Genomic DNA, 288,358 nt, shown 5'->3' with positions numbered 1-288,358 from the left:
TTAAAGACTACAAGGGAGTTTGCTATTTTAATATAGATTTTGAACACTGTTGCTTAACTTTTCTTTCCCAATCACTTGTCTAATAGTTTTAGTATCAGATAAAGTAATTAAAAAATCCAAAAGTGTATTGGAAAAATGTTACAAGCAAATCATTGGTTTGCAAACGTCTGAGAATGAGAACAAGTGCTGCTGTCAGGTGAGCACTAGTTCAGATGAACGTGCACCATAGTAAGGTTTTCTGATTTACTGCCTGGGCAAAATACTAAATTATTTGCAGGAACATGAAAGCAGCCACAACAAGCTGCAGTATTATTTCAGGCTCAGATTTAGCAAGTGTAAGTCTGCAGAAGTCCCCAGTTTTCCAAGCTAGGGGTAAGGCAGCAGTTATTTAGGCAAAGCAGATGTTTTGCCAAGTGAACTGTGAAGGAGCTTGCTAGTGCAGTGGGAAGGAGAAGTTGTGAAGATTCCCCAGCTCGCTTGACCACCTTTTATTTTTCCTCTGAGAAAAATGTTTGCACATCACCAACAGAAAGAAATTAAACATTAAAAGGAAGATGAAGTAGCAGCAGCCAGCCAGCAGAACTGACTTCGTGCCCCACAGCTGCCTCCTACCCAGGTGGACAAGACCAGACACCAAACAGGGCTGTGCCAAAAAGTGGTCTCCACTTCATGCAGCCACTGAGGTTAGCTGTCCCTGCCTGGACCACGCTGTGTCGGGGTCCTGTGTTAGTCCCTCTTACGCTCCAGAATAGCTCTTGGTGAAGCAGTGAGGTTGGGCTCTCGTGGCCTGTGCTCCCTTTCCCTGGCTGGCAGCCGCACTCATTGCCAGCACTCCATGGACTATTTTCACAATTTTTCCTTTACTAAGGTTGGGAGAAAACCAAGTCTGCCTTTTTTCTAAGTGCCGGTGTGACAGCATTGCGGAGGGAACGCTCGCTATCCGCTCAGTGTGCGCCCGTTCCTGCCCACCCCTGCTATGGACTAATGCCAGTTCTTTTCCCAAATACTGTCAAGTGAGCTCTGACCTCCTATATATCATCACTTGTGGTTTCTCAACCTTTTCCCCTTAGATGGACTCAATCTCTGATTAAGTCCGTGGAAGCACATGGGAAGTACAGATACGAAGACCACGATTACAGCATACTTACATGTAAGCGTCCTACTGTATGCAAGATCCTCCGTCACCACAACTGCACTGCTCCTAGCTCTGGGCTTTTAATGCTGACTGGTAGCAGCTGCAGCTTTGCTGGGGCTTTGCTAAGCTTGGGCTTAGCCCAAGCACCTTTTATTCCCTCCAACTCTGATGTGTCCAGGGCCTTTTCTGCTGTGTGGACTCTTTGTGCTCTTCCATTTCCTCTGCAGCCAGAATGCCGTCGGTGCTACCTTGTCCGCTCCGTTCAACCTTGTTCGCTCGCCCTTGCAGCCACAAAGGAGGATGCGGGCTCAGCTCTGGGAACAGTCCTGCCCCTAACAGGTAGGAGGGAGGTGTCTCTGGTGGTTATCAAGGACCTTTGACTTGTCACAGGTTCCCTGCTCAGTCCTTCTCTCCTTTAGCCTTTTGGAGACCTCATCCATGTGGATTTGGGGGGCTTTTCTGTGCTGAATTCACGGAGCATAGCCACCTCAGCAGCTCAGCGTGCTCTTAAGTGTGCCACACAGGATGGACATTGATGCCATCCAAAAGTGTTGGGGGAAAAAGGCCAAACCTCAGGCCTTGAGACTGGGGGATGGTATTGCTGGAGTGCCTCAATACGCATCGCACGACCCAGCCTTATTGCGAGGTGTGCAGATCAAAATCTGCTGAGGGAAGGCTCTCCAAGTTATGAAAGGTGAAGGGCTCAAACCAGATGAGCGAGGACGAGCCTCAGCTAGTGGAAAAACCTTACACCTGTATTACTAAACCCCCAAGCCCTCCTCTTCTCAGTCCTCTGCTGTCCCTCGGGCAGCAGCCGAGGCGGGCAGGGGCAGGCTCTGCAGCCCAGAGGGACCCCTCTCCTGCGCCGCTGCAGCCTGTTTGCTTTGACCCACTGGGACAAATCCTGGGTCCATGTAGGTCTCCATTTGCCTGCGCTGTGACCTCTGACTCTTTATAAAATGTGTAAGTACGCTACTAAAATACAAGTAGCTTCAGCAGTTCCCTTTTCAACAAACCTCTGTGATATTTGACACTCCTAATGACAGACCTAGGGCTGCAGTTTGGGACTGTAAAGCCACATTTGAACTGCCTTTTATTTTAAAAACCTCTTTCATAGAAGAAAAGACAGCAGAGGTTTCCTGGATCTAATTTAAATCCTAGATTAGACATTTCTTTACTGTTTATGGTAGCGAAAGACCGTGTGGTTACTGGATTCATGGGAACAAGAGAAAAATCGTCGTATTCTTAGCAGTCACTGAAAATAGAAAATGAGCCATTGTGATTCACCCTGGAAAACACCAGCCATTTCCACTGCCGAGCTCAGCAGCCCGGAAAGGACGAGCCCCCGGTAGAGCCTGGCGTGCCGGCGGCGGGCGGGCACCCGGGGTGCCCGTGGCCACGCTGCCGGCGAGGGCCGGAGGTGCGTGGGGCACAACCCTTGGCAGAGCTGTCTGTGCCGCTCTGCCCGGCACACACCTGAGCCGCAGGGCCCAGGCGCTCCTGGCGAGGAGTGGATATGTAAAGTAAACGTACCTGGATGTTTGCAGAAGAGCGTGACCCCTAAATAACGCACGTGGGACTTAGTATTGCGCTGAAAAGTACGTGGAGTCACCACCCCAAGCTCCTGGTTCATCCTTGGGGCACGGCAACCTGAGGGGCTCCTCGGGATCCCCCTGAGAGCCAGCCCGGCGTGCAAGTGGTTTCTGGTGATCTGTCCCCTTGTCCCTGGAGGGTTACGTGCTGTGGTGAGGCAGTATGGAGTTACCAGCAGGACTGATTTCTCCAGTTACCCAACTTGCCTGGATCACTGGAGTCCCAGAGTGAGTCAACAAGATAAGAAATCTGCTTAGGAAATATTCTGGATGAAAGCCCAATGGAAAAATGTAGCTGAAAATGTTCCTTTACAGAAGAAGGAACAGCCATCATCTTTCCTTTTTGTGCAGACCTTGCCCCTGTGCTCCGCAAAGGCGTGGGGAGACTTTGCGTATTTATTTTGAACAGGAAGAGCAGGCGAGGAGGTGCAGGCGACGATGGAGGTAGGAGCAGCAAGGGCGGCGGGGGCAGCACGAACACCCAGAGCACCAAGGAGAAGCGGGACGCTTCGGGGCCTGGTTTGTGTGGGAGTTAGGCAGAGCGGCTGCAGAAGGAGCCTGGGTCTCCGCTCCCAAGGAGCGGCTCCCACTGCTTGGCTGGGCTGTGGATCAGGCCCTTGGCACACGGGAAGGGACACGCAAGTGCCGGGCTCCTGCCAGCCCCTTGCAGCCAGGCTGGAGGTGGCTAAGCTTAAAGCCATGTCTCAGTAAGGGAAATAAGCACCCCGGGGGGTGCTGGGAGGGGTGGGAGCCAGGGCCCCTGTTTAGAAGCTGGTTAGGTGGCTGCAAACGGCAGCCTCCGAAGAAGAAAGGCTTCTGTGCTGGGCGATGCAAAGGGCGATGACAGCCCAGCAGCTGCCCCGGAGGCTGAAGCTGGCCCGTCCTGGGAGCGGGTCCGTCTACCAGCCCCGCTTCCCAGTCTGCTGCCAGCTCCTCCCGGGAAGACGACGGGCTGTGTGGAAGAGATGGCTCTGCTGGGCCTGGAGTGTGGCTGGGACAGCGTCTCTCTGAACGGCTCACACAGACGGTGATTCACAAGCGGAAGACACAAGGGATGGGCTGTAACCACAGCCCCAGCTCTGCCAGCAGTCTCGGAAAAGGGGTTGGATGTGGATCAGACACTTTTAGCAGGCTTCTCTTAGTACAGCTGCTATGATCCAAACCCCTCTGGTTCAGATATGGAACCTTTTGCAATGAGTTTACATCCCTAGTGATGAGCATATATTTTATTTATAGGGTTTTTAAGGACTACAAAGTACAAGCCTGGCTGAAGAGCAGCCCTACGAGGTGCTGGGCTGACCCCAGCCCTTGGTCTGTTCCCAGACCTCTCCTGCTCCATGGAAGTCCTTTTTGGATGCTCACAGGAACAGCTTGCCTTCAGATTTATGTGAGTGCCTGTTCCTGGTTTTATGAGAAGTCTCACAAAATCTACCTTTTCCCTAAAGCCTCACTGGCTAGAAGCACACAAGTGAGAACTGTAACTTTCACTTGGGAGGATGCTTTGAGCTGTTGTGTTGTAAAAATCAGAAAAAATGTCATGATGGTAATCCCCAAAAACTTCAGAACCAGAAGGCACATGCCAAATTCTATCAGCTGTAATTCTTTTTCTCTGAAAATCAATGCTGTGAGTTCTGAGGGTTTACTTCATGTTATCAATATTTGGGATTAGTAATAGTTTTCTCCAGCTGGTGGAGTTTTGCATGCACCTCTGGGGGGGAAATTAGTGGCCAGTGCAAGGCTGACTGTGGCCGACCAGGCTTTCACCTAACTTTCGTGGGCTTTGCATCAGCTGGGTGTTGGCGGCCTTTTCAGCTCCACTTGCTTCTAAAGGATGCCTACCTAGAGCAATTAGCTCACGAGAAATGTCATCCACGATTAACGGATTTGATGTTCCTTACCTTTTTAATTAGAGTATACATAATGTTAGTAATGATATATTATATTAATTTAAAAGGATCGTTTCGATGTTAGGCTTGCTTATGTAGGGTCATCAGTATGAAGATATGCATTAAAAGCAAATTTAAAATTGCTGAAGAGTTATACAGCCCTGCTTGTTCAAAGCACTTGACCTTAGAAGTGCTTTAGATTGCTCCTTTCTTATGTTTCACTTTTTTTATGTTGCGCCTCGCTTGGCAAACACGGAATTGCAGGAAGTCATGTGCGGTGAGGGACAAACAAAGTCGCTGTATTTGGCCGCTAGTGCGGCCAGTGGTGTGGTGAGGAAGAGAATGACAGCACCTGCAATGCCGGAGGGGACCTTCGGCTTTCACCTAGGGATGGGCTCCGTCGGCTCAGGAACACGTGTGCCTGTCTCCCGCTGCCGGGACCGCCTGGCGCGGTCACAGAACATGGGAGCTGATTCCCATCTCTGCTAACACACAGCTGTAGACAGCAGCATCTCCACGGGCCCACCAGGCTGCCTGCAAACAGCCATTGGACCCCTTGGGGAAGAGAGAGCAAAGAGCACATCCGTGGTACTTGGGTGTAGGTTTACTGCCAGTTTTGTCAGGATTTCAGCCCAGAAGCGCTGCGTGGTTAGGTTCGGAGCGGGTACATCGCTCCTTGGAGAGCTGCCAGCTGCCACGAGCCCTCCAGCGGAGTACCAGCCCTCACTAAAACCTGGGATCACGTTTGAACCTTCAACAGCCGGGCTGGAGCTGGAAAGGCACGTCTGCGTAACCGGAGGTAAGCCAGGCAGACCTGGGGAAAACAGGATGGAAGAGAGACACCAAAGAGCCGGGCTGAGGCAGGATGGCTGCCGCGGAGCCGCGGTAGGTTAGCGATTAGGGCTGAGCTGCGTTCAGAGCCCGGCTGCACGGGGTTTTAATCTGAATCACCAAACATGCTCGCAGACCAGCAACACCACGCTATGCTGACGCGTTGACGGAATTCGTGCGGATGCGCTTAATCGAGCAGCGCGGCCGGGCACCCCGCACGCCGGGCTGCCCAGCAGTAAGCTGCCTTTCTCCACCGCGGCAGGCCGACGGCAGCGGCCTGGCAGAGGCGGCTGCCCCGCGCAGCCCGGCTGGCCGGGCTTCCTGCTGGGACGTGGCCTCCCGGGTCTCGTCCAGATGCGAGGGACAACGCACCATGCAGGCGAGACTTGAAAGATGCGGCCTTGTTGTTAGGGAAAGCGGTGGGTTTAAAACAAGTTCTTGTTGTTAAAGAACGAATGATGCGGAACCCGTGGTGTTTTCCCAGCTGCAGAATAAATTGGCAGCGTGGCTGTAGCATCTTTCTTAGGCACTATTCCAACAGAACACTTGAGTATGTGCTTAATTAAATCATGTGAGAAGTTTAAAGGGCCTGAAAGCATGCAGCTAAATGCTTTGCTGGGGACTTAATATTAATGCCTCAGTTTCCCTTCTCCAACGTAAAGAAATATTTCCTTCCCATAGAGTGCTGACAAGCTTAATTTAATCTTACTTTTAAAGTGCCTTGTGGGCCTTAGGGAAAAGGTGCTATAAAAATCAGAATATTGTTCTACGCTCCCTGGCAAGACGGCACTTAGCTTTATGTATTATCCTACTGGTGATACATCTCCCTCTGGCTGGCAGCAGGAGCAATTAATGTATATAAACCAAAAGAGGCTGTTTAGAAGGCTTGTGCCCTGTGTAATCTGCAAATGCCTGATGACAAATCCAAATCTGAAAAGATGGAAAAGTCAGTGGTTTTAAGGGGTTTTAGCGCAAAAATGCACACGTACGTGACTTCAGAGCAGCAATGTGAAAAGGGCTGTTTCTCCAGTATGTATTTTTTTTATTCCTCATTCTTTTTTATAGCCTTTGCTATTAATCTTTCAGTTTTTCTGGTCTTTTCTAAGTTAACAAACTGTACTCTAACACTGTTCTTATTTCAAAATTTTCTTGATTGGATTGGAAAGAATCTGGAACCGACCTCAGAGGCAGACGGAGTCAAGTGAAGTCAAGGGAACTGCTGCCAAGCAGAGGCCTGTGAGTGAAGCCAGCATGGGAGAGGTTAGGGTAGGCTTTATTTTTGGAAAATCCAGAATATAATTTAGAACAACCCTCTAATTGTGATTCTGCATTTATACATATTGAAAATACTGTTCAGGACAGATTATCCCAAGCAACACACATTTTCCTTAAGGTTTGCTGACATCAGTACAGCTACTTTGCACATTTTTAACACTCTGCCTTTTCATGCATCAAAATACAACTGTACTGTAATGCCTGCTCCTTTGCCAAAAGTGAGTGAAAGCATTGCTTGAAACTGTCTCCCCAGATTAAAAAAAAAAAAAAAGACTGAAAATATGAAGCTCTTCACTGGTAATTATTGTGAATCCTCATTTCCTGCCTATATATCTGAACACTATATTCTGACTGAACTTAATGTTTCTTCCTATTTTTGTCTTCTTTCAGTGACAAATGATATTTAAACTGCCACATAGTAAACATCAAGAATCACAGCTACTCCTTTGGTATTTTTGATGTTTACTATGCATTTCATTCGCAGTATTATTAGGATGAAAATGAGTTTTAACAAATTTCCTATATAGCTGACTAATAATAACAAGTCATGAACGAGTGATTTTTTTAAAAAAACATTTTTAAATGTATGAACATTGGCAACTCCCTTCTCTGCTTGTGTATGCATTTCTGCCCTGCCTTTCCAGGATACAACCTCTTTATGGAAATACTATTTTCTGTGCCTGCTGCAAGTGGCACACAATGGAGCCTCATTACTCAATAAAGACTCTACGTGCCATGAAAAAGAAATAATTGAACTCGAACTATTTCAGTAGGTAAGTACAGCCTTTCTCACTTGTGTGCACAGAGCAGCCAGTGTTCCACGCTTGGCAGTGATCTCCTCTGGATGTTCAGCCTCCTTGAAGACCTCCGACATGAAACCTTAACAGGCGGAGAGGGCTATTTGTCATCCCTGGGACTGTCCTGGGGCAGAAGGGAAGGGAGCAGTTGGGATATGAGTCCCCACCACCTGTTCTGGCTGCTGGGTCGGAGTCAAGGGTGGAGGAAGTTTAGAACCAAACTATGTGTCTATCATCCTCACGGACACTTCTAGGACTATAGCTTCTCTGTGTGCTAGGCGGGCATTCATTTTCTGCTCCCCCCATGTTTTTTTCCAGTTAAACTAAGCTTGGTTTTATGATAGCTGACATGGTACATGGCCTGGGAGTGTCACACAAATACTCTAGAAGGATGAAATGCTGTTTAGTTTCCATGGAAAGAGAGAAGAAATGCAGACCTGCCTACCCAGGATTCTCCAGCTCCAGTTTTGAGATAAGTGCTGGCAGTGCTGCCCTGGCACTTCCTGGCAACTGTGGGTAAGAACAGAATTTGGGGGGCCAGTGGGGACCACTGTCTGATCAGAGCTGATCAGTCTCGTTCTCCTGTCTAGATTTAGCAGTTTATTTTCACCTATAACTTAGTGCTTTTTTCGCCCTTGTTTTCTTCACCTCTGGTTTGCCCATTTTTCTCCTTGTAAGTATACTACTGAGGATATATTGCCTCACCCCAGAGAAGTGTAAGGGAGTCTCTGGATTTTGTCTTCAACATAAACTGTAGCTTCTCTGCATGCCGTGGCCCTTCAAGTGCTTTATTTTGTAAACAAATTTCAGGTTACTGCTTTGCTAGACAATTTGTACATAGGGAACTGATCAGCACCCATGGTACTTCTAGCATTTGAGTAATGATGTAAAAAAAAAAAAATAATCAACGCTGATTTCGTTGTCATTTCCAAATCACTCCACCTGAAATTCCTGATAAAAGTTGCTTGAGGGGCGCAGGATGTCAGTCGGATCATGTAGCTCTGGCTTGTGTAAGGAGCGCTGGCCTAATCCCGGCGAATGCCGCACAAGCGTTGTGCAGCCGGTGTTACACAGCCGCCCGGAACCGCTGCCAGGGAAAGCTTTTGGGCTCCTGTTGTGCAGCTGGAGGAGACTCTTACGGGCAGGAAAAGTCCCGCAGTGCAAACACAAGCCAGCACCCCCGGTCAGGACCCGAAACCTGTGGAGGGAAACGGAAACAGGGGCAGCCGGTGGGTGCGTGGCATGACGCGGGCGGTGGTGGTGGGGCTCGCAGCAGCCTCCGCGCCTGAGCTGCCTCCGTGCCTGCGTGAGCCCGGCTCGCCTCTGCTCCACGCGACCCCACGGGCGCTGCCTGCAGGCAGCTGTTGCTGGGGCAAGTTTCCATTGCAATGAGGACCTGGCTTTCACGGTTTTTAAACGTGAGGGAGGTGAGTCTGGAAGGCTGATAACAAAGCAGCAATGAAGGCTCAGTGCTGCAGTGACCAGAGCTGTGGAGGAAGTGGGAGAAAAGCAACTTCACACAGTTTGTGTCTCTACAGGTTGATGCTGTGCTGGGGTGTCTGGAAGGCGCCTGCTGTTAGTTAAAGCAACCCTAAAGGTGTTGCAGTCTACGGTGGCTTCCTAAGACAGTCTGGAGCCCAGGAGCCCTGTGCATGTATCCTCTTCCCAGGTCCCCCACTCAGTCCCTTTCACAAGCGATAAATTTATTTAAAGAAGCAGGAGGGGAAAGATTGGAAGTCTTGGTATGATGCTTCCTTCATTTGCCAAGCAAAAATCCAAAAGTATTAAACATGCAGTACAACTGACTTGGTGAAGCAAAACTGAGGAATGGCTTTAAATGGGCCACGTATTTGTTGCTGGAGCTTTATTGCTGATAGTTGATGACAGTTTGCTAGTGGGTATGGACAGTGGAAAAAGTTGTCTCAATGACAGCAAATAAACAGGGACAAAACCCTCCCCTTCTTTAAAATCAGAGCAAGCAAATGGACTTCTAGCATGCTGGGTTGTGACTAGGGCCCCGCTTTTGAAACGTGATCCATGTGTGCAAATCCCACACAGATCAGATGCCAAAACTGCAGCACTTCTTTGACATTTCAGTTGAGAAGGAGAACAAATGTGTTCTGTACTCATCTTTTTCTTCTTTTAAGCAAAAACCATTGACTTTGAAACAGGGGCTTGATTGCTATCTGTCTGATGTCAGCTTTACATTGATGTAATTCTATAGACTGGTGGGATCATTGCTGATTTGTACTGGTGTAAGCAGGAGAACAATCAGGCTCTGTGTTTTCCAGGCAGTGAAGCTGCTTATGTTTTGTGCAAAGGAAGAAACTTAGTTAAACAACTTAAAGGGAAAATAAATTAACCAAGAAATTCAGAAGGAGCCAAAAGCAATATAAGCACAGATACGGCTACAATGGTCTAACTGTATCACTAGTTTTAAAAAAAAAACTAGCTTAATTAAGTAAAGATTGGCTTTGCTACAAATATGTACAGAAATCTTTTTCAAGTTTTAACTGACATCCAAGGGTGAGCAATTTAATAACTTATTGCAATTTTGTTTATTTTTTAGTATACATACTGTACTTTATTGCTTTTGAGATCCTCAACAAATGTCAACTTCCCTTCCCCTGCAAATAACATTATATAACATGAGGAAAAAATCAACAGTAAAGATTAAAATTATAATTTATCTAGAATGAAAGTAGTGGAGAAAGCACTACCCAATATAGCCTGAGTTGGAATCCCAACTCCCGCTGTATGAAGGGGAGTTGACCCTCATATATGCGCCAAGGATTTTGCCATTGATGACATTTGCCAGGCATGGGGTTTTTTGTTTGTTTGTTGTTTTTACACAGTGAAGTACAATCAGGCCTTTCACTGTTTAGCTTTTAATGCTTATTTTTTGCTATAGTTGCTGTTATGCTCTCACTTTCAGAGGATACCAGACTCCTGAGAAGAGAAATTTTTTTTGTTTGGGTACAGTAAAGCTTACAAACACTATGCTTGGGGTGAGAGTTGTAGGCTTGGTCTTTATAAACAACATTTCGGCATGTGAAGAGGGTGGAGCTGGACCCGAGACTGATAGAACCAACCCTGCCAACGAGCAAGGTGAGCTGTAGCATTCTTCACTATGGACTATACAATTACAGGACGGCAGCTAATAAGTGGAATTTTAGTAATACCTTTTTATCTAAAAAAGAAAAAGACAAAAATTGGGAACCAGTGAAACCTGAATTTGGATAATTTTCACACTTCTCTATTGAAAAATCAGTCCTGATGACTATGCGCAACCCTTTCTGCTCAGTGCTGTTTTAGAAGGGCTCTGGCTAATAACTATAAAACTAAAATTTTTAGAACGAGGCCACGGCAGTTTTGCAATAGCTCTGGCATTTACCTAATAAGCCCCAACTCACTGACTACTTTAGTAAATAATACTTTTCTTGTAAACCATGCATGTGGTTACATTAAATATAGCCCTGTATTTAACAATGTGCTACTTTCCTGCCCTACTCTCTTCTAAGTCTAGTAGGAGTTGTGGTATTAATTTAGCCTGGGTGGAACTATAGGCTGGGCTTGTTGTTCCAGCAAGGTAATTGCTTCCCTACATAAACAAGCTATGCTTTTCATTTATGGTGCCTGTGGAAAGCTGTCTGTCACTTCAATACACTCAGCAGTGTAGCTGTAGCAGTTCTTTAATGTGTCGTGAACGTGCTCACTGTGTCAGTTCTCTCCTAGGTGCGACAGCTTGCAGGGTGAGACGTACAACAAGATGGCCCTTTGGAGGGATGCTGGCTCTGCTTCGCCTGTGGTCGCCGGGCCTGTTCTATGGCATGGGTACGAATGTGATGGAGGAAGAGCACTGCCTGAAACTGGCAAGCCCAAAGGCCTGCCTGACACAGGCTGAATGGGATGGCGAGTCTGCAGACAGCCGTGTAGAAAAACTTGGCAAAAGGTGGTTGTGGTACAAGCTCTGGCTGAGGAGCCAGTAGCATTGGAGGCACATGAGGGCGAAGACTGAACATGAGTGCCGCTGTAAATAAGAGCGCTGCCCGAGCCCGGAGAAGCTGGCTGGGATGTGCCGTCGACTCGTTGGTACAGTGCTAAACTATGACCCAGCTGCTGCTGTAGAAGAGGGAAAGTAAACAAGGCTGGCGGAGGCATCAGAAGATGAACTTCATGAACTCTTACGAGGTGGAGTTACACCACCAATTAATTTGATGTAATTACTTCTGCAGAACTGCACTGGAAATTATTACGCGCTAGATCAAGCTGTTAGCGATTGGAAAACAGCATTGCAAAACTCCAAACACCTCCTTCCAAGTGTTATACTCACTTTTCACTGAAATTAATAGAAATAATATAAATGAGGTGCTTGGATTCCTGACAGATCACTGCAATGAGTAACTAGGATATAGCTTCTAGATGTACCTGCTCAAAAGTTAACTTAGTGCACTGAGTGGTGAGAGAGAACCTAGACTGGAAACAGTTCTTGTGCTTCTATTTTCCCAAAATCTTCTCCTGTTGGTGACATCTTGCTGTTTCTCTTGGCAAACATATCTCTAGCTTCTGTTCAGGGAATGTCAGGGCTTACTGTTGCTACAAAAACTTCAATTTTAATACGGAAGCCTATATGTTTTCTGATTAGTGTTTCCATTAAGCTTAGTCCTGGGTAAACATTGTGTAATGTTAGCATTCGTCAGTGAACTTTCACAATCCCTTTGAAAAAACATTAGAGGGAAAAGAAAAAGAAACTGTTTTCAGTCTAGAATGAACATTACATAGAAGATCTTTTCTGTGGCTGCAAAAGAGAATAATTTCTCTCTCTTTCAGAAATTAATGATCTGTTCACAAGTAGATAATTTACTTTTCAGTGCATTACTGCCTCATTAGTCAAGTGCTGATGCAATGAAACTTAACTGTTGTGATCTCACAGAGTAGGTATCTGCTTAGATTGACATTTATACAGATGGGTGGTTAGTCTTTGTAAAGCAGAACCTTTACACATCTTTATCTTCATACTTTATATTGCTATTACCACCAGTCACCACTTCAGATGAGACAGCACTGTTCTCTTTTGGAGCTGGTATCTAATTAGGCATCACAGATCAGTTACTGAAGAAGCACACAGCATTTATGAAAAATCATTTCAGGAGCTGGTCCAAACAGAGAAGAGATTATACAAGGTGCTATTTCCAAAGTGAATTATGGAACCGCAGGAAGGGCTTAACTTGTGTTGGCAAGAAGGCCTGACTGCTAGACCTCAATCTCTGGAAGAGTGGCAGAAGAAGAGATTCCATCCTGAGAGGTACTAAGCTCCTGTTGCTGCTGCCAGAAGAGCGAAGGTGGCACAGAGCATCCCATGTGATCGGGGGAGCTTGAGGAGCAGCACAGGACAGGGACTGGGATGCTTTCAACTACAGGAATCTCCTGTATGTAAACAAGGTTTAGTAGCAAAGTATTGAGTCCAGGAAGTTATTTCTGGTGAGGAGGATAAACTTTCCTTTTGAGAGGAGTGCAATTATGATCTGTTGTTATCATAGTTCCCTCTCAACTTAGTCTTGGCTGTGTCTCCAGTGGGAAAGTACTACTTGGAAAATAAAGGAATTGCAGAACACACGGCAGGGGGGGGGAACCAACCAGATATCATCTTACTAATTTCAAAAAGTTAATTTAGGACGTAAGAGCATGATAATAGCTATGTATTTTTATTCTGAAAGGCCCAATTAGTAGCAAAACTAATTGGAGGTTTTTGGTAGGAACTGTATGAAAAGATAAACACCAGGGTCTAACAGTAGGACACCTGTTGATTTACACTTGTTATGTTTACTCTCTTCAAAATATTTAGCACCAGGACCATGAATTGTATATTTCTAAGAAATAAAATAAAAATATTGTCCAACATTAGCCCACAAAAATATTTTGGCATTTAAATAAACCACCCTGACTTTCCAGTTGTGGGACAGCTTTCCTGTAGAAGTAACTCCATTGGCTTGTTATAAATACATCAGGAAGAGCTGGTGTAACGAGATGAGAATTAAGTTCATAGGCCAAAATTTTCGAAAGTATCTAAAATTAGGTGCCTAATTCCATAATTAGGAACCTGAGTAGAGGTGGGCTGGTTTTTAATAATGTTGCAGCCTGATAAATTCTGCTGAAGTCAATGAGAGTTGGAGATGATTTTTTCTTTGAGAATCAGGCTGGTTTATTTAAATGCCAAAATATTGTTATGGGCTAATGTTGGACATCCTGGGTTGACAGTTTTCCATTTCCTATCCTTATGTATAACTGTCTCAGCATGTACTCAGTACACAGAGTTCTCATTATGTAGTACCCTGGAGAACATGAGTACAGCCGATCTTGCCAGACTTTCTGATATGACAGTCTGTGCTTGGGGACTCAAAACAAAAAGATTAGATGAATTTCCTTTCTTCTATCCTGAGGCAAGTCCCAAACATAACTGAGAGAGGCCTAAGGGCTGTTCAGAATTATGCTGGTAAGAAGCTTTGTGGAGGAGCTTCTGCATGGGCTGGAGATAAATAGAGAACAAAACCTCTGTGGCTCCCACTATCAAAGTCTTCCTGATGCTCAGATGAGCATGAAATGAAGCAAGCTGGAGGAACTCTGGAAACACTGCCTTAATGCCACTCAGATAGCTCTACATGACATGATGAGCCACATTACCTGGAAATCATAAGGATGGGAAATGCAGTTTGGGCATTTTTAATGTATTTTTTTAATCTCGTCAGGTTAATGCTACTAAAATACTTAAATCTACCTGTTAAATAAAGATGGATGGGGCTAATCTATATTCAGAAGTATTGGAGGCTGAAGCCAATGGTGGTAACACAAAGGTAGACATGCATACAGAAGCCAATTTTCTCAAGCTGTCCTTGCTATTGTGGTTATAGGTATCTTGACAAAGTATTATGATGAATTCTCTTCCGTTCAACTAGACCAACTTATCTGTATATATTGATCCATTAAAACCCAAACCCAAAATGGTTATAATCCCTAAAACTGAACTTTTAGAACATATTGGCATTTTAATGATATTGGTTTATAATTCTCTCAGTTTCAGCAACAGCTGCCTCTTCTGTTCTTGCAGACTAATATATTTCTACAAGCACATCACTTGCTTCTATTTTAATATTCTTTCCAAAGTGGTTACTACTGGTGCCAATTAAATTATGGTTGATTCTTCATAGGATTTCTAGCACATTTCAAATTTGTTTCATTGCATACTGTATCTTCTAGTCTATTCTGATTGTCTTCATCCTGTGGCTATAATACTTTCCCAAGTGTGGTGACTTTATATCACAGAGGTGGCAGTTGTGCCACATTATTTAAGAGGCAGTAATTGTCTCCAGGAATCACAGGAATTTTGATCTGCTGCATCAGACATTGCTGCTTTGACGGACAAAGCTGAAAAGATGCTTGGGGAAATAACCGAAAATACACTCCAGGTTGCAGAGACCATGCCAAAAAAGTGAAGTGTTGAAGTTCTGAAAGAAAACACAGCCATGCATTTATTTTTATAAAAAAAAAACCCAACAAAACAACAATCCACCGCTTCATTCCTATATAAATAAGGTTTATGTGACAGCACTGTGTCATACTGCCCCAAGTAGTGATTTTTTTTTGAAATCCAATGGCCAGTTTCAGCCAAGCTTCACACGGGGCTAGTGTTCGGAAGGGAAGAAGGGTCTGATGCATTTCAGGAAACGGAGGCAGAGCAGCCGTCTTAAGGTTTCCACCGAGAAAGAGGCTGCCACTGAAACTCACGCTTTTCAGCGCTGTATGCGCGAGAGCCACAGTGACTGCATGGATGCTGCAGCCTAAGCTCTCACCTGTCTAGACACCAAAGTTAATCAACCATGAGACACAAACTGATAAGAAACCTGGTTTTGTCCCTGCTTGTGCTCCCAGAAGTACGTGTTGGTCTAGACTTGGCATTGGGAGGACAGTTAAAGTTCTATTAGTGTTTCTAAGCTAATCCTGCTTTTGTGTGTTGCGTAATGCAGCCATATGCTTTTCGGATATTTTAACTTGATGTTCAGCTTCTGAGGTCAGAAATGCATTTCAGCACTGTCATTGTTCTCCAAAAATTTCCAACTATGTGTAAGTTAATTCCCATGGTTGAAGCCCCTTATGTCATATTTTCTCTGTGTATTCATGCAGCACATATTGTTTGGTTGGTTATTGGGAGAAAAGTTGTAAGTTCAAGGCCATTTTAACCAAACTAAGTCCACAAATTTGTTTGGGATGTTTAATCTTATTTTGCTTTTAATATTGTATGTGAAATATTGTATAATTAGATCTCTGATCATCCTCAGTTTTCTGTTCTGCTTTTTTCAGATCTGTTATATGTTTATGGGGTCAAAAGGGAAACTGTCCTTCTTTGTCTGGAGTGAAGCAGGACCTGAAGCATTTGTCTCAGGCATACCTGTTGCTCTCTGGGTCCAGAAATGGCCTGACTCAAGGGGGGTAGCTGACACTGAAATCTGACCACAGTCACATAGAATAGGACTCTGCACACCAGACTTGGCTTACTTTTGTCATATCCCTTAGAAATGTCTTTTTTTTTTTTTTTTATGGTAAGTGGTTTTCAGGCTGGCACCTACATTTCCCATTGGCTTGAAATCCTAAGAAGAACCATGAATTAATGGAAAACCATGTGCTTACTATTTGGCTTGTTAATTAAGAAAACACTATGGAAAAAGTGCTTTGAGAGAGCATTTTCTTAGAAGTTGGGCCTATTTGTATCTGGTGAGCTGTTTAAAAAAAAGTGCTGAAGTGAGATTGACTTTAAAAACTATTAAAAAATACTGTGTGAAGCGTAACAGTTAAATAGCTACAGTTGTAGTTAAACAGTAGAAAGGCAAATTTGATTTTGACTGTAAAACCAATATTAGAACAAGCTACAAATTAATTTGCAACGTCTTACAGCAACAATTAGTGGCCTAAAGGATGTGACTTTTCATTAGGATGACTATCACCGGTAGGAGGATCTGACAAGTGGTTGAATCACTCCCAGTGTAGTCATGCTGAACTTCACATATACATACATCTACAGTATTTATTGCTCAGTCAAATTACTCCTTTTATAATTCTGTATTGCCACATTTGCAATTATATTGCATCCGGCAGAGAGCTCTGAGATCTGTAATTACCAAACACATCTACAGCAGTCACACCAGCCACAGAAGTGACATTCATGTACTTATGAGTGTAATATTAAAGCACCGCATGTGATACCCTCCTACTTGCCTATGTATTTCGGGGTACGACTGAAATGAGAGTTGTTTACTGGACAGTTTATTCTGTGAGGCACCCTCCCAGTGTAATGATGTACAACTGATAAATGAGAGAGGGAAATAGATGCAGTTCATATGAGCCAAACAGCCTAGAATTCATTTGTTCTGGAATTTTACGTTCTTTGCAGTATCTTCAGCGGCTGCTTGGCTGGCTGTGAGCAGATCCTAGGTGTTTGTGCACCCGCAGCGATGCTGGCACAGCAGAAAGGGTGGGGAGCTGACTGACCCATGTGCATTGTTTCTCTATAGAAAGGGCAGAAGGTGTGCTTATTTATAAATCACCTTCTTGTAGGGAGTGAGTGCACCTCATAGGGCTCAGTCTATTAAGATGGAAGTGTTCGTAAACAATAATCACAGTGGCAGGGAATTGCCAGTGTAATGACAGTGTGGCGGTGTCTGTGTATATCCCAACTATAGGACCACAAGAAAGGAAGGGAGGCCTGTATCATCCCATCTGTCTTTTCTGACCGAGTCCAGCTCAGAGTAATGGCTGACTGTGGGGCTTTCCCTGGCCCTGGTACCGTCTCCAGGTGAGCTGGAGTGTTCCCCTGGAAGGGGAAAGACTCATTCCCTCTACTGTCACAAGGCCATGATACCACAGCCACTTTAGCCTGCATACATCTGGGCCCCTGGTGAAAGTGGAAGCCCTGTCACCACAGCAGCTCGTGCCCCCATTTTCTGTGGCGGCATTAGCAGTGGGCCTGCACCCCGATGGAGCGGGCTCAGGTCACAGAAAGGGCCGCAGCCGCGGGGGGATGCGCATTCCGCAGCCGTGGTTCCTGACGCGCTTCACCAGGCAGCCACGCAGGCCTTGGGACGAGGGATGGCACAGGCCCGTCCTTTTCGGGGAAACTTGTATTTCTGCTGGATTAAGGCGCTTGTGTAACCACAGCCCAGCTGACTCCATTGTTTCTCTGCACTAAATAGTTATCGGTGTAAAGCGAGCGTCAAGCACAGCGCTGCCAGGCAGGCCAGGCGATGGGCGTGTGAAGGGAAAGCATCAGGGCAGCGGCCTCCCCCGGGGCCAGGGACACAGGCAAGGCGTCCTCCCTTCCTTCGCAGCTCCTCTGGCCGGGCGGCGGAAGCGGGCGGGGGCTACAACCTCCCGCCGATCGGGCCGTTCACACGGTGAATCACCGCTCAGCGGGCGCCTATATATATATATATGTACACGAGCCCTGCAGCGATGGGCACGCGCTCGTGGGGAAGTGCGGGGGGGCAGCGTAAGAGCACCGGTGTAGCTGTACAGGGCGCGGACGGAGAGCCGGCAAGCGCCTGACGGCAGTGCGGGAAAGGCCCTTCGCGGGAGCGGACTGAGGGGCCGCGCCAGCCTCTGCCGGAGCCGGGTGAGTGAGGGGCCGCTCTCCTCCACGGGGCGGGAACCTGCCTGCCAGGCGGGGGGAAGGTAGGGCGGAAGGATGCCATTTGGGTAAACGGATAATCCGCAGCGGCCCCGTTGTAGTGCAGTGGGGGCGGCGTGCCGCCAGGGCAGCGGCGACCGCGCTCCCCGCCGCCGTGCCGGGCCGCGGCGGCAGGCCCTCGCCGTGCCTGCGCTCTGTTGCCATGACAACCGAGCGGCTCGGCGGGCGGGCAGCCAGGCAGGAAGTGTGCGCAGGGGATTGGCCGCCGCGGGCACGTGAGGCGGGAGAGGGGCGGGGAGGTTGGGCCCGGCCCGGGGGCGGGATGATTGCGGCGCAGGGCGGGCGCGGCGCAGGGCAGGGCCTCGCGGTCCCCCCCGTCGGCGGTCGGCGAGGCGGCCGAGGGTGGCGGGTCGCCTGCGGCCGAGCTGTCCTGCCCGCCGCCGCCGGGCTGTGATGTGTGTGCCCCGCTCGGCGGGAGGCGGGGAGTACCCGACGGAGAGGAGGGGAGTTAGTCAGCGGCGAGGAGAAGGAGAAGGAGGAGGAGGAAGGGCAGGAGGCAGAGCCATGGAGAGCAGCGCTGCGCGGCGGCGGGAGGCGCGGACTGTCTGACCGGGGCGAAGCGCGGGGGGCACGGCCCGGCAGCCCGGGCGGCAGCGGCGGGGCCGGGGATGAAGATGCCGGGCAGCCCCCCGCCGCCAGCCGCCGGCCGGTGACAGGGCGGGGGCCGCGGGCTGGGGGGGGGCGCTCGCTGCCCTCCTCGGGGCAGGCGGGAGGGAGGGGACTCCGGCCGGGGCTGCCATCGCCCGGGGCCGCGGTGACTCAGAGCCGGCGCGGCCGGGGGTGAGCCGAGGTCTGTTGTGGGATTTTTTCCCCGGCAGGTTATAAATAGCCCCGCTCGGCGCCGTGTCACGGAAGGACACCCTGGCCGGGCGCGGGCAGCGGCCGCCGGCCCTCCGCTTCCCCCGGCCGCCGCCAGCCTGCCTGCCGGCGGGCCCAGCTGCGAGCGGCGCGGCCGGGTGAGCCCCCGGCGGCGCGGCCGGCTTCGGCTTGGTGTTTTTACACACGAAAAATAATTAATATCGCTAGCTGGAGACAGCGACAGCCAGTCTTCGCGGGGAGAGCGGCAGAGCACTTCGGCTCCTTTCAGGCCTCTCTGAGGAGAAGCGAGAAAATGAAGCCGGAACGAGGTAAACGCGTTATTGAGATACTCCTTTTGTTTTGTTTCTAGCATTAGAAGTCTCCTGGTATTTTGTTTCAGTGTTATCGCTCGCTTTTCCGTATCCCCTCTCCTGGCATTCTGGGGGATGGGAGAGGATCCGGGTTCAACTCGGGAAACGCCGCTGGTGCCGCGGAGGCACCGGCGGAGGCGGCGGCCGGCCGGCGCCCTGCCCGCCCTTCGCCCTCCCTGTCCCGGCCGGCGGCGGGGGGGAAGCGCCCTGGCAAGCGGCGGCTGCTCTTGGGGCGCAGCGGTTTCCGAGCCAAATGCGGTCGGCTCCTTAGGCACGGAGCCGCAGCGCCGAGGCGAGAGCCGGCCAAAGGCAAATCGGGCATCGACAGACAATGCCGGCACATGTACAAAAATGTCAGAACGTAGCTGAAGGGCACCCTGAAAATAACCGTAACTCCCACCTGTGTCGTTTTATAATCTGACAGTGTTTTTTTGTTCCACTTTTAAAGGAGATGTATCATAACAAGCATGCTGAAATATTATTTTTTCACCATCATTTGGTTACATCTTATCTGGATTACTGACATCTGGTTTTAGAGAAAAACAAAGTAGACTGTCTACGTATATGTTTATAACACTTCAGCTCTTTTGCAGTATAGCAACAGCTGCTGATGCCCCTAGAGTTGAGAATATGTCATGACTTCTATTTTCATCCACATGAGCAGTGATTATCGATTCCTGTTAGTTAAAGCAAGATTATTTTAAAAACGAATCTTACAAGTGCTCATCGTAGAATTCTGAGTGTTAATTAAAAAAAAAACAACCCAACTTGCTTAGATATTTGGGTTTCTTAAAGTTTTGATGATTCTGTTGTTTACCTGGTAGCTTTCAGTTTTTAAAACGCATTATTTTTGTGTTACAATCACTTTGGTGTTTTGAGAAACACTTCAATATAGCTTAGATACCCGTGTATTAAATCCTAACACGTACATGACATACACATCCTAATTAGTTTTGTTAATGACATGTTTGCTAATAGCGACACCACATAAATGACCACTCTCAGGTGGATTTCTTGTATGTGTATGCTGTAAGGCTTATGTGGTGTGACGATAGCACAGAAATTAACGTAAGCATATGCATAAATTAATGATATTTAAATACTAGGTATTTGAAATGGACTTTTCTCTTTGCTTTCCTCCTTTTCTTAATTGCTTAAACCTTCACCTGATCGATTGCAGTAAGGGAGGTTGTTTTTAGAATCTCTCTTAGATTTTAATACTGGACCCTGAAGTTTGAAAACTATTTGCTGTCAAGGTGAAATAAAACTTCAAAATAGCCAGTTAAAACCCAAGTCAATATTTGCAGCTTTAAAACGCTCTGCTGTAGCAGTTCAAAACCTCTGTATGACCTTTGTCTATTCTTTAGGCAGAAAATGTTGGAAACATTTTTAGTTGCTGTACGGTAAGTGATCAGATGCCTTTTTTAACCAACCTGGTGTAGAGGGAACCAAATTTATAAAGCAAGCAAGTTATTTGGTTGTTGAGTAGTTGTGGTGTTTTGTTCTTTTTCCCTAAGCTGACAGTTAATAAATTGACATTCCTATCAGCTGTAAAACGTGTATCACAAACTGGGTGAAACTTTTCAGAAGTCATGTCTTGAAATTCTTTTAAGATAATTAACAAAAATCTTGAAATAAATCATGGGTCTTGCCAAACGTTGGAGAGTATCTCCAGCCATTTTAGTAAATACCTCTAGCTTAACTGTGTGCTAATGTAATAGAGCAATGCCCATGCACAAAGGGGTGTGTGTGAAAGTGCTGCCTAAATGCCACATGCGGCCCACAGAGACTCTTAGGAGGCACGAATCATGCAAATGTTTACATGTGCTGCTTTCTGCATAGCAGCTGCACCACAGGATCCAAGCAGCCAAGTGTGCAGTCACCTGCTTCCAATCGTTGCAAATCAATAGCAAAGGACAGGGGAGAAGCAGACCACTCAGCTTGCCACAGTCTTCACTTTTCTACGGACCCTCAAAATCCTTAAAGAAACAGACTTAAAAAGACTTGAAATGTTTGGGGTGTTTTTTCATTCTCACAGCTAATTATATCGGAATCCATTTGGAGGAGAGAGAGGTGCAGTTCTTATTAAGTATAGTTCTAAGCTTAGTTCTAACTATAAGTTTGCAATGCTCAGGTGTGTTGGGAGGAGGTATAGTTTAGCTTTTGTCATACTACCAATAAGATTCTTGTTACCACCAGCAAAAATGGATGGTGCAGGAGAAGAAAGGGGAGATCTAAATGTGCAACCACTTTTTTTAAACAGTGGTAAATACTATAGAATATTTTAACCTAAGGAGGTGAGAGGGATGAGCAGAAATGAGGAGAAAAGGGAAATTTGGCCCTAAGGTACTTACTTTCCTTTATAATAAGGAAAGTTTGAAAATTACAGATATAGACATGCATTATATGAGAGCAGTATGGAGGAGATGGAATGTGGAGTGTTGCATAGCAAACCCGTGGAGCAGTTTTGCAAGCGAGGAAGAGAGGTTTGAAAGTGCAGGTAAAAATGTGGACTAACTCCTTTGCCATGCAAAGGCACAGGGCATTCACAGGACATGTCTCATGAGCGTCACTCAGGGCTTAGCCATCAGATGGGGTGTCAGTGTGGAAGGGCAGTGGTTGCTCTAAGCACATTTACATAACTACATCTATACCAAGTCTAGAGACTGCAGTAACTAAAATACTGATGGCTGCTGCTTGGCTTCACCTTTCCTACACTGCCATTCTTAAAGCGAAGTGTTAAAGCATCTTAAAATACAATGGTCATGTTACTTCAGCTGGGGCTTCACCAGTGCTGGTGAGAAGAATGATTTATCTCCTTTTCTTACACACAATGTTTTTGGAGTGATGTTTGATTTGTTGTTGTTGTCTTTCTGCAGTAACAACATATCATCTTACCTAGCTTTGATCCATGGTATCATCACGATTTAGTTTCTGCAGTACAGCTGCCTAGTCAGCTGCTTAGTGGTGTGTGTTTGGACCGCCATTTCCTTTCTCAAGTGCAGAGCTTTGCTCTTGCTTCTATTGAACTTCGTTCTAATGACTTCTGATCGCTTCACCAGTTTATTGAGTTTGGAAGACAGAATGAGACTTCGTAGGAGAGTGCTTGCAAACTCTTCCAGTTCAGCTTTGTTCATAAACTGTATAAACACACGGTTTCACCATCGGAGTTAATGAAAACATTGCATAATGTCAGGGTGATAGCTTACTGCCAAACTGGGAAGGCTTGTTGTTATGTACTGTTAGAGTACACTTGGTGCACAACTGGAAAAAATCTTGTGGTTTAGATGAATCTACAGTATAGTCATATTTTACTGTGGGAATGTTACAAGACATCAAAAGTCTTACTATAGTCTAAACAGCTCAGAGTTACTGCTCCTTCCTCCTCCCTCCCCCTCACTGCATGAATGATCAGTTAAAGGAGGAAGACAGACTTGTTTGTCTCTAAATGCATGCTGGCTGTTTTTTATCACCTTATTCTAGTATTTTCTTTTTTATTACCTTGCTTTGTTTATTCCTCTGCTGTATATTCTCTGTGTGAGAGACTATTCTGTTTTCACTTACAAATGCAGCAAAACGCAGTTTTCTTGTACTATTAATTCCCTCTTTGAGATTATCCTAATTTAAAGAAATGGCTTTCTGTCTACAAGAGAGGAACAATCAGTCTGAAGATTGACTTTTTTTTTTTTCTCTTTCCTTCTTTGCAAGTCAAACTCGAATATGTGCCTCTGGGTTTGTTTGTAGTAGCTGGGTTAAGGGACTTTCTTCCACCTTTTTTGATGGTTTGGTATGGAAAGAGCTAACTCTTCGGGTTCAACAAAGTCTGTTCCTCCTGTTGGAAACATAGCTGAAGGATTTCTTGATGTATCTGTGAGGAAAGCTGGAGAAGAGATTAATGAAGACAAACAGTTGATTGAATGCTTTTCTTCAAATTCTTAAGAGGAAGGGTGAGGAGGCATGGGATTGGGGGGAAGTGGGCTGAACCAGTGTGTTTTGGAGCTGTGGAGTTAGTTATTAAGTTAGGAGATGTGGGTAAGGTCCTTGTTTTTAAAAACAAGACTTAGTTTTATGCTCTATATTAGCTTTGTGAAAGATTTTGTGGGAAACTTTACTAAAGACAATGTGCTAGAGTATGCAGATTAGGAAGTGAAAATATCCTGTGAAAAAGGATGAGTGGTATTTTAGTGTCCTATATTGCACTGTGATACAGACACTTTTATAATATCTTCAGTGAAATGTCACGAAGCATTTAAACTTTTCCGTGGTGGAACGATGTAGCCAGTAAACAAAGTAATAAACTGGAAATGAGGTGCTTCCTGCTTAGTGGAGCTGTCACTCCAGAAGCGTTTGGGCAATGCTTCGGGCTTGGTTGCCACAGGTAAGTGCAGGTTGGGTGACAATGAGCTGGAGGTGACGCTGCTCCCTGGCCCGGGAGGAAGCCGTGCTGGCGAACACGCTCTGCCACGCAGGGGCACGTGTGAGAAGGTGCGTGTGGCCAGGGCAGCTAGCTCTGATGGGCAGGAAAGGGGTGTGTGTGCCTGCTTTTCCTATGTGAGTGACTCTCAAACAAACCCAGCTTATTCTTTAAAAGAAAGAAAAACTAAAACTGTTCAGGATTAAACCCCAACCAACCCAACCAAACTGACAGGTGGTCAGGATATTACGCTCAGATTCCATTTATAAGGCATGAAGCCATCTAGCCGTAATCTTTGGGGAGAGCAGATTTGTCCTGATAACACATAATATATAGATGCAGTGGACGAGGATGAGTGAACAGGAATATAAGTGAATATAAGCCTTTTTTTTTTAAGTGAGGGTAGAGCCTAGATTCTTTCAATATAACTCCCACGAAATGGGAATATATGCTCCTTTATTAAATTTCTGTAGCAGAAATTTAACTTAGAAGAATTCTTAGCTTTTAGGTGCTTAACTCCCCCCCAATAAATCTAAGGATATTCATTTGTAGAATTGGAAAATCTTGAGTTTTGGGTTGAAATACCTGCTTATGTTCAACTTTTCGTACCTGTTCTGCAACTCGTACTTGGTGTTGACAGCGAGGCAAGTCCTCCCGTTGTAGAAGTAGCTCTTGGATTGGAAGAGTGCTTTTATCTATGTTCAACAGTGAGAGTTTGTCACTGTGCCTGTTCCTCAGAGAGATCAAACCATACTAGTAACAACTTTTCCATTTTCTTGTTTGGTTGGAGTTGTGCATGCTAGCTGCCTTCAGAAGGGCTCTTGTTGCTAAAATGGATGCTGCTGGAGTGGCATTCAGGTGGATATTTTGGGGCTTGTGGATATGCCAAGTCCATAGGCTTCGGCTATATAACTGACCCTTCTGACTGTATTCTTTACTTGCTGAAGTGAGAAACTTTGGCATGCCAGATTAGATCCCTGGGCTGCAGCATATTAGATTGGACTCTAGTTGTTAAGGGCAGTGTTGAAACTATTATTGGATCTGAGGTCTGCCAGCTTCTAAATGTTTTTAAAAATAAGCTAACGTTTATAAATACAGATTCTCATGAGATGTGAGTCTGTTGCCAAATGAAATTCTGATTATTAAAATTAGAAGTCTTCTGTGAAAACAGAGTAACTGATGGGAACAAACCAGCTATATGAGATTTTGAAAAGAACTTGCTCTGTCTGCTTTGCTGTTTACAAAATGTTTCTTCGTTATTTTGACAAACATCTACTAATAGCAGCTGTTAAATGGTGGTGAAATAGCCATGGCCTTTTATCCTATCAGCAACAAGTTTAGGACAACAGCCCGGCAGTTACTAGCTGTCCTTTTAGTCAATAAGGTCTTGCAGTTTAACTGTAGTTATAGCTATAATAACTACTTTCTCCATTCTTGGTAAACTATATTTTTTTAGATTTTCAAAGGTGTCTCATATCATTGTCTTTCAAGGTGGTAGTAAACTGTTCAGTCTTTGCAGATCATTTGTATTTATCATTCAGACAGAAGCCAGTTTTTAAAGTTTAAATTGTTTTAGAAGTGCATGTACAATTGCGTGGTTACCTTTGTACTACCGAGTACAAAAACTTCATGTATAAGCAGGCAATTAAGGATGTCTGTAAACCTGGTGAATGCAAATACAGAGTGCCTCTTGGACTTGGGTAGGTAGTTGGACTTTGGAAGACTTGACATTCATTACATATTCCTTTTTCTGCTTGTCTGGCGCAGGGTGGGTTGAATACAGCTATAAGCACACGGCCGAAGCCATATGCAGTTATTCTTGATCTGCATGTATAACAGTACCAAGATTAGAAGAGAGATTTTTATAAAGGCTACTCATAAACAGTATAATTGAGTTGTAAGAGTAATGAAAATTCTCCATCTGTTCTTAACAATTGGAGTTATTCTGACCAAATAAAATGTTCGTACTTAACTTGCTTTTATTATTATGTTTTCTTCCTTGTTAAATGGGCCTGACTAGTTCTTTTTGCTAGTGATTGTTGCATTACCTTTTAATCTTAGCTTTGGGACCAAAACTATTTAAAGCTGCTCTCTGGGATGGTATTACTACATTATGTTGACTCAAAATGCAAAAATGTAATGGGGTGGTGTGAGGATGTTCTCAGGGATAATTTGGAGAAGAGCTGTGTATGAATCAGTGGAGGCAGATGAACACATGGGGAAGGAAGCACTCCGCATATGTGAAATACTAATGACACTTCCATGGGTGTTCTGAATGGAAGAACCCTTATTAAGAATAAAGGCGGACAAAATAGTCTTACTGAGAAGTCTTCTGGATGACTTGGTTTCTTTAAGAGCAGTAAGAGGAGTTCTTCAGCTCCCTCCATACATATTTATTTTAATTTGACCATCTTTCATTTTGTGGGAAGACACCGATCTCTCTCTGTCTGGGTATTTAGTACCCAGTAAGCATGGGGCACTTACACTTTACTCTTAGCAGTGATCAGCGCGTTTCCCAAATCTATTGCTAAGTATGACTTTTTTGTTCCTGAGGAAAAAACAAGTTGGATTTTCTTATGAGGTATAATAAAAAAAGAGAATGTATCTAAAATAAGGAATCTCGGTGCACATGCACCAAGTCATCTGTTTACATTGTATATCCTGTGAAGTTAGTGATTTTTTTTTTTCCTATGAAGATCCCTGGGAACCAGGTTGGTAAGTCAGTCCATTTTAGACTGTGAACTTCCTTCATGAGACTACAAGCAGGTGACTGCTTATGCTAGTTTAACCTCTTAATGGTGCTGTGCATGCAGGGATTCATTCCACTGATGAGCATTCAGGGTTTCTAGGACATGTTTCACACTTCTGTGCCACAATAAATTGAGCTGCTTTCTCAGGGTGCTGTGCAAGTATCATCTTGTCATTGGGTATAAAGGGGGAGGGAAGGCCAGAGAGGGAACGTCAGGGAAGAGTTGAGGATGGCAAGTATTAGCGTGTATCCTCGGTACAGCCAGTGCCACGGTGGGAGGTCATGGGGTGGTGGTTTCTTCTGAGGGTCAGGGGAAGGAGAGGTATGGGAAGAGCTGCTGTGGTCAGCACACACTTTTTTCAGAGTGGTGGGATGCCCTTCTCCAGATATTGTTCTCCTTGGTTCCCTGCCAGGGCACTAGCCCAACAACGTAAGTGAAACAAAACAATGGCTTGCTCGGGCTTTCAGGCAGGTCAGCAGCTCTGGTAGAAAGCTTTGTCTGCAGACTTGGGGGGGCAGAGAGAGTGGAGAAATGTCTGTGATGACTGGTTGCTGAAGGCATAACTTCTGTGTTAGCAGAGTGAATTTTTGATGTGTTGATGGTTTGTGCAGTTTTCTGCAAAGGCACAAGGACCAGTGCATTTTCTTTGCATGTTAGCTCTGAATATTTACCACACAGCCCCAGTAAGACATCCTCTTTACTTGCTCTTTTTTGTTACAGCTTTTTTTAGTCAGGCTTTTAATTCTGATAAAGCAGTTGGACTTGGGGGTAGGGGGAAAGAGAACGGATGCATTGAGAAGAGCTTTAGTAAATATTCCAGTGCTGTGGAGTAAAGGAGGAACTGAACAGGGACAAAATTGTCAAGATCAGTATGGACTGGGAGTGCACGGTTAGGGGAAAGGGGTTAATATCAAAACTCATGCTGCTCAAAGGTAAATCCTTTTTTCTCTGCTGTATAATTCTTTAAACTTGACTCTTCAAGCATAATTCCTATGCAAGGTTTCCCACTTCAGATGCCTTTTAATGAGAAGTATGGCTTTGTTTTGCTTTATTTTGAAGGGGAAACATTTTCTTCCTTTTGAAGCACATGCTATTCAAATGGCCAGAGAAATTGTGTTTACTGTGGAGAAGCAATGAGAAACAAGATATCTGGAGGACTAGAATTGGAGGAGAGGGCTGGGTATTACTGCTACCATAACTGAGGTAGTGGCAGTACTTCCTGTGTAGGATGTTCAGGCAGTGTAACTGCTTACACCATGTTAGCTTGAGGAAGGTGTGTAAGACTCCTTTTAGAAGTGTGCATGCTGTTAGAAAGTGCATGAGAACCAACTAGCCAGCTTATGGAGCTGAAACAGGAGGAATAGTTGATAATACTAGAAACATTCGAAGGCAAAGATCAGGAGATAAGTGTAAAACTGCCTCATCTTACATTGAGTGATTAAGTTCACTAAAATTGACGTAACTGGCTATGATTGTACAGCCTTTGGATGTTTCCTACTGATAGTCTCACTGATTTAATGAGTTTCTGTGAGAAAGTATTTTGGATCTGTTAGAGAAAAGGTTAAGTGCTGCTTTATATGCATTGTATGCTTTTTCATCCCATCTTCATTTTGAGAATATATAATGGCCTTCAGTTTCATAAATGTTTTAGGACACTTTTTGTAAGCTGGTTGTATTCATTATCGGTTAAGCCTCTAGTATGAAATGTTAAGCAGCTTTATGATCTGCACTGATTTTGTTTTAAAATCATAGTGGAACTGTTAGCATCTGATGCTTTCAACTTTTCTAGGTGTGCTATAGACTATATGTGGTCTTTCTCACTCAGGAAATTTGACTTTAAACATCAGAAAAAGGAAATATATACATAAATTAGGACTGTGGATGGTGTATCTTATCAGCTGTTTAAGATGCATTGCAAGCATCAAGAGCTGACCTCAGCTTTTTGAGAAATTGAGCATCTGAGGGGGAAGAAGGGCAATAAGGTTGTCTACATGAGTGCTTTGTTTTTTTATATTCTGCAAATTAATAACTCAATCCAAAATGATTGTTTCAAGCAAGGAATACACTGATAGAAATGTGCATATGTTTTTAGCTCCTCTCTACAACTAGGCTGTGTAAACATAAGGTGCCATGAAGTCACTTCTGCTTCTGATAGAAATGTGCATATGTTTTTAGCTCCTCTCTACAACTAGGCTGTGTAAACATAAGGTGCCATGAAGTCACTTCTGCTTCGCTCCTTAGGGGTCACGTGCATGCCTTGCTTTTCCTGCTCAGGGCAGGGCTGGAATCTGAACTAGAGTGCTTTTCTGAACTAGCTCGTTACTAGACGTCCTGTGCTTTGGCGTGGCCCTCCAAAGGCTGCAGTTGGGTGTTTTTTGTAATGTAGGGATGATGCTGGTTATGTCTACTGGCAAGTGCTGCTGAATTGATGCGTTGTTGGCTTGATACTGAGATGAACCATACTTGGCTGGGGTTTCCTGCTTTGTGAAATGTGTAGGACTGCTTACTCCTAAAGTTTATGTTGGATAAAATCCATTCTTAACTCATTTTTTTATTTTGGTGTTAACCAGTTTGTGGCAGAAGATGGGTTAAAATACAATCCGTTTGTCTTGCTTATTATTGGTCATTTTGCACAGTATTAAAAGTGCAAGCATGTTAGTATTTTAAATGCAGCTACTTTAGGATGGTAGAATATGCAGCTTAGGATAAAGTCCTACGTATATATCTCTGTGCTACTGTGTTCTCTTATGTTCACTCACACTAGCAATGTTCTGTTACCATATGTATCTTATGCCGCTACTGGAATTTGTGAAAGAATATGAGATCAAGCCAATAAATGAGTAGCATGCTTCAAGGTGGGTTTTGTTTGGAATTTCTAATATTGTAATTTCTAAATGTAGTGTTTTATTAGGCCAGATGCATCCATTTCTAGGGTGTTCTTCCACAAATATGCACAGAGCTCAGCTGTGTATATTTATGGCTGGCTGAGGACAGTGAGCTTAAAAGCTGGAGTGTCAACATGCTGTCCTACTTTTACTGTGTTTGAAGAATATCAGGTGTGAAAAGTATCTTTGTGGTTGCACTCCAGTAGCTCATGTGGGGAGACTGTTCAGGAGCATTAGGGTGGGTAGGTATGCCTGTCATCTAGAGGCAGCTGCTGCTTGCTGAAACGTTGTTTATTGGTCTGTAAAAACAACTGGTGGCTCCCAAATACTCTCTCTGCCAGCCCCCATGGGAATTAACTTGGGGTTGTTGCTTCTGCCGCTTTTTAATAAAACTTTTAAACATGCTGTGTTTACCAGTATGATAAAAATTCCTTTTATCCCTCTCATAGATATTGAATAACTGTTTCATAGAAAATCATCTGAGTACTCTTTTCAAAGGCTAGGTGGTTGCTCGATTAAGAAAACTTAAAACTGCTTTTTCAGACAACTATGTATACTATGGTGTTTTTGTAGAAGTTAATGTTCCATGAAAGAAAAATACTTGGAAAACAAACTGAGATAAAATATACAGGAAGCTTGAATGTCAGTGACTAATGAAATGGGAATATGTTTTGCGTATAACTTTCTGTAAGGCACTATTTGTATCTACCATCTCTAGATGTGCCAGCTAGTGAAAGGTGTAAGACCTTCCCCAGATAAAATGACTTAAGTCTGCTATAGGCTGTGTTTTCTCACAGCCACGGCTAAATGATACTGCTATATAAAATGTGCCTGGGGAAAAGTCATTGTTCTGTGAAGCAGGTAGCATGTTTTCCATGATCTTGAATGCCTTAGTGAGCGCTACTGGATTTTGAATGTGGTTGTGAAGTCTAGTTTGACCCGGACTTCTCACAGTTTCATGGCATCAAATTGCAGAACAAGAGTTTCAGTCTTGTTTTGTGATGTTGTTAGGCTGAGAGAAAGTTTTCTTTTTGGGGCGGGGAGGGGGGGGAGGTCCTGGTTATGTTAATATGGTGGATGTCATCTGACTTGTCAATAGGTGAGAACTGGATGAAATTGTTTAATGCGGACGTGTTGCTTAGACTGCGCCTGGTACGTGCAGTTTTGAGATTACTCCTTTGAAACATAAATTAGCCCCCAAAAGTGCCCACTAAAGAATTGAGGAGGGGGTCAGCAAAACTACTGAAGCTCATCAGGTAGGTTTAAGAGCTACAGTGATGCGAGGGGACTAGTAACGGGATTTTCCTCCCCGCTGTGGTGCGGCACGGGTCAGAGGGACGAGGCAGCCGAGGCGGGCAGGGGAGCGTGCTGCGGAGAGGCGGCTGGCGCCGGCGGGGCGGACGGGCTGTCCCTTCTTCCGCGCCAGCTGTCAATAGTCTCGCCTCGCGTGCGCTGCGGCTCGGGGCCGGTTCTTCACACCTGCCGCGCGCGAGCACGGAGCGCGTTCTGTGGAAGCGGTGCCAGGCGCGGGCAGCCACCAGCCGCCGTGCCCCCGCGGAGGCGGCCGGGGCGCAGTCGGGTCTTTCGGCGGCTGAAACCCGGCTCCCGGCGGGAACCGGGACCGAGTGTCACGTGTGGGTGTCCGCGGCTCAGCCTGTGCCCCCGCCGGCGCTGCGAAGGGGCAGGGCGGCGGGGGCCCCGGCCCGGCGGGAGGCCGCGCTCCCAGGCCCGGCACGCCCCGCCCTCCCACGCGTGTCGGCAGTTCCGCGGCAGCCTAGTCCCCGGGCCGAGGCACGCGGGGCAGTAACGCCGCTCTTTGTTAGAGGTAGCGCTTCAGCACCAACCTCGGCGGTTCCTGCTGCGGCGGGATCCCCCCCGCTCACCTGCCCCGGCAGGGCGGTGGAGCCGGCCGGGGGCGGGGGCGGCCGGGCCGGGCTGCGCGGCCGAGGAGGCCGGCGCTCGCCCGGCGGGGCCAATCGGCGCCCGGCCCTGTTGCTATGCGCGCCCCTACTCTGCCTCCTTTGTGGAAGATGCCGTGGGCACCCACCCGCGCCGGCGCGGCGGCGGCGGGGCTCGCTGCGGGAGCACAGGGCCGCGCAGAGAAGGTGTGTACCGGCGGGGAACCGGGACCCCCGGCCGCTCCCGCTCCCCCGGGCTTGGCTGGCAGCGCGGGCGGCCTGGTGCGGGACCCGGCCGCAGCGCCCGCTGTCCTCAGCTGAGGCTGCCCCTGGGTCGGGGGGCCGAGGCTGTGACTGAAGCAGGGCTGCGGCAGCGGGGCGCGGGGAGGTCGGCGGTGGGGAGGCTTGGAGGCCGGTAGCGCCGGGTCGGACGCTCCTCCCGGGCTTGAAACACGTTCAAGCTGTGTAGCTGTGAGAGTAATCTGCGATTTTTGTTGGTGTTTTTCTAGGAAAGATGATTTAAAATCTGTCTGTACTAAAGTTTGCCTCTCCGGCTGAGCTGAAGAAGTGTGCTGTACTTAGTCTGTAAATAGTTCCTTTAAAAAAACGAACAGTTTCACCATATGTTCTTCCTTTCGTTCTGTATACCGAGCCTATGGAAGGTTGGATTTTTGTGAGGTCTTTTAGTTTTTTTTTTTTTTTGAGCCTCCCTTTAAAAGAAAATAATGGACAGCCTAAAAATTAACTCTGTTAATTCATAGCATTGTTAGGGCAAGAGTATTAAATGGCCTGGAACAGGAGGGGGATACTTTTAAGCCTTAAAAGTGAGACATTTAGTTAAATGACAAATCTGCTAACAGTTGTAGTTAATGTAGCCATATGTAACTGCTTGACTCTTCATTGTTATGGAGAAAAAAACCTCTCCTCCCTCCCAAAAACACCCTGAAGCTTAACTGAGTTTCTTCTGTGCCTTGTTATGTAGGCCAAGTTTCTCTCTCCTTTTTTTTTCTCCAGCAGGAGGAAACTATTACAGTATTTTGATTTCTGCTAGAAACAATGCATGAAAGCATTATCAGCGCTTTGCCACTACTTGTTTGTCTTAGGGCAAATGAAGCTGATGCAAATATGTCAGCTTTGGGGGCAACTAAAAATATGTGTTTTTAATTAGCAGCTTACTGGTTGCTCGACTATATGCTGTGTTTAAAGCTAATTAAGTAGCATAGTGAACTCTATGCTGAATTGAGGATCATCCATTCCTTTTTATGCAAACCTGTTCTCTAAAAATGCTTATGTTGTTCTGACCAAGTGCTTGCATATATTTTCACCCTGGGTCTAGAGCTTGTTGATATTCCTCTGAAAGGTACCAGAGCTCTAGCTTAAGTGAGCCTGCTGAGAGTAGATGTTCACCTCCTGACACAGAAGGAGGAAGAATTCCACTAGTGTACTCTTGTGGTTTGTGTGGGAATACTGGTTTTGAATCACTGAAGCATTGCTTTATAAAGTAGTAAGGAATTTTTGAGAGGACAAAGTGAAGTTTCATAATTGCATGTATTAAATTTCAAATGTGTTAATTTAATGTCTGCCATTTTGCTATGCAGAAGGTTACCATATATTAAGAAAGAGGGAGGCAAACTAGATTCTTGGCTGAAATTCTGTTAAGCCTTTAAATTTTGACCCTATGTAACATTTTATTCTTTTGAGTACCAGAAGACTATTAAAGCTAAATAACATGACTTACAATGTGGAAACTTGTAAATAGCTGAATTGTGCTGTGTGACACAGTTCAATTCTAAAACTATAAAAATGTTCTTTTGTTTTATGCATTCAAAATTCTGCAGTAGGCTCTGGTGTCCATTTTAAAATGAGCAGTCTTTTACACAGCTTGGGAGTTGTAATGTCCTCATTCATCCTCCCAAATAAAGTTTAAAAACAATTTTATGGGCCTGGCCATTCTCCCAGAATTTTTTTTAAATGAGAAGCATATATTGTCTCTTCTGTAACTTTTTTACTTTTGCAGGTTACTGTTTAACCGCTTAAGGGCAGGCCTTGTAGGTGAAGGTTATATAGCATTGGCAAGATGACCGAGGAGCTTCATGCCGCTCCACCGTCATCAATTGCCTCTCAGTTCTTTCAGAGCTCCTTGCATTTCTGATGAAGTACAGTAACTGCCTTTGGTCTGCTAACTGTATTCCTTTCCCTCCACGCCACCCTCTAAATAATCTGGACTACAAATACTGAAACAAACCTACTGGCTGGAGGTAGCCTCGCTAGCTAGGAGGAGGATTTTGGGTGGTCAGACATGTTCTGACAAAGTTCCACAAGATAATTGCCCACTTCAGATGACAATGAACAGGTTGTAACATCGAAGTTTTGAGAGATGAAGTAGGAAGGCACAAAGAGAAGATGAATAAAGAAAGAAACTGCAATAGAAGAGGTCAGATGTAATGAAAATAGTTTGTGTGGGCTTTTTGTTTTGTCTTTTTCTTTATTTCAGATAAAATAATGGGATTCTTAATCTACATTCCTCACCTGAGGATACTTACTAACAAGTCCTATGCTTTTTTCCTGTATGCTTTTTTAAGTACCCTTGTTCTGTTCTAGCAGCAGTGCTGCAGAAGTTTCCAGCTTGTAGGTGTGATTTCTGACATGATGTTGTAATAAAGTTATAAGAGTATCAGCTCTGACTTAACCTGCATACTATATATCCAATGTTTAATGTGTTGTTCATTAAAATAAAGTTCTTGAATTCTTGACTGTTTCTATCTCTTCTCCTTGTGAATATTCTTAAACTTACCAAACTTGTTATTCTTTAAAAACAAACCAAACAGTGCCAATGCACTGTTAATATTATTGTTTCTCATTTTGTTGTTTTTCAGTTATTCTGGGGAAATAAAAAAGAAAGGCAGCTCAGCAGCATTAGTAGATGCCTCACATGTAGGTAGAAAATGTGCTTAACAGTTCTTCCCCAGTGTGACTGTATCTTGGGCTTGGGTCTGCCATCAGTGTTCGCATAGCTTCTTGCAGTTGAACCAAGTCTCTAGAGTCAACGTGGTGTGATAGAAAGCTGCCCTGGATGTAGCTCACCAAGCCCTTCCCATGTGAAGTTGAGCGTCTGTAATGGAGACTTTTCCTGAACATGCTGAAAGAAAAACCTTTTCAGACACTTCTAGGCTGTTTAGTTGCATCATTCTCATTGGAACCAGAAGTAATGAAACTGTCTGGGCTCTTGTTTTGATACAGTATCACGTGGGTCTAAACCATTGCATTATATCAAATCTATCCTATGCATGTGTGGTTGTAATCTACCAAATCTCTCATCTTTGTAGACTCTGAGGAGGCATCTTAGCCAGTGCTGTCTCTGCATTAGGTCTTGCCACACTGAGGTTGCTAGTGCATATAACAGGCTGCTGGTCTGCTTGTCATCTGAATGAAAGACTAGCCTGGAAAATACTGTCTTGTTGTTTGGAAGTGTGAATTAGTCTTCTGATGCTCTGCAACTCTCTTTCCATATTCCCACATAAATACTTTTCAAATGTTTCTTCCACTTTATAAGTTTGGGGGATATGAACTTTACTGGTTATGCCTGTGAACACAGTGCTCTTAGGATATGTGATGCAGTGTTTTCTTGTTAAATGACTGAAACAAGGACTTCCTGCTGAAGGCGTCTTACTTGCTCCTTATGGTACTAATTTTTTTTGTGTGTGAAGTAGTTTTAGGAACAGTAAAAGAAACAGTCACGTTGTTCCCTTTTTGTCATTGTAGAGCCTCACACTTTCTTCTGAGAGCACGATGAGTGAGGAGCAACAAGACTGGCCTGCTCTCCTAGGACTAGATTCAGAAAGAATTGGTATTTGGCTTTAGGTCATAGAAATTTGAACTAAGATAGTGAAGTCAAGATAAGGTAAAAGATTTTTTTAACTCCAAAATTTGAAGCTTAGAAATGTGAGAACTATATTTTAGTTTTCTTTCTTAATCACAGAATCACTAGGTTGGAAAGGACCTTCAAGATCATCAAGTCCAACCATTAATCCAGTGCCACCATGTCCCCTAAACCATGTCCTGAAGCGCCACATCCACACGTTTTTTGAACACTTCCAGGGATGGCGACTCCATCACCTCCCTGGGCAGCCTGTTCCAATGCCTGACCGCTCTCTCAGTGAAGAAATTTTTCCTAATATCCAATCTAAACCTCCCCTGGCGCAACTTGAGGCCATTTCGTCTTGTCCTATCACTAGTTACTTGGGAGAAGAGACCAACACCCTCGTTGCCACAACCCCCTTTCAGGTAGTTGTAGAGAGCGATAAGGTCTCCTCTCAGCCTCCTCTTCTTCAGACTAAACAACCCCAGTTCCCTCAGCTGCTCCTCATAAGACTTGTGCTCCAGTATGTATACAGGTAGTAGATGAATATATTTCAGATTCTCTTAGAGGAGAAGAGGCACTATTTTCTTGCTAGTATCACATAGTTGAGTCTATGCTGTTCATACTCTGACATAAAATTACAAAACTGTTTTCTTCTGCAAGGTGGGATATAGAAGATTGAGGGATGCTGTGGAACTTGGCAATATAACATATAGTGGAGTATGCTTAAATGGGGGGGGATATAGCCTGTCTTGCAGTTCAGCCACATCATCTTCTGTCTGATGAAATGTGTGATGAAATTATTTTCAAATTGACGTCTCTAACAATAAAGTTGCTGTTTCCAGGTGATGGTGTCTGCATAAGTGTATGCCTTTACCTTGGTGAGAAAGGAGAATATTGACCAAGCTTGGGTGATGGTGGTCATCCTACCTGAAAGATAACTGAGCCTTCAGATGAATCTCCACATTAATTAGGGGCTTTACAAAAGGGGTGAAGGTGGGGAGTTAGATTCTGCAAACTTAAATGGCAAGCACCAGCACTAACAAGCAAGACTGTTAAATAGTTAATAACACATGGCTGAACTTCTGATGCAAATGATCAGACAGAACAAGAGAAGTTCTCTGCATCCTGACCCAGAGCCTCCTCACTGCTGCCATGGCAACTAACACTTCTCCTGTTTTAGCAAAGTTTGTGGAGCTGAAGATGACTTGTTGGTTTTATGACTTTAAAATAAATTTTAAAAGGCAAAGCAGACCAGCTGGAGGAGGAGAAAATGTAAACTAAGAGAATGTGGATATTCCTAGAGGCCTTGAGTATTTTAGTTCCTATAAGATCTTTCTAAAAGATGTCTGAAGGACTGTATACTTTAAAATGCCTGGCAGTTAAAGCATTAGTTTAAATATGAAACTTTGTAATCTGAGCAGATGTATCTGAATCCTTTTCGTTTAACTTAACATGAAAATTACCTACTGTAACTAGAATAGCATCGCAAGGGGGAAAGGGAGAAGGAGGTAGGAAGCTCTATGTATTTGGCCTGGACATGGCACAGAGGAGCAAGGAAGGCCCTATAGCTCGTGGGGCGGATGTAGCCTTTCATCTGACTCGCACTTTCGTCCTCAATGGGCGTAGAGGGATGTTGCTGTAGGACAGTGGAGGTCTTAGCAGGGGCCATGGAGGGGTTGAAGCTGTTTGTCACTGGACAGGGTAGGATCTTCTTTGTCACTCTGGTTAAATTGAAATAAAGACTGGAAGAGTATTCTGGAGAAGTATCTCTGCAGCCCTACTTTGTCCGTGCTCTTTTTGCTAAGGTGCTTGCCTTTGGCTGCTGTGAGCAGGATGCTAGAAAGACCCTGAATGCTATCTTTCTTATCTGCTACAGCAAAGTTACTCTACAGTTCCTGTACCTGCTATAATTAAATTCAAAATAGAAGGTTCAGTATCTCTTTTTAGGGTAGGACACCTGAAGGAGTGTTGGTATAGACTAAAGTTCATGGTATTGAAGCTCCTGGAGAGAAGTGCTTCTGAGGCAGGCTTTGATCTGGTCCCCTGGGAAAGCTGTGAATGAGACCTGTGTATATTACTGAATGCAGGTCACTTCTCATAAAGCATAAACAACCAGTTGTAAGTCTGTTTTATCGATGCTGTTAGTTTCTTCAGCTCTTGCTGGTTTTGTGAGGTACATCTATGCCTGTGGGTCTTACACTGTGACAGGGTCTTCTTTATTTACAGAATGAAGTCAGTCCTTCGTGTAGACGTGTACCAAGCCACTATATTCTGAAACTGTATTTCCAGCATGTATCATGTTGCTGTATTTGATTGTCTAGATGGATCAAGGAATTCTTCAGAGTCCAGGTGTATAACTCAGTCATAATATTACTTTTAAAGAGAAGGGAAGCAAATTCCTGGAGTTCTTACCTGAAGATTATTATTTGTTATCTGTGATACAAATTAAGAGGCACATTCAGGTATCACGTTTTGCTGGGTATTACACAAGCATGGAACAAAAGACCATCCTCACCTCAGACCTTGTGCAAGTATCAAACACAAAATCGATGACTTCCGAGAGAGGGTTGTAAGGAAATGAAGGGATAATACTGATGAGAAGATAAACTTGTGCTCCCTGCTAACTGGCTAACAAGCCTTAACAGAGAAGCTGGAAAGCAGAGTAATTGTGCATCAGGTGTGTTCTTCCTGACTATAGGACAACATGGGGTGGGGGGGAAGTACAAGTGATTATAATAATCAGAGGCTAATTGGAAGTTTACTGCAATAGTGAGTGGGAGACAACAGGAATGGTGGTAAGCCATGGAAGATCTTGAAATTAAAAAAAAAAAAAAAAAGTCATTTGCTTGTTATGAAAGATGTCTTTTTTGCCTCTCAAAACATCAACAGGAAAATATGATTTCCTGTTAGACACCAAGCAGATGTACCGTCCTCATAAGACTGGATGGAGGTGAGGCATAATCTTTTCTATGTCTTTCACACTAATTTTCAGTGATGAATTCCCTGAGAAATCCTGCGGGTACCGCTGGCACTTCCCCGAGCAGGCAGATAAGGCACTGCCACCTGCTAGCTGAAGCCCAGGTGGTGTTCACGTGGGCCATGCCCAACCCAGCGGTCCCCACGGGCAGGGCACGTTTCCAACTTCATCACTGCTTGGACTGTGAAGAATTTATCTCTGAGGAAAATCTCAGTATTTCAGACTGTGGTTTTCTGTAGTCAAGAGTAAAACCAACTCGTGCCCAAAGAAATTCTCTAAATGCTATTTCCTAGGGATCCAACCCAGCAATAAGGGTGTAGTGAGCCCAGTTTGCATGTTTTTCTGGGGATAAAGAGGGCAGGTTGCTTGTTGTCTGGATTCCCATGCCAGATTCTGGTCCTTTCAAGATCAGCCACTAATTCGGATGGTAAGAATAAAATGTTCTGTGCTAAAAATTTCTCAGATTTGTTTATTAGTTCTTGAAGATAAGTGATTGCAAAAACCAGCTGTTTACAGTAATACCCAGTGTAGTCATATGTAAACTTAAAATCTTTTTGACTATACTGTTTTACACTTACTTTTTTGTTATCTCTTAAAAAAAATCCTCTTCTTCCAACAAAATTATGCATTTTTGTCACTTGATAGTAATGAAATTTGTTTTCTTTATTGATTTCTAAGAGAAAATTTCTGTATAATCTTTTTGGTAACTGAAAATGTTGACAAAATAAGTGTGTCGGTTGGGCACTTGACAAGTGGGTGAATCCGTAATGTTGCCTGAACTATGCTAATAGCTGATGTGTGGCAGATAGTGATTTTTTGGCATTTCTGAGCTGAAGGCATCTTGGAGCAATTTTCACTGAAAGAAAGTAATTCTGACATCTCCTGATGTAAGTTGCATTGAGTATTTACTTTGGATGTTAATACCTTTTCTGCTGGTCCCAAATTCAACATATTTTTTTCCCTGCTCTGTACTTTTGATTAAATATATATTTGCAAGCTATCAAGGAGGAACTAAAGTTGAGTTTTACTTGTTTATCTGTCTTTGCTTATGTCAGTTGTTTTTGCACAGAATGCAAAAGAGGCTCTGGAGGGCCTTGAGCTTTGACTGGATAAAAACTATTGCTCTTCATACGCTGCTCATGTACACTATTTTTAGTGTAGTGTTTTGTTTTTCCTAATAATTTATTGCTCTGTCTCTTGACTCACAGGTCACCTGATTGTAGAGCATGCAAATGTAGAGGTTGGCTCCTTTTACTCTTCTATAAACTGCTAGTTTATCTTGAGGAGAAGGATGCTGCTGTTGCTGGTGAGATTGGGTTGGAAGTGGTTGTGGAGGGGTGAGCCCTGTCCCTTCGGTTCTCTGGAAAGTATGTTCTAAGAATACACAGTACAGGGTGTTACAAAACACACGTGCAACCAATAAACTTGGAGCGGAGGCCAGGGATGATGGGTGACTTGAGGTCAGCGCTGCACAGGGAGACTTTTGCCTGCTGGCCCTCACCGTGCCTGTCTTCACTCTGTGCCAGCAACGGCGCAGTCATCCATGAACTCACTTTTTCCCTTGAGAAGGGAGAATTGTTTTGAACAGATACATTATGAACACACCACTATTATTCTTGCTCTAGTAGTGTTAATTGTGGCACTTCAGACAAGTGTCTTGCATCTAGGATTGTCATAAACTTGTTTTGTTCCACGAGGTGCCTGGTGGTTGGATGTTTCTGGTAGCTTTCAAAGCTGCAATACAAGCCTGGCAGGATGATTGAACGAAGAGGAGAGGGAAAGCAGATGCTTAAATTTTGTAAGCAAGCAAGCATGTTATTTGAAATTTAAGTGTTCAAGTGGGCCTGTTTTTTAAAAGGGTACTTTCTAAGACGTATGTATGTGTGGAGGGAAAACCTAACAAGGTCTGAATGCTGTAGAGTTTCATTAGTCTGATTGTTTTTTGTTTTTGGGGTTTTTTTTTAAATCTTAAAGTAAATCTGAACTGTAACAAGATAAATGTCACTCAGCTAGATCCTGGCAATTCTTCAAATAGCATGAAAACAAAGAGGAACAAACCCTGCATCCATAAAGCTATTCACTACTTGCACAGATTAAATAGACACGTAATATGACTATTCATATTGGATGGTTTGGATCGAACTAAAAGTTTATCACTGCTCAGGCAGTTGCAGATTTTTAAATCCTGTCCCATGAAGTCTTCAGCCTCATGGAAAACTGCAGAGTGTCATCTTCTCTAGAATTTAAAAATAAAGCAAATTACCTTTCACCTTTCTGGATCTCGGGTGAATTGAAATGGGGATATCAGCTGACCTGGGTCACAGTGCTGGCATTCTCAGGGCTTTCCTTTCATTCATAACATTACAGTTTCTATAGGTTTCTCTAAGACAACAGAATGTTTGAAATTGAGTGTTGTGCACCCTTGAGGGAGAAGGTTTGCTTCTTGGGTGGGTGCAGGGCTTCTTGCTGTGCTGGTGAGTTGCTGATAGCACCTCTTGCACTCTGACCAAATTTGTAATGATAGTAACCAAAACTTTTTGAAAACGTGACACATCTAGATGATTAGAATTCTTGCCCCTGAAGAAATTACATATTAATCATGCATGTGGGAGGCCTGAGTTGTTTTTAATAGTCTTTTAATAGAGTAGACTACTTTCACCAAAAAGTGGACTAGGTCATAGATTTTTTTTTTTTAATCCCCCCTCGCCCCCCCCGCAAACCAACTAGACTTCTGCCCACCCCCATCCCGTAACTTTCTCTGCCTTGCTGTTGTTTTGCTTTTTTTTTTTTACCACAATAAAATGGAGAAATTGTAATATGTGTTAAGAATAGATACTGATAGGTAGCTTTGAGGAGATTTTCAACATACAAGAGGTTCCTCAGTAGCCGTTATGAACAGGAATTTGATATCTTTCTGTACATTGAAAAAAGGTACTTTTCACGAGATTAAAAGCAGGGAGAAATTACCATGGAGGTGTGATTTGTGCAAGTTTAAATGAGCTTATTAAAGTCAGTTGTTCCTGACTTCAGAGTTTGAAGATCACGGCTATCAAAAACCGTCAGTTGGGCTTGTTAGCACCTGACCTTAATGTGAAGATGAGAGTGTTTGGGTACTGGTGGTTGAAGGTTTTCAGACTGTGTGAAAGGCTGAGTGCTCTAGTACTTAGAAAACATCACTTGCTTTGACAGCAATATCATGTTGAAGGCTGAGCGCTTAGTGAAGAGTTTCTGTAATGTGTGATCCCGTAAGTCAACACGGTACTTTTTTTTCAGGGGGTTTCCCTGACTCCAGTGGCTGTGGCATCCCTGCTGATTCCACCCAAAAATGAGTCAGTGCTTTCACATTGCACTTTCAAAGTCATTCTGGTTTATTTTGAAGAAGTCTGGTCTGAAGCAAGTGGCACGTGATGTAACGGTTCTTTTTCTTGCAGTGATCTTAGGGAAGAAGAACACTGATTTGTGCCTGGTGATTATAAACCGAAGTGGAACCTGTCCTCACATAGACCATAGCTGGCCTTCCTCAGCAGTTTTGTGTGCTCCCATGACAGCTTTGTTCAGGCCCATAATGACTCTTCCAAATCATTCACTCAAAATCTTTTTGAGTGCTGAAGGCTACTTTACATTCCTCCTCAGAAAAGAAGTGTTATTTTATCAGTATTCACAGGAAAATAAGCACAAGAACACTTGAAAGCATATTGTCAAAGTTTCTAAGCACAATAAATATTTAAGGTGATGAGATAAAGCATGAAATATCTCAAAGAGATTCATTTTTGTTGTTAGTGGGGAAATTTTAAAAACCAGCATTTTTTGACAACACTACATCACTATGAATGCTGTTCCCAAAGATACTTGTGTATATTGTGAGGGTGGTAAGCTACTGAGGAATAAACTGAGTAACACTTTAGCAAAAATCCAGTCAGCACGAGATGCAAACGTTGTTTTAAGTACAGGGCTGCTCTCTCTGGCAGCTCTCATAAACATTGAATTGCCTGCTGTAGGATTTTTCAGCAGTCCTGTGTTGCTTTCCAGTAATATCTGAGGGGGATTTGTTATCACAAACTACTGCTTTCCATCTTCAAACCAATGTCTGTATAAAATATTGCATAAGTCTGTAAATAGTGGAATCTTTGTCAAGCTGGATTATTAAATTAAAGAGGAAGCTTATGTCTGTCCACCTGAATTGTATGGTGTTTAAGGCCTCAAATAAAATTTCTGGCATGCATTTTTATTTATGTATTATGAAAAAGCTATCACAGCTGGAATTTAATGCAGAGCTGCCGTCAACCTGTTTAATGGGAGGGTTATCTTGGCTTCCGAATGCAACTGTCATATGGATGATATGCCTTCAGGAAGAGGTGAGGCGTAGCCAAATATATGTCCTTTTTCATGGCTAATTCATGTTGGTCTTCCTTTGAAAAGAAAGTAACAGCTATGGAGCCACTGCAGTATGATATTTAGAGCTAACGTAAAGTTGAGTAAGTTGATGAAATCCTTCAGTCTGTATGTCTTCAGCCATGTAGTTGCTGCTAATCTGGTTCTTGAATTAGTGAGCAACAATAGTGAAGATGGTCATCAGCCCATCGTCTTTATCTCTAAGCAAAGTTCCCTTGGCTGGGGAAGCCTTGATGAAAGATGAAACAGTCATCACAGTCAGCGAAGGAAGTGTAGGGGGAAAAAAAAATTGAATATATGTCTAGAAATATCATGTTGGAAAAATCTCTATTTTAATATAAAAGTGCTTAATTGATTTTGCCAAAAACACCTTAGGAAGAATTTTTCACATTCTGTAAGCTTAAGTGTGCTCTGTTTTCTGTTCTAGGGTGACACACGGCTCCTTCAGCTTCCCAAACCAAGCATGTTGGATGCGGTTTCACATTATGGTGGCAGTGACTGTGAAGCTAGCCTAGGTCTGGTCTCCACATTGCCCTTGCTTCCTCCTGTGAACTAGGGTGGGATTTAAAACAAGAGCATTCCAGTAATTTGTTTTCAATATAATTCTGCAAAATTTGAATCGGCATATTTATGAGGGTGGTAAATCACTGTATTGATGGTGAGAGCAAGGGCTAGATATAAACCCTTCATTCCCTTCCAATTACAGCTGAGTGTCTATTCTACACTCAGTGCCATATACTTATTCTAAGAGATATTCTCTCCTAATTGTTTTCCTTTATGAACTAACAGAAACACCTGAAAAAGTTTTGAGTTGCAGAATTAGAAATCCTATTGCTTTGTCAGTTTTTTTAAAGTTTTTTTTTGTTCATAGGTTTATATGAGTCATGCAGTTTGTTCTAACAATCTAATTTAGGCAGAGCATCAGCTAATCAAGGGAAATATGTAAAAAGCTAGAGAAGAATGAGTGGAAAACTCTGAAATTGCTTTGCCTGCTCCTGATAGGCACGTTTGTTTCATTATAATATAACTTCAGAGTTTTTTGTGTAGTCACATTTAACAAAATCGCAATGTAGGAAACCGTAATATAAAGGAAAACACAAATTGATGTGAGCTTAAGGGCGTTAGCTGAGACAAGTCCTCTTTGCTTTCAGTACTCGTCCAGTTATAGCATGTTGGTACAAGTAGCATCTTTTGTAACCTGTTCTGTAGACTAGTAAGTTTAGAGATCAGCAAAAAGCATATGTTCTCAGCTGGCTTGTATTTAAAGTGCTAAACTTTGTAGTGCTGAAAATCTTACAGCTTTACACTGACATCTCAGCACTTATCCATGTCAGGGTACAGTGGAACAACTGTATTTTAGAATATGTGAGTTCTCTTGCAACTTTTGTTGAACTGAGGTTTGAAACGAGCCTCAAACTTCACATTTTCAGGTATTGCTGTCCTACTAAATACAGACGATGAAATCATAATGATTGACCTACTTCACTTGTGATTTCCTTGTGGAGCAAGAAATAATTCAGCTTGCATAATTTGTTCTTAAGTATTCCTTTTCTTTGTCCAGTTAAGAGAAAATAAAACCAGTCTCCCCGATCAAAGTGCACATATTGGATCTAGAATTTCGTTTAAAGAAAGAAGCAGGTTAAACTGTTGTTGCTTAGGTAAAAATAGAAAGCTACAGTTGGAATCAGAGGAATGACTCAGTAAGCAGTATGGTGATGGCAAAATAGGATGTCAGCCAAAACGCAGGAAGCAAGATGGGAACACCCAGATCAGTTTAACAGTCTCAAAGAGCAGTACACGTTTTACACTCTCAAAGAGCAGTAGTTTCTGAGATTACTGCAGGAGATTTAAGCTTTAATTTAACACTATTTCTGTACTTACTAAGCTGTTTGAACCTAGATAAGTTATAGTAAAATGTGAATTCTAAGTGTTCTGTTTTTTTCCAGCCAGATTTTAAGACGAGTCTCCTTTTGGGAACTTTATTTGTGGCAAAGCTACTTTGAGATTAGCTCTGGATGCTGCGAGAGGCATTCAGCAGAAGCGTGCAGTAGATGGGCAGTGATACATGTACCAGGGGAGTTACTGCAGTGCTGCAGTCTGGAGTGGAGCTGATGGTGCTGATTGGTACTGATTGATTTTTATTGCTCTGGAGCTCTGGAGAAACTTCATCAGCTGCCATGTAGCTGTGTCTTGATTTTTAAAAATCCCCTTTTACTTATAAGATAGTGTGCTTTGTTTTGTTTTTCTAACTATAAACTGGCACAACAATACAAAAGCAGGTGAATTTCTTCCTATTCTCCTACACAAAACTAAGTAGATCCAGCAATTTTTTACACCTTATACTCTATTTTCTTTGAATAGCAGGTATGCATCAATCCTAATGTAAAGCTCCTGTGCTGCCATTTCCTGCCTAAAGCTGAACTACTTTGATAGTCAGGTAGTGGTTCAGTTTGATACTCAGGGGAAAAAAGGAGACAGCAACAGTAAGATGAGGTACTGCGCTGCTCTCCTCATATTTTCATAATGGCTGTTCCCGAGCTCAAAGATCTTGAGCCCTAAGAATCTAAGTCAGGAATCAATGTGGGGGGGAAAAAAAAAATCTGTACAGGCGTATTCCTAAGATAGGTGAGTAACCAGTTCATTGCATTTTACCTGAATTTAGGTAAACTTAACTAATAGCTTATTTCTGGAAGCAAGTAGACCATGTCATGATTTTAACTCTTGATAGCTTAAATTATACTTAAACTCTTAATATTGCATGGCTTTTGAAGCATGTGACTTCAGATATAATTACAGGTTTGTAAAATGCAGACACAACGTGACTGCTTATTCAGAGAACCACGAATTTTGGGGGTTCAAGGGCAACTTTCTTTTGAAGTGAAGCACAATGTGGAATTAGTTAACCGAAGCATCCGTAGGTGTTTTTAATTCCAGAAGAAAAGCTGTTAGTCAAATGTTTACATTGTGTTTCATTTCCTTTACAGTAGTTTCTTGAATCCCTGCCTTACTCTTAAAATATGGAGCTACCTTTAACCTACTTCTTGGAATAGCGAGATAATAAAACTTATTCAGAGTTGACTGTTTTGGGAGAAGGGCCAGAGAGCTCTTGCTGTAATTTTTTAAATGCAGAGCGATGCCTTTCCTAGGAGGTGATGGGCTGTGAACACTGACAGTGCAGCCGCTTATTCTCCAGCGTACCTGACCCTCCTGCAGAGGGACTCAGACTGAAGCGTCTCCTCGCGGACTGCCTGTACTAAAAGTGCAAGAAATAAGTTCCAAGTACTTAAGCAATATTTTTAGTCTTTCAAAAAAAAATTGTAAGGAAGCATGAAGGAAGCAGAGAGCACAGGTGGGCAGCCATGCCACCATGCCATGATGCCTGCTGGGCAGCTGGGGTAGGGCAGGAGCAGAGCTTGCATCAACTGGGAATCAGAACAGCCTACACCATGTGCTCCGTATTTTGTTTAGTGTTTTGCTTACTGGGTTTCAACTTTCTAAGAAGTGAAATAGAAATCTGATTACTTTAAATTGGTGGCCTTCAAAATCCATTATGGAAGCCTAAAGATTTTCCAGGGAAGGTCTGGGCTGTTATAGGGCATATTTAAAGGCAATTATTAGTTGTTTCATGGACTCTTAAGAAAGTAGCTCTCCAAATCAATGGAGGTGAGGACTAATGGATACTTCAAGTTAAACTAATTTGACTTTCTTTGAAGAAAGGCACTCCTGAGAAGAGGAGGATGAGCTTGGTAGATATTTGTGGTGTCCAGTGCAGTATGAAATGTGCTAGGACAATAAAATAAGCATGGACTAAGAGAAATTACAATTGTACCACTGTCTGGTCACGATAGAAGGAGGGCACAGGGCAGGAGGAGCTCTGCTGGGGCCATTCACTACCTTGCTGTCCCTGGGCAGGCAGGACAGGGGCTTGCAGGTGTAGCTTCTGGTGGCCCCTGGAGCACAATGGGTTACATGATACCAGATGTCTTTGTTTCCTGTCCAAGCCTAGAAAATAGATTAAATGCTTTTCTAATGCACATATTTCAGGAACACGTTTTCTGTAATTACACAGAAAACGCTGCAATAGGAAAGGGAAGGGAGTTGGTCCGCACAAGTGTGACCTAGTTGAGAAGGGAGTCAACTTGGCACAACTGGATTAAATGAATTTTTGGGAGAGTCCTTGGGTTACAGTTAAGTGGATTTGTGACTCACTACTACCACATACCTAAGCTCCATAGATGTTTTAGTATGTGAGCCAGTTTTTTTGCCTTTTTTTTTTTTTTTGGCCTGTATCAGGAATAGTGTGGCCAGCAGGAGTAGGGCAGTGATTGTGCCCCTGTACTCGGCACTGGTGAGGCCGCAGCTTGAATCCTGTGTTCAGTTTTGGGCCCCTCACTACAAGAAGGATGCTGAGGTGCTGGAGCGTGTCCAGAGAAGGGCAACGAAGATGGTGAGGGGTCTGGAGCACAAGTCTTATGAGGAGCGGCTGAGGGAACCGGGGTTGTTTAGTCTGAAGAAGAGGAGGCTGAGAGGAGACCTTATCGCTCTCTACAACTACCTGAAAGGGGGTTGTGGCGACGAGGGTGTTGGTCTCTTCTCCCAAGTAACTAGTGATAGGACAAGAGGAAACGGCCTCAAGTTGCGCCAGGGGAGGTTTAGATTGGATATTAGGAAAAATTTCTTCACTGAGAGAGTGGTCAGGCATTGGAACAGGCTGCCCAGGGAGGTGGAGTCGCCATCTCTGGAAGCGTTCAAAAAACATGTGGATGTGGCGCTTCAGGACATGGTTTAGGGGACACGGTGGCACTGGATTAATGGTTGGACTTGATGATCTTGAAGGTCCTTTCCAACCTAGTGATTCTGTGATTCTGTATATTTTGGTTTATGTGTAGTAGCTTCAGTCTAAATTTGTATTTTTCTCTTTTTTCTTCCTAGAGTAGTCTGACATGTACTGCTTTCTCTTGTGACCACCTGGTCAATAAACTTTAGTTTCAGTGTATTGATTAAAGGGCTGTAGTGCTTTGCTGCTTTAATTCCTATGTATTTGTGTCAACTAACTGGATTTTTTTGCTATTTTTAGGGGAATAAAACCCAGATGCTGCTTGTATATGTATTTTATGCTATATACTTGTATGTTCCATTGCTAGAGATGGAGCAGTATAATAATCATATTTGTATAGTCAGGTTATAGGATTGAGGTTATTCTATGCACAATATAGAATCTGTGTCTCAGGGCTGATTCATATACAAAAGCAAACAGTTACAGCACACACAGAGTAAGACTTTTTTTGACTAAACACTGAGTTTGCTGTTTCTATAAATGTCTTTCCACCCTTGTCCCCAATTACATCAACTTGTATCATCTGTGTCTGTTGTAGTGGAACAATTACAAGGCTTCTCAATATTTATAGAGGTTTTTTCCTTTATGAAAACGCTTAGAAATTGCAAAATGATATAGAGATCTGGTGGAGCTAGAAAAAGTCAATATGCCATCTGAACTTTGTAGGAACACGTATCTCTCTATCCATTGCTATTTGTCCTTTCCTTTTTTTTTTTAAGTCCAGACCAAATACTTGGTTTGTTACACTGCTGACATAAAGTGTTGTCCCCGTCTTTATAATACTGTTATGAAAACGGTAGCATTTCCTAGTTCAATACTTGCTGTTTATCATCTTTTAATGAGATACAGTTTTTATTTCAAACATTGTGTTTTGTAACTGCAGCCAATACAAATATGTTTCTCTAGTTGGGTCTCCTCTTCCATCCTTAAGGCAAGAATCTGGTTGTTTCTGAAATAATAGATCTGATACAGGAACAGAGGTAGTGTTTGCAAATTGAACTTAAAAGTAAGTTTTATCTGTTCAGATAAAGTAATATCATGTGTGTTTTCTGAATCTTGAGTAATTATTACTTCAGATTTATTTACCTTGCTTTATTCGCTAGGTCTTGCATTTGGACATGCTTAAACTCTCTATGGCTTATGTCAATTTGTGATACATATCTGTGAAGGCACTGAGCATTTTAAGTATACAGTATAAGCTTTGGTATCAAGATTTTTTTTTTAATGCAAAAAGGGGGTGGGCTTTTTACCCGAACCTAACCAGTTTGGCAGAAGCACTCAGGCCTTAGGATTTATCTATTAATTTGTGTCAAATCCAGAAACTTTTGATCAAATATGGATTCTTTCTAAAAAAGAGAGCTAAAGGTCTACTGCTTCACATGGTACGGTGCTAGTGTTAATTAAAGGGCATGTCTATTTTACTGTTACTTGCCACTTAAAATTCTCTAGTGTAAATTTTCAGGTATCACAACTTACTGTGCACGTTTCTGTTACAGGAAGAAAGTATTTGAGATAGGATCTGTCTGCATAAGCATGTGCAGATCTTGAACAAGCTCTTTAATTTTTCTTTTAAACTGTAAATGTTTTTACATATTTTAACTAAGCAGAATTCCTCTTACACATTTACTTAGGGATGAATTCCCCTTCCATGTAGTCTCCTAAGCATGAGGTAATTTTTGTTTAAATTATTATCAGTCCTGCTGAACACTTTCTAGTTTTTTTGAACTTCTGTGTCAGAGTAGGAAAAATACTCCAGTAGTGACCCTTTCTGCTGTGGCTTTCTTAACATTACCATGGCCTTCGGACATACAAAGATGAGCATGATGCTTGTGTTAGCAGCAGGATAATGCTGCAATATATATTTTTTTTTTGTCAGCCCTAATACCCAAATCCTCTTCAGAGTCTTTCCAAATCCCATTTCTGTATCCTTCAGTATGACTTGCCTGTTGTTCACCAGATTTTCAGCTGGAAAAAAAACCAAAAAAATTGTAGGTGCCTAATTTTGTAGGTGACTCATATCACTACCTAAGTGTCTTGTCCTCTCTGTTATTTACCATTCCTTTAATCTTTCACGCACCCTTTATTAGTCATTTTCTGCCATCCATTAGATGAATGACCATTTTAACTCATGCCAGATGATTTAATGTATCATTCACATGCCATCTGGGGTCTTCCAGGGTAATTCATCTATCCTTTGGCTTTTCTTCTGCTTGAGGGCAGGTGGTGGCCAGATGAATTGTCCTGGCAGCACCCCGTTCTTCAGGGCCCCGGTCCCTTCCTGGTCAGGGGTGCGGGCAGCTGGCACAGGTGGCTGCTTTGGAAGAGCCCCTTCCCTGCTCCCCTGCAGAGGATGGAGCCACAGGACTTGTGCTGGTTGTGGCATGTACGGCCCGGGTCGGGAGTGCCGTACCACTGGTCATGTGTGCCATGGACACATGTGGCTGCACGTTGGGAAGAGGATCCCAGTTATAGCCCGCCCCTGCCATCCAAAGCAGCTGTATAAATGCATCCCTTTAAAAAGGGGGAAAAAAGTCAGTAAAGATGATGACTGCTGTGCAATGAGCTAAGTTCCCTGGCAGTGGGCTGACATCTCTTATTTACCTTACGTAGCTCCTTCAAAATAGGCTGTAAGCCCTGGGGTCCGTGGAGTACAAGCCCGGGCTAAGCAAATATGTTCATGCAAAAGCTAGTTTTACACACTTTACAATTTGCATATGCAGGTAATAGCACATTTAATTTGAGCTGTTGTTTCATGCATCCCTTGTTGTATGGATCTCTTGAGTCTGTCTTGCCATGTTTGCCAAATGCTCTGCTATTAGGGAATGAAGGCAAAAAAGACTACTGAATTTTTTTTTTTCCAAGTGGAAAGGTATTTTATGCATGATAAACAAAACATGACCTATGGCAGTTCTGTTTTGGTGGTTGACATAGGACATTTAAGCTAAAATTGTGAAGACGTTGTGTGCTTTTGTTCCCCATAAGCATAAAAGTAAAGGTAAAGAAGGTGCTGGCAGCCTTGCCTCCACCTTGTTTTCTTTGCTCTTAAAATAGACTTTGAAGTGAATGTATTTTAGCTTTCTTGGAAGAGAGATTTTTCTGTAACCTCTTCAGTAACTAAATAATTTTGAAACGTAAGCATTTCCAAGCAGAGAGGGGAATGACACGATCTGGTAGTACTTGAATCTGTTTGAATGATGTGTGACATCCTCGTGGTGAGGGAGGAGGAGGAGAAGGGTGCGCTACAAAACACCGTAAAATCAGGGGGCTGGTGCATCCTCGTATCTGGGGGAATCAAGTGTGCCAGGGTAATTTGTTAAGAGCAATGCCAGCTGCTGCTTTGTTTACAGAGACTAGTTGAGTTTTAATTCTTTGCACAAGTTTAAACTGACCATGGTACAAAACAATGAATACTCTGTATGTTCTTTGGGAACCTTTCCTATGTGTTAATGGTAACAAAAAATGGACCTCTCAAGCCTTGCTCTCAGCAGGAGGGACTCATAATAAAAATCTTGTGATTTTTATTCACAAGAACATTGTGTCCCACTTTTTCTAATAGAAGTTAATCTTTCTATTTTTTTTCTTATTCAATCTTTAATGTATTTTATGATGTATTGTGGCTTCTCTTTCTATCTCTCACATGACATTAATGATGCCAAGTCATATTGCCATCAGACTTCTCCCACTAGAGCCCAGGAAAGTCCCATTTTTTTTTCTTCTAGAGAAGCCATGATCCAGCTGTGGTTCACAACACAAACAGTTGTTTCTCAGCACCGCTGAAATCTGATGCATTGGCCAGTTACTCCTTGAAGCTTTCTTTTAGAGTATTTCTAATTTTGTGTGTTTGTAGTGAGAGCGTTATGAAATGAGGAAAGTTGTTTTGTAGTGGTACAGTAACTTGGACCTTATGGGGAGTGGAGCCAGTCTGATATATAGATCCATTTCCCATAGCTCTAGTGTAAATTGAAACAAACTATGGGGTCAGTGAACAGTTGAAAGCTTTTTTTATACAGCAGATGTCATTATTTTTTGTCTTTCTGAAATGACAGATACTTTGGATGAATACTTCGAGTATGAAGCTGAAGAGTTCCTGGTCTCCTTGGCCTTGTTGATTACTGAAGGTCGAACGCCCGAGTATTCGATCAAGGGCAGAACAGAGGGCTTTCATTGCCCACCGGCACAATCAAGTCAGCCAACAACAACTAAGCATGAATGCAGTGACAAACTGGCTCAGGTGTGATGGTACCCATTTAATTTTAAGTGCCATGGCATGCATCCTTGCTACCATGATTAAAGTCAGCTGAGAACCCCACGGTAGATTCACAGTTAAGCATGAATAACAATTGCTTTCTGTCAGTCCCATGTTTAAATGAGTATGTAATTCAGTATCATACTAATAATAGATCTGTCCTTCAAATGAGAGATCATTAAGCCTTTTATCCTTGAACATTAAATTCTGCATGACTACCTGAATGCAGAACCTATTTGAGTCTTTATTATGCAAATGGAGAGTGCTATACTTAGCATTCTTGGTCTGTTTTTTTTTTTTTTTTTGAGAAAATATAGGCTGACTTGCCTAACTTTTTGCTTTTCAAGGTATTCTTGAAAAGTTAGTGATCCAAAAGACATGGGCATGTCAAATCTAGCTAGTCTATTTGGGAGTAAGATTGGAGCATCCCATCTTTCGAGTAAAAGTTCCCAAGTACTGTGTGAATTTAAGTTGTTATTCGTGCAGAAGTTAGCCCACTCCAAGACACTGCTTGAGTGTGTCTAAGAGGATGACTTGTGGAGAGAGAAGTACAAGGTAGTATAGTGGTTGCGGAAATGTATTTTTATGAGCTCTTCTAATTTTCTACAGAAGTTGCTCAAACAGCAGCCATAAAGGATTTTTTAATTATTACTCATTTAATAGCTCTGGAATCTTGTCTCCTATTTGGTAAAACCTAGTTTACAGAATTTGACCCTTATCCCTTTATGGTACTTTGGAACATGTTTTCAAAGTAGATTTAAATCTGGCTAGCATTTTTATGGCTCGCATATCTTGACGTGTTTTTCTTTCCCTAGTGTCGTCAAGCCAGGCGAACCAGATCTGAGGTTATGCTACTGTGGAAGAACAATATTCCAATCATGGTAGAAGTGATGCTACTTCCAGACTGTTGCTATAGTGATGAAGGGCCCACCACCGAGGGGAATGACTTAAATGATCCTGCAATCAAACAAGATGCATTGCTGTTAGAAAGGTGGATTTTGGAGCCAGTTCCTCGACAGTAAGTTGAATATTAGGATTAGCTGATAGTTACAAGAATCTTGTCATATTGAAGTCCTTAGAGTAATCAGTTAGTGGTTTTGAACTGGCCCTTTGCCATGAGCACTGATCTAAGAAAACCACTATCGACCAGTGAAATCTAAGCATCTTTTAATCTTAGTCTTCCTGTACTCCTACTTTCTGCAGTTGAAATGCAGTTCTACATTGTGCAATGCAGAGTATGAAATGCTCCTAGCTGAAAATGGTCATTTTTATACATTATTTTTTATATTGAATTGTATAAATTATTGTGGATAAAAACACATCAGGCTCTGTAATCTTGAAAATGTTTGAGGAATGCCATCATTTTGCTTGACTCAGTTGTGTTTTATTTTCAGAATGAAGATCTGAAAATGCTCTAGTTCTAATAGTTCTCTGTATATATTCTTACCAATATCCATGTGTTTCTCAATACATTTTAGGAGTGGAGATCGATTTATTGAAGAGAAGACCCTTTTATTGGCTGTTCGCTCTTTTGTTTTCTTCTCTCAGCTAAGCGCGTGGCTGAGTGTTTCACATGGTGCTGTTCCCCGAAACATTCTGTACAGGTACGTCTGTGATGGAAAAAAACTTGTTTGCTGTTTCCAAGTTGTTGCAGCCTGTCTTAAAACCATTCTTCCCTCCTGTTTTCCTGTTTATTTCAGAAGGTGCTACGTTGTTGGCCCAGTACTTTGGCGGTTGTATGGGATTCTTATTCTTTGCAAAGTACAGCAGTTTCTGGTGTCTCTAGTGCTTTTTCTTAGACAATTGTGTTATGACGTAGATAATTAAAGACTCTCTGTTTAGATACTTCTGTAAATGCCATTCTGTATTGTTTCAGGGTGAGCGCTGCAGATGTGGACTTGCAATGGACATTCTCCCAGAAACCAACTGAACATGTCTTTCCTGTTCCTAATGTTTCTCACAATGTGGCCTTGAGAGTCAGTGTCCAGTCCTTGCCCAGACAATCGAACTACCCAGTTTTGACCTGTAGTATTCACACCAACCTTAGCTTTTATGAAAAGCGAATGCAAGAGCGTAAGTTACATCAGCATAGTGATTCCAGTGTGGCACAGCAATGCAGTACCTCAAGTTCGCAGCGCTTCTGTGGGAAACAGACGTGGACAATGGCGCCTGAAGGCCTACTTAATGGAAAAAAGATGCCTGAATTTACTACATCAATCAGAAATTTAAAACTTTATCCATCTACCGGACTTGGATCTGACTTTGGGCCATCGCAGTCTAAAGTTCAGTGCTATAATGCTATAGCAGACAACAAGACACAATCTCGTGAAACACCTGTCAGAACTTTTAAGTCCTTTTCTCTAGTTGATTCCCGTGTTTCAAATAGTCGTAACTCTCATCAGCCCACAGGAGAAACCAATCCTTTGATAGGCTCTTTACTTCAAGAGCGACAAGAAGTCATCGCAAGGATTGCTCAGCACTTGATTCACTGTGATCCGGCTACTTCACCAGTTGTTGCTGGACGTCCATTCAACATACATGAAAACAGCTCGACTACGCCGAAGGCTTTTCGGAGTACTTATGAAGACGAAAACTTGCCAAGGAAAGGCAAGGAAACCTCTCCTGTTTCTGTTGCCAATTTAGACAATGCAATACAAGAAGATGGTGGTGAAGGCAAAACTGGAGCAATACCAGAGATCACACTGCTTGATGCCCATGTTCCAGTGAACCACTGTGGTCGTCAGTCGGCAGGAGAGAGTAATCCCCTGATTGATTCTCTGCTTCAGGAGCGGCAGGAGGTGATAGCAAGGATTGCCCAACACTTGATTCATTGTGATCCAGCTACTTCTCATGTTACTGGACGTCCATTCAAAGTGCATGATACTAGCCCAGTTGCTTCAAAAATTTTCCGAAGTACATATGAAGATGAAAATTTGCTGAAGAAGGGCAAGGAACCGTCTTCTGTTTCTTTTGCTAAATCCAGTTTTTCTTTGTTAGAAGACAGCAGTAAACCAAGGATGAAGACACCTGATACTCCTGTCAGTCCTTCTAGGTTTGATGGAGAATTGAAGGCTTCTCTGAAACTCCAAGCAAGAAGAAAATTGTTTTTAGGAAAACCCAGTGAAGCTGTCCAAAATGCATTTCATCAGACTTCAAATAAAACTTCTAATGCATTTACTAACATTCACTCATCATCGTCATCACGTATTAAAGAAAATAAATCTGAATTGCCAGATAAATCTGAAACGATACATTCTGGTTATGCACAGAAAGACCAGATAACTAACAGAATTAAACAGTATTCAAATTTCAGCAGCATTGATGAACAGATTTGCACAAATAAACTTAAAGAAAGAATAGTTGTTGGTGAGAACAACAGCATGGACAGTTTTAATAATTTACAGATAGATAAATGCAGAATACTTGAAGGTACAAAAAGAGCAACTGTGATGCAGGTGTCTGACTCTTTGCACAGAAATGAGCTCAAGTGTTTAGATAAAGACTCAAAAAAACCAAATATTTATGAGCAAAGTACTCAGCTTATTAGTATTGAAAACTATTTAAATAAAGACCATGACAGTTTCAAAAACAAAAACAAACAAGATAAAACAAAAACTGCACATGATGAGAATGAAGACCCAATAGGCCTTGATTTCCAAAGCACTTCTCAGAAGAAACCCACAGAAGATGGCATAGCTAAGTGTGACCGGCTGAAGAACACGGATGTACAGGTAAATATGTAGAGGAAAAGACCAGTTCCTATAGCTGCTCTTAGTCAGACAGCGTGTACTCTATATCTGCTAAGCACCAATATCAAGAGGGATTTAAGTCTGACTTCACAGGAAGTAGTATGTTACGATTGTCTTGTTGGTATGAAGTAACAGTTGGCTGGTAGCACCCCCTCCATACCTTCTTAATTAAAAGTTTAACATTGAGAAGAACATTGTCTTATTCTGCTCACGGTGACAGCATTGTGATTGGCAGTTTCCATAGGCAGTTAGGCATCCTCTCTTTTTATAAATATACCAGTGTCTGAATACAATATGTGATCTCTAGTGAGCAGCCTGTGGGATTGTAGATTGAGTCAAGGGGAATTTATACTGAATATGTCATAATATGCTAGTGTGATGCAGATGCACCTGGTTTGGAAGTCTTCTGCATTGCAGCAAGCGAAGTGTTACCATGATAGGCCATTGAAATATCCCATTAACATCTTGGGTAAATTTGTTTTGCTGACAGAAAGCACCATCTCTAAAACACACAAATACATGGCGGAAACATAATTTTCGATCCTTGGATGGAACTTCAACCAAGGCTTTTCATCCCAGAACTGGATTGCCCCTGCTTTCAAGTCCCGTAAGTTATCGTTGAAATTACAACTTATCTTTTAAATGAGAAAGGAAGTATTTTGTTCTTTTAATATCTGTGCGTGGTAGAAAATTTCACAAATTACCTAGGTGAAGTGTGTGTCTTTACTTTCAGTGTCAGAGTGAATACCCTTGCAAATGGAAATTTGAGAGTTAACACTCAAATGAAGTTGAACAATTATTCTGGGAAAGAAAATATTAAAGAAGTAGTTGTTGAGGTCCTATCAGGATTAACAAAAAGTGACATGAGAAAATTCTATGGCAAAAAAATGCTTTGGTGCTATTTTAGAGCACAAAAGAAAGCATTCTGAAGATTAGTGTTTTAAGTGTAAGCTAACATATTTTGTCATTTAAGAGTTTTTGTGTGAGTTGTTAATACCTGATTGCCTATTATTCCAAAGCTTTTGTTGCTGTGAAGAGTTTGTACTGTATATTCTTCAGCAATCAGCGATTTCATTAAATAAGTGAAACAAAGCTGCTGTGGTAAGACAGAAAGACGTGGGGGAAGTGTTACAGTTCTTGGTAGGTTGTTGGGAGTTCTAAAGAAAAAGGCAGTCCCAATTAAAACTACTGAAGTAGTGATGTTCTGTAATCAACACATGATATGTGTTATTCTTCAGTGCTTGTAAAAGCTGTCATACTTTCAGGGAACAGCCTGTTTATTAGTAAAGTTCTGTAGTGTTCCAAAGAGATGTCAGCCTCTTGAATGAGTCTTTATTTAAGTGCGTCCTGTTAATCAGAATTTACAGTCTTGTCATTAATAGTTTTAGAATTTTTTTCACTAAGTTTAGAATGTATAGGAATCACTCTCTTCTGCTCTGTTTTTCTAATTTGGTAATGTCATGAAAATTCTTGGCAAACTTGTGGTTACTTGGCAAAATTGTCCTTACTAGAGGTACAGTTTTCAAATTAGCATCATCTTTCCCTCTTGAGGTTCCTCAAAGAAAAACACAGTCTGGGTGCTTTGATCTGGATTCATCGCTGCTGCAGTTGAAATGTCTGTCTGCAAGAAGGTATGTTTTATTTACCAGAAATGTTAAGAATTTTGGGGGAGATGTATATACATACCTGTATGCAACAACAAAGCATGTGAGCAAAGACAAAAAATGGTGCTTTTCAAAAGAATCCCTATTTTGAAATAAGGCTCAGCAGCCAAGTTGCCCCAGGGGTCTCCAGTTAGCACGGCTCTGGGACATAACCATGGTATGAGAGCTGCTGACAGGATGAACTCTGTCCTGTGCAGGGGTAGGCATGCTGCAAGATAACACCTGAATTTTCAAATGGAAAAGATAGTAATTGTTGATTCTTCTTCAAATCAGTGTTATTTTTGTGTTATGTTTTGTTCTTAGTGTTGAATGGGTTAAACATTTTGCTGTAACTTGTTCAGAGAACTTAACTTTTAAAAGGGACTGACCATGACCTTTCATACATTAATGAACATAACATAAACAGCTTTTAGTATGGTAGTTTGATATCTCAGGATATGAGACAAAAATATCTGCATACGAGAGAAAATAATCTGATACTTTGGTTCCTGCTAATGGAGTTAATGAACAACCTAAATTTTTATTGTCTTTATCCCTTGTAATATAAGACTTGTGAAACTATTTTTTTCAACGAACTAGAAAATGTTTTGCTAAAGTATTAACAGGCAATGTTCAACTGTTACTACTTTAGGACAACATTTTGTAATACAGTAAGTAAATGATTCCTTCTAGAGCTGCTTATACCCAGAAGACAAAAGCAAATGTGTCTATCCTTTATATTTATTTTGTCTTTTTTTTTTGTAATAGCCCACAACAATGTATAAACAGAGACAGTGATCCAGAGGGACATGGGAAACCATTTCTAAGTTCTAGTGCTCCACCAGTAACAAGTCTTAGCCTTCTGGGAAACTTTGAGGTATTGCATATTCTCTAGAATTCTTGTGGTATTTTTAGTATTCTTCTGTACTGCTTTTAAAAGTGTGTTACTGTGAATAATTCCAGCCTGATTACAATGTAAAAGTTCATAATTAAATTGAATAAAATTTGTTTTAATTTCTGGCTGTTAAGGCATGTATTTCATGCCACAGACGTCTTCTGTCTCAAAGATTCAGATACAATGAGTTGCTTATAACTTTTATTTCCCACTATGGTCAAGTTAGAGGTGTTCTCTTGACTTAAATGAGTTTTAATGACCTGTAATTGTTCATGTTTATAATGTATATACCTGGAAAAAAAGGATTTACATTTTCACCCTTAAAGTCTACTTAATGTGTCACAAAAGCTGTGTTAAATCAGTGTAGTAAACAGAACTTACTTGAAGTGTATCTTCCAGCTTTTCACTTAATGTAGCATCGCAAATATTAACAACTAATAGCTAGTGTGTTAATGGGTTGTATCATACTCCATATTTGTGAAACATGGAATGAATATGTTGAGGAAATCTACAGATTCTAGATTATTATTTTTTTCAGATGGCATATGTCAAGGAAAATAATGCATAGATCCTGCTGCAATAAAATTCTCTGTGGGCTTTTGCACCAATTTCAGTAGGATGAAGGCTGGATTTGGATGGTGCTTTCTATTAAGCCACTGTCATCTTGCTGAATGTTCTGCTGTTCGTCATAATTTTTGCCCAAGTGTTGATTTTTGGCAGGTCACCTTACAAAAGACCGAAGTTCTTATATGAACTTGTTTCCTTGTTTGCTGCTTAGTTCTGCTATATTTTGAGGCGTTCCCAACCTAAGCTGTATGTGTTTTGTTTTTCAGGAATCTGTCCTCAATTTTCGCTTAGACCCGCTCGGCATCGTGGAGGGTTTCACAGCAGAAGTGGGAGCAAGTGGAGTCTTTTGTCCCACGCACATGACTCTGCCAGTTGAAGTATCATTCTACAGCGTTTCAGATGATAATGCACCCTCTCCTTACATGGTAAGTGTGTGGTTGGATTTATTTTGAATAAATTCTGATAGGTGGAGGGGAAGAACAAGAACCCAGTGAGTAGAGGGTTCGGGAGGTGGGGATTTGGAGGGACCTGGGTTACTTTCAGCTTATTATGATGGAGTTCTCCTGTCCCTTCTTCCTTTCCCTAACTAGTACATTTCCTGCCGTTGCCCTGCCCCACCATCCAGCTGCTCTAATCTTGAGATATTGAACGTATTTGTCTCCCTCCACGCTGGAGCGATCAACCCCCACCATCTCTTTTTATCTCTCTAACTTAAAATAGGCAGTGAGGCAATGGGATACATTCTGTTGTCCCAGCAAGCAGCTGCTCTGGGCAACTAACCATTCTGCCAGAAAGTGGCTTAGGTGCAGGCCGAGGTATAATTGCTGGCGGAGACGTTAGACTCAGAAGTTATTCAGCCCTTTCTTCTAAAGCAAATACCGTCTGAGCTAGTGTGAGACGCGGCACTCACAAGCAGCATGGTTTGCTCATGTTTGCACCGACATGGTATTTGTGTTCTAATTCTCTTCCACATCTCTACAGTGACAGCAGTTTGTGGATGTCTAAAAGTGCTTGTTTGTAAAAAGCAAAAGATGTCTTGTATGCTAGAATTGAATCAGATGGCTAGATTTGTTCTGAACGCCTGCTAAGGAACCTCAATGTTACCTGGTGACAGATGTAATTTTTAGAGGCTTTCATATACGTACATCTGTCTAAAATATGATAAATAGTCTGTTTAAACATGTAAGTAAAGGATTGAACATCTGATTATCCCAATATTTAGATTTTAAATTCATAGCACTTACCATATTTCTGACCTTCTTGTTTTTAAAGGTATTTAGAAAATTAAATGGTTTTGCAAATTGTTTAATAGAGTTTTAACTTGTATCTGTTTTCTCTTAACCAGTGCAAAGAAGTATCTATTATTTTGCTTTCATCTTTCTAGATTATGTCCTGTGATTTTCCAGGAGGTGAAGGGATTCTGATGTTCCTCCAATGGTTACAGTAGCATTGCTTATTTTCCTAGCTGGGTTTCATTGTTTCAGGGTTTTCCACATGCTCTAAACATGCTATTATGGCTGAGTCTCCCAGGATTAATACAACATTTGTATAGTGCCTCCATCATCAGAAACCTTGTTTCTGCTTGTATAGCTAGTTTCTCTGCTCCGGGGTCTTTTTTTTGTTGTTGTTTTGGGATTATTTTTTTTTTTTTTAAGTCCAGTGCAGTGGGTTTATAACAGTTGTGCACTGCCGGTTATCAAACGTGTGCTGTAGGGCAGTACCCGAAGGGCAGCCTCCATAGCATTACGCTGCTGTGTGGGACACTCGGATGCTCTGTAGATCACAGATGGTACAAAAGCAGATGTCATCGTCACTAAAGTTTGGATTACAACGGAAGATTAAGTGCATCTGCTGCCTTTGAAAAGCAGAAATTAGTTCTGTGAGATTTGAAGTATTATTGGTGCGATTGTAGGTGATACAAAAATGGAAAGGAGGAGCCAAATCTTCCATTTTAACTTACAAGCCATTTTGAAAAGAAAGCTCTATTTCAATTTCGCCCTGCCTCCCTGACTGCTAGTTTGAAAATGTGGGAACTTGAATCTTCTTTCAAGAGGAGAACATACCCCTTATTGCATAGCTTTTAATGATCTGCCAAAGTATCTGTAAGGCCCCTACTAGTGATTTTTAACTGCATCTTAAATACATTGCCTTCTCTATTTTTTATTTTTATACATTACTGATTGTTTTTTGAGTAAGTACAATTACGTGAATAGAACATTTTGATTTGTTTATATCTCTCCCTGTGAACTAAATGTGTGTCTTTTTTTTTCTAGGGTGTAATTACTTTAGAGTCCCTTGGTAAAAGGGGTTATCGGGTACCGCCTTCAGGAACAATACAAGTGGTACGTACCCAGCGGATAAGGGTGCCTTGAAACCACTAATATCGAGAAAGTCATGCAGAGGAGATGAGGTTATTGGAGATAAGCATGAAGCTAGGAGTGGGAATATGCATCTCTAGATACTGTAGTTATTAAAAGTAGAAATCTGTGTGTAATTTGTGGGACGAAAAAGACTCCTTACCTTTGAACCCGTCTTGTGCTGTGAAGAGACTTAAAATCAGTTACTGAAGATTCAGAATAGTTGGGGACACTGTGGCTTTGAAGAAGTAATGGACAACTAATTAGGCCATAGTCCAAATTCTGAAATCCTTCTGAAGGGATTAAGATTAAATACTCAGTTGTATCTAAATTTTGTAACATTTTAACACCACCTGGCTTTTGTAATAAAATCAGAAAGCAAATCACAGTCATTGCTTAGAATGAACCAGCTGTCTCTTTCTTTCTCGTAAGAACCCGAACCAGGGTAATTTCATGTTTAAAAGCAGAGCCCACCACTGTGTTTCCTGTGAGTGTATTGTGTCTAGAAAACAGTGTAGACAAAAAGCTGACCGGAAAAATAAACAAAAATGGGGATGCAGATTAGCAAAGTAATAGTAGTCATATGCTAGTGTTTCATTCAGATTTGTGTTTAGTATTATATTTAAAAACGGGAAATTGCTAGTAGCTGAAGTGTTGAAAAGCAGAAAAACTGCACAATGTTTTTACATAAAAGTTTCTGTATGGCACTGGAACAAAGTGCATAGAGGACAGTGACTATTTGGGCAGTTGGAGTTTGTTTGGTGCTTGTTCCCCCCCCGCCCAATCTGTCATCTCTAAAGAGTATTGTATTGCACTGTTTCTTTTCAGACCTTATTTAACCCTAACAAAACTGTGGTGAAGATGTTTGTGGTGATCTATGACTTGAGAGAAATGCCAGCTAATCATCAAACATTCCTACGGCAAAGAACTTTTTCTGTTCCTGTGAGACGAGAAATTAAGAGAACTGTCAATAAAGAAAATAGTCAACAGACTGAAGAAAGGCTACTACGCTACCTCATACATCTGAGGTAAGCTTCTTGGAGTTAAAAAAAAAACCAAACCAAAACAATCAAAAAACCCAACCCAAACCCAAACAAAACCACAAAAAACAAGTACCTGCAAAATTTTATCTCATTATTTCTTTCCCAGCCAGCCTTTCTGTATACAGACTTATTTTAAAAAAAACAATGCTTTTAACTTGGTCTTTAAGCTAGGCAGTAGAGGAAGAAGAGCTAATAAATAATTTGGATCCTGCTTAGGAGAAACAAAATTAAAATATAAAGCTCTCCTTTGGCATTGAAGTATTTTGTATAGCCTTGTAAAGCTTAATTCTTTTCTTAGCAAGAGAGATTTAGTTCTGGCTGGATCAAGTACTTTTTCTGAGGTTACAGGAAGTAGTGGGGTGGATGTTACATGGGCAAAAGCCAAAACTAAGGATCAATGTAGGAAAGGTGCCCAGTGTACTACACAGATGCCTTTTCACCAGAATAGCTTGTAATGTGAAAAGCAGTCCGAGTTACTCCTAAAAATACAGTATTTAGCGGTAAAAATGTAAATACCTGTTTCATCATGCCATACTGCTGATAATGCCTTGCACTTTATAAAATATTCACACAATCTTCCTTAAATGATTTACAAAGCACTGCCTGAAACCAGATACTGTGCTGCTGCTTTTGGGATGTTCTGGAGACTGCGGTTCGAAACAAAGGAGGAATGATGGATATACTCTGTCCTTCGGCCGTTTGCAAACTTTGCCTGCGTTATTGTAGTAAAGGAACCAAATATGTGCAGACTCAGTGCTTTCATTGCAGTACTTGGAAACCCAACAGCAGCTGATGTTCTGAAGTGAGCAAGCAGAACAAAATCAAATCTCTTACACTTTTCTCTTTAACTTGTTTTACAATTACTTCTGGTACATATTATTTTCCCTATTTAGTGGCATTGATTTCTACCCAGCAGAATTTTGAAACACAACTTTGTCTAGGGCAGTGATTCCAGGCCAAGCTTTCATCCATTAGATGAAAGTTGACAGTCATAAAAAATGTGTGTTGGTTTACTGGAGTGTGAAAATAGCATCACGATGAGGCTGTTGAACTGTGTTCTCATTCTGATTTTTAGCCTGGATTGAAATTCATCCTTTCAGACCACACTAACTTGCCATGTCTAGCTTAACCACCTTCTGAAAATTTTCTTCTGGGATAAATTCTGAAAAAGTGTGTAGCCCAAATTAAAGGCTCTGTTAACTTATAATGTTGATCTAACTGATGCAGAGGAACTGAGGACGGGCATCAGCTGCAGAGGTGGGCAAAAATCTGTGGCCAACTGGGTCTGGCATACAGGCGTGAGGAGTAGTAGACCTGTGTCTCCTTTCAGTTTCTGCTTTAATGTAGTTTGTAAATTTGTTGTAGACAGATCCAATAAGTATTTCTATTTGAAGGTGAACCTGCTTTCTTCTCTGTCATATTTTATAGCTAGAAGTCTGCTTTCATTAGCTTCCTATTTCTAATACCTGCTGAGAGACAGAAATGTACCAGAGAACTGCTTCTCATTTTGAAATACCTGTACAATTTAGCTCAGCTTTCAGACCTCTGGTAGGGATCAACTCATGGATTTATAATGTGTAATTGGAAATGCATCCATTTCTGGCTGGAAAAACAAACTGTCTGATAATTATGATGCTTAGCTGCTTACTTTGGAAAGTTAATACCTGGAGAGTATGCCAGAAGTTTTTTGCTTCAGAGATGAACCCGAACAGTGGATCCTTTCTCATAATGGAAGAACTGCAAAACTTCTTGAAATATTATGGTAGTTTATGTTGTATAATAAGCCACAAGACAGTTCAAACTACTTCAGATTTTACAGAAGACTCAATTGTCAATTCTTTACTAAAGATGGTTTTTATTTAAGGAGAGCTGAAAAAGCCTTAGTCGTATTTTAATTCATATGTAAGTTGGTTTTAAAACTTCATTTTTAAAAACAGCAATGTTTCCTCAGACCCATTTTATGGAAAATGTACATGCAATCCTAAAAAATTTAAACTATTAAGGTTGGGTTTTTTTGTTATTCAAGTTGTCTTAGAACACTCGGTTTTAATAGCAGTAGTTGAAAACAAGCATCTTTAAGCTTACATGTTGAAATTTTGCTCAAAAAAACAAATGAAGTCACCACCAGTAAGCTGCATTGTGGTTGCATCTGCTTGCAGGGCCTTAATCGCAGTTGTCAGCACTCACATTATGAAAGCTTCTTTTCAAGTGGTAGTTCAGCAAAAATGCTTGCATGGGTCTGGAACTTAACATTGACGGACAAATTTTCTGCAACACTCTTTAAAGTGTCAGATTTATGGTGTAGGCAGCTTCTGCATGCAGTTTTGTATGTTTGAGATACTGTTCAATGTGCCATTAGGACTGTATTTGTACCCACAGCTACAGTATTGAGATATAAAATGTAGCTTGCCCAGACAGTAGAGCTTTATTCACTATAAGAAAACCAAGAATTGTACCTGCAGTTTAAGTAATTTCTTGAAGATGCTTTGGGGATAAATCTTTTTTTGTCACATGTGAAGCAATGATTTTTGCATTGTAATTACATCTACATGAGCATAAGAGCTGTGAGTCCAGCTCTGCTCATGCCTTGTTTCTGCCCAATGTTGTGTGGGTGATGACCATCTGTTGGTTTCTAGGTCACATTCTGGCACCCCTATAAAAGGCAATTAAACAGTTAACCTGCCCACAGCTCAGCATTTTTCAAGTTTTTAAAGCTTGGTCAACAGCTTTAGTTACTGACATACTGCCTCTTTTAACTGCATGGAGCATAATTGTTGTTGCTTAACAGCTAAACAGGGGTTGTTACTGAAGGCTAGGTGGAGGGTAAGCTTGAAACTGATTGTTAGATTTAGTGATTCCTCAAGTTGTTGAGAAACTTTTTTAAAAGAATATTTTCCTAATGTGGCATGTGATACATTTGTTGGTGGAAGCTGAAGATACCTACTATTACTGATTTACTAGTTGCTTTTTGATCTTTCTGATCTCTCAGCATTTTTCCTGATCTAGAAATTTGTGTCCTTGTCCTAATGATTTTACTTACGGATTTTATAGATTGTGTTGTATAGTCTTTTCCACTTGCAAAACATGTCTTGCTACATATGTTTTTGTGATCATGCTGCTATATCCTGTTTCTGTGGCTTACTCCATTCTTTGTGAATTTTGATGGCCTGTAAAAAAAAAATATATATGGGGGTTTTGTGCTTGTATTTGTCATTTCTTCAGTAATGTTTATCACTTTCCTCTTTTCTAGCTTGTCTGATATTTGTGTGTTTAAGCCTTCCTGTATTTGTCTATTGTTACCATTCCTAGGACACTGTCTGTCTGAGACCTCTGTTGTGTTTTTCTTGATTCCTTTGCACAAAACTACTGGAGCCACCACAGCTCTGGAGCCAGTCCTGTACTGGCCACTCCATCACCACCCCGCAAGGGTGTATGTAATGGTTGTCTCTTGATTATTCCGATGTATTTGCGTGTATGAAAAGCAACATTTCTAAATCCCCATTACTATGATAATGTGGTGGATTGACCCTGGCTGGATGCCCAGTGCCCACCAAAGCTGCTCTATCACTCCCCTCCTCAGCTGGACAGAGGAGAGACAGTGTAATGAGAAGCTTGTGGGCCGAGATAAGGACAGGGAGAGATCATTCAGTAATTACCATCACAGGCAAAGCAGACCTGACTTGGGGAAATTAGTTTAATTTATTACTGATCAAATCAGAGTAGGGTAATGAAAAATAAAACCAAATCTTAAAAACACCTTCCCCGCACCCCTTCTTCCTGGGTTCGACTTCGCTCCTGATTTTCTCTCCCTCCTCCCCCTGAGCAGCGCAGGGGGATGGGGAATGGCGGCTGTGGTCAGTTCATCACTCATTGTCCTTGCTGCTCCTTCCTCCTCAGGGTAAGGACTCTTCACACTGCCCTGCTCCAGTGTGGAGTCCCTCCCATGGGAGACATTCCTCCATGGACTTCTCCAATGTGAGTCCTTCCCACGGGCTGCAGTTCTTCACAAACTGCTCCAGCCCGGGTCCCTCCACGGGGTGCCATCCTTCAGGAACAGACTGCTCCAGGCTGGGTCCCCCACAGGGTCACAAGTCCTGCCAGCAAACCTTCTCCAGCCTGGGCTCCTCTCTTCACGGGGCCACAGGTCCTGCCAAGAGCCTGCTCCAGCATGGGCTTCCCACAGGGTCACAGCCTCCTTCAGGCAGCCACCTGCTCCTGTGTGGGGTCCTCCCCGGGCTGCAGGTGGAGGTCTGCTCCAGCGTGGACCTCCATGGGCTGCAGGGGCACAGCTGGCTTCACCATGATCTTCACCAGGGGCTGCAGGGGAATCTCTGTTCTGGCACCTGGAGCACCTCCTACCTCCTTCTGCTCTGACCTGGATGTCTGTTTCTCTCACATATTCCCACTCCTCCAGCTACAATTTGTTGTTTTTCTTCCCCTGCTTCTTAAGTATGTTACCCCAGAGGCTCTACCACTGTCGCTGATGGGCTTGGCCTTGGCCAGCGGCAGGTAAATCTATGAGCCAGCTGGCATTGGCCCTGTTGGACACAGGGGAAGCTTCTAGTAGCTTCTTGCAGAAGCCACCCCTGCAGACCTCACTGCTACTGAAACCTTGTCACGCAAACCGAATACAGATAAACATTTAAGAAATTAAATTATTAAGAAAAATTAATCTTAATTAAATCTTAATTTAATAAATCTTAATCAAATCTTTAATTTAATCTTAATCAAAAGATTAAGAAAAAAATTAGGTGATGGAAACAAAGATGAGAAGAATCCCTGAACTCTGTTCCTGTCTCCCACTCATCCTCCTTCAATCTTTGTGAAATGTCATGCTCCGAGAAGCCAGGTTACAGGGAAGCATTATTTACTGGGCAAAGGGAGTCTTGCAGGATTCTCACTAACAGAAAATAGTAGGCTTGAGAAGCTTAAGAATAAACTTTGCTAAATATTTTCTGATACAACTATGTGTAAAATGGGAATTGAGCTTTACTTTAACTAGATCTAGCTATTCTATATGAATTAATTTCAATCATACTGCTGCAAAAGATCTTTCAATAAGATTCTTCATTCTAAAATGTCTTCTGAACTCCATGCTGAATTAACTGTTCGTGGTGTTTGGTTTGCCCCTTGCCTCTTTCACTCTTCTTTCTTGTGCTCTCCTTCAGAGTCTTCTCTTAAAATAGAATCTTCTCCCCTTTGCCTATCAGGTAAAGAGCTTTCACACTGACAGCACCCAGCAAATAAATAGTGATGGATGGGAGCTCTGTGGCAGCCAGTAGGAGCATTCTGCTGGACCCCACCATGTTTAGTGCCCTTGACAGCTGTATATAGGAGAGGAGAATTCTCCTTTGTCTGGCTGTGGGAATTACTACAGGTTATTCTGCATCACTTATCTGAAGAAAACGGCGGCACAGAATCCATTTCTACAACCTGCCTGCCCCAGATGATGAAACCTTGATGGATCTTCTGTAGTTGTCTGTCTTTCTCCTACCTCTCAGAATTTCAGTCTGATTATGGCTAGGTTTATTCTAGAGATACTACTTTTGCTTCAATAGGGTCAATAAGTAAACGCTTATTAAAAATCTGTGCAAATCATAATATATCTGATAATATGGTATGCACTGCGCCCTCAGCATTTGTAACAGTATTATTTTGTCATTACAATAGCAATAGCTTTTCTCCCTTACCATGGCATAGTGATAGTGACGTTAAGTTCAGTTGCCGTAAGAAATGTTCCTTAGGCTCTCCTGCCTTTCCTGGTCAAGGGAAGGAAATTAAGGAGTTCTGGCAGATGAAGACTATAGAATACAGTTCTCTGAAATGCAGATCTCGTCTCTCTATAGTTGTTAAATCTCAGGGAAAGTGGAAGTGGCACATTCCTGGCAGGTTTGGAGGACCTGAAGTAGGCTGTTTAGCTGCAGCACGAAAGATAAATGGGCCCAGGAATTGGCTGCTGTTTACTTTGGTGACTGGGCCAGTGAAGAATAGTCTCTTCGAAATAGCTCTGTATTCTGTATGAAAAACTTTTTTCTGTCTGCCTGCAGAGATCCCTGTACCTACTGCTGCTCAAGTTGGACTTTTGGCATGTGATACAAAGCAGTAGTAAACTTCTTGCTGGTACATTCATAAAGAGGGCAATGAAATCTGTATGATAGCTAGCACTATATATGTATGTGATATGTATACATGCCTTTGATATTTGAACCTTCCCTTTTGTGTGTCCTTAGGCTACCCTTTTGGCATTTTCAGGAGTGCTCAGTGAAGAGCACTTTTTGCCTTTCTAGACTGCTGAGAACTTTAATCTCTGACGTACGTAATTGCAGTGTGAATTTCAAATATTCCATGCTGCTTTCAAAGCTGTGTGCTACATTGGTGATTAGGAACAGGAATGCTGAAGGAAACAAAGCAGTTTGAAAATATTAGGTTATTCTTTCTTCTTTCCTAATTTTAACTGACTAACTTTGTATGTTCAAATGTTCTTAATTTTTTAAAGGAATGCATTTAATTCAATAATACGTAAAGATGAATCTTTTGCTTTAGATAATACAGATATTTGTATTTTTTCAGGTTCCAGAGTTCTAAATCTGGAAAGATCTACCTCCACAGAGATGTAAGGCTCCTATTCTCTCGGAAATCCATGGAAGTCGATAGCGGCGCTGCATATGAACTCAAATCTTACACTGAATCTCCAACAAATCCTCAGTTTTCACCAAGATGCTAGCAAACAATGGCAAACTAAAGTATTCATTTTACTGTTGATTACTCCTTACAAGCGAAGATCGGTAGAGATGACAGTATAAAGTTAAGTCTGTAAAGGAATGAAAATAGCGCTCAAGAGAGAGAAGGTTCTTATGTGATCCTGGACCAGTTTTTAAAAGGTTTCTGGAATGAGCTTTGTGTATTCCAAGTAGACTGGAAACATACTTAAATCTAATCTTTTTGTACTGTTTAAAACCACTTCATTGGATGTGTTGCAATAGCAAATTCCCAAGTTAGTTTAGTGTTTACACTTTTTATTTTATTTTTCAGTTATTTAATATTTAATGTTTCATTTAATACTCAAGTGATGTTTGTCTTTAGTGTTCTAATGTAGCATAAATCCTATGTAAAATCATACTATGTATTTTTGGCATTAATATTGAAATCTGAAATATATACAGATGTCTTTAATCTGTGTGATGTTTTAAGTGATATTCATTTAAGTTATTGAAAATGGGGACAACAGGTGAATTTCCATAACATTTCATACTATGCAAGCATTTGTCGTCTTTTTGTCTTTAATGGTACTCTTTTCAGTTTTTTTCTCACATACAGGTTTAATAACACTTGACCATAGTGCAGATTGTTTATTTACTTACTCATGCATTCAGATCATTGCTTAGATTCATATTTTGCTCCCTCAATTTCTTTATTTCCGTAAAGGCCACTTTAATTTTGCTTTCAGTTATTAGTTTTTCTCACATAAAATTCCCAGCCTCCCCCATTTGATTTCTCAGATTGTGTTAAAGGATGTACTGTGCAAACAAATTAGTATTTATATCTTAAATATATGCAAAAGCTATGAAACTTGTACTTTCTGTTTTATTTTTAGTAAGGAGGATCTTCATGTAATCCTAAATATTTTTAATAGGTCAATTCCATTTAGGCCACTAGGTGGCCATAGGAAGTTTTACTAGAAATGCTACATTGGGCATATAAATATTTTCCAATACATATGTGTATTCCTAAAACAAAACACAGTCAGATAAACAGTTTATGGTAAATGTTAAACTGTGTAACTGAGAAATAAAGTTAGAAACATTTGATTATATTTGAGGTATATATTTAATAATGAAAATGAAGCTTTACAATGTTTGACGAAGATCTGAGTTTCTCAACTGTCTTACTTGGTTTATATATTTTTTTTTACATCGCTGTAGGTTTTCAGAGTGTCAGTAATATGAAAGTTGACCTTCATATTTGGGAGTATAACAACTTTTATGTGATGAAGACTCTGGAGAAAGAATGAACACGCATCTTGTATATTCAGCACTGCCCTTAGATGAGAGGAGAAGTCGGTGTATCATGAAATCTCCACAAGTCTGCCAGGGAAAGTAAGGGAGACCAGGCTTTCCAGATGATACTTATCAACTATCTTGTATATTCAAATGATGACTGTTGGTACGGAGGGGCAAAGCTCAGATACTACTCAGTCCATTCCTCACGTCATCAGTGTTTTCTCCTCTGTTACACTAGGTTTTCAAAGGTTAGCTAGCATTTATTTTATAAATGGGAAAAACTTGGGAAAAACTGTACAGGAAGAGATTGTTTGCAGTTTCTAGTCATTTGTGTGCTCTGTAAAACTGAGAAAAGGTTTCTTTTGGTAGCAGAAGAGTCAAATATGACTGCAGTTGTACTGTGTACAGAACTAGGATCTAGACTAGTATAATGAGAATGTGTCCTAGTTTCTTCATAGCTACTATTGAGTTATAAGCAAACTGCATGTATCCTCAGAATACTTATTTGTGTCATGGTGCACATCTGCTTGCATACTTGATGAAAAAAAGGATGAGAGAAGGACATGCTTTTAATGAAAAGTCACAATTCACCCGTACGAGATTAACCTTTTATTTTGCACTGACAATATGCAATGCTTGTATGTCTATATCTTAATAACTTTAAATGACTTCTTCAAGCCATCCTTTTCTCCCTTGAGAGTAATATATTCATTTGTTTTGAACAGCAAAGAAGTGTGGATTTTGAATATGTGGTCACTACAAGTAATGCCTAGGAAAAAAATGTGTATTGACTTAAATAGTCAAACTACACTTAGTCCCTTTATGGATTCAGAATGGAAGTGACCTTAGATTATCCGTGAACAACTTTAAGTCATTCTCCATTTACAGCTTCATCTGAGCTAACGCCTTCCATTAGGGACAAACACCTGGAGAAATGCTGAATGTTCATAAAATATGAACTGAATTCCACATAGCCTTCTATGCATAGGTTAAGAAATGAGACTAGACTAATTTTGGAGAGGTTGTTTGCTTCCTCTCTTTACTGCTCAATAGGCTCAACCATATGGAATTATTTTTGACAAATGTTTCTGAGTGGTTTATGAGGGCCTCCAGAGATGGACGCTCCAAGTAATCTCTTCCAGCGTTAAACTATACTTCTCATGAGAAAGCTATTTATAATGTCTAATTGAATCTTGCTGCAGTTGAAGTCAAATACTATAAGCAAAGAAAACAATTTAGTTCTTGTATCTCCCTTCTCAGTCCTGTTTTCTATATCTAAAAAAACTCCGGACTGTTCAGTCAGCCTTGCCTTGTAGATTTTTGTCTTCTGCACCTCTCATCATTCTGGCTTATTGCTTGCTTCTTTTGGTCTGAATCTGTCTTGAAGTGCCTCAAGCTGAACACAGCATCCCAAGCAGGGCTGCTCTGTGGCAATTAGACTGGACGGATTGGTTGATAAGTCTTATGGATACGTCCCATTATAATACTTGATTTTTCAGTATCAGATGTTAACTTACATTCATCTTGTTATCTACTTTAACAGAGGTGTCCTACCTGCTTGTTCCTAATATGGTAGCTTTCCTGCATGTGTCATTATTGAACCTCATTCTCCTACTGCCCAGGATCTTCTATCTGATCTTCTGTTTGAATCTGAATTGCAGTTATTTTCTAGTGTTCTTGTAGCTTCTCTTACTCAATGTAATCTTCTAATATTAATAAAGTTTATAGTACATTATCTGGGTCACCAATGAAACTGATGAGCAGTGTTGGCCTTGGGAAGCCCTTTGTTGAAACCCTACTAAACACAGCATTACTGTTTGAACACTTGATATAGCCATTTCCAACAAAACTTGCATCCACCACATTAAAGTTTCATCTAGTTGAGTTTCCCTGATTTGCATGGGGAAGCATCAGAAGCCTTATTAATGCCAGAAGACATCTGGAACTTTAGCCACCTTCACCCACTTCTCCACGCAATCTGTTTCCCTTTTGTTAAAGGAAATAACGACTGCGTGAAACCCTTGTTCTTAGTTGTGAATTCATGTCTAGCTACTAAGTTTCTTTTGAGTGCTTATTTTAGATGATTTATCAGGTAATTATTGATTAAACAGCTTAATTACATAGCTTGTATTCTGTCTTCCCCTTACTCCTATGTAAATTCAGAAAAAAGGCCATGCTGTTAGTTTCCTGGAAGCTCCCTCATTTTCTGCAGGTTCCTATATAGGTGACCACTAATTAATTGGAGAGTGCTTCAGTCAGTTGTCTAAACTCTTAAAGATAATTTTTCATCCAAGTTGAAAATATTTACCAGATAAGGAAAAAAACAACGGATTCAAGTATCCTATAAACTGAGCTTTCCGTATTCCAGCTTGAGGTTATACTCTGTTTGTTACACTAGCTATCTTGATTGTGCCAGATTGAACAAAAGAAACGTTAAATCCTTTGGTCTTTACAAGGTTTGTTCAGTAACTTTCAGTAATGATTCTGTGTCCCTTTGTCTTCATGATCTGCGTCAGACGCACATCCCTAAAAAAGTGACCTAGTTCGCTATATGCTGCTTGCTTGTATTTGAGGCCATTGAAGAACAACTGCTTTTCCCGAGGTTCTTAATTTATTTCCCATCCTTCCTCTGCATTGTATAGTTTACACTTGTTCCCCTAAAGAAATAACTTCATTAAGGAACTGCTGAATCCTCAAAACTGTTTTCCCTCACATTAATTTCCTAAGAGATTTGAAAGAAATTCCTGAAGTTTGCATTCTTGTCTGCTGTCGCTGCTTTGTGGTTCTATTTCCTTTCAAAATGGATGAACATAATCTTTTTTTATGATCATTCTTTTGCTTTTTACGCCTTCAGACCATTTCTCCCTGGTTTTGATAGAAGCAAATGTGGCACACCCACCATTATCACTGCTTTTTCTATCATTAGGAAAAATAATGCTCGCTAGCGCCTTCTGTGATTTTCGTGTGCAATCTGCCCTGCTGTACCTCTCTCTGAAGGAGGGATGTGCACATGCCTTGAGTTCTTTACAACTACACAATCCTGGTCTCTGGATGAATCTCTCAGTTGCTAAAAAAAATCTTCCACCTACTGGTTTGGGGGTCTTTTAGTAAAAAATTGGTGACTTTACAGCGTCTGTTTTCATTAAGAGACTTTTCTGACCTGTCTTAGTCTGTTTTGTGGACCTTAAATGCACAAAGCCTGTCCTTGCCCATCCTTCCAGGACTGTGCTCAAGCTGGTTTACCACATGCACGTGCAGGGTCTGCAGGGTGGAGAGCATGTGCTGGTTCTCAGCCAGAGGGCATGCCAAATAGAGACGATACACCATGGCAGGAGGGCTGGAGGTCAAAATCATGGGAAGGCAGTGTAAGGTGATATGAAAAGATGTTTTGTATTGGGAAAGTGGGAGTGTGCATTCATTTAACTAAGTATGAAGTAAAACCTATAATTTATTGTTCACATAATCCTCATATTTAGGGATCACTAAAGGTTTATTAATGGTGAGCTATTTGAACTCCTCCTTTATGTTCTTAAAGTCTAAGAGAGTCCACGGCAGGTTATTGTTCTGCCAAGAACCAGGCAGTGAAAAGTAGAGGGGGAGGGAAGAAAATACTTTATATAACTTGATACCATGCTGTTAAGTTTCAGTGGACTATCCTCAGATAGTCTGTCTCAGGTCTGTCTGTCTGCTGGTGTCTGGGATTCAAAAAAAGATCCTCAAGTAAAGCTGCTGAGGACTCGGCTCCTACTCTGATCTGTAGAAGTAGCCAAAAGCACTAATTTTAGCCAAGCAGCCAACAGTCTTTTTTCCCCTTTTACTCTGATGTCGGGCCGGGGGGGCCGCATGGGCCATCCTACAGGAGCAGGGCACGGCAGGGCCCGAGCTGGGTCCCAGTCCCGGGCTGCTGCGGAGGTCCCAGCGAGGCGCCGGGGCTGTGGGGGGGCCGAGACGCAGTCTCTGAAAGCCGCGCCCAAGCTGCCCGCCAGAACTCAGCTATCCCCTGCTGCTGCGAGCAGGTCTCTATGGCTGTGGCTCTGTGCTTCGACGAAGGCCTTGTGCGCTTCAGAGGGCCTGTGTCGCCGGGAGAGCCCCGGGCATCTCCCCTGTGTCGCTCGGGACAGGGTCGGACGCGGCAGGGCGGGAGAACCACCGCCCTCCGGACTACAGCTCCCAGCGTGCTCGGCAGAGGACGTGACGTTGAGGGGCGGAGACGGAAGCGGCTCCTTCAGCGGCGCTAGGAGCGTGGCCAGGCAGCCCGGGGAGACTGAGCGCGGAGGAAGTCTGGTCCTTCCGGCGCACCGTCGTGCTAGCGGCCGCCATCTTGTGCGGGAGGTAGCAGCATTGCGCTGCGCGGAGGAGCGGCGGTCGCGTCTTCCTTGCCTGCCCTCTCGCCGCCGTCCTGCTTCCGCGGCGCCATGTCTGCCGAGAGTCCCGAGCCCGCCTCGGCCGAGGAGCAGAAGGTGGGTGGCCGGCAGCCCCGCCGAGGAGCAGAAGGAGGCCCTTGGGGCTTCTCCCGCCTCCATCCGCGCCCTGAGGCGGAGCGGGGGCGCCCCGGCCGGGCCTTTTTCTCCCTCAGCCGGGGGAGCCTCGCGGGCCACTACGGCCCTTACGGCAGCATCTCCCCGTCCTGGCTGCCCTGCTCGCCGCGCCCGGAGCTCCCGTCAGAGGAGCGTCCCTGGCCGGGGAAGAGGTTCGGCCCTTCCGCCGCCGCGCAGGAGAGCAGGAGGAGCCGGGCGCCCTCCGCAGCCGGCTCGGGCGGGACGGGGCCGGGGCCTGCGGCGGCAGCGGCGCCGTACTGCAGGCCGGAGCGGCTGGAAAGGCGCGGGCCCTGTCGCCCGCGGCTGGCGGAGGCTGGAGGCGGAGGAGCGGCACCACCATGTTGGCTTCTGCGCTGGGGAGTTTTTGTTCTCTGTTAAATCATTGGCGTGCTCTGGCCTGGACGGACTAATGGCGCTTCCTCGCTCCCTAGACCGGCCTTGACTCTTCTCTCCTCCGGGTGTTTTGCCTGCCAGGGCGTCATGGGTTAAAGAATTTCATCTCACAGTCGCAGGGGCTGGAGACCAGCGATAATCCGGTGGCCAGACGTTTGTTTCACTTTTAGAAAATGTTCAGTTTTTACCGTAAGCTATTTAGAAGGAGAAATAGCCAAAACACAATGGCTGTGACCTCTTCTAGTTAAGACTTTTAGGAAGAGTAACTGTCTGGGTTGTCTTGTGATGGCACTATTATGTCACCTCTGTAATTAATAATTTTATAGTTTCTTAAGTGGGATTTGGCTTCACAGATAACAGTATGCTGTTAGCAGCTTACCTCTGTCGGCTGTGACTTTAAGAAGCCGTTTGTTTTTCAGCCTTATCATTGCTCTGCGTACTCAGTTGCAATCTCCAGAGCGATTTCTGATAGGGAGAAGTTATGAAACACAAGTACTGCTTTGAAGGAGGCTAAAAGAAAAAGCTTAATCTACCCCACCTGTCAAATTTTTGTTTAATAATTTACACTTTGTAATATGAGATAGTCATACAAGTAGAGCTTTGGGGGTTAATATGGAATTATACCTTCCTAATAAGTGCAGTAATCAGAACTAGTTTCTATGGCAGGTCTGTAATCTATTATTAAATGCGTGTGTTCTGCAGCTCGACTTAACATTCGTGTTGGGTAGACTACTGAAGGGATACCGTTCCTGTTGAAAGCCTGTAAAAATAAATCCCTGGTCTATGCAACACTCCTAGAATAGCTCTGTAATAAGAGCATAGTAAAACATTTGGTAGCAAGCTTATTGTGATACCTTCTAGTGTGTTCTGATGAAGTCAGCTGACTGGGGCTGGTTTAGCTAACTAAGTTTCAGACTGAAGTCTTGAAATTCAGGGCTTACACACTGTTTTGGAAAATTACCCTTTCTTTGAGAGGCAGGAGTCCTTTACTGATTTGCTAATTTAGTTTTAATCTGATGAGGTGTTCAAGACAAATTAATAATGTCAATAAAATAAAACTTTGTGAGTTTATGTCCTGTTAGGATACTGTGGTATCAGTGGTTTTATGGCATTGCAATACTAACCTTCACCAAAACTGTCTGGGTAGGCAAAATTGAACATTGACTCAGTTAATGCTTAGCTTTGAAATACTTATATAAACAGCCCAATTTTGCAGTACTTATTCATACGTATGCTTAAAAAAGATGAAACACCTAAACGAACTTAGCGTTTTCATGATCAGACCTCTTTTCTAAACTTTTCTAGCATGCTGTAAGAAGCTTGTGCATGTGTTAGGTGAGAAAGGTATTAAACAAGAGATTGATATAAATTGAAAACTTGCCAAGACCAGTGTTTCCTGTTCTCGGTGTGAAAACTTGGGATAGTGGCAGGGGGAAGTTCAGCAACAAAGAAACTTTAGACATTGGAGAACATATGCTTGGTTGACCGACTCTCTTTTTACCTCAAAAGCCTGTATTTTTCAGGAAGCTTAGGGGTGGTGCGTTTTGTTTCTGGACTGGCTTTTGCTATGTCAGTTTGCTGTAGAATTGTGCTGTTACCATGTTTTTCCCATTTTCTGATTTACATTTTGTCTAATATATTTAGCTAAAGAGGATGAGCTCTTCATACCAGAGTTTTAAAAGGCTGATGGCTCTTTTTTTAGCCATGCAGTTCAGTTGTACAACATATACGGAACTTTATGTTGCTAGTACATCTGTAAAGATTAAAAGCAAAAGCTATCTTTAAATGAGCTAGGTAACTACTGCCTTCCTAGTAGATCCTTTTAATGAAGTAAGCAGACTTCATTAGCTGTGTCAAATTCCTGTAGAGAACTAAAATTGTAACTTTTGTGTGGCTGTCACTAGGAAGAAGAGTGTGTTATATCTTGATTTCCGCCCCCCCAATCATTTGTTAGTCACATGGTTGTTGCTTCTGTAACTCAAGGGAGACTGTTATAAATGTATAAATGTCCTTGCCTTTGGCAAGGAGTTCTACAGCTTAACTATATTTTATATGAAGAACTGTTGTGTTAAGTATTTTTTTTTGAACCTGCCATCAGATGGTTTGTTTGACATCCCACATCTTTGTATTGAAATTCTTTAATTGGTCTTACGTAGTTTTTTAAGCCTTAGTTGTTCTTCCTCATCCAGAGTAAGAGACCATAGTCTGTATCTTTTTCATCTGCATTGATGCATAAAACTGTATTTTGTGTTTTGGTTGCCTGCTGTGTGATGATTTGTCACCCCTGTGAGTTCACATAAATGTCTCCTTTGATGCACTGTGAATACATATTTACGTAAGCTACATATTGTTTGCTTTCTGCTCTTAAAAATTATTTCCTTTTGGTTAGTATTGGCAAAACATGCCCCCTCAGATGCTTTTTCTGTTGGCTCAACAGTGAGTACCCAGTGATTCAGCATTAGATGTTGAACACATTTAGCCGAAAGGATTGATCTGAGAAAATCCAGTCAGTGTTGGCATGATAATAAAGCATAATAGGAAGAACAGCAGCTGAAAAATTATCTTTTGTAACACATGAAAACTGTGGTCTTGGCTAGTATGATATTATATAGTGAGAAATAGTGTAGTTCTATGTTCAGTAGTGTCAGGGAAACTTTCCCCTTTATATATATTTGTTTTTTGCACTGTATTGCCTAGCTATGTTTTCATCTAATAAAAAGCATTGGTTCCTGTCTTCATAGAAGTTTCTCTTAAACTCTTATAAGAATTCCTCTTTCCTTGGTAGAACTGTTAATTCAGATTCCCACTGTATTGTGCAAAGCTGTCTTTGAGATGTCTTGGCCTAATGGAACAATTAGACAATGTTACACTCTAAATCTGTTGTTACAACCTTTGCTTCTGAGGTTTCTTCCCAGAAAGATGTTGACTCTTCTAGAAATTCTAGAACTTGGAGGTTTTATAAAAGATACAGGAAGGCACTGGGGTAGGCTATTATGGTGGCTCTAGTTCTCTGGCAGTTTTGGCTTAAGTAGCTCCCAGCTGCTTGTGTTCCTCTGTCCTCCCTGCTGCTGTGCTAACATACCTGTTTGTGCAGCTGCTTGGTGATCCCGACTGTGGAAATGGATCCAAAGGAAACACAGCCCAACCAGGAAAGAAAAAAAGAAAGAAGGTTATTTTTCTGTTGAATTGATTTCTGTAACCCATTCATGTGGAGTACATGCAGTCATGCTGACTGATGCAATGCAAAGGATGATGACATGGATGGAAAGAGTATGAAGGGGCTGCCTAAGCAGCTCTAAGTGGATATGAAACCTTAGTCCCAGATTAATGTGAGGCTCTCCTGATTTCAATGGCAGTTCTTATTTCCTGCCTAAAAGTCTTTCTGTGACTTCAGATGATAACAATTCAACACTACAGCAGTCAGTGCGAATCAATATATACTAGCAATGGTTTGCATGCAAAAAAAAAAAAAGCCTTGGCCAAATACTGAAAAGTAGCAAAACAAGAATTTTGAATGGAAGATATTTTAGAAATGATCTAATAGAAGAAATTGTACTTCATACATCAAATTGCTACGTCGACTGGAACAAATGAGTGTAAAGTAGAGGTCAGTGTTGAAAGACTGGATGTACAAACTGCAGTTTTTGCCAAGTGAGTGTCTTCAAATGATTACTTTGGCCATCCATATTTTACAGTGTACTCATAAAATAGGCATTTTATTATACACAAATGCACTATCCAACTGTCTTCATCCTTATAATTTTAGGGTAATTATAGACACATACAGAGAAATACAGCATTGTTGCTATTAATATGATAGCAGGAATGTTTTTGAGACTGAGCTACTTTAAACACTGTTTCACAGTGAATATCAACACATTACAGTTAGAGCAATTATACAAACTAGATTGTTGCAATGTAAGTGCTAGTCAGTCTGTGCAACTTCATGATCAAACAGGGGTAGTTGGAAAAAAAAAAAGTCCTGTGGCTCTTGCTCATCTTTCAACATTTGTTTGTTCTTAGTGGAATACTTGTGTTGACTAAAAAATGTTTTTTGTTTGGGGGTTTTTATTTTTCAAAATGGAATAATTTAATTTTAGTATAGACTAGTTTTATGTGAAAGAGAAATGCATTGATTAGATTCAAACACGTCTCCAGGAAAGGTACCTAAGATGGGAGTCTGAACTCTGCAGTTGCTGTCAGTATTTGAGAGAGAATATATGAAAATGTCTAATGAAATAATTGATATGTTCACTTGGTGGCAGCAGTTGGCATGTTGGTGAATTACCTGTGAAGGTATTCAGCATAACTAGTTCATTATTGTATATTTCATTTACAGTATTGCTAATTGTCTTTCAGGAAATGGAGGATAAGGTGATCAGCCCAGAAAAAGTTGAAGAAGCAAAATTGAAAGCAAGATACCCTCATCTGGGCCAGAAGCCAGGAGGCTCAGACTTCTTGAGGAAGAGGCTTCAAAAAGGAGTGAGTTCTTTATTGTCCACAGGGTATGGACAAGAAATTCGAAAATTCCTGTATCTGTGATTTTTTTTTTTTTCTATTCCATGGGCCTTTTTGTGAGTAAAAGAGTGCTAAGAAGTTTAAACTTTGTTTGTGAAAGCACAAGGAAGAGCAGTTTCCACAAAACAAATGCCAAATTGGCAGGACAGCTGTTTTACAGCATTGATGGCTCAACTGCACTTTTCAGAAAAAATTCAAGTTAGAAGCTGGCTAAATGCTGCTGTGATAGACTTCATAAAAAAAAAAAAAAAATCACAGTAAACACTAAGGGTTAGAACTTCATCCCTGTTTCGTACTGATCTAATCTTGCCCATTCTTATGTCCCCAAAACATTATCTCCAACTCTTACTATCCATGTGTTTAGCACGTGAAAGCTTAGTGTCTGCTCTGTTACAGCAGGCACCATCTGACATCGGTGGCTTGAGAATGGCAGTGTAATTCTGAATATACACCCTAACCAAAAACTAATGCTAGAAGAATGAAGAGTTAGTAGTTCAATATTATTCCACATTTAACCAGTGACTCTTATTTTCTTAGTTACTCAGCTGTTTTTTTAGTTTAGTTATTCATAAAGTGATTATATAATGCCTTTCAGGCATGCTAGAACTCTGTTCTTTGAGTAATCCTAATATATATCACTACTTCTGATGGTGCTTTCATTGCTGTCACACTAGTTTTTGTTGTTTGTTTTTTTTTTTACTATCATCTAGGCCTTTTGAGTGCACGCAATGATTCCAAGTATAAATCCACCGCAAACCAGCTGCTGGAGTTCAGTGCTGATCTAATTCTGTGCTATCTGGTAACATCTCCTGCAAATTGTTACTGTTGGCAGGTTTTTTGGATAAGCTTTCTCTCATAAGTTGGAGCGTATGCAGCATAGTTAATGGCTGCTGGGCATGGGCAGGCGGTAGATTAGGGGACTCCTTTTGTGAGTTACACTCTGTTGTCAGCGGCAGCCTAAATGAGACTTCAGTGGGTTCAGTGCGTGTAGACACAAAAGGGAGAAGGTAAGTACGTACTGTGATGATAGTTCAGGAAAACAGACCAGCATCTGCTCCCTAAGGATTGATGGCCATAAAGGAATTATGACTGTTTGCACTCAATGCAAATGTGAGGAAAACACACCACCAACGATAACAATCTGTACAATATCTTCATCTTGATTATAGTACTATTTAATGCAAAGGTCGTTGCAGCCTATATTTTCAAATTTGAGCAGAGGTGGACCAGTGGGCATCTTAATTGACTAAGTATTTGGGATTTTGATAGTTTGATGAAAGAAGGCATGAAGTTGTGGATGCCAGTTAGTAATCTGCCTTCTTCAGTTCTCCACTCCTGATGTGGTGGTAATAACTTTCTTCTGTTTTATTTTTTTATTAATTTTTGTTTAGTGTGCTCTGTGTCTTAAATGAGGAAGCATCTTTACTTGATGTAGATGCCTGGTGTACCTCGGGCTGCCTGGATTGCTGAAATTGAAAATAGAATGGGGATAATTAGTATGCTTTCAGATAGTGCTTCTGACATGAAGACACCTGGACAGACATAGTCAGTTTGAAAGGGATGATCAAATACAGGCCATCTATGAGAAGCTAGAGTAAATCAGAGGAAAATACAGGAATAAGTTAAAGGAAGAAATGGGCTGATATTCTAATGCATGAAGGATAGTAGGTTTTCCCAGATATTCTTCTAAATGTATTTAGTCAACTGTAGCAGAGATTTTGTTTGATTTGGCAATTAGGACACACTCTGCCCATTAATGTATGCTGTCCAGAAATGTTCTGCATTGGGTGCACACACCATTATTAGGACACTTTCTCCAGAATAATAGTAGATGAGGACCATGCTACACCATGCTCCTATAGAGGGATTATATTTGGAGCTCTTACATGGACAGAAATAGGTATCTGTTAACAGCAGCAATGCATCTAAAAATTGATCAGTTCTGTTACTACCTAGTTGCTGTTTAAAAATTACTTTTGGTTGCTTCAGCCTTAAGGGGCAAAATATGAAAGCCTTTCTCCAAATCGCATTATGTTATAACTTGAGGTCTAGTCTGCAGATGCAGTGCTAGAACATTGAGGTATAAATAGGGATTTCACTGTCCAAAGGATTGAATTGGGTAAGTTTATGGATAAAAGTGTGTGGTTCAGATGTAGTACTGTCTGCATGGGAGAAACAGATTTGGTAGCTTTAAGGCTCTGTCAGGGAACATCTAAAGCCTTCTTCAGGAGGCCTTGCATAAAGAACCTTCCCCTTTGCCCCCTGAGGTAAAGGCATGTTAGGTGTTGAAATTACTTCTCTCTAATAACTGCTGCTACCGCACGTTTTGCAGCTGGTTAGTACTAATGCAAAATAAATTGTGGTAGTAGTAATGCTGCCTGGAAGCACGTAAACATAGAAGGTAGTGATGGCTGTTGCTCAACAGCTGACAAGCTGTTGAAAATCATGGGTTGCAAGTACCTTAATGGTAGACCTCATAGTAAGATGTAAACAAAATACAACTTTTCCTGCAAAATGTGGCAATGAGCAGTTGAAGACTTGTTGCAGACCTAGGGTGAAATTCCATGCCTCATCTTACCATGATGCAGACAACAGTTTTTTGGTTTTACATCCATAGATAAGTTAATGTTTTGAGAAATCTGACAACAAAAAAGACTGTTAAAGGTAATGCTGATAAATTTGCTGAAATATTTAGGAACACTGTTTTAGAAATTCAAACTTTTTGTACTTGTTTTTGTATTGAGAAGAAACCTGGAGTGTGGGATAAGAATTTCCTTCACACAGTGCTTTTCAGAAGGACTGCACAGTAGGTTTGACTTTGCTAAATAATTGGTTTGGGAAATTTAGGGATTATGGTTTCACTGTTTCAATGTATGCAGATAAGAGGTTTTCTTGTTAACATGCAGTTTCATGCTACTTTGATCTTCTGGTATGATAGTGAGCTGTTCTCTGGCTCTAGTTCATGCATTGTTTGATTATTCTGTGTAGAAGAACTTGTTCACCGCAACAAAATTTACAAACCCCAGGGTTTCACCTGTGGGAGATTAGAGCTCTTGGGAAAACCAGGGCAAAAATGATGTTCACGTATGGTCTGAGTTTAATGGTATGTGTAGAACCTTAACTGTATGCTTGCCTAACGTTACGAGTTTAGCTGTTGTCATGGTTTTAACCCCATCTGGCAATTAAGCCCCACAGCTGCTCGCTCATTCGCCCTGCAGTGGGATGGGGGAGAGAATCAGAAGTGTAAAAGGGAAAAAACTCTTGGGTTTAATAGGTAAAACAAAAGCCGTACACACAAGCAAAGCAAAACAAGGACCTTGTTCACCATTTCCCATGGGTAGGCAGGTGTTCAGCTGTCTCCAGGAAAGCAGGGCTCCATCATGTGTAGCAGTTACTTGGGAAGACAAATGCCATCACTCTAAATGTCCTCCCCTTCCTTCTTCCTCCCCCAGCTTTATCTGCTGAGCCTGGCATCGTATGGTCTGGAATACCCCTTTGGTCACTTGGGTTCAGCTGTCCCGGCTGTGTCCCCTCCCAACTCCTTGTGCACACCCAGCCTACTCACTGGTGGGGTGGTGTGAGGAGCAGAAAAGGCTCTGACTCTGTGTAAGCACTGCTCAGCAATAGCTAAAACATCCCTGTATTATCAAGACAGTTTTCAGCACAAATCCAAAGCATAGCCCATATTAACTACTATGAAGAAAATGAATTCTGTCCCAGCCAAAACCAGCACAGCTATGTGTGCTTAATAGTCGTGATAAGATTTTTTTTTTTTTAATCGACATAGAGCTACCTTGCCTAATCAGGAAGATTTTATAACTGGTTTTAAAATTTAAGGAATCTATTTAACCGTGTAATTCAGTGTATGCATCTGATAGAATTTCAGGCTTTTAAATATATGTGTGTTTTGTCTTCTAGCAAAAATACTTTGATTCTGGTGACTACAACATGGCTAAAGCAAAGATGAAGAATAAGCAACTTCCTACTGCAACTCCTGACAAGACAGAAGTCACTGGTGACCATATTCCTACTCCACAGGATCTTCCACAGCGGAAACCATCTCTTGTTGCTAGCAAGCTGGCTGGCTGACGAGAACAGCTGAACTGCATGATTATTCTCATTCCTGTTATTTCTTCTTAATAGTTATTTCTCACCCTCATATCCCCCTCTTTCTTTCTTACACTAAGTCATGAGACTGACAGCTTTGCAGGTAGCGATAGCATGTGCTGCTATTGTAAGGGAGTACTGTTAAGAGTAAAACGTGTAGTATTTGGACTAGTTGAGAACAATGCACTGATAAAAAAGGACAAGTTTGTTTAGAGAAATGCAATCTACTTGAAAATGTACATATTGCCCATTTCCTAGTGTAGGACTGGTTCCAGCAAGTGACATCGCAAGTTTTACAACTTCTAATGTTTCTGCTTTTGTTATTTCATCTTAATTACAGCATATTTGTATTTAATATAACCTCCAGTTGTGTTGGGTTTTTCTTCTGTGTTTGGGTTTGTTGTCTAAAATAGAGGTTTAGACCACAAGTTGCTAGATGGTAAAGCATGTATAAAAACAAAGACAGGGCTCTGATTGAATTTTGTTTTGCTTTTGAACTTGAACGGCCTTAAACCTGTTTCAGCTTTAACAATAGAGTTTTTACTTGGGCAATATTTGCCCATTCTGGTGTAACTCTTGTGAATCTAGTGCTTATTGACAACTGCCTGTTGAAGCTGGTATTCTTTTCAGTTCTGTAGCTTAGGACACACTTTTGTTGAAGATGTGAATGAAGTGTGCATGTGCATAGACTGTTGAATTCACTCTTGTGCCATTTTTGTAAATACAATAGTTTTGCACAACCTTTTGCAAACGTCTTGGTTTTACATTTAAAAAAGCAGATAATGTGCCAATCAAAGCACAAGTGATTCTGTATCTTTCCAAGTCTTGCCCTGAAACTAAGAGCCCAGAATCTTGCTACTGAAAGTAAAAATTGAGTACCTGAAACTTGTGAAACACTTATATTTACACTTGATTCAACCTTATGCTTTTGTGGTTGTATATTTTGTTTCGCAACAACGTCCAGCATTCAGATATAAATCTGGAGTTTGTACTTATATTTGGAGGCAAGTGCCCTTTCTGTTCAGCAGCTCTTTAAGCTTTTAAAGCTGAAATGCTCTGTCTGATGACATGGGAGATGGCTAAATGTACTGTGTTGGAGTTTCCTACATGGCAAACTACAAATCTAGGCTTGCTAAGGTTTGATATACAATTGTATTTGGGCTATTTTAGTATTCTGGAAGTGGAAAGGTATAATTTTTTTTTTTTTTTTTTTTACTCCTGAAGTGGTAGTCAACTAACTCCTTTTCTCTTTGTTATACAGCAGCCCCTCATTGACTTTGGGGAGACAAAGAACTGGAAGTGGTATTTATGTAATGACCTATTGAGAAATAGGTAACTTTTCATGTCAGAAAACAGGAATGAACTTCAGATCATCTTTTTGATGCAGGTCGTAAGTACTAGAATGCCAAAATATATGGTTGATATTAGATAGGTTCATGCATTTAAAAGCATGTTTGTTCAACAAAATCAGAATATTAAAAGTGCAGTATGATCCATAATGTAATTGATTTTAATATAGGTAGTCACAGCCTTGATGTTCTTTGGGAGTATAAGAAACTCTTTAAAAAGATCAGTTTACTGAATACTTTTTTCTTTAAAGAAACAGTTAGAAACAGCCTATTAAAAACAGAGTGGGTATTATAAGAGAAAACTCTTAAAGATGGAAGTTTTTAGAAGGATGTGCTTTGTGTTGATGTATTCAGAAAGGTCTTACAGGATAAAGGACTGCTAGTCAAAAAGAACACTGGCACATTTTCCACAATGTTCTCTTCTAAAGGCAAACATGAGAAAATGATAAAGAGAAAATGAATAATCTTAATTTGGTCCTGTTTTGATCGGAACATGAGCAAAGTGTATCAGTGTCTATATAATGTCGGTTCAAAGAATTAATTCCAGAGAATTTCAAAATTGCTAACCTGATTCTTTTCGAGTCTGTATAGCCCTTTTCTAGTAATTAAATGGGCTCTTTCAAGCCTGTCCTTATTCTTTATCCTCCACTAGTATTATAAAGAATTTGTGATTTTTGCAGAACAGGTTGAAGAAACAGACCTACTTGACTTTGAGAGAATAGCAAGGAAACTGGATATATTGGAGCAAACTGCTTTTTATAGATGTTTGTCCTAATGTGAAAATCCCTCTTTATTTTTGTATGTATAAATGAAATTGAAACTTAATGATAGGACTGGGCCTGAAACAAATTTTGAAGAATTTAAGGTGACTTGCTGTGTATTGTCTGGTGCCACTATTGTGTAGCTTACATAAGGTGAGCTTTTGTGATGTTTGGGAAGGTATTAAAAAAAAAAAAAAGCCATTTAAATTTAAACATTCCACTCAGCTACAACTCTGTTTGTCCTGCTGGTTGGACAACACAAGCTCTTCCGATGTGCACTTGGTGACTTGCAGTTCTTAGGATTACTACAAATTCAGCTATGAATATATTACCCTTGTATATTTGAAGTACTGTAATACTAACTAGGTCAATGACTGATCATGAGCCTTCACATCTGACAGACCTCCGCAGCAGGCACAGCTATTTTGATTCATCCACTGTATAAAACTTAAGTCCAGTGATCACTTAACAGTAAATCATACATGACTGCAAATTGATGCTTACTCCAGCAAGATAACTCAGCTATCCAAACTTATGTACATAATGTATTATATGAGTTTTACCATTTGATAATTACCTTTTTCAAAGAAAACCTGTCCACGCTGTAGACTGGCAGTCCTTTTCGTATCTTGCCTTTAAAGATAGATAGTGTTTAGTTATTAGAGTAATACTCATGTAGGCTTATAATAGCAGATAGCACCAACATTTTATTCGCGATAATTAAGTGGATTAATTACAACTTCACAGATATGTCCCCAGATCTGTAGTACCAAAGGCTTCCCTCTCATTGTTCTTGATGTAGTAGGACAGTGTTCGTGTAAAGGCTACAGGAGTACATTTTGTTGGACATACTTACACCCAGTCAAGATGTTAAGGTGATAAAAATGTCATTTGTTCTTTACAAACTTACACATTGTATAGTATACAGAATAAATTGATCTACTTAGGTTTTTATTGCAATGTGGAGATTTGTCTTGTCTTTACTGTGGTTTCCTAAAAGATCCTGCATACTATGGAAAATTTCTAAAACCTAACTCTTGCTACTCTGTATCATTAAAAATATGACTGGGCTTTGGTTTCTAGTATGTTAGATTACAGAATTACTTTAATGTAATCACATTTATATATTTCAGTGCTTATTTTTCTAATAAGGCAATTAAAGCTTATTGTTTGGAAACTCCGTAACAGATGATTGTTTTGGTCCCTTGCACTGAGTGAAGGGGATTTCTGGGAATTAGCTTGGCATATTGAAGTTTGCATTGCTATAGACTGTATTGGCCTGAATATGGCAACATTTCCAAGAAATCAAGATGCTGGAAAAAGTCCAACTAGTTTCATGTTCAGACTGACTTAGGTGCTCATCTTTGTGCAACTTCAAGATCCATGTGGTGCATTTACACAATTAGCTCAGTCACCAAGGTGCTAGTAATGCCCTCTATACGCTGTATCTCTCAAACTGAGGAGAAAAATGTCCAATTTAAGTAGTGTCATTCAAATACCATGCTGAGGCAGTGCAAAGGCTGCATTAACACTGGCATTAGTAATGTAAATGACATACTTGAATCTCTGCATGGGGAGTGGCATCAATTGTCAAGCAAAGACAAACCACTGAAATACAGGCTTATTGCCCGAATCTGTTTCTAATTAGAGCTGAGGCAGGTACGGTTGCACAGACCTGTGCTCAGAGAAGCTTTGTATTTAGTGGCTGTGCTTGCAGAATGTGGCCATGTTATTCAGGAGAGAGGCAGGATTGCTGTAACCTGTTTATTTGATGGCTGGGGGGGGTCTTTCTGTGAGGTTGGGAAGAACAGACTGGGGGAGCACACAAGCAGGACGAATGTATGTGTGGGGGTTTTTTGACTTGAAGTGGAGTTGGGCTGAGTGTGTGGTTTGATTATTTATTCCTGCTTTAGTACAAGTGAACCACCCTCTTTTAGATTCACATCTATGGCTTTTTAATCCTGATTTCTGGCATCTTTAGATCCAGAGTAACTTGAAATCTGAAAAGTTCTATGCATATCCAAAGCATTTATTCCCATTAAATATTTATCTTGAAAATGTTTCTGGAGTACTAGCACAGAGGCAGACAGCCTTGAGCTCAACTGATGTGCTTGAAAAAGCTTTAGTTTAGGGGCAGATGACTGAATTATCCGTTTTTCTTGGGCAGTACATCTTTGTTACAATGAGGATGCTGCTTGATATATATTCATGATAAATATTCTTGCATATTTATGGCAGGCACAGAAGCGTTTATTTACTGCTTTGGAAAATATTGATAAAGCCTCCACTGATTTCAGATGCATGTTTATTTGACTCTGTTTTCAAATGGGAAGATGAAGTGCTTCTTGTTTCTGACTTTGTCTAAATTTAATAGCAGATTTCAGTTGGGTTTAATTTTTTCACCTTATTGCAGAATAGTGTTGTAGCTCTTATTAAGAGGGGAATATGATTGGCTAATCTGTCAACCTCCCTTGACAATGTTAGAGAATAACCAGGTCACTATCATTGACATTCCTGGTAGAGGAAGGCTCCACAGTGACAGGATTCAACCTCTGCTGGTACTTCTGCCTGCATGAGTATGGTAGGGTTGTTTCCTTACTGGTTTTGAGGAAAAAAACAGCTCTAAGAGTCTTCCTTGGGAAATGCGATTTGGATTTTTAAATGCACACAGTTTTCTAGGAGTTGAATTGTATGGCTGAAATGGATGCTTAAATGCCAGACTTGGAGCTATGGGTTCTTCTGAACTTCAGGTCTGTTCTCAGGTGATCGTTTTTATACTGTTGGAAAAAAACCTGCTAATACATTGAAAAGAAAATATGGATGTGATGCTCTAGAAACAAGAGAAATCTTTCTAGTATAGGCACAGCTGAATTGAGGCAAGCTTTCTGCATGGGAATTTCATCACGTAGGTAAGAATTCATTGTCTTGTCTTTTCTGTAAGCCCAAAAAACACAGAAATAAATCCCAAGTGTTATCAGGAGATTACGTGCATGGTATATGATTTTCTCTCTTCTGTGTATCTCCTATGTTACATTTCAGAGGTCTTAACTGGTAACTGTTCAATTGGTACTGGCTGAAACCGGACCTATTTGTTTTCTACAGCTGAAAGTTACAGGTCTAATCCTTGTAGTGTGAGAATATAGGAAAGGGTAGGAGGAGGATTTTAGCGTATGAATTCTTCAGTTAGCTTTGTCTGTCTTTCCAGTGAAAGACACTTGGAGTTAAACTGATGGTCAGTGTTGAATATACAAATGCTTTTCTGAAGGACTGGATAGACCTATCTGCTGTGCCACATAAACCATCTCATGTTCCTTATGTTACCAGTATATATTATCTCTGCACCTCTAATGGTTTCCCTTTTTTGTTTGGCCAACAGAGAATCCACTGGTCACTTGCAGTACAGCATGACGGCAACAGAATAGGAAGTCCTAATTGAGAAGGGAGTTTTTCTGCCACAGTTGAACAGATCATGGATGTAGACAGAACGTAGATGTAAGAAAAAAGATAGGACAGGTGCTTTGTAGTGGTTTCTGAAAAAATGATATAAACTAATCTCAAGACATAGAAAGTTTATTTTCTATCTTTTTTTCTGTTTTTTGTTGGGTTCAAATTCAGTACAAAATTCTGTATGTAGACTGTGCCAGCTACATCAGCCATACGTAGTCAGCTGGAATACCCTGGGATATATGCTCTGAAATCAAATGCCATAAATTATATTTTTTTAAAAGATGCTGTGTAAGGTATGAGATGAGGACATTTAAAATCTCAACAGCAAATGTTTGATGCAGGAGATGCATGTTAAAGTAATAATTATCAGTCTAGATATATTACAAACAGGTTGTTTCTTGGCAACTTTCAGTGCCCCCAATTCCTGTCCTTAATGACAGATTTGAAATCCTGGTTTATGCAAATTGTGTCAAATCATAGCATATTTTGGACTCGGATATCTATTTTTTGCTGGGGCTTATAATTACATTTGGCTCCTGAGCTCCAGCTGTGAATGGCTGATACAGTAAGCCACAGTCCAGGTGAACCCCTGAAATGAATGTCTTTGAATTGAGAATAGGTACCATTCTGAAGAAAGGGTATTGAATATGGGATATGTCAGAGGGGAGGTTTGGGTCCCTTCTGAAAACAAAATTGTGAGATTTCTGTGGTTCATACATCCAGATTCTTAGATTTAAGCCTGTTAAATGGGGATGATCACACTCTTAAATAAACCTCAAATCACTCTTCTGTTACATATGAAAGATGACTTGTAGCTTTGTAGCATAGATCTCTCTGTCTTGCTGTAGTGTACATGTGAAAAGCAGCTGTGCAAATTTCTTAGCCAATAACCTCACCCCTGACATGGACACCAATTCACAGGAACCAATTCTTGGCTTCTTGTAGGACTGAGAGCAAGTGTACAGTTCTGCTGATGGGAGTGAGCCTCTGAGGCGTGGGGCAGTAACAGTAACCGTGGTTGATAATCCTGGGCATACTGGCAGAACATGGGAAGGAAGGTATTTTTTTAATTCAATTCTCATTAGAGTTTTGACTCTGAACTCTCCTAGCAAAATCAAGAAGTTTTTCTTAACCTCTTTTCTGAATTTACTAACCTTAATTTACTAACTGTGAAGACCATATAACTGCAACTAATACAAACAACTCCAGGTAAAGCTCCAAATTTTCATCTTGACTATTTTTCATTTGTGCTTTCTACCTCCTTCATCTTGTTTCCTTCAGATAGCAGCAGTGAAGTACAGCTAGATTATAGCATTTATTGGGAGTATGTATTTCGGGAGTCAGGATAGATTGATTTTTATTTCTGGCTGTTACTAAGTTGATGAGTGATTTTTGAGCAGGTTACCCATCTCTTTCATGGCTCATTTTCTCTGTAGAACAGGTTTGTCTGTTTCTTTGATAGTCGCAGCAAGTTTCAGGGGGAGTTACATATGCTACCCGCTGAATAGAGCTGCTGTCTGAACAGTTAAATTTTGCAGAGATGATACCGCTTAAAAAGTTAAAGCACTTTGGTGGAGAGTGTGGCAAAGATAAGTGTTTCAAACTGGATTTGGATTTTGGACCACTTGGACTGGTAGGATGCATTCCCAAGGTGAAAAAGGAAATTACAGAAAGAGAGTAATAGCTTCGGTTCTGCTGTCACAAGAACTTGTGCCATAATGTGAGCTGTAAAAAACCAGCCATTAATGATTCATAAAGCAATGAGCTGCCATCTCAAGACCTAGCCAGGTGGATGGAGTATGCTTTTTATTCCCTTTTGACATGGAAGTTGAAGGTACACATCTTTGAAAAGTTTATTTCTTGGTCAGAACTGGACTTGCTTATCAAAGGAACTGTTTTGGGCCCAGTTCTTTTCACTGTTTCCAGTAGTGGTTTGATAAAGACGCAATTAAGCTGGAAGAGGTTGTAAACAACTTGAAGGATGGGATCAGAATTGGAGAGAGAAAATTGAAAACTTGGCACTTGTGTATTTCTGCATGTATTTCTCAATGGGACTAACTGGATAGGTGGTAGGTTGTCAGTCAGGCACGTGTAGACTGTAGCCTGGGTATAAATCCCGTGTGGTGCTGCAGCTGCTGCACAGAATAATAGAATCTTTGGGCTGGAAGGGACCTTCAAAGCTCACCTAGTCCATCCCCCCTGCAGTGAGCAGGGACGTCTTCAATAGCAGGCTGATCTGTTCCCTGCGTCCTCGGTGCTGGCAATGCCCGGGCTGCTGTGCCTGTGGGTTTGGGAACTGCACCTGAGCAGCACACGAGCGGGAAAGCAACAGAAATTATAAACGTTGCTGATGAAGAAATGAGCAATTTGTTAAGTCTAGGAGGGAAAAAAAAAAAGCGGGCTCAGAGGAGAAGGGAAGGAGTACCGGTTCTTGCATAAAGGGGGAGGCGGAGCGCGCTGCGCCGGCGGGGCGCGGGGGACCGGCAGACGCCGCGGGGCTCTCCCAGCCCAGCCTTTCGGCCCTCCGCCCTGGGTGGACCCGTGCCGCGACCCCCGGGGGCCGGGCTGCGCCCGCCCGCCTGCCGGTGGGAGGCATCGCACCGCCCGCCCGCCTCCCTGCCCGCCGCTCCCACAATGCACAGAGCGGCGGCAGCCCCGCCGCCCGCCAGGTAGCAACATGGCGCGCCGCGCCCGGGCCGCCGCCTGAGCATCCTCCCTGCCGCCTCCGCCTCCCGCCGCCGGGCTGCCGCAGAGGGGCCGCCCGCCCGCGCCCTGCGCCATGGCAGCCTCCGAGCTCTACACGAAGGTAGGGCGGCGGCGGGGCCGGGGCTGCGCGGGGGTGGCCGGGCCGCGGGGCGGGCGAGGCGGCGGCAAGGGGCCGAGCGGCGGGACGCAGGGAGGGCGCGAGCAGAGGCCGCCACTGCCATCCGCGGCCCCGGTGGGAGCTGGCGCCTCCTCCGAAGATGGGCCCGTGTGCCGGCCCCCGCCGGTGCGTGCCTGGCCCGGTGAATCACGGCCCCGCCGCGCCCCGGAGAGGCTCTGCGGGCCGGACCGGGCCGGGCCGGGCCGGGCGGCCGAGTCGTGGGCACCGTGGACTTGCCGGGAGCGAGCGGCTGGGGCGACTCGGCCAGCTCAGTAGTGATGCACCGCTGCTTGGAAGAAGCGCTTTGGGTTCGGAGAGCCATTCCATGCTGTTCTCTGCCGGTTATCTCCTTCAGAAATACCGTCCCGTTCCTTGCAGAAAAACATCACCTACGACACAGACGCTTCAATATTAAACTAACCTTTCTGGTGACACTGCACTTTAGATTATATTTATTCTTTTGGCAGTCATTCAGAAGCCCTACAGTCAGCAGTGATGCACTGCGTGACTCTCATACGCTTTTGAAACAGACGTTTTTCTAATCTTTTTAGTCTTGTGTGTTAGTATCTCATCAGCTTCTACCCGGAAACAGTTACTGCCCTATGCATCTTGATGATGGCAAAGCTTGCAAATGGAGAGTGTGAAAATGATTGTTTTATCCACTAGTGATGCATTGTTCTTGTTGCTCTGCCTTGATGTAGCACAAAAATCTGAAAAGAATGACAGACCACAGGTTTTAAGGGCAGAAGGGATGACTGGGGTCACCAGAACTGAGCACCGCAGCACAACATAGCAAACTCCGAGTACTACTTTCAAAAAGCTTGCACAGTCAAAGTGTGTTCTATCGAAAGGCATGCCATCTAGATCCTTGAGCCATTTTATGAAATACTCTGGAATTATCTCCGGTCTAGCTCTTTGTGTGAGGAGAGAAAGGAAAGGAAATAGCCTTTTTGTTTTGGCATGAATAGTTTACCTTATTTGTAGAGTCTTCCCAGTCGGTGGACAGCACATTAACTGTGCATCAGTACAAATCAAACTGGACAGTCATTTCAATCGGCTGGACCGTATCTGAATAGTATATTTGTGTAGGAGAGACTGAATGTGAGGAAGTGAGGTGCATGCCTGCACTCCTTAAAGAATCCTAAATACGTTAGTTGATATGAGGCATCTTGGTGTCTTGTGTCTCATAGAAGAGTATCTCTGTTAACTGTCATTGCAAAAAGGGGTAAAAATTAGCATTCTGATCAAGAGAACAATGGTGCTGCAGAGTTGTTCCCAGGTGCCCAATAGACGTCCTCTATGTAATGAGTTATTTTGGAAAGGTATTATTGATCTATTTCTCTCTGTGGATGTTCTTATTATGGACTTAAAATGTCTTGTGAAGAGTTGATCAGAAATACTTACTTTTAAAAATTTTATTTCCAACTGCATCGGACCTTGAACTCACTTCCTTGAGTGGTTGAGTCCTTTGGTCAGAAGCTCCTGCAAAAACATGGGTCTCCTGTTGTTTTGGGCCTGCGTTACAGTGGAAAGCTCAGGGCCCCTTGTAGTTCGCAAGGAAGGCATGGCTCTGACTCAGGCACTGGGACAGGAAAGCTGCTGGGCATTCAAGAGAGACTGTCTGTGCTGTCCTCCCTTTCTGCTGCCTTTCTCCCCAGGTAAAGCCATCATGCTGTTCAAATCACATTCAGTATCTCATCCTTGATTAAGTAACATAAACAATGGATTTAAGGTGCTATGGCATGTAGAGGTAAAAAGAGCAAACACAAAGTCAAACAAGCACAGGGATGATCCTCCAGTAGGGACTCACTAGGTGATGAAGGCCAGCAAGATTGGTTCTGTGCTTTACTCTCACATCACTGGCTGTTCTCATCCTCTTTAGAGCCATATGTAGGCACAGCAAGAGTGACTTTAGCATCTCTTTTATACTGGCAGACAGAGTCAGGATTGTCATTTGGGGCAGTTCCTTAAAGTACCAGAGCTTCCAGTGTAGCATCAACACTTAACGTATGGTATTGGCATAGATATTTTGCTGGGAAGCAGGGTAGGGTATGAACTTGCAGCTCATTACTGCTGACTGTGTGTGTGCATGTGTGTGTCCTGAAGTGAAGTACCTGGCAGCTCCCTTATGCCTGCTGGGAACCCATGTCCCAGCTTGCCTGAGTTGTTCACGTAGCTGTGTTCATGTGAATTACCTGAAAGAACAGTTGGTAAAATTATGTTAAAGACTGGATGACCAGTGTTGCAGAGAAGTTGTCAGCATCTCTTCAAATGTTGTCCGAGACTGGGAGAAATAGACTTCTTATTTCCAGCTATTGTTTGGGGAAGTGAGGCTCTCTGCTGTATGCTTCAGTGTGTCTAGTTTTGCTAACATACACTGTTAAGCCTTCAAATTTAGTTTCTTTGCATGCCAGCATAAAAAAGCACCCACTGTTCCTACCACATGTGCCATCCTGAAATAGCATAAAGGAACTCCTAGTCTCCCAAGCTAAATTATTTTATGTTAGAAACCAGCAATACACATTTTTGAAGCCATGCCACTCCTGTGAAAATCCTATTCCTTTGATTCACCCAAGTGCATATCTAAACTTGATGACTGTGTAGACAGCCTCATTGTTGTGCATCGCTGTAGTTAATCTGGAAATTTGGATTTAAGTTAAAGGACCAGCTCCAGCACAAGCTAGTTGTGAACAATGAGCCCGAGCCATGCTGGGCTTTGCATTCCCATGCCTGGTGACGCTGCAAATACAGACTCTGCTTGAAGGCATTAGCTTCAATTTTGGGGTGCAGCAGTTTAAAACTGCTCCATGGATTATATCTCAGGCATTCTTATTTAAAATATTTATGTCTATGAGCTCTGTTTAACTTGTCCTATTGGACACCTATCAATGGCAGGTTGGTGGTCCTGCTGTAAGATTGTTTCTGAAAGTTTTGTTTCTTTGACTTTGGAAACAAATGTAGGAGAGTCTCTATGTGTTTCCTGAATCACCATGGCCTCGCTGAGTGGTGCTGGGATGCAGCCAAGCAGTATTTCAGTAACTGTTGACCAACGACAGATATATACCTACTTCTGCTGACCCATAAAAATTGATAGGGACAATCTAGGCCATGCGTTGGCTTTTGTTAAGTGTAATCTGCTTTTCTTGAAAATTAAGAACAAGTGAGAATGCTTTGCCTAGACGTGGAACTCACCTGGCTTCTCCACACTGGCCGAACCACCATGATTTGTGTTAGACATCACCTTTGTGAGTTTCAGGTATGTAAAACCAAGCCCCAGCATATGCTTTCATTGCCTGTACATGAAAATTAACAAAGCAGATCAGATACTGTGTTTATGCCACCTCTTTTAAAGTCAGAATGAAGAGTTGACATCATTCAGTCATTGTTGTTCTCCATTTCCATTCTTTTTTTCCTAGGTTTGAGTTGTTTATGTTTGTGCTTTCCTGGGCCATGCTGATTTGCCCTCTTGGGGTTTCTGTTTCAGTTTTGTATGGCTGTGTGCAGTGCCCTCATTTATTTATTATCCATTCAGTCAGACATTCATTTTATTTTATTCTTGCTGCTACTGTGTTCCACCCTTTCCAGTATCTTTGAGATTAGGGGCAGCTAGCTCCAGCTAGCTTGCTCCTAACATAGGGCCTAATCTCATTCCAGTTAAAGTGAGTGGAAATATTCCTTTGAGCATAGAGGAATCAGTAAACAGTTTTCACTGGAGAGCACGGTCTGGGCAAGCTGAACTCAGTAGCTGGCCTTCAGTCCTGCCACTCTGTCTTTGAAATGGTTCAGTCTGAGGGTTTATCAGCTGTAAATTGAGTTAGGGAAGTGTCAGAGGGAACTGCATAGAACAAAAAACCACTTGTGCAGTCCCCAGCGTTGCAAGGAGCCCTTTCTTGCTTTCCTGGAGCTGTCTGCAGGCAGCTGCTTTGGGTTTGAAGCCAGGGTGTTATTAGACTTGGTCTTCCCCTTCAGTTGTGCTTGCAAGAGAAAATAGAAAAAGGCATGTTCTGACCAGGTTAGAGTTGCTCTTGGGTACGTTAATGGTACGTGGGGAGAGAAATACAGCAAAAAACAACCTGAGCGTAAGAGAGAAAATACAACTATTTCCAAATTTCTGTGCTTACTAGTGGGCTTTGCTTGGTGATTAAAAAAAGCTGCCTTAATTATCGTATACTGCTGTTCAAACTACTGTATGTGACATAAGTGTTTTCTAAATATTAAACAGTAACCAGTTGTCTCAGTAGATCGCTGTGGTGTTCTTCCAGAGCTGTGCTGCCCACTAATGCAGAGATGGGAGTCATTCGTCTCCACGCACAACTTGGGCATCCTGCTCTGCTTCCGAGTCAAACCCATGCAGTTCAGAGCAGAACGGCTGTTGCAGAAATCAAATGTGTAGTGTCAAGCAATTATATCTGCAAATGACAGTGAGCCTTTACAGTATATTTTATAACTGTATCTCTGCTTCTTCTAAAAATCTAATGCTGCAGCAGAAGAGGGGATACTTAAGTTGCTTTTCTGCTCCAGGCACCTGCTGTGTCACTGGAATAAATGTGATGGCAGCTTTTGCCAGTGACAGCTCACAACTGTGTGCATCAACTTTACTCCTATTGCCTTTAAATTGAAGGTGCTGGGAATATAATTACCCAACAGTCTAACAATACTTGCTTTAATCTAGCCTTGACATTTTATTATGTTTTTGTAAAAAAAAAAAAAAAGTGTTTCCTGTAGTCAGATGCCAACCACAGTAGCCTAAGAAACTGAAAAAACTTGTAGCTTTCTAACGGCAGTTTTGCAACATGTCGGCTATCTATCATTCTTGTTAAAAGAAACTGTGAGCCTTGGGAAGCAAGATGAGTGATGGTTTGAATTGGAGCCCAGTCTGCACTAGAGCTGCTTCCCTGGATGCTGGGTGTGTCCAGAAGAGGAAATGATACCACCCTGGGCAGGGTGGTGGGGCCGGAGGGATAGCAAACGGTTTGTGAAAGCTTCTTGCAGCCCACAGATAGTTTTTAGTAGGGTGTATCCTGTAGTCCTAATGAAACATTGGAAGTGTAGCATTGTTGGGAGCTAGTTTTGGGGGGAAAGAGATCATGGCTTTATATTAAAAAAAATTTTTTTTTGCTGTGGACCTAATCTTGAAAGTTGTATGAATTCCATGTTACACGTAAAGAATAATTGTGAAGGTCCTATTTATAATAATTAGTCTTATTTGTTTAATTCTTTGAGTATCATGTTAAAACATTTACCTAGCAATATCAGTAGATTATGTGGGATTCCCCCATAACTGTCATCAGCAATCCTTGCAGAATAATAATGTCTGCACATGGAAGTGCGACTGGTTGTTTGCAGTCTGTTTCTACTGCCATGATTTTATAGCATGTGCCAGGTGGCTTAGGTAATGGATTACTATGAATTTTTAGATAAATAAATGATCAGATGAAGTGCTTGTGAAGCTCCTGCTATGTCAGGAAATGGGTGCAATGACCACTGTTATATTTCGGGGAGCCCCAGAGCTCCAGGTTGAGTTGGAAAGAATAGGCGGCCAGTCAGGCAGATGTATCTGGCTCTTAGGGTCTCCTTGTAGGGTCTTTGGCAGTTTAATCCTCTCCATGTGTTCTAATAACAAAGTAATTTGCCCCTCTCTTTAATGAAACTCATTGTTTAATCTCTGTAAGACTAAGGAAAGCATTTTTGTTATTGAAATTTGCTCACCGAACCAGTTGAATTGGAGGAAGTCACAAAACGGCCAGTATCACAAGGTTTCACTGTTTCCGGATGGTGTATTTTTAATAGGATTTTAAAAAAGCAAGAAGTGATAGAAAGGTTAATCGTAGACGGTGTTTCTGCTGTGAGGGAAAAGCAGTGTGCAGCTGGCAAGTCTGCTTTCCTGTCGGTACCAGTAGGATGGTGCCTGGATTTCTGGCAAGTCCGAACAGCCTCTGCAGCAGACCTCAGAGGAACCAGCCACTTGGGGTGTCCTACAGGGACATTCATTGAATTTGAATTTCATTACTTGAAAACACAAACCATACACAAAACAAATATTTAACTATTTAAACTCTTGTTCATATGGCTGGAGTCATCTTGGTTAGAGGGACGATGATGGACCTAGTTTCACTTTGTGCTGTCAAGCAGCAAGAGCTCGTTTGGTAAGAGCCAGTTGTTTGTTTTATGCCTCTTGATTAAAATCTGCTTAGCTTGGTTTGCATGTATGAAGTTAGGGACGTGCAGAGTCTGAACTCCTTTACTCGGTTGGGTTTTCTTTTGTATGTTTGAAGGTGCAGAGGTTCTCTCTGATCTAATTTTGTGCTTGCTGTAGTGGAGCAGTGTTTACTGCTGCGTGTATCGCGCTTGACTCTGATAGTGAGTATTTGTACAGTTGGGCCCAGGGCCAAGAAATGGCGTTTGGACAAGGCTATTGTACCTGCTGCTTCGTTAGCAAACTACTCGAGCAAGTTGAAGCAGCAGCGTGCACCTTCTGCTTGTCTTCACTGCTGCTGAAATAACAAGGAAGAACTTGCTATTTTCCCTTAGTAATAGGTGGTTCCTGTTGCAGAAAATAATGGTGTTAGGGTCAGAATAAACCCATGGTTCTTGGAAATCTTCGTCATGTCTGTGTCTTTTTGACTTTTTTCTTAGACTGTATCTTTTTGCTTAAGTTATTTTCATAGACCATAATCCTGCTCATGATACACCACAACAGATGTGTGTTTTTGTTTTGAGGATGATGCTTCTATGAGTTTGATTGGTTTAAAATGGTATAAAAATTTTTGATTAAGTAGAAATGCACTAGGCACAAAATTAAACCTGTTATCTAAAGGTCATGGGAGATAGAGAAAATTCAGACTGTGGTGAATTCAAAGGCTCTTTGTACAGTAACTTTTTCCTTTTGTGGGCTTTACTTTTGAGCTACATCCAGGATAGAGGGTTGTATGATTGGGTTGCTAAGGCCTCGTTTACCAATGCTAATAGCAAGGCTTTTGGTGACTTTCCTGGCAGAGAACAGCACTTTCATGCCTGTGCCAGTGCTGCGCTCTGTGCCACTCTTTACTTAGGACCACATCATTTCCTCCTCATTCTCAGTGTTGCTTGGCTTTGCTTATGCCTGGGTTTGTTTAAGCCTGATCCTGCAAAGATTTATCTTTATTCCACGTGAGTAATCAGATCGCTTAATATTGTGCTTTGAAATCAAGCACGTAAATCTGAAATTGGTCTTTGGTTCTCTATTTCCTCTTATTTCAGGGAAATAACTTTGCTATCATATACCTGCTCAGAATAATTTGTGCAGGGAAACAAATGAAAACATATCCTAGGGATGTTGTCTTGTCAAGTTCTTTGTGTTAAGCTCTGTGTATGCAGTGTTGCAGTAAGTTAGGACCTGTCAACTTAAACCCCAATTTTAATATTTACTAGCAAGAGTGTATTTTCAGGATTAGCTTCTGCTTTCAGGACCCCCACTGTCTCGGGGAGATAACGGTTCCACTCATCTTCTTTTAGCATAGCCCACTTCTCAGTTTGCGACAAGTAGCAGCCTGACGTGAAATACTGTGTGAGATGGGTAACCTGAACTGGCCAGCACTGTGTGAATGTGAAAAGCACCAGAGTTACTGAGCTGATGATATTGATGGTTTTGGGGTCTTCCTGTTGCTGGCCATCTGGGTCGTAATGTGTGCCTTTTCTATCACAACATAGCTGCTTTGCTGCCTGCTCTCAGTTAATCACGGTATTTAGTAGTTTTATTTCTATATATCTTAGTCTACTTATATACAAATAAAACGTAAAGAAGAGCTCGGTGGCTAAGAGGTTTGTGGGGGGTTTTATGCGTGTATGTTTGATTTTTTTGTTTTTTTTTAAAAAGAGGATAAGTACTTGGTGCAGTTACCTTAGAGGAGTGCCTTTCTTGCTGAATCTTGGGCATTAAGCAGCTGGAAGGTAAGCACAGGAAACATTAGGCACTACTAATAAAGTTTAAAGACTTCACTCCTACTGAATGTCTATGGATTGCAGATATTGACTCAATTTTTAATGTGAGTATCTGTGAATTTTAATGTCAATTCTGAAGGTGAAAATGGATAACTTGTAAAGACAGACGATCTCTGCTTTTATACCATCTGTTCTCCTTAGTGGCATGGATTTAATTTCTTTGGCCTGTTAATCTGGGACAATAGCAAGAATTGTCACAGATCATTCCCTGAATAATAATGGCATGGAGGTACTCAAAGCTGGGGTGAAGGTTCTTAAATTGTTAAGGGGGAAGAAGGTACAAACCTAACATCAAATAATCAAATAATCAAGTATGAATGAGAAGTCACCATGCTGATGAATGGTCTCAGGGAGCAGTATGAAGATTAAACTGGAGGAGAAGCAGTCAAGAGTGCAGAATGCAGCTGTGCCTGCAGGGTCATCTTCAAGTCTGTTACCTCCATGCTGTTTGGTGAAAGTTGTGGTTATTTTCTGAACATCTTGAAAGCTGTTGTATTTCCCTCATTGCTCATCAAGTCTTCATTTTTGCCTGTTAACCCTGCTTCAGGTGTTGCTGTAGGTAAGCCTGTCAGGGCAATTCACATAGAATAGAAGCTGCCACCAGTAATTAGCCGAAGTGGCTTGTTGAGTTTATTTAGCTGTTAGGAGACAACGGGGATGGTTGAGAGCAGACTCTTCCAGTCTGCTTACATTGTGGTCTGATGAGAGCCCTAGCTTTAAAATTAAATGTAAAGGCTAAAGCAATGTTGCTTTCAAGAGCTCTCATTCTGTCTTTATAGTAGTTAACACAGGGGGGAAATACGACGTGTGACTTGTCGTGTCAAGTTTCCTAAGATTGCTGTGTAGTGAGATGTAAAACTGCACATTTCTAGCTTGACAGTCCTAAATACAGAAGAACAGGGACTTCTCATCTCAGTGACTTTCATACCCATATGGTCTCTTTTTTGTAAAGGGATATGAAAAATCATGAAGTCTTGATGCAGTTACCAACAGTGTCTTTGAGTTCTTCCATTTGATTATCACAAGACAGGAGAATTTTGCAATTACTTTGTAGAGCCAGAGAAAATAACTAAAAATACTATGAGTTGGTCTAACAATGTGGGAATTCATTGCTCCAACATGGCTTGTCACACGTTACTCTCTGCAGACTCCATGGGTTATTCATAAGTATCTTGAAAGCAGATGACCTCAGTTGTTTTGCTGAGGAAACCAGAGAGAGAGAATCCCAGGTTGCCTTATGAGTTAGTGTACACTAATACAAGAAATAGAGAAGTATTTTCCATGGAGACTGAGCCTATTTTGCCTGGAAAGGAAACACCAACTGCCTCTGAAAGTGCTGAAAATCTGTGTTACAAGAGATACGGGATGGAAATAGATGGTTTAGACTATATGTATATTAAAGTAAGTAGAATATGTTTGGTTGTTTTCTTGATTTTAACATAGGTGAAGGCTGTACAGCCAAGCATATAATAGCTTATTAGTATAATAGTTTATTGATAAAGGTTTAAAGTAAGTTGAGTTTTGACTTATGATCTGGAGATATATAAAGATGACTTTTTCAAACATGCCAGACAATAATTCAATTGCTTAGGATATTGTCTTCCTTAGAAAAATCTTATATGAGGAGAAGCATTTGCAGAACTTGTTAGAATTTAATGTCAGAGTTCACTTCTTCCTTGTGACAGTCTTATGTCTTGGAAATACAAAGGCAATACAGACTTTTTGCAAACAATCAGATAGATAACGCTTGTAGAGAAAAGGAGTGGGATAGTTTTTCTAAGACTAAATATGGTATACAATTTCCAACTAGTGTGAAAGGTTTTAATTTCACTTCTGTCTCCAACACAGAGATGTTTTCCATAATTTCTCATGCTCATCAAGGTTAGAATTGCACTAATGAAATGGGCTGGACCAGGCAGCACTCAGGTCCTGGTGGTGCTCGCAGCCAGCCCAGCCCTGCTGCACCCAGCGCGCTTTTCACGTCGGGGATTTACAAGGGCAGGGCTGGAGATCACAGGGGAAGAAATGCAGCCGCTCTCGCCAGAGAGTTTCTGAGCCAGCGCTGTGGCCGTTAACCCTAGTTCTGCTTTCACAGCTTCTGCTGATAATTGTGGAGGCTCTTTGGGAGATTTAACTCTGCTTGCTGGTTTTAAGTTAGAGCTTGCCAGGTCATTCATACCAGGTCATTCTGGTTTCCTTGTATGGGGATTTACTGTTAATTTCCCATGAAAAAATGGTGGGGCTAAATATAACTTCATTAGATGTGCTTCATTGATGTCAGGTTGCTGTTATAATATGGCAGAATGGTGTCTGTGTTGTGGACTTGACCATAATGGCAGAGTTATATTCTGCATTAGCTGAGTAAAGCTAGTTTCCCTTGAATAACTCAAGCTAAGTCAGTAAAAGCTTTTTTTAATGATGTCTACATCTCAGCCTGGGGCTTCTGTGTCGTTCTGACAAAAAATAATCAGTTAATTTGGGATTTTTAGAAGCTCAAGCAGGTGTTTTGCTTTCAGTGTAACTTTTTTGTGGGGGCTAGGATTAAGTAAAAACAAAAGAATGCTGTTTGGATTTAAGCTTAAGGTACTCAGAAATGTACAGCCTTACGTACTATCAGGGCTTATGCCGAATACCTTTCATGTAATTTTTAACTTTTAAATTAAGCTTTGACAGTAGGGTCAGCAATTGTTTATATTGCAGATGTTTTACAGATATTAGAAAATTTAGCCTTATTTCACCTGTGTGGGCTAGGTGATCAATTATGGCTCCACTACTTTTTTCTTGATAACTTCTTGTTTCAAACTCCAGCGCTGTTAGCACGGCATGGTGCAGTGCATCTGTCTGATCAATACAGGCCTTTATTTTCCCTTCCTGCCTAAGCGACTGCTAGATACACCAAATAATCTCATGGCAGTGATGCAGATGGCCCTGTGCTGAAGCAGAGACACTGAGACAAAGACAGCGCTTCCTCTTTCTGCCTGTATGAGCACGGGATGAACAACCAGCTGCAGCCAGCACTATCAGCCCCTTCTGTCCCCGAACAAAACTTGGGCCGTGCTGCGTGTTGCGAGAAACGATTCAGTTATCCTGCCTGCTATGGGTGAGGTTTCTAGAAACTCTGGGGAAAAAAATGGATTTAAGATCTCACAGAAGCTCTAAAATTAAAGAGCTTGAAAAAAATGAAATTGAGATTTGATGGTGCGACATCAGCGTGTAAAAATATGTAAGAAACATGAGGGTCTTGACTGAATTTGCACCAGTGGTCTGGAAATAATACTTATTTCAGCATTTAGTTAATTATGCTGTGAAATATATATTATGACTTGCATCATCTTAGTGTTAAAAAAAAAATCCTACAACCACGTGTTTCATTTGACCTCATAGTATTTGTTTTCTTGGGTCTTAAATTCAGGCACTCACGAAGTTAATAATGACATGTTGAATGTTTTTTGTGTATTCCTTAAGTATTGGCTTTTAAATAAAATTTTAAATTGGAGTATTTTTGTAATATACCCACAACATTCACTGTAAGCACAAAAACATGGAATCATGCATCCTTTTCCTAATATTCTTTCTTCAATGCAACATGTCTCATTCGCTTAATATTCAGGGAATGGCTGTAGTTGTTGCATTTGCCCTTAAATTTCTTGTGGCCACTCTTCTACAACTCTTGTAACATGTTTTTCAGGTTAGATGAATTAGGTGTTTTAAAGCAGACTTATAATTAACTTCTTTTTGAAATGACTAGCATATAATTCAGAATTGGCCTTCGTTTTGGTGGTATGGATTGAAATGCAATACAGTGTATGCCTCTCTGTGTGGACGTAACCCCAAATGAAGTTTTGCATGAGTCAGAATATTTTCCTGTCGCTTGGTCTGGGGTAGGCGTCACACTTCTGCTCGATGTTTTCGCTGATCTTATTGTGGTTATTAAGCTGTTTTGTGTCTCAAGCAGTGACCAAAACATTGGTCGTTTTGATCTAGCTGTAATTGCCATCTTTTTTGAAGGTCTTTCAGAGCTGTGTTCATTCCTTTGACAGGTCTAGAAATCAAAACTGTTTAAAACACCAAATTTTCTTAAACATTGATTTTTCTTTGAATTTTTTTTTAAGCCTGACTTACTTTAAATGAACATTTCTTGAGAAGCATGCTGAGTTAAATGAGAATAGCATACTGCAGCAAGTAAGAGAGAAGTACTGCTCTTTCATGGGGTTTTTACTGTGGGTTATTAGGCTGTAGGTTTGCTGATGACTGGTGATGTGTGAGGAACCCATAGGCAGATGGGGCAGGGGGGAGCCGCTGGCGCAGCGGGGCAGGGGCATCACTCCCTGGCCTTACGCAGTCTCGAGGTAGCAGTGGGGACGAAGGGAAGGATGTTAAGCTGTGCTTAAATTCTAATGCACCAGCCGGGCCAGCGTCTGTCCCAGTCTTTGTGTGGCACTTTGTGAACATGTTTCATTTCTCTGTGATTGATAATAGCCTTAATTAAGCCCTGTCAGAAGCATCATGCAGGCAAATTCACGATGTTCCCAAGGGGTGTTGTATGTGGCTTCCCATTGCTATCCAGTGGTTTTCAGCGGCGGGTGCCACTGGCATCACAAGCTGAGTAAGTCGTGGAGTGCAGGATTGTAAGTAAGCGTGGCTGCTGGCTGAGGACAGAGAAGAGCCTGCGCGAAAGGGAGTCTGTGACATACAACAGGAGCTGACAAATGCCATTCCCGCATGCAGCAGCTTAGGGGGGTAAATGGGCAACGTTTTGATAGCTAAAGTATTGTCTGGGTTAATAACGACTGAGTATAAACCAGAGCTGTCTCCCTCTGTACGACATTCTGAAGAGAAGGTCAAGTACAATCAACATAAAATGTAGAAAGCTATGTTTTTAAAGGTGAAGAAAATTCACAATGTTTAAACTTTTCATGTGTTTTAACTCCTTGAAAGTGTTTCTTAGAAAAATCGTATCAACTACAACCTGGGAATATAACTGTTCTTTGATGCATTTGGTAGTTTAATCTACACATTGGCGTTGATGTCAGGCCGAGTGTGTAGATTTGCAGGGTGATAATTTTCTCTGGATTTCAGTGGAAAGGTTGCTAATAATTGTAATATTTAAAGAAATTTAAAAATTTTTATTTCTGTTTCCTGATCAAATGTGCCTGTAGTAGCATGTATATATATCCTGTGTTTGGGATTTAGCTTTTTTTGCATCACACTGATGTAAGGTGAAGTTTCAGGTTAATGTAAGTGAATGCACATTTTTCCAGTGGCTGAAGATATAAATCTTGCTGCAGTGATTCTTTGTGGGATGCTGATAGTTTTTGGTTATACCTTGTACAATCAAGGGGTGTTTGGCAAACAACAGTCAAGTTGGTTTTGTTGTTACAAGTCACCAGGCCCTAAATACAAAGAATGCCTTATAAAAATGCTTAAAAGGAAGAAGGAAAGAAAGAAGGAAAGCAAGCAAGCAAGCTAGCTTTTATATCCCTAGGATTCAACTGTAGTGGGTATTTATACAGTAGATGAAATACTCAAGTAAAACAGATTTTTTTTAATTGAGCTACGGTTGAAGTAGTTTCCTTGTGCGTGGGGAAGGATTCAGTGCCTCACCTGCCTAACCTTGAGTATTACAGGCACGTGGACCCAAATTTGCAAACCCAATGTCAGTAGTATGTAAGTTCGTAGTGGTGGTGTCTTAGGGTGTAGCTCAGAGACTGGGTCACCACTGTCCCCAGCTGCTGTTAGGGAGCTCTGCATGTGGCCGGTCAGGGAATTCCCACAAGTCGGAATAACACGGGACTTTTCATCTTCCTATTAGGTAAACTAACTATGCAAGATTATTTTTCAGATAAAACATTGATACAAGTAGTCACATGTATTTTCTCCACTATATATCATGATATAAATGTCTTTTAAAATTAATGCTTTCTAAATATCAGGTCTTAAACTGTAAAAGTGGTATATAAGTGACTGTTGCTGAGCAACAAGACAGAAAATATGCTCCATGCCCAAAGAATGCTACTACCTTTAAGAAAATTGATTTAATTTTTGTTTCGATTCTTTTGCCAAGTTAACGATGCTATTTCTCTCAGGGCGTAGCAAGAACTTATACGACTTGGTCAGAGGTTTTGCAGCAGCCTGCTTGTCATGGAAACTCTCTACTTCCCGATCTTCCCTAGATACTTGGCTTTTTTAAGAAAGTCTTGTCTGTCTTTTCAAACTGCAATCACCAGCAGCACTTTGTTACTAAAAGTACAGTGCTTCCTTGGGACTGCCTGCATATCGCAAGACAGATCACAGACATTTTAGTGGTTTCAGCAGCAGAAGAAATGGGACCTCCTCCTGCCTCATGTGTGAGTGATGAGGATCTCTTTGTAGGCGATTCAGGTTGGTCAAGTTCAAACTTTTGTTCAACCTGTTACTTACCTGCATCTGCTTGTGTTGGAACAGAAAAGCTTAGCTTTTACATTCACAAGTGTTTCTAGGCTCAGTATTCTCATCCATGGTGGTGGCACTGTGAACCAAATATAAGGGAGAACATAAAGCTGAAAGGAAATTATTCTAATAGTATCAAATTATGTTTTCAGAGCAACCCCATCCCCCAAGGAGATCACACAGCTCAGAAATCCTTTTCTAGTAAGTTTGCATTTTGCATAGGTAAGTTCAACACTTCTGCAAGTGTGAACTTTTACGACTTTGTGCTCTGTTTTGTTGTTGTGCCTTGCTAGCAAAGACACTTTTCTTTTTCCAGCTTAATGATGCAGCCTGCTCTTTCCAGGTGGCCGTGTTCAGTTAGCAACAGGTTCACACTGAACGATTTTCGTCAAATTTGACTTTGACTTTCACCAGATGTTCCTGTTCCATTGGCTTCTTCAGCTAGTGCTGCCAGAATTGATGGTATCTCTCTGATTCAGACATTAAAGAGCTGCTTTATACCTACCCAAAAATGAAGTCATTCTTGAATGAGAGAGGGACGATGTCTCTTGTAAGTTTTTCATAGTTTACGCCTGAAAGACTGTGTGTTTGAGGCTGTCTGTAAATAAATAAATAGACGATCTCTGCTGACATGAAAATCATACAAGTTACTTGTATGGGTAGATCTTGCTGAGAAACTGGGGACAGCTCTTTATGAGCTGAAATTTCCTTTTTCATTTTAGGATGTATATAATTTCATGAACTCTTTCAGCTCTTATCAAAAGAGCTGTTAAGCTGGGAAGATAGCTGTACCTCCTTCTGCAGCATTTGTGATTGTGCAATGGGGTCAGAAAACTATTTGCTGAAGCGACTGCTGGGCCGCTTGCATTGCTAATTCCGTTCTGTCAGCAATGTCAGTACTTCAAGAGGTTCATATCTCAGAAGAGAGCCTTTGTGAGTCATATGGTCTTGTTTGATAGATAATTATTATAGTCTGCTGATTTCTTCATGTGATTCAAGATGAAATCATGAGGTATGAGAGAATACTGCGATTTCCTATTATATTTTCTTGTTATGTAAAATTGTGATAATACAGCTAGCTTTCTGACCCACTAGTGAAAAATGAAAATTTCTCCCTGTATTTTTTTCTGCTGTGAACTCTTTTAGAGTCACTATATAGATATCACTAAGCATTGCCTTTCAGCAGCCCAACTTGTCCTTCCTTGAACAAAGTGTGGTGACTCCAGACTTCCACATTAGTCTGCTGAGGCTGGAAGAGCGTCTAGGCAAGAAACTGAGTTTTGAAATAGTCCTATCAATATGCATTTCATTATTTGTTTTCTGTCTGAATTCAAGGCTATCTGTGCGCCTCATATTTTCATACTGATTTTTTTTTTTAAACTAGTTTTGAGTAAGCAATTGTCCTGTGAATGCTCGGCTGGAGATAGCTGGCTGCTGTAACCAGCCCAGAGTGGCAGCATGATGGTGTGGCTTTGTCGTAGGATGGGAGGATGGACTGCATGTCCTCCGCATGCCTTTTCTAGTCCTACGACTCCGATGCGGAAAGGAAGAGGTCATCAGAGCCAGGAACATACCCACTGAGAAAGTGCAGCATTATTGCCTGGGTAGCAAAGCTAAATTTGTTAGAGCCAAATCAATACTGAAATGTAAAGTGCAGGTGACACTGTTGGTAAGCTTGGGGTGACATGAAAGGTAACAATAATTATCTAAAATTTCGTTCACTGCCTTTCCTTGAGGAAATCACGCTGTTATGTATAAAACTCTATCATCAGTTTTATTCTGGTGGTTCAAAATTTGCATTGAACTATTACAAAGAGTAATATACTTATTGATCATAATTGGGCGCACTTTCACTAAAGTTCATTTGACTCTTGCCATAATTTTTTTTGTCATTTCAGTGCATTTTTAGGCTAGGATTTCCTTCCCTTTTCAGAAGGCTAATTTTAGATCAGTGTCTCTAGAAGTTTATCTTATTTTAGTCTTATTTTAACGTAGTCATAATCTTGATTTTATATGCTAGTAAATAAAGAGGGATGAATAGTAGAGATACTAGAGAAAGGTATTTCCCAAGAGAGAGGCCCTTGGTCCTGTTTCCACCAGTGGTCATGCTTTGTTTTCTGCTATAGGGTTGGATCCCACTAAAGGCTAGGCAGCAATGGGATTTTAACATCAGCTGATTGTATAAAAGATAGAATGAAAATCTGATTTTGCAAATCATTCTACTGAATTAATGAGGTGAGAATATTGTGCTTATAATCAGGAATATGTCTCTCTCTTCTCCCACCTGTCTTTTTACCAGGTGTTTTCTTTGGCAGGGATTTCTGTCTAGACAATGATGCTAGAGATGAGAAGCTATAGCTTAGTGCCTATAGGATGACTTTAATGTCTGTAGGGTTATGTCATGTGGAAGGTTCAGCTGTCTGTAGTAACCTAGTTTCTGTGGTGATCTGTTTTCTGCTTTCTCTTTCCCTTCTCTAGACAGTAGAAAATGTACAGTTTCAGCTGAATAAATTAAAAGTGCCTATTTCATGCTGGCATAGATCACATAATTAGAAACTGTTACGCAGCATTTGCTGCCTGAAGGTAACAGCATGTGTATCTTAAAGGCGGCTGCCTTGCTGCCTTTTTTACATCAGGAAACTCTTGCTTTGTGTAGCCTAGAGGAAACCAGCCTGTCAACCTGTTTTGCTAGATAGTAGTTAGATGCTTTCCTCTTTTGTATTATTTACTTTGCTTTCTCTTAATTCCCATGATGAGAGGGAAAAAATATCCCATCAGAAATACTGAGGATGGGGAGCTGCTGCTTTCGCTGAGGGGAAGAAGGTCATACAAACTGGGCAAAGTGTGGTAGGCATTTTGTCTTCAGCTGTGTAGCATCTTTGTGTTATACTAAGAAATTTCCCTGCTTTCTGGCAGGGTTTTGATTTTTTGTTTGTTTGTTTGTTTTTGTAAAGAGAGTTCTGCTAATAGGTGTGTTAAGGTAAGTTTGGATATCTGTGTGTTTGTGAAGTTTCACAGGGAACCCTTTGTTTAAAAACCAAGTGAAAAGGAGAGAAGATACTGCTCCTGAGAACACTATTTTATTCTAATACTGCACCTCTATTGTGATGTCCTGTTTAATTATTTTGGAATTCTTCTGTAATTTTGTAGTTTCTGTAGGTTAGTACTTGGATCAGCACATATACTTGTTAGCACACACCTTAATTTTAACTCAAATGTGGTTTCTTAGCCTGCAAGTTGTGGATACTGCAGTGCTGAGAACAAATAAGTAATCTAAGAGCCCAAACCATGGCTTCTGCTCCTAATTTCCCAGCTGCTCCACTGCCTTTTTGTTGGCCTTCATTGCTGTTATATACAGTGCTCTGTGAATGGCAACAGCCCATGCTGAAGAATTGTTTTGGGGATCTTTCATTTTTCAAATAATTCATCAATATTCTTATCTTTGGAGTGGGGAAGAGGTTATGTACAGGAGTAATACTGCACTTCTGTACTGAAAACAATAGCAAATATATATGAAACTCATAAAGCTCAAAGCAAGCAAAACAAACCACAACCATGTATTTACTACAAAGAATGAAGTTTCTTGTCTTTAATAAAGTAGATTGTTAGAGCTGGCATGAACATCCAGTGAAGCTGAAGAAAGACCAGGCATGGGAGCATCATGTATTCTGTAGCGGGAGCAATGAAAATGGATTTTTAATTCTTTACGTCATTATTTTTATCCTTTCACTTGGTAGAGAAAATTGGTTTTACATGTATGGCATAAGCTTTTCAGGAGTTCGGGAGCTGTCTAGACGAAGGCAGCAGCAGTGCTTTAAAGACTGCAGTGCGTTAAAGGTAAAAGCCGCTGGCTTAAGCTGTTGTAAATTACTCACATGCACTGTTCTTGAGAAGCATCCTGGATATGGGAAGCAAACTGCTTTGTGAAATTCGAAATAATTCCAGGCACTGAGCCCCCCTGACAGCCTCCCTCTCCAGGGCCAGGGGCTCTGTGGGTCTTGCTCCACAACCCACTGCCTTTGCTGAACACACTTTCTCATTTCCTGTCCTGAAGGCAATATGAAGTTCGGTCTTTCAAAAAATGCCTAATAGAAACAAGAAGTTCGTCATTTTAAGTAATGAGAAAACTGGGTTAGTAAGAGGGGGGGAAAAAAAAAAGCTGCAGCATTCTTTGAGGCAGAAGATGCTATACAAAAACAAGTTGTGTAAGATTAGATGATGAAGTTGTATGACCAAATGCACGTTTTCTCTGCCATCAAGTGCTGTGCTTTGACAAATACATTACAGTTATTTTGAAATAATTCAGTGGATTGAGAGTGTTTTGCAACATGGCTGCACCTCTAAAGTGAAGCAGCTGTTTTGTTTGCAAAAGGTGATGGGTGTGGGATGATCTCAGTGCTCTCTAGGCGTTGCAAGAGCATCAGTTCAGAAGTTTTAATATATTAAAAATGTCATAGCCTTTTCCTAGTGTTACTCAAGCTGTTTTCATATGCATGTATTTGCATGTACATGCAACTGTGTAAGTAACTAGATAGTTTCCATATACTTTCAATTGATTCTTGAGCATGAGATAACCATTCAGTCTGGCTTCACTCATTTAAAAATATTAATAGTCTTTCTGTTTTTGAAAGCAAGTCATATCTTTGTTCTGGGTTACTTTTATGAATAAAGTTTGGGTGAAAATCATCATTAACTGGAATACTAGATTTTTTGTTTTCTACTATTTGGAGGCCTTTTCAGTCAAACCTTTTTGGATTTTTTCTTTTGGCATTCTGGAGATAATCCATTTTAATCTTGCCCTGTTTACAACTACAAAGGAAAGAGCTTTTAATACTGGAGATAAGGTAACTTTGCCTGAATTAATACAGATGTGCCAGTGTTCTCTTAGGGGAAAAAAAAGCTATACAATTTTATGTTGCAAGTGCATTAGGATCTGCTCAGAAGAGTTTCTCAAATTAATATTTTTGATAGCCAAGTTTTTGATCTCTCTGAAAACACAGGTTTTTTCTTTGTAGATTTTCAACATTGGAACATTATTCTGTATGGAAAATGCATTTTCTTTCCATGTAGACAATAAAGTTAAGCCTGTGTAGCCTTTTATCAAAAGTTAGAACAACTTATTCACCTCAGATGTACTAATTAACTTGACTCTTGCTTAAGGGTTTGGCTGTAGAACATGCATTTTAAAAAAAAAAAAAAAAGCTTTGGTGTGACGTATATTGATGCAACAAAAAGTCACTGATCTTTTGCTGTTGTTTTTGTATTGCAGTATGCCAGGGTTTGGATCCCTGATCCAGAGGAGGTCTGGAAGTCAGCAGAACTTCTCAAAGATTATAAACCTGGAGATAAAGTCCTCCAGCTTCGACTTGAAGAGGGCAAGGTAGGTCTGTGTATTGTTAATAAGCTCATTGTTTTTGCTCTTGACCAGAGTATCTAACACAGGCAGCTGTATTGTCAAAATATATCCGTACTTATGTATGTGCAATTATTCTTGTCCACTGACTTCAAGTGGTATTTTTTTGTGTGACAATTTATACTGTTTATGTACAAAAATCCATTTTGCCTGATTTTTAAAAATAAAATAAAACATGTTGCTTTTCTCCAACTGCTTGTTGCGTTCAGTTGCATCATCTTTTTCTACTTATGCCATTAAAGGTATAACCCTGGTTTGATATTCCAGTGAGAACAGTGTTGCTAGGAGAACAGTGTTGCAGAGAAAGAATTGTGACTTTTAAGTTGAACATAACCATCAGAAGATTGATAAAGATAAAAAGGGACAAGGATTAAGAGCATTATGGAAATGATGCTGTATACGGTGTAGAGAAATGATGACACGTCTACAGAAAGCTCACAACCTTCTAGTGAAGGCCTGTTCATTTTTTTTCATGCCATTTAAATGGTTATTTAATTTTCATATATAACGGTGGTGATCCCTCAGATCTTTTCATGGAAAATAAAGATCTACTGCAGTTGGTAAAATATTTATTTTTAATTTCTTGTTGTCTTACCACCGGCCAGTTTAGATCCTACTATCATGTATAGACCTACGTAGCCATGACGTAAATAAAACAGATTATATATATAGGAAAGCCTCTAAATAAAATATTTTACTTGAATGCATTTCAGTCTTTGACTCACATTTCTCATACGGCAAGCTGAGTACAACCTTTACAATGTGACGAAGATTAATGTGTCCCCCCCCGCCATATTCCAGGCTGTGTGGTGTTGCTGCACACTTGAGAATTGTATGTAGCAGAATGGGGGCGTTTGCCAATTAAGTCACATTGTGTGGGGACAAGAAAATAGCAGGTAAATAAAGTAATTTTGGACCTAGAGACAGATGCAATTAAAACATCTACATCAGAGATTAATTTATATTTGTAAAAATTGTAAGTAGCCTTTTTTTCAGTTTATGTGTTCTTCATGGCGTTCTGCCAACGTTCTTGTGTTGTATTACTGTGTATGAATGTGGCTATAGACTGATGGCAATCTGCTTCGTCTGTCTGTTCCGCTCAAGAGGAAAATAATATGAAAAACTAGTTAGGTTTATGGTATAACATATTTTGTTTTATTTAATAGAAAGATTTGGCAGCAAAAGAAAGGAGTTTGCTTACGTAATACTTGAAAAAGACGATATCTCGTTATGGTTGCCTGTTGCATATAGAAAACCCTTTTGGGAAATTTTAAATTTTTTGAGAAAGAACTGCTCCTCAAATCACCAGATAATTTAAATCTTGCATTGTGTTTTTGTAACTTGGGCATGTTTTGCTGGGAAGAATGGTGAGAGGGACTGAATGAGGAAACTTAAGCACGAGCTTTTTCAGCATGTGTTTTCATTTGATTTTCAGGACCTAGAATATTGCCTAGATCCGAAGACCAAGGAACTCCCGCCCTTGCGAAACCCTGACATACTTGTTGGTGAAAATGACCTCACAGCGCTCAGTTATCTCCATGAACCTGCTGTTTTACACAATCTCAAAGTTCGATTTATAGACTCTAAACTCATCTATACCTATTGTGGCAAGTACTGTCTTTTCATACCATAATCTTTACGGAGAATGCTGTAGACAGGAAAACAAAAGTTGGTTATTGATATGTGTGCTTTTAGCTTAAAATCATTTAATGATAAGGCACGTTGGGCTGTTTTTATGAAAGTCTCTGTATTTCTGGTTAAGTGCATCGAGTAGACTTGAAAGTATTAAGGTTTAGAGAAAATTGACTTTGCTTTGTATCCCTCTAGCTTCTCAATGGACTCTGTTTATAAAATGTGTATTCAGCAATTTTAGCTTGCCAGTGGGGTTCCTGGCTAGTTGGTGTTCCCCTTAGGCTTGCTTAGATAGGCACGGGCTGGAGGAGGGCTTCACATGGTGCAGATGCAGCAGGCTACCTGTGCTGTTTGGTGGATTTATTGTCTACCTCTGCATTGAGCTCCTCTATCTCTGTACAGAAGATACTGGTTTATTTTCTTTTTCATGTTTTCCAATCAGTACCACTATAGAAGTGAATTTGTAACAGTGTGTGAGCCAATACTTGTCTGTTCACAATTATGAACAATCTTGGCTTTAAAAGTACCATTGAACTCTCAGTAGGGGTTACCCAAAGTTGTAATTGCCTGTGATATTTTCAGATGGCCAGAATGGGGGAAGTTACTTTAATGATCACTTCGTCATAGATTCAAAATTGCAGCCGAGTGGTCTATTTTAAAGAAACATTGTGAGATAGTTTAGGCTCAAAATTTAGATTTCATCATTCTGGGCTTCTTTCTGTATGTGCTCGTGTTTCTTTTAATTCTCAGTGTTTAGTGAAAATACATTGCTAACTTTTACTGTAGCCTTTCAATATAAAAAACTTTTAAAATTTTTCAAATATTCAAATAAGTACTTTGGATATTGTGTTAGTGCATAAGAAACAGTTTAAGTCACTGGTGGATTTTTTACATTTTAAGCTGAGCGAAACAAAACATAATCTGATGATGTGACTGCTAGAAACCATATATTGAAAATTTCCTTCTCATAATTGTCTGATTAAGGCAAAGACACATTCTTCCAGTAGATGTAGTTAAATTATCATTTGCATATTCATTTTAGCTCAGTTTATGCCAGAAGAAAACATGCCCCATGATTTCTTTTTAATTATGTGTCCTAGTTTCCACTGAGATAGAGTTAATTTTCTTCCTGATAGCTGGCATAGTGCTGTGTTTTGGATTTGGGGTGAAAATAATGTTGATAACGTACTGATGTTTTCAGTTGTCACTAGGCAGTCAAGGACTGTCCAGCTTCTCACGCTGGCCTGCCAGCACGTAGGCTGGGGATGCACAAGAATTTGGGAGGGGACACAGCCGGGACAGCTGGCCGCAGCTGGCTAAAGGGATAATCCATACCATACAATGTCATGCTCAGTATATAAAGCTGGGGAAAGAAGAAGGAAGCGGGGGGATGTTTGGAGTGATGGCATTTGTCTTCGCAAGTAACCTTTATGCGTGATGGAGTGTCCTGGAGATGGCTAAACACCTGCCTGCCCATGGGAAGTGGTGAATGAATTCCTTGTTTTGCTATGCTTGTGTGCGCGGCTTTTGCTTTACCTGTTAAACCGTCTTTATCTCAACCCATGAATTTTTTCACTTACGCTCTTCTGATTCTCTCCGCCATCCCACTGCGGGGGAGTGAGTGAGCCGCTGTGTGGGGCTTAGTTGCTGGCTGGAGTTAAACCACAACAATATGCAATTTAACTTTGTCTCTAATCAGACTTTTGTAGGGCAGTCCCAGTTCCGGATATCGCAAGCCAGAGTGTATTGAGCCTTCTTGATGCCATCATATATTAGGCTTGCTGTTTGTAATTTCATTGTATTTTGCACTACTTCACAAACTATAGAGTAGGGAGGTCATGTTGCAGAGTTGCCCCTGACAGATCTCAGCTAATCTTGACTGCAGGTGTCTGAAGCAGGAATTTGTGTTTTGCAGTTGAAGGCCTTGTCCTGTCTTGGTCAGGAAAAGGAGTACGGCAAGGGTCAGATTTTCCCTCTTCTGGTCACTGTTAGAGCTCCACCCCTGGTGATGGATATGGAAAGCAAAGGCAACTAGCACATTAAACATCTTCTGATGGGCAGACTGCAGGCATTAATGTCTTGCCACCTTTTCCTTACTCTGGCTACTCCTAATCTGTGGATGCTCAGCAGAGTGCATCTGCTCCCAGTCCTGCTCTCAGCAGTGTCCAGACCACAGGGGACTGAATCAGACTTTGCCTCACTTTGCTTGCAGCCAGCCTTCATTCCTGTAGCAGTGGGAGATGATTCATACCCACGTCTCATCCTATCATGCAGTCAGAGCATGACTAGAGGCACAGAATAATTTAGGTTGGAACAGACCTCTGGAAGTCTTCAGTGGAGCTCCCTATTTAAAACAGGTCTGACTAGATCAGGTTGCTCAGGGCTTGGACCAGTCAAAGTATCTGAGTATTTGAGTATCTTCAGTGATGGAGATACCACAGCCTCTCTGGGCAACCTCATGCTGAGGGTGCATGTTCTGGTCCTGGTACTGGGAAACCACCTCAGTTCCCCCAGTTCAGACATTGTCTGTGTTTCTGTCCCTAGTGCCCCCATGCCAAAGCTCTTCATGGGGGAAACATTTTATGCAACTGGTGTCTCATGGCCTGAACTTGTAAGGGGTTTTCAAGTCTGAATTTCGTGGTCTTGTGCTTACTGATACCACCTACCTCTGCCTGGTTCGTGTTTTGGCTGCTTTACAAATATGCTCTGTGTTTAGCATCCATTAAGAGGCTTTCAAAAAGAATGTGCTGTATGCTAGTTTTGTTTTGCTGTGTTTGGGAAGACATGAAAACAACATGGCTGGGAAAACATGAAAACAACTAGTGCTGCTTTAGTTGTGGGTTTGGCTGGTTTTATAGTTTCCTATAGGGCTGGAAGGCTTTTAGCTCTTCATGGAATGGGTCTGCCAGAGAGCCTGGGATGGCAGAGCTTGGTCGGCTGTTTTGCTTCCAAACAAGTTTCAAGTGATGATTCTGGGAACTGCGTGTGGGTTTCTTAGAAACACGTGGATCCAGTAGCGTGGGGGTTCCCGGTGGTCAAAGTGTACATGAAGGAGGTTTAAACACTAACTGGTGACCTGAGGAATGCAGTGTGCTATGGATTTATTAGCTTGGGATGTAGGCATATGTATGTTACGTTATAAGCTAAGGAAAATAAAGTTGGCCTGTTGTCCTCTAAAAACCTGATCCTTTGGCCATGGCCATTCACCTTTCAACCCGTGCTATCAGTTCCTGTCCTGAGCTTAAGTTACTTCCCCTCTGCAAAGATTGTTCTCCAGGCAGGGCTGTAAGGCAATGAATTGTGATTGCATCCTTAATCTGATTCGCACATTAGCCAGGTTAGTTTAAATACCCCGTGAAGGTGGTTTGAGCTAACCCAGCTGATTTAGTCTGAAGGAGATTAAAAACACTTTAATCCACCAAGAGAATTATGGTAACATTATTCTCAACCAGCAGAACTAGAACTGGGATGGATGGATGTCCACCGCACTCGAAATTAATTCAACCATGCTGTCCTTAGTGTAATATGTCAAATAGATATTAAATTACTTAAAATTTCACTTTGAAGTAATCCAAACTTTTAAACAGAAAACCTCCTGATTTCTTAATTTCAAGTCAGCCTTTCACCAGCAATTCAGAGGTGATTTATAACTTTCTTTTACTGTTGGGAATATGAAATGAAGAATTAATGAAGGAAATTGAAAAGTTACGAAGGAAAATTTGAATGCTTACATTGAAAAACTGCTATGGCTGTGGAGAAAACTCAGTTAATACTGGGAGCTAGTTCAGATGTATAAAGTACTGCCTGCTATGCAGGAGAGCAAACTTTAAATTAATAAATTATTTATATTAATATCCCGTTTGTGCACAGATGGGTGAATACATTCAAGGTAAAAAAATTAGCTAAGAAGAATGGCAAAAAGAGTAGCCAGAGTTCAATTCAGTGTAATTGTAAGAACAAAACCATATGTAAATCTGATCTGGGAAGGCTCATGATATTTTAAAAATGTTTTAATGTTGATAAAAAGAAGTTTATATATAAATTAATCTGGATTATAGTCCTGTGAAGACAGGGTGATTTAAAAGTTCCATAGAAAGCGTGTAATTCCTAACTCACTTGTTTTGGATATTTCCAGGTAGTAGTTGCTTGTTGATTTTACAGAGCGCTACTGAAGTTAAGTGATTTAATATGCTGGAGACTTGTCATGGGGCTGCTTGTTTTGAATTAAAGGGTTTATTTTTGCCAACGTAGACAAAAGGAGAAGGGAATTGTCTGAAGCCTCGCACAGCTTTTTTTTAATGTCTCTTTGATTAGACCAACAAGCCTGAGAGGCTCAGCTTGGTGGTCCAGCCTTACTTAACTTTTTACTGCTTTTTCACAGTTACAAAGGGCAGATGTTAAAAACTGACACCGAAAATATTCCTCGAGTCTGCTAGTTCTGAGGTCTCTTCCCCTCCTTAACGCCCCTCTTATTTTTTTGACTCATTGCTACAGCATTGAATAGAACTTGGCATGAATTGTTATAGAGACTTTTCACTTGAGCTCCTGAGTCATTGCAGTGAGAAGTCATGGCTGATGGAAAAACACTGACTCTTCTTACATGGGCGTGTCTAGCCGTAAACCTTGCCATGTATTCAAGGAAAGAGATTGAGGTCTCTCAGATCTCTTCATGAAAGATATCCTGTTGTTTAATGTTTTTGCTATGGTTTGTGCTTGATCTATAAATGCATGACAGGGTTTAAAAATGGGATGGTGCTCCCAGCAGTAGTGCCAGACTGTAGATGCTTTCACTTCTCTCAGCTTTTCCATGGACAATTTCTTAGATAGACATCACAACACTGTAATCTGCGTGGCGCAGAGGGCTGGGATCTGCATTGAGGAAGTTTGTGCATGTGAATTTCTGAGCAAATTCAGAAGTGAGTTGAGTGCTATGGAAATGTTTCTGGTGCAGATTCTTCAGGGATGGTTTATCCAAGGAGCATGTGTAGCATGCTTGCTGTAGTCACTATGCAGCCATCTGCATCTGCATTGTCACTTTTAGGCACCAAGATATATATGTAAGAAGAAATTCTGTTTTTAAAATGGCCACAGTTAAAATTGGAGTTTCTTCCCCCCGCCCCCCCTGCCTTATCACCTTGTCAAGGTGAGCAGGAATTGCCATGTCAAGAGAGCACAGTTTGCCTGACATGGCTGGGTCTCATGTGGCAGTGATCAGTGTTTTCACCCCTGCATAGAGCAAATAAATGTTCCCTACCCATTGTAAATGCTGCAGGAGAGAAATGTGTAAGTAATCTTTGTCAAATCATCCCTGTGGGCAGAGCAATCCTCATTTCCCATGAAAAAGAAAATCGTACCAAAAGCATTTGAGATCTCACTTTGTGGCTAGGAAGGATGTACAGAGTAAGACTAGGTTTTCCTGTGCGGGGAGAGTAGAAGGATGGCATGAGTTTAGGGATGCTGTAGTAATGAGTGGTATTAAAAAAGGCAGATATGTGTTTACCTGGGATGGAAAAACTAGAAAATGGAAGGTGTAAGTAGTTATACGCACAGATGTAATAAGATAAGGGTTTTACGGTGCCTTCTAGAGTTGTAATTACTTGGTTTCCTGCCATGACTGTGTACTGCTATGTATCAGCCCTATCAGCCCTGTGTATCAGCCATATGAAATACGTCTACATCTTTTTTTTTTTGATCCCTTCAAGCAGGAGGTTGTCCTGTCTGACTGGCAGAGATGCCCTGGAATCCAAATTACACCATGACTCTACTTTGTTGCTTATTACAAAAACTGAAGATGTTATTACTGGGCATAGCATAATGGCTGAAGGGTTAACACACTTCATATATCCAAACTAACGGTCAGCGAGGCCATGTAGTAGTTATAATTCACAAATTACATTATCATTTGTAATTCACAGTAGAACACAGGGAAGTACAATGCACATACATTAGTTTACTGCACTGAGCAGGCTGTATTTCGAGTTGACACACTCTGAATCTTGTTGTTTCACACATACTAGCTTTAGAAAGTCAGATAGAGAGAAAAAATAAAAAGTTGTCCCTGATGTGTTTCCTAAAGCAGGGTAGAAGTAAACTCTTCTGATACTTTTTGTATGCAAAACTGTAGTCACAATAAATATCTGTTGAAGTTAGTAATGTCAGATCCTTATTCTTCTCTAGTTAATATTTTTAGAAAGGTTAGAACACTAGTTGGTGTTAAAGACATTTTTTGTTTGTTTCATTTTGAAACAACTATTAATAATTTCTTTTGTTTCATTTCCTTTGTAGGTATCGTCTTAGTGGCCATAAATCCTTATGAACAACTGCCTATCTATGGTGAAGATATCATCAATGCGTACAGTGGCCAAAATATGGGGGATATGGATCCACATATCTTTGCAGTGGCTGAAGAAGCATATAAGCAGATGGCCAGGTTTGTAGATGCGAGTCTTGAATTCATTCTTTTTCTAAAAGGAATAAGACTTAAAATTTCTGGCCAGTGGCCTTCTCTTTAATTTATAGCTCATGAAATGTTTAGCAATATCTGTCTTTTATCCAATGTCTTAGTACATTTCACAAGAGGGTAAGTTGCCTGAGTTAGGCAAGCATTATGAATGCCATGGAGATCATGGCCACTGACAGGTAATGGGAATAACCACAGATCTCATCAGTATTTAGGTCTAAAATTAGCCTAGTGCTTTATAAGATTCTGTTGTTTTAATTTGATTAGCAAAATGTGGAGATACTTTTTAATCATCAGTGGATTTTTAAAGGGAAAAGTGCCAGATTCTTAACTGTTTCGTATTTATGTGTGATACTAACAACAGAAAAAAATATCACTCAGCTCATGAGTGCTATTACAGATTCCTAGTCGTGTTGGTAAAGTCCCAGCTACATAATCTGCCTGTGGCTGTTGCTGACTAGAATTAAGAGAGAGCAGAGGGATGGTTGCACAGAGTGCCTGAAAACAGTGTCTCTAAGGCCACTGTAACAGCTGTGCAGGAAATCCTCATTTTTTTAAACATTGCATGAAAGTGAACTTGTCACCCAAGGAGGACTATTATTAGAAACTTCTTTCCCTTCACCCCAAGAGCCTGCCAATTTGAGGAGCTTTTGAAAAATTTTGTTCCTAGGATAAAAGTCTTTTGGGCTGCTGTGTGGTCTTTGCTTAATAAGATGGTTCCTGGTATCCTCACTGGTTAACTGCAAGCTATTGATACAGTTTTCCTTGTTGACAATACAGTCCATGATCAAATTAATCAAGTAAAACAGTGGCAGATCTCTGGATTAATTGTGATGGCCCTCAAGCCACACTGCAAGGAGGGTGAGGCAGGGGGAGAATAGGTTGAAAATGATAAAATGTTAATCTTTGAAATTAGCTACCTGTTCGTTTAAGAATCCGTATGAAAGCTAGAGTGAACAAAATGCTCCATATGCTGTGAAGTTGGTCAGCTGTGTATGTGAATATGGTGATTTACAATACCCACATGATAGATAATTTCAAAAGAAAACGGTATGGTACAGTGCAACATTTCATGGCTTAGGGTAATTGCAAAATAGCCAGCGTTTCAAAAATACCCTACATCTGCACTGTTGAATGGCAGAAGTATTCACCTTACTTCTTTTTGGCTAAGAAAATAGACATATAATCTGGTACGGGAATATAAAGGCAAAACTGTGTGTTACAACAGTCACATCTGCATTGTGGCTCTTTCAGTCTAGATCACTTTTACAGATCTAGATCACTGTTGTTTTGAACAGACTTGCTAGTCAAGTCCCTCCAAAAGCTTTACAAAATAAGAATTTATTAGCGTTGTTTTATGTCTGAGCCACAGTACAGTGACCTGCAGTTGTATGTCAGTGATGGATGTAATCCAGGTTTCCATAATTTTTGTTCTTAATATTAACCAGTGGAAGTAAGAAGTTGGAGGGGGCTCTCTCTCCACTGGCTGCCTCTAACCACTGTTTGAAGCGGGCTTACCTCTTAACCTGTGTTGAAATTTCAAATTGCTGGATCGCCTGTATTCTGTGTGCTTGTTAGCTGAAGCCTGTGCAGTGGAGATTTCTATCTGCCACCATTTGAATTCTCTGCTGTCAGAAGGGGGCCAAGATTTTGGCTAGATTTTCTGCTGTGGTTTTTCCTTTTTGTGTTAATTGCCTTCTCTTCAGCTCTCGTCATGCCCTCTAGCAGTTCTGCCATCCTGAATAACAACAAATAAGATGCGGTAGAAGTTCATGATGAGAAGTTACATAAGCATGGAAATGATCTTAAATAATCCTTTTGCATTAATGAATTAATTCCTTTGTGTGTCTACAGCATGTTATAAAAATGTGTTATTCTTTTATGAATAACTGACAGTCCTTTCATAGGTGCAAAATGAAGTCTGAGCACACAATGAAAATTAGAAAAATTCCTCTACACTGAAGTAACAATTTCATTGTTTATTTAGTTTCCCAATGTTTATTTCCTTTTGTCTCTTTTTTTTTTTTTTGCTTGTTTAAGAACTTTTTCTGTCATTTGGACATACTGGGTTTGCTCATTGAATTTTGTTTTCTAATGCAGTTTCCAATTCCTTAATCAGTTCTCCTACCCTTTAACTTCGGTGATACTTTTTTCACTCTGAACAAATCACCTTTTACTCCTGAATAATGAAGTTAAAGAAAAAATGTGCAGATTTACATTTCTGCAGATGGTTATTTAAAAATGAAAATCAAGTTGTCTGTGACCATTTCATTAATGCTTTAATAATTGCATTGAATATTCATATAGTAGCTACTCATATGGCATTAATCTGCATTTATGCATGTAATTGATGAGATTTATTTTTCTGTGTTTCAAATCTTTCCTAACTCCATGTTTCAATGATCACTGGAATAATTAGTCGTGGTGCTCCTATCCATGAGGCTTCAGTAAGCTCTTCTAAATATTTACTCCTTAGGTCTTCTGGTTAATTTATAATTTAATTATTTCAAATTTGTTCTTGCCAGCTTCATTACCTCATCTGCTGTGGCTGAGAAACTCCTTCCACATGCATGATTGTAACTGAATGATCTCTGTGGTCTTCTTCAGCTAAAGAAAATGCCCCATGACAGCAATCAAGAAAACTAGTGATTGAACGCTAAATATTTGCATTATGTCTTCAAAAGAAATACAGTGCAAAAATGTTGGGCACTGGAATGACAGGGGTGGAACTTAATCTGGCTTGTGCACAAAACCTGATATTCAGCAACTGCTTGGGGTTAATTGCAGTATAAAGCAGCACATAAAGATGCCTTTGCATGTGAAATTTTCTGCATAGAGAGAGCCCAAAGGTGTGGTACATGTGGCTGTGAAGTGATGTGCCTGTTTGGCCATCCACACCAGTTTCTGGTGGAGGGCTAGTGAGAAGGAATATGGCTCATCTCTACCCATAGCTGATGAGGTAATAAGTGATTACTGTTTGCTCAGTAGCTTCTCATCTTTTTCAGCACTGGAAAATGTGCACAGCTCTTTTAAGACTAATCTCATTCTGCATTATTATTTCTGTTGTTTTTTTTTTTTCTTCTTTTTTCTCCACCCTATCTCCTCTCTCTCCTTCGATTCCCCTTCTCATCTGTATCTTCGTGCTTTTTTCCTTTTCTGTCTCTACCTCCTACAGCTACCCTGCATGCTGACAGCTTTGTTTCCAGCACCTTTCCTCTGCTGTGCCTAAAATAAGCAATGAATTAGTTTTACAACTGTAGTTAAATTCTGTTAGATTTAGGGTTATGTGTGCCTCATACTTACCAATAACTTTATTGGTTTGGGTTGTATGACCCTCCAGACCATAGGTGTAAAGGGTTCCAGAGCAGATCTCTTCCTCTGTCTGAGTGGGAGGAGATCCACCTGCAAGCGTGTCCCAGCGGGAGGTGGATCCCAGGGAGGATTGGTCGGATGGGGACCTGTCCGAGGGGCTCACTCTGCCTCAGGGCTTCCGTGCAGAGTGGTTTGGGGGTTGCTGTAGTTCTGTAGGAACAGCTGTAACAAGCTGTACTTTTGGAAAGCGCTGGGACCTGCACTCTCAGGTCTCTCTTCTCACAGATAGGCAATGTATTGTTCATGGATAGCTTGCTGCTGTTGAGCAAATGTATACAGGTTCAGGACAGTGTTTAAAGCAGATGAGTGGAAGTAGTTAAAGGAATTAAATTATTATTGAAGGAAGTTAAAAGGAAGTAAATTATTATTGAAGAACTTACTTTTGTCTCAGAAATATAAACCACAATGTCAGCATGTGGGTGTTTAGCATGTGTTGAACCCTTTAAACTACAATGCGTACCACTTCTGTAAGTCAGTATTTCCAAATTATTAACAAAAAGACGCTCAATCCTCACAGTTACCCCTCTGTGGTAACTATGAAAATTGAGGCAAAGCATCAGTTGGCAAGTATTTGATTTTTTTTTTATTTTTTATTAAAGCATTACATCTTCTGTAGGAGCCATCAGCAGATGCAGTTCATTTTCTTTGTAATATTCAGTAGAAACCTCCATTTTTAATTCTATGGTTTGCAATAACCAGGTGTTGATTATACTCTTGAAACTGTTAAGAATTGCATCAATGTATGAGACTTATGATTATCAGTTTCCTAACACTATTCAGAAAAGAAGTTCTAAATCACTCTTGCACAGGATCCCTTCCCCTGCCTAGTGAGGCTATATTGCAGTAATTAAGATAATGTATTTTTTTATCAAGACTTTCTTGGTCTGGCTTGTTCCATTCTACTTATGATTGATGACAGATACAGCAGAGTTCAGTGCTTTTCAATTTAATGAATTAACTTGGAGATTTCCTTCTGATTAATTAGTAAAGTCGTCTAGCAAAGTGCAAGTTGAAAGTAACATTTGCAAACAATTACATGCTGATGAGATCCCTATAAAATTCAATGAATATCAGGTTGGAAAGCAACAGTGTTTAAAGTGTCAGTCTCCAAAGTTTTGCTTTTTCTGTTTGGACAAAGTATAATGATTTAGTCTATAATTCTATGATTTATTCAATGTTAGTGTGTATCTTTTTCATTAAATTACCTTTAATAAGTAGACTGCCTCTCGGTTTTGTCAGATTTTCGGCGTGTGTCTGATGGCCCTCAGCTACAGGAAGGTTTTTTTCTATCACTTTTTGTTCAAAAGGAAGCTTGGTGAGCTGTTGAGTAGGTGTTTTGAAAGCACCTTGACTGACAGTCTCCAGTTATCCCAGGCATCCTAAGATGATGTCCTCTTATTAAAATGCATGTTTGATCAGCTGCTGCTGTGCTTCTGAGTGTCTGATAAATGGATGCTCTATTCTCCCCTGGCAGAAGTTGCGAGGGGGATGATTAACAACCCGTCACGGATCTGCATCCGGTTATGAAATGAAAGCCTGCTGTGGTGGGTACTGTACAAACATACAGCGGCCTTCTTTGACTTATGGCTTTGACATATGACATTTTAAATTAAATACTTACCTTGAAAAGAGATGGTACTTTTAGGGTTCTGTTGTTACAATTAGGGTGAAAAGGGAAATTGTCCTTTCTGGTGAGAACAGATACTTCTGGAATAGTCTCTTATGCTTTGGGTTGACACTTTTTGGTGTTAGGGGTACAAGACAGCAGGTGGGGTAATCAACTTGATGTAACATCAGAGGCCTACTTGTATGAGCAGTGATTATTTTTAGGCAACAAAAAGGTTAAGTATGGGCATAGCTGGAAGCTAGAGTTCATGTGAGGTGTCCTGCTGGTAGCTAAGCAATGAGCTTTCCTAAACTATTGCAGGAGTGACCTCTGACTAATCCCTAGATAAATGAGTTGCATAGTGCTGGCTCATCTTTGTGCTCCTCTGGAGTGCAGTCTGTCATGATTTTGCAGCATGTGCTGATCTCAGTTTTCTTCGTTTGTATGTCGAGAAAGGGTACCGTCAATTCATTATTTTTTTACCTTTTGCCATTTTTACAGTCAAGATCTGTGTTTCCTGGATACAATTAAAGTGGCAAGTGGTGTGATTTGTTAATTGAAAAAAAAAGTACATCTACTGGTTTTGAGAGTATTGCAGTATGGTTTTACCAAGCTGTTGTTGAAGAGGACCAAAAGATGCTTAAGAACTTTGGGGCGGCTCAGTTTGCAGCTGGAACAGACTCAAGAGAAATCAGGTTATGTATAATAGTAGTATTTCACCTTCATCTGGCACTTTCCATAAGCAGATCTCAAAGTCTGCTACAGGAGAGATCAGTGTAATTATTTCAATTTTATAAGTTGAAACAGACATGGGGATTGGGAGAGCAACTTTGGTGAGTTCACCAAGGCAGCAGAAGCAGGGCATAGAGCCCCTGAATCGAAAATCCTTATCCAGCATCTGATGACTTGATCACACCAGCTTGACAATCAAATATGTGAGAATAGAGTATTTAATTGATAGGGCAGCAGTTAAATGGGTTTCCTGGTAACATTCTCCCAAAGCTAATTTGTTTTGAGTATGCAAAAATTAACATCCTATATTTTGCATGCCTTCATTTCTTGCAGCATTAAGGGGTCTCTGTGCCAGGTAACATATATTGCAGAACAACATTTGCTTTCACGCAAGGCTTCATCTCTTCCCTGAACTTTACAAATATGCACCAAAGTCTGTCTCCTTTAATAGTGGTATATCAATTTCTGCTTGTATAGAAGACAAGTAAGGCAGGGATGGTGTGCTGTGGCTGTGCCTGGATCAGCCCAGAGTTGGTCCCAGGCACTGAGCTTCCGGCCCCCGGTCCTGTGCTCCGCACGTCCTCTTTTCTCTAGCAGCTAAGGAAGATGTCAGTGAGAAATGTTCCAGTTAAAAAACCAGTTAAACTGGAAACGTATTTAGAAATGTGGTTAAAGAACGTGGTTAGCTGGACTAATGTTTCATGCCTATTAAAAAGGAATGATTTTACGAAGAATTAATTTACTGCTTAGTTGGGAGCAATTGTTGCGACTCAAGGTGCAGCTGAACAATTCTCTGAATTGTTAATGCGTGGTGTCTGTGAAGACTGGGATGTGTCAGGTCAGAGCATGTTAGATCCAGATAGTCACAATAAACCCATGGGTACAGGGTGTGCAGGTGGAACAGACTAAGAAATGCGGCTGCTGTTCTGCGCAAGAAGTGACGCTTGCTCCTGGGGCATAGCACTGGTAACTAACTTTTTATTTTCTTTTTTTTCCCTCCCATCACATCACCATGGAATGGTTCAAAGCACTTTAGTCTCTAATAATTAATAATCCTTAGTGCTTACATAGCACTTTGTACATTCTGGGCGTTTTACAAAAGTTACCTTGCTAATCCACACAACAGCCCTTCGAGGGTGGAAGAAATAATTACCTGTATCAGGCCACGCCTTTTGGGATGTGCCAATACAAGTGCATTTGGAGGCTTTGGCACTGGGAACGCTGGGATGACGTGGCTCTGCAGGGAAGGAGGGGCTGTGCCGCTGTGCAAAGGAGCACTTCAGGGAGGAAACTTTAAAAATTATGGAAAAGGTTTTCCTGCAGTACAGGTGAAGGCAGAATACTGGGGTGGCATTTATTGGTGCTGCCTGGTTGCAGGGGAGACTTCTCCAGAGGAAGGTGACCTCCCAGGGAGAGGGGCTCAGCAGCTACATAAAGAGAATGGAAAGATGTGCTTGCCTTCTGTGGGCTATAGGAAGCAGCTGGAAAGTCAGAGGGCAAAACGGGGGTGCTTTCCCATGGTAAGAAGGCCAAGAGCAAAATCCAGAAACGGGGGATAACAGAACTTATTTAGGGCTGCAAAGAACTTTGTGATTAAAATAGTTTGTTCGGAAGGTTGACGAAGGGCAAGATGTTGCCTCCTGCCCTCAATGTGAGAGGTGCTGGGAAGGCTGCCCAGACCTGGCTGCTGCGGTTCTCGATTGGTCCGAGGGCATTAGAAAACTGCTGAATGAATTCTTGGTTTTTTATTTACCGAACAGTTAAATTACTTTTATTTGAAAAACAAATCCTGGGTTTGTAGAGTTGCCAATTTTTATAATGGCTCCTAACAGATGCTGCACACCCTGGGCTGAATTTCAAAGGCCTTTGCACTGAACAAGTGCTGCTAAACATGTACAGCCTTGTTTGCTGCCACACACCACCGTGCTTAGGCAAAGGTGAGGCTAAATATATTGCACTGACTTGTGTTAAACCTTCCAGGACTGGTGGGTTTTACAGCTGCCTTTCATTTTAGGGTAAGTGTAAAAAGCAATTTTGGTCTTTTAGAAAAGCAAATAACCGTGGGGATGGAAGCATCACAGAAAAGGGGAGCACGATTGCCCAAAGAGTGAACCTGGGACCTACCCTGACGGGGGGCTGGGCAGGGCAGGTGTTGGGGAGAGCACAGGCTGGTGCGCTCTGCAAAAAAATCCTTGTACCTCTCCCAAACCACATTTTGTGCTGAAAAAAAGAGAGTGTCCTAGGAAAAAAAAGTGCATGTACTTTGGTTTCAAGTTTTACAATCACTGGTATTTCTAGGAAACACTGTATTTATTTCTGCATTTATTGAAGTCAGACCTATTTAATGAGCCTTCAGCTGAGATGTGCAAAACCTCATCATTTCATCTTGTACCACGGATTTGTCCTTTCGTTGCTTTATTCTTTTCCCTGCATTCTTCTGATATGCATCCTCTTTCCTACGCTGGAAGATGCCCAGTCCCTGGAAGACAGTGCTCCCTTCAGCCTGCTGGGGCTGGCCTTCTGCAGCTGGCGAGTTCCTTCCTAAATTTCATAATAAGTTAATCAAACTGCTTTCTATGAAACTCAAAAAACATTCGATACTACAGAGAATTCTTAACGTTATATTGATTACTGATGAAAGCCAATAGATTTCACAAGAAAGGAGTTTAAAATCTTTTCTGTTTAAAAGCTTTTCCATTATTCCAGGGCTGAATGAGCTGTTTAGAACAGGTGGAGTATAAGCTGTATTTCTGTATTCCTGTAACGTTGTTGTGGTTTAACTAAGCAGTTGCTTAACTTAGTTTGCTGGCAGCTAAGCCCCACACAGCCATTGGCTCGCTGTCCTGGTGGAATGGGGGAGAGAATCAGAAGGGTAAAAGCTCCTCTGCAGAAAATTAACTCTATCCCAGCCAAAACCAGCACAAACATCAATACTTCTAAGTTATTTGGGAACACCGATAAAGCAGTTACAATGATATTTAGCACCTCCACACTGCTTTTATTTTCAGTGCGTTGTGTAAACCTCTTTTATTTCATCTTATCAATGAGGGAGTTATTTGGTAAATCTGTTATCTTGTTTTTGTTATAGCTGCATGGGAGGAACCTGATCTTTATTGAACAGATTTGTTTAGTCATGCTCTCACATACAAAGATGTGTGAATGTTCTGACTGTAGATACTGCAGGTTATTTTGGTCCTATGCTGTCACAGATATGCAATGGGGATGCCGTGAGACTGATTGCAAAAAATAAGATGCTTACTTAGGTCAGAGTTGTGTTTGCGTTGCTAGAGACAGTTCATCATGTCAGCTGCATGTAGGTATGTGTATCCTTGCATAGTTTGGACATCTGCTCTGTAGTGTAGGGTGTAAAACATGTCACTTAGCTTAAACTAGGTTTGCATTGGTCCCTGGTTAATCCTATGGCTCTTGGAGTAGCTGCAGCTAATGGAAGTACAGCAAGATTTCAAACATGCCAGCATTTCAGAATGAGTCCTGTCTGACCTTTCAGTAATGTAATTAGGTTTAAAGTACTTTTCTTGAGTTGATTTTCCTGCTGCTGTAATTCATCTGTAGGATGGCATGTCACTAAGTTCCTTTTCTGTCTTTGATGGGCACGATGCACGTTCATGTTAATGGTAATGATGTGTGTACGCCGAGAACAAGATCTATCCCAAATGTTCCCTGAGTCACAGGTTCCTTCCCGGGATTTTGTGTCAGGTTCTTTGATCATTCAAAATTCACTGTTTTGAAAATGTAAAGTCATTTCAGGCTTACAAGTCTGTCTTACTACCACAGAACTACAGTAGAGGAGCAGCAGTGAGACGAAGCAGAGCAGGCTGTCACTGCTAGATTAAATACAAGCTATTTATTGTGGTGTTCTTGCACTGAAGCAGTAGGAAATTTAAACGTTTGAAGGCTGCAGGATCAGGCCTTTGGCAGCAGCTTGTCCTGTTTCAATTTTAATAAAACATGAAATTGTCATGTGCCATGGGGTTAGTGCCTTTAACCATAACCTAAACTTGTTATTCCAAAAAAAAAAGAGAAAACGAGTAGCAACTCCACAAAAAAAGGCAGTAGATTTAATTAAACTTCTTGGCACTGGAGCAGTGAGGGGAGCAGATGTCCTGAAGGTGGTGGCCTTCAAACCACCCTGACAAGGACCTTCCCTAAAAACATCAGCACCTTCACAGTGTCCTCAAGGCTAACAAACGTAGATGATTTAGGATCAAAGGCAAAGTATGTACTTTGTACTTATTGCCCTGTTTTTTGGTCTCTGCATTTTATATTAAGTATATCTCAGATCTTTTCTGCCAATCTCATCAATGTTATATGGCATTGAGACGACTCAACTTTGAAGTAGTTCATCACAGGCAAGCATTTCAAAGTCCATATCAGATTCTTTTAATATCAGCTGTTAATGATATACTTTTGCCTGGTAGAGATGCTGGTGGCTTGGGTATGAATGGATTGATAAGAATATTGAGGTTGATATCAGTAATTGTGTCTTCCTTTTGTTTGTTTGCCTAGGCTGATGTTTTTGTGATGTGTGTGCTTACATACAGCTATTTGACATTACTTGCTGTGGAGTCATGAGCCTGAAAGACAAGATCAAGTGATACATCTGATGCATCACTCATAGGAAGCAAAAAAAACAGAAAAGCAATGTTGTGCTTTGATGATTAAATTGAATAGCTCTGGGCTTCCTTAATCTGCTCTGAAATGCTTATTGATGGATAGGTTTTTAACTGTTTTAGTGTTCCTGCTTCAGAGAGGGAACACTAAAAAAAACGCACCTCCTCTATTGGTATGGAGGAATAAGGTATACAGAGATATCTGTAGGGATTTTTCAGTCTATATGTCTTGATTATCCTGATGTGTTTGGACAGTTTGCTATGGAAATAACGGCTATGATGCAGTAAGCTGTTTTGTTTTTTGAGGGAACCAGCTTCAGTGGGTGTAGTGATCTTAAGGAATGGAAATTGTTTGAAAATTGACAACTCTGCCTTTAATGTTAGTAACTTGAATGTGCCATTTCTTGCATTGTTTTTTCTTTTTTGCCTCAATTTTTCCATTGGTCAACTGATATCATAAACTGATATCATTATCATTAGATAATGACAGCTTTCAATGATTAATCTGTGTTGTTGCAGCACTCTGTACATATTGAAGGTGCCCAGTGACAGTCTTGCTCTTGCTTCCACTGCAGCTGACAACTGTGCCCTCCTGGGAGTAGCATTTCTTCCATTCTGAGCCCTTCTGAAAGCATCTCCCTTAGATTTCTATGAAATGCAGAATTTAAAGTTAGTGGCAGTCAATACTATTAAAAGTATTACATTAAGATATATGCACATCCTCAACAAAGGTGTTTTTGTCACGTCTTGAAAACAAGATTTTTTTTTAACCCACTTTCTGGTTTCTTGTGCATTGTCATTTCATTTGTATTTGCAAAACCCTTTTCTGTATGTAAGGTATCTCAGGTCAGTTTGTAGTACTCCTTCCCCCCCCCCCCTTCCCCCGATGCTGAACCTCCTTTGAGCAGAAGCTGTCTTCAGTGTTGAATTTTTCAATGGTTTTTCAAAGCATAAAAAAACCCTGCTGGAATGTAGGTTGTAATCTCAAACTTCCAGGAGTTAGGTAAATCTACATCTATTCTGTTCTGGCACTCTGACAGTGAATTTCCTCATAAACGTATTGCCTGTCAACAGAATTTTGTAGGTAAAGCAAAATTGTCTTTAAAATTTACCAGCCTATGCACAAATCTCTTTCTGTGCTTTACCAGAATTCTGATATGAAAAATTAGTGACATTTATTGCTCATTCTATGGCCATTACTTGTCATAAGAAGTGGAGTTGTGAATGGCTTGGATACAGCCTCTGAATATTACCTTTCAAAATTAGGCATCAGCATTATTTTTGTGATATATTAAATTATCAGTTACATATTCCGTAGTGTGTTACTGTTGTTTTATTTGACAAGAATACAGGAATGTGTTACCCTCACATGACTCTTAAAATACAGGCCTGAGGGAATGAATATGGAAGATTTCTGAATCAAGTCCTCTGCTACTACAAGCAATCTCAGCCTATCATTTCACATTTCAGCTTGTGAAATGTTTGGGCCTATCATCTTAAAACTGAAGATTTATTTTGGTTTAGTCATTCCTTTATTCTTCTGCACTCTTCAGAAATGGCAAAAGCTGAATGTGGTCCTGACTGATGCCTGAACGTAACGCTTTGTGTTTCCGTGAATGGTAAACTGCTCCCAGTCAATCTGTTTCAGTCTGCTGGGGTTAAACAGCTTAGTACTGTATCACTATAATGTAGTTCCGCATCCTAAGATGCGATCATTATCCACCTTTAGGTGAAAGGGGACTCCTCCACCGTCTCATCTCCTAGCTTGCTTTCCCTCATTTCTCTTTGTTAAAAGCATAATTAAAATATTCTCTCCATTCAGAAGTAATCTTAATTTTAAAATCAGCTAATTATGTAACTTATTCAGGGAAAAAGCTCCAAGAAGATGAAGCAGTATTGCATAGATAATGGATTGTGTCATCAGGCTGCAGAGTGGTCTCACACATAATGCTGTTGCCCTACTTACTTGTTTCATTGGCTGAAAGTTTTAATTATAGCTTTTTTTCTGACTGGTGACATGTTAAGTGCCCAAAATGTCAGGTCAAAGGTTGGGGGCTAATGATTTAACTAAAAATAACTCCAAAGGTGTTACTTATACTTGAGAAAGAATTCAGGGTGTTATTACTTGTGTTTTCTGGGGATTTTTTTCCTTTGTTTTGATTTCGGTTTTTTGTTATTTTGTTCTGGTTTTAATGCAGCCTGATTATGACAATTTCATTTGACATAAGTAGAGGTTATACTTTAGATGGACCATCGCTTATACCAAACCATTAAAAATAATTCTCACCACATTTCATGCACTATCCAAGGTACTTTGATTCTATTTTACTAGTTATTTTCTTTTCAATGTGGCATTTTGTTCCTTTAAAGTTCAATGACATAAAAGAGCCCTCTGCTGAGCTGACACAGCTGCCTGGCAGGACCACCCCGTCCTCCTTGAAAGACCAAGTCTCTTGCTGCCTCTGGTAAGACGTCCACATGCCAAGTCTTCCCTGGGGTTGTGGCAGTAACAGCTCATCCCCTGCCGCTGCTGTCTTTGGGGTGTTGCGTTACGCTGTCCTTTCTCCTTCAAATGTTGAGTGTGATCTTGGGCATTTTGTTATGTTTTCCTTTCTCTCTGCCAAAAAGCAGAAAGAATAATATGCTAGAGGATGGTTACTCCAGTGTGTTAAAGCAAAACAATGGACTAATGTACTTTTGAAGACAAGAGCGGCTCTGAGCATGGATGGAGCGCTGGCAGGGCGATGAGAGAGGACTCTGCTGCAGACAATGAGCGAGCCCTTTGTTTCCCATGAGCGCCTTAGCTGCTGCAAACACAAATATTCATTGCAGAAGAGATGGCAGCAATGTTTTCAGCTCACACAGAGCCAGTTGTATCTTCTCTAGGTGAATTTATGAAAAGTGTATATGTGTATGTTCTTATACAGTAATATAATAATGGATCCCTTTTCCTGAGAACATGAATGAGTGCTAAGGAGAAGAGTATGTCATCGTATCTTATGACGTGGGGGAAAGAAACTCTAGGCTAATTAGCAATGATATTCTTAAGGAGAAATTATTTCAGCCTCATTTTTTTCATTAAATGTCTTTGAAAACATGGAGCTCCCTCCTCTGCAGTGCTCCGAAGAGCCCAGTGTTTGCTACCACTCCTGAGCTCCCGACGAGGGACTAGGGACTGCAAAACCAGCGTGCACTTTCCATGCTCTCACACATGTCTTTCAGGGGTGCGACAGTTAGAATGAGACACCTTTATTTTGATGTTCCTCTCTTGGCAACAGGGTTAGGTTTTTTGTTGATAGTTTTGTCAGAAGTCTATACTGCTAAGGTTGCATTACTTTGTTTTCTGAAAGTCTTCTGTACTTTGTGAACTAAGCTAAAAATAAGCTTAATCATCAGAGGATACATTTCATAGGGACTTGAGCTTCCCAAGTCTTCATATATTTAATGAAACATGAAGCATAGCTGTTGATGTACAGATGAGAAGCTTGTTATGTTGTTGCCAGTCTCCTGTGTTAGGCAGCTCCTAAAATCAAAACAGAAGTTTCATATTTTAGAATGGTATGCTTTGGGGTTTTTTTTCCTATTTGAAAGGGCACAGGAGGAATAAGAGAGCCATGCCAGTCCTATGAATAAATTGTTCTCTGTTTTTGACTCACTGCAGGAACTGTCTGTGTGAGAGGAGAATTGTTTGTTATGAGTTGTCCCATTTAAGCCTAAACGTTATGCCTTTGGTTGGACTTCTCCCCTGTCCTTCCACTGCTCTTTTTGACCATAAGAATCCATATAACTCACACCGCCTCCTGACGTGCAGAGCTACAGGCTATGCCTCGTGCACGTCTGTCTACCGCTGGTGGACTCTGGGAGCGGGAATGGGGAAGAAGCAAGAGTGTTTCTTCTTTCTTTCCCAGGTGGAGATCTTCATCTTCATCGCTACTGCAGGCCATACCAGGCACCACAGACCTCCCTCAGGAGGGTGTGCTGCAGGCTTGATGGCCGCTGTAACGAGAGGTCTCATCAGTGGGTGCTTTCGTTTTCCTGTGGCCAAGGCTGGCACCTCTGGCAGTTCAGTCTTTGTAACCCCGGCTGTCAAGCTGAATGGTTATTGAATGGTTATGCTTTCCCACCGAGGCTGACAGCTTGGTGTATGTGAATGTGTGAACTGTGCTGTAGTCATTCACACCTATCGCATGTGTTAAATGGAAGTGGAGAACATAAAATTAGGTTGCTTTGGTCGTCTTAACACTTTCCTTTTAAATTTAAATCGGCACCGAGCCCTTTCAAGTAACTTACTTTTACCAAAATGTGGAAAACCTGTTTCAACCGATGCCTTCGTTTGGTCGAATGGATCCGACCTGGATCTCCTGGAGATGCGTGACGTAACCAGATATTCCTTTAGCCGATGTCTTTGTGCAGCACGAAGTAGATGTTGGAATTGTGCTCTTATCTGGGGGCTTGGTGATGTTTTGTAACATAGGTAATAGCCTGAGAGTAGCCATGTGATCTGTAATCTAGCTTCATAATTTCAGCAGCAGCTTTTTTTTTACCATCTCAGAAATAGAACCCCAGATCTTCTGGAGGACCTTTAGGTTACAGAAACCACAAATAGTTTTTCCATACATATTTCTTCGCTTCCCCTGCATAGCATTTACTGATGGCCTCAGCAGACTATATGTGCTGTCTGAACGTGTGTGTGCCTGAAATTTCATTCACAGTTACTGTGCTGTAAGTGCAGCCTGGTCTGGGGCTTGGCTATATTTTCTATGTTCCAGCCCCAGCTCTGTAAAGCTTTGGAGTAAAATTTTATTCCTTCTTTCTCTGCTTTCAAGTATGTAAGAGAGTTAAGCTCACCCAGCTCACAGGAGTATTTTGAAATATTCATTTTAACTTCTTTAGCTTTGGAAATATAAAAAACTGTATAAACATGTATGGTCTTTATTTTAAAAGATTCAGGCTATATAAATGCTAATTTCTATTCTTGTTATTTTCTAGTGTGTTTATTAGTCGTACAGTTGGGGCTTATGGGTAAGAGCCCTCTTTGAGATGAGACAAAATGGTTCTAGTAGCAAATGGAGATTAATTTTTTTAAGTGAGAAGAAATTACTTCACAACAAAGGGGTTGTCTTCGCTCCAGAGCTGCTATTTGTGTCCTGAACAGCCCTGCTTGCATTTTTCAGGTTCAGAACAATTCTGGGAAAAGCTGGCGATTAGGTCAGAAGGACGAAAGATTTCTGTTGCTGACTCTGCTGTTGATTTCTCTATCTGTAAGATGGCATTAATCTTTACTAATGAGCACTGATAACTTAGTGGAGCACTGTACCACAGACTCTGGATAGAAGTAGCTGCAGAAGCACGTAGTGAATAGTGGTAACTGGTACTTTACTGTAGCCAGGTTCTCCAGAGCAGCCCTGCTGGCTGGCTGGACTGTCGCGGCAGCATCAATCCTGACTGGGCATCCTGGCTGCAGGCAGTCCAGTCAGCCGTTCAGGCAGCTTGGTCACTAACAGCGCCACGTGCATTTACATTATTGCTGTATTGCTAACATGTATGGTGGAAGGGTCGTTGCCAAGTTGGGAACACAAAAGGTCAGTATCCTTGAGAGAACAGCTGGTAATTAACATGTCTTTGTCTTTCAGAGACGAGCGAAATCAGTCAATCATTGTCAGTGGGGAATCTGGAGCCGGAAAGACCGTCTCTGCTAAGTACGCCATGAGGTACTTTGCCACAGTCAGTGGATCTGCCAGTGAAGCCAATGTTGAGGAGAAGGTCTTGGCCTCCAACCCTATCATGGAGGTAAGAGAGCTACTGCACTAAGCCCCACTCTCCAGCTGCAGTTACTATTCTGGGGCTAACATAAGCATTCAATAGAGGGAGCAATCCATACTTTTTTTTAAGGCTCAAAGAACCTAGAATAAATTTAAAATAAATAATAATAAATAAATAAATAAAATTTAAAATTTTGCTTTTAATCTATTTACCAGGAGGTGCCTTAGGCATCATTTTGTGTAGTATTTCTGAAAGACTGAGAGAAGACTGGAGGCAATATTTCAGTACTGTTAATGTGTTTCACATAACAAAGTAATTTTTCTATAAATACCGCTTTAAATCTATTCAGCTTTGTAACAGTGGTAGTTCCCAGACCGCTGGTCAAATGCAAGCGCAGAAGACTTTTTGTGCGTAAAATTGCAAAGAGGATTAAAACTTCTGGTCTTACACATCAAACGTGTACATCACGCAGTGGGGCAGGTAGATTATACTTGGAAGTGAAGAGAGTTGTTGAGTAAAGCAAATGTTCGATTTTAGGAAATGTGATTAGGGAAGATAGACTGAGAAAGCGAAGTTACATGAAGTGCACACAGTTTCTTTCAGAGGGGAAAAAGACAACTGAAGATGTAATTTTGCTATAATTAGCTCAGACTAACGTTTCAGTTCTGGAAATTGGTGTAACTAACTGTAGTCAAGTCCCAAAGCCATTGGCTTGGGAGTGTAGGTGGCTTGGGTGCTGGCAATAGACTGTGAGATAACATGTACAGTTCCCCCCTGCTTCAGGATCTCTATTCTCTGGAGAGCTCAGGAGATGCTGTAATTCTGATGTTGTGGCCAAACAGAAAACATTTCTTAGGCTCATCTGAATTGTTTTTTGTGTCTTTGCCTACATGTCTAGATTCAAGTTGTAGCTGAAGTTAAGGAACTATGTTAAGAAATGATTAATCAGAGAGAAGCAGTCTTGGGGGAATACCTTGAGAGAAGTAGCACTGTCCATGGGCACAATAAGTCCAATGAGGACGCCCATTGGACAACCTAATAAAATGCTTAGGACAACTGATGCCTTGGCAGATGTTTAGCATCTCTGTGCAATAGTGTGACATGTTTGGATAGACATGAATAAACGGAGTGCGTGCAGTGAAACGTGAAATGCAAAATGCTGCCATTGTTTTCTTTCTCAGGTATTTTTAAAAATGAGCTATGTTTTATTCCTCCTTTCCTTCTGACATGAGGAGTTCATGATACTCAAACTATAGCTGCCCCATCACAGTTGTGTGTGTTCTGTTGCAAGGTAATCGTGCCTGGTTTGTGGTGCTGTGGGGTGTTTTGCAACTGTTTTGTGGGATAAAACAAGCTGTGCCACGATGGGCAGCGGGCTCTGCTGTTGAGGGGTCCAAATGTCCAGCTATGGGAGGAAGCCAGGGGAGCTGAGCCTTGCCTTGAGCTGCACCTACCCCAGCGGGAGCAGGCTGGGCCCTGGGGAGCAATGGCAGTTTTGCAGGTGTGAGCTCATCCCGGAGTACTCCTTTCACTGCTCCGATGTTTGCAGTGTCATACCATCCTTGGCCAGGTTGAGATTCGATGCGTGGCTAACAGGACCGGGGGTGCCAAACGCCCCTTCTGCCTTCCCCTGCACACCGCAGAGGTGGTACCTGGGGCCTGGCAGGCGGCCCCGTCCTCACCGCCTGTCTGCTAGGTGACAGCTACTGCAAGAGACTCGGCAGGATGGGTCTGCAGTTTGCTATTTGTTTGCTGAGTGAAATACAAACCGTCTACAGGTTTCCCTGTGCCATTTCTTTTGTTTGGTCTCAAAACCTACACAAACATCCTTCACTCTCACTTCTTGGACCCCCCCTCCCAATTAGTGGCCATCACCTTCACCACTAATTGTCTGATTTAATTTCCAAAGCAAGGAAATTTAAATGAAGGACCAGAAATGAACTTCTAATCCACTAAAAATCTAAATAGATGGTGGTGCTTTATTTTCTAGGCATAACAACAATTTCACGAACCTGGGTATATCTAAAATTTCAAATACTTTAAAAGTTGTTATAATTGGATGAAAGTTATGCTTTTAACTTCAAACACATGAACTTTAAGTGAGCTTTAGAGTGAGTGTTGTGAAATCTGGTGTTGAGATAGACTCTAGAACAGCAAAATTAATGTTTCGAACTCTGCAGTCGATAAATCAGCAGAAACACAAATTAACCAATGTAGATTAGGAAGAAAATGAGCAATTCATTTTAGAAACAGGAAACTCCTCATTTGCTAAATTGCTAAGAAAATCTTAGCTTTGGACAACCTAAACATCAGCGTTGTATGAGCTACCATCATTGGTGTCAGAATTTCACATCATCTTTGCCTTACTAAGTAGTAGTCAATAACTCTATACAGTTTTCCTATTGCAAATGTAGGAATTGTCAAGTCTTAAAACACATCTTTACATGCAATTTCCTGCCTTTCATTCTTTCTTGCCCTGTATAGCTATGTGAATTGTACAGCTTAGTATGTACTCTGGTAAGCAATCTTATAATACCAAAGACTTTAACTGTTATTTTTTAAGTAATACCTTTCAAAGTAGTAATTGGTTTCTGAAAATATTGTAATATTATATTGCTACCACCACAATATATGACAGTAGCAATAATGTTAAAAGACAAGAAATGCAGTTTGAGTATGTTCAGTTTGAATGAATTCAGTATTTCTTAGAACTGCAGAGATGCAATTTGTTCTTGTATCCTTTATAGCAACCGTTCATCTGATACTGCTTTGACATCTGCTCGGTTGGGCGTGCGTGATGCTGCTGCTGTAATGGGGTTTCTGAAAGTCTAATCCCCGCTTCCCGTGCTGTACCCGGCTAACCCTTATTGGCCTTCTGTTTACAGATTTGGAATAGCGATACTCAGCATTGCTATTTGCTCTCATTTGTTTTCCCCAAGTTTTAGTTCAGTACAGACTTCCTGTGGATGGCTACGTGAACTAGGACACTAGGACGTAGAGGCAACTCTGTGCTCTTTAGTTATGGTGCACTTCAGAGTTAGGTACTTGATAACATACGCACAGTGGCATATGATAAAAGGCAGCGCTCTGTATCTGAACTGCACCAAATGCCATTCCTTTTGGTAGAGGGATACCATTAGGATTGTTCTGGAAGATGAATTACTGTATGATGTCTGAAACATGATCTCACTGAGAAGAGAAAATGCTTTTCTTTGAAGTTCAGCATGTTGTGATTTGCATGCCTTGAATTCTGATATATCCAGCTGGTACCTGTCGCAGGGTGAATCCTAACACTGATGGGGTAAGGCAGAGGCACACCAAGACCATTTAGGAACCACAGTCATCATTTTTCCTGGGTATCCCAAGACCATGTACTATAGAGGAAATACATTAAATATTGTTTATGAAGCTGTATTGAATTAATCTCAGAAAGTTAGAAATTAATCACAGGGCAGCATTGAAGACTGTCTCTGAGTCAGTAACCAAGCTGCTATGGAAGGGATTCAGTTTCAGGCAAATGGCAGGAGTCTGTACATTTTATAGGCATGCAGTAAATATTTTACGATGATGTGTTTGGAGAAGTATTTTGGAATTGTGGTTGATTATGGAGTAATAATAATAAACTGCTAGCCAGAGAGACTACAGGGGCTGTTTGCTGGACTGTGGGTTTATGGTAGGTCGACTTACAAAGGATGCAAGTACTATACATATATCTGTACACATACCTATATAAAACTATACAGTGTGAAATAATTGTTATAGTTTTATTAAGTCCTTAGAAGAAATCTGTGAGCATTCTGAGACTCTTTAATTCCTTTTAAAAGACTTCAGAGAGCAATAAAGGATTTTTAGCTGGCAAATTAGACTATGTGGAAGTGAAATCATTGCTAGGAGGATCAGCTCCCTATCTTGTGTTAATGAAATAACCGTATCTTGATGTAACTTGCTGACTGGGCGGAGATTGTTCTTTATTAAATTCTTGATTATTTTGAAACCAGGACAAAATTAATGTTGTTAAGTGTTAATGAGCCATGTAGATGATGCCATAGTTTTAATAATTTCTAAAAGCTGTTTAACCTTTACAACATTCCCTTTTTTCAGTCTATTGGAAATGCCAAAACTACAAGGAATGACAACAGCAGTCGCTTTGGGAAATACATTGAAATTGGTTTTGATAAGAGGTATCGAATCATTGGTGCTAACATGAGAACTTACCTCCTGGAAAAATCAAGAGTGGTGTTTCAGGTAATACTGATGCAATCTTCTTACTGTATATTTGTGTAACTATGCTAAAAAAGAATAATAAAAAGCTATCGCTTGCTGATACTAGTTACTTCTCCTAAGAGATGGCTGTAATAATGTATTTGTAATATAGCACATTTTGGGAGTGGGGAGAAAAGGAAAACCAAGTTACCCCTTCATTATATGACTTATTTGTAGTTCCAAAATGTGTATTAAAAAGACTGTGCATTTAAACATGAAATAGTTTCGGTGCACTACTAGATATGAATTTGTGCTTACCATAGTATTATAGAATAGGGCTTCAAAACCGAAGAGCTTTCTGTTGTGGTTTGTTTGTTGCTATCTTAGCTCACTTTCAATCTCGTTAAAACCCACTGCTATGGCAATAATTATGAATGAGTCTTAATTGCCATTATTTAGGCAAATGAGGAAATGTAATTTCATCTTTCTTGAACTCTCTTCATTTTGCTATTTCATACTTGAACCGATCCACAACCTTTTTGTCTCCCACACTTCCTCTCCATCTTTGCCTACCTTATAGTCTAGAGCTCAGTAAAAATGGACTTATCCTTGACTGGCTGCCTAAAGGTATAAAGCAAATAATTACAGTTTGTATTATGTAGGGTATTGTTGTATATTATTGTTGTATATTTTAAAAATAAGAGACACTTCTTGCACGTGGTTTAGCTGGAAGAGAGTAGTTTTCTTTTTTCTTTTTTTTTTTTTCTTCATTTTGAAGTTATGGAATTTAGAGCTCTTAAGTTCAGAATTACGGTGTTGGTCATGAGTCATAAGCTGTGTTTGTCCTTCATTTTAAAATTCCAGCTTTGTCTTGTCAAGAAAGATACTCCCTTCACCAGCTTACTATAAATGCTGAGGCAAATGGTATTAGTTATTTCTGGAAAATGAAAAGCTTTTAAGTATGATCATTTGACCCACCCATAGAATCCTGATCTATATTTAATAGTAATCCACAGACCTGAAAAGTTAGATTGTACATTTTTTTAAAATGAAGATGTCTGCGTGCTTCTTGCTGTTGAAAATGGATTAAATTAAATTAATCAAGAAGGTAGATGCTGATTTATCTTTCCTTTTTCCATGCCGCTTCTATGCTCTTAATGTAATGCTAGAGAAAACATTAAAAATGGTAATTCTTTTCTACTGATGGTTGTTTCTGGCACTTAAGCTGCAAAAGGATAATAAATTCCTTTCTTTTTAAAGGCAGAAGAGGAGAGAAATTACCACATCTTTTACCAACTTTGTGCCTCTGCAGCATTACCTGAATTTAAAACTCTACGGTTAGGTATGAAATTCACATTCATTGTGTTGTGCAAGTGTAGGTACAAAGCAGCATCTCTGAGCTTTTTGAGCTATAGAACCGAAAGAAGAACTGCTGGCTTTTAAATTCTAAACTTTTAAACCTTCAAATACTAAAATGTATTGAAAATAACTGAAATGGCAGATCTCAGACTCTGTGTTTTTTACATAAAACAAAAGTATTAGATTTGTTTGTTCAGCCTACTCTAATACACTGCAGTTGTACTCACTAGGACTTACTATGTCCTGGATTCCAGAGTAGCTTTCCAGTGGCAAGGGTGAAATTCTCTTCTCTTGGTCCTTTAAAACCTTTTTTCCATGGCTCCAGCTACTAGAGAATTTTACCATTTCTGGTATAAGCACCTGAAAAGGTTATTTTGCATCTGCATACTTTCACTTGGGATGTTACCAACAATTACTTTGCCATCTCTGCTAGCCTGGTGATCACAAAACTGATCAGTGAAATGTTTCATTTTTCAAATTAAAATGTTGATGAAGGGATGGTTTCTCATTTAACAGGAACTGGTACTTCGTAAAAGAAAGGCACGATGATGACTTTGGGACAGACAATCACCTTATCATTTCTGAAATTCAATATAAATTTCAGTGCCTGTATATTTTTAAAAGTTAGCTTCATAGTGGGAAAACTGCACAGCCTGTCAGTGCTGATTTCTGAAATATCTTTCTGGTTTTAAAGTGTTTCTCTGCTCTCCTGCACCATCCTGGCACATTCAGGATTCACATCTGCTGACACAGGAAAGAAATGAACTGATATAATTATAACTAAAGAAGCCATTTAGCAGACTCCTCTTTCAGCATTCTTGAAACCTTAGCAGATCAGAAGAAAACAAGTCTGTTACTGCAGCTGGAAGCATGCCACTGAAACCATAGGAATTACACAGTACCCAGGGAAGCTACTGCTTTCTCAGTGAAGCCCAGTGCTGTCCCCAGAGTGGTATGAAGCTACCAGTTCTCCAACCGTGACTTCTCAACCAGAACAGATCACAGATACTCATCAGACTACATGAGACCATAAATTAGAAAGGAGAAGAAAATAGGCGAAATAGATTTTTTTTTTTTTTTTTTTTAATATCCTGATGCAATAATAGCATAGTAGTATCTGCGACATAATTCCAAAGTGCTGCTGCTGTCAACTCTGCACCTATCACTTGGGTGGCTCAGACTTGGAGAATAATTGCTTCCAAAGTGATTATTCCACAAGTGTGGAAGTCTGAACCAAGGTTGCATAGAGAATATGCTTGAGGGCCTATTGTCGGGACCAGGTAGCTTAAGAATACTTACTTGCACTGTTGAATCTTGAAAAAATTCTTTTCCAGAATAACAGGGACTATAAGCCAGAAGGCAAAAATACGTTGACGTATTTCAAATCATGGATTTTGCTAAGAGCAACTTATTCATTACACAGCTTTACAGATGTGCTGTGAATTTCTGTGTCAGTGTGTGTAAAAGATTTGGTTTTTCTCTTACAGGGAATGCAAATTACTTTCACTATACAAAGCAAGGTGGAAGCCCTGTGATTGACGGTGTCGATGATGCTAAGGAAATGGTAAACACCAGGCAGGCCTGCACTTTGCTAGGTAATTTGTAAAACACAGTCACATCTCAAATCCGGTATACTCGGTATACTAGCAAGTATTTTCTATATTGTTTGTGTATATTTTCTTCGTACTCTGTTGTGTTTAAAAACAGGAGAGTTTGATAAACTTGGGGACTGAGATGTTTTTATTGCATTAAGAAGGTATTTATATTGCAGCAGAATCACATATCCAGTGTAGGAGGAGCATGCATTATATGAACATAAATGGTGGATCCTCTTCGCATAGCATATACAGCATTGAAAGTCATTGACAAAGCACTTTGGAACAGCAAATTAAATAGTTCATTTTAATGGATTTTTTTTTGCATCTGATTGTGAAATGTTTTTAATAGAAGCAGAGCCAAGCAGTACTGTCAAATGCCAAAGTCTCTGAAAAAAACACACGGCGGTCACCATTTTTCTCTTCTTAATAAAATTTTTCATCAACTGCAGCTCGTGGTTCTTTATTTCTCTCTCCATTCAAAATGATTTATTCATCATTTTTCAGGGATTAGCGATTCCTACCAGATGGGAATTTTTCGAATCCTTGCTGGCATCCTTCACTTGGGCAACGTGGAGTTTGCATCTCGGGATTCTGACAGCTGCACTATTCCTGTGAGTCATAGATGAGCTGAAGGGCATGGTTTCTACTCTGACAGTTCTGCCTTCTGCTTGCTTGCAGGGATCTCTTCTGAAAAAGAGTAACAATATAAAAACGCAAGCAATGTGTTTATTTCTAATTTGTTAACATTTTCACAGTTCTTTTTGCAGATGGATAGAACTCTCCTCAGTTTAGAGGCTTTAGACAGTACTCTCTGTATTATAACAGTGTCTGCCTTAATTTTGTTTCAAAACTGGAATTGATCTATCCTAGAAAAGTCTACCAGACAGGCTAGCTTTGAAGTCCTGCTCAGGTGTCTAGATCTTCATATTCCCACATGAATACATTCCCTGCATTTACTGTGGTAAATGCTTTGCAGGATGGTTTGTGTATTTTTTTTTTTTTTTTTAGATGCCAACATGGCCTAAATAATTGTAAAGCAAATGCTTTGCAAAGTCCTCTGGGATGTCTAGACATGAGCATAGGATATACAGATATGATTTGTGTGACTCATCTAGGTGTTGTGGTTTTTTTATCAGTCCTTTTTTACCTTTGTGGAGGTCAGCAATGAGGACTGCGTAGTCTGATCTGAAAAACACTTCCTCATTCGGTGGGGACCAAGGCTTCTTACTGAACTCTGTATTCTGGAGATGAGAAACAAAAAAGATCTGGCTTGTCACTCTTCTCTTCCTTGGATTCACAAGGGACCGGTTTCTCCTTTTGCCTTTCCTTGAATGTCTACTGCTGGACTATCCAGCCTTCATCTTTCTTTTCAAATAGTAATAACAGTTGCAGGGGTTTTTTCTCACTTTACTGTCAGTCTCTCTCTCAAGAATCTGTAGTAGCAGTTTCTGGAGCTGAGACAACAGGTACTTCATCAGGTCACAGATGATCAGTGTGCCTGGTCTGACACCATCTGTCCATGGGATCTAATGAATAGCTGCTGTGAAACCACAGCCATAGTCTGGCTCTTTGGTGTGTCTTCAAAAGGTTTTCACTACAAGGAAAGCATCATTTAATGATCACAGGTAGAAAGCTGATGAGCCCCAGGACATGATGAGCTAGCCTGTGTTATAGTGGGTATCTCCAATGCAGGAATCCCACTGAATGAGCTGGTACAAAGCTGCAAGTTCCTGTGCAATCCCATCCTGATGTGGTAAACATCTAGCAGGCGGTGGTAAATGTCTGCTCAATGGCATCCGCTACCTGAGCCAGGCTGTTCTCTGACAATAACCATGTCATTGCAGAGCTCTGTCGCCATGCAGACTGGTCTGCCTGGGAAGTGCTGGTGTGGTGATGCAATGGTGGTGCTTCAGGGAACTCAGCGAAGGGCTCCGCATGGTGCTGTGTGAATGAATCGGTTTGTTTAATGTCAGCTCGAGTAACCCTAATGTGACAGTCTTTTGTGCAGTGTTCATTATTATTGTTACTTTATTATTGTCTTCTGAGCCAGTTAAAGTGGTATGGCTAAACGGAAAAAAGATGTGCTCTGTTAACTGGATTTTGGAGGTGTAACAGAACTGCCAGGGGATCTGTATGCTGTGAGGACTGGAATAAGCCCTGGAGAAGTCAGAAGGACATGGAAATAGAAGTACCAGTACCCTGAAGCTACTGGGCATGTAGTAACAGTCCCCTGTAATCTGTCCTTGTCAAGACGCTGCTTGTCAGCGTGCTGTTGAGCCACTGGGTGCAAAGTGAACGTGATGAGGAAGTAGTGTTCAGGGAGTTGCTTAGGAGGAAAGACCTGTCTGTCCTCCTTGATTTCTAGCTGTTGGTTTGCTTGTTAGTCACAAAGTGTAGTATCTTAACCCATTGGGTGGTAAATGCACTGCACAGATTTTTATGCAGGAATCTTATATACCCATCTCAGTGTGCAAGCCTTGCTAGTTGATTTTACCTGCTTAAACAAAGGTCAGTTTTTTCACTTGTACAGTCCAATTTGAGAGTTAGAGAACATCATTTGTGTACTCTAGTCTCCTAATGTTTGTCTCCAGAATTCACTCAGAAAATACTGTGTTAGATACTGAGACCAGAGCACTAAAGCCGTTCTGCATTTCTTCCTCTTCGTTCTTGGCTTGGGCTGCAATGGCCCATTGCCTGTCACTCCCTGCCGTGGATTGTATACGAGCAGACGAGAGCACCACTCAGGAGCTGTAGCCCATTCTGTCCCCAGCCCACAGCTGATGTCCTGTTCTCTGCATTTCTCTAGTTTTCTTCACTCAAAACTGAGACAGGTACAAGAATTCAAAATACCAAGTGCATCCCTGCAAAGCTACGTGATTCATTTTTGCGAAGGTAGCAGGTTCCCTATGTGGGGCTTTTTTGGTGAACACAAGTATAGTAAAATGCCTTTGGGGACACTATGATTCACTAATTTACTTCAGCAATGTGGATGTGATAAGTGGGTAGGGAACCTGTTAACATTTTGAAGGAGGAAGAGCTGAGGAGGCTGCTGTTGCTGCTTATTGTTGGATCGCTGCAGGCAGGCCGTTCTTATTGCATGATTGCATGTGTGCTATTGGTAATAATGTTTCAAGACCTAACGAGATTGTTTTTATTAGCCCAAGCATGAACCCCTCACCATCTTCTGTGACCTCATGGGTGTGGAGTATGAAGAGATGGCCCACTGGCTTTGCCATAGGAAGCTCGCAACTGCCACTGAAACCTACATCAAGCCAATTTCTAAACTTCATGCCATCAATGCCAGAGATGCACTTGCCAAACATATCTATGCTAATCTCTTTAACTGGATTGTAGATCATGTGAACAAAGCCCTTCATGCTACTGTAAAGCAGCATTCTTTCATTGGAGTGTTGGACATTTACGGGTGAGTCTTTTTGTCAGAGATATGACACCTATTACATAATTACCTTACAGCAAAGCGTCTTTGTCTTTATCATGTAGTGCTGCGTGGATTACACAAAAAACCCCAAACCTTTAGCAGCTGCTTATTCCAGATGAAGGAAGTAGGTGTTTAGTTTTGACATACTGTCTAAGATCTTTGTCTCGACTTTCAGGTTTGACATTTGTAGTGGGATTTCACATTTTTGCTGTTGGTAGTTCCTTTATTATTGCAGTGGCGAAAGTTAGAAGGGAATTGTCATCTTATGGCTCCTCCAGGGTGGCACTTCTAGAGGGGACAAAGATAACTAACATGCTCTTCAGGAACATCAGTCCTTTCCTGTGTTCCTCATCCTTGCCTAAAGAAGGAGCATCACTGAATTGCCTGTGTTCTGCAAATTGCCATTTACCTGTGTGCTTCGTTACTTGATTGTGGTTGTTTGTGCCCGGAATAATGCAGTGACTTTGACTGGAGGGAGGGAATTTATAATTATGGGGTCATTTAATCTGTTTTTTTCACTGCACTAGTAATTTTTGAGTATCTGCATATTTTAGATTTGAGACATTCGAAATCAACAGCTTTGAACAGTTCTGTATCAACTATGCCAATGAAAAACTGCAGCAGCAGTTCAATATGGTAAGTAGAAAATGACTGGCATTTCCTCTTCCCTTTCCCCTCACCCAGGTCCATCCTGCTAATTGGGTCCCCAGTGGTTACAATGAATTCCTTCAGTCTATTAACCAGCTGTCCTGGCTGTGGGCTTTGGTGGATGGGGAAAGATCGACTATCTCCTAGAAATAGATTTTATGACTAACTGCTGCTCTGGGACTATTTGAAATTCCGATCACAGTAACAATTATAAGATAGAAGCAGTGCTTGGCAATTAAGACCCCGAGATTGCCTGTCGATGAGAGTGCAGTGTGGATGAAGTTGGAGTTAGCTGTGTCTCCGTAACCTCCAACGGGAGCCTGTGCACGGGCAGCAGAGAGCGGGGCTTCGCTGCTGGAAATCTGCCACCCACGCTTCCTCTCCTGGCGTCATTTTTTGAGGGTTTTCAGCCGCATCCTGAAATTGATGACTGACGTGTGGCAAGAGGCGCCTCTTCCCCCTCCTCCAGAGAGATCACGATTCTCTCTCTCCTCTCAGCCTTAGTGACGTTTGTAATTATATATCTTACCTGCATAACGATGAGGCAAGTTATTTATGCCAGGTCTGTTGCTAGGCTGTGCTGCAGTACAGGAATAGCTTTGAACTCTCTTTATGAGCGTACCTCCATGGCAGCGCATGCTCGCAGGACCGGATCCCCCTGTGCCATTATTCATCCCAGCAACAGTGACGCGTGTCGGCAAGTAAGTCGGGTGCTGGAGTGGAGGCTGGGCTTTCCAGCCCCAGCGTTCCCTTTCTGTGCTGGTGGTGCCATGGCTGGCTTCATCTCTGTAAGCGGGATGTCATGACTGCTAAGTGCAAGGTATCTCGGAGTTTCTTCAGCTCACAGCAAAAATATAGTCGCTGTAAGAATTGTAAAGGTTCGCTTCTTTACTACAGATGACCATCGCCGTGTTTCCTTCCCTCTTGTGCTGTCGCTGTAAGCACTTGTCTCACGAAGGATGGGGCAATGGGGCTTTTGGGTTGATGCCCCGCCAAGTACCAAACTTGGTACCAAAGCGCTGGCAGACCCATTGGGCTGCCATGCAGCTACACAGGGTGGAAGTTGTTTTAAATTAAAGCCCCGTGTCTGTGGCAGCAGCCAGCAAGCCTTCATGCGTCACCCAGCGCGGCACGAGCCTGGCTGCCCGGCCACCACTCTCCACAGCCTGCCCAGCCTCCCTTCGTCTGCCTGGCCACCCACAGCCTTTAAGGAAAATTAGGTCTGAAGACATTTTTCACCAGTGGAGAAGTGGTTTTATGTTTTCTTTCAGGACTTAGGTTGGGTATGACTTGCCAATAAAACGCTACCATTGGCTTTCCTGTCAGGAATTAACTCAGCGTGTAACGCAGCCGTTAAGCGGTGGGGTGGGAACGGCTCCCGCGGGCGCCATTAAGGAGTGCTGCTTTGGAAAGGATGGTGTTAAGCTAATGAAATAAAAGGGATAAACTGCTTTGTCAGGGTAGTTTTCTGCTGTCTGGCAGATGCGTGCCAGAGAGCTGCGAGGCATTTGTGGGCTTGTGCACTGAGCTCAGGGGCGGCTGCGGCCGGCTCCACAAATACAGGTGTTCATGGTGGCCCCCCGAACCCTGCCCACAGTGCTGCTCTTTGCTGCTTGCTAGGGTATGCTCTGAGTTCAGTTATGCCTGCCAGAGCAGTTAGTATGCATTAAAATTTAAATAAGAGATACAACATCATTAAAAATAACTGGAGTCAGCAGTCTTTTTGTTTTTAAAAAGAGTGCTTGTGCTACTAAGACCACAGTTTGCCTGTTTAATGTTGTCTTATCTTTTCCTAAAGTTTTAATTCATCTCCTATGCGTGTTTCATTAAAACTGTGCAGGTTTTTTGTGATAATATTTTTGAATAAATATACAACTACATTGTTACTGATCTTCATATCAGATAGATATTCCACAAAATTTTGCTTAAAGAATTTCTTGTGCTAATACTCGCAGAGTCATTCTTGCAGGTTTTTGCTGAAGAATAAATTTTAATGCAGTGCGTCATCTTAAAAAAAAAAAATCCGCAACCATTTAAGAGAAAATGGAGCTCTGTTCTTCTGCAAGGAAATGCTAAAGTATTTATAGTGAAATTTTACTTGAAATAAAGCAGTATTCATAACTTCAAAATCATAAACTCATGGCACATCCCACTTTATAAGTTGCTGTTCCTGCACTTGAGGCTTTTTCTAGGTTTTGTGTTGTGTTTTTTATAAAAGAAAAGAGCTTATAGTAATTGTGGGACAATATAATAAAAAGAAAGGATAAAATAGACCTTATTTGCAGAGAATATGGATGAGTTCTTTAATTTAGTCTGTTTTCTTTAGGCCAGGAAAAAAGGTTAATTTATTTTTCATACACTTACTTGTTGAAGGGTTTATTCAGTTGAACTAGTATGTCACTTGACACCCTGGATTAATGTGCCAAAATGAATTCAGGTGAGAGTTTGATGTATTTATTCTGCATTTTATTTCACAGAAAACTGTTTTCTTTTTGCCCTGTAGCATGTCTTTAAGCTGGAACAGGAAGAATATATGAAGGAACAAATACCATGGACCTTGATTGACTTCTATGACAATCAGCCTTGCATCAACCTCATAGAGGCCAAAATGGGAATCCTGGATCTGTTGGATGAGGAGTGCAAGGTATGTGTTCAAGGGCTTTCACAGAGAAAGAGGTCATCAGCCATCCTGCCTCTGGGACCTCACAGGGAAAAGTAATCTACATACAGCCATCATTTTGACAGTCTGCTGTTGAAAGCATTTGGAGAACATACAAACAGAATTGGCAATTACAGGAGGAGAAAAAATGGGTTTAATCATGCTTTTTTCCCCCCTCCTCTCCATCATGTATCTGTATCTGTTTCTGGCTCTCTGATTAACCTTTATTTGGACTCTCTCAACTTTGTTGTTTCCTGAGTGCCGCAAGGGCAGTCTTCGGTTCTGTCAGATTGCTCCAAATTGCCTCTCGCTTGGTGTGTCACTTTTTGTCTTTTATCTTAGTTTAAATTATGCCAAGCCATGTACAGGGGATGGCATGTGGTGTCTACTTCAGTGGAAACCCAGCGTGGGGTTCTTGTGTATCACAAAGCATCACAAGTAATCTCTAATGGAGGTGCATGGGTTCTGACCCGCTGAGATGCTGGTCAGCCAGAAAAAGTACCTTTTGGATCCCCGCCTTCAGGTGTGTGACACTGGAAGTGTTGTTAGCGTCGCATGTGTCACATAGCAGCTACACCTGCTGCTGGCTGTGCCAGGTCCAGAGCGCTAGAAAGGCAAGTGCATAGCTGATTACTGGCTTCCTTGCTTATGGAAGTGCTGGAAATCCAAGGAGCTGGGAGTTTGAAAGCAAACCACAAAGTGTTGTCTCCCGTTGTCTTAGTTTCTTTTGCTACTTAAAAGTTCTCAAGACATTTTAAATGGCTGTGTGTTCTCTTCCGTAGATGCCAAAAGGGTCAGATGACACTTGGGCCCAAAAACTATACAATACTCATTTGAATAAATGTGCCCTCTTTGAAAAACCGCGTTTGTCAAATAAGGCTTTTATCATCAAGCACTTTGCTGACAAGGTAAGGACTTCTTCTCTGGTACCTCTTCCCGTGGCTGGTGTTGCAGAGCATGTGCGCGGGAGGGGATCCTGGTGTGGGCGGCTGTTGCAGGCAGCGACTGGGCAGCAGCATCCCTGGCTCTACTCTGCTTCTTGCAAATTGTACTCTGCTTGCCGGTATGCCTGAGCAGAGAAGAAAGTTGACCTGGCAGCTGTGCAGAGCCAGGAACACAAACAAGAGCTCCTGACTCCTGTCGCATGCTGTAACCGCTAAGCATCCTTTTTCAAAAAATGACAGCTTAGTGTATTTGCAATTCACGGCATAATTGTATCAAATCCAGTTATATATAGAAGTATATATAGTTATATATCTATAGAAATACACAAAATAGAAAATCATTTATCTCACTGTAGTTGTAGGCTAAAGAGCAACAACAAAATGGTGTTGGTTTGCTGCCATCTTAATGTGCAAACAGGAGGGAGGCTAACACACCCTTCTTGTTGCTGGAGCAGTATGTGCTGCTTCCACCCTCGCCTCTGCTGGTCCGTGAACAGCTATTTCTAGCAAGCTGGACGAGGGGTATCTCAGTGGAGTGCATGGGTGGTTCCGCTCCCACAACGCATCGTCAAACTGAGCAACTCCTCAGGTTAAAATAAAATATAAAAAAATGGTTAAGGTAATTGTCCTGTTAAACAAAGAAGCTGCTCAGAATATTGTCATCTTTGTTGAAAAAAGTTTGGAGAAGCCTGGGATTCTTATCAGTAGGTCCGTATGTGCTGATGTGGAGGTTGGAGACCTTTATTTGCCTCCACTTGATTTCTCCCAGGTTCTTGAATTTATGCGTAGAAGAGGGGTCCTGTTCCTGTTGCATTTAGTGTTACCTTAATGAAAGCAGCACAGACATCTCTAACTATTTAGATTAATGAGTTATTTGGTGGATGAGAGAACAGGAAGGGCTTAATTGATACTTGAAAACAAGGCTTTCCTATGCCTGGTCTGAGCAGTGAGGGGCCAAGGAAAGCTAAAAGTGGCTCCAAGCAGGTATTGGCAAAGCTCTAAGCTCTGATGCGCTGTGTGCTTACCTGAATGCATACGGACATCTTGAAGGGAAAAAAAAGTAGCTGTAGCTGGCAGGTTAGTAACCTCTGTGCGTTGTCTTCTCTGGGAGAAGGCAGAGGTTCTGCTGCCCTCTCCTGGCATTCTCTCCCGCAGTACGAACATTAATGGTACCCGAGGTACTGTTCAGAGTGGGCTTTCAGTTTGGAGAGACCTTGGGGAGATCCTCTGCCTTCTTCCCCCCTCGGAATTTTTTGAAATGTTTCTCAGCTTGGGATATAGTGTCTTTGTGTAAGCACCGAGAGTTGGCTGTGCCGAGAGGAAGAAGCAAATTGCTATAAGCGTCTGCTCTGTATTTTATAGTCTGGGCTTCTGCTCATACAAGATTGAAAAGTTAGCGTGAGACACTTCGAGGGTTAGCATGCTTATGTTAATTAATATCAAATTCTAAGGTACAGACTTTTGACAATAGTTTTTGGTTTTTGTTCAGCCTTGAATTAGGACAGTGAAATAAATGCTAGGTTTTTATCTGACACTCTGGCTGTTCTTTGGCCATGGTCCGGGAGACTTCATGGCCCTGTGATAAAGGATTATTATGTATTGTCACAACATTCAGACTTTTTTTGCTCCTGGTAAAAATAGTATTTCTGAGTACAAATTAGGCTTTTTCATAATAAGCTGCAGGCAGATCTACTTATTGCCTCTCAGCTGATGAGATGAGATATTTTGTTCTCAGTTGCATCTGAATTTCACACAATTTTGCAGCCTTGGTAACTTCACTGAAGGAGATGCTCAACACACATTTTGATTTTTTCACCTTTACATTAACCATTCAATCATGCTGTCTTACCACAAGCATCTCTCAGCAGTGAAATATAGCTGGTATAATGCAATAACAGTATTTATATGTTTTAATGTTTTACGTTTTACTGGAAAGCACTCTCTTTGAGGAAAATCTATATTTAACAAAGATGCCCTTGGGAGCTGATATTTTCAACATCCCCAAGCATTCTCTGGTTTAAATGTGAATGTTACAGCTGGTGAATTCTATGCAAAATATTCTTATTAAATACTTTTAATACTTACTTTTTTGTAAAATGATGTTTTCAGGTGGAATATCAATGTGAAGGCTTTTTGGAAAAGAATAAAGATACAGTTTATGAAGAACAAATTAAGGTCCTAAAATCAAGTAAGGTTAGTATAAGGATTTTTTTTTTTTCTTCCTTTGCAGTTATGAATCCTTGAACTAAAGGTCAAATACATTTTCTTATAAACCTAGGAAATGTTTCTCCCTTAGTACCATATCAACTGAAATTGAACATAGTTTGTGTTTTACTTGGCTATCTGTATGAATTTAGAAAGTCCTGTAACCTAATTTTGCTCCATGTGAGATCGATCTATATTTAGCCACTGATTTCACTGTTTGGGTTGTTTAGTTGTTTTGTTTTGTGGTTTTTTTTACTTTTCACAAAACTATGCTATATTTTCTGTAAAGGCATCGAGGATGTCTACTATTCTATAGTAGTATAAGAAGGCTTAGCAGTTAAGCCCTTAATTTTGTAATCTGAAAACAGAAGCTCTTGTTTCTGCCCTGACAATTGAGCAGAAAATTTCTGGAGGAGAGGCAATTTCTGTTCCAGAAGCAAAATGAGAGAGGAGTGAAATGTGTAGGCCCTAAGGACACGAACCAGAATTTACGGATTCTTGCTTTCTTGATATCTATGAAAGAAAGATAACATCAGAATTGAAAAATACTGCATGAAGGAATATTATAGAACAGGCCTTCAGTGGCATCGTCTGCTTTTTTTTAATGGCAAAAATGCTAGTTGTGCTCTTCTGAAATGTAAAGGCAATTAACTTGACATTGTGCTGCGATGGCTGTTGGGAATTTGCTAGCTTTAGTGGCCCAGGAAGCTGGGTATCAAGGACAGGCTATTTTAAATTGCGCTGTTCTATCAGGAAGACCAACATTTTTCTCTTCTGTTTCTATTCTGAGCAGATACATAAAGCTAAAGGATTAAAACATGTAGTATAATGAAATACTACAGCAGACTTTGCGCCGAGAGAAGTGTTGAAGGGGTGTGAGTGAAGCCAGCCGCTCTGTGTGTGGCATCCTCGGGGCGCGGGCAGGGGCCAGTGCCCGTCTGGCTCTGGCTGTGCCCCGGCGTGGCAGTGCGCAGTGCAGGGGTGCTCCGGGGGATGTACTCCAGTCAGTAAGGGACGATGCGGATGCAGCTGCCGTAAGAGCGTGGCAACAGCTCAGGCAGGCTCAGTAGGTTGAGTCAATTCAGTCTAAACACTAAGAAACAACGTGGTTTTCCCCAAGGGTAAATTTTACCAAAACCAGTGTTTAAAAAAAAAAAAAAAAAAAAAATCAACTGTGCAGAAAATAGATTTTCAAAAGAAGAATGTTTCATTTTTATTTTTCAGCAGGCTCTCTTTATTAGTAATTGTAGTGGGATTGCATTTCTGATTTTTTGTTGTTGTTGTTGCTGTTTTCGGTGTTTCCTGTGCACATTCAACAGAAGGTAATTCTAAATTGAATGCATCATCTGTCATCCTGCCCATGCCCACGCTCACATACAGCTCAAATGCTTCTTTGCTCTCCGAAGTGCATGACACATGCTGCTCTTGGCAGGCACTGTTGTGTTTAGCTATTCATTTTGGCCTTCTCTATAAATCCACCCACAGGACCTCTTTGAACTGGTTCAGTTTCCATGCATGTTTCATGAAAGCAATACAACAGTCCTCAAGCTTTTAAGCTTGCTACTGGCATGTTGTTAAAATCTTCTGTTGTGGCTCTGCGTTGAAAGTAATGGTCTGTAAGATTGTTAGCAGCATGTCTGTTAAGTTGCCTGAAAAAATTACAGGGAAAAAATGCTTGCTTGCTTGTTTTCTACCACGTGAATTATCTGTCCTTTGATCAGTGTTTTCCCTCTCTTTGAGCACTCCTAGTGCTCTGCAAAACAAAGAAAATTGATAAGATACTAAAAACCAAAACTGAACGAAAACATAAATGCCCCCACAATGTGATCATCTCGGCAATGCTCTTCTGTTGTTGACCTCTGCTGCTGAAGGCCATCCATTGCTCCTTTCTTCTGCATGCAGTAACTGAGGCAGTGTCTATGAAAATGGCACCTTTGAAATGCACTGTGCATACCGACTCACTCCATCTCTGACTGTGGGCAGCTGAATGAGGTGGTGGTGGCCCAATCATCCTGAACTCTTTGTCGAGTCAGTGGAAGGGACGGGCTAAATACCCCTCTGGAAGTGTCATTCTTCCGCTAACTACAGAGGTAATCTTAAGGAGATCGTGCTCCTACTCTAGCAGAGTCAGGTGAGATAAGGCTAAGGTTTGATACTCCATTTTGTAGTTCAGGAATTTAGGATACGTTTGTAGCATTCATAGCCATTATATTATGCTGGAATGCTGTGCTGGATGCTACTGAGGAACGTTTGATGCCTTCTGCTAGCCCATCTGGCACAACCACAGAGCACAAGTACCATTTTGTTGCGCAGCATGTTTCATTGGGTATCGTGCATGCTCACCAAGTTTTATAAGGCAAAACCAATTTTTTTATTTTTTAGGTTGTACTTAGCCCAAGCACTTTCTAGTACTGAGAATTGAATGCTCCTATCTCTTGGGAGAAAATGCACAGATGCTAGATAAAAGATTATTCATTGACAGGTAGAGAAGTTCAGATTTTCTTACTCTTGTAATACTTCTGAAGTGCTATAGTTGTCAGTAGAAAGACCTGGTGGTGTTATTTTTAGTTATAAGTTACTTCAAAGCAGCTATTATATATGGGTGTATTTTGTAGCCATTAGAGAAAGGGAACTGGAAGCCCTGAGTGATATTTGGAAAAATGTTCCTGGTTTTTATTCCACTCCCACTGGCCTGAGAGTAGATCTTTGGTCAGATAAATTTGGCTAATGTTTTTTTTGAGTTGATGGTTCCTCTTTTAAGTGGATTATTTCAATTTAGAGTGATAAAGCAGGAATATTCTTAGTTGCCTGCTGGGTTATTCAGTGTCCTAGATATTTCTCAACCACAAAGGAGAAAGAGTCTGATACACCACTGGAATACGAGAGGACCTTGTTGTTTCCTTCTTAGATCAAAGCAGCCATATATAATTGCAGTTGGTACTTATGAAGCTGCTGTCAGTATCTAACAGTTTCACATGGAAGCCATTGCTCGCTCTATGAAAAAAACTCAAATCAGAATTTTATCTTCAGAAGGAGACTCACTGATCAAACCCACAAAATTTTTGGTGCTAAATCATAGCCCACTCAGTATACTACTGGCTTGAATGCTTTTTTGCATTTGTCCCCATGTGGAGTTCAACAAGAACTCAGTGCTTACAAAAACTAAGCCTGGATTCTAAGTACCTTAAGCACAAATGGGTGCAATCACTTGCTGGATTCTTACCCTCTGTATTTTTTCTGCTGTTATACCAGTTTAAACTGCTACCAGAGTTATTCCAGGATGAGGAGAAGGTCCTCAGTCCCACGTCAGCAACCCCTTCAGGGCGTGTGCCTTTGTCTCGAACGGCTGTAAAACCAGCCAAGGCCAGGCCAGGTCAAGCCAGCAAGGAGCATAAGAAAACTGTGGGACATCAGGTGAGTTTGAAGCAGCAGCTCTATTAAATAATCTCTCTCTCTACCTCCCTCTGTCTCATAGGTCCCAAGGTGTGCTGGTGCTTCTTGGGATCCCTTGTGATTTTGAGACAGGTGCAGCTGATTATGACTTACAGTTTGCAGAAAATATATCCTAACTGCTAATACATTTTGAGCCACAACTTCGGGGACCTCAGTTTTTATTGTGGTGCCAAAACCAAAACTCAAGTCTTTTCAAAATGGATTTAACATGCTGGATGCTGAGAAGCTTAGAAAATCTTACACTGGGGCTTTTTGATCGTGTGCCATGTTGTCTGACTCAAATCAAAAGCAGGAGTTCAGTCCATAGAACACTTGGTTCCAGTTATTAATGGCTTAAACATAAAATACCTATGTGTATGTGCCAGAATTAAATTAGAAGTATGCAGATCAGTATGGCTGGAGAACTCACTTCTTTGTTACTTTCCACTCAGCAGATTTAACAGGTGTTTTATCAAGATGGTTATGTCCCCAGTCAGCGCTTTATATATGACAGAGTGTCCCTCAGACTATGTATAGGAGCCAAAGGGACCTTTTTTGACAGTTTAGTACTCATTTTTTATCTACTTGCCAACCTGTACCACTTTGCTAGTGAGTAGTGGCATTCTTTTGCCTGGGGCTTCCAGAGGGTCTGTCTGGATAACTCTTTTTATGTTACTGTAGGACAGCCTGGAACATAAATTAGCTCCAGCGAGTGTAAGGTCTTTGTATCAGTGTCGCCTGCCAATTCTGGAAGATGAACCAGCCGCATCTCTCTGGTGCTCAGAGTTCTGATAAAATCACCAAAAAATGCCTGGACTTTGTCCACTGCCTTGGGTGGTTGTCGATACCCTAACGAAGATGTTAGCACAGTGTCTGTGCAGTGTCATGAGCTAGTCACACTGCTTAAGTGAGAATCAAGGAATTCGGAGAATGTTTGATGTGGATATTTGTAATTTCTCTATAACCTTCCCCAAGCAGGCTATGTCAAACTATGGGTGGGAATAAGTGGTTATTCATGCTACTGTACAGAATGCGAATCTGCTTGGCATGTGTTCATGGTACAGGCTGCAAATTCCAATCTTCTGCAATTCATGCAGGAGAATCCCTGCCCAGTTATCTTTTCAATTTGAACTTCAATTCTGATTTTGCAAACAGACAGTATCCTGAGGCTGGTAGAGGCTGAACAGTTTTGTTGTCAGACTGAAACAATGAGTTGAAGTGTTAGGGGTACTCTCATACTACTCCTATCAATCAACCACATACATTCATTTATAAATTTTAAAGAAAGCTAATACAAAAGTGCTTTTTACCATGTACTCTGTAGAAATAGAGGCTGGCTTAAAATCATGAGCTCAACAGAAAGAGGGAGATATATCCCAATACTTCTAAAACATCTAAGACATGTTTTCATTGTTTTCTTTACCTATTGGGGTATTCTGTGGTTAGAAGGATATACTGCAGTATGTTAGATATTTGTGGTCTTGATACTTTTTTAAAAGTGAACCTCCTTAAAACTCTTGGATATTGGACTTGTTGTTTTCAGTAGGTCTGACATAGGGTTGAGTAGAGCTGAAGAAATTGATACTTTTTTTTTACCACTCAATTTTAAATTTGATTTAAAATTTATTTAAAATTAAGTGGCTATTTAGTAATATGCCATGAGGTTTAGTCATGAAGAGATGGATTAGATGAAGATTAGGGTAGACGAGACAGTCAAATCTGAAAATAACTCAGCCTATCCTGTGGTTTTCTAATTTCTCACATTCTGGTATGGGAGTTTTACTCCTGTAAAGCCTAACATTCAGAAGTCTCTCTGCAACATAATTCACCCAAAGATGGTACCTGAAACTAAAATCTATTGCCATAACAAAAACAAGATGGTGTTTATTTTTACAAATAAACAAATATCCGTAGGTCCACTTCCTGAGATTATCTCAAGCATTACTGGGCTTATTGAGGCTATTCCCTGATATTTTTCCCTTTTCCTTTTTCAAAAAGTTTCGAAACTCTCTCCATCTGCTGATGGAAACCCTGAACGCTACAACTCCACACTACGTGCGCTGTATTAAGCCTAACGACTTCAAGTTTCCGTTCACGTAAGCTGGTTCACGTATGGTTTGTGTAGCATGTGCATGGGAGGGAATTGCCCAAGGCCTCGGAGGATCAAGGTTCTGCTAAACCTTGCTGGCTCAGGAGTGATGTGTCTCCTTTCTCTTGTTATGCACTCGCTGTTCCTGTGTACGTGTACTTAGAGCAGGAGATGTGTTGTGATGAATAGAGGGAGAAATACTTCCTGATGCTTTTTTTTGGTTTATGGTGATACATGGAAAAAAACCCCCAGCATTTTCATTGCTAGCTGCTGTAAATGTGACTGGCAGTTTGTGCTCCTTGAGTTCATTTGACATTTGCTGGAATTTGCTTTTGCAGATTCCAGCATCTTATTCCTTACCTTTTTTTCATATATGAACTTGCTTAGAGCTTTTCTCAAACATCTGCTTGAAATCTGGGCACACAGAGACTCCCATGGCTATTAGTAGGCCAGAGGGAAGCAGCACAGGATGAGCAGATTGCAGCAGCTGACGGGCTTGGGCAGTTCCCCTGTCAGGCTGTCCTCTGTTACCGCTGAGTCGCAGAAGCACTAGCTGGACTTGTTAACCATCCATCACATCCCACCCCTGCTCCCCCTCCGTGCCACTCCTGCCCTGCGTGTGCGCAGGGCCACGCATTCCATGTAATGCAAAACTAGCCCCACACCCACAGGCTCTTTTTATTCCTATGTAGGTTCGATGAAAAGCGGGCCGTGCAGCAGCTGAGAGCTTGTGGTGTCCTGGAGACCATCCGAATCAGTGCAGCTGGCTTCCCTTCCAGGTGTGTTTGCCACTTTTTAGATTGCTTTCAGCTTCAATTCTTCTTTTTAAGAGAATTATTCATTGTTGGGACTGACACTGTCTCTGTTTTTGGGACAGGTGGACATACCAAGAATTCTTCAGCCGTTACCGTGTTCTGATGAAGCAGAGAGATGTCCTTAGTGACCGAAAGCAGACATGTAAAAATGTCCTGGAGAAGCTGATTCTGGTACTAGACTTAGTGCTGAGAGCATTTGGAATCTGAAGGAGTAAAGACAGCATCCCTTAGTCCCTCGTAGCCACACTGCTTTAGTACTTCTACAAAGTACTAAACCACCAATATTAGCACAGGAACTGTAGAATTTCCCAATGTATCACAGGAAAGGAAGACTGTGTTTTTAAGCGTGGGTGGGTTGAGAGTGAGCCTTACCTTGCCTCTATTAGCATTAGGATGTTAATGCATCCTAATAAGGATGTATTAACACACCTTAAGTGAGGTATAGTTATCTGGAGGTTTTCTAATGTGGAGGTGTATATGTTTGTGTCTTTCACACTGCTCCTCCTAGCTCTTATGCTGGCCACCTTTTTCACTCCTTTCATCCTCATGATATTGTCTCTCTGCTTAGCACCGTGGCTGTCCTTATACCTCAGCAGCCTCTTGCTTTGCCTCCTACCTCCAGTTGCGGGCCTACATTCCCAGGCTATGCCATCCGCACCACCAGTGTTGCACCTGAACTGATGTGTTTTTTGGAATATCTTAACGACTGATGAACAGCGGAGTGCAGGCAGGCTCCAAAGAGACTGTTCCAGCCAGTTCTCAGTAGAAGGTGGTTAACTGAGACTTACTCAGAAGTATCAGTTAGGGAGAGAAAGAGAAAAAGTTTATTGAAGATATAAAAGCAACAAAGCTTACCTTGCTGAAGTGCAATGCCAATGTTAGCAGGTTTATGGAAACAAAAAAACCTACACAGTGCAGGCAGGTTGGGGCTCAGCTTTTCAAATTCTGTGTCATTGGGTGGACCTAACTAAAATCTTTTGGTTTATATGCATGTATCTGTATTTATAGTGTTAATGTGTAGTGTTAAATGTATCCTAAGCTGTAGCTCTTTGACTGCTGTTCCTTTTAACTTAACATCAAACAGTCAACAAAATTAATTTCTTTCAGTGTACCTTTGTATATTTGCATTTTTTCCCTCCAAGGAGTACTACAGCCTATAGACATAGAATATTATTCTCTTTCTGGTTTAATTCTGAAATTTCAGATGTGTTTGAGCAGCAGTGAGATGCTTTGTTCTGGCTTAGTCCTGATGCAGTAAACGACGCATAAATGTTTGAAGCCCCAGCTGTTTTTTTTTGTACTGCGTAATATGGTTGAAGATGGACCGTTCAGAGGGGTCATCTACAATTCAAGCAGGAAACTGTACATTGCCTGTATTGCTTTCATCATCTGGGCCCCTTCGTCACCTCCACATCTCTTACAATCTTTATGGCATTCTTGTCTCAGCAAAAATCTCACATTACTTCTTTAGGCCATGCTTGTGGCCTTATTATATTAATTTGTTAACAGAATCATATAGAGAAAATACTCTTCTCCACTACTTAATCTAAGTCTAGGTTTACGTGAAATATTACATAATTTTACCTCTTTACTAACTGTACTTTCATTTAGCCCTTCGAGCCTTTTTTTTTAATCCACTAACATTTAATACTGTAACTGATCCTCTTTTTACCTCTGAAAATAGGACAAGGATAAGTACCAGTTTGGGAAGACAAAAATATTTTTCCGGGCTGGTCAAGTAGCCTATCTGGAAAAAATAAGGGCAGATAAGTTGAGAGCTGCCTGTATCCGCATCCAAAAGACAATCCGAGGCTGGCTGATGCGAAAGAAGTACGTGCGTATGAGGAAGGCTGCCATCACCATTCAGAGATATGTCAGAGGGTACCAAGCACGATGGTAAGCAATGCTCGTGGGAAAACCCACACTAGCCTCAATTCAGATCCCTTTAAGTAGGACATTTAAATGTGATACATTTGTTCTCTCCTTCCTACACTGGCTGAGAGGAAATGATTTTCCAGGGAAATGAAGGAAATTGAATATAATGAGTGTGTCTGTCCTGCCTGTTTATGACCTTCCTTGAGAGGACAGTAGCATGCTGGCTGTATGATGCTTAGGACAGTATGTCGTTAGTGGGAGCAGAGTACAAGTAGTACTAGGAGGTATCTTGCAGGTGAGGTAAAGCAGGACTCTTGGCTGAGTCCTTATTGCCCAGTTTCCATGTGCCCTCCCAGCTGGGTCAGTCTGTCCTGCTGGAGAAGCCATTCCTCATCCAGGGTACAGCTGTAAAGGAGATAACCAGAGTCATTTGTTTGGATTGACTTCAGAGGGATGGCCATGGATGGGCCAGAGGAAAGGGTAGGAATGCAGGTGGTATTGTTCAAAGACAAGGTGGTTATGAAGACTGTAAGAATCAACCTTTGGAAAGAGGCTTATGTCAAGATGTTTTGTAATTCTTGCTGAGAGGACAAGTAAACATTTTCTACAGTTTGAGGTTAAGAGAAGAGACCTGGTAGGTGGCATCGTGGAAATGCTTTAAAGCTGGAGAAAAGGCGATGAGAAATTAAGATGAGTTTATTTTGTCAGTTCTATAGCACAGCTCTCAGAGGAAGTGAAAACGTCTCCCTGTAAAACCTTACAAGGCTTCTGTTAATTTGTCAGTCTGCTGTACTGCCGTACAGTAGAATAGCAAGTAAATACGCTGTATCACTGGCAACATTAGGAAGAAACTGAAGTAGAAAACGTAGCTCTTGAGAAAGCGGGTAAAATTACAAGATGTAAAAAAATATAGTATTCAGGCTCTGGAAAATAATTACAAGTATTATTTGTAATCTTCTTGCTTAGCTATGCCAAGTTCCTGTGGAGAACACGGGCTGCCATCACTATTCAGAAGTTCCAGCGCATGTATGTGGTCCACAAACGATACCAATGCATGCGAGCTGCTACTATTGCTCTTCAGGCTCTCTTAAGAGGTTACATGGCCAGATGCAAGTACCAAATGGTAAGAAATCGTAATGTTTTACTTCTTCACTCTAGCTTTATTTCCACATACCTTCGGGACAAAGCTTTTCTGTTGTGTCCCCTTGGGAATCTGAATAGTTCATGTGTGTGCTGTTACGCATAATGCGCAAACAAAATATCACAGCATGGATTGAAGACAGCACCTGGAAATTAGAAAGACCTGATACTGCAATCAATGAAGTTGTCATTTTAGTGATATTCACTTTGTCATCTAATACGGATGTACCTGGACTTTTAGTGCAGTCAGTGGAGAATCTAACAGGGATTTACAGCATTTCTCTTGAGAAAACGTCTTCATTTGTTACATAGAATGTCGAGGCACTTACAATAAATACTGAAAATGGCCTTGTGTGAATGTGCCTCCATGAGTCCAAATCGGTATTGCTCACGTCAGTATACATATCTGATGCACTACTATTCCTATGCCATCCCTAATTTCAGTGATTCTGAAATGGCTGATTGAATATATTGAAGGAGATTAATGTTAGTGTAGAGATACCCACAAAAATAGGAGATTAAAACTAAAGGGGGGTGGGTGGGTGTTGTTTTTTTAATATACCGATGTTGGGGGCTCTTTGGAGAGAAATTGATATAACACTGTCCTAGTGATAGTGATAATATTTTCCTCATTATGCTTGATAAAAAATAAAAGCTCTATTGAGAGATTAGAATTTGCTTTTCAGTGGTTACAGGGCTGGAAACAGAATTATGATTCATATGATTGGACTACAAAATGCCAACATGTTTTATGGCACTTTTGTCTACATGAATTGTTTTAACTAGGCTCAAAAGTCAGCCTGTATTTCACTGAAAAGTTAGCCAAAAGAGTTATATTTTTTTCCCAAGCAGCATATAACCAAAAGCCAACTAGTGCTTGTTCCATGTGTTTCTCTTCTATATTTGAAGTTTCTGCATACTTTTAATTTGTATTAAAGTTGCCTGCACAGTCACATGTGAATGTGTCTAAATTAGTGTTTTAATATACACTAACCAGAAACTTTGAAAACAATTAATCCTTGATAAGAATTTCTAAGTAGTAAGATCCCTGTGCTTGACTTGGCTGTTCTTTTGTGCAGGTATCGACTTGCCTTTTCATTGGAATTCTTAGCATTTTCATTATTACAAACCACATTTTATGTTGTGAGATTATGTAAGATACATTTTTAACAATGATCTGACAGATGTGACAAAGTGAGACATGGGTCACAGCAATATGTGGACTAAAAGACATCCTTAGGAAAATGGGAGACGATTCTGTAGCCTGAAGTTAGTCGCGTGAGTGATAGACACTGCATCTGTCCTGTAGCACAGGGTTTTATAATCCTGTTGTATTCCCTCTTAACAGAGATGGTGGATTTCTGGAGAGATCCCTGTAACGGGTGGTCAGACTTGCCTGTCAGGGAGTATCCCCCTCGAGCAGCGAATTGTTTACCGCAGTAAAACGCAGTGTGCTGTGTATATGTTGTCCTCTAAAGGTGGAATTTTATTAAAGCTGAGATACAGGGATGGCCAGAGAGAGAAGCACAGGCTCTGCATACCATGGGGAGGAAAACACGGTTGTTCCGAAGTTCATGATACCTGCAAATGAGTGAAACCGAAAGGCTGCCCTATGACAGCATGCTGGGCTGAGCTGTGACTCTAATATACAGTACGCTTGTTGTTCGTTAGGATTGTGAAAGGTACCTGTTGTTGTTGTTAGAAGAGAGGGCATGTGTTGCAGTCACATGACTAATACAAGGAATTTAAAATGGTTGAATCATCTATCTCGCACATCCTGGCGAAAGCTTTGGCCCGAGACACTGCAGTGTGCTTCTCAGCTTAACAAGGAGTTTAGTTCCTCCACAGCTTTTGCAAAAGCTTTTCTCGTAAATTAAGTAACTTCTCTGCTACTCTTACCTTATGTTGGAGTGGTCTGTTGCCTCACTGGATTGCATGAGTGTGAGAATTCACTGGCAGATGAGGACCATCCCTGCACGATGGAGGTATTTTATGGGACTTGTTGCTTTCAAACTTGAGGTGAAAATTCTGTTGAAAGCTAGTTGTATTCGAGCTGCTCGGGCACACACAGGTAACCTGAAGGACTATTCCAGGAAACGTGTAAGGAGGAGGCAGGAATGCTAACTGCATGACATGCAGTCAGAAGGACTTTGGCTTTTGACCTTGCTGTACTGTTGAGAGCACTATTTCCTTACCTCAGTGTGCTATTTAACCAAGTGCTGGTATGTCAAGTCTCTTTTTTTTGCTTTTCAGAAATAAATGCTAAGGGGGAAAGTTTATGTATCTTATAATCTTGCCACTTTGCCGGTGAACCTTTTAAATTCATTGATCTGGAAATGCAACACTTCTAACACATTTGAGTTCATTTGCTAAGAAGTATAAAAGAAAATAAAATTGTTGTTACCCTACTAGTTTGTCTTATCTGCTTTGTGGTAAATTAGTGTAAGAATGTGAACTGCATAGGATCTTTAAACTATCAAATCCAAGAAGTAACATAAAATCTTAAATAGTTTTGTTCTTTAGAATAAACTGTTTAATCTGCAGAAGCTTTATGAAGTGAACTCTAGAGTTCTCAGAGTCCTGGAAGCCTTGTGGGTTTGGGCCTCTCCAAGCATAGCTGTGGTCTGCTGGAATTCAGGTGCTCCAGACCTGGGGTATCTGTGATTGAATCAGTGGGTGAAGGATCCAAAAACAAGTGGTATACTCTTCCTAGTGGAAGCCTCTGGCTAACACACTGATGAAGGTTGCTGGCATTCTTCACTGCTTTTCATTAAAAATTATTTTTGAAAATTGTTTTTTGGTTTTTTTTCATACCTCAAAGCTATGGTTGAAATGTCTGTCATGAAGTAAGTTAGATTTATTATAATATATAATTAGTCATTACAATAAATGGAGATTTTTTGACGCTGGCGTGTCAAAAAAGGAAAACTGACTGGAACTTGTAGTTTGGTTAGCTAGACTATGGCTGCTGTTTTTAACAGCTGCTACAGTTTACTCTAGGTTCTAGTGTGTACTACCTGCACTGCATATCAAGTGTGGTAATTTTACACTTTGTATTGATGAATCCTATGCAGCATATGTTAATGATTCTAAGATGTTTCAAGATAAAAGATGCAGGGGAAAAAAAAAAAAAGGACTGTATTTGTAATCTTGCCAACAGGTACCATGTATTTTTGTAATTAGCTTGGATCTGACGTCAACACAAAGGAATGCCTCGTTCTTCAGTGTACCTCCAGTTCTTTCTTTCCATGTTTTCCCTTCTGGTTCCTTTTCATTTTATTCCCTGTCATCTTCCTTATTCCTGTTGTCTTTTCCTGTTCTTTTTTTCTTAAATTAATTCCATATTCACTTCTTGTTACTCTTCACCAGAAGTTTCTCTTTTCAGGCTAAGGTGTCTCTATGTGTACACCATGTTTACACCTCTCATTATGGAGTCTGTTTAACTGAGCAGGTGTAGTTGGCAACTCTAATACCCCTTGTGGTGTTTTTTCTTAACTGTAGATGCTTCGGGAGCACAAGTCTATTATTATTCAGAAACATGTAAGAGGTTGGCTGGCTCGAGTGCACTACTGTAGGACCTTGAAGGCAATTGTTTACTTGCAATGCTGTTACCGGCGCATGATGGCCAAGAGGGAGCTGAAGAAACTGAAGATAGAGGCCCGGTCTGTAGAACGCTACAAGAAGCTTCACATTGGCTTGGAGAACAAGATCATGCAACTACAGCGAAAAATTGATGAGCAGGTAAAATGTCTCTGGCCTCAGGGAAAATATTTAGAAATCTTGTATTACCTTTCTTAGTAGCACCGTCAGCTTTCACAGAAAAATGCACTGAATTTGCATTGTAAGGTATCAGTTCTCTCTTCTGCTGAAGAACATTGACAGAAGAGAAAGGGACGCGACAGCAGAACTGGAACAGTAAAGTGTCAGTTTGTGTGTCTCAGCAGCACTGAGAGAAAACATCTACTCCCTTAACGTCTGTATTTCATTTGAAGCACGTCAGTGTTCAAATGGGGGAAGGTGAGGTGATCATGTGTGATGTGTGTGGGCTCCCCGTCTGATTTTAATTTAGGATGTTAATGTGCAGGCTTAGAGACTGAACTGTTCTGTCACCTTGTTAAGCAATTCTCCAAAAACAGACTGAAACTTTTTGGAAATGGGGAAGCTGCTCTTTTGCTCCCATGTCTGGGTATATTCTATAGGGAAATAGAAGGCTCCCTTAAACCAGAACTTCTCCAACAGCTGCTATGTGTTGTGTTTTGCAAAGAACAAAGAGTACAAATCTCTGCTGGAGAAGCTGAGCAACCTGGAGATCACGTACAGTACGGAGACAGAAAAGCTGCGGAGTGATGTGGAAAGGCTTCGGATGAGTGAGGAGGAGGCTAAGAACGCAACCAACCGTGTCCTCAGCCTTCAGGAGGAGATTGCCAAGCTCCGGAAGGAGCTGCACCAAACTCAGTCTGAGAAGAAGACCATTGAGGAATGGGCAGACAAATACAAACATGAAACTGAGCAGGCAAGTATGCAGTCTCAGATGCATGAGAAGATTTATAGGGGCTTGGTTTCCACTCAGGTTTTGCCCAGGCTTAACTGCTTCACTTGTGTGGCTGATATTTTTACAGTATTTTTAAGCAATGTTGTACCTGTACAATCCTAACCAGGCTTGATACCTAAATAACTACACCTATGGTAGAATAATATACTAAATCTATATACTGTATGTAAATTTATGTATTCAGTCTATTCAGATCTTGATATGGAAAGTATTTGCAAATCCAAATACTTAAGCTTCCTCAATTAGTTAGAGGTAGTGAATTCATAAAAAGAAATAATTTTACCTACCTAGAGAATGTAATCGCATAGATATCAGAAATCTGTCCAATACACAGTATTCAAAGGTACCTACTTTCATCCTACCTAATTTAAACAATTAGCCTACTAAACACATGTATGTATGCACAGTCTAGTTCAACAGGTTTTGACTGACCCCTTATCTTTGCTTTAACCATGAACATATCAAACAGGTTGTTTCCTGTCAAGATTACTTGCTGATAACAGTGCAAGTTTTGAATATTGAAAGAACCATTCCGTCATTATGTGATGCTGCAGTGATACATTTCAAGATCAGATAAACATAAGGAAAAATATTAATTGATTAAGCAAAAGGAATGTGTAGTAACCATAATCAGAGACAAATGAGTAACTGGCAAACCTTTGCATGGTTAAAGTGGTACAACTTTTGGGCAGAGGCAAGATGTTAGATTATGGTGTTACCCAACGCAATGGAATATACAACAGAACTACCAAATTTGTTCCTGTTTTAGGAACATTTCTGTTTTAAGGAATAAATTATGCCTTTGGGACTTTACTGAAAAATACTATGGCACAGTGGAATGGTTCAAGGCAGTTTTGGCATCTGATCAGAAATGGGAGTGCAGAACATAAAGAGGAATCTGTAGTGGGTCATATTTAAGTCATGTAATTTAGGAAATGAAGGTGTCATTAACTTAGTTCACTGATTTCATTCTCTGAGGAAAACTTTTAAGTATTTGAACTTTTACAACAAGGATGTAGTTTCTGTTAGAGCTACTGATGAAAGATGAACTGCATTCTGAGTCAGATATTTTATCATCTGTGTAGCTGGTGTCGGAGCTGAAAGAGCAGAACACATTACTGAAAACAGAAAAGGAGGAGCTGAACCGCCGCATCCATGACCAGGCGAGGGAAATAACAGGTTGGCTCTGTTCTCTTCACTCAGGTTTTCTACTTCATGCTACCTTGTAAGGCATCATTCTACTGCATAGACTGGGCTAATTTGCCTTAGTTTACATTCCTTTTTAGCTTAATAGTTTCATTTCTTTGTTTTAAGAACTCACGTGCATCAAAACTATTTACTATTTGAGTTTCTGTGAAGTCCTAAGGATTTGGGGTCTTTTTGCTGAGGGTGACTGTTACAAAGCATTTTACTTTTAAAAAGAAGGCTCTGATATTTAATACAGTTAATCTACTGCAGCTCTTCTGAATAGCATAACTCTGGATGCAAAGGCTGTGATGGAGGCAGCTGCAATGAGGAGGGTCAGTGTGCTTGAGGCGTAAAGCATCTCACATTTTACTTTTTACATAACACAGCACTGGGCTAGTGCCCCTTCTTCCTCCCTCCTGGAATTACTAATGCAAGGTATTAGCAGAATAACTAACTTGACTGGTGAACCCCTCTGTGGTTACCACAATAATGCTTTGGTCCTTCATATATTCGGCTTAATGTTTGCCTGCAGAAGCATGAATACCACACACCAGCTTGAAACAGCAGACTGTTTCACCATCTGTGTTCCTGGTGCAGACACATGCCTGTACCTCCAGGATGGGTGCGCTGCATGGTAGGTAGAACTGGAGTTCTCACTTTGGATTCCTGTTCTCTGTGGCAGAGACGATGGAAAAGAAGCTAGTGGAGGAAACAAAACAGCTAGAGCTAGATCTGAATGATGAACGGTTACGGTACCAGAACCTGCTGAATGAGTTCAGCCGTTTAGAGGAGCGGTATGATGATCTCAAGGATGAAATGAACTTAATGGTGGTAAGTGGCTAAACATCTGAGAAATCAAAAGCTGTTCACAAATGTATTTAGGCAGAATCTAATGGTATAAGTTAGTAACTGCTTCTGCTGTCAGCTGTGTGGTGGTGACCTATACCTGAAAAGATAATTTGTCCTTTTAAAAATTGATCAATTAGATTAGCTCAGCCAAATACATTTAAAATGTGGTTGATTTTTTTAGATTTTGTTTTTATTTTCGTGTTTGCGAAGAAGGCTAAATTTCTGCTGTGACTTTACTAGTGATACTGCATGTGCCGTGTGCCCTTATTTTGCCCCAAAGCTGTTCCCATGTGCTAGGGTTGTTTGTACCATGCTCATCCAGTGTTAAATTTTAAGTAGGAATTCTAAGAATATTTTATGTGGCAGGAAGAAAAAATATTCCTCAGTATAGTGTATGTCTAGGAAGTTAGAGAATTGCTGCCTGTGCTTCCTGTAAACGGAGCTTTTCTTTCCCACAAAATGCTGTGGTGTTGCTTGATTCTGCTTTCTGCAGCAAAACTTGATGGTGTAGGATCTGACCTGTCTCCATGGATTTGATTGTGTACTACATCTCATAGGCTTTAGGTGGCATGAGACACCAGAATCAAAAATCTTTTCTTATAAATTTTCATAGCTGTGAAATAACACCAAATATTGCAAGCTAAATTATAGGTTGTAAAGAGACAGTCACAGCAAAAACCATATAGTGGTATTGATTTGTTTCATTTGCACTCCAGAACATCCCCAAGCCTGGACACAAAAGAACGGATTCAACTCACAGTAGCAATGAATCTGAATATACTTTTAGCTCTGAGATCACAGAAGCAGAAGACTTACCAGTGAGGATGGAGGTAATGTTAAAAAAAACCCACAACTTTTCATTGATCAATGGTTGAACTTACTCCAGTCTCTTTTTTTCCTACGTGCTTGTGAACACCATATCCTTCTACTGAGATACCTAATGCTTCAATCCACCTTTTACATCTTTTTTATGTTTTGAAAACAGCTCGTTCTCTAGTTAGTTGTGGTCCTATATAAAAAGAATTTAAAGTATGCTTTGAATTCTTCTGTATTACAGTAAACATAGACTATATGCTGGGCCATCCAGTTGATTTGCATCTATAAAACATTTGCTTGCCAGTGTTTGTAAGCACAATCACTTTTTCAGCACAAAGTGGGAATTCAGAAAACCAGTAAGACTTCCTGAGAAGTTGGTATACTGTATATTGAAGGATTAAAAGTGGGAAGTTCTCTGTTAGGGCTGAGAACCTCATGTTGATTCATTTTTCCTCTATTTCTTAGAGATGAAAAAAACTCCGAGAATGTACTATCCCTTTGCATATGCAGTGATACAAATCCCAGGCTATTTAAAAATTTTCAGAAGGATGACTCTCTTGATTCAGCTAATGAATAGTAATAATGAATAATTTGTGGCATACCTCCAAGCCATTCTTAGTATTTTCCAAGAGAAGTCCCCCTTTTGGCCCCTCCCAAAGAAGCGGGACTGCTAACACAGCAGAGAGCAGTCGGGGTGGTGGTCTGACTGTCCTTGGGAGTTTGCAGATGCAAAGCTTTTTCTGTGCATTCTAGAGATCTTCTTAACTGTGAGCCATTGCACAGCTCACTCCATTTGCCCTCTGTCTAGGTTAGTTATCTCCACAGGTGCTTTTTACAGGCTGTCATTACTGTTTTTGAGAGCCTCTGCAGAAAATTATTTTCTACTACGGATGCAAATACCCTGACACATTGATGCTGGCATATACTCTATGTGGACTCTTTCATAATTTGCCTTCCCACTTACATTTTTCACCTTGCATAATTGTTTCAGGAAGATGCTCCAACCTTCCTGGATAACCAGGAAAAGGACAGTGCAACAACAACTACAATCTGTGATTGGATTTCACATCTGAGTCAAATGTCATCTTTTCCTTTGGCTAACAGACTTACTGCATTGCTGTTCTAGAGCCAGTTTTGGTTTTTAGAATACAAATGAAAAAAATTAACTCACACAGGAGTGTGAGTAAATGCAGCACTGAGAAGATTAAATCTCTATTTGTTTAACTCCTTAAGATTTACAACTTCAGTTTGACTCTAGACTAACAGTATACATTTAATGATACAAAACCACATTAAAAAATAGGGTCCATCTCAATACAAACCAGTAAAGCCAGAAAACTCAGTGTCTCTCTTCTTTTTCCTGAGCTGTTGGTGTGGTTTAGGACTCTTCGCCTCAACAGTAAAAGGAGATGAAGTGGAAATGGCTGTGCTTGCTTGTCTGCTACAGTCATTAATGTTAATTTTCTCATATCTTTTTATACTTCAAAATTTTACGGTGCACTTCATAGTAAATGCTTTGATCTTCGTGCTATATAAACTACAAAATGGGTGATGGACAATTTCTGATGCACCTTCAGATTACAAATGCTGGTCCTTGCCCAGCAAATAGTGAGAAAACTGGTGGATTAGGCCCAGAACAGGCTGTATAATTAGAATAATAAAAGAAAAAGACATAAAATATATCTTCTGGAACCTACTTATGTCACATCCCAATAAATTAACCTCTAAATCTACAGTCAGCAGGGAGATTTGTCTGTAACTGAAGAACTTACTGTAGAAACAATTTAAAACTATTAAAAAAAAAAAAAGAGCACTTCTATTTACAGTTCTTTCCAGGTGAGTCTAACCACAGACTTTTTTTTCTCCTTCCCCCCTCCAAACAAGTAAGAATGAAAGGTATGCTTAATTATAGACCTCCTGTTGCTAGGTAGTGTTTAGTCCTTTCTTTTGCTAGGCTTTAGGCTTAGATATGTTTTATACTAGTAGAGCCTTTTCTAAAATAGCTGTGAAGTATTTTAGATGCCAGTAGTCAACTCTCAGAATCAAGTAACATTTCTATGTTCCTCTCTTTCCCCAATCTGTTTCCCATCTTTACTCACTGTAGTGCTTCCTTGTGATGTGGAAGGGGAGTACTTCTTGACTTGCTTCTGTTTTCTCTAAAGCAGGAACCAAGTGAGAAAAAGGCACCATTGGATATGTCTCTGTTCCTCAAGCTGCAGAAACGGGTTACAGAACTGGAGCAAGAAAAGCAATCCCTGCAGGATGAGCTGGACAGAAAGGAAGAACAGGCTCTCCGTGCTAAAGCTAAGGTGGACTCCTTCTAGCTGATCAAATGCTGATGCCAGAGTATCCCTGCTTGTGAAATAGTGGCTGTGTGAATGCTGACTTGCTTCTACTAAATCCTAATCTTCCTCTAGTACTTGCTTTATTTAACGACAAGTTTTATGCCTGGTGCTTAGAACTAGGGACTGCTTATTTAGTTTTCCAAGGTCCTTGAGATCCTCTGACTGAAGTTAGCAGGAACAAAAAGTCCTTGGGAAAAAAAAAAAGGCTGATTTATAGAAATTCTACTTAGATGATGGGGAGGATGAGTAATTCTTCATTTTAGGCAGAGTGAGAAGTGTTTCAACAAGAATGCAGAGCCAAAGCACTGGGGTTAGACATGATTTGATTTGAAATTCTCTGATTTGGTCTCCTTAAGTACTTATAAAATATATGAAACCAGTTTTGGCAATTGTTTCTTATTACCCTTCCACCAGTGAATTTCTTGAGCATCCTGGCATTCATCCTGCTCTGTTTCATTACTAGTGACAGTACTGTGATTTGTACATGATTTTATTTATATTAACCAATTATGTGACATAAATTCATAAGTAAATGAAAGGAGACAATGCCAATATTCAAACTAACGCGCTCAGCAGTACCAGAATGAGTGTTTCCCAGTTTTACAGGAAAATAATTTCAACTCCTTTTCCTTTTCTTGCCTCAATTAAAGTAAAGAATAGAAAGGATTGGATTTTTATTTTTCACACTTGTCTGTATTCTTTCATAGGAGGAGGAAAGGCCTCCAATAAGAGGTGCAGAGTTGGAGTATGAGTCACTCAAGGTAATTCTAAAAAGAAGGTTTCTGTTATTTTCTAGAGATAATATTGCCACCAATTGTATGTGCTGGCATAGAAAATTACATCAGCACTCCTGTTTCAGAATATTAGCTGGAGAAACTAGAAGAAAAATTCCCCAGCGATCATTTTATTGTAGAATTGTCCTTCTTGAGGTGTAGAATGTGTGGCTGGAGCTGCAGAACAAAAAGATCCCCTAAAACAGTGAGCGTTCTCTTCTGAAACACTTAGTACAGCTTGCAGGTTATTTCAGCAAACATACAGTGATAACGGTAGCCCTCTTTTCCAAACACATTATTTTAATTAATGTATGCCTTAGACCAATAAAACTAAAAATATTTCCTCATATCACTGAATGATGCAGAATCTTCTTAGCCTGCTAACCATTATTCGTTGTGAACTTTAATTTCTTTTGTAAGAGGACAAAAAAGATTGGTAATTTTTTTCTCATAAAATCTGTACGATTCATGTATATGTGTTCTGATTTTGCACTTGAGACAAAAGGTTAGCTCTATTGTGAAATCCTCCCAGGCACTATTCACCATAGTCAAGAGACCAGGGACATGGGAGAGATTGATTTGTTGCAGTTACTCATCGTTTTTACCATTTCTATCCATAGTTTTGTACCTGTGGTTTATAGGCACATTGGAGTGCTGCTGGGTGACGGAATTGTCCCTATTTCTTGCAGCGTCAAGAACTTGAATCTGAGAATAAAAAACTGAAGAATGAGTTGAATGAGCTGCAGAAGGCCCTCACAGAAACGCGATCTCCAGAGGTAACTGCTCCTGGTGCCCCTGCATATAGAGTCCTCTTGGATCAGCTAACTTCAGTAAGTGAAGAGCTTGAAGTACGCAAGGAAGAAGTCCTCATCCTGAGGTCTCAGCTTGTTAGCCAGAAAGAGGCTATTCAACCCAAGGTAAATAATAGTCAGCAGATGCACTGTGTATAAAGTTACATTGCATCACTGACGTGCTTTATTTAATTTAACAGCGTGTTTGAAAAGGCAGAATAAAATGGGCTAGGTTTCACAGAATCGTTAAGGTTGGAAAAGACCTTTAAGATCATCAAGTCCGATCATCAACCCAACACCACCATGCCCACTAAACCATGTCCTGAAGTGCCACGTCTACACGTTTTTTGAACACCTCCAGTGATGGTGACTCCACCACCTCCCTGGGCAGCCTGTTCCAATGTTTGACCACTTCCTCTGTAAAGAAATTTTTCCTAATATCCAATCTAAACCTCCCCTGGCGCAACTTGAGGCCATTTCCTCTCGTCCTATCACTAGTTACTTGGGAGAAGAGACCAGCACCCACCTCGCCACAACCCCCTTTCAGGTAGTTGTAGAGAGCGATAAGGTCTCCCCTCAGCCTCCTCTTCTCCAGACTAAAAGCCTTTCTAAGTGTCATCCATTAATCCATTGTTAGTGCACAAATTGCAGCAGTCTGAATAGGGAGATTCTATTAATAAACCAATTTGGGGTTTGTCTACCTGCATTCATGTAAAGACATTGTACTAATCACACCAGGCTGGCCGATTCCAATGGTCTGGCCAGGATCTCCTCGGGCTCCTTTAACAATGCAGCAATAATTTGCATTTGGAGCAGTATTATTTCTCTACTGGGTATGTAGTTTGACCAGAAAATTTATGATAGTTCTCAGGAATTCTTTTTAATTAGTAGTTCAGTAGGAGGTACAAGGAACAATTTCTTCTAGATCTATGTGGGGTCATAGATGATTGCAAATAAATAACATTTCATAAAGATGACCTATGAAGACATATAAATTCCATATTATTGCCTGATAGATGCTATGTGGTTTTGTTGAGAAGAGTAGATTACAACTGCTGAAATGTATATCTTCTAAAAGACTCTAATTCTGATAAGACACTTAGGGAGCTAATAGCTTTGAAAATAAGTCATTCAACCTGGAAAAAAAAATCACATAAATCCATGAACTAGTAATTTCCATTGAACTGAGCTATCTAGTGTTTCATAACCGCAGCAGGGAATGAACAGATATGTCATCTTTCCTTTGCAACCGCTAAGCTGTGTTTTATTTGTCCTAAATAAATTGAAAATCTGTGATGCATGATGCTGTACATATCTTATTTTAAATGACTAATTATAAAGAAAACAAAACTCATTTTTCTGCAATATTTAGAACATTGTAAATAAATACTTGAATAGTAAATACTTGAATAACTTACTCTCAGCAATGGTGAGATACAAGTGTTGTTTTTACAGCAGTTATGAGTATGAGGGAAATATGAAGGTGACCTGTGGGATGGCTAACAGCCAATTTGCAGATTGCTTCTGCTTCTTAGGTTGAACAGCTGCAGCACAGACAGATTCTTTTCTATAATGATATGTTTTTCTTCTTTTTTGCCTACCAATTTGATTGCCAGGAGGATAAGGTACACATTTTCTTCTACAGTTATAAACCAGAACTCATAAATGCTAAAAAACTCCTCAACAATACTCGAGCTGTCACCTCCTTGCCTCTCATAAGTAACCTACATGTATTTGAAGTTGTTCTTGTACTTTACTTTGCTGTTATTGAAAAACCTTTCCCATTACCCTATGTCCCCTGCATCCCCATTTTCCTGCTCCACGCAAGAGAACAAGCTACTTCAAAACAAATAGATTTAACAATTTTGAACTGTTGGTTTATGGTAACCTGAACACGAATGATTCAGAAATTGGTCTAGTCAGCTCAGTCAATGTATCTTACTGAGTGTGTTAGAAGAGTAAGAGCGGCATTGTGATTCAGGAGTCAGGTCTCTGTTAACTTGCAAAATCCATAAATTTCAACCTAAAAAGTCTGGTGTGAAGAACTGCTTTATAGTGTTTGTTATCCTCATGATGCAACAAACATTCAGCTTGCATGGTGCAATCTGTAGATATTAGATAGGTATTGCTGAATGTTTGATTGGAAAATGTACACATTTTGAACACATAGTATTTAGGACTGTGAGAAACTGAACGGGCTCTAAATGAAGGTTGTTAATTCAAATATTACTGCTACAGCAGGCAGTGTATTCATGAAGATAAAAGAGTAATTAGCATTTCTTTCCATCAGCACAAAAATAGTAAATATGTTCAGGCTGCTGAAGCTTGATAGATTGGCAGGTGAGATACAGCAGTTTTACTGTGTAATAAAATAATAGCAGAAAAATCACAAAGATCTCATAAGGATGTTGGGAATAATTCTTTGAGGAGCTTCTGTATTTTGTTGGTTTTCTTATTAGGTAACACGAATCGTACTAGGCATAGCGACCTCGGCTCCAAAATTTGTGTTCACAAAGCTGTTACTGTAAATACTTTGCAAAATTTTATTCAGGAAAATAGCATTTGATTGTTTTGAAAGTAAAAAAAAAAAAAAAAGTCAGACTTACATCTCTCATGTTCATTAGAGTCCTGTGGTTCCACTGTAATTATCCACAGCAGTGACTCAGATCAGACTGGCTGAGGTGACTGTAAACATCTGTTAAGTATTTCAAGTTTTACTGAAGAAGAAGCAAAAGTGCCACAGCAAGCATTTAAAACCGAAGCAAAATGGTATCATGATTATATCTAACTCAAAAAATCTCAGGCCCTCGTAAATTATTTCCTGCTTTGCCAGAGTACTTGAAACACATGAAGTGAGGAATGGACCTTATATATGAGATTTGAAAGACTATATGTAGTGCTGTGTTTAAGAAATATTAATAGAATGAAGCATGCAAAATTATGCTTCTTCAGTTTCAGTATTAGCAGCTGTTCCTGGTAATTTGAAATAAAATGCTAATTCATTATTTCATTAAATTTATTTTGTTCCTTTTACATGATTAAACAAATGAAAAGAGGTTAACCCATGTACCCGCTCATTAGACAGGCTGATATCTGACTACATTGCATGCATTGATTTCAAAAGATACACCAAGTGGACATAGAAATTGTGGACCAACCTCCTGCTCAGGTACCCATGCCAATTTTAATGTGCCTACTCCAGGATTAGTGTTCCATGTGTGTAAAGTGATGAAAACAGGGATTCAAAGAACAATTACATTGTTAAATTTACTCTGGAAATCATCATTCTTTTTCCAGAATACCATGACAGATTCTACAATTCTCTTGGAGGATGTACAAAAGATGAAAGACAAAGGCGAAATAGCACAGGCGTATATTGGACTGAAGGAAACAAACAGGTACAAGTTCTCTTTCCTTAATCTATGATCAGTTGGGGGTCTGATATACTATATCATTCAGTAAGTTGCATCCATGTAAGTCTAGATACTTAGTGAACACTTGTAGTTGGGTAATTTCATTTGATTAGTAAAATTGCTGTATGCAATATTTGAAAGGATTAGGAAACAATGGGGAAGTGCAAAATGAAGCTTCCTGGATTTGCATCTTCTTAGCCTTTAATTGCTACATTGCTCAAATTGGGTGCCATTCCCCATGCTGTTTTTTTACCTTTTGTCCAGTAGTTGTCACAATAGTCTGTCATAATACATTTATTGTAACAGCATGAAATGCTGTAATCAGTTGGGCTAACACAGAGAACTGAATTTCGTCATTAAGAAGAAATAGGTATAAACAAGAAAAGTAATTTGCCAAGTTGTTTTAGAGCATTGCTTGTTTCTCTTTTATAGTAACTGTAATTTAGTGTGTAATGTCCTTATAACATGTCATCTCATCACCATCACGTATCTCTCTTGTATTTTTTTAAACACTTTTTTTGAAAGGCAATCTCCCCAGGACTATCATATGCTGAATGAGGATGGAGAACTTTGGCTCGTTTATGAAGGGTTAAAACAAGCCAACAGGTTACCAGACTTCTCAGAATGTTTTTTTTTCTTCATTTGCATCTTCTTTTCTAGCTAACTGTACCCCCTGCTATGGGTTTGCTTTATCTACAGTATTTCTATTGCTTTAGCAGTTAGAGGAAAAAAAATCATCACAAATTATACAAATTAAAGAGTTTCCTCTCTTTAATCCCCAAACTTTTCTCCTTGTCGAGTCATTTAAAAAGTTAGGATGGCGGCAAAAGCTAATATATAATTCATAAGAATACTTGCACAAAACTAGACGGTAAAATACCAGAAGCTCCACAACTGGAAAAGTTTTGTAGCCATGTATTATTTATCTGCTTTTGTGTTGGATATCAAAATTAATGTCCCTTAGAGTTTTTCAGCCTAAAGAAGTACAATCATTTTAGTAGTTATAAAACTATTGTTTGCATAGCTTCAGCATACTATCAAGTAGTTATGGGTCTTACTCTCGTTGTTCTGACTCAAGTTCAGTAAAGCGAACGTTCTTCTTCCACGTGTCTCCGTGCCAGATTCAAAATGTAAGCCACAAAATAACCAACAAACAGAAGTACTCTTTAGTTCATCATGGCGCTGTGTAAGCCTCAGTGCCATCTCTGCAAAGACTGCATGCTGGTCGCGTAACGGGCGAGATCCGCCTCGTTAGGAAGTGCAGTGCTGGCGCTGTGTACACGTCTGGGCCCCATGTCCATACATGTCTCCCAGATTTCCAAAATGGTTCCTAGTCCTGCACTGGCAACCAATTCAATAGATCGGGAGTGCTGATCTTCGTCAGCATACACATTTGGTAGCAGTAACTACAGAAGGAGGTATTTTGCAATGAATGCTACTAACTCAAGTCTTTCCTTTTCTTGTGCTAACAAATTCTACACCTAACATTGTTTGTAAGCCTGCAAAGATCTAGTTTAGAGCAAGTGTTCTGCAGGGCAGGATGTGAGAGTGTGTGCTCTGTGCCTCTTGTTTCTTGTCCGAGCACTATAGAGACGAGAAACTTTATATTAAATGGCAGAGAAATGCAGGTAAATTACTATTTGCCCTTGCGTGCTTGATCAGTCTAGTTACTAATAAATGTGCCTGCCTTATGCATATTTAAACCCTGAAAGATGGTCTAATTGAACACCAGTAGTCACTATAATGTCCCTTCCTGTGTGTGTATGCACAAAATGATGAGTCAGAGCATTTGGACAGTGCCTTGCAAGCAGGAGTAGATCCCCGCAGCACTGCTCGGAAGGAGGCTGGTATGTGTTATCCCCATTTCACATGAGAAGAATTTGAGACGTGATGTGCCCAAGGGGAAGGGGTGAGTCAGTGGTGAGGATAAAATATTGCTCCCGGATCCCAGTCCCGAGTTTGGTTCTGTTGTTAACCTTTCCTGCAGTAATGACAACCCTCTGCAAAATGTTGCTTTTCATATAAAAATAAAGATTGTTTACGTGCATTTGCAATTAAATTGTTTCTGCCTGGACAGAATTAACTATAAAAAGATTTCCTCTGTTAATATTGCAGGGTTCTAGCTTAAGCGAACACAGTGTCGTCTTCATCTTAGAGTTTGATTTGGTTAGAGGTACAAACTCTTTAAAGCCCCTTTAGAAGCAGTGACAATCTCTGAAGACGTAGCAATACATTTACTGCCACATGTTCTCAGTGGCACCATACACAGTATGTGTGCAATTACAAAGGAAATGCAAAGCAGTGTCACAATTAGTTTCTTTCCACTTTTTAATCATGCGAGCTTAATTTAATTAGAAGGCATACTGAAGGGTTTAAAGAGTACTCTGCCTTTTTCATTTTCCTTTGCAAGCCATGGCTAATTGTTCCTGAGCAGCAGCTAAAGCTTTACACTCCCCCTGACAATTGGGGATGCAGCTTTCTAAGTGCGTTCACACAACTGTTGCTCAACTTCTTTAGGCTGCTGGAGTCTCAGCTTCAGTCACAGAAGAAGAGCCACGAGAATGAACTGGAATCGCTGCGAGGTGAGATCCAAAGTCTGAAGGAAGAAAACAATCGCCAGCAGCAGCTCCTAGCCCAGAATCTGCAGCTGCCTCCAGAGGCCCGCATTGAAGCCAGTCTACAGCACGAGATCACGCGGCTGACTAATGAGAACTTGGTAAGGGAAATGATGCTGCAGGAGCACACGAGGGGACTTACAGGCTTCCTGCACCTGTAAGTTCTTAGCAGTTTTCAGGAGGCAACCTCCTCCAAAAAATGGTATGAGTGTGGTATTTTTTTTTGTAGGTAAGGTAATGGGAGAGAGAGACTTATGATTGCTGATGAGGTAATAACATTTCAGGGAATTTGTTTGAAGTTTGTGGCATGGAGAAGGCTTGTGGATCCCAGATTTCAACCGATGAGTTTAATGATTGGTAAATAGAATGTTTGATATCCAAGGAACTCATAAAAAATATTAGTGCCGAGTAGTGGTGTTTCCTCTGTAATAGATCAGTGTTTATTTTGTTGAAAAACTCTGATGTAGTTCTTCAATCACTTAATGTCACTTTTCATCCCATTTCCCTCCTCCCTGCCTGAAGCTACACAGATAATCCCGTTACGAGCTCCAGCTATTCAGTATGTTTTGAAGAAAGAAATAGCTCCAGAAAAAGAAACTTGTTTAGAAGTTACTGCACATTTGTGTATGAAGGAAAGAGGGTGAAACTCTTTACCTTTCGCTGCAAAGGAGTGTGTTTATCATGTGCAGGCTAGTTCATTTCTGGAGAAATTTTCCAAAGAGGCCCATGTTGGAATATCATTGGCTTATCACTGTTTATTGGTAGAGAACAATGCTACTTCAGGAAGAAAAATCCTAGTCTAAGTGTCATTGCTTCCTTTAAAAAAGCCGAGGTGTAGTCTTTGCTGCTTGTTACAGAAGTTATGTTACAGAAGTTATCATTGTTGGGCTCTTGTCTTAGTACCAAAGGTTTTGAGAAAAGCATCAGATAATTCAGCTAATAGATTTTGGAGAACTGATTGAAAGTATATTGTAAGTTTGCCTCAACAGCAGCTGTCTCCCACTGGCAAAGGTGAATGGCGAATGTTTCCACCTCTGACAGCTCCCTCCTGGTGCTTAGTCATGTGTTAATGATTTTTAGCCTTTTTTCTCCCCAAGAGACCTACTCATCACATTCTGTGTTCCCAAGACAACACACAGTCATGTAATTACATCCCAGAGGAGTTATCTTTATTTTCAAATACAGTGAATGTAATTTTACTTGTTAAATATAGACTTATTCCTTAGTATTTCACTTCTGTTGTTTGAGTATTGTTAAGTCGACTCCAAGTCAGGTATATGCTGCTTTTCCACTCCTACTCCTAGAGCGGAAATAATTTACAGGCTTTCCAGACGTGATACTAGAATTGCAGTATTCACTGCAATCCCATCTTGATTAGCATAAGAAAATGTCCTGCCCAGGTTCTCACAAAGGTTATATTCCAGACTCTCGCAGTATTAGTACTGCTCGTTTTTAAAAGGCCTGACTGTTCTGCAGCTCATCTACATCAGCCTCTCTCTGGGAGAGGCTGGCACTAACACCATAACTAAGGAGTAGACTACCTAAAAATTAGAGATTCTTGATTTTGTTTTACTCTGATTTAATTTATATAGTGCTTACTGAAGTGTCAGGTCTCAAAGGGAGGGGGAAAAACAATCCTGTACCTATTTTTACAGTTTTATGAGGAGTTGTATGCAGATGATCCCAAGAAGTATCAATCGTACCGGATTTCACTTTACAAACGGATGATTGTATGTAGATCACGTGAATCCTGTTTCTCTGTTGTCTCGTTTGCTGTTTCTGGAGCACTAATTGAAAAGCAGGCTGCCTCCCTTTCCCTTTCAAAGGAACCCCCCTGCAGAGAGCTTCACGATGCCAATTACTTCCCTTACTGCTTTTCTTGTTACTCGTAGTGTCCTCCGTGTCATCTGTGTCTCTTTTTGATGCACAGTTTTGTTACTAATTTAAGTCTTGCACTGTGAGCAAAGCAGTTCCTTTTTGAATACTACTTAATACTGCCCTGAAAAAAGAGGTACATGATGCAAAAGATGCTCAACTTTCAGAACCGCTCTTTGCTTTAAAACTGTCATACATTTAAATTCAGTTCAGCAAATAGAGGCCTGATCATACAGATACTCATCGAGGTGAATAATGCCTGCAGTCCAGTCTTAGCCTGAATTTGTTCATAGAACTCTTCATAGTGCTGACATCTGGAATGAATAAATCTATCAGAATCAAAATATATACCCTTTTAATATTTTTCAAAAATGCAAAATATGAAAGATAAAATTGGAAATGGTATTTCCATAATAATTAAAAATAACAAATTTAGATAGCACCATACATAAGCTTGAAAGAATATAATTTATGAGTTTCCAAATCTTAATGAGATGTGAAATCTGTTCAATTTGTTTAGAGGAACCGTAGAAGGAACTTTATTCTTCCTCACGTATTTGTTGTTCAGGAATCATATCCCTTCACTGATACATTCAAAAAGAGTCTGTTGGACTTACATGGTTTTTTTTATTAATCTCAGGAGAAATTGTTACATCTGACAATGAGTATATTGTGTTATTAACAGGACTCTGTTGTAAAATTGAACACTGCTTTGAAAGTGAAGCATGGCCTTGATTCTGTTCTTTCAACAGGCCTGATTTTCTTACTGCTCAAGTATATTATATTAGGTTTTGAACTCTTTACTACGTGATTAAGAGCAATTTTGTGCCTAATTCTAAGTTATTGCCAATGCTGCACTAATATTTTTCAATACTTTAGGTATTGAAATTTGTTTATATATTTTTAAATATATTTATTTATATTTATTTATATATTATTATATAATATTTAGGTGTAGTTTCCCAGATGATGCTTTTGGTGCAAGGAGCTCATGGTCCCTTATGTTCTTACCAGTGCCATGAAGAATTATGCCTAGGAAAGAACATTTTTCTTTTAAGCTGCTTTCAAACCCTTAACCTGGAATGGCTTTCAGGTTTTTTGGGCTTGAGGTTTTCCTTCCTTTAGAAACATTTTCCCTTTTTTGATTACATGATTATTTTATGAATGCACCACCATAGGTCACAGACTTATTTGAAGATGGATTACTGGGGATTGCCCCTTTGAAAGAAAAATACAGGTTTATTGCAAGAGTAAGACTTTCAGGTGCTAGGTGCTGCTCCGGTGCAGAATTAAAAGATATTACACCCCAGTTTCAATCCAAGGAAATGTGATGACAGCAAGCAGTAGGGAAATGGCAGAGCATCACAACAAATGTCGTACGTTTGGATGTTTGATTTTGGTAAATTTGAGAGCAAGTTATGGTCTTTCTGCAGATCTCTCTCATCTTCTTATAAAATGGATAGGTCTGAATAACGAGTCAGTCCTGAAGGCATGAATAAATGATGCAGAAATACAGGCTAGCTGTTAAATAATAAAGAAAATTATTTCCTTGAGGCATTTGGAAGAGCAGGGAGGAAGCATTAGGGAGATGCGTTAGCAGCAAAATGTCTTCTGTGCTAAGAACTGACCTAGTTCTGAGTTTCTGCAGAATATACCTGCCCAAGAGCTTTGCCTTTGTCCTGCTGCAAATAACTTAATAATAACTGCGATACTTGGCTTGTGTTATAGGCAGCGTACCAGCTTGCAAGCCTCAGCCAGAGGATGGCACCACTGTTCGGCTTTCCTTACCACCTTGTGATTCTAACAGCACTGATTTTCTCTCTGTCACACATTATGGGATTTTTCTCATATCTTAATCTCTTATTTTAATTTACAGGATTTAATGGAGCAGCTTGAGAAGCAAGACAAAACTGTTCGCAAGTTAAAGAAACAGTTGAAAGTATTTGCTAAGAAGATTGGTGAACTTGAAGGTACTGTTACATTTTGAGAGAAAGATTTTGGTTTACTTTTTGTGATCCCACTGTCGTCATATCCATCTGTCTTAGCGGTCGAGAGGGCATGAGGTCTTCAGTAGCATTAACCTCTGTTAATTGACTCCAGATACAGGAGGTACACTCAGATGTCTGTGTGTTCCTTTATACACCTTTAGAAGATTTGTCATAATTTGAAGTGATAAGTAAAGGAGATTGATGTTTCTCCGAAGGCAGAAACCATAACATAACATAAAGGAATGTTACCTGGGCTGTATGTGCACTCAAAGACAGTATCTATTTTTGTCAAGACAAAAGCAATACTAAATATGAACCAGGCAGAAATAATTTTGTGAATTTCTGTATCACTGGAGCCAAGAATGCTGAGACTGTCTTTCTCCACTTGAGGTTTCCTTTCACAGCTGCTGACAAACTTGAATATGAGAATGCTGAGATATGGTCTAAGCTAATTTTATTTTTATGAGCATCAGAGTGAGTTCCCTTAGGGTCTTACGGCTGGTGAGACTGAGAGCTTATTATGTCTCTGCATAACTAAAGTAATTTTAATTGCTAAAAGCAATTAATAATGTTATAAATTTGAAGTATGAATTTTTTAAATAATACTGGCCCTAACATTTCATAACGTTTTTATGGTCGTCTGCTGGTTCCAGAAACAAGCTTACTGCGTAATGAGTTGTTTTATTGACTACTAAGATTGAAATCAGTGACTGTGTAATCTTCAGTGTTTCAGTGTTTGAAACGAACAGTGATACCAAGTTAAACCTGGATTAACAGGAGTATATTATCCTTTAGTTGGTGGCAGCTCTCCTTGAGCTCCAGTTTGGATTTCTGAATTTCCTATCCCATTTGGCAGGTGCACACATTTTGGACACTTAGAGGACGTGCAATAGCTTGTAATTGCCTGCAGCTAGGAGGGTTGTGAGAAGAGGATGTAGCTTTTGTGAGGTGAAGCTGAGTTCTGCTTTTCAAAAACAAACATGCCACCTAATCAGGTGGAGTGTGGGTGTTGAATGTGATGCTGTGAGGCACTGTATACAACAAGACTGCATACATCCTTTTGAAAGGCTACTCAAACTAAGTTTGTTTTTAAAAAGTCTATCAATAATTTGGTTACTACTGTAGATGAGATCACAGTAGGATTCGTACACAATATGGAGTGGGAAAATGTGTTTGAAAACATAGTTTTGGCTGGTTTATTACCTAATTAGCATAGAAAGGTGTAGTAGGTCTGGCTGGGATGGAGTTAACTTTCTTCATAGCAGCCTGAATGATGCTGTGTTTTGGATTTGTGGCTAAAACAGTGTTGGTAACACACCGGTGTTTGGGCTGTTGCTGAACAGAGCTTGCACAATGTCAAGGTTTTCTCTTTTTTCCCACTCTGCCCCCTCAGTAAGCTGGGGTTGGGAGGGCGCATGGCACACAGCCGGGACAGCTGACGTGAACTGGCCAAAGTGATATTCCATATTCCATATCACCTAACGTCAGGAGCCGGAAGAGGGGGTTTTTTGCATACAAGGGTCGCTGTTTTTTGGAGGCTGACTGGGCATCGGTTCCCCTGTGTGGGGTCATGAGTGATTGCCTTTGCTTTGCTTCTCCCCCTCGCCCCTTCCTTCACCTATTAAACAGTCTTTATCTTGATGCACAAGCTTTCTCAATTTTGCTGTTAATATTCTCTCCCCTGTCCTGCTGGAGCCAGTGCAGGTCCTTGGCTGCTGGTCGTACCAAACCTACCACAGTAGGCAACAAACATCAAGCCTGGAAAATACTGGCATTTTGCAGAACAATTAATAGTGACCCTTGCAGTATTAATCTGGGATTAAGTGATTAACAGCTATCGCTTTGCCTTTGTGCTTTTATATGATAAAATCCAGGAAATCAGCAGTAAATCTGTATTAATGGATGCTATTCACACACTTCCACTCTTCTTCAAAGGAAGAATGCTCCAAGATGAATTTATCAACAGTCTTTTTGTTTAATGGGAGTTTTGTTGATATGTGTTATCCTGAACCAAAGAAAACATTCCCTCATTTTATATGCTGGAGTTCTTCCTTAGAAATGTCATAGTCTCCTCTGGCATGCATTGGTTTCACTGGAAAATATTATATAATTTCTTTTCATTTCCTCTCTGAAGTGGGCCAGATGGAGAACATATCACCTGGACAAATCATTGACGAACCTATTCGTCCAGTTAACATTCCACGGAAAGAAAAGGACTTCCAAGGGATGTTAGAGTATAAGAAAGAGGATGAACAAAAACTTGTCAAGAATCTTATTTTAGGTAAGCATCTTTCTCGTTTGCGGCCTCCTCTGCTCCCACACACACTGTGAAAAATGAATGCTAAGAACACAGAATTTCCTTTATGAAAAAATAGCTTATTTTGGTTTTGACAGTGTTCAGTTTATCTAAAATTCCTAAAAGTCTATTGTAATCTAATCATCCTTCCTGATGAGTATAGTACATATTAATATGTCTGCAAATTTTTAGCAGGCAGTTATGTTTTTGTATTCTGTTCAGATAGTATACCAAGAAAGTGGCTCTTCCTAGTTTTATTCTTAGTTTTTACTGGCCATGTTATATATATGTATGTACTATTAACTGGGGAGGCTGTGATTACCTCATATGACATCTTTCAATGACTTTATGCTTAACAAAACAATATGTGTTTGTTTTTCCCAAGAGCTGAAACCACGTGGGGTAGCTGTCAACCTGATTCCAGGACTACCAGCATATATTTTGTTCATGTGTGTACGCCATGCAGATTACCTTAATGATGACCAAAAAGTGCGATCATTGTTGACTTCCACTATCAACGGCATCAAAAAAGTGTTGAAGGTTAGTTAGTCTGCTTGGTTTAGAAAAAAGTTAATTTAACATTTGCTTTTGATTTTATGTCAGAGGAGTGAGAAAGAGGCTTTCAATGAATTAGATATGGATTTCTGACCAGTAAACTCCTCCCACTGAAGTCACAAAAAGTTGTCTTAACAAGCAACAAATTACAGTGATAGCATGTTATCCATATAATACCATAGATGCTTTGAATTAGTGGAAAAAGAACTACCTTCTTTTTATTTTGAATACTCTTCCTCCTTTGAAGCTATGCCTATAAAGATTTGGATGCAGTCAAAGTTTGCATAGTGAGTCTTTGTTAATCATCTCCAGAACGCTTAATTAAAATGTTTCATTTGCCATTTTGGTTTATAGATTTCCTCATTTGCTTCATCTACAGATTACATTGATGATAATAAGTTACTGCCTAAAGTCTTCGCAATGAGTTGGCTAGGAGAGTTTAGCCCAGGGGTATCCTGAAGGGATTAATAAGACATCAGTATGCTTCGTGGAGTTTTTTAGTTTTTAAATAAAACAGATGTGCTCAAAAAGCAAGTATTTAATCAAGCTACATGTTTTGTAAAAACATTTAGTAAAAAATCCTGCACTAGCTTAGATATTCATGGAAATTTTTGGACATGTTAAGTGGATGGAGTGCATGCTATAGAGCTCTAGAAATTTTAATTACTCAGCTTATTCTAGATTCTGTGTTCTTTGGTGAGGAGGTTTTGTTGTTTTGTTTTGTTTCCCCTATTAGGCTGCCAGAATGGTTATGATGTAAGTGACATTCATCAAAACTGAATTGTTCTTTGCTCCTCCTGCTGGCTCTGCATCATTCCCATCCTCCCTGTTGGGCTCTTCACAAGAGTCATTGTGCCACAGAATGGGTGTTTTGGGAATATGGTCACATTGCCCTGTGATTTCTGCACAGAACAGTTAGGATGGGTCTGTAAAGCACAGGAAGATCACATCTGTTGACGAAATCATATTCTGCCTGTTCTTGAAAAATATTACAGAGAATACAGAGGGTGTATTTAATGGTACTTTGTCTAAAACCTTGCTTTTCTAGTACGTTACTGAAATACACAAAGTTTTGCAAAACACCAAAATCTGAGTGGCTACAATTAAGTGTTTAATTGTTTATCTAACATTTCATTATTTTATTCCTCCTACCAGTCTTTGTTGACATGTGTTTGTTTTTATCTTCAGAAAAGAGGTGATGACTTTGAAACAGTGTCCTTCTGGCTATCTAACACCTGCCGATTTTTGCACTGTTTGAAGCAATATAGCGGAGAAGAGGTAAGCAGTGCTCCTACTCTGGTTTCTTTTGCTCTACAACACTATTGTGAGCACTACTTTTTAACAAATCCTGTAATATCTCAAAATCTGGTCAAAGTCTCTTGAAATGGCTACACTTTTTGGAATGATGGTGATGACATCAGTGGAAAGCATGGGGAGAGAAGATCTGAACAAGCTTCCCTTTATTGCAGGCTGGGGGCCCAGAGGCTAGATGACCATTGTGCTCCTGAAAGAGCCAACTCAGATTAAGTAGAAGAATCTGGCTGCTACCATTACGTTGTTTAGTAATGATTCACTGAACTTCTGATGAAAAAGGCTGTATTAAGCCCTTTAACCATAGTATGGCAGACCAGTTTATGTTTGGAAGCTGTGGTGTACCTAATTTCTTCTTCAAACTTAACTGGGCTTTTGGCCGTATATGACCAGGCAAGCATGGCCGTGCTGCAGTGGGAGGGAAGAGTCTTACCTGCCAGAAAGTTGGCAGAGTTTGTTCCTGTGTCAAATACTTGAAGTTTCAAGTCAAGGAAGCAGAAGTTGCACAAATCACAATGGAAAAGCAAATCCTAGCATTAGCCTCAATCAGAAGAACTTCCAAATTAAAGTTTTGAGGGGATGTGACTATTATTTTGAAAGTAGTATTTGTCATTTGCATGAAAAAATATAAATGCTGGGTTTGTGTAGTATTTTTGTATTCCATTGAAGCATTCCTTTCTGTTATTTTATGAATTCAGGGGTTTATGAAGCATAATACACCTCGTCAAAATGAACACTGCCTCACTAATTTTGATTTAGCTGAATACAGACAAGTACTGAGTGACTTGGCTATTCAGATCTACCAACAACTTGTCCGAGTGTTGGAAAACATTCTGCAACCAATGATTGGTAAGGCAAAGTTGAATTCCTTAAACTTCCCACCGTAGTACCAAAAAGAAAATTGTGATGGTGGTAATACACTATATCTTGTAGGTCTTGTGGTTTTCTGTTTATAGATGACAAGGACCACACTGGACAGGTTGGATTAGAGGAAAAACTAAACTGTGGGTGGTTCTTCTGGTAGTGACAGAATAAATTGATTTCCTTTATTCATGCTTGTCATAAACCATGCATTTACAGGAAGAAACTCTTAGGTCAGTCTGATATGTGTGGCCCTGTCTGCTGAGAAATATCCCATGGGAAAATTAGACTTTAATTACATGAGAACTCGTAATTAAAATTAATATGGAGAAAAATGGTTGGTTGTTATTACGGACGGCAATTAGCAATGAAATAGCTAGCAGTGATGAAGCTCACATTCAGAGTGATTCTTTTCATTAAAAGTACTTTTCATTTTTCTTGTCAGAAAGTACTCTCACACAAATTTTCATTATGCTTTCCAATCACAACATTTAGAAGAATGGAACAGCTCTTGGTTTGCTGACTGTGCTGCTCCTATGACCACTGGAGGAAGAAAGTATTTTGCTGAGCTAGAGCTAGACCTTCCTTTCAAACACACATGCTGGAATCTTTGTAAAAACCCTGTAAGTTTAGATTTTGCAGAACATAGTGGGACACAGAATTGCTGGAAATTGTGGTAAAGTGTGGCTAGCAGAAAGCCCAGCCTGCTCTTTCTGTGTAAATACTGTTTTGCTGTCTTCCGCCATACGCTTGCATATCAGCAGTTTTCAGTCATTGTAATAAAGTTGTGAATCAAATGCAGTTTCAGGAATGCTGGAGCATGAGACTATCCAAGGCGTCTCAGGGGTGAAACCAACAGGGCTGCGGAAGAGAACGTCCAGCATTGCTGACGAAGGAACCTACACTTTGGACTCCATTATTCGGCAGCTGAACTCTTTCCATTCAGTGATGTGTCAGCACGGAATGGATCCAGAGCTGATCAAACAGGTTGTCAAGCAGATGTTCTACATCATTGGGGCTGTAACGCTTAATAATCTTCTCCTGCGCAAGGACATGTGCTCGTGGAGCAAAGGAATGCAGATAAGGTGGGAGTTTTACTTTTCTTGAATGTGCTACTGGACATCTTAGTGAACTCTTCACGCTGCTGAACACCGTTTTGATGGAATAGGAGATACAATTTGAATATTTATTTTTCTGCACACAAACAGTTGCAGATGCTATTAAAACTGATTTTGTGAGGTTCAGTTAAAAATAACTTGGTTAACTTAGGCCAAATCCTGTCTGACTTTCAAGGAAAAGTGGTAGAAGCCAAACAAAAGTATTTCATCATTAAGAATCAGAACTGTAGGTGAAATGTTGGTAGTTGCTTTCTCAGCTTTTAGAGAAGAATAGCAAACATGCCTGCTGCGTTCTTTGTATGCTGGTGGCACAGTGGGTACCTGCTGTGTAGTTTGCTGCATCCTGCCATAAAGGCATCTTACTCTATTCCTGCACTTGGCATCAGTTGTCCAATGCATTCTACTGGCATATGCCAGGAAATTTAGCCAAGGCATTCCAGTCCCTTAAGTAACTTTGAAAAGCCTCACTGTACAAAATCTCATTTGCCTTTCTTCTCATGCTCGTCACATTCCTACAATTAATAGTAACAGAAACAAATGGGAAAAGCTAGTTAGTGGAAGTCTTTGGCCATAGTTCCTAACTATTTTGAAACTTGAAATTTTCCTGCCTTAACTGGAAGGAAACAGTATGAAGACAAAATTACAAGAAATGACAAGTGTGAAGGAAAAACATGTAAGGACAAAGAAGAAACACTAGGAAAGAGAAATTGCACATGCTTTCAATTTAGCCATTACATTTAGCATTAATGTCTTGATACTCTTACCTCTTTGTACAGATACAATGTCAGTCAACTGGAAGAATGGCTACGTGATAAAAATTTGATGAATAGTGGGGCTAAAGAAACACTGGAACCCCTCATCCAGGCTGCACAGTTGTTGCAAGTGAAAAAGAAAACGGATGAAGATGCAGAAGCCATTTGTTCAATGTGCAATGCGCTAACTACTGCCCAGGTGAGCAAGCTCATTGTCTGTTCTGCTGTCACTCTTGAGCAGTTCTCTGCTCTGTTGGTGTTTACTGTGCTTGCCTGCACTGCTGTTGCACATGGATTGAAGATTTCTTACTTTGTTTTGCATTAGTACAACTAAAGCAGATTAAGTTGGAGGGGTAAAAAAAGGACCAGACCTTTTTGAGGTCTGACGTTCAAGAAAAGTTTTGAACTAATGAGAGGAAACTCAACAGATTGTGCAGTCTGTAGTACTATACATAGTCTCTCAGTTTGTGAAAATCCTTAGAGAAAACTCTTCACTCAAGAGATGTCTCTGTACTCCAGACAGCTCTGCCTACGATACTGGGAAATGAGCTTTCTACTATCAGGGTTAGTATCCCATTAAGTTAGGACAGTTGACACAGAGCTGTTGTCTCAGGGTCTGCAAACAAAAGTGTTAATTTACTGTACCCATTAGTCTCAGAAGGCTGAACCAAGTGTATCTCAGTGAACAGCTGAAGACTTCTATTTATGAAAGCTTAGATTTTGTACAGATAAGTTGAACTTTGTTTTTTAAATGTGCTACATTTGCATAGAGCTTGTACAGACATAAATGGATCCAAGCGTCTTTGATTACTGAACAGTCCCATCAGGAAAAGGAAGAAATTTCTCCGTTTCTTTCACAATGGTGTTGGCACTAGCGGTTGCATAGCCGTTTTGATTTAGAAATTCACATCGCTGGAAAATCTGTTAACTTCTTATTTCAGTACAAAGCTAAAATTCCACATGCTTTCAGTGTTTTAACTTTGTTAAAAAGTGCTCTGTTTTTTTTAAGAGAATGATGTAAAAAAACAGAGAGAATATTTTATAAGTTTTACAGGTTTAACCCATATTATTATTTAAAGTCTCTGTGATGCATTTCTTTCCTTTGGTGGTTTTAGCCCTATTTTTAGAGAAATATCTCAGTCTCTTGAAAAACAGTGAAGTAATCAGACTCTTCTGAATGGAAGCTACAGGTCATAATTACAGGGTCAAAATTAGGGTAAGAAATACAGCATGTTTCCAGGGGGTGTAGGAACACAATCAGTTACTTATAATCTGATTTTTCCATAGTTTTGTATTTTCTACACACATGTAGAAATTTTGAGTTTCTACCTCCAAAGAACACATGTTCTGAAGGAGTCAGCTGTATAACATAGCATTAAGCAGGTGATGGAATTCTGTATGAATCAATAAAGCAAAAAATAACAAATAGCTAATTTAAAAAGTAAGTTATTAGTAACCATGGATGCATATGTTGATTCATTAATAAAATGAACCTAAGAATGGTTGTTCCTCTTCACAGATTGTAAAAGTCCTGAATTTGTATACTCCAGTTAATGAGTTTGAAGAGAGAGTCTTGGTATCATTTATACGTACAATACAGGTATGGCTATATCTTTGCATCAAAAATCATTTGCCTATTTCTAAGAAACCCTCTGATAAGCCAAAATAGCTTGTGTCCTGAAATACATGCAGCAATCTGAAGTAAACTAGGCTTTTTAGCTACCGTTTTTAGCTATGTTGAAAAGGTGATGTCAGCCTTAAAATTTTAAGCAACCACAATTTACTGCCTCCAGACTTGCATGAAAATGTGCGTTTCCATGTCAGTATGTATGAGATTTTTGGAAGGTGAGAGGTTTTTGTGTTTATACATCTTTGTGTATATAAACACACTTGTATGCCAACTTTTCAAGTAGTCACATTTATATATGCAAATTTACTTTTGTCAAACCTGTGTCTGCATGAGAAGTTCCAACTGCTTTGAAAACCAAGGCCTATGTTTATTCCAAAGTTTTTCATTTAACCCTTCTAGTTTTATATATAGATGAAAATTAAACACTTTGAAAACTCCAAAGAAAAGGAGCCAGTAGAACAAAATAATGATGATCTTTCTGGTCTGTTAGAAATCGAATTACATTATTAGCAGGATAAGGGAGATTGGGAAGGTAGAACAGAGTTAAAGCTATAGTTCCACATACTGAAAAGATACAGTTACTAGATTGTGGGCAAATTCTTCCTTTTGCAGGGAATCTAAATATCTTCAGATTGCATTGTAAGGGGAAGATATGCAGAACCGAAAATGACGAAAATATCTACAGTTTAATGGCACAATTGTTGCAAATGTGTTGGGTCAAATTAGCACAGAGTGTGTGTCTGTACACACAGGTGTATCTGCAAGCACAGATTAAATACTACCTCTTTGCAAGATGATTATTACCAATGAAGTAGCTAAATGCTAACACAATCACTTTCTTATCTTTGCAGATGCGTCTGCGAGACAGGAAGGACTCTCCTCAGTTGCTCATGGATGCTAAACACATCTTCCCTGTTACTTTTCCATTTAACCCATCCTCTCTGGCATTAGAAACCATTCAGATCCCAGCCAGCTTGGGCCTGGGCTTCATATCACGTGTCTGATCCGAAGGATGTACTGTCAGTGTTAGATGGAGAACCAGTTGCCTGATATCTTTATCTGTTAAGACATAGTGAGCCACTGAAAACACATTTTATGAACCAACAGTCAATATATGCCCAGATCTGTAGTAAAAGTAGCTGGAAAACTACGTAACAGCACCACAGATTGAAGGCTAACAGAAAGATGTGCATTTGTGTTCACTCATTGCATTTACGAGGACATCACTGATTCATACATTTCCAGAACATGGAAATCAGGTTTGGACAAAAATTGTGTCTTCAGCTGTCTAGAGACATTTTTAGATCTTTAGTAACATATTTAAATAGTGTAAATTAAACTCCATATGTAATCTTCTTATAGGCAGGGACCACCAGGGACAGTCACAGTCCTGAACATGGAAGACTTGAAAGTAAGGCATTTTGTAGTAGAATACACAGTCACTTGGGAGCCTGTTACATTTAATTTGTAAAAACTGGAATGGAGAAACACAAACTGGCAATATATAAAATGATTTCTTAAACCACTTCCTTATTTATGTCAGTTTGACATAAATTCTAGTGGTAAGTCTTTTAGCTCACTATATGCTATAACTTAGGTGTTCATTTGTTAGTACTGTAGTTTACCAAGCATACTAAATTGCTGCTGCATATTTTCTTTTAAATGTATGACAGTATCATACTAAGCACTAAAAATAAGATATTTCATTTTTTGTTGTCAACCTTATTTACAGTCCAATGCAGTCTGTTACTTTAACTGGATTTTTGCAAATGGTATCAAATAACACCTGTAGAGTAAAATGGTAACTAAGCACAAGTAGCACACTGGAAATTACATGTTTAGTTATTTTTGGAAGTAGTTAGCTAAAAACACAGAATCCTGAAGCAAATTATGAGAAGACAATAATGATTTTAGTATTTATTTAGATTTTGTAGTCTGTCTAATGTTCTTCTTCGTTTGTAGACCCCAGATATGACAGTGTGTATTCTGAGTATAATCTCTTGTTTTGTTGCCGCTTAAAAAAAAAAAAAAAAAAAAGAAAAAAGTATTCTTTTGTACTGGAATTTGAGAGGAAGAACTTTAATAGAAAATTTCTGCAGTAGCCCAAGGCTCTTATTCTGTGAAAGGTTGACTAACAAGAATGTTTAAGTAGGTTTTGACTATGATGCTGTCATTTGACCATGATTCATGCTGATTTAATGGTCGGAGATCTAGAGTGCATAATGAGAAACTGAGTTATTTTGGATATTGCACATCTTACTGGAAAGACTTTTCTGTCTTACATATCTTGGATCTTCTGTATAGAATTCACATTTCACAATGTGCAACCGAAGTGCAGAAGCCTTGTTTAACGTTCCAGTTCTGAACTTTAAAACTGGTAGTTTGTGGTGTATGGCTCAAATACACATGGAAAAAAAAGCCACACAGGTTGCTCAATTGTATTGTGCAATATTTTTAATGTATTATAATAATTAGCAACTTTAGCATTAACATTAATTTCTTTTAAAATATTGAGAAATAATCTAGAGGTACACTATTAGACTATTTGGTACTAATCTGTTTGCCTGCAAACTCACAGAAAAAAAAATGCTGTTAAGCAGACCAAAACATTTCAGTTGTTTTACTTGAGAGGTAGACATGCTGTTTGTATGGTTGCTAAAATCGGTAGTAAAGACAACGTAAACTTTGTCAGTATCATTTTAAGATGCTTATGTCATCTTATTTTCAAATGTGTATGCCCTGTATTATGTTTGATGGATCATGTTAGTACTTCCAAGAACCTAATACTGCATTGCGTACATGTTTTCAATTATCTTTGCTAGATGATTTAGATTGTTTTCCTGTGCATGGTATACCAAACATTCTTTTTTTCAACTGTTACTTGCTTTCTGAAACTACAGCCGCTGTTAAGCAGCTCCAAATAAGGTATAATGTAGTTTTCAGACTGTTAGGGGTACTGTACTTGTGAGAATGTAATGGGAAAGCCTTCACATCCAGTAACGAGGTTAGGAAAGAAAACAACGTGAGAACACGCTGACCTACAGACTTTTTCTCCCATTGAAAAACACACAATTGGCATTACAGTATGTTCATACTGTAGATCAGGAAATATATCTACTACTTAAGCATTAGTGTATTAAAATATATGCCTAAATGTATTTTTGTTTATTTTTTAAGTTTGTTTACCTGTAAAAAGCCTTATTGTATCTTGTTTCCTTAAAAACAGTAGTGGTTAGTAATTTATAGGTGTTATCCTTAAACTCAATGGTTTGACTGGTATTACTTTTATATCACATTAAAAGTATATGCTGCTTGACATGTTTTAAAGGAAAATATTTTTAAGTTGGAATAGATGTGTAATTGGTAATTCATCCAATGTTTTACATGGCAGTATTTTACATGCACTTTTCAGAAGTAAAATTTTAGTGTCAATGTATAATATATCTTTCACTTTAGGACTAATATCTCTTTAACCATGGAATATAGTGCAGAATTATTTTAGCAACTTTTTTTTTCCTTTGAATCATTGTTATGCCCTTTTAATGTGGACATATCTTTTATATTTTAATTTATTATCTATTGCTATGATAGATTTTATCAGATGCTGGAAAAATACTTGTCAATGACCCCTTAGAATTAGATACAGTTATTCTAGAGATTTTGCACAATAATTACCTCATTCAGTTTGGTGTATTTTTATTCCAGTGATCATTTTATTCTGATGTTTAGGACACAGTCTTCTATCCAAATTTTGAAAAATTGGTTCTCAGACTTCAATCTGGGATGGAATGTGAAAGTGCTTGAGTCCATTAAATGCAATTGATGTATTCTGTCTATCACAGGAAAAAATAGGATCAACTTCAATGCTGAAAAGTGGATTGATATCCAGTAACATTTGTTCCCAACTTGGAAACACCAGCATTTGCAATTTGAAGGTCTGTGTAATTTGTGATTTAAACGGAACACATTTCAAATACCATACAAAAACTATGAGTAAACACTTGTTTTTTTAAGATGCTGATACTTCATGTGATAAATAAAAGCCTTTAAACATAGGTTTTCACTCGATGCCACTACAGTACATAGATGAAAACCAAAACATTGTCAGAATGACCTGAGCTCTGATCTGTTGTAGTGTCTGATGTTGTACTTAGTAAATGTATGCATCATAAAAACTGTAGCCTAATAGCTATCACTGGAAAATGTCCAAATAAAAATACAACTGTAAGATTTGTTTTGGACTTTTTTTGTTTGCTTGTTTGGTTGGTTGTTCATAAGCTGTGTGCTGGCATAGGCCCCAGATGATCACACAGGTTCCCTTTACCTTCAAGGCAGACTTGGCGCTGTCAGGGGAGTTGGTTAAAATACACACCCAGCTCCTGACAGTGTGCCATAAGCTGCTGTGCGTAGTTGAAAGTATTTTGTTTGACATAACCCAGTTCTGTTACGGCTTTTGTCACCAAATATTAAGTGTTATTGGAAATAAGAATTAAGATTTGCATTGTCTTCTGTGCCATGAAAGCTCCTCGGTGCCAGGCAGGCAGGTAGGGCTAGTGGGCCTCTGGGCACGTATCCACCTGCCAACACCTGGTGTACGATGTTTATTCAACTCTTCTTTCTCATAAAGGCTATTTAAATATAATACCTATTAGTGCCCTAAAGCTCACTAAACAAATTCTGAGTTGTTTATTTTTGTCTTATTCTAAGTTTGTTAGAGAAACTCCTTCATGGTCTCTTACAGGAAGGTGAATGATGTTTCCGCTGTTTTTCCCTACTCGGTCAGCAATGGCTCCCTCATGCTGCCTCTGGCAGCGAAAGTGGCCATTACTCCTGATCCCTCAAGGTGTACCCACGATGCCAGCTTTGCCAATACAGTGACGGGGCCAGCTCCTCATCGCCATGGTACTTACGTACCGGTCAGAATTGGGAGCTAGCGTGTAAGCTGCCTGCGTTTTATAACGCCCCACGCGTGTAGGAATGCTTCAACCAGGTGCCGCGGGGCTCTGAGGCGAGCGACCGCCTCAGCTGTGCCGAGGGCGGGGAACCGCCTTCCTCTTCGGCGGGAAAGGGCCGTGCCCGGGTGGGACAGGCCCAGGATCCGGGCCGCTTCCCCACGCCTCAGGGGCGGACCGCGGCCGCCTGCGCCCTGCGGAACCTGCCGCTCCACGTCTCTCCCCGCCGGCGGCCCGGAGCAGCGGCGGCGGCTCTGCCCCCATGGCGCTGGCCGAGCTCTACACCCAGGTGAGCGGGGCGGGGAGCGGCCCTGAGAGGTGCTGGCCCGCCATGGCGGGGGCGGCTCTTCCCGCGCCCGCTGAGGGGGCGACGGCCGCCCGCGGGGGGAAGGAGAGGGAAGGAGGCGACCAGGCCGGGCGAGCAGTGCCAAGCCGCCGCAGCGTGCTTGTGCTTTTTGGGCTTTCCGGGGTTGCGGCGGCGGGGCATTAAAATGTCGAGTCGCTTATGTTATTGTCAGAGTTCGCTGGTTTGGACCTGACGGCGGGAGCGGGTCCCCGCTGTGTGTAAAGCATCGCCTGTGCCGGGCAGCTGAGCTGGAGCACCTCCGAGCAGCTGTGAAATCCAGGGCGGCATGGGAAAATACTTCTTTTTGAGAGGAATACTTATTTTTTGAGGCTTTTGGTCTTTACCCGTATGGTCTCTGATGTGCTAGCCAGCGATTAGACAATTTTAAAATTTTAGCAGCACTTCCCTGGCCACTTAATCATGGAGCGTTCACTCTTTTTGTTACGCAAATACTGAATTCGTTTGGCAGAACCTGGCACTAAAGCAAAGATTCTTCCTCCGTAATGCATCTGCTGTATTTTTTTGTACAATTTTTCCCACTTTTCCTGCTGTCACCAGCGTGTTGTGAGGTATAACTTGTTTGCTTAGCTTTAAATATCAAAAATACCATGCATATGTTACTAATCTTCTATCGTAAAAGCAGCTGCCGTAATAAACTCCTATTTAGCCTTGTGCTGCACTGGTATTTATTCGTTTGTTGTGTTAGTACCACACTCTGAGCAGCTGAAAGAACAAACGGGTTTTTTTTAATTGGGAATAATGTGAGGCAGGTGAAGGGGAGGAAGGAGTGTGGTGTAACTTGATATGAAAATGAGCAAACTCTCTTCTGTTTACTTGTAAGGCAGGGTTTGGAGAAGGAGAGCTTTGGTAGGCTGGGTACATTTGCCAATGGAGGCTCCTGGAACTGTAGGGACCTTTTCTGAAGAATCAGTACTTTGATCACATGCTTTTTCCTCCCTTTCTTGTCTGTGGCCTAGTGCAGTTCACTTTCTTACATGAGAACGTGCTGTGTGCCCCTGAGGCTATTTGGTGGTGATATTCTTGACTCGCATAGAATAACAGCAAATAAAGAATTCAGTTTAACAACTGTGAATAGGTAAGTATTTTTTTATAAGCCAGGAAATCAGTGTAGTGTAGGAGTGACACAAAAGTCAATTTATACTTAGAAACATATGGAAAAAGCAAAGTTAAAACTGATTTCATTTAGCCATGTCTTTCATTTGCCCATTAAATAGGTATCTGTGAAGTTGGATTTTTCTCCCTGTGGTCAGATAGATGAAAACATTGTCATTGTGGTGGTTTGGGGTTGTTTAGAAAAGGTCCTTGTGATTTTTGGATATTGTATGAAAAAAGTCCATCATGCTGAAGGCATCAGCAAAGAGGTATCATGAAAGAGAGTGAGGTTTTGATTAGTGTTCATCACCTGACATAAATGCCAGGCTGGCATGTGGTTGACCAGAAAGGTCACTCTCCATCCTTAAGACATGCTGAAAACTCAACCGGAGAGGTCACTGAGCAACCCAAGCTAACTTGCAGTACATCCCTTCAAAATTACCTCTTACCCTAAGTTGTTTGGTGTTGATCCTCAGGGATTAGAGTTGAGAAAGCTACTGTTGAGGTACAGTGCAGTCTGTAGGGACCTTCGTAGGCACCCACTATTGGCAGTGTGTTCAGTGGGGCTCTTGGGCCAGAGACCCCCATGTTCTGAGGATCTGCTGGAGCTTCCAGGGCTTCCTCCAAATTAGAGAGGAAGAAAGTAATTTGTGCCAAAAACAACAGTTGCAACACCAAAGTAAGAAGGTATATGAGTCTCCAAGGTATCTGTGGGTATGCTAACACTTCATGAAGTCCTTGACTAATGTTAATTTTTCAAATAAGCAGCTGCAGCAGTTCACACGGGTTTATTTAAACACAGTTGGCTTAACTGACCATGAATATAGCTAGGGTGGGGGAATTAAATGAAAGGTTCTGGCTATCAAAACAGATGCTGGAAGATTATGTGACATGGCGGCTTGTACAAGTAGGGACTGAATGGTTCTGTGCTCTAGTGTTACTTTATCACAAATTAGAGGAGAGATGGCCCATAAGAAACTCAGTACTAGCATGTACTAGTGATTTTCAGGCTTTTTTCCTGACATTACTGTCCTTCCTCCTGTTCTCTCCTTACATCCAAATATAGTCTTCAGTGTTATTTTCATTGCCATCTGAGGTACATGCTATATAGTATAAAGAATATTTTGCATCAAGATTTAAGGAAGATGGTGACGTGTCAGAAGTGATCTCGAACTGCAAATCCCTGAACAGAAGTGATTTCAATGTTACTAAAAACAGTATCTGTTAATGCATAGTTGATGCATTAGGGAGACTTTTAGGGATGATGCCACTTTGTCAAACCCTGGCAGGATGAGGATGACACACTCCACATCAGTGAAGAAATTCCTGACTTACTGAGGTTGCCAGCTCTGTTATGTCCTTTAAGGAATGCTGTTTCCTAGAGCTTCTAGGGCAGAGCGTTTAAAGATGTTGCTAATGCTTCAGCATTTTAACTTCAGCATAGGAGCACTACGTGGTTCAAACAGCATAATTTACATTCAAACATTTATGCCTCAGAAGGCTAGAGGTAGTTCTGTTGGTCTGGTTCTTCAAATACCTAAAAAGAAAATCACAATTCATCTGCTTCCATTGCGTGTAAGTGCTTTTAGAAGGGTTGTTTTTTTCCTGAGACAGAGCTACAGTACCTTACTGGGACTGAGTTCAGCTAAACCAGCTGATTTCTTGTAAAGAAAGAAACCTGCTGGTAGTCTTTGAAGTTCGCCCTAGAACAGGAGAAGATACTGTTCGGGGGCTGTGCTTCAGTCCTGTTGGAAGAAAGGTAACTGCGCAGTCTTGTCCTTGTGTGTCCATCTGTGCTCACGGCAAAAAGCTCTTAAGTTCAGCATACTATATTTGAGTTCAGGGAATTGATTGTCTAAATTCTGCTAAGTAAGATGCTTTCTCTGGTACTTCCTCGTTTGGAACCTCCTTCTCTGCCACAAGTGTATTTTACTCTTCTTGTTCAGTGTCGGAGGGTTTGAAGAGCCTGGTGACAGTCTGGCCCTTGTTCACCTTCCTGCACTCTGTTGTTCTGCAGACTTTACACTAAACAGTAGAACAAGCATATCTGACATTAATGAGTCTGCTCTTTTTTTTTTTTTCTTTCACGAAGAATAAACCACAAAAATATAGCCTGCTGAAAGGGTCAGAGCTAATAATAATCCCAAAAAATCCTGGCATCCAGTTCAGCTTTGAGGTTGCACTTGCTGTTTGAAAACTATTTTTTTTTATGCTAGTCTGGTACTACGATAGTAGCTAAGCTGACTATTATCTTGTTTTTCTGTTGTAGTACAATAGGGTTTGGATCCCTGATAATGAAGAAGTTTGGCAGTCTGCAGAAATCACAAAAAACTACAAAGCTGGAGACCGTTTTCTCCATGTGCAATTAGAAGATGGAACTGTAAGGAGAAAAGCCTTAATTATTGTGGGGTTTGCTGAGATATGTTTCTGTAGAACCATAGGGCTCATCATAAGGGATCTAAATGACTTGCCCATACTGTCTTTTGTGCTAACTGTGCAATGACCAGGATTTTATCATATTGAAATTTGTACAGTAAACAGCTGTTACCTAAAAATATGATGAGTGCAATTCTACTATCTGTTATCACAAGAGTATAGAACACAAACCTCAAAGAAGAAAGATTGCTTCACTTCTGAAACAAGCACTGAAACTCATCTTAAATTGAAGTAAATTGGAAGTGCAAGGCGGGCATAATTATATCACAGAGCTAGCTGTGCTTTTTTTTCCCTAAAGTTGTTGCTTTATGTAAGATTTGTTAATTTTAGTATCTGAGTTCTTTACAGGTTTAATGTTTTGAAAACAGTATTTCTGCATTCCTGTTCTGTAAAGACAAGTATTAAGTTATGATTAAATGGGTTTGTTGAAAGAAACAGAAGTGAGTTTTAAACTTTGTGTAAAGAAGACTGAACGGTTGCAAGTAAGGATAGTTTTAGAGCTGACTGAAGTTCTGAATAGGTGTTTCCTTTCATTCAGTTGCAGTTGGTCTGCCGTTTTCATCTGTACTTGAAATATCCATGTGCTTAGAGTGCAAAACACCTTTCCCATTTTTAAAAATTTCAATACAAAATACTGTAAATAAAGGTAATGTAGCTTTCCTTTTAATAAACAACAAAGAGCTCCATCTTCCTTTCATGATCTCCAGGTCCCCTAAGTTCTGTGGGATCTATGGAATTGATGAAACACAGAAACAGGGCTCCATCAACCGTGTAACTTCATGGAAAGGTAGAAGATCAATTTGCGTTTGTGCAAACATAATGCATTATATGATATTTCAAGTCATTTTTGTTGACAGGAACTGAATTACCCTGTTGATCCAACTGCTTTGCCACCACTACGAAATCCTGACATACTTGTTGGTGAAAATGATCTTACTGCACTTAGTTATCTCCATGAACCAGCTGTTCTACACAATCTTAAAGTTCGTTTTGTGGAGTCTAAGCTTATCTACACCTATAGTGGTAAGCCAATTAAAATGCAGTGTTTTAAAAAAAAAAAATCTTAATTAAAAAAAGTCTTGGATTAGTTTGCAATATGATGTGAGTAATGTTTTCCTCAAGTGTATTTTAACTCATTTTTGTATGGGTGTAGACTTTTTTGTTGTTCAGGAACTCCTGCTGCTATTTTGTCTCAGTTTAAGTGTTGTTTCTGAAAACTGGCATTTCATTGAACTAACCTGTCTTTTATTTTTGTTTTGTACACTTCATTGTAGGAATAATTTTGGTTGCAATAAACCCCTATAAACAGTTGCCGATATATGGAGATGCTATTATCCATGCATACAGTGGACAAAACATGGGGGACATGGATCCACATATATTTGCTGTGGCAGAAGAAGCATACAAGCAAATGGCAAGGTTCAGTATGTTGCTTAATGTCCATAAGTAACACTTGAGGTCTAGTGGCGATCAGTGTTAATTGTAATTTAATTTAACTGTGTATGTGCCATTGGCTATTAAGAATACCTTTGAATGGTTAACTTAACTAGAGAAGGATTAATTCCTTAACCAGCTGAGGAATTTCTAAAACTCATAACTATTTTCATTCCTGTGGCTAAACACTGTCTTAACTGAGTGAATAGCAATGACATCAGCCTGGAGATCACCAGCAAAATGGAGTAACAGACAAACAGGTGAAAGACGGAACTGATACGAGAGTTGACCACAGCTGTGTTTTCATACGTTTGTTTTATATGTATAATTCTTACATTTATACATGCATTTGAGACACGTCTGATTTAAACTGTCTGATTATTTGGTTTTAGAAATAACAAAAATCAGTCTATTATAGTCAGTGGAGAATCAGGAGCTGGAAAGACTGTGTCTGCAAGATACACTATGAGATACTTTGCCACTGTGAGTAAGTCCAGCAGCAATGCACATGTGGAGGATAAAGTACTGGCATCCAATCCAATAACTGAGGTAGGTTTCAGAGAGTATCTGTCAAGTCTGTACTCATCAAGGAAAGAATTCTGAGAGCTGCTGGGAATCTTCATTTGAAATCTTTAGGCATGTTTAGCTGCCTGAGTTAGATATCTAAATTAGAAGTTTAGCCCCTGAATGTTACTGATGGAAAGAGGTAATCGGCTTCAGGAACACCCAGGTTTTACCTAATTTACCAGTGGCCCTTTGGAGGCACTAGTTTGCCTCCAGAGTTTTATTTGACCACATGCTGTTAATTAGATGATGAAAAAACAATATTGAACAAGTAAGTTGGTTGTTTGTTTTTATTAATTGGACTAGAAACTGGTTAAGGTTCCTTATGGTGGGAAAATGTACTGTCCCTAATTCTCAGTTTATGTAGTCTTATACTATTTGACTTGAGGCTTATCTTCAAATTTGGGCTTCAAAATTTAAATCTCAGAGCTCAATGTTAGATTGATCCTTGAGCACCTTAGATTTTAGGAACTTGTAGTTGAGTCATGTTTTGACGAAGTTTTTATTATGAAACATGCAAGTAAAACAAATTCTAAAAGTTGATGATTTTTGTAGGCTGTTGGCAATGCAAAAACGACACGGAACGATAATAGCAGTCGATTTGGAAAATACACTGAAATTAGTTTTGATCAGAGTTACCAAATCATTGGAGCCAACATGAGAACATACCTGCTTGAGAAATCCAGAGTTGTCTTTCAGGTAGGTAAAATAAAGTTAAAAACAGTCAATGTCAGTATAGCTGCTAATGTACTATCCTTTTACTAGTTTCATATAGAAGATGTTATGTGAAGTTCTGAATCGTATGTCTAATTAGCGTTTGATTTATTTTTTAACAGGAGCTAAGCTTATTTATAATAAGAAACTAATTTATTCTGTGTTCTTCCTTATGTTAAGTAGAGGATATATCTCAGGGACAATTCACTGAGATTAGTGCAAGAAGTATAACTTACAAACGGCACGTGTTACTATTGTGACTGAATCTGGAAAGGAACAGTGTATATACGGCAGAGGGAGTCTCAGTAAAAAACTGGCTGAAAGTTTATAAGGCCAGGGCTAATTGCATATGACTCATTACAGTGTCAGAGCATAATTGTGATAATCTACTAAAGAAAGCATTTGATTTTATAAAACCTTTTACAAAGTTTTCCTTTTTGGTATTATTATAACTTTTTAAGTACCATGAACAATACTTCCATATATCTGCTGCCTTGAAGGATGGTTTGGAAATAGAGAGTTTTCTGAGTTACCACGGGGCAGTGATTCAGCTGGCACTCCTACACAGTTTTTCATTACATGGTTTGTCTTATTAGTAGATGTTTGTTCAAGCTGAAGAAATTACTAGAGTAACAGCCATGGGGGAAGAACTCAGTATATCGGTAATGGAAATAAAGTATACTTAAATTTATCACTTTCAAAGCTCTTGTTGAAGTCTAAGATATGCCAATTTAATATCGGGCAATTTGTTTGACAGACTGTGTTGCAGCAGAATTTAGCCTTTAAGTATCATTATCTCTTTCCAATAGTGTTAAATATCGAATGTTCTTCTGTTTGTTGTGTTTGGGTTGTTTTTTTTCTTTCTGTAATGGTATTCTTTGCTTTAATTTACAGTCAGAGAATGAGAGAAACTACCATATATTTTATCAGTTATGTGCATCTGCTATGCAACCTGAATTTAAGCATCTTAAATTGGGTAGGTCTCAAGAAAATAATCTACTCTTCATTTTTGCAGTGCAGTATTTTGAAGATTGGATTTTCAAATGCTAGGATGTTAAGTGCTTTATAGCATAAAGCTCACGGATTTACAATGGGACTTGCATTTTTAAGTCACTTAGCTATTAATCCTGCTTGTATTGAACTTGGTAGCAAATCCCTAGTAACTTGAATAGTGCATGGTCAAGTACCTAAATGTCTTTGAAAATCTTATTCTAATACTTTCTGTAGTGACAGGTGCCATAATGACCATTTAGAGGCTTGATTAATTTATCTACAGAGAAGCTTTAATGACACCTGGGAGAAGCAGAGCTTAGGTATATGTTTACTCAGTCATTATTACTGATTGTTTATTAGATCAAGTGTTAAGATTGCTAGGAATTAGGAATACTAATTTGTGCCAGCTTAACTGAGTTAGGCACATGGATTTCCCTTAGAAAAAGAGGACCTCCAGCTCATTGCTGAAGAGCTGTCATCTGACAGCATCTTTAATTTTCTGATGGTACAAGAGTCTTTAACAAGTGGCTATCACCACTCCCGAATTTTATAGCATTACAAGTTTTGCTTCTTATTTATAGGAAGTGCAGAAGAATTTACCTACACAAGAATGGGTGGAAGCACCGTAATAGAAGGAGTTGATGACAGAGTAAATATGGTGGAGACTCAGAAGACATTTGCCTTACTGGGTAAATTCTTGGGAATACCTTTTCAATAGATTTTAAAATTGCTGGTTTTGTTTTTGGGTTTTTTTTTTCTGAAATGGAAAAAGGCAGATTGTTTCTGAAATGTCCAAAACTTCAGTAGTAATTACCCAAATAATTTCTTTCATAGCTTACTGTTGGTCTGTTTTAAAAGTACCAGGCAAGAGCAAGTGGCTGTTAGCAATTGGTGTTCATTGTTAATGGTCAAAATCACTAAGGGCTGGAGTCTGCTTGGCCCTTAAGCCAGCATGCTGTGAGAGAAGTGGATTTGGAAGCTTCTTTGCCACTATACGGCTTATGTGAAAGCCAAATCAGACTTGAACTGGCACTTGGGGAGGCACAGGAGTTTATGCCTAATCTCTCATCGAAGCAGACAGAACCAAGGCTTTGCGTAATAGTTTGCAGAGATGCTATACAATTTTTGGCTACACAACAAAGGAATTAATCCAGCATGGTGCTATTTCAATTAATTGTACTGTTTCTAAGTATTTAACATAATCAAGAATTGTTTTTTTAGGTCTGAAGGGGGATTTTCAGATGGATGTTTTTAAAATGCTGGCAGCAATCCTACACTTAGGCAATGTGGAAATAACAGCTGTTGGAGATGAAAGATCATCTATCAGTGTAAGGAAGTAACTCATTCACATGCCATCATTTTCTTTTATATTCTATGCCAAAAGTCCTTTAGCAATAGTTTTTCTCATATCTGGGGCTCAGAGCAACATTAAATCTACATATATTTATGTAGCTGTAAAGATGTACTACACTTGAGAGATTGCTCTATCTTCATCTGTATAGAATTACAGCAAGCATTTATGTGAATCCTGTTTTGTGCCCAGGTTCAGAAAGTCTGAACAAAAAGCAAAATGTGGCTAAGAGAACCCCATATCCAATTGATCCACAGCTGTTGGAAAAGCTGTTCGGGACTATCTGCTGGATGTAGGAAGCAACATTGTCAAAGCTGCTCAGAATGTGTCCCAGCAGATTACGCAAGCCTAAAAAGCAAGGACGCCTAAACATAGATTAAAGTAACTTTTTCTTTCAATGTCTTAATCCAAAGCATCTCATCCAGTCTAAGTTATTCTCTCCTATATCAGGAGCTCTATCCAGTATTACTTGCTTTAAGTCCTCTTGATATTTTGCCAGATGAAGAAGTAAACAGAGAGCCTTGTCTGTCTAAAAATAAAAGTCATAGTTTGATGTCAGTGGTGCCAGGATTTCACTATCTAGGCAACAGTTGAAGTATAAAATGGAATCTAATAATATTTATTTATCATCTTTAAAGCTGGAAGATAAACATCTCAATACATTCTGTGAACTTCTGGATTTAAACTGTGACAAAATGGCACAATGGTTGTGCCACCGAACAATTATCACTACCTCAGAGACTGTAATAAAGCCAATGACAAGAGCTCAGGCTGTAAATGCAAGGGATGCTCTGGCAAAGAAGATCTATTCTCATTTATTTGACTTTATTGTGGAAAGAATTAACCAAGCTTTGCAGTTCCCTGGCAAACAACATACTTTTATTGGCGTTTTGGACATATATGGGTAAGAATGTCTCTGGAAAAAAAATATTTTAAGGTGTGCCTTTTCTTTGGAGTTGATAAGAGGTGCTTTTCAATTTGTGCTGTTAATGAATTTGGAGGGTTTTGTTTTACTAAAAGCTTGTAGTCATGCAAGCTCTTTAGCATCCAGAGTAGTGGAACAGTTCGGCAACTATAAATATTGGTATTTTTTGTGAATGAGGTTTAAATTTAACTTTAGATATGATACTTTTAGATTTAACTCTAGTTGTTTTTAGCTCTGTTACGTCTGGTAACATTAACTCCTGGGGAGGTTTTGAAATGCCTTAGCGTCTTCATTAGTCTTAGGGTTATTTGATTTTCTTAGAAATATTAGAATATCTCCAAAGTCTTACAAGGATACTACTGTTTGTATTTAAATGTCAAGGGATTTTTTTTTTCTCCAATAGTCTTTCATCACCTTATTTTCTTTCTTATTCAACGTGTTTCAGCTTTGAAACGTTTGATGTGAACAGTTTTGAACAGTTTTGCATCAATTATGCTAATGAAAAACTGCAACAGCAATTCAACCTGGTATGATCTTTTATTTGTTATAGTTCTTTATCTTATTTTGCTTCAGTTTTGAAATTATCAGTGGTGAATATTAGGAAAGGTTATTTGTACTTGAGTAATGGATGTTTCTGGATAATGGCTAACTAGTAATAGATAAAAATATTTTACATATACACACACACACATATATATATAAACTAAAATTTCCATGTTTACTTTCTTACAAGACAGACATATACTGTACTACAAAATACATAAGTATTTTGTTTGTCTTACATATGCAATCGCACATATGCACATATACACATTGTTTATATTTGCTTCCTTCATTATAACCTTACATTTTTATAATTTTCACATGTTTAGCATGTCTTTAAACTTGAACAAGAAGAATATATGAAGGAAGATATCCCGTGGACTTTAATAGACTTCTATGACAACCAGCCTGTCATTGACCTTATTGAAGCTAAAATGGGAATTTTAGAACTTCTGGATGAAGAGTGCTTGGTAATTTAAAAGTTCTTGTATTTATGAGCTCATAAAAAAGCTTGTGGGTTAATCCATGTTTTGTTCCTTTTAAAGGGGAAGTAGAGCATTTTTCTCGTAAAAGGAACATTCATGTTTGCCCTCTGTTTGGTAATTTTAATTGTAAGCCATTTAAGTCTATTTTTATCTTATAAAATTAAGACATTAAAACTAGTTTCTTACCTAGGATCTAGCCCAGCAACTAGGTTTCTTCACTGTGAGGGTAGTACAGTACTAGAACAGGTTAAGCAGCGGTTTGCTGGGATCCCCGTGCATGGATAATTCCGAGATCTGAGTTCAAACGGAAGCTTGATCTAGTGTTGGTGGTAGTCTTGCTCTGAGCAGGAATTTGGACTACCCAGCCTCCAGGGATCTCTCACACCAATATTTCTACAATTCAGTTATTCCACAAATCACTAATTTTGGTACAAAAAAACAGTCTTCCTTTCCTTTTTTGTCAGTTCTTGTTGAACACACCAAACCTACATCTTTGCTTTTTCTTCTTTAGTCTTACTATCTTTTTCTCTGTACTTCTCTCCTAACTGTAGCAATTCCCGAATCTGTTGTTTTTTTCTTCTGTGTATATGTAGTTCCCTTAGGTTTCAGAACCTATTGAAGTAGCTTTGTCAGTGAAGAACAGGGCAGGGAAAGGTCAGCCCTCATGAAATGGTATGTTAAAGATGCTCTGGTGATATTGGCAAGTTGTACTTCTCAGAATCCAAACCATGGAGTAATATGGGAGAAATTAGGGAGCATTCCCTAAGACATTAGCTGGCCTGTTACTCTGCTTGTTAGCGGGATCAGATTGTCCCTTATTGCAGGTAGCATCTTTTCAGGGCAAAATGATTTATGACTCATCATAGAATTAACGCTAACATTAATATGACCTTCTTTCTTAAAATTATCTGCTACAGGGAGCCACTGGCTGTTCTGAAAAGACAGAAAACTCATTGTTGTCAGGCCTCATAACTCACTGAAGGTGCATTATTCAGACAGGATTTATTGATAGTAAGCAGTTTTGCTGTTTTTAACAGCCCATCAGAGTTTTGCTAAAGAGATTGCACTTCTCATTTTTACAGTTACCTCATGGAACAGACGAAAACTGGCTTCAAAAGCTATATAATAATTTTGTCAATAAAAATGCACTCTTTGAAAAGCCGAGGATGTCAAACACATCTTTCATCATTCAACACTTTGCTGATAAGGTAGAGTGTAAACAACCCAGTATTATTTCACCCTGTGTCTAGCAGTAGCTCATTCAGAAAAGAAAGAAGCTTACAAAATAGAGGAAATATTAACCATGCTTGTTTGGAACTTTAATAAAATCTATCTTCAATACATAGTTCTATTTATTTATTGGTAATACTGCCTGTAACACTGTATTTAAACTTAAGAAGTGCTTAAGATAATGAATTTGAGAGTATAAAAATGAATCATCAAGATAAAGAGGCAGAAAAAGAGTGCAATGGATAAATAAAATAGTTAAGGTTGTAGTCTGTAAACATTTTAGTCTCAGTTATTTACATTTCAAATGTAGTATTTCATAGAATAACGGAGGAGGAAAGAAATTTCTAATGAAGGCAGAAGGAAACTGCAGTTGATAGTGGATTCTGACAGTTTGTCCTGCTTCTAAATTTACAGTATGCATGTGTCTATGCTTGCTGTAATGAAACTGGTAAAAGCAGTGTTTCAGCCATTGTATTTAAGACTAATAAAGACTTGTTGGCCACCATAGCTTAGAGAATGAGAGTTACTGTTTTGCTAACTGTTTGTGTATTGCTGAAAAGTTAATGATTTCACCCCTTTGCACAGGTAGAATATAAATGTGAAGGATTTCTGGAAAAAAACAGAGATACAGTACATGAAGTATTGGTTGAAATCTTGAGAGAGAGCAAGGTTTGTGAACAATCAGTAATTATTAATTTTCTGAATACCTGATTTTACTGGAATTCATTCAGATCTGATTTTAAAAGATTTGTTCTGATAAAAAGATTTTTTTAATAGGTTGTATCATACTAGTTTCGTCTTAATTTTTATTAATATTCTACAGGTGTGTATTTTTAGTGTCAAAATAACATACAAGATGGAAAAACACAACATTCAAATTTTTTATATATGTGCATTTACTTTGCTAGTTATGTTAGTATTTTTTGTTTTCTTAATAACTCCCTTGAATAAGCATTTTGAGATCATTGAAACTGAACAATTCACTTGACTACAGAAAAGAAAATTATTACGTGTAACTTTGATAGGTGGCTTATCATTAACAGCTGCCTTTGTTTGTTCTTCAAAAGAGATTAAGAGAATGCCAGGGCAGGGAAAACATCAAATGTCTTTATAAGTGCCTGCCACTTTCCATCTGTTTGATGGCCCTGTCCCTTTCAGGTCTACGGCCTTGATACTGCAGGATTACTATTAAGAAGCTAACTTAATCTGACCAAAACCCATATTCTTAATTTAAATATTCTGAAAATACAACCTTCAAGTGCTCTTATTTTTAACTCTGTTTTGTATTTATGTCCATGTTTGCTCATATTGAAATAGCTTTTGCAGGCCTACGTAACAGTTGTTTTGTCTGTGAAACGTGGAAATGCTTTACAATAGACTCAGAATTGTTGCAACTGTTTTTTCAGTTGTTGTTTGTTTGTGGCTTAAAGATCCAGTTCCAAGTCCTACAATACCTGGCCTAAGCATTAAGATGGATGGGTTTTGCATTTTCTGTTACAGTAGGTGTAATTTTTATTTCAATGTTACTACAGTTACACAGGATTTAACTGTGATTCTTTCACCACACTTTTAGTTTCATCTGTGTGCAAATTTTTTTCAAGACAATCCGGTGTCCGTTTCACCTTTCCGTTCAACTTTAAACATCAAACCTGCAAGACCTGTTCTCAAGTCACCTAACAGACAGCTCCGGATGACTGTTGGCAGTAAGGTACTACGTAAACATGCTATTCTGTGATGCTCGTACTTTCAGGAAGGTGTACTGGGCAGTCTGAGACTGTGGTGCTGTATTCTACTACTATTCACGGTGGGCTGTCCAGTTTTCAGTACAGCCAGAGCCAGCCACAGGGCAGTGCTCCAGGTCTGGGTATGTGTGTTTAATTTATATATAGGGGACTGTTAGGTACAGCAGGACTGTTAATTTCTTGCATTTAAGATCGAAACCATAAGAAAATCTCCCAATGTCCAGACAAACCCTAACAAAGAATTGAAAAACTAAGATTTTACTTCTTCTTCAGCTGTAAACATTTCAAACTGTTATGTCTGATATTTTCTAGTTCCGGAGTTCTTTGTCTTTACTTATGGTGACACTCAATGCAACCACCCCTCATTATGTACGATGCATAAAGCCAAATGATGAGAAGTTGCCTTTTGAGTAAGTTTTAATGTTATGATACAATCATATATGCCAGATAGTTTGCATAATTCCTATGTCTAGCTTGATAACTGGTAACTAGAAGCAGGAGTTAACCTTGATGCAGCTATTGGTCTGGTTTGTGGGCAGACATGTGGAATCGAGTTTGTTACACGGCTTCTAGCTGGAAGGTAGTGTAATGACAAATGAAATAAAAGCTTTTGTCATATCTGAGTACAAGGGAAGAGGCAAACTTTGATTCTGAATTATTTTTTTTAAATGTGTTAGCGTATTTCCTTGAAGCCAGACAAAATCTGTCCATGCAAAACATGTTACAAATGGTACTATTTCACTATCACTGCAGTGAGACCTCATTATTCTGTGTAATAGCAATGGGGGGGTGGAATTAGCTTGCATAATATAAAAACATGTTTGAATTAGACTAGAAGAGTTTACTGTAAGTTTGTGAAAGAACAATATAGTCATCTGTCAGCCACAGGGATCTCTTAGCTAGTGCTGGATCAACACTGTAGTGTAGTGCTCTGTGGGCATATCAGCTCTGGTCCAGAGTTGGAATGCCTGGTGTTGATAATCTTGAACCTGGATATTCATGAGTATGTCCTGGTTTATTCATAATCAGTGTGCTAAAGAGTATCTAGAGAGACTTATTTCCCAGTAGACTGCTGAGGAAATTTATTTCTGTGTATGTTTTGCGCTGAGAGTGGCACAATTCTTTGACACTTGGTGATACAAGCTTTCACAGTTAATGTTGAAAAGAAACAGGACTTTCCATAAGAGAAAAATGTATGTAGTCTTCCTTTTATTTTGAGGGAGAAAAAGAAAACCCAGCTACTCCCTATCACATAATAAAAAAAACCCAAGAAAGACACTATATAAAAAGTAGGGAGCCCTCCATCCTATGGGCAGAAATAGAAATACAGCTTGTAGAATGGTTATAATTATTACAGCATGCCAAACCCAGGGGAAAAAAGTGAAATATAACTCTGCTTTTTTAGGTTTTATTCAAAAAGAGTGGCTCAGCAACTGCGAGCATGTGGTGTTTTGGAAACTATTCGGATTAGTGCACAGAGCTACCCATCCAGGTAGGGATAGCAGTGGGCCTTTGTATGTCAAAAAATACTTAGGTTTCTCTTAAATGAATTGCATTTGCTAACTTTTAATTTTGCAGGTGGACTTACATTGAGTTTTTCAGCCGTTACAGCATTCTTATGACACAGCAGGAACTCTCCATAAACGATAAGAAGCAGATTTGCAAGATTGTTTTGCATCGGCTAATCCAGGTTAGTTTGTGTGCGCTGACCCATTATCTATTATAGCATCAATTATTAATAAAAGGCCTCTTTTTGCTAAGAGTAGTATCTCACTCCTCAAATAGGAAAGATACTTACATTATTACCGTTTTTCCTGATTTAGTGTGTTGCACATAGGCTTGCGAGTCAGTAACCTTTATTGTGACACAGTCATGATGTGGCTGTAGATAGATGATTTAACCTCTCCGTGCTTAATATCTTCACTTGTAAAAAGGAAGATTTTACATATATATATAAAATATAATTATGATATATAACTACTAATATATAATAATACAGTAAATATACTACCTATATTTATATTAATAGTTATAGATAGGTGTATACGTATTTATATATAATAGGTATATATATTTATAAACCAGTGAACAGTAAGTGATATGCATTTGTCAAGTAGTAGAACTTTACACACACAAGAGGGCTTTTTCAGGTGGAATGCAGCATATTGAAGAACTGTTCTAAAAATGTGCTGTTTTGCATAGTGGTGCTATTTATTAGACAAGTCTGTAGTGATGAGGCTGGTCCGATTCAAGTCAGCATGTCAGGAATGAGTTCAGACTCAGAGATGTGTGAGACCAAACACAGATATACTTGCAACATAGCTCTGGCACAGGCCAAGGGTGAGAGCCTGAGCTTAAAAGTAGCTTCTCCCCTGAGTTTTTGCTTACACAGCTCACTGAGTCAAGGCAAGACATGTGCACCAAAAGGTAGTGTTGAGCCCAAGGAACCAGACTTGAACAAGGGGCAGAAGAGGTTGCTTTCAAGGCCTTGATGATAAGTCCAGATCCTGCTTTTAATTTGAGATCACTAGGGTGCAATTTTTTGATGTAATTCTCTGGGTTTTTTTCTGCTAAGTGAATTTTCCCCCCATATACTCCTATCTACAAAGAAGGCAGAGAGGGTATTCTTACTCAGCAATATCATGTCATTTCAGAAGAGCTTGCCTGAAGTGACAGTTTATAAAGGGAAGAGAGTGTCTGATCTACAATAATAAACTAAAAATATTAATATATCTATTGTTTTCTTTTTCAGGATCATAACCAGTATCAGTTTGGGAGAACAAAAATTTTCTTCAGAGCAGGACAGGTTGCTTACTTAGAAAAACTGCGATCAGATAAACTAAGACACGCATGCATCATGATCCAAAAGAGTATTCGAGGCTGTCTGCAGCGAAAGAAATTCCTTCGCATAAAACAAGCAGCTATTATAATACAGCAGTATTTCCGGGGGCAGCGGACTGTACGGTACTTTTGGCTGATAAATGAATTTGCTGTTAGGGTGTGCCTGAAGGGATATAGAAGGTCAAACTAATGCCCTGCGCGAATTGGAAGTGTAATTTTTACGAAAGAGCAATTGAGGTTGTATTTCCGTTTCCTCTTGATCATAATTATGGACTTGAAAATGTTCAAGTTACTCAGCTGATACGAAGAAAGTACTGTAGCAGATTTCAAATGTTGTCTGCGAGATTCCTGAGAGGTCTGTCTACCTGTAAGCTCAGTCGTTAGCTAATGATGAGTGACCCAGTTGTCAACTTGGGCTTACTGAGCTTCAGAGCCAGAGAAGAAATCAGGTAGCAGAAAGGAAGAACAGTTTACAAGGGTCTACAAATTAGTGTGTACAAATTATTACTAGTAATTATGCAGCAGAGAAAATGCACCAGTCATTCACAGAGTAGACTGAGAGGAAGACGGCTCTATATAGGCTTTGAATTTTTCAGAAAGAGACCATCTGAACAATTGCTTGTGGAATGGATTTCAAAGATTGTGGATAATTCCCTCTCTTTCACTTTGATTGAAGGAAAAGCTGTGTTTTAGATAGAGGATACCTGTTTCCAATATCTTCTGTTTTGTGTGTGATTTGGCTGACTGAGGGAATGAGCATGAGAAATTTAATGTGACCTAAGTAAACTTTGTCTTTTGAATTAAGGCAAGCTATAACTGCAAGAACGCTGAAGCAAACATGGGCAGCTATAATTATTCAGAAGTACTGTCGGGGTTACCTGGTCCGTAGACTTTGCCAGCTTATCCATGTGGCTGCTATAACAATTCAAGCTTATACAAGAGGATTTCTAGCAAGAAAAAAATATCAGAAGGTACAGCCTATCAAAAATTTTATTTCAGTAACTGGGATCAGCTATTGCTCGATAAGAAAGATGGAAACAAGGGCAGTGGTCCCTAATATGTTATCTTTTGCATGTCTGGTTCTCGTATCTTCTACTCTATTTTTATATTATTACTATGAAAGTACTGATACACAGTAGCTTAGATCTAATCTCTGAGCTACCTTCTTGGTTTATACTTGATGCAACTCATTTAGTGTGATTACTACAGTGGTTCAAATGTGTCTGCAGTCTGGGTATTTCAGTATTTTGATACTTCTGTGAGAAGCATTTTCATTACCAGTGTTATGTAGATTCACAGAATGATTGCTGTAAATTGATGCTGATTGAGTCATAGTTAATTACAGACAGATGTTAATATTTTATTTTAAAGATGCTTGAAGAACACAAGGCTGTGATCCTTCAGAAATATGCCCGTGCATGGCTGGCTAGGCGCAGATTTCAGAATATTCGGCGGTTTGTATTGAATATCCAACTTTCATACAGAGTTCAGCAACTGCAGAAAAAGATAGAAGAACAGGTGAGGATCACCAGTCAGTTTATGATTGTACTAATTTTTTATCATATCTGTTTTATTCCAAGCTCTCACATTGACTAGAGGCTTACATGAATTACAGTGTCCATACTTTGCTTGACAAGACAGGGGAACATGTCAGGGATATGGTCCTTTATTATAAATCACTAGTATTCTTCCTACATCCAGCGTAGGAAGAATCATCTAGGGTTTCCTTGTATTTTTGGGTTAGTTGTGCCAATGAGAACAGCCTGCAATGAACATTTCTTTTTTGCTGTTTCTTAGGTAGCCCGTCTAATCTCTGGATGGGATTACTTGTATTAGGATGAAGGATGTGTGAGATACTGCTCTGGTGCAACAGATTTAGTAACTTTTGTGAATTCCATATTATGTTTATTTTGCAGTTTATTTTTGAGAGCCATACCAGTCAAACCATCTTTAAGATGGTACCTTTTAATCTAAATGATGGAAACAATCCTTGGTTGAAATAATCATGACTGATAGGGGATGGAGAGCAGAAATAAGTCAGATGCTTCCTTCAAAATTCTATTCAAACAGTTTCAGGCGTGCATTTTTTTGTTTTAACCTGTCTTGCTCATCGTAGAGTAGAGAAAATCATGGTTTGCTGGAACGACTGACCAGTCTGGCTTCAACTCATATGAATGATGTGGATACAATCCAGAAACTCGAATTAGATCTTGAAAAATTAACTGCTCAAAAGCGAACATATGAAGAGAAGGTGAAAAAATATAAAGAGGACAGTGAACAGGTAAATTTTAATTGCCATCTGGGTGCTTGTAGTTTAGTTTAAGTAATTTTTTCAGTTGCTGGATTTCTCAAATGCATGATTTGAGAGTTACTAAGTAACTTCACTTTTGGGGGTGGTGGCAGGGAAGGAAGGGAGTCCATATGTGCTTGTTAAAATGTAAGACCTTCTGTGACCTATTTGTATTTTGTGTATTTGTAATTTGTATATTATGCTTACTTTTTGTGCGTGCAGAAAATCTTAAAACTTGAGAATCAAAATAAAGAATTACAAGAACAGAAAGAGACCTTAGAAATAAAACTCGAAGAAAAAACTGAGGAAATCAAAGGTAAAATAAATAAAAGGAGTTTTAAAGGAGTTGTCATGGGAGAAAGTTGTAAAGTCAGGTTTTTATCAAAAGTAAATTACTTTTGTTGTAATAAAAGCAATATAAGTGCTGAATTTAAAGTAAATTAAAAGCTGTTCCTAAGCTTCTCTTGCTTAGAATGTGTAGTGAAGATACTTTTAATTTAATAATTAAATTTGTACTTCCAGTAGCAAAAGCTGTCCTCCTGTTATATTTCCTGTCTCATACACATGCATTCCTTCAAAGTGTCGCTTTGTCCTTGGTTCCTTTAATATATTGCTTCTTTGAATCTAATTTCAAAGGACACAGGCAGCACATGAGATCAGGTATGCTTTAGATAAAACACTTTGGTGTTTCAGAACCTTTTTATTCTATAGTGCTACTTGTAAAATTTACTGTGATAATTTTTGGTACTTGAGGGAGTAATTTCAGCCTTAAAATACGTTAAGGTTTGATTATGAAAACAAAACTTCTCATTGTGGTCATACTGTTTTAATAAATGCACGTAATTGCATGAAGGTCTTTGAAATGTAAATATTTTTTGACAGAGAAAATGGATGACCTCACGAAGCAACTCTTCAATGATGTACAAAAAGAAGAAAATCAGAGAATGTATGGAATCTGAATTTTATTCGTTTGAAACAGCATTCATTTTTTCTCTTTCCCTGCCTTTCGTTTTCCTGCTGTAAATATATTATGCTTACATCACTTAATGAATTTGTCAGTGTTCTTGGACATTAATGCTAGTACTGAAGTACTTCATGTACAATCGAGGAAAAGCACATGCTTGTTTGTGCATCAGTAACATGCAGGAAATAGACTTGAGACTTTCTTGCTTTTGCAGTTTCCTGTCTTTCTACGTATCTTTCTGAGACTTGAAAGGCAACCCTGATCGTAATGGTTTCTTTGGAGATATCCTCAGAATTGAGTCAGGGCTGGAAGAGCAGCTGATGGCTATACCAGCCAGAATTCCTGTGAAGTGAATATTAAAGGACAGAATTAAAAGATTCAGCTTGAAGGAAAGGCAGTCTTTGTGAAGCACATTTGGCTAAAAATATAGGGGGAAAAACTCCACACCTCCCCTTGATATTTCATTTGCAGTATTAAAAATTCTGTTATTTAGCAATAAATGGTGGTTGCTTTGCAGCATGCTTTTCTCAGATCAAGTTATTTCCCGGTAACACTTTTTCCAGTATAAGACAGAGAACCTTAGGTACCAGATAAATGCTGAAGCGTGAAGAGTGCAGTCAGCCACTGTTCCTGAGGGTTGGGAGCTGTTTGCTGTTTCATCTCAGCCTGATTTCAGCTGCAAATAACTTCATACTATACTAAGCAGACTTCTTTGCTAGTTTTTCTGCTTTGCCTATTAGCTATATTATGTTGGAAGCCAGTCCATTCCAGCAGCGACTAGTAGAAAATGGAAGGCAATCTTGCAATGTTTTTCTGAGAAGGATACATGACTTTATGTTGCTATGTCCTTCTTCAGTGCTAACTGTGGCCATAAATGTAGCGGAAAGCTGCTCGGGTAGGCTAACTCTCAAAGAGTTAGAGAATTAGCCTTTAAGTGGAAAAAAACTGAGTTTTACCTTGAATTCAGTCCCAGTATCTGAACTGGATGTAGGGAAATGTAGGGACATTCTCATAGCATTATCATCCATTTTGTCGATTGATTCTGAGGATGTAGGATGGCATTTTCAAGTAATTATGGTTCATTCAAGTTTTTTTTCAATGAAACATGTCCTTCAAATTAAAACAAAACTAAAGCCCACCCTTTCACTTATGTATATAGGAGAATAAAACCACTTTTTCATTGTCTTGCTTAGGATACTTGAGAAAAATTTCCAAAATCAGAAGCAGGACTATGAAAAGCAGATTGAATTGCTCAAGGGAGAAATTAAGATTCTGAAAGAAGAAAAAACTCAGCTACAACATCAAATTCAGCAAGAAATTGTCATTCAGGATGGCTTGAAAATGGAAGTAGGACAACTTACAAAACAAGCACAGGTAAATTTCATTTTGGTGTCTTTGCTAGATAAAGCAAGTAGAGAATGTGGGTGTTTTATTTATAGATTATCTTCACTAATTTTTTTATCCAGTGCATTTTTAGAAGAAGTTGAGTTAATAAGCTGTGTTTGATACACCATGTTGTTGCATTGTTTTCATGTAGTACAATGTAAGTTATTGCTTGCAGAAATAAGTGCATGTTTTGAAGAGTAATTGTGCCTGAATATCTATATATTTAAATGTGTGGGTCTTTTTTCTTCCTTTATCCAAGAAAGTATTAGTTTCTCAGGGGATTTTTCATAAATGTAGTTTATAAACTGAACCTGAAAATAGTACTTTTGTGTAAAGTCACATTTTTTTCTCTGAATCAATTCCATGACATAAACATATATGTTTTCACTACATCAAATTACCATTCTGTTCTGATGCCTCAGATGCTTTAAACACATTTTAAGCCTTTTACCATATAAACTTGTTCTTAATTATAATTATCTTTATGATTTAACCGATACGCAGTGCTTGTCATTCACTCCTTGTCTCAGTCTGTAATTTTTGTCTGATTTAGAAAATACCTGAGTTGCAAAAGGAAATTGAACTGCTGCAGACACAGAAATTGGATGTTGAAAAGCAGGCCCAGTCACAAAAGAGAGAATTGAGGGGTAAGCTACATACTAGATAATTCAGAGAACTTGCCAAGTACAATGAGAACCAGGCCAGTTCAAATTGATTTATTTCATGTTAACTTTGACAAAACCCAGTTCTTTTTCCCATCTCATAGTGGTTTAATTTTATTCATACCTTTACTTGCAAGGGGAAAAAAAAAAACCCCAACAGGTGAGTTTTACAAAGTGATCACAGAATACTGAGATCTGGGGTACCCCTTTGAAGAAACTCTGATTCAAAACATTTTTCCTGTGTGTTTAAAAATCAATACTAATAACTTAAACTTCACTTAGTATTTAACAAGTAGCTTGTAGAGACCCAAGAATATGGAAACAATACATTATATAGCTTTCATTCATTTTAGCATTTGGTCCAATAAATGTCAAACACACTTAAATGACTTGTTAAGTTGGGTTCTCTTGGGAAAAGGTACTTAATATTGTTAATGCACTTTGTTCAATGCTAACAATGTCATAGAGCAAACTGGTATCTGCAGCATTTAATATAGTAACCTAGCATTAGATGACAAATTATCTGTACAACTAGCAGTTGTGCCGATTCAGAACAGAAGGATGTAACTTCCAATGCAAAGTTTGATATGTTTAGAAAAAAACACAACATTGGTGTATACCTATCTAGTGTACTTTCAGTGTCCAGAAGTAGAACCAAGTCCCTCATCATATTCTTGTAGTAAATTAGATATATTTACTGAGTACCAGAAAAGAAAGAACCTTGTAGATTTAGGAAGAGATTGGTTTGATTTTTATAATCAAACATAATTCGAAACACGCAGAGAAATTTATTCATGTAATAAACTTCCTTTTTTCCAGAAAAGATGTCAGAAGTTACAAAACAGCTTCTTGAAAGTTACGATTTTGAAGATGTAAGAAGCAGGTAATTTCATTCTGAGGTCTCTTTAAAAAAAGCTTAAGAAATGCATTTTGTTCACCTGCACACTAATGATACTGCCTTGTATTCTAGACTCTCTACGGAGGATTTGGAACACTTAAATGAGGATGGAGAACTGTGGTTTGCTTACGAGGGCTTGAAAAAAGCTACAAGGTTAGTTCTTCACCGTTTTTATAACTCCAAGCTGTGATCTAGAAGGTAAACGGAAGGATCAGTGAGTAACTAATTTGACAGTGCAATACTGAATGCCTGTTTAAGAATGAACAAACACTACCTTATATGACTGACTGAGCAGCTTAAAATCACTTTAAGAAATTTTTACTAAGTCAGTGAGATAAGTGTGTATGTGTCAGTCGGGGAAATGTGTTCCTCTGAGATACCGTGCATAACTTCCAACTCCCTTAATGCATGGGTGATGTAATGGAACGTCTGTGTGTTAACCACAGTACTTTGTTTTCACTTTATAGTAAATTTGACCCATGGCATCAAGGTCATACTACATCTGCCATGTTCTTTCTCCCTTTTTTTGACAGAGTATTGGAAAGTCATTTCCAGTCTCAGAAAGAAATATATGAAAAGGAGATTGAAGGTTTGAACTTTAAAGTTGAACATCTTAGCCAAGATATTAATCATCTACAAAAATTATTTAGAGAGGAAAATGACATAAATGATGGTATTCGACTTGAAGTTAGCAGGCTAACTTCAGAAAACCTGGTAAGATTAAGGTGTAGTAAAGCAAAGTATGTTTTTGTTATTTAGTAATACAATCCAAATGGGTTTGTGGCACAAAGTCTTCAAAATCATGTGGTCATGTCCTTGAAATCTCAAGGCTCAAACAGATAGGGCCATCTAAGATTGCACATCCGTACGGGCTCTTTCCCTGCATGCTGGGGTAGTGTGTTAGGAGGCAGCCAGATTTATTGTCAGAGTGTACAGCTTGTTGGTGCAGCCTCACAGAGGCTTTTTCCCTTTTCTTTTGCCTAAATCTGAATTGAGATTTGTTTCTAATCACAGAATGGCAAAATACCATTTTACAAACTCTGACTTGGTGCGTAGTGCACGCACAGGCTTTGGCTTCTTCTGTTGGTAGCTAGGGAGACACTGAGGGTCTTTAGAATGCGTTTGAACCCTTGTACACTTACGTGGATGAATATTCAGATTTTATAAACAATGTTTTGAACTTTAAAATGTTGCCAGGATGTCCATTACTGAGCTCACACAAATATTTTGGTTGTGCTTTTTGCAGTTTTTCAACAATGCGAGGAACTTTTGAGGGGTGTAATACTTTCTACAGATAAGCAGCTTTATACTGGAAGTCATGAAGAAACAAGTAGTTATTTAGGTTTTTTATTTACGCAGAATTTTAACTAAGAAATGAATCAGAGGTTTAGCAGTGAGCAGAAGGTTAGCTCGCCATACCTTTTTTTAATACCTACCTAATTTAAATTTCTTGTCTGATAATTAAAAAAAATAGCTATTTTTTGGTCAGGCCTTATATTTTTCTGATGGAACACTTTTGGTACTTCAGACTTAATGAAAAGCAGTTTTGTGATACTGTAGCTTTCTATGGGTCAGTATTACAACAGTGTACTGGGTCTATCTGGGCTGGAGTTAGCTTTCTTTGTAGCAGTCCATATGATGCTGCATTTTGGATTTGTGGGTAAAACGGTATTGATAACACAGCAGTGTTTTGGCTGTTGCTGAACAGCGCTTGCACAGTGTCAAGGGTTTCTCTTTTTCCTGCTCTGCCCCACCTCAGCAAGTTAAGCTGGGGGTGGGCATGATGTTGGGAGAGCACACAGCCTGACTTGAGCTGACCAGAAGGATATCCCCTACCATATAATGTCATGCTCAGCTATGAAAACTGAGGTAGAGGGAGAAGAAAGGGGGTGTTTGGCTTTATCTTGACTGTATCTTGACCCAGGTGTTTTCTCACTTCTGCTCTCCCTATTCTCTTCCCTGTTCTGCTGGAGCATGGGATGGGGTTAAGGGGGAAGTGGGCATCTCTGTGAGTGCTTGGCGGCTGTCCAGACAGGGTCACCCCACAGCAACCAGCTTCAATTTTCATTGTACTGAGGCATTCAAGTTTAGAATTCAGTTACTTCATTCTTTCTCTGTAGCCAGAGGACAGAAATTAGCGTCTTTTTCTCAGAAGCCTCTTTAAAGCAATGTCTGTCTCTCAGGTTGACAAGTTCTGTGATTTGATAGTGAAAAACCAGACGCCCGTGGGATTTATTGTGGCGGTTACAGATTGATGCAGTTCTGAGGCTCTCCCCACCAGAGGGCAGCTAAGCATATCAAGTTGCAGGCAAGGCTTAAGAGCCTAATTATTAGTACTGTGTAAAACCTATCTAATACAAGGAAGTGCTATTATTCCAGAAGATAGTGTATACCATATTACTTTTCTGCTGACTGAAAAATAACTAACAAAATATTTTCAAAGCAAAGTTACTAAAATTGAAAATATGAGGAAAAGTTTCTTATGTTATTTTAAAAAAAAAAAAAACAAAACACATTGAGGTTTCTCCAATGCTAATTGAGCTAGGGAAATTAAAGGTATGGTGTAATTTCCTGTGAACTAGAAGAGAAGAATGGTAGTACTGGGCCAGTACAAACATTTAGTTAGCTCACTGTTGCATTTTTAAGAGTGGCCAGCAGCAGATGCCTCCAGAAAAGTTAAACAAGTCAGGCAAGCAGGTAGCAGTACTCCCTAACATTGACTCCCCAGTCTTTGACTATTTGCAGCTGAAGGTCTTCCAGTGTCATAGGAGCTATTGCAGACAGCTACAAGAAGAAAGGTGCTGAAATACACAAATCTCCTTTTTCTTTAAAAGGTGATCCCAGATCTTAAACAGCAAGTTTCTGAACTTGAAAATCAAAAATTAGATCTTGAAAATCGTCTCCAAGAAATGACCCTAAAGTTGAAAGGTAAAGTACCAGTATGGTCCCTAGTCTTACAGTTGTTTAAGATGAACGTGATTAATTCCCTGTATTTGAATTTTTAAAAGTTGAAACAATATTACATAACTTCATTGCCTTATTACTTACTTTCTTGCTAGTAAAATGTAAGAAACATGATGAAAAAAAGTGTAGTTTATGTCCTTGTTATTAAAAATACAATATATGTAAGTATGTGTATCTTTTTTTTTTTTAACCTTTTTTAGGTCATTCAGTTCTATGGTTTGGATGTCTGCAAGTGTATTCAGTAGGGCTCTGCTAAGAATATCTGTAATGGAGTATGCCCTTTGGAAACAATCATGAAAAGGAAAGATGTTTTGGAACTTAAGGCATACTCTATGAGCTGGACTTTAGAGGATGTTGAAGAATTCAGAGTGGGAGACAGAGAAAATTTCTTGCTAAGTTTGCTTGTTTGAAAGTTCTTCTCAGTTTAGGAAAGCATACTTTCATGTTTCTGAGTCCCTCTAAATAATTGCCTAGGAAGACACTACAGCTAAAATTTGCAAGTAGTTTTGCTGCTAACTGCAGGACGTTAGTAGTGTCAAAATTCCCCATCTCCTATCATCTTCTGTGTGGTGTGGAGTAGTCAAATACATCTCTGATACATTATCTGGCATGTCATTCAAATTCATTAAATGAAACAAAATCATGAGTGCAAGAAGAAATTTAGTGAATACTAGTACGGAACAGTAAGCAAATGTGATTTTGTTGTTTTTCTTTTGTTTTGGGTTTTGTTGCTGATAATTACTGAAAAAAATGAAAGAGATGTCTAATCGGCTGCAATATGATCTAGAAGGGGATAGAACACAAAGACGGTAAATATGGTGGTGTTTTTTTTAATGTAAGAAATGTAGTTGCCATAAGCTGGGGTAACAAAGTCACTTAAACTCACTTAAACTCTTTAAAGTACAACATCCAATGTAAGATTTGTCTTACAGCCTTGTGAACAGTTAATAAGTAATGGACAAGTATGATATGACTATGCTTTAATGAGAGAAGAGTAAGAGACAAAGCTTCCTATCTATCTATTCTTAGAACAAATGAGGCACAGAATGAAACAGGCATAAAAGAAGAAGACAGAATGAAAGTCGCAACCCAAGAAATTGAGGGGCTGGGGAATGGTTTGATGCAAGATGAAATCCAGGATGAAGTAAAAAGCAAGATAAAGCAAGAAACAACTCGACTTACTGTGGAAAACATGGTGAGGAAATGAAACTGTCATTAAGAAACTGTACCTGAAATGCAGGATAAAAAGAAAGAGGTCATGGTTTCATGGTATGAGCAGGATGTCCTCTCAGTTCATTTGGAGAGGAAAAAGATACGAAGGTTTCATGTTTCTTCCAGCAAATATAAGTAAAAGCACATTGTAGTGCTCTTTACTCATGGCAATAATACGTAGTAGTAGAAGACATTTTTCAATTGTGGTTGCTCTGAACTTACTGACTTTGATTATTACAGGATCTTGAAGAAAAACTAGACATGAAAGATAGAATAATAAAAAAATTGGAAGATCAGATCAAAACTCTTACCAAGCCTATTGAAAAAAGTAAGATATTACATGATTTTTTTTTTTAATACAGATTTGTGTGTTCAGTGTGTGTTTGAAAGAAAGTATATTTTAAAAAAAGAAAAAGGTAGGGTTTGTGGTGGGGTTAGAAGTTTTAAAGCCTCAGAAAAAAGAGCCAGGGAGCCATCAACAGAAATTTTATAAAAGCCCTTTCCTGTACTTTTTTCCAGCTAAATAATGGGCACATGTGGGACCTAGACTATATGATAAAAGATTAAGCCAGAGGCATCAGGCTCTGTCAACAAAGGTTAATACATACCCTCACACAAACTCTCTCTGAGCCAACAGAATGTTCCTTTTGCAGCAGATGAGTAGCTCCTCCCATTAGCTTCAAATGGCAGATGGTTCCTGATTTGCAATTAGCTTGTACAAAACTCTTCTATAGCAAATAATTCTTCATTTTAAAATACACTTCAAAACTTTGCAGAAGTGACTAATGTAGAGCTGTATTGTTTGCATTATTTGTCTTATTGGTGCAAGTAATTCCACTGAATCCAGTGAAACTAACCACATTTATATTATTAATGTTATTTAACTCGTAATGCTTGGAACCATAAGCTAAGAATGTTACTGTGAGCAGGGCCCATACTCTGTTTATTACAGAGAAAACTGCTTTTCCCCAGTAGTTTGTTCTAACATGAACGTTAGCTTAGCTGTTTACTTGCAGGTAACAGTGCTTTTGTGTTTGACAGCTGAAGCTCGTGTGCCAACTTTGTCCAAGGAGTACATTGGAATGATGGAGTATAAAAAAGAGGATGAAGAAAGGATCATTCGAAACCTGATCCTTGGTATTTTAGTAACACTTCAAATTTTATCAGTAGTCAGCGATATTCAGTGTAGAACACTACAACAAAACCTACAAGGCGCCGTATTTCACTTATGTTCAAAGTTGCCTTTTTTTCCCCTCTTACCACCAGTACGGCTTGGAGGCTGTATATTGCTCTTTTTCTACTGCGAGTCATTTCAAATACAGAAGTGGTTTATCTGCATAAAAATAATTTGGCTGACCCTACGTAATGCTGATTCTATTATCTTTCTTATTATTTATTCACTTACAAAGCTATAAATCTCAAGAACACTCCAGGGACTCGAATTTACTTTCTTCCTGGTCATCTACTAAGTCTGTAAGTCACTGGGCTTATATCCATGTGTGAAGGATTACTTTCCTGTCTGTCCTTTCCATATCATTCTCTCTACTGAAGGGAACTCTACTTTCGTATTTCTCTTGTAGAGGAATTTTGTCCTTCCTCTGACTTACTTCACAGTATCAATCTTACTGCCAAATCAGCTTTTTGCATGAGCTTACAATTAATGTTAAACTCAAATTTTCTATGTACATTAGTGCCCTTGTAAACTACTGCTTGGAAACATCATCTTCCTTTTCACCTACTTCAGCCTTGTGAATGTTTATGTCTTCGTGAACAAACGCGTATCATTAAGTGGGGCCTCCAGTGGGTAGTTAAATGGAAATCGGTTTTTGAAGCTGTCCTGTCTGGCGTAGCCTGTGGTGAACCTTAGAATTTGCTACAGTACTCTCCTATTACCGTGGAAAACTTAATTAATACTCTTATATGAACAATACTGTCACAGAAGTTTTCAGTAATTCATTAAGTAATAAGTAAATCAATTATCAAGTGATTGGTCACTGAAGAAATAAACCCCATAGTTCTGTTCTTTTTCAGAATGATACATTGAATTGTTGAATTTTTATATAATAAACCTGGTGACTCTCCTTTATGCAGATTTAAAGCCACGTGGAGTTGTAGTTAATATGATACCTGGCCTTCCAGCTCACATCCTATTTATGTGTGTGAGGTATGCAGATTATCTGAATGATGCTGACATGCTGAAATCTTTCATGAATGTTACCATTGATGGTATCAAACAAGTTGTTAAGGTAGGAATTATGTTTGGCTGTACTGTACTTTTTGATTTTTAATATAAGGTTTACAAGATGCATTCATAGTACCTGGGGAATGCTCACACTTTCATTTGCTATAGAATTATAATCATTAGTGACACTCTTTTTGAAGTTTCTAGTAGCATCCCTGTAAAACCTCCAGGTAAGGTTCTACTGTGCTGAACACAGATTGCACCAGAATGCATTAACAGAAATTATTTTTATCTGAAGAGCTCACTGACAAAATCATTTAAAGTATTTTACATATTACAATGAGTGGCTAATTAGGTGAAATGCATCTGTGGTTTCAGGTCAGATAGACAGAAAGGTAGGTTACTATGTTTGGCAGCAGGCAGGTATCAGAATTTTAAGAGGTTTTTACACTGCTATTCTAGTGTAATGTTTTTCTGACATGTCATTTGGAACTGCAGCATTAGTACCCAAATGATTAAAGTTATGTTGCCAGACAGTTTACAAAATCAAGTTATAAACAAGAATTGTTAGCCTATTGTCTCATCTACATAACAAGTTCAGCTATGTGAATGCTTTATTGCGAATTTATAATGCAATAAAACACCAGGCATGCTTTGTAGCACAAGCAGGAATGGACTATGGTTTATGCGGTTGAATTTGTTCTAAAGAGAATGCCTGTAGTTTGTTTGCGAACAAATTTACACCACAGTTTATCCATTAGAAAACCTTGTGCTTACTTAGCTAACAAAAAACATACTTACATGCTTAATTGTGTTTATATAATTGTTTCATTTGTGTATACAGGTGTTCACACTTTTTGCACGAAGGCCTCCAGTACACTACTACAACCACTATACATAGAAATGTGTAAAACTGTTTGTTTCGGACTTACTTAGCCATTTAAGAATACTTAAACACTGTTTACTAGATAAAAAAGGGATCTTTGTTATATGTATATTATCCTGAAAACACAGCATAATTTGTTCAGCATGTTATAGATGCTGTATGCTCCTTCTGCTATCTGTGGGCTCTATTATACCAATGCTGTAATGGTCTTAAGTTCAGTCATTAAATTAACTTCGGGAGACAATACCATTATAAGATTGCATTACTTACCATTTTCAGGAACATTCAGAAGACTTTGAGATGTTGTCCTTTTGGCTTTCCAGTACGTTTTATTTCCTTAACTGTTTGAAGCAGTACAGCGGGGAAGAGGTAGGAATGGTTTCATCAAATAATTCCATTACTTTACTTGTGACAGACTTCAACTGGAATTAAAAATAATGACAGATAATAGACAGGTAATTATTTGCCAGCTCACCACTGTTCTTTCCAAATATTTAGATACCCATATTGCTCTGCAGTGGTGTTATATCTCTCATACAAATAATAAGACAGTATACAACTAACAGGTGAAGTGAAATCAAGGAAACATTAAAGTGCTAAAGTAGGTTAAAGACATGATGTGGAGACTGCTACGTAATTTGAACTCTTCTACGGGAGTTTCATGTGAGGTGGACTTCAGATGTCCAGCTACATATACATATAAAAACCAGTTTTACTATTTTTAAATTGTGACCATTCAAACACCTACTGCTACGAATATGAGATTACAGAAGAAAACTTCAGGAAAGGAGCAAAGCAATAAAATACCCAATTTTTTTCACTTATTTTACTTGCTTGTTTAAGTTAAGTTTTATCCTGAAGTACAAAATTCTTTTAAATTGCAAACTTTATTTTATTGCTAGATTTTATAAATTTCGATATACTGAGCTGAAATTGCATAGGTACATAAGAATATAGTGTTCAGGATTAAAGGCAGAGGTACTGTAAAGCCTTGGAATCACAGTAACTGTGTACTGTCTAAACAACAATACTCCCTCTTGTGGTCATATCGATAACATCTAAAGAGCAGCAGAGAATTGAAAACATTTAAACTCAATTAATAACAGTCTTTTACAATTTACTTGCAACAGTAGGGAACGGTCTGAATCCAGAATTTAGAGTTTCAATCTATATTTGTAATGAACACTCAAGACTTCACACAAGTTAGGATTCAATCTAGGCCTTTGGAGTCAGAACTTTCCTGATGAAAAGTCCAGAAATGAGATTCCTTTGCAGCAATAAACTGTAATTTATTTCTTTTTTTGCCAACATAGTTTAGAAACTGCATTTTGTCGTCTTTTTTTGGGGGGGAGGGGGGAGGTGTTAGCTTTCTGTTTAAGTGATCTAGGAGTTGCTCCAAAGTTCATCAAAATCTATGCATGTTTTTCTTTTGTCTTTAGCAGGCTTTAGGAACAGACTAAACATCAACATAAACTGGAAAATAAGTATAGGAAGGCCAGAACTGGAAGCATCCATTGAAGTTAGCTGTAGCTTTGACTCATTCTGAGACTGTGTTCAGACATACATTAGATTATAGTAACGATTTATGATTATAATGTTATGTGATTTCTAATAATTATATTTACAATTTACTTTGTAGGAATTTATGAAGTGTAACACTCCACGTCAGAATAAGAACTGTTTGAAGCACTTTGATCTCTCAGAATACAGACAAATTCTTAGTGATTTGGCCATTCGTATCTATCACCAATTCATTACTGTAATGGAGAACAACATTCAGCCCATGATCGGTAAGACAGCAGCAACCCAGACAGACTTAAATGTAGCTTGCAAGTATACAAATAAAGCTTATACATGGAGGTGGAGGATGGACAGACTTCTTCCTCCTGTTGATTTTTACATATGTGTACCTGCATGTGTGTTTCTGCACGTATAAATTCCACTGAATGTTATATCTTCATAGGCTTTGGAAAGACTTTTTCCTCACAACATTTCCTGGTGTGGGATAATGCTTTGAAACTGATCAATATTCTACAAAAACAAAAGGCTTTTTGAAATTTGGTGCTCCGGAAGCCTTTGTCGGTGTCTTATTTTTCTTGTATCGTTTAACTTTTAAAATATCCTGAAAGTAGGTTTTGTTCAGTAATTAAGTTAACATAACCAAAAGCAGCCTTAGGAATGTTGGTCTTATCAGTTATTTTCTGTTGTCTTTCAGTACCAGGCATGCTGGAATATGAAAGTCTTCAGGGAATTTCTGGCTTGAAACCTACAGGGTTCCGTAAACGTTCTTCTAGTATAGACGACACAGATACCTACACAATGACCTCTATCCTGCAACAGCTCAGCTATTTTTATAGTACTATGTGCCAGAATGGCTTGGACTCTGAGCTTCTAAAGCAGGCAGTGAAGCAGCTTTTCTTTCTGATTGGTGCTATCACCCTCAATAGTCTCTTCCTCCGCAAGGACATGTGCTCTTGTAGAAAAGGAATGCAGATAAGGTAAAGCCAGTAGTTTCAACAAGCAGTTGCTTGAGAATGAAATTTTAACACTTTTATGTAATGTCCTTTATTGCTAAGTCACTGGATATTCTGTAACCGTTCTACTGGAAGTAGCTAATTGTTTTTTACTCTTTTTGAAAAAGTAGATCTTTGCCTCTTAGGCTGAGCTTTCTGAACATAACATATTACAAGTTGTTCTTTCCATGGAAACCCTAATGGAGGAAAAGGCAGAAAATTACAGTCTGGAGTTTAAAGTGGGTTTTTTTAGGGTTTTTTTTTAGGGTTCTTTCCGTGGTAGTTCACTTGTGATGTGATGAATATTATTTTTAATTCTTTATTACTACAGTAAACAGGTGCAGTATCCCCTGGCTGGCAGACAGACAAAAGCTGACTTGCATTTTTCATGTTCTGTGATGAGAAAGGCAGTGAGACAGAGTCTTTGAGGGTTTAGATCAGGCATCATCTGTCTTGTTATGAGCATCAGGAGAACATGCTCCTAATGGTTTTGCATAAGACACAGTTCATTTGTTCTCCATTAGACAGTTTGCAGACTAAGGTGAAAGAAAATCAGTAAAATCTTGACCCATCTGGGACATTACTAGAAAAAGCTGCTTTAACCTTTAGGTCATCAGTTATAAGCCCAGCCCTACTTTGCAATGTGCAAAAATTGTTCTAATTTCCTGCATAAACTCACTTGTAAATTATTATTTTAAAGACATGTAGTGCTACAGTATAACAGGCAATGCCTGTATATAGTAGTAATTTTCTGTGAACAACAGCTAAACTAATAATTTGCTTTCTATTATCCAAGCTTTAAGAAATAAAAAAATAAAAAGGCTTGAAATATACAAGGGATTAAACTTACAGATGAATAAGCTATTATTTGTTTGATTTCTATGATCTATGGGTATGTTTTTTAACTTAAAATGTATGAATCTGAACGCTGCATTAGAGGAGCGTTCCTTTTTTAGAAGTCTTTAATGTAGCTTGCTTGTTAGGGGGAACCTGACATTTCTGTTGTCCATTCATGGTTTAACCCAGATGTAATATCAGCTACTTGGAAGAATGGCTTAAGGACAAGAATCTTCAAAGCAGCAATGCCAAAGAAACTTTGGAGCCTCTATCTCAAGCAGCCTGGCTCCTTCAGGTCAAAAAGATCACAGATGACGATGCCAAGGAAATATGTGAACACTGCACATCTCTTTCTACTGTGCAGGTAATGAACCATCTGTTTTCTTCCGGCAGCACCAGTTGCAGAATCTCAGCTATCTAAAATAATTTGTTGCAAAGAGCTGTTGGCCTTTCATTTGGTAAAAATAGCATTCCTCAGCATTCCACATCACTGCTTATTAAACAGAGGTTTTTTTAACTCCTTGTTCCCGATTGTTAGCATTTTAACTGCTCTCGTGAATACTTGCCTGCTTTGTTCTATCCCATCTTTTTATTCCAGACTGTATTTTCTTTACTTTGTCACAGTTTTTTTGTTGTTTCCCTTAATTGATTCAGCTTTTTCTACATCATCTTGATCCTGCTGACACCTCTGAAAATGAGTCATAGCAATCATTATATATATAAAAACTCATTAGGTGACCAGTCAAAATTCTCTCTTCATTATAAAGTTCTCTCTTTATAATAAAATTCTTTGATGAAACTTCCTTTAAATATCAATAAAGATGCTTGCTTCTTTTTTCTTCTCACTTTTTGTGACATACTGAAATAGTCTTCTGTAATTTGAACAGATAGTTAAGATTCTCAACTCGTACACTCCAATAGACGATTTTGAGAAAAGAGTAACTCCATCATTTGTTCGTAAAGTCCAGGTAAGAGCTACAACTATTTTTTCTCATATTCAAGTTGCAGGATACTTCATACACACAGTTTTTGATGCTACATAGTTATATTTGACCTTTAAATCACATTATTACTGAGTTGCTCAGCTTCTACACATTTGGAACTGATCAAAACAAGTCTCCTTAACATCATGTGAAAGCAAGTTTTGCAATGGGAAGCAAACAATGTACTGTTTTTGCTTTGATACTTAATACAATATTTCTTACCCTTTCTGTTATAATTTCAGGCTATGCTAAATAATCGTGAGGAAGTTCCACAGCTGATGGTCGATACCAAATATCTCTTTCAAGTGATGTTTCCTTTCACCCCTTCTCCACATGCCTTGGAAATGATACAAGTCCCCAGCAGCTTCAGACTTGGCTTTCTCACAAGGGTTTAATAAAATCAGTGCACTGGTATTTCCTCAGAGACTATATAAAGACAGGCAGACTTTCATGGTTCATTTCTCCAGCTGGTGGATAGTATGGCAGCTTGCAGTGAACTAAACCATTAAAAACTTGTTCTTGAGTCAAAACTTAAAAAGTAGGAGTAATTTCAGCTTGTGATTTCATTCTCTCTTTTCTTCCTCTTCTCCCTTCATCACAGTCTTGATGAGTTTATATCATCAGCTGGACACAAAGCTAACCACACAGTTTTTTCAGCCCAAACCTGACAAGAAAAGCATTTATCTGACAAGTTTGCATTGGTGCCCTATCAGCGCCAGTCAGAGGGGAAGACTGCCATGTGATAAATGTTATTACTTTACAATTTTCCTTGCCTTCACTTTATGTAATAAGAGATTTTTTCCAACGTAATTCTGTTCATTGCCTTGATATATTTGATCTGTTTTACTGTAGCTTTCACCCTTCTATACTTTATTCCTTTCATAAAAGAAGTCTTTTATAACAGTTCCTCCAGAAGACTGTAGTAGGAGGGAAGGGAAGGTCCTTCCATAATTGTTTAAAAAAAAAAAATAAAAAATCAGTATAAATAGCTACATTGAAACTAGGGAACCAAGATCAGTCTAAGAAAATTGCTGTTACAAACCCACATTGTCTCTTTGTAGGCATGCTGGCTTGGCTCACTGAATGCTTGTGTTGCAGTTCAGGCCCACCCGGCAGCTCTTCAGCTAGGGGAAGGACTCAGGTGCTCTTTTTGAAGAGAGATTTCAGTGTTGTTCTATGTAGTGACAAGTCTGGATTTTCACGTCAGTCGTTACAGTAGAAAAGTTAGATATAAAATTCATGTCATGATCCAGGTTTGAATTACAAGCTTGTTTCTCTAAAGAGGAGGAGTCATCTCCTCATTTGGGTCCATCTCTAGTGCAGTGTATTTCAGAATATACACTGAGTATGCACACATGTGCACATCTTTCTCCTTTTCTTTTTTGCTGGTTCCCTTCTTCCAGTCCAGACATTGAGTAAGCTACTGTGGTCTGGTCTTACTGATAAAGGAAGCTTAACTCCTTACATTTCATCTTTATTTCATTTTAATTGCAGGATCCTTAGAAGCAGAAATTGTCCTCTTTTTTGCTTTGTTCAGCCTTCTCTCTGTAGTCAGAATGCAACAAACAGTAACTTTATTTAGTACTGGACCCTGTCAGAACAACTGGAGAAACCTCATCTTACTACAATGATGATTATACTTAGACATTCCTCAGTAAATAATGCTAGTTTTCTAGCTAATCTATTAGACCTAGTTATTAAAATTGAGTGCTAAAGCATTGAAATATTTAAGACATTCTAATGAATTTAGTTAATTAAAATATTACAGGAAGGAACAGTTGATTGGATTTTTTTTTTTTATTACACAGTGTTAGTACTGGTTGTTTAATTTCACAGAAAACTCTGTAAATATAAAGAAGGAATCATTCTTGCTATTCAGTGTTCTTGGTGTTTACTATGTACAGTGAAATATTCATGGTGATATCCACAGAGATATATTAAAAATACATGAAGGAAAAAAATCTGTGTTTGTTCAATAACAATAAAAGCTGTACAAAATATCACAGACATGTAGGTAGAGTAGTATTTTAATCTGTTAAATAAAGCAGCTTTTAAATCAATTTGTAGTGCTTTGCGTGATGCAATAGTTATGTTTTCAGTATGGGATCATTTGAAAGAAGTTACTTGGAGCTATATGAACATTAGTGAATACTGTCAGTTTTGTATTGCACCATAAGCATTTATTTAATGCTCCGGTTGCTCTGCTGTAACATCGTGTGTCTTCCTGTCAGAATGGTGTGCTGTTCTTGGCTCCTCATGAATTTCTGTAAATATTTTAATGCAAGCAAGTTTTGTTGCTGTAATTTGTACATAGCCTTTTTTTTTACAGTTATTGGAGCTGTACATCTGTTACCTGAGATGGTATGAGTAAAACCACATTCCACTCTTAAATCTACATCACAGAAGCATCAGAAGGCATGTATGTCTTAATATAAAAATCGCTGATCAAGGAAAATTGTTCTGACAATTTGATGCTAGGTTACTTTGAGAGGTTTGTGTGAAGTATGCTATTAACACTGTGTACGCAGACAACAAAATATATTTTTTTAGAAGAAATTTCAAACTGATCAATGTCTACTGTATGCTGTCAGAAAGTTATCTTGCTTTTGCTGACGTTAATGTCTTCAACCAGTGTGTAGGTAAAAAAATCTGTTTGTTATCTGTGATTCTTACAGATAATAAGGAGCAGTTTTAGTGAAGGCAGATACATGAAAGAGGTATTATGGAGGTTAACTTTCCTGGAATGATAGTAAAGGAGAAAGTTATTTCATTCAAATGGGAAAATGTTGAATCATGATCCTTACTGCAGTGGGAAAGCACTGAAATGGCCTATGGAGAGGTGTGTAAGATGCTGTTGGCATCTTTGGATGTGTTTAGATATGCGACTCCTGCAATTTCTGGGAATAGGGCTCAGCAGCATAGGTGGTCCCTTTCAGTCCTGTGTTCCCATAATATTCCAATAAAAAAAGGTTAGGACAGTTACTTCTACCCAAATCTTTGCTGGGCTGAGACCTATTTTTTCTTTTATTCCTCCCCCCATTTTGTCTCAGATCCTCTTGACTATCAAATGCAAATATCTAATGGCATGATTTCAGTGACTTCAGTAGAGTCTCAATAGTAGATTTGTCCTTCAGCACTTTTTTCAGACATGTTTGCATAAATTTCCCCAAAATTTTTTAAGAGTCTAAAAAAGCAGCAATTTTTTATCTTACTGATTTTAAATTTGTTGTCTTAAAACAGGTGAATAGTAAAAGCATATCCAAGGAAGAACCAGCATGGACACTAGTCTATTTGTTTGACTTTTAAATTTCATAAGAATGGGAGATAGACTTAGCGCTGATAGTGTTATTTCCAACTCAATAGTTGGAAAAATCAGTCATCTGTCACCTCCCCAGTATGTTTAAACTTTAACATTTGGAAACCATCCAAAAATTGCTGCTACATGGAACAGGCAGGTAAGGTCTAGTTTACCTAATAGTTTATGTTCTTTATTCTATATTCTGGAAGAGGGCAGTTAAAGTAAAGCTTTTAAACTATAATTGTCAGCACATAACTGTCCTGAGATGATACAACCAGAGAGGCTGAGCTTTAAATACCCTTTAAGTAGACTTAATAGGAAGGTTGCATTTCTACATTAGCAGTTGCACGCAGCTTACTTAGTCATCTTGAGAATCTCCAGGTTCTTGCTGTTTAAAAAGGTGGGTAATTTTGCATATTTATCGACAAGATTCACTGTACAGAATTTCTCTGTAAGTAGCATATTTCTTAATGTGTCAACATGCTACCAATTTTAAATATCTACTGTAACTTTAAAAACCTAGTACATTTAAAATTTCAGACTACAGCCAAAGAAGTTGTAATCTTTTTAGACCTTTTTAAATAGTTTGTATCATTATAAAATAGTACACAAATCCGTCATTATCACAAACAATCTCAGGTACAATACAGCTTTTTAGTTACTCAGAAGTTTTGTTGGCTTCTCTTGTAGCAAAATTTTGTAATATGTCATAATCTCATCTGAAGTAAAATACTGATAGCAGGTATGATTCACCCTGTATGTTACTCCACCAAATTCTCACACTTTATCAAAGATTAGTTCTGCCAAGAGTATTTATTCCAAGCCTAATAGATCCTTGTCTAAAGTTTCTAGATCTAGTAATGATATTTTGTTCAAATAAGATGTCATTTTTCCCTGTAATACCTTTGTTTTACATTTCTGAAGTGAAAGTTTTCCTCCCAAAGTCTAGTTGGCCTAGTGTTTTGAGGCTTCACACCAAGTATATAAATCTGTGATTCTGTTGCCCAAGTTGCCCTCAGTGGGAACCACAAATTCTAAGAACCTCAGAATAACAGGTTATTCAGTTGTAAATATCCAATTTTAAGAAGCTAATAAAACAGCCCTGGTGCTGTAGTCACTTTAAAGCTATGAGCAATACTGGCACAGAGAAGCTCCCTGAAAGGATGGCAGCTTGTAGTCTCAGGGTCACTGTTTGCAAAAGAATGCACTGAAAACTTCAGGACATATTTGTTGCTTTGCACCAAATGGAGTATAAACCTCCTCAATTGTGTGTAGCTGATTGAACACTCCATGTAAATTTCAGATTAATGCACTGTACTTCCTTTCAGGACAGATTGCTTCCCACATGTTTTGGGATGAAGTTTTGCATCTCCTGGAGACAACAGCAAAATTTTATTAACTTGAGTTTGGACAGGATTTCTGAGCTTATAATCTTATTTTTCAAGTAGTACACTGAAATACTTAAGAATAAACAGCAGAATGCAGGCAGGTGCATAGAGTAAATTTTAGTTTGGTTTTCATATAATGTCCAGCCAAACAAATTCTAAAATCTGTGTAGCTCATTGAATTTCTTTTGTTCCGTTTAAATCTCTTGAAATAGCTTCTTCTAATTGTTAACCATACTCATTATTTATGTACATGTCTAAATAATGTTAAAAGCTTTCATTTTAGAAGTGGTGAAAGGTCCCGTTTTCCCTATGAAGAATGTACAGAGAAAAATGACACTACAGTATTATTCTTGTTTGTTTTTCTGACTCCCAAGTAGTTTTTAATTCTCTGTTGATGATAGTGCTTTGATCCTAGAGTTGCCTGGCTTGAGAACAAAAGTGGGTTCATAATGACCCAACTTTCAGTGTGGTTGAAGCATCAATTTCTGCTAAAGCAGCACATTGTTCATAATATTTTTGTAGCTGCTGACTGAATTGTAGGTCATCTTCTCAGCTTTAAAAATAATGCATAATATTGACTATTTAATAATGCAGTGGAAAAACAATAAATGCTGATCAGTGTAGATTTCTCACAAATCCAGCTGTTTTTAAAACATTTGTGGTTACTGTCTGCTGACAGTAGTTAAGTAAAAACTAAGAGTAATTTCCTGCAGATAGTGAGTCCGTGCGCACAGTGCACTTTATAATGATGTGTTATCAGTGCACATTATAACACAATATATATTTTGCTTTGTATTTTTCTTCATAAAAATGCAATCTGCAGAGCATGTGACTCACTTGCATATAGTGACGGTTCGTCAAGCTTGAGAGATTAGTCAGAGAGAGAGATTATCCAGCCTACAGATGTCTATATACAGTCTAAGCTGCATTAGCTGGCAGGGCAGTAGTGGGAAGCTTTGTGCTGGACTGGAATGCACTCTTGCCTTCTTCTCTGTCTCTTTCAGTGCTCTCGAACCACAAAGATGTGTGACCAGACCTTTTTAGCAATTGTATTTGGTCCATGTGACAAGTGCTCCAAAGAGAAGCCCCTTAGGGCTGTTTACATCAAATCAGAACAACTCAGCTACTGCTCGCTATGTGTGGAAATGGTACGTTATTGATTTTATCAGCCAGAATGTGGAAAAACTGTAAAAAACGGGGGTTGGTTCTATTAATGGGCTGTTATGTTGGATTTTTCTGGACAACAAATAAGCACTGTGTCATGGTTTAACCCCAGCTGGCAACTAAGCCCCACACAGCCACTCTCTCACTCTCCCCACGGTGGGATGGAGGAGAGAATCGGAAGGGTAAAAGTCAGAAAACTCGTGGGTTGAGAGAAAGACAGTTGACAGGTAAAACAAAAGCCATGCACACAAGCAAAGCCAAAACAAGGAATTCATTCACCATTTCCCATGGGCAGGCAGGTGTTTAGCCATCTCCAGGAAAGCAGGGCTCCATCACATGTAAAGGTTACTTGGGAAGACAAATGACATCACTCCGAATGCTCCCCCCCTTCTTCCCCCAGCTTTATCTGCTGAGCATGATGTCCTATGGTCTGGAATATCCCTTTGGTCAGTTGGGGTCAGCTGTGCCGCCTCCAGTATTCTTGTGCACCCCCAGCCTCCTCGCTGGTGGGGTGGCGTGAAGAGCAGAAAAGGCCTTGTCTCTGTGTAAGCACTGCTCAGCAACAGCTAAAACATCCCTGTGTTATCAGCACTGTTTTCAGCATAAATCCAAAGCATCCCCGATACCAGCTACTATGAAGAAAGTAACTCTATCCCAGCCAAAACCAGCACACATTGCTAGGCCTATAGGCTGCCAAACACACACCTTTGCAGACACCTGGTGTTTCCATGAGCCTGCAACAGAGGTGGCTCCAGGGTTCAAGGATACTTTTTACGATTCTTGATTAGAAAATGGCCATGAGCTTTTTCCCCTATGCTGCTGCGCTTCTCAGCTGTGCAAATATTATGTACCTGTCTAAACTCTGTGGTTGTATGTGTGCAAGTCTGCTTGGCCTACGATCTTGAGTGTTTTGCGTTATTTTTAACAGACCTTAACAAAAAAAATTAAACCATTGCAATAAACTCCTTCACTAGTGACTAGGTGATACGAAGTTCATCTAGTCTGTCTCAATAAAAACGAGACACAAGTGAAGTGCTGTCAGAACTTCTTCGTGGCCCACGTTTCATGCTTGAGACCATATTGTCTCATATGCTATGTGCAGTACGTGGGTGAGAGCTGGAAGTAGCTACAATGAGGATAAGGTGGGAAAAGGTTGCACTGCAGTGGAGTGTCTTCTGTCACCATGTGTGTGCATGACCACAGAGGTGGTAATGGGGGAGATGAGCAAACCTGCTAGCCTGACCAGCAGGTCCAGCCAGGATACTTGCAGGAGGAAGGGATGATGTTGGAGGCTTTCTAAGCTCCAGCAATTACTGGTGAGGTGATATCCCAATCTTCTGGTAGGGAGCACTGTTCTAGAGAGATCATGGTGGGGTTTTTTAGATGAAATACAAAGCTAAGGTCATGAACCTATGTGGCTACCGAAGAGCTGGTCTCCAAAACTCCTTTTGTAAACTTAAGAATTTTGTTGTCTTGATTATACTGCAACTTGGAGTAATTTTATTTTATCTTCCTGAACCATTGTGTATTATCAGTTGGAGAAGACATCTGTCACTGTTTCCTCCTTGGAACTGGTCTCTACCATGACTGAGTAGGGTCCAATTGTTTGTTGCATTTGAGTGTCAGATGAAATGATCTTCCCAGGAATGCGAAAAGATTTAACTAGCTGTGTTTACAAAACTGCTTTACAGGAAGATGAGAGCACTGATTTAGTGGTTATAAGTGGTGTGGCGTGTACAGTTCACTGGCTGATGCAGCACATTCTTACGTGTTACATTGTTTAGGAGGAAATTTAGATGTAATGACTGCAAGATAAAAGACAGTCCCTTCCAGGTTTATTTGTTTCTCCTGACTCTGAAATTGCTGCTTTGTTCAGGTCCTTCTTGGCCCACAGCCTATAAATAGCTATTTATCCAGTAAATTTTTGCATGACTTGATAAATGTGTGCTGGAATTGCAGGAAACTGGCTGTTTGTTACTTGCAGTTCCTGCAACTTTCTCATTATTCACATTATGGAAGTTAGGCTCCTACCAACTGAAACAGCTGCTAGGTGGAAGCAGATTGAGACTTCAGGAAGAATTGCATAAGAACCTAACAGCCTGTTAGGCTTCCTATTAGCACTGCAGTAGGATCTTGGGCTTTCTGGTAGATCTGGCTTTAGCTTGCTGCTTCATATTAATTCTGTAAAAGATTTAAAAACAAATATTCAGAACACAGAGAGCTCTTTGCACTAGCGCTGAAATACATATGGCTAGGGAAATTGTATGCTTTACTCTTTTGAATTGATTTTTTCAGAACTGTGGGTATGCTTTGGCTTCTATCAAAATGCACAATATCTCCTTGCCACACTTGCACATGTGTTTGTGGATTCGTGTGCATAATCTGGTGTATAGTTGGCTGATCCTTGTGCAACTTCCTGATTTGCACGTGTAACTCTTAATTTCAATGCAGCAGATGCACACATGCATTTTTATCAGCCAGTCTTTGTGATTTCCCCCAAACCAATACATACTGATGGATAACAGAATTAGAAATTGCTGACTCCCAGTGTTGAGATTGTCCTACTTCAGTTGTTTGCCTTTTAGACAAAATAATCTTTCCCTCTGGGGTTTTGCCTGCTTTGGAGATCGGTGCTGATCAGTAGAAACTCAATCAGTGTTTGCTGGTTCAGTCTCCCCACAGAAGCATTAGTAAATCAGCTTAGAATTTAAAAAGAGATCAGCTGGTGAATTATTGAGAGTGAAAACTTATTTTAAAGTCCTAACTTTTGAGATAGGCAACAATTTGTGACACGCTGTTAGACCCTCCATTTTCCCCAGTATCCTTATTAACAGAACAATACCAATTTTCTTCCATGCATCCCCATCACCACAATCTGGTGTATTTGCCATGTGTGGAAGGCGGGTTTATGATTGTAGTAATGACTGGTTTTGCCACAGTTCTTGCTGATCAATGTTTCTGTAGCAGCTCCATACAATAATGCCCTATAGAAAGCTGACTACTTCCAGAGTGGTTACCTCAAAGTAGCCTCAAAATATATGAAGCCAAAGGTCAACTTGCCTTTGCTCCATCGGGAAGAGTCAGAGAAAAAAGCTGTCTTATAAGAAGCTGTCCTTGTTTTGGGCAACTTGGAAGCTCACTGCTGCCGAGGACATAGCAGCCAGTTTGGAAGTGGTCAGCTTTCTACGGAATGCTGGTGGTCACAGCAACAAATACTTTTAAGTGCCAGTCATTACTGCGCAATTAATGAATCATAACATTACGAAGTGGAGTTCAGTTACTTGCTTTTCCATATATTCTGCATACCATACCTCCTGTGCAGGATGTTTTCACAGCCTTTTATCCTCTGCTGATGTGTTTTGAAACTCATCTGAAAGAAGAGACCAGACTAAGAGGACCTATACTATATCCATCGCTGCTGACTGAACCGCCATTTCAGATTAAACATGCCTTCAGCATGGTGAATTCTAGTACTGTGTTAACAAATTATTTTAACAAAGCAATTGCTAATACATTGTTAAAAGTATATTGCCTTCAGTATAGTTAGATTTTATGAAAGGGAGAAATAGAAAGCCTTGACTGTTTATTAAATGGTAAAATTTTTCTTTTTTAGTTGACCTAGTACTGTGTTATCCTCTAAATTAATCCAACCCTCGTTCATTTTATTTAAAGCTCCCAAATGGCCTTAACCTAATCTGGTTTTTTTGAGCAGTTAGCTACCGACTATATGGGTAGTTATGCAGCTTGGGTCAGACAAACCAAATACTACTTTTTTTTTTTTTTTTAAATCAAGCTAATGAAATGCACATTATGTATCGCACACTTCTATAGCTCACTCTGTTTGGCAGAGGCTTCTCTTTCACCTCATGGCTCTGCTTATCCATGTCATCTTGGGACTAATATGTATCAGTCTGAACATGTATGGTTCCCAAAGCCTCTCGCCTTCAGTGCTGCTCTCTGTAGACTTGTTAATCCTATTCCCCAAGGCAGTGAGACTGTTCACATCAGTAAAGCAAGAAAGTCAGGGTTTTTTACTGTCAGAATTGTGTCAATGATTTGACGTAGAGGTGTTATCTAAGGCAAATTCCTTAGAGCTGATGTGTTCCTATCAAGGCAAAGAAATTTCCTATGTTCTTTGTTGGATTTAACTTCTGACCTCTTCACACTTACCAGGTCTCAGAAGTAGGACATTTGTTGTAGATTAAAATCCTTCAAAAATTAAGGTTCTTCAGAATCTTCTGCTGCTACTCCCCCAGCTGCATTATGGAGTTTAATATAAGTAGGTTTAATTTTTCAGACATGAAGATAACACATCCTGCTAAAAGATGCTTTTTTTTGTTCTTTTGGTATCACTTTAAAAATACTGAATTTTTCTTTTCTTGGCACTGTCAGTGTGCTTGAAGGCATTTCCAGTGTGCTTTTTAGTCTGAGGGGCTTTGGAGGATGTTCATATATCCAGCAGTATGTGAACTGCATAGATTATAATACCTACTTTTTCTCTTGTGATACTGAATGTAACTGGATCAATTCAGTTCAGGGTTCAAAATCAAGTTCAGAGTTGCCTACGTGGCTATCAGGCTCGTGGGGTTGGGTCACACTAGTTTCTGTGGACAATGAGAAGACTGGAAACACATCCACTGTTTGACTCTCCAGCGAAGGAACCCGGCTCCTGCCTGCAGATCCACTGACTGAGAGACCTTGAGCACAGGGCCAGACCAGGGCCTGAATTCAGCCTCCAGAGTCTCAGCTCTGCCCGTGCATCCCGGTCAGACAGTGACACTGCTGCTAAGCCTAGTTGTGGGAAAGGACTTCTATTTTCTCTGGGACCCACACTGTGTCCAGGATGTGCCCAGAGTCTAAACAACAGCTGCAAACACGTATTTTCTTATCTCCTTCTCCAATCTTGGCACATCTCCAGGTTGAACAATAGCCATTGGATTGTCTATTTTCTGGCTAAAGGGAGACAATGGGAGTCAATATGAGCAAAGTTACTCCATGTAGATCAAGGACAATTACTGTAATAAGAAGAGGACGTTTTCAAGGAACTCCGAAGGAACAAAAAGCCACAAGGCCATGTGCCACGGCTCTTTCTCTGGAAACGTCAGCTGCTCTGAGTGCCCAGCACAGCTCCTGATCTGCAGCCGAGCAAGGCCTGCAGAGCTGTGGGTCTGTGCCCCAGGGTCACACAAACACCAAAATAGAGGGTTCTTTGTTCCCTTTGGGGTGTTGGAAACTGGTCCCATTTCAAGGGCTGGGAAGGGCACAGACCCTAATGGGCCTATCTGTGTGCAGGTGAAAGAGGTGGCTGGTTTAAGGGGAAAAAGAAAAAAAACAACCCTGATAACACAAAATTTAAAAATTAGGAATTCAAAGCACAGTAGAGAGAAGGGTTCATACCACTGCATCTGTGCTGCTGGTACAGGAGCTGGGCTGGAGACCTTGTGTGTGGCTGAGTCACCTGGTCACCCCTACCCATAGAGGTATAAGGGAATGATAGAGCTGAGCTGGGATTTCCTGAGCCTGGACAGGACTTGTCTTCCCAGTCTGGTATTTTAAAATGCTATTGGGGTGACCGATGACATTTTTTTTCTCTCCTTTCCCCATAGAGTGTGCAACTTCTGGTACAGACAAGTTTGGGTACAAAGCAGAAGCGTCCTTTTGCATGTATTTCTGGGGAAATGAAGCCTTTGGGCTGTGAAAATGGCTTGGGATGTACAGCAAATATCTGCTGGTGGAAGCCTGTGAGTAGGAGGAGGGCAGGAGGTGAGGCTGGTCCCAGCTGCCTGCCTGGAGGCCGCTGGGGCTGCTGAGCCCACTGCACTGCCTTGCAGCGCAGGGCCAGCGAGGGCTGCTGAGCCCAGCTAGCGAGGGCTGCTGGCTCTCGTGGGTGTTTTTCCGTGCGGTGTCTGGTCAGGTGCCGGCTGCAGACAGGGCTGGAGAAGCATCCAGTCCGGCCCTGGACGTCAGCATGGGGAGGGGGAGGGAGCCCGGGCCGGCTCCGGCGCCGTTGCTGAGGCAGCAGGAGCCTCAGCAGCATCCCTGAGAGCCAGGCAAGCAAACTCCTCCTCCCTCCCGCTCTCATCTCGTCTCTCTCCCTGCTTCCTTTGCAAAGATGGCAACCGAGGGGCTGCATGAGAACGAGACCCTGGCATCGCTGAAAAATGAGGCTGAGAGCCTGAAGGGCAAGCTGGAGGAGGAGCGGGCCAAGCTGCACGACGTGGAGCGTGAGTGGGGCCGGGGCGCGAGGGCCGCGGGCACGCCGGGACACTGGCAGCTGCCCCGGGCAGGGAGCGTGACTGCTGCATGCCCGGGGCCGCGGGCCTGGCCTCGCCGGGTGAACAGGAAAACACGCTGCTGCTGCCCCAAATGAGAGCGCAGCTGGAAGCGGGTCCGCCGGCCCGGGAAAGGCAGGCATCCCGCTCTGGAGCAGGGTGCGGAGAGAGCCGCCCCTTGTGCACCATCTGGTGTCACGGCAGTCGGTTTTCCACGTTTGCTGAAGCTCAGCAGAGAGCACGATGGGTGCGTGCGCTCGGCCGCGCTGCTCAAACAGCGCACGGCTCCGCGCCGGGGAAAATAGGAAGTGGATGGGGAGCGCGGCCGGCGCAGCCTTCTTGGGCGTTCAGGGCCGCGCAGCGCCGGCTGGGCGCGGGGACGGCTGCCCCGTGTCGGCCCGGCCACGCCGCAGCACCGCGGCGGCTTCTGGCCTGGCCCGGGCTGCGCACGCAGCTGTGCTCCCTGCGCTGGCTGCGCTGCGTGCGGCAGGGTGGGAGGCAGGCATGGGGGGAGACCGTGGAGTATGCCCCTCTGTGGATTCTGAGATTGATTTGCATTGTTTTAATGTACATCTTAGTAGCAGAAAGACAAAATAAACTCAGCCTTCTGGAAGTGGATGGGAATTTGCTTTAACGGGGCCAGGATTTCACGCAAGTTGAAAGGGCTTAAAAATGAACACTGTTTCCAAAAACGGCTCCTTCTTCCCCCCCCCCCCCCCCCCGCCCCCGCCTTGCCTCCAACTTGCAGGGATCTGGTGCTGATTCAGAGGTGCGGGTTGAGTCAATGCTGGAGCTGTCGATGCGTAACACAGTTACCAGCTGCAGTTTTCAAGATCCATGGTTAATGTAACAAATGACACGGACATATTTCAACCCTGCCCTGCACCCTCCCACCCCAGTTCAGGAAAAAATAAGCTAACCTTATTTTTACGGAGCTTTTCAAATAGGTATTAATTTATCTGTCCTGAGATACAAAAATTCTTTTATTTTTATTATTTTATAATTACAACAGTATAGCATATTGCAGTTCTTTTTTTTGTTGAAAAAAACATGTCAATTACTGTATTCCTGTGAAATCATAGCTCACTTTAATGACCCACCAGTATTTCTAATAAAACTTTTATTTCATCTGTTTTGATGCCTTAAATATTGAAAAGGAATCTGAGCCTGTATTCGGTGATTTAGCTCTTAGTGTTTTGTAAGACTAAGAGACTGGCAAACATTCTTAAATTTAAAGTGGGAGAGGGTTAAAAGATTTTTTTCTGGAGTAAATAGAGCATTTTCTTGGCTAAACTAGACAATCATATGTTATAGGAGTATCCTGTTAAGAGGAATCATTAAACAAACGGAGATGGCTTTGTTACAGAAACATTACCATAAATCATCAAATTCCTACAGCATAATTTCTGTATCGGAAGTAGTGGGACCTCTGTTTAACAGACCCCTTACACATATGTTTAAATCCATTTTTGCTCACAAAGTTTTACATATGATTGCAGTGATACTGTAACTGTTTATGTCACTGATAGTCATAGGATATTTATGTCTTTGTCATATGTAAAATTTGTGAATTTATGTTGGAAGGCTGTTTGCATAGCCATGACATGATTTCTAAGACAAAAGTCTTATGCTGCTGCAAAACAACACTCTCTCTAGATATTTTATATCATTCATTCTGTATTAGAGCTTTTTTGCACTTAAATTATCCCCAATAACTATTTCTGCAGAGATTGTAAGTCTCAGAATAAAGCATCTCTTCTGTTTTGTTTTGGCTTGTTTTTTTCCTAACCTAAAATTGTATCTTTCACATTTTTTTGCTCTGATCATGACTTTCCCTCTATGGTTCCCAAAACAAACAGCTGGCTGAACTAGGAGTGCCCTTATTTGTTCAGCTGGTTTTGAACAGTAGCTCTCAAAAATGTACATAGAAAAGGAAATACCAAACATGCACTTGATTTGCAATCTTACAATTTTAAAGATTCAATTCTATCACTTAAAATTTTAGGTGTAGATAAAACAGTTTGTTCTGTTCATGTGATCCATAAATTTTTAAGGCTGGAAGAGACCATTAGGACCAACTGACTTCCAGCGCAGAACAGATCAAAGACCCGGTAGTATTTGCATCGAGTCCACACTTCGTGTTCAGGCCAAATGATATGTTTTGGAAGAATAGCCTGTTTTATCTGGACCTTTGTAAAACCACTGAAGCTACTTATTGGCTTTAGCTGATCTACTTGCTTGAGTGCATAATTTTCAACTATCTTGAAACAATATTGGACAATGCTTCAAAATAATTATCTGACTCAAACCTGTGCTAGGCGGGTGCTGGATTATTATGGCTGTGGTTGGAGATAAGCGTCCTCAGAGAATCAGTAAGGCTAAACCAGACAATTTCACAGAGTCTCTGCTGCGTTGACATAATGGAAACACTTTGCCCATTGTCTGTGAAACATTTGTTTTTTCAGATACATTCTGGACACAAGCATCTTTCCAGCTGCCATAATAACCTCCTGTCCTGTGTTTTTGTGTCTTTTGATTGGATCATTTGGCAGGTTTCCATGGGCAAAAGTAGGGGGAAATACATCTTTTCCTCAGATGGTTTATATAGTACTTTCTGAGAAACTTGCTTCTGACTTTCTGTTAGAGATGGTATGGATGAATTATCAGGAATGGTGGGCAGCACTTGCCCCTGGCTGGGTGAGACTGGTCAAGCAGAGATTTCAGGTGAGAACATTATTCTGGCACAGGCTGCAGGGCTGGTGTTTTTGAAAGACAACTCTTCAAAAGCTAATCCACCAGAAATCAGTCTCTACCTTAGGCAGAAATTGTTCCCCTGACCCTGTGCCAGGGAATGAGCTCAAAGTTAGGGCTGCCTGCTCTCTCGCTATGACAGCCCTTCCTAGCCCATGAGCTTTCTTGCAGCTCTAGAAGAGTGGCGAAGGGTGAAGAAGAAATGCAGCTCCAGAGCAGTCATCTGCCATGTGGGATGTGGAGCTCAGCCTCCAGCATGGTATTGAAAAGCTTAAGATTTCCTCCACCAGCTCATTAAAGCATGTGAGCTTCTGCTTTTATTTCAAGAGGTCTGAGTTTGCTTCCTTAGCTAACAGCAGCTGGATCATCTTATGTTTCAGCATGGATAAACACACAACACAGGGAAGTACTGGATGCTATTAGCTCTCCTCTAGACAGAGTAATTTTTAGCTCTGGTGCCGGGGTCTCCTGCCCCAGGACCCATATTCTACTGTGAAACTTGAAGCAACTCCCACCCTGATGCTCTGTGTGAAGTGTGTCAGAGCTGCCATAGGGTGCCAGGATGCACCAGGGCCCTACTCAGCTCCACACTGCATGAACAATGCTGGAGCAGAGCAAATGGGTTTCCTCAGGTGACACTTATTCCCAGGCATGTGCAGATGATCCCAGCATAAGACATCAGGGTTACATGAGACTCCTTTTGGTTGTCAGCTGCAGTGGGATGAATTTTATGTCAAAGTGAGTTTGCACAATTCGAAATGTAAATTTGTTTGTTTTTTAAGAATATCAGCTGAAAGTACTGCTATTAAGTGAGGTATGAAAGAACAGACTTTACCACCAGAGGAGGCTAGTCAGGAAAGTTGTTTGCCTGCCCTCTCCATTTCTCTTTCCCATGAAAGAAAGAAGCTGACCAACCCATGAAGTCCTTGATGTCCATAGACACTGTTGGGAAACTGGATAGCACACTCTTATAGCAAATGCTAAGCTTCTCTGCTCACTTAGAGCTGTGTCATGGCCCTCAGAAGGGATGGCACAGCAGAGGGGAAGTCTTCAGTGCCGGTGGCTAGTACCTGTATCACACTGCACCATGGCTGTGGCCCCGAGAGCCAACTGCAGCCGGGAGTCTCACATCCAGGACAAGTGTTTTACCATTTAAACTTTGGAGATTTGATGCTTACCCCATTCTTTTGTATGATTTTTCCTCCAAGACCCAGTAGTGGTCTTCAGTTCTGCTGAATAGCTTGAAGCTATCTGTGCATTTTCAAACCTCAGTCAGACTGAGGATTTCCCAATAAGAGGGGGTAAGGGAGTAATCTATTTTCCAGTTATACTTGGGTGTGATAGTCTGCAAGAGCTTCAGCTGCTACAGCTCTGGAATTCAAGCCCTGAGTGAATTCATCCTTATCTTTATCTCATGAATATGTTCATACACTACCCACCTTGGTTTTACCACCTGTCAGCTCTGAAGCAGAGTTTGTTGGCTTGCACCATAGACTCAAACTTTATGGATTAATTCCTCCAACTGACATTACTTATAAACATAGAGACTTGCGAGGGCAGAGCTTTGACGCAGGACGCTCTAACCGTCGGCTGTTGCAGTTCATCAGGTGGCAGAGCGTGTGGAGGCGCTGGGCCAGTTTGTGATGAAGACTAGGAGGACTCTGAAGGGCCATGGAAATAAAGTTCTCTGTATGGACTGGTGCAAAGACAAGAGAAGAATTGTGAGCTCTTCCCAGGTATGGTGCTGAGCAGATGTTTTTCAAGCTACTGTTGGGCACTCTACAAAACTTTTGGCTGTGCTATGTGCCACTCTGCAGATGATACCTCTGTATATTGTAAATGTTTTCAAGATGTCCTTAAAGCAGTTCATTGGCAATCTATTTGTTCAGAGCGCACAAATTCAAGCTTCTGATCATTGCTACACCTGTTGCAGCAAATACCATAAATATTTCTTGTCCAGACATACACAGATTTTCCCCATATTCTCTACTACAATAGAAAATAGAACTCATCTGAGGCTACTTTTATTTCCTTGTTCTTTGTAGATAAAATATTTAGTAATGATTTCAGTTTATGTGTTCAGAGAAAATAACCAGGAAAAGGGAAGGGAAGAAATGTTGATTCTTTTAGAGGTTTCTCTGCACAAAAATTTCTTCTGCAGTCTGTATGATTGGTTCAACCTTGAAAGCCTCAAACGTCTTGCCAAAATTACTGCATTTATTTGGGCATTTTGAGAAACAGTCCCAACACCTGCTCAAGACTAGTCTCATGAGCTGGAAGAGGTAATGAGATAATTTCTTTCCCCCCCCTGGTTTGTCCTGAGCTCAGTATGGCAGTGAGTGAGCTTGTTGCATCTCACAGCTGTTCATTGACCTATATGAAATCTGTCAGGGGTCTTACTTGAGGGATAAAAATAGTCAATCTGCATTGCAAGCCACCTTCAGTTACTGTGAGTTTTTACCATTCATGGTGATCTCAACAAAGAGAATAATTTAAAATAATGTCAGTTTTTTTAGAGTGGTTAAAATGCCAGTATGTAGATCAGAAAGCTGAACAGGCAAGTTTTAATGCATTTTTGCCTTTTTTACTCTATTTTAAGAACTATAGTCAGTCAAAGTACAGCAACAATTGTTGCTCAGTAATAAACACTTCGATGATGCTAGGAGGATAACAATATTATGTGCATAAGGCAAAGTAGCTGGCATGAGTGTAGCTGGCATACACAAAGTGATTGTGTTGCTCTCTGTGTTCTTACGATGGCTGTTTAGCAGTTTGTATCAACAGATAATTGAAGGTTGGGTAAGTGTAGTGAGAAGTAAAGGGAAAACCAGGAAAATACAGGAAGGGGAGATGAATAAAGAGTGCAATGTCCATAAATAGTTTCCATTAGTGCTGCTGGCTTGGCAAGTGGTTTGTAATATAGGTCACCTCTTGTATTTGTAAGGCCCTGTACCGAGGCACTGACAGATATCACTTGAGAGAGGTGACCGTCTTTGCAGGTGGTGATTACAGGCTAGGAGAAACACATCATGGCTGAAAGGAGGCAAGTGAGGGCTCACTGGTGGCAGTTTCCTGAGGAGATGGTCCTGTCCATGGCATGTGCTTCAACTGAGAGGAGTTTGCATAAACCCACTAAAAAGGAAGGGAAAAAATTGAAAAATAAATTGGTCTTTTAAGCTGACATCAGTTATCTCAGTGAGGAGGAGATATGCTTTTCTTCTGGTCAAAGACATAACTCGCATTACTGAGGAGTGTCTCCTTGGTGCTTTGCTCTGACCATTGTGCTGCTGTTAAAATGGAGACAAAATTTCATGACATAACAAACTAAGAGATGGAAATGAGCAGCAGAGTTTTCCCCAAATTTGGGAAGTATGCTGACAGTCATGTCTATGGAAGGCCTCAATTTTTCTCTCTGTTTATGTGCTTTCATTTAGGATGGGAAGGTTATCGTGTGGGATTCCTTCACTACCAACAAGGTAAGTGAAAGCAGCAAAAGTCAGATTTCTGGGCACAGGGCAAATGGTGGTGGGATAAGATGCAGGGCTGAAGGGCTCACAGATGTCACAGAAGGCAGCAGGATGATGAGATAACATGCAAAACTCCACCAGCACCTCAAACTAAGGTACCCAGGGCACACCACCTCGCTTAACCTGTCTGTGAGCCAAGTACCTGTCAGGGCACTGGGGTTTGTCATGGTCTCCAGCAGGAGACTCTGATCCAGCCTCTTTGCTGACAGGGAGGGATCCCAGCTGGGGGCAAAGCCCAGACAGCAAAACAGAGGCTCTCTCTGGGTAACCCCTGTACCAGGTGCCCTGTGTGATCACAGAAATACTGAACTTACTACTCTACACTGTTTTCCTTGCACCGATTAGAGAAACAGTGACACTCCTGTTTAAAGAAACCCTGTGTTTCAGGAACATGCAGTGACGATGCCGTGTACCTGGGTGATGGCGTGTGCATATGCCCCATCTGGATGTGCCATTGCTTGTGGGTAAGCGCCCAGATTCCATAGCTGCTTACACAGAGAAGCTTGATTTGTAGTGGTGTCCCAGTGCCTTCAGATGCTGATAGCTAGAAGTTTGCGTGCCTTGATTGCGGGTGGAAGGACTACATTTAGTGCCTCTGATTCTCTTCCCATAATGGCTCGTACACATTATCTCCACTGACTTCAGTGCAATAACATGTGTTGTGTAAGCATGGAAAATAATCCTCTTTCAGCATTTATATCATGGGTTAGGAATTCTGCATGCATGCAACTTCCCTGTTCCAGTTTGGTTGTGTGTGTGTTGGATATATCTTCTAAGTGAGAGTGGTTTTAACCCTGTTCTTGCTTTACACTTTTTCTTCTATGATGTAGAGAAGGTAAGCCACTAATGATTACCAGCACATGACTAGATCTTGCCAAGATGGGCTGGGGAGAAGTAACCCCATCCTTGATAATCTTCTCCAAGTTTTCTGAGGGCTCATGTCTGAAAAAATTGAGTTCTTGCAAGGGGAGAAAAAGAGATGAGATGTTGGCAAAACAGCTTTTAAAAAGGGACTTGGTGGATCAGACAGACAGAGCAAGCTTGGGGCAAGAGAAAGGAACAGAGGGAGACTTTACTGTGCAGCTTGCAAATCTAGAAAGCAGCAGACTAAGACAGGCAGGCAGGCTCCATGAATATGTGTGGAGAGGGAGTCTGGAAACTGTATGTTTTTGACTAAAACTCGAAGAATGGCAAGAAATCTCTGTCTTCACACTTGGAAGAGAGGCAGGGAGGACAAAGATGCATTGCACTACCTGTTTCTATGTTTCTGTTGTGCTCTCAGTTAAGTGCTGTGCATGTAATATAAGGCACAGAACCAGCACCTGGTGGTGTGCTGGGATCCCAGGGACGAGGGCAGGTCTGACCTACCAGAGCTCTAGAAAAGAGTCCCACATCTTAAGCTGTGAGACACAGCTTAACTGGTGCAACTGTCCAGTTGGGACAGCTACAGAGCTCAGTGCTTCTGTTTCCTTTTTTCCAAACTCTTCCAAAAGCTCTGTCTTCACACCCACTACTTGCTGTACCATCTCTGTCATAGGAGTTATGTCAAATTTATTAAGGTAGGTGATACAAGGTAGTAACAATGCTTAAATACTGATCCTCGCAATGACAGATGTCAACAGAAAAATGGCAGTTTGGCTGTATGCGAAACATTAACCCTGAGGTGACTACAATGTCACCTCCTAGTTTATCCTTTCGTGAGGTTTCATTCAGTGCCATTTATAAACTCGATGAGGGTAAAAAATACTGAGGCGCAGCTGTTCAAGCTCTGTAAAGTAGCCAGCCTGGTGAGGCAGCTGGGGCTTCCCTGCACAGGGAGATCCCGGGCAGCACAATACAGGGAAGTCGGTACTTGTGAGGGTTTGGCAGCACAGCACTGACAGGTGGTTTCCTTCTTATCACCACTTGCCTTTTGTCGTTGCAGTTTTAACCAGTTCTCCTCTCTCTGTTATTGCTATTATTACTCTCTTTAGTGGCCTGGACAACAAGTGTTCTGTGTACCCTCTGACATTTGACAAAAATGAAAATATGGCTGCAAAGAAGAAATCGGTTGCCATGCACACAAACTACTTGTCTGCCTGCAGCTTCACTAACTCAGACATGCAGGTAAATGCATTCCCTACCCGCTGCTCACCATCCAGCAACACCTAACATGATGGTGCAAGTAACCTTCCTTGCACCTGGGGCTCCCAGGGCCGTGTCCTGCCCCATGAAGGAGCTGCTGGAAAACCTTCGCTGGGGGCAAGGAAGGTGCTGCAAAAACTGCTGTAAGGAAATGCGTGTCACAGCCCATGGCCAGGCTGTCATGCTTGTGCCCTGCAAAGGCCTGTCCCTTCTGCGGAGGGAGCTCGCTGGTACCTGTTGTGTTCTCTGCTCACTGGGTCTATGCTGGCTTGTGCTTTTAGGAGCTCAAATACAAACAGTTAAAAACCCAGCTGAGATAGGACTAGGTTGAGTATGTGCTATGCCAGCCAGTGGAGACTCTGTTATTTGCCTGCTTTGTCCTGGATGTCCAGCCAACTTTGGTTTTGCTTTCATTCTTTGTATTTTTTGTATTGTACCAAGTGAGATACTTGAGCTTGAGGATGGCCTCACAGGGCCAGCCCTGTTGTCCGTACATGCAGTGGTGTGTTCCCTGAAGGGAAGGGAGTGATGCTTTCCCCATCTCGCAGACAGGGGGTTGGAGCACAGAGGGCCACAGTGCGAGACGATGGCAAAGCCAAGAACTAAATGCAGATCTGAGACCAGGCCAGCCTTCCTCTGTAGTGAATATCTCAAAGATCTCTTTCTCCAGGAACACAAAAGATGATGAAAGGAGCGAGGGTAATTCCCTTGTCCTCTCTGTTTTATAAATTTAATTGAAGCTCTGCTCAGTGCAGCTCAGCAGCAAAGTAAGTGGCAGAAGGGAGTATTTTCATTGCTTTCTGTGTCAGCAGCGCTGCTGGAAAGGGAATATCTTGTCCCCTTCTTCCAGATATTTGGAACTCTTCTGAAGGAAATACCAGCTTTTGTTGCTTCTATTTAAGGACATGAGATGCCCAAGAGTACGTTGTTGTTTGTCATTCTATGGTTTCTGTAATGACTCCGAGGTGCTAAGTTAAGTCCATTGCCATGGAAACAAGTGGTGGAGGTATCCAGTGCCCAGCTTGCTTAGCCCTGACCTTGCTGTGCAGGAGCCCTACGTAATGAGAGCAGTCTAAATTAAGTGGCATGTTTTTGATGAGATAGAAAACCAGTATTCTCTTTTCTTGTCCATACATATACGCATCGTGATTAAATTCTGTGAAAGGAAAAATAGTTATTTATTTTTCATAGTAAAAAAAAAAAAAAAGTTGGGTCTTTTTTCTCCCTATTAAATATGGCAAACTGCATTTATATTGAAGGTAATGTATTACCATTGTTAAAGAATACCACAGTGGATTTAGGTGCTCTATATTCAGTGATTCAGAGATTTTTCTGAAGACTTTTAAAAAGATATTTTCTTGTGATTGATAGGCTTATAAGTGATAATTTGTAGTTGAAACACATCCAAGCAAGTGGGTTGGGCAAGCTTCTGTTAGGACACTGTTATGTAGGGGATCCTAGAGAGTCCCAGATTTCTCATCTTTTTCCTTTTACCTAACAGCCTCAGAATTAAAATTATTCTGGTAACTGAGGGTGCACAGTGCAGTGAGCACACTGTGCAGGACCTTTCCCAGCTGTGTGCAGAGCAGCTCTGCTCTCCCGGCTCACGTCACCGAGGGATGTGGTACCTGTCCTGGAGCAGCCCTAGCACGGGGTGGAGGTCTCCCCCACCCCAGTGCCGCCCAGCACCCACTGCTAGGTGCTCTGAATGCTGCTGCTCTGTCTTGGCTGCTCTCTTAAACCACAGCTTGGTTTTCCCGCAGGGGAATGAAAGACGGGATAGGAGTTCAGGAGTTGGTGTGCCCGTGGGCATCCGGCAGTGCCATGGAAAGAGAGGAGATGTGAGAGTGGTTCATCACTGATTAAAGCCCCTCGCAGACTGTGTGGGTGCTGAAAGAGGGGGTCCCATCCTTGCTCTGCATCAAGTTCCCACCCTGGACCAAGGCAAGCACTGAGCTGCAGGTCTGTGCGACCCGTGCACCCCGTTCTCGGTGCCCCAAGTGAGTCCTGCCAGAGAGAGCTCCCCTGCCCCCGCAGGCAGAGAGCAGGGGGGGCTCGCTTCCTAAATTAGGCATCTGCAGCTCTGCAGTGGGGTAACGCGCCCCGCGTGACAATGCTCCATATGTAATAATAGCAACAGTTGGCTGGGACCTCAAGTGCTGTGCATAGGGCAGCAGCCCCGCTGCCACCGTGGCGGGGCTGAGCAGCAGGATGAGGCCCTTGGGGCGGCAGCGCGGGTGGCCCTTGGGTGCCTGCAGACGGCGAGCGCGTGCTGCCTCCCGCCACCAGGCACCCTGCGAGGGTCCCCATCCAGCACCGGAGCAAGGGCTGTCGGTTCCCTCTGGCTCTGGCTGCTTGGCCTTGGTTTGATTTTCAGTGGTGGTACCCTAGAGCTGAGTCCGTACCGTTTCTCTTCAGGCATTAGCTGGAGCTCTGGGTTGCCAGCAGCCCCTTCCACCTTTAGCTACTCGTATTCCCTCATACCTTTCTTACATGCTATTACAAGAGCAAATCCTCACAGCTGAAAGTTTTCATTCCTCAGCCAAGTACAAATATTCCTCAGAACAGAGAAGTTCACTGATCTAGGCTCAAAAGCTGGCCAGCAAGACGAGTCAGGACTTTCTTCTGCTATTGTCATCTCAGGGTATTAGCGGCTCTACTGCAGGGTTCAGAACAGTCTGTTCTGCAGCTCTGCAGACCTCTGTTTACGGGAGGAGTGTTTGGAGCATCTGTCAAACATGTTCAGTGTTTAACCTTTATGCAACTCTGTGAACGGTTTCATGATTGTGTGATCATTTTCTTCTTGAAGAGTGTTTTCTTTTTAACTTCTAACTACCCACTGGGATCCCTTGAGTTTTCTTACAGACCATGAGAAAAACCTGTGTATAAGACTGAGAGCCCTCCTAAGTCCACCCCTGCTTCCTTCCACGCCAGTGCACAGGGACCCTTTCAACCTACAGAATTTGTGATTGCATAACAGCTTCGGGTGCCAGGGGGAAATTTTGAACAATTGAGCATCGTCGGGATTTAGCCACAATAACAAGCACTGATCACATGAGCTTTCTTACAAGCACTGTAGCAGATGAGGGAAGCTGTGAGCTATGTTCGGTCAGTGTATGTTCAAGCCCTTTCACACACAAATGGTTTTGCACAAGTGAGAGGTAACGGACTTACCAAACAACTGTCTAGACAGGCTTACTTCTCTTTCAGAAAATCCATGTCTTAAGCCCAGTTAATTGGGTTTAACCTGGCTATTTCAAGCAGAAAAAAAATAATTTGGAGAGTTAAACAGGTATACTTAATTCCAACAGTACTTGTCTTTACCCAGGTTGAATTCCAGCAGCCTAAATATGGATAGGGTTATATACAGGGGCAGACAGGAATAACCATCTGGTTCTGACTCCTTTTTGGAGAATATGGAAATGCCAGCAGATCCTTACTGCCATCAGTTCTCCAAATCCAACTGCACAAAACTGGCCATTATTGAAACACTCTGTAGGTATAGCTGTGTCAATACAGGTCTCCTTTCCACTCTTATTTCCTTAAAAATAAAAACCATAAACTGTGCTTAGGTTCATATTGCTTTTATGGCTTTCATTTATGGCTTAATATTTTATAATATTCATAATATTTCATAAATTAAAGCTGTCCTTGGTGTATGTATAGGATGTCAGTTGTTTCTTTGTGAACTTGAAGACCACCTGTTGATTTTTGTATTGTGACTCTTCTTGCCACATCCTATAGATCCTGACAGCAAGTGGAGATGGAACCTGTGCTCTGTGGGATGTTGAGAGTGGGCAGCTTCTACAGAGTTTCCATGGTCATGGAGCTGATGTCCTGTGCCTGGACCTGGCCCCTTCTGAAACGGGAAATACATTTGTCTCTGGGGTAAGCAGGAGCTTCTGCTTGTAATACAAAATAAAGGAAAGTGGAAGGGAAAAGGCAGCAAAGCAGGAGACTCGTGATCTTACTGAGAGAGTGCTGGAGTATGTGTTGGAAGCCCCAGTGCAATCCACTCGTTGCAAGCACATTTTCCAAGCTGGAGCAAATTAAACCCCTGACTGCAGGGTCAAACCCACCCAGCCAGTCTGACTGCAGTTCTGCTAACTTAGCAAATTCCACCCCACACCAAAGCAATCCAGCCTGAGATCAAAACAACGCCTCTCCCGGGAAGGGAAAGCTCAGAGTTAGAGCAGCAGGCTCCTACTGCAGTAGAGGTGTGAGCCCCTGTGGATAGGAGCCTGGCACAGCAGACGACTTCCCGCTTTTGGCTCCTTTCTCATGCCCAGCTCTCTGGAGCCAGACGGGGTGTGCCAGGCAGTGCTTGGCATCGAAGTGGGACTGCAAATAACGTGCGTGCCACTGTGTCCCTCAGCTGCTCCCTAGAAGCCAAGGGGTCGCTTGGACACTGGCTAAACCCTTGTACAAGTTGGAGTGGGGAGATGAGGCATGGCCACATCTTCAGCTGTTGCTGAGTCCCTTGTGCCTTCTAGTGGTACCAGAGACTTTTAAAGCCCCTTCGTCTGTCAAACACTGCCTGCTCCCTGTCCTGGCCCAGAGGAACCCACAAACTTCGCTGGAGCTGCAGATCTGGTCTGGGAAAGTACCCAGGGCATCTTCCAGGTCTTGTCCTGCTGCTGAGGGATCACTGTTCCCAGGCAGCTGAGTCATTGGCATGCAGCCTGGCAGTGAGGCAGGCAAGGCATAAAGGTGAGTGAGTTGGGGCTCAGCACCTTCTCGAGATGGTCCTGGCCTTTCTCACATCAGAAATTGAGTGTGCGGGTGAGAGCTGGCAGGAGCTAAGAGATGACCTCTCTTACTGCAAGCAGGTTGCTACCAGTAACTTTGCTGAAGGTACCTGGTTTCTGAGCCCCACCAGTGCTGGCCCAGGACTGGTCCTGTGCTTGCTGGTGGAAATGGCCCTTGTGCCAGTGGGTGCCGACCATGGATTAGGGGATTCCACATGTTGTGCATGGAGTCGTTGTCCCATCCCTACACAATAAACCTGGACCTCGTCTGTTGTGGCTCTTATATAAAATTTGGCTGGCCCAGCAGGAGCAAAGCCCAGCACACTGGCCCAGTTTGCCTGCTGCTATCACAGCTGCTCCAAAACGTGACTGAAAGCTAATTCCATCCCAGTGCATTACTCCTCCCAGACTTTCCTGTCACTGAGCTTGCTTCCCAGAAAGGATAGATTCATTCTCCCTGGGAACAGCTCAGCTTATTATAGGGCAAAGAATCGCAAGCAGCTATGGTGCTGCTAAGAGAATATGTCATACTTGTGTCAGTGTAGCAGCTTGGGCATGTCCATGCCTACAGGGACTCACTTAACTCATCACATGCAAAATACCACTTCAGTGAAGGTCTGTCTTATATCGTGTCAAAGCAGGTACAGCCAAAACAGTGTGACCTGAAGGTATGGTAGCATAGAGAGATTCCTTGTATATTGTGCCTATGTAATACCGTAACCTTGAGTTGGAATAAGCAATGCCAATACATCAGGATGTAGACTGGGTGCTGTTACATTTAATGACTGAACTGAAAATCCCAGCCCTCCTGGGGCTGTGCTGAGTGCCTTCTGAGCACTCAAGGGGCCCACCTCTCCGCTGGTTTCTCCTTCAAAACCTTAGGAGTCAAAGCACTAGCTTGTCAGATTGGGCTTGCCCTCAGACTCCCAGAGAGGTCAGTAACAACACTGCACATGGAAGCAGTACGAAGGGCTGGGCTTGGGCTGTGGTGGGGTTTGAGAGGGAAATATGCTGAGTCCAAAATGTTCTCTGTCCTGTTTGGTTTCCCCTGCGCAGAAACCACAAGTTGATACAAAGGAACATTACTGCTTTTAAATAATGATGACATTAGTAAAAAAATAGTGATTTCATTTTAACAAGAGAATTTTAAAAAAAGAAAGAAATATGTGAATTGTTAAGAGACTGTTTAATTTAATTAGCAATCATATTTGGTTAAAAATAAATAACATGTGTGGAACGGTCTGCTGGGCAGGATGCGCTAGCTCGGCAGAAGCAGCAGCTGCCTGGCCTGCCTTGCGCTTCCCAACGTAGCATCAGAGAGGCTGGGCCTTCCGATGGCCTGCCCTTCAGCAGGGTCCTATTTATTGAAATCTCCCATCACTCTTAAAAGAAAAGTCCATGCTCTTTTTCCTGTCACTGCGATTGTGACAGCAGCAAGATACCGCAGCCGAGAGCGTGGCCCTATGGGTATGAGATGGTTCCTGCCCCGAGGACATTGCAGACTACGCGGGCTGAGCTCCTTGCTCAAAGCATTCAGTGTGCTGAGCATCTCGCAGCAAGCACAGAGTGTTAAACGATCTTTTCAAAGCACAGCTTGGAAGGGCAGGTTAGAGCTTGACAGCGAGATGAAATGCTGTTGTGTTTTTTTTCTCATTCCAGCCACGCCATAGAGCATGTGGGTACAGAAGCCATGGCAGGGGTTAACTCTGGTAGGAGGCTGGACAAGAGACCTTCTGGGTGCACTGATTTCATTTTCTATTTCAGTGTGTGAAAAGAATTAGTTATAAAACTTTAAATGCTGGGTATGAATTTTTTATATTGGGCACATTAAGTGGTAAGGAATGAGTCAGTTATGCAGCCCTGTAGTATGGTGGGACCGCAGACACAGGCATGGCAGCAGCACAAGCAGAGCAGGGCTCTCAGTGCTGGTTAGTACAGGACTGCCTGCACAAACACCCCAGGCCTGTCTGAACCCCACTGTGCAGCACAGCAGTGCTATGCCGTGCTGGTCTGCAGCACCGCTGAGGCTCCAGCCTTCATGGCTTACTCTGCTCCTAACTGCAACTCACCAGGCTTGGGGCTACCAGTACAGCCAGTTCTGGGGCTGCTTTGCTGTTTAAATCCCCTCAGAGCTGTGATATTCAGAGCCTTTCAGTGTAGCTGGGCTTGATGACCTCTATCAGGCACATGAGGCGTGAATGTCACCATTTGCACAACTGTAGTGAATTTTTTTTGTCTTAATAGGGATGTGACAAGAAAGCCATGGTTTGGGATATGCGGTCTGGTCAGTGCATCCAGTCATTTGAAACCCACGATTCAGATATCAACAGTGTCAGGTCAGTATGTTTCTGGGAGAGGACACATTTGCGATGTTGAGCAATGCGCTGGTTCTATTTTTGAAGTCTGACCTCATCCAAGTAATGTAATGTGTTCTGGTCTTTTTTTACTCATGCACAGATATTACCCAAGTGGAGATGCTTTTGCCTCTGGTTCAGATGATGCCACGGTATGTTAATTCAGCAACCTAATTTAGGGAAGTTCTGTTACTTCCCAAGTCAGATTTTCCTAAAAGACTAGGTCACATCCACAGAGAACTTCAAGTGACTAAACTGGGCCTGTGATACCACAGTTGCAGAAATAATAATGCTATAATAACGCTATAGGAAAAATCTGGTAACACTTTGTAGGGCACCTCTTCAAACTTTTCTACATGAGGTACTGTCCAAACACTAGTTTCAGATTTTCTATGTTTTGAAGTTTCATCATAAAAATGAGTTGTCTTACTGGAAGAGCTTTGGCTTCGTATAGTTGTTGGTCACAGCATGGGAGGAACCAGATGAAATGGTGCAGCTTGTGTCGGAAGGAGCAGCACAGTGGAAGGGCATGAAGGGAGCCTGCACATGTTGTGTGCACATCAGAGCAAGCAGAGGGGCCGTGGGCTCAGCAGGGATCTGGGCATACGCGGTCAGCTGGCCTCCCCAGCCCCTGCATCCTGAGAGCACAGCCCCAGGGTGGCTTTGGCCACGTACATCTCCTCCCTCTCAGCCCGACTCACTGACAACACTCTTCACTGCTATGAGTCACCACATTCAGGTCATCCTAGATGATACAATAGCTCTTACTGGATCTTACTTGTCTATGAGCAAGCTGCTAGGAGGGGCACAGTATGTATTGACAGGTAATTTTGGTCAGCACATTGTATGCAAAATGCTGGTTATCTCCTGATGCCCTCAGGCCCCTGGGTGATGCATATGGCTGGTGGCTCTTGCTGCAGCTTGTGGGTCTCCACGGGGGACTGGGCTCTGCCTGTACCACAGCCCTGCAGGGACTGAGCTGGCAGTTAAGTGTAACTTGAGAGCAGACCTTTGGGAGGCACCTGGCACCTTGTTTCTCCTGTTTATTCAAACATCACACCAAATTGCATGAGGTTGAAGACTCTTTCTAAAGGACTCTGCCCTCAGAGCATTTTTTGTCTGCTCCAATACTGGCTAAACTCAACAGAAACATTCCCTTTGTCTTTGCTGGATGTGGAGACCTTCCAAGGCTTTTCTGGAGCGACTGTAAGCTGCTTTTAGGTCTTAAAAGCTGCGATTATAAATTAATATCTCTAGCTCTGTGGTGAGCCCAGTGCCTCTCTGCACATTCAGATGCGGTACCGTGAGCACTTGGGATGCTGAGAGAGCGAGATGGAGAAATTGTCCATCATTAAATTCCAATGAGAGCACTCTCTTTTTATGCCCAGTACCACAGGCTCTGGGCTCCTGTGCTTATTAATTTATTTGATGGGGTTTTTCTCTCTTAACTATTCCTGACACCCACAGCTTGAGCAGGAGAATGGGAAATTCCATCTCTCTACTTTTGATGGAGGTTTTGGCAGTTTCCATCTACTTCATTCTTTAAATGAAGAGGTTGGTGTTTTCAGCGTTACAGACTGATAAAACTGACTGGTGTCCTTGAGCTCATTTATATACTTAGGGGTTTCGAGGAACAGATAATCCTGACTGTCTGGAGGGAAACCATAAAAGTATGCTCATGTGGCAGTGCTGTCACCTGCGGTGACCCCAACTCCCTGTCAGGACAGTCTGATGGAATTACTCATCAACATGGAGCACTGGGAGACCTGGACTTTACATACCTGGCAGCTCCCCACCGCCCTGCGAATGAAGCAGCCTCTCCTTTGTGTGCAGGGTTAAATATCAGCCATTTTTCATTAGTAAAGTCTTAATATTAGCAAACCCATCTGGACAGTGTTTGCTTAAACTTAACTTATTGAAGAAGGTTTTCAGTTCAAGTAGTTTCAAAAGTGCATTTTGATTTCAGCGCTAACAGACTACCTTTCTGCATGGAAATTAATTCTAGTCTGTCTATTTATTATTTCCGTATTAAACAAGCCTAAATATGCAGGCAAATGATAAAAACAGGAAGTGCAGATTATAGAGGTGATTGGGGATTTTCCAAGAGAATTGAAAAGCAAAGATCTGTATAAAAATGTATTATTTCACTTGAATTGTTTTCATGTAGGTTTTTCAGACAGAGAGGCCTCACTGAAGGGCAGGGGCTGTTTGCTATCCTGTCTTACGCAGAGCAAGGACTACCATCTAGGCTTTCCTGTGCCTAGTGACTATCTGAGCACCGTGCCACGTGTTCATGAGAACACCGAACACTGGTCCGTGTTCTCAAAGACGACCAGAGATTTAATCCTCTGTCTCCCAGGCTCCAGCTGTAGCTAAACTGTTGTGTTTAGAGACTGTCTCCCCATGCACCGCCCCCCCAGCAGCAGGATGCCCTCATATGTAGGAAACCACAGTGGGGAAGCAAGAGGGTGGGGGGACCTCAGTGGGTAGCCATGGTCTGAAGCCCACCACTCATCTCTTTATAGCAGGAGGCTTAGAGAAGTGGTTTGGAAAAGCAAGTTCTTCACTCAATTTATACAAAACAGCCTTGTGTTGATTAGATACCTGTTAGACTCCAGAGGAGTCCCAGTTACAGCGGGCAGAAATAGCAGAAGGAAAGAAACCAAGCAGCCGCTTCCCATGATGCCTGTTAGGCTGCAGTCCTTCCCCTTCCCATTTTTTCAATGAAATGTAGTAGCCATCGACTCCAGCCTTTACTGAGGCGTGTGTGTTGGTTTTGTTTTAATCCTAGTGTCGTTTATATGACCTTCGTGCAGACAGAGAAGTAGCAATTTATTCCAAAGAGAGCATAATTTTTGGAGCTTCCAGCGTGGACTTCTCTCTCAGCGGTGAGACCTGAACTTCGGAGGTTATCTTGGTGTTGGGATTTGAGGGGAACTGTGAAATTTTACGAGTTTAATTTAATAAAGCATTTGTTATTAAAATTTATTAAAAGTAATAGTAAGTACCAAAGGAAACATTTAATGCATGGAAGCCTTCTTTTGCCTCTCTAAAAATAATTACTTTTTAAATAACCTAAGTAGCTATTGCTTCATTGTAGAGATGAAAAGTATTTTCTTGGCCCTACTGAAGGCAGGAAATATTTTGCCATTAACTACAGCTGGGCTAGAATTTCACAATAATGATTAAAAACATTTCAAAGGGAACATGAAATGTAACTAGGCTATTAAGCACACTTACATAAATAGTTTATAAAAGGATAATAAATGATTAATAGATGGTAAAAGTGTGTTAGAGGAGCATGAAGACGGAGACATTACCATTTTTCACTACAGGTCTGGAGATACGAGATCGAGTCTTCTCTCTCCTGCCCCAGCACAAATGCAGAGCTCCTCCAGTCACACTGGGTGGGGATGAGTGGGTGGTGAACTGCCCTCCGCTCACGACAGAGTAAAATGTCTCTGTCATGGTCACAAGCACCACAGCTTGTCCCGTTGGGGACAATGAATCACTTACCAAATTGTCTACTAGGCATTCAACCATTTGTGTTCAACTTTTTGCATAAAGTCTGAGCAAAATATTATTGCATTAGCTGTTGAAGTGCTCTTCAGTCTGTTGTGATTTGGAGTCATCTACCATCTCTAATGACTGAACAGATTCTATCTAATTTGACTCAATTTTATCTCTAACTGTAAATTTTAATTGGTTCAGCATTTAGTATGGATAGCTCAGCAGTGGGGCAGGGGTGTCTAAGAGGAGCACGGCTAGCCTAGGGGAAGCAGTGGTCAGGGCTCGCTGTCTGCAGAGGGTGGCACAGGAAAGCTGGGTTGTGACCTACTGGGTGATGAATGTCCTGCAGGAGGCCCTTGCTGCAGTCAAGACGAGTTACCAACTTATGACCTCACTTTGTAAAATCTCACTCTCTTTGTAGGTCGCCTACTGTTTGCAGGCTATAATGATTACACCATAAATGTCTGGGATGTGCTGAAAGGGTCCCGTGTATCCATTCTGTTTGGACATGAAAATCGTGTCAGCACCTTGCGGGTCTCTCCTGATGGGACGGCGTTCTGCTCAGGCTCCTGGGACCACACTCTCCGGGTAGGTGCTGGGAGCACCTGCCTTGGGTGCTTCTTTCTTTGTTTTTCTGATGGTTTAAAAAAAGGGCATGAGGGGGAAGGGTTGTTACAGGAAAGTTGACTCTAGAGGGACTAACAAGGATATAAAACCACAGTGTAAAACATGAACAGAAAATTCAAATAAGAAGAATCCTCACAAAGTGCTAGCTGAACTGTTAAGGGAATTTTTAACTTATGGGTTAAATAATATCATTGCTGCTGATACACTGTACCACTGATCTGACTGCCTTGCCAAATTTTAATTAAACGTTTGATAGAATAGTCAATGTCACAAACGATTGTTCAACTCTCTCTCTGCAGATCTGGGCTTAACCTGAGATCCTGTATGCAGAAGCAAATTAAGACTGATACCCTGGACTACAAAAACTGCATAAAAAAGCCACCCCTCAAAATCAAATGTTTGCTACATTGCAGAAGAGTAACACTGAACCCACGGATTAACACAACGAGGTAGAAAATGTCTGCTTGAACACACAGCAAGCATCGACTTGTAGTAAAATGAAATGGTTTTAATTCTGTTTTGCAGCTATCTTCTTTAATTAGAACTAGTTTAGGTAATTATAAAGGGACTTTCTTCTGAAGTCACCTGTATCATAAATTGAGTATTTCAGTGCACATTATGTATTTATTTGCATGAATTGATTTCCTTTTTAAAGTAAAAAAAAAAAGAAAAAGAAAAAAAGATTTCTGATTTTATCAGGATGTAGTATAAGACTTTGGAAACATTCCATAGTAGTTCATTGGATTTTGGTGTTGAAAAGTGGAAAGAAAAATAATTCTGATACTTTATGATGGTGTTATGGATGACTGAACCTTGGTAGCAAGTAGAGGAGCACCTACTGTGAAGGTACTGGCTGTTGTCATAAAAATGTATTTTTTGTACAAAAAAAGGAATCCTTTCAATCTCTGTTTTTTCCTACTGTCTTTTTAGATAGAAATAAGTCTCTCATCTCTGGTACCTGAATATAAAGAATCTAAATATATACAAAATGGTAAGTTGCAAAGATGAGGAATATAAACATGATTTACATAATCATGAGGTAATACTTAACCAGTAGTTTCTTAGAAATTTTTAATTGTATCACTTGGTGAGTGAATTTTCTTTTACTTAAAGGAATACTACATGCTAAGCACGAAGGGGTACTACACGCTAAGCACCGTTACACTGATGGTCAAATCTTTTCCAAGTCAGTCATAGACATTCTGTGGTCATGATTCTTATTTGCGTTTTGAGCAGTTCATACCACTTTGGCAGGGCAACGTAGCTTAAACGTGTATTAAGGCAGTATATTCCCATTTTAAGGTCCTGCTGCAATGTCATGCAAATGCAGGTCAAACCTTACAAGCCAAATCATACAGTCCTTACTCTAACAGTGATCTCCCACTGGCATGGACATAGTTTTGTTGTAGTCGGACTTGAGAATGAACGACAGTGAGTTGTTGAAAACCTGCTGTGAGCCACAGTCCTGCCAGCATTTGATACTGTGCTCACCAGAGCCGGCAAGCCCATCTGATCCAGGAGCCGCTGGGTTTCGGGGAAGCAGTACAGCCGGCCACATTGCTGGCAGCACCCAGCCCTCTGCGTGAGCACGGTAGTGCAATACACACTGGCGGGAGTACTCCCATGTGGAGTTGGTGCGGTAGAATTAAGATTTAACCAGATAAAGCTGAGATATACACTTAATTATAGAACTACTGGGAAATTATATCTAATTATATTTATACATTGAAAACTATTGAGACTAGAGTGCGTCACCTCTGCTCATACTGATGGCTCTAACCTGAGCAAAGTGCTGGAGTAATGCTGGGGTCTTGCACGGTCTGGCCTTTGAAATGCAAGTGGTGAGATACATTTCTGAAAAGATCAAAGATATAAGATTATATTTAGATTGAAACAAGAGAAAACAAGCCTACTGGAGCAAGCTTGATCACAAGCTCACTGATTGCTGGAGTTGGCTGTTCACATGAGTTTGATGATAATATCCTCATTCTATTTGAAAGTGGAATTTTTTTACAATTCTGTAAAAGTTTTATTAGAAACAAAGTCTCCTCATTCATGAAAGCATTAGGTTCTGTGAATCCATAACCCATTAACCTAGGACACTGACATTTGTATCAGCCTTCAGTCCCTAATGAAATAGTTCTGCTGTTTTCACTTGGAAAAGTCAACTCCGATGCTTTGCAATATTTGTGGCAAATTATCCCTGTAGCAAACTGAATGCACTATGGAAATGTTGTATAGAGCTCACTGTGCAATATTGTGTCAATACACTGTACACATTTGCTCAAAAAAATAATATTAATGTTTAGATAGTATTTATTGGTAAAATGTTTGTTTCAAACATACTACATTGTGTTGATACTTATGAATGGGCTAAATACAATAAATTGTATTTTACATATTGAGAACATGTATATAGTTGTTTTTTCCATCAGTTAGGTACTTGTAATGGTACCTTTTTTCCCAGTTTTTTGGCATTTACTTTTTGCACTATACAGTTTCGTAGACCATTTGCCCTGCAAAAATCTAGGGTGAAATACAGACCTACCAGAAAATTGCTTCTGGAATATCTTCTAGAAATACCCAAGGTGAGCCAGAGCAACTGGGAGTGAGCAGTCCTTGAAAGTACCCAAGACTCCATCTGAGCTCCTTCTGCATTCAGGCTGCCAGAATTCAGGTTGTGTTTTCCTGCTCAGAAGGATCACAGCTAACGTGATGTTTTCTTTCCAGATCCTCATCATCATACCCAGGAATGCACTGGAAAACACAGAGTATGTAGAGTATGTGTTTTGTGGGAGCGCAGGATTCTCCCTGCATTGCGGTGGGACACCAGTGAAAGCTGGGCACTGAAATGCTGTTGAGGGCTCAGGCTATCACTGTTTGGGTAAACCATATTTGCAGATCACCTTGAGATGCAGCAGTGCAGCTTTCTGCCTTGTCAGTAGAGAACTGTGCTGGGGTCAGCTGTCCTCTCCACTTTAGCATAAGGTTTTGTGGTCAGCATGAAGGTGGTTGGTGGAAGTGCTCAGTTTAGACACCAAAAAAAGCACCTCCTTCATTCAGGCTCATTGTTTCATTTCCTTTCCTCTGAGGGGCCGGAGAAAGTGCTGAGACAGCTTGTTCTGAGTGACATCAGTGCCCAAACCGTCACCAGTTCCAGTGAGACTTCTGTTCTTGCAGGGAGAAATCGTGTGGTTCTTGCACTTCAGGGCCGCAGGGACTTGGCATCTGTGAAAATCACCTTTTTATTCCTGAGGTAATGGTGAAAGCTGTGAACCAGGACGGGCCTCAACTTCCCATCAGACAAATGAAGATAGAGGAACAGGGCACTGAAGTATCCATTGTTTTTCTTACTGAAGGTTGGGCTTTGGAAAATCCAGCGTTTTGAGACACACACGCACCCCCCCGCTTTGGTCTGTCAAGCTATCTGTGTCTCAGAAATGCCTCTATTCCTTTCCAGAGGGGGAGGTTTTAACCTTCTTCTTGTCCTTTCCCCAGCGTGTCCCAGCCTCGGAGAACAGCCGTGCAGCTCTAGGTGCAGCAGGGAAGCAGCAGTGTCATGTCAGAGCCCTGGCACTGGCCCGACCTTCCTGACCAGCTCCTCAGCTGAAGCCAGGAGGTGAAGAAGAAGCAGGCCTGAAAGGTTACACAAGTGGGCTATAACCAGCTTAAACATATGGAGAACAAGGGAGGTATAGCTAGGGCAGAGTCACTGTCAGACGGCTCCGTCCTGTTAAACAAAAATGCTATATAAACAGGAAGGGTGGAAAAGGATATTGCTAGAGAAAGAGCAGCCTCTCCCTCTTGCTGTCTTGCTGTGAGGAATGCAATAGGAAATTCCTGCTCCAGGATTAACAATCGTAAGGAAAACTCCAGTTAAAAAAGCACGTGTGTAAAGCACTGGTGAAAAGTAAAGATATCACTCCAGCTACTGCACATAAACACAGACTAGATTTCCCCGCTTGAAAACAAAACAAAAGCCAAATATGGGGATGAAAAACTAGGAGTTTGCCTTAGGAATGACTGTAAGAGATCGGGCCAATTCTTGATAGTGATCTGAGAAACTGCAATAGGATTGATTCCAACCATCTATTTTTAGATTTTCTAATGGGATGTAAAATGGAGACAGAGAGCTGTAACTCAAGATAGGTGGAGTGTAGCCGAGCAGTCCCATGCTGCCACGTTGGGCACCTTGAGCCCGTTCTGCAATGAGAGGTGGGAGCGTGACCCAGCCCCTGGCAGCTGCCACGTCATCTCTCCCAGCGCCGGCGCGGGGCTGTGCGGTGACGGTGCAGTCACAGCCACGCTTTGCAATGGGCCACCATCTGAACCTCACCTGCAAACTGGCACTGAGCAGGAAGCACAAGTTGGGTGTACCTGTGCTGGGCCTGCCATAAATCTTGCGGTGGTATTTATGGGAGTTTTGATGATGCGTTAAGCAGTTGGTGGTACTCGCAGCTGGGATGCAGGGGAGGTGTCTAGCCAAGGTATCTCCATGGTGCTGTGCAAATGACACTGCTCGGCCGGTGGTGTTCTCAGCCGTTTTACTTTACACCGTCAGTAACCACCTTTGTCCCACAAAGGTCCTAATCCTAAATTTTGCCTATGTGCCCACCAAAAAGCAAATGCCACTGCATTTGTGTCGTGAACACACAACGCACTGCTATGAAAACCTGCTTTGACGCAAAGAATACAGGTTCGGGCCCCTAATGTGGCAAAAAAGGCCCGTGTGAAAAAGGCACCTTACGGTCCGCACCCGGTAACGCGGCGGGCCCTGGGGAAGCGCCGTCTGCTCCCCGCCCGCTGCACCCCGCCGCGCTGCGGGACGTGCCGGCCCCGGGGCCGCTGCCCCCGCCCCGGGTGTGGCTTTCCACAGCGCTGGGCCCCGCCCCGGAGGAGGGGAGCGCTCCCCGGCGCCCCGGGGCGGGCTGGGCTGGGCTGGGCTGGGCCGGGCCGGGCCGGGCGGAGGGGCCGCCCCGCCTCTTAGTCGGCGGCAGCTGCTGCTGCGGGGCCGCAGCCGCCGTGGGCCGCCGCCATGCCGGGCTCGCTGAAGGAGGAGACGGCAGTGCTGCTGGAGGACTACTTCCAGCACCGCGGCGGCGGCGCCGCGCTGCCCCCCAGCCCCACGGCGGCCGTGCTGCGGCGGGCGGCGGCCGAGCTGGAGCGGCGGGAGCGGCCCTTCTTCCGCTCCTGCGCGCCGCTGGCGCGGGCCGAGCCGCGGGAGGCGGCGGCGCTGCTGGGGCGGGTGGCGGCGCAGCTGGAGGCCGACGGCGGCCTCAACTGGGGCCGGCTGCTGGCGCTGGTGGTCTTCGCCGGCACGCTGGCCGCCGCGCTGGCCGAGCGGGGCTGCGGCGACGGGCCGCGCTGCCTCGCCGCCGCGCTGGCCGCCTACCTGGCCGAGGAGCGGGGCGAGTGGCTGGAGGCGCACGGCGGATGGGTGAGTGGGAACGCGGCGGGGCGGGGGACGGCGCGGCCGCGCGTCTCCGGGCAGGCTGGGGCTGTGGAGCCAGGAGCCCGGCCCAGCAGAGAGGCCTGGGGTGGGTACCGGGCGGCCTGGCCGCCTCTCCCCGGTTAGCGGAGCAGGGCAGCGCCCCGGCGCCGTGCTGCAGCTTGCCCCCGGGGGTATTGTCACGGAAACGTGCGAGCGTGCCTGCCGGCGATGGGCGTGCGCGCACCGGCGTGGGGCTTTGCGGGGAACGGCTTGCAGGCCGTCTGCGGGGCCTGGTTAATGCACAGCGACGGGCTGCGGTGCTTAAGGTGCCTGTGAGTGTCCTGCCTTGTGGCTTAGGCCGGTTCTCCGAAGGTGCTGGTGGCCAGCTTTGCCACGCTGCAGCCCCCTAAACATACGGGAATGATGCTGCTGGCTTGCAGGGACAAGGTTTACCTTCTCCTCAGGGCCGCAGTCTTTGGGTTTTGGAGAGCAGGCTGGCACAGGTCTTCCCCCAAGCGTAAACACAAAACAGCGACGTGTCCATTCTTAAATATGCCTGTGTATGAAGCCACCCATCTGCTAGACCTGCTGCTCTGGTTCCTGCTTGTCCTGAAACTGGTCAGGTCGGACCCTCAGGAGGGTGTGTGTGATAGCGTTAATGTATATTGCGATCCAAAGTGATGGCTGCTGTTGCTTTCTGCCACTTGAGATGTGTGCCGAAAGTATGGCTTTTAAGGTGTCCATGCAGCTCTGCCTGCATTTCTGAACAAAATGTCAGCTATCCCGCAGAACTGCACATTTCCTATTTTCAATCCTAGCAGAGTATTTGATGCCAGTACAAATAATCACTAAAAATAGAAAGGGGGGAAGCAGCCGCTGGTTTCGTTGACTTTTCCAGAGACCAAAATGAACTTGGTTTTCCAGTGGTCACTGGTCCGTCTGACTGCGCAGAGCAGTATGGTGGGTTGGCTGCAACGTACACTGTCACTTGGCAAAATCGCATTGCCTGTTCGCACAAATTAAAGTGTAAAGAACAAAGTTCCGGAAGAAATTAAGAGTTTAACTTGTTTACATAGACATCTGTGGAGCAGAGTTCAAACACGACCATCTGGAGTTGTATTGCTGCCACTTCTGATTATCAGAAATAACGATCTGGGAGAGCAGCTGCCAGCTTTGCTCTGTCGTAGGTCAGCTCTGAGCAGTGTCCACTTGGCCCTTCCAAGAGAGTGCGTAATCGGTCCCACGTCCACCGAGATGGGACCGGCTTCGGGCTCCTGTCTTTCAAGTGGAAATTTCCATATCCTGTGTTTCAGATGCTTTCTGAAATTTGAACAAGGGTGAACAATGCTGGCAGCTCCCATCAGAAACTTGCCTAAAAGGGTGAAAATAATGTAATGACACACTGAGCATCTTGATAGGAAGTTTGCAGTTGTCTCTTGAGCAAAGCATACAAACACTTGTAGCTACTGCTTTTAGTCGCTTTGTGCAAAGGGTCTCACAAAGCATTTTTGTGTGCCCAAGGCAGCAGGCTTAGACTTTCATGATTAAAATAGAGACTTCTGCAGCTGACAGATGCCACGCTGGGAGCGTGAACCAAACTGTGCTCAAAGATTTGTTAAAAGAAATACGGTTACTTGTAAGCCAAGCAACTCGATGTCCTTTCTCTTGCTTTTCTAGGATGGCTTCTGTCGCTTCTTCAACAGACACGACTCCCAGCCGGCTGACCAGAGCAGTACCATAAGCAATGCGATCATGGCCGCAGCAGGGTTTGGAATAGCAGGATTGGCTTTTCTCTTGGTGGTGCGGTAGGCTAATGAACGGATCTTGCCACAGGAAAGTACTCTCAAAACTGACAATTTACCAGATTTCATTCTATTTTCTATAGAACAGACCCTCTAAGAAGAAGTTTATATTTTTAAACTGGCTCGGAAAACTGTCTCACCAAATCCTTGGCTATAAACTGCTTCACTCGCTATCCAGTAACAGCACAAACAAATGTGTACTAAGCCACCATTTGTGCATGTTCAAAACCTGTTGTCTCCAAACATCCTCTGGACTTTCTTTTTGAAGGTTTAACCTAAACTTTAGCATGGTTCATGTACTGTAACTTCTGAGTGCTCAATGTTATGCTAGGAAAATGTTATGGTGGACTTGCTACTAAACGCTCTGTTTGAGACGTCTTACTTACATGGAGGCAAGTCTTTGAACCCGCCTTCCATTAATACTGTAAAGTGGGCGAACGTTGACTGTGATTTAACATGATTTATGGCTTTGAATGCAGTGCACGGCACTTGTTACCGAAAGGCAACTCATTGGTTGATTTAGAGCAATTAGTGCCCGTGATGCAAGAGGCATTAGGGCTTAATATAACATAAGGCTGATTTCATTACACTACAAGAAGATAAGTATTGATACAGGACGGTAATGGCTGCAGTACTGGTTCTTACTGAAAGGAAAGGAATTTAAATATTAAACCTTAATTGGTATATTGAAATCCAGTGGAGGCTGGAATTTCTCTGGATTTCCTTGACAAAACGAGAATTTCCATATATGTTAATATATTTTTTGAAGTATTTATCACTGTATAATACTTGTAGCCATGACATCTTTATTTTTGTTTAAAAGTTAATGCTGGTTCTTGTCACTCTAGTGCGTATCAAGCATTGTCTTGTTTGAGTAATATTTCACCCTATTTTCAACATGCTGTGTATTTCTTTCAATGGTTGTACAAATTGCCTTATGTTTCTGGTAGCTTTTAATAACGTTCCTGGGTTACTCATAGCGTGTACAATTTTACTATGGTGACTTCAAAGGTGAATAAATGTTAAGTATTTTTATTTTAAAAAACTTAACTTTCTGCTTATTTGATCGGATGGGTGATGGTACTCAGATGGTGGGTGTTTCAGTGGTTACCTGAATGCGTCAGTTTTTACCCATCTTCCTGGTGCTTTGACCTGAAACGAGGAGCTGTGCAGCACCAGAGCAGCGTGATACCAGTCTTCCTGGCAGAGGAGTCCTGCAGTCAGAACTAGGGCTAAGACAGCCTGAGGGGAAAATCCAGTCCAAAAGACCCATCTTTACCACTGTGACTGGAAATAACCCGGTGGTTTAGTAGGCCAAAACTTTCCAAAGTTTACTAACATAGTTGGGTACAGACGGGCTCCTGTGAGAGCTGCCCCTGCTTGTAGAAAGCAGCAAGAGCTCTTTGTTTCTTCTCTGCTAAGACTTGCTGCTACCTCTCTCTTCACACATGCATGCTTTTTGACTGAAACGGGAGTTTCTGATACGAGTTATGATAACGACTGAGCAATAGGTGACGGAGTTCAGCCTTCTCGGATTAGTAATACTGAGCAGCTGTAATTTTTGGGGGTGTTGGGCTTAACTCTCTTAAAAAGCCATCTCATGCTCTTGTCTCCAAGGCAGATGTTTCTGTAGCACTGGTGGCACTGCTGCCTGTTAAACGGTGCAAGCCTGTTGTTCAGCCTCCCTCCCGGGCCGCCCGTCAGCCCACAGCTTGGCCCTTCAAGAGGGCATGCCCCTTCGTGGGAAGAGCACCCGGTGGGCGGCAGACTTCCTCTTGGGAAAGCTCAGCCTGGCAACTGGGTTGGCATCGCTGTGGCCGGCAGCGGCCACCCTGCTTCTCCTTCTGCTGGCCACTAGGCCTGGGGGGAAGCATGTGGCAGGGGCTGCGGCCCCGCGCTGGACAGAGCTGCGTTGTGCCGACTGGCTGCAGATGCAGGGAGAAGGACAAAAAGGGACATTCAAGGGATGGTAAGTCCCGCGGAGGCGGGAAGGAGCTGGCGGTCCTCCCCCTCGCACCGCCCGCTCTGAACAAACGTCTGCTTGTTCTCTGACTTCCAGTTCTCTAAACTCCGGCTTGGCTTCTCTCAGCAAAAGGATTAAGACCCTGCAGCACAGGACCATCATGCTCAGTTCCTCTCTTGAGTTCCCAAAGGGATGGTGCCTGCTTCAGCGGCAGCTGGATGCTCTTGGGGTCTGCCTCCAGTTCTCCTGGGTGGCCAGGAGGCTGCGGTGCCTGAAACTTTGGCTGTGGTGGGAGTGAGCTGGCTGGTGCTGGGAAGTGAAGGTAGTTTCCAAACTCTTGGCATGCTTAGGGGGATGTATGCTGAAAAGCATGGCAAAGGGCAGGGCAAGAAATGCTCTAAACAGAGGTCAAGTGTTGCATGGAAATATCCTGCTGTGGATCTCAATCTCTCTCCAATATCAAGCAGGACAAAGATAAAATACCAGTATCTTGATTTCCAGTGTAACCTGATCTGGCAGGCCCCACAAAAGCAATAGCAGAGAGGATATTATGCTGTTTTTTACAGCATACTCTGGAAAAGAGAAGAAAACAGTTTGGAAATGTCCTCGAATAAAGTCACATCAGCCTTTGGTGTAACCTTGACCCCTTACAAGGCGCAACTTGGAGACTGTCTGCCACTCTTCCTTGGCCTGGGAGAAGCTGGGAGTAGGTTTCCTCAGAGCTAGAAGAACCGGGGGTAATTTAGGAAAGCTGTAAGGCTGTCGGGAGACTGCAGCGCAGCTCAGCAGCGTAGAAGCAATGCTGCCTGTAGCTTCCTGACGCCTGGAGCTGGGCTGCTCCAGTCTCTGCCTGTGCCTGTGGGTGCTCCGCTCAGCCACCCTGAGAGCAGTGGGCTCAGGGCACAGGGCAGTAACCTGGCTTTCCCAGCTGGAGCCATGCTCCCCGAGCTGTTCTGCTGCTGTGGGGACCGTGGTGATGTAGGATTGAAGACCAGAGCTTAAATTACTGGAGTCCTATTGATTTCAGGGCAGTTTAGACTAACTTACGCTTGCATGACTCTTCTGACTTTTTAAATTTTTTTTTTTTTCAGTTTCAGCCTGACTGTCTCAATGAAGTCCTGTATTTCAATTGAAAACTGCTGCTCATCCTCTTTTTTTGCTTCAGCAAAGGGAAGCAAGATGCTGCTGTTCCTTTCTCTAAATGCAGAAGGAGAGTAGGTGGTGTTTAAGCACAAGGCTGCGTCTAATCCTCATGACGGCTTTCAGCCCTTCAGCGCTGGTGTACTTCCCGGGCAGGTGGTGGACGCGACAGGACGCTAGGTCCTACCTAGCAATTAGCACGCAGTAATTGCTGCAGGTTCCGCCGGGGCCGCAATGTACCTACGCCTGCAGAAGCCATCAGTCCTGGGTCGCTTTGAGGCACCCGAGTGCTGGGCAGTACCTCGTGCTCGAGGGGAGAGGAGAGAAGTGAAGGTGCTGGCTGAGCTGCCGCCATCGCCTGGCTGCTCATGCCCGTTCTGTGTCTTTCCTGCTCTGCGGCGTACGGAGACCTTTGCAGGGCTGAGAGGCAGAGAAGGCGGCATTGCCGGCTTACAGCGGTCTTCACAGCGGTCTTACTGGAGCCGTTAGTGTTACCCACTGGCGCTGCACCTGCTCCCCACGCGGTTCCCTTCTGAGGGCCATCCATTGCCACCACGGGAAAAGGCTGCCGTGCTGTTGCAGGAGCCCAGCTGCCGCCTTCTTAAAGGAAAGGGAAATCTATTCATTGGGCTTCTGAAGAGGGTTGAACTAGCCAGTGTGTTTCTTTTTGACTTGGAAAAAATGAGACGCTGTTAAAGCTCAAAAAATGGGAGTTGGAGAATCGTGTTATATGGCAGTTTGTGAGCTGCTTTGCTGTGGTATGCAAAAAATCTGGTCTGGCATGTCTCGCTGAAGGAATTGGTGCTGGTGCTGTGTCCTTTTCTGCCCACGCATGCTGCCGTATCAGGGGGTGCAGCAAGGGTCGTACCTGCAGGGTGATACCGAAGCACGCGTAGGACGGGAGAACCCTGTTACAAGTGACTGACTAATTGGACAGATAAAAAACCCCAGAATCATTGGAAGGAAAAAAGATCAAGTGTGTGGCATTTATTCACACAATTTTACTTCTTGTGTTCATTCAGTTTCAATAATGAAAACAAACTTCTGGGTTTCACTTCTGTTTCTCTGGCTGCCTTCTGTACCAGACTCGAGCGGGTCATCCTTGCAATGACATGATGCGGTGTGGCAGAGCAGGCACAGCTGGGAAATTACTTGCTTTCAGGTTTAAAAAGAGTCAGTGTAATTCCTTCATAAATGCTGCTGGTGTTGGGAGCACTTAAAAACGTTACCTTCAAAGTTTAACAGCTGTCCTGTCACAAATTGAAGCTCTTAAATAAGACCAGAGTTTAAAAAAAGAAGCAAAATCCTGATTTACTTGAAGTCATATGTAGGAAGTCTAAAAATCAGCTCTGTGCTGAACTAAGAAGATCATTTTGTTGGGTATTTTTCTCTGCCAGGGCTTGGTCTATTTGTTTTATTCAAATGAGATGAGGGAGGACCTGGCTTTCCTTGTCAAATAGGTCTCCATTCAAACAGGCCATTTGTTTCTGCCCAACCTATGATAAGTTTCTAGCACTGCAGCCTGTAACTGATACTCACAAATTGGCAATCTTGCACTTTCTGGATGTTCCCCCATTTTGTGTCTGAGCTGACGTGCATTACATGTTTCTGTTAGTTAAGAATTAAACCTGTTGTTTTAGTGGTCTAATTCAGTAGAGAACCATGCCAGCTATCCGGCTGACTGAAATCCATGATGTCCTGTAGTAAAAGACGCCACAGTACAGGGAATTAAAAAAGCCTCTCTGCAGAGAGCCACTGTAGGCACAGCAGAAAGTTTGTGCTCTCTGGATTTAATCCCTTTAATGATTCTGACCTGTGACAATAGTTCACTGAGGGAGTTCCTGTGTTTGACCCAACCTGCTCTTTTGTTTGTCTCTGAACAGCTCAGCACATGGTAAGTAACAGCAGGAACCCCACACCCTGCTTACAGCTTTTGGATACCGTCTCTCTTCCCCCCCCCCCCCCCCCCCCCCAAAAAAACGTGGCTTGTCCCCAGCGGGGTCTGTGGGGAGTGATGGCCTGGCTCAGTCTAACCGCGGGGAAGTAGTCCCTGCTGCATCGCACCTTGGGGAGGACCAGGTGCGGTAGCTGGAGCTCTGCTGCGGGCAGCCTGCTCTGCAGCCTGGCAGCAAAGCCAGGAGCTCTTGCTGGCACTTTTCCTTTGCAATGCATAATAGTAAAAGTGCAAAAGTGCTTGGCTTCATCAAAGCGCGAGAGAGAAAGCGCTGTCTGTGGTGTGCTGAGCTAACAGGCTGGTTGGCTTCTTCCTTGTAGCTATTCGTGTCTTTAGAAGAATCCCAGACTGTTGTAATTAATTTCTAAACATTAATTATGAAGCTTTATGATGAGCACATTGGAAACGCCTAAAATAGAGGCAGGGCCCTGTGGGTCCGGTGGGGAGTCAGTGCAGGGCAGTCAGTGTTAACTCTTGTCTCTCCGGGAGCTGCCAGCAAATGCTTACTCAGCGCCCGACCTCCTGGCACTTAGGCTGGACCCTCCTGCTCCTCAGCTGGACACAGCTGCTTTGTGCCCTCACCAGCCTGGCGCTTCCCCACCTCCCGAGAGCGGGGATGCGCTCCCCGAGGTCCCGGCAGCCTGCCTGCGGGAAGCGTGGCCGTGCCGGGATGCACCCCGCATCCCCGGCCCCGCGCGCCGGGCCGTGCCCCAGGCGACACGGCCGCGCCGCCTCAGGTGCCAAGCACAAGGCTGTGCAGGAGTGGTCATACTGGTGCTATACTGGGTGGGTGGTGGTTAGATAAGTTTCTAGTGATTATAATGCATGAGCAGGAATGAATTCCACCAGTCGGGTGTCAAATAACCTTGTAAAACAGTGGTGATGAGACCAGCGGCAGCCAAGAGCTGATGGTGCTTGACATGCAGGGCAATCGCTTGTTTCCTGATATCCAGCACGTGCACAGTGGGTACTTTGATACAGACAAGCGCTTTAAATGTTGAACCTCATTATTCTGGGAGCCGGCAAGTGATGCGGTTCCTTGAGCAGTTCATACCCAAGCTGGATGGTGGCATTTTCAAGGAGAACGTGGGATGTGGTCCCGCAGGGTGCCCACCTCTGCCGAGGAAGGCTGGATTCCTCCCTGGGCTGGATCCTGTCTCTTCAGGCAGCCCCATATGAGGTGGCACCGCTGGGCAGGGACTGTGGGCAGGAACCTGGGCTGTCGCGCAGCCGCTGCCTGCTGCGGGTGAAACCCGGCCGGGCAGAGTCAGCCCATCAGTAAGTGGATTCCATCCCAAAACTCCACAGAAACCTCTGAGCTTTCCATTCTGTGAAAAGTCTGTAAAATGTGTGCAGGGTTTGACTTCCCCCCCCCCCCCCCCCTAATTCTTACGTGCCCTGGAGAACGTGTACCTGCAGTAGCCCTGCTGGCAGTCCCAGCCTGGGCACCCCTCCGGTGCGGGGTTGCTGCTCAGCACAGGTCACACTCGGAGCCATAGCATGGGAACACAGCATCCTTAAATGTTCCTACTGCCAGTCGTGTAGGCAACTCAGCCATAGCAGCATTACCTTTCCCCTGGCCTAGAAAAAGAAAAATGAATTTCTCATAAAATCTTTCAAAAAGGGCACAAAGTAGCACAAAGCTAGCCTGAATCTTTAAAAAGAAAAAAAAAAACCCCAACTTTTCAAAATCCTCTGGGGTCTTGTGTATTATCGGTGGTGATGTTCAGAGCAGAGCAACACCTGCCACTCTGAAAGCCTTCCAGTGTTTCTTGTCTCTTTTTCCAAGAGAAGGTCTGCTCCATGGGAGGAAAAGGTTAAACGTGGGAGCAAGCAGGGCAAAAGATTATGTGGAACAGAAATCCCGGTGCTGTTTGTTCTGCCATCTGCTCTACACTCGATCCAGGGCTGTGGGTGGTTTCCCGTCGTGCTCCTGCTCCCCTCGCAGCCACACGCCTGCGGAGGGCTTTGAACTGCCTGGCCTGGCACCGCAGAGCCGGGCGAGATTCGCATCTCCTCCCTCCCAGAGGAGCTGCCCTTTGGCAGGGCGAAGCCGGGCGCCACGGCCCGGCTGCTGCACTGGGGCTGCCGCTGAGAGCCCGCTCCAGCGGCAGCCCCGAGCAGCACGGGCTTCGACGCCCTTGGCACAAACAGAGCGAGCGCCGGGGGATGCCCTGCCCGCAGGGAGAGCCCGGGCAGGGCAGCCTCTGCTTCCCCGGGACTGCTCAGCGGTCCTGTCTTTGCAGCCATGCACCAGCGGTGCGAGATGCTCGGTGCCGAGCGGGGCAGCCTGTGCCCACCACCCGCCGTCCCTGCGGCCGGCAGCGGGGCCGGCTGAGCCCCGCGCGGCTCTGTGCTGGCGCGGCGTCCTGCCGGCAGCGGGGCCTGGCACCCCCGCCGAAGCGTGGGAGGACGGAGGTGTCGCTCGTCCCCGCTTCGCGGACGAGGGACCGGAGCAGAGAGCACGACGGACCTGCTCGCCCTGCAAGAGCCTGCGAGCGGGCGGTGCTGGGGCACGCCGCGAGCCCGGTGCCCGCCGCTCGCCCTCCGCCACAGCCGGCCACAGAAAGGTGAAATCATCTCATCTCTTACCCCGGGTCCCCTCTCTGCTCTGCCCGTTCCCCCGCGCCCTGCGTTTCTGCCCCCCCGCCCGGCTGTGCGCAGGGCCGCGGGCTGCACGCCCCCCGCACCGCCCGCCGCCCCTGCTCCGCTTTCACTTGGGAATGTGACCTTGCTCTCTAGATTATTTACAGACAAAATATTGCTGCAAGCCTGTGGAAGGGTTTTCTGTTGTTGTTTTTTTTAAAAGTAAGTGACTGAATTCCACAAAAAATGAATTGTTTCAAGGAGCGTGTGGGGCCTGGCAGGAACGCTTTGCTGTGTTTGGGAACAGGCTGCCCGAAGCCGTCCCCCGGCCAGCACAGAGGCGTGAGAGGCTCTTCGTTTCCCCGGCTACAGGAAGCGATCTGCCTCCGGTTTTCTTGGAGAAACCCACCCCCTGCTTGGGGAAGGCTGCCAGGACGGGCCACCAGCATCAATGGGGCGGTGGCACGCAGGTAACCGGGACCTGGGCCACTTCCCGAGACGTGCGCGAGGCGCTGCATGGTGCTGGCTGTGGGGAAGAGCGGAAACGGGGGCCGCTTTCCGTGGGTCCCCCTCCCACGCGCTGGGAGCCGGGGCTCTCCGCTTCCCCTCGTTTGGGAGCTCCTGGGTCTGCTGTTGCACTTGCAACACGGGCTGGGTTTGCCGAGGACCTCAGACAGAGCTGTCACATCCGATCGGAAGCGGTGGTGGGCTGATTTCTTCTTTTTTGTTTTTACTGGCAGGACCAACAGCTGCCCTGTTCCCCGCTGCTGACAATTCTTCTGTCTAGCCTAACTTCTGAAAGCCTGGTGGTGGTGGTTTCCCACTGCGCAGAGACCTTAGGCCTTTGACCTTGCACCGCTGCGGTCCCCTCCGCATGGCTGCAGGAGGCCACAGAGCTGCTCGTTGTGCACGATAACGTGGGTCGTTAGGTTCGAGCAGCGTTGGTTGTTTCGGATGGGGCTGACGTGGGGTCCCTGGCCAGCGCTGGTTTCCTTACGGGGTCGACATAAGCCCTCAGGTTCCTGCAGCCAAGTGGTTGTCCCGAACAAGGCTTTGTGCTCCGCTTTTATTTAGGAGTAAGCACAGCAACTGTCAGCAGAGCTAAACTCGATCACAGCCACCGCCCTCTTTGCTGTGGAAAGAGCGCTTACACCAAAATACCGCGGTCTGGCTCCGAGCGCACCTTGGCTTGATCTCCCCCCGCAGCGAGCCGCGGCTGCTGACGGGCTGGCGGAGGCGCGCTCTGCTCCCCGCTGGAACTGGGGCTGCCGCCAGGAAATCTCCCAGCAGCTGCAGCTGCCGGGGGTGACCGCGAGGCAGACTCCCGCAGAGCCGCTCCCTGCCTGCTGTGGGCTTCGCGCCGGCCCCCCGGAGCAGCTCCAGCCTTCCCAGCTTGTGTTGGTGACGGTCTCATCCAGGCCCTCGCAGGCTGGGTGCAGGACGCGCGCCGGGCAGCAGGAGGATGCTGAGGCAGTGGAGGTGGTGCGGGTCTGGGGACCTTGACCAACCCAACAGGTTCAGCCGGCAGAGGTGGTGGTTTGGAGGCCCACCGTGGAGCAGATTGGTCTGGAACTGCTCTGGTCTGTGTACCCGTTTGGGTACTACTGAGCTACAGAGCGCTCTGTGCAAGTCATAAATGAGCATACCGGCTGTCAATAAGGGGAAAAAATCAATGGATGTTGTTTAATGAAATTCTGAAGTTTCCATTGTTGAGAAACCATGGGGATGAAGGCTGGGACAAGAAGGTCAAATGGAAAAAGGTTTATTATTTTAGTTAAATCCTTGACTTGGCTGCAGCCAGTCGGTTCAGCGGCGGGGTGGAAACGTACCAGGTGGGAGTCAAAGATACCTGCTGAGATCAAGTGCAGCGGCAGCAGGTAGAGCTAAAGGGCATCACGAGGCCACGTCTGCAGGGGCTGCTCCTCACCGACGTGCCTGCTGCCCTCTTTGCCAAGGCAGCCCCTCGCCACCTGCGCCTTCGGTAGCCGGGAATTTTTCTGAAGGAGCCGTAGTTATCGGGGCACTGAAACAGGAACAGTGCTTGGGCAGAGGGGAGCAGTTAGAGCTGCTGGGAGTGCCCACAGCTCTGCTGCTGGGCAGGCAGGTGTTTGGTGAGACCTTGCCGGAACATCAGTGGTTCCTCCCCACCTAAGCTGCCCAGTCTCCCCGAAAAGGATAGCGGGCGTGCTTGGGGCTGCCAGACCCTCCCTGCTCCCTGGGTCAGCAGGCAAACTACTGCCCCGTTCTACAGCTGTCAGCGGGGGCAATCACCAGATTTGATGACTACCTGCAAATAAGGGGCAAACTGCCACCAGCTTGGAGGGGCAGGAGGAATGCAAGCGCTGGGCACGCTCACACATGCGCTGGAGGTGGCTGGGCACCGGCTGGGAGGTAAGGGGCAGCAGGGGAAGGGCTTCTGTTCTGGAGGCTCTTCGCCAGGATTTGCAGTGTTTGCTGGATGGTGAAGCATCCTCGAGAAGGCAGTAAGGGGAAGCTCGGCTCACTGTGTCTTCTGTGGTGCGCAGCGCTCACCTCCCAATTCCCCACCCTCGCTGGCGGTAGTGCAAACCCCATCCCATTCCCCTCATCTTCTAAATGGGTGCCTTGTTTTTGAGGGGATGTCCTGATTATCCTTTTTTTGCAGCTGGGGGAAGCTGAGGCGTGCCACAGGTCTCTGCTCGTGCTGCCGGTAAGAAGAGGACCCAGCGTGCCTGACTCTGGATCCGCTCTGCATGCGTCTAGGTAGGCATAATGCTGCTCCTCGCTAACGGGGTCTCTGGCACGTTGCTTCCAGCCAAATATTACAGACTCAGCTGGCTTGAAGAACCGAGTGCGATGCAGGGGGGCGGAGCAGCCCCAGCGGGTGCCCGGGGAAGGGGTCTGGTGGGGCTGCCGGTGAGCAGCTCTCCGTGGTGTCAGACCAGCGGTGTCGGGGTAAGGCTGGGGCTTTGACGGGTGCTCGTGCCCCCTTTGAGTATGGACTTAGGCATCCTGAGTGAAGCATCTTTTCCACCTGGGTGTCCTGAAGGGTTAACGATCCCGGCAGTGGATGGATGGGTGCTAAGGAGATTGATTGCCTCCCACAAGGTACATAAAGTCTCGCCCTCCTGCAGAAACACACCACTTGTTCAGCCAGGTAAATAACTGGTTTAAAATCCCCTCTTGCAGCAGCTGACCCTACACGTGTTTATCCAAGTGACTGGAGTTGTTCCAGTCCCTCTGGTAAGTGACCTTTCCCGAATTTTTCTTTTCAAGTTGACATTTAAGAAGGGAGGGGGGAAAGTCACAGCAACAAACGGTGTTTTAACAGCGATAAAGCCATAGCCGCCAACAAAGCCAGGAAGGCCGCGCCGGAGCCCGCGCTGGCGGCTTTGCCGTCCCCGCCGGACTCCGTACGGACAGCACTGGCTTGCGTTTCCCGACCTGCTTGGTTTTGCGCGAAACGACATTTGCAGTGCCCGTGGGCCGCTCCTGCTGCTCGGGCAGGGCTGGGCTGGGCGCGGGGCAGCTCCACGGCTCCCGGGAAAGGCTCCTGGGTGCAGTTAAGTCCAAGCCAGCTGCTGGCACTCACAGTGTTAGTTCATTACTGCGATTCACATGAAGAAGGGTCTTAAATCTTCTCTGAAAACAATCTGGGTTTGGCAGCCAGTGAAGCACTTGGCTTATTTTTAAAATGGCCTGGACGATTTTGGTAAATGCTTACTGTGTGTTTGGGGGAAGTAAGACTTGCCCCTAGTTTTCATGTTCCTTGGTTCTCAGCTTCAGCACTGCTACAACTCGCCTGTCGCCCCTGGCAGTCGTTGCGCAGGGAGATATTTAAACAGTGAAGTCTCTGTGCTTTTCAGGAGGTTTAGCTCTTCAGCCCAGATGCTCAGTATATGAGCTCCTCTCCCACGCTGGGAAGTGCCGAGGGCAGCTAAGAAGGCTGCTCAGCGCTGAGGGGTTCCCCAAATCCAACTCTCCCTGTGTCCTGGCTGATGCTGTAGCCCCGGCATGCCGGCTGCCAGCCACTCCATCTCCGTTGGGCTCCGCAGGACCTCTGGGATGTGCCTGCCTTCTCCATCTGCACCGCACCCCACAGCCCTCCTGGCCTGGCCCTGCAGCCCTTATCCAGGTTTTTGGCTTAGTTGCAGATGGCAGGCAGGACCGCGAGCAGCAACCGGGCCGGGGTGTTGGCGTCTCCCCGCGATTCCCTGCTCCGGCTCCTCTTCTCTAGCGGAGTGCCGCTAGAAATGGTTTCTGCGGGGACCACCGCAGGGACGGCCAGCCCGGGGCTCTGCTCCGCGCCTGCACAGTCCTGCCTTGAGAGGAGAAATCAAAACGAGGACGTTCCAGGGCCACGTTTCCCGTAGCAGGAGCCGTAGGAGGTCCCCAGGAGGCAGCCGGCAGTGGGGGTCCCCCGGAGCTGGGGGCACCCCCGGTGTTTCTTGCAGAGGCCCCCACGGGAGCGGCTGCAAAAAGGCGCGAGGCAACGAGGGGACGGGGGCCGGCGCAGCGCTGCGGCCGTACGGGGACGTGCTGCCGGCTCAGGGTGGTGCTGGGCAGCCCCGCACCCGAGCCCCGCTGAGCGCACGGGCCTGCGGGACGGTGGCAAGCTCTGCTTTCAGCAAACTGGCGTTTCGTGACAAATGTCAGCTGAGAAACGCCGAAGCGGCTCTGTCAAGGACAGGCCTGATCTATGCGCCTGGCTTTGCGGCGATGCTGTTTCTTGGATATGATCTATTTGTGCAAGAGGAAAGAACAATAACAAAAAAAGCCCAGATAAGTCAAATAGCAAGGATGCTTTTAGCGAGCCGATAGCCAAGCCTTGCCTTTGCAGCCCACCGTGTCCCTGCGCAGCCCCAGCTCTGCTGCTGGGGAGCCGGGCACGGCCGGCGGGCGGGCTGCGGGAGCCGGGGGCCGGCAGCTCATGGGTCCCCCCGTTAAGAGTGTCCATCTGCCCCGGCTCTCCCCACTCCCCTGCCAGCCCCGGGAGGTCTCTAGTGCTGAAAATGAACGTGAGCCAGCCGAGCGTTTCTGCTGGCCTGTCACTGGAGCGATGCTTGTCTGAGGCTCTGCAGCTGCTTGGGAGCGACGGCGACTTTGGGACGTCACCCACTAAGTTACCTTTAATCTTTCACGGCAAGAATGCCTCTCTTCGCTCTTGCTCACAGCGAGCCCGGCTGCTGGCTGGCTGCAGGGTCGGTACGTGAGCCCTGGAGCGGGACTGCCTGTATCCGGAGCCTTCCTTCCCCCACGATAACGTCAGTGCTGGAGAGCAGGCAGCTATTCTGGTCCCAGGAATGCCAGCGGATGATTTCACTTTTGTTTTGTACCCGATAACCTTTCCCATCACAATGCGAGATGACGTCCGCTCTCCCTGCGCTTCCGTCTGCGAGGGGAAAGCCATTCAAGCGCCTCTGCAGGGGAAAAGAAAGAGGCAGTTTAAAAATAGCTGCCGATTGTCAATGGAGCCTGGGCAAAGGAAGGGCAAAAGCCTCTCTGTGCCGCACCGGGCACTGTGCGCCGGGATCGGCTTCGCCGGCTGAGCCCAGGCACGAGGACAGCGGCGTGGGAATATTTGCTGTGCTGGCTTTTCCCATCAGCCTCGCGGGGACGGGAAGGTCTGGGAGAGACTTTTTTCTCCACGCAGAGTCGTCCCGATGTGGGGCTCCAGGAGGGCTACAGCAACCCCCTTTGCCCCGCAGCATGGGCATAGCAATGGTGCTTTCTCCCTTCTCTGCCCCTCCTGCCCTTCTCCGAGTCCTTTCCCTGCCAGGTTTTGTGGCTGGGAGCTCCGTCAGGAGCGAGGCGAGACAAACCCACCCTGGGCCCCGGGCGAGATAAGTCTGGTCAAACCCAAATTGCTAAAGCTCAGCTCCAGTTTTTATTTCCTGTGGGGAAGGAGCTGGCTAAAGTAACTTGTTTTTTTTTTTTTTCAAGTTTCAGCCTGCGACTTCCCACGAACTGCTGACCCATCATGTGACGGGAGCCGCAGCGGGGCCGCCGCAGCGAGGTGCAGTATCGCCGGCTTATCGAGCCACCCCGCGGCCGCAGGCAAACCCCGGCGCTCAGGTAGGGACGGGCGTCCCGGCGCCCGCGTGTGCCGGGCACAGCCAGCGCCCGGGCACCAGCCCTCTGGGAAGGGGCAAAGCCCGGCGCGCTTTAAGAGGGAAGGCAGCAGGTTTAGTTACCGCTGGCCCCCTCCCCTGTGGGGCAGCGTGGCCCCTCTCGCCAGCGCCCGTCCTGCCCTTCAAATACGTTCTAGGCCCTTTTGTGAGCTCTTTCTTGGCCAGTGGGCTGGCTACCTGGGCTCCCGTTTGATCAGTCCCTTTGCTCAGTGGGAGGTTTTTGCTCAGTCCCCCAAGCACACGACTTACAGCGTGGCTTCAAACCTGCCCTTGCCCTTCCTGAGCTGCAGCCTGTTTACAAAACAGTGGCTGAGGGCTTCTGTTTATCCTTATGCACACATTACACTCAGAGTTGCTAAACAGGCAAAGCCAAAATGAGTGTCATCTGAGTTTTCTTTAATTAGAATAAGATCCTGATGAATCATGAGGCTCTTTACCTCAAGGATGCACCAAGAATTGACTTTGGCAGCAGACATCAAGGTACAGCAGTCAGCGGGGCTCGCTCGCTGCGTTGACATCTGCTGGAAAGACTTGTTTTTCCCTCCCTAGTCACATGCTAACTTGTGATCTGATCATGAGATGCAAAGGATAACCTTCCAGTATTTATTTTTCTCATCTGGAATTCTAAAAGGCAGAGGAGAAGAGAAAAAGCAGTGTAAGGGGAAAAAAAAAGAACCAAACCCCTCGCCTCTTCTGGTTAGCGTTGCGCTGGGCTTGCTGCTGGGACGGGGCAGGAGAGGGTCCCCAGCGCGATGGGCTGCGCAGGCGCCCGCTGCAGCCGTGACGGACACTGTCGGCATGGGGAGAGCATCGGTGCAGGCAGAGCGATGGTCGCTGGTGTGTTCAGCCACATAGACATCCCCCCTGCAGCAGGAGCGCACGCGTGTGCAGGCAGAGGCGGGCAGGGGATGCCTGTCCCAGGGTGACCTGCGCCGGCACGGGGCGGGGGGAGCTTGTCCTCCCCCGCTGGCTGCCCAAAGCTGGCCCTGTGCCATCCTTCAACATGAAACGTGCATGTTTGATTATAAATGTCAAAGTAACATTTTTTATAGCAGTATCCCGATGTAATCAACTAAGCAGGTGGGGTTATCTGATCCGTGCTCTAGTCCAAAGGTTTATAGCAAGCCCAGCTGCAAGACTAAACCAGAATCACCCTCAGATAAAATCCCCCATATAATCTTTGGGGAATTTTGCTGGTGCAGCTCGGGTATGTTTACTTCTGTGAGGTGGTGCCTACCAAGCACCAAAACCCCCAGACACCCCCTGTGGTGCTTTCAGCAGCCCCCCGGAGCCGGGGGCTGCTGGGGAACCAGCGTGCAGGCTGCCGGCGCCTTTGCCGTGCGAGGAGCTCCTGCTGAAGAGAGACCGAGGCGAAGCGGCGTGGCGGGTGGTTTGTGTTCCGAGGCGGGAGGCGTGCCCTGCCGACTGCCGGGTCTGAGACCGGGGGTTGCTGCCCACGGCTTGCGTACGTGCAGCAAACCTGACGTACGCGTGCCGTGGGATGACTCTGGGAATGGCAGATTGAGATCAGCAGTCTGTGTCTGTCTGTGCATCTGTCTGTCTGTCCATCTGTTCAGTGCTGAGAGCAGCTACGCAGAGCTGGGAAATGCAGCGGGCCATGGCCATACTTTCCAAAATTCCATCACCACGGGATGGCCCGGGCCGCACGCCCGCCGGGCAGCCACGTGCGGGGTGACCGGCCCGGCGCCATCCCCGGGTTACTCAGTGCTTCACCTCTGGTACTGCCGAGCAATTGTGCGCTGTGCCAGCGTCCCGCGCTGCCGAGGCGTGCCACCCTGCGCTGGTGGGTCCCCCGGAGGTTCCCTGTGCACCCAGGCCCAGGGTGGGGAGCGGGGAGCGCGGGAAGGCAAGGGCCGCGTCTGCAGCTACAGCTCAGCGCGGGAGAGGAGGGGCTGAAGCAGAAAGGCTCTTGCAGCTTCCTTCAAAACTAAAAGGCCCCATAATACTTCAGGAGGCTGGCGGCACCAACGAGCCGCTGCGGAGCGCTCCGTCCTGGGGGCTGTCGGCGCATGCTGAGCTGGCCGCTCTGCAGAGGCGGAGGAAGGGGAGATGCTTCCCTCAGCCAGCGCTAACCGCGTTACGAAAGCACCGCCTGCAAGAGCAGCGAGCCCGGCCGCAGCCCGACCACAGCTATTTCGGTGCCGAGGGAGGGCTGAGCGCGGAGGTGCTGCCAGTAAAAACGCACACGGGTGTCAAGTGGGGACGGGAGGAGGCGGGACGGAGGGGCGCAGCCAAAGGGCACCCCAGCTAATGGGGGTTATCCCACGAAGGGGTGGTGTCTGCCGGGCGCCTTCCGTGGGCTGAATGGCATTTTGACTGTGGCAGGAAGGTAGACGTTGTCATTTCAGGGGGGATGGCTGAATGATGGGTTTGCAGCGAGCAGCGGATAAACTCCGTCCTGCGAGGCGTTTGTGAGAGAGGCTAGGGATAGCTGGGACCTGATACAGTCCCTAGACTCAAAGCCGGGGAAGCATGAACAGGAGATGATTTTAAATTAAAACCAAAGCAGTCCGTAATAGACAGCTGTCTCTGGTAAGCAGAGTTATTTCTGATTTCAGGTTTTGAGAAGTCTTGAAACTGTTTAGGTCCAAGTTGTGTGTCTCCTGCTACTACATGTGCTTTACTTTGCAGTGTCCTAATCCAGCCTCCCATTGCCCCGCTTAGTGCAAAGACCAATTTTTTTATTCCAAAAAGCAAACTATCCTCTCTCCTTAGGCAAATATTTCTGTGGCCTCTGCAACAGCATTAGCCAGAGATGGTTGCGGGCACTGTGATGGCCTGACGAGGGGGTTGGCGCGCAGTCACCGGTGGTACATGCAGGAGAGCGGCATACCTGCCTGCGGCTCATGGGCGTTTGGGAGGAGTTTGGGTCTTCTGGATGGGGCTGACCTGTCTCTGTGCCCCAGGGGCATCTCTCAGCGCTGCGGTTTCCCGGTTCGCCAGCCCTTTGCCTGTCCCTAACGAAATTAGAGCCGGCCTGACCCAGAAAGCTGGATGCAGCAGCGATCAATAGTGATGGTAATTGGTTGGCAGCGCTGCCTGGAGGCTCTTGGCGTCTCAGTCCCAAAATAAATAAATGGCTTCAGAAAACATGTAGGCAGTCTGGCTCCGGTGGCTGGGGCATCGGCTAGCGGGGGCTTCAGCCTGTGGTCCAAGGGCCACAGAGGGCAAGGCTGCTGGCAGAGGGCTGGGTTCACCGTGCCCCATTCCTGGTGAATGACTTCGGTCCTTCTGGTCTCTCTTACCGGCCACGGTGCGTCTCTGGTGGTTTTTGCTGTGCAAGGAGCTCGCTCTGCAGCGCGGAAAGCTCGGGGGGTGCCGCGGGAGGGGACACACTCAGACGCAGCCCTGGGCATGATCAGCCGGTGTGTGAGTGCCTGGGGAAGGGGCTGCATCCGCTCATCCCTGAGCGCAGTGTAGGTACGTGCTCCTGGAGAAGAAAGCAGTCCCCGTCTTTAAGGAAATAAACAAATCCCAAAGAACATCCTTTTGAGTGGCCCTCTCCTGCCCACTCACGTCCCCAAGGGACAATGAGGGCTTTGTAACTGCCCAGGACTCGGGAACCAAAACAACCTTGGTATGAGCTCAGCAGCTGTAAATCAGCAGGCTCTACTGGGTGCTATTGCTAGGGTGAATTTAGTGCCGATTGCTTTGATCTGAAATGCTTTTATTTCGTACCCTCTACAAAGATAGCCACAAGGTCAGACTAATGGCTGATACATGAAAAACGCATGTGGTCTTTATTGATTTTGCAGTGATTAATGATTCAAAGGGAAGGCCGGTGATTCATGCAAACGAACGGTGCCTGGGAATGAGCAATGCTGACCGAGGCAGCCTTTTAACTGCATTACGCAGCCTGCTTCCCGCTGCTCAGGGGTTCCAGCGCCGCTCTCATGGATGTCCTCGCACCGGGCACGCACCCATTTGTACACAGTGAGCTCCCACACCCGCGTCCGAGTTCCGTTCGCCTTGCTTTTGCTGACCATTTTGGAAGGGGATCAAAGTAACTGAACCTAAACCCTTACTGTAGTCTTGTTGAGAAAGTGTCTTGAAGCTTTGCGGCTTTGGTCCCAGGTTGT

General features: G+C 41.8%; 6 protein-coding genes across 7 annotated transcripts; all 6 read left to right on the top strand.

The window, feature by feature from the left end:
- Positions 1-52,544: 52,544 nt before the first annotated feature.
- On the top strand, positions 52,545-68,727 carry ATOSA (atos homolog A). The gene is made up of 10 exons (XM_082005453.1): positions 52,545-52,699; positions 53,160-53,285; positions 53,558-55,412; positions 55,921-56,037; positions 56,982-57,061; positions 57,842-57,950; positions 58,802-58,960; positions 60,809-60,877; positions 61,721-61,920; positions 68,506-68,727. The coding sequence occupies exons 1-10, from the start codon at positions 52,560-52,562 to the stop codon at positions 68,657-68,659; spliced, it is 3,009 nt and encodes a 1,002-aa protein (XP_081861579.1). The 5' UTR covers positions 52,545-52,559; the 3' UTR covers positions 68,660-68,727.
- A 5,550-nt stretch (positions 68,728-74,277) lies between these two features.
- Positions 74,278-83,525, top strand: ARPP19 (cAMP regulated phosphoprotein 19; the record flags this gene model as incomplete). Of its 2 annotated transcripts, XM_082004910.1 has the most annotated exons (4): positions 74,278-74,395; positions 77,961-78,035; positions 79,226-79,348; positions 83,303-83,525. In XM_082004910.1, 4 exons carry the CDS (start codon positions 74,351-74,353, stop codon positions 83,471-83,473), a joined length of 414 nt encoding a protein of 137 aa, XP_081861036.1. In that variant the 3' UTR covers positions 83,474-83,525. The 2 variants fall into 2 exon arrangements, with proteins under 2 accessions (XP_081861036.1, XP_081861037.1); XM_082004911.1 differs by lacking the exon at positions 77,961-78,035 and having other exon boundaries at positions 74,351-74,395.
- Positions 83,526-91,827: 8,302 nt separating this feature from the next.
- On the top strand, positions 91,828-193,067 carry MYO5A (myosin VA; the record flags this gene model as incomplete). Its single annotated transcript, XM_082005200.1, has 41 exons — positions 91,828-91,854; positions 111,590-111,700; positions 113,169-113,340; positions 119,651-119,795; positions 135,800-135,956; positions 140,031-140,174; positions 141,393-141,474; positions 142,979-143,086; positions 143,594-143,700; positions 146,248-146,513; positions 147,083-147,164; positions 149,680-149,820; positions 150,618-150,743; positions 152,889-152,972; positions 156,237-156,398; positions 158,415-158,512; positions 159,198-159,284; positions 159,383-159,491; positions 161,005-161,216; positions 162,162-162,318; positions 165,837-166,076; positions 166,600-166,848; positions 167,973-168,066; positions 168,758-168,906; positions 169,641-169,754; positions 171,906-172,049; positions 172,793-172,846; positions 173,548-173,775; positions 176,947-177,047; positions 177,588-177,668; positions 179,580-179,778; positions 181,333-181,407; positions 183,429-183,522; positions 185,675-185,821; positions 186,222-186,376; positions 187,580-187,669; positions 188,401-188,551; positions 189,366-189,648; positions 190,458-190,632; positions 191,953-192,033; positions 192,915-193,067. The coding sequence occupies 41 exons, from the start codon at positions 91,828-91,830 to the stop codon at positions 193,065-193,067; spliced, it is 5,634 nt and encodes a 1,877-aa protein (XP_081861326.1).
- Positions 193,068-197,277: 4,210 nt separating this feature from the next.
- On the top strand, positions 197,278-231,904 carry MYO5C (myosin VC; the record flags this gene model as incomplete). The annotated part of the gene is made up of 41 exons (XM_082005201.1): positions 197,278-197,304; positions 200,744-200,854; positions 201,768-201,933; positions 202,185-202,329; positions 202,737-202,893; positions 203,464-203,607; positions 204,517-204,598; positions 205,197-205,304; positions 205,837-205,943; positions 206,605-206,870; positions 207,337-207,418; positions 207,764-207,904; positions 209,002-209,127; positions 209,735-209,818; positions 210,723-210,857; positions 211,204-211,301; positions 212,297-212,383; positions 212,470-212,581; positions 213,644-213,855; positions 214,538-214,703; positions 215,104-215,250; positions 215,849-216,013; positions 216,245-216,338; positions 216,905-216,968; positions 218,180-218,360; positions 218,926-219,019; positions 219,854-219,917; positions 220,005-220,085; positions 220,466-220,646; positions 222,767-222,860; positions 223,654-223,705; positions 223,926-224,091; positions 224,349-224,436; positions 225,150-225,245; positions 226,200-226,354; positions 227,456-227,545; positions 228,816-228,966; positions 229,392-229,674; positions 230,716-230,890; positions 231,414-231,494; positions 231,752-231,904. 41 exons carry the CDS (start codon positions 197,278-197,280, stop codon positions 231,902-231,904), a joined length of 5,211 nt encoding a protein of 1,736 aa, XP_081861327.1.
- Positions 231,905-237,217: 5,313 nt separating this feature from the next.
- On the top strand, positions 237,218-264,234 carry GNB5 (G protein subunit beta 5; the record flags this gene model as incomplete). The annotated part of the gene is made up of 12 exons (XM_082005070.1): positions 237,218-237,343; positions 243,472-243,583; positions 247,982-248,118; positions 249,817-249,858; positions 250,297-250,373; positions 251,883-252,015; positions 255,778-255,921; positions 259,026-259,117; positions 259,239-259,287; positions 261,927-262,023; positions 263,067-263,237; positions 264,203-264,234. 12 exons carry the CDS (start codon positions 237,218-237,220, stop codon positions 264,232-264,234), a joined length of 1,212 nt encoding a protein of 403 aa, XP_081861196.1.
- Positions 264,235-268,017: 3,783 nt separating this feature from the next.
- BCL2L10 (BCL2 like 10) lies at positions 268,018-270,512 on the top strand (the record flags this gene model as incomplete). The annotated part of the gene is made up of 2 exons (XM_082005438.1): positions 268,018-268,709; positions 270,381-270,512. The coding sequence occupies exons 1-2, from the start codon at positions 268,308-268,310 to the stop codon at positions 270,510-270,512; spliced, it is 534 nt and encodes a 177-aa protein (XP_081861564.1). The 5' UTR covers positions 268,018-268,307.
- Positions 270,513-288,358: the final 17,846 nt, after the last annotated feature.

The sequence above is a fragment of the Phaethon aethereus genome (genome assembly GCF_964289735.1).
Source record: "Phaethon aethereus genome assembly, chromosome: 12".
Taxonomy (NCBI): Eukaryota; Metazoa; Chordata; class Aves; order Phaethontiformes; family Phaethontidae; genus Phaethon; species Phaethon aethereus.
This window is presented reverse-complemented; position numbering and strand designations above follow the sequence as displayed.

Coding starts and splice junctions, on each gene's coding strand:
- ATOSA (XM_082005453.1), top strand. CDS start 52,560: ATGGTAGAAGTGATGCTACTTCCAGACTGTTGCTATAGTGATGAAGGG. Junction 57,062..57,841: donor AAATGTCTGTCTGCAAGAAG/GTATGTTTTATT, acceptor TTTTTGTAATAG/CCCACAACAATGTATAAACA. Junction 61,921..68,505: donor CGCTACCTCATACATCTGAG/GTAAGCTTCTTG, acceptor GTATTTTTTCAG/GTTCCAGAGTTCTAAATCTG.